The 288,358-nt window shown below is 43.1% G+C and overlaps 2 protein-coding genes across 2 annotated transcripts; both read left to right on the top strand.

Moving 5' to 3' along the window:
* Positions 1-81,547: 81,547 nt before the first annotated feature.
* LOC126278734 (uncharacterized) lies at positions 81,548-116,578 on the top strand (the record flags this gene model as incomplete). The annotated part of the gene is made up of 4 exons (XM_049979011.1): positions 81,548-81,640; positions 91,279-91,391; positions 91,527-91,752; positions 116,414-116,578. Coding segments are annotated over exons 1-4 (597 nt in total), but the record flags the coding sequence as incomplete, so codon positions are not given.
* A 22-nt stretch (positions 116,579-116,600) lies between these two features.
* Positions 116,601-238,311, top strand: LOC126278109 (forkhead box protein B2-like). Its single transcript, XM_049977985.1, has 3 exons — positions 116,601-116,638; positions 185,692-185,830; positions 237,966-238,311. The coding sequence occupies exons 2-3, from the start codon at positions 185,695-185,697 to the stop codon at positions 238,277-238,279; spliced, it is 450 nt and encodes a 149-aa protein (XP_049833942.1). The 5' UTR covers positions 116,601-116,638; positions 185,692-185,694; the 3' UTR covers positions 238,280-238,311.
* The last annotated feature ends 50,047 nt before the right edge of the window (positions 238,312-288,358 follow it).

Here is a 288,358-nt window from a genome sequence, read left to right as displayed (position 1 = left end):
GAGCTTTGACGCTGGCGCCAATAAGCTGTGACAGATTGCTGTCGACATACGACGCTTAAAATTCGCGTAGCGGACTCGTGAAAGGGCGCATTCAGCGTATTTCCGACCGAAGCGAGAGGCGCCCGCTATGGCGTGCCAGCTGGCAGAGACAGCCACCCAGACGGGTTGCCTAGGCAAAGGCTGCTTACTGCGGGATACATTTATTACTGGCGCACCGGTAACTGTGCCTGCATCGCTGTCGAGGCGCGACCCCACCCCGTGCACTCGTACAGTCAGAGTCTTTCATCCAGGATGCTGGAGAGGTTGCCAACAGCGACTGGCGAGGAAGTGACAGAGCCGCGCATCGTTGACTAGTCCCACACTGTGACCTATCCCCGATGTTATCCAATCTGATTATAGAACAAGCAGTACAGAAAACGAAGGAGAAATTAGGGAAGCGAATTAATGTTCAGGCGGATGAAAGGAAAGCTTTCGGGATTTGCCGCAACATTTTAGTTCCGTCCGAGATGCAAAGGGCTAGGAAGAGCAGTTGAATGGCATGAAAAGAAGTTATAAGGTGAAAGTCGAGAGACGCAAAACGAAGGTAATGAGATTTTGTTGAATTAAATCAGGTGATAGTAAGGCTATTCGTTTAGGAAATGAGACACTAAGAGCACAAGACTTGTTTGGTTATTTGGGCACCAAAATGGTTCAAATGGCTCTGAGCACTATGGGACTTAACTTCAGAGTTCATCAGTCTCCTACAACTTAGATCTACTTAAACCTAACTAACCTATGGACATCACACACATCCATGCACGAGGCAGGATTCGAACCCGCGACCGTATCGGTCGCGCGGATCCAGACTGTAGCGCCTAGAACCGCTATTTGGACACCAAATAACTGATAACTACTTAATCAGGAAAGTTATAAAACACAGACCGGCTGTAGCAAGAAAATAAATACTGAAATAGAGAAATTTGTTAATGTCGAATACGAAGTTAAATGTTAGGAAGTATTTTCTGAAAATATTTATGTGGTGTGTAGCCTTCTACTAAACTGAAAGGTGGATAATAATCAGTTTAAGACTTCTCAAATTTGGTGCCGCAGAAGAATGTTGAAGATTAGATGGTTAGATCGATCAGCTAATCAGAAGATAATGATTCGAATTGGGACGAAAAGGAAATTTATGGTACAGCTTGACTAAAAGAGTAGCTCGGTTGATGTAGCCTGAGGTTTGCAGAAATCGTAATTTTGGTGACGCAGGAAAGAGAGTGTGTGTGTGTGTGTGTGTGTGTGTGTGTGTGTGTGTGTGTGTGTGTGTGGAGTTGGATTAAAAATGTTAGTAGGACGGCAAAGTTAGAGTACAGTAAGCAAAATGTATTGTAGTTATCTTTACCTTTTTACGTTCAATCCTTTATTCGAAACGTATTGACTGTGCTGATATGTTTCCGTTTTATTAGTAAATAAATGATGACAGAATATAGCCTAAAAGTACGCATTTAATTTGCATAGATTGAGAGATACTGGGTCTTTACTACCCCGCGCGGAAGGCAGAGGCCCACAACGCGATGAATGTACAACGGAAGCTGAGGAACAAGTCTGGACCGCATCCACGAAAAGCCTACGCAGAATACTAGAAACATCGCCCACTAAATGTTCGAATATAGCCGCCCATACATTTGCGGAAAGGCAGCGCTGAAAATCGGTTGCAACTACTTCGCGCAGATTGTGTGCACACCACGTGTGCATGTTACGGAAATTATTTATCCCGTCGCTTCACCTGTCCGAGTATTTTGTTTACAAAATCATGCTCCGCACTTTGTAACAAAAACCACTCTGAGAATATTCGTCGCGGAGGGAAATCTTTCTCTTCTGGCTCTTGTTCACGCTGAATGCGGTAAGGCGGCAGACGTTCCTCTTTCAAAGTGCGGTGAACGACAGTGTGCAATAGAAAGATTCCAGGGACGCGGAATGACTGAAATCGTGCCTTATCAAGTAGAAATTACACTTTATGACTACGAATAGTGGTAATCTAGTCATAACGATGGCTACGGCAATTCGTTCTGGAGTACTTTAGGTTTGTAGGTAAGCAGCTGGCTCGAAGAAGGTTATTGCTCCTTCTCCTCTACCACTCTATCACGTACTTCAAGAAAAGCGGTCACGTAACTTTACACTAACCACTATGCCCTTATTCCAGCAATGTAGTATTTATGTAATACGAATATTAGAATACCATTTCTGAGTGTAAATATTTCATAAATTTTAGAGGAAGCGGCTAATGAGGTATTCGTTTGGTTTTGATTAATATTTGTCGATTTTCAGTTTTCTATCTGACGTCGACCGGCAACTTTTTACACTTTTTTCCCAAAAGAGTATGAAACTCCATTCTGAAACATAGAGAGGGATGCATTGTCGATAAGCAAATTATTTTACTTCAAGTATTGTGGTTGTGACAAGTGGAATTCATGGTAAATCGCTTGCACCGACGACGCCTCATCTGCTTGAGTACCTTCGGGGCCGCATGAAGCTCTGTAGTAAATACAGGCTATTCTCAGGGAGGTGAATCCTGAAGGTATGGCCGGGGAACAGTAGTGAATAGCCTATGGCGCCCCCTTGTGTAGACCCATCAGTGTCCCAACACTAAATTTTTTATGCTTATCTAAAATTTTAATAAAGAAAGATTGAAACTTAAAATGTGGGGTGCAGTCTTTCTTATAACTTAAAAACAATTCTAGGCCTATGTAGAATATTAAAACTAGCCACATCCATCTCTTAAACGCAGTTCCTCAAGCGAATCTTGTAGGGCTTCGTCTCTCGTTCCCGATTAAGAGGAAGCTTTTCACTTGGTGGCCTAGCAACGGAAAGGTGTGCAGGTTTGTACGGCGTGGATGAGATTTCAAGGCCTGTCGAACTTCGAGTCGTCGCCTCATGTGGAGCAAAAACGTTTGCTGTGGCGCTGGTTCCAGAAGCCTCGTCGGCCTGTCGTATTCCTTCGGGGTGGACCATGTTCAACATATTTAAATAAGAGTGTCGTATGGAGCCATACACCGTGTCTTCATTGTGAATGCAAAGCCAGATCAGACAAATTTAGTCTGTTCCCCATGAATAGTGGCTAAGAAATTTAAAGTATTCAGTGGTTTCACGGACCATCTTTTCAGGTTCCTAAAGTGTGACAACCATATAAGGTGGGAGTCAAATGGGAGGCGTAGAAACCTCACTGTGTTTTGAAAATTACGAACAGTGTCATCCATTCTCTAATTCTTGGCGGAGAATTTAAAATATCTCCTGTCCACCTAATCCTCCGACGGTCGAAAGGCGCTTGCAACTGACGAGTTGTTGTTACTCTACGAGGGACAAAAGACAGAAATGTCGTCAACGAACAACACTGGGCAGGAAGTTATCAAACGACTTTATACTACTAATAGGTGCGGCAAAGACAAGCATATCTTGAGGGACACCGTTCTCGAGCTCAAAACGAGCGAAGAAAATCACCGTCTTGACATCTAAACTGGCGTGGCGAGAAAGACCGTATAAAGATGGGAAGATGTTTGAAAAACCATTCATGAGGGTACCCGAGGATAGCATGATTCCAAGTAGTATCCTACGCCTTGTCAATGTCAAAATATTTACCCAGTAGGTAACACGGGCGCAGGAAAGCCTATTGTATAGCCGCTCTGACGAGAACCAGGTTTTCAAAGTTGCAGCAATAACTGCTGAACCCACACTGAAAGTGATTAACAAGCTGCCTGTGTTCTAAGATACAGACAAGGCGCACGTTGCCCATCCACTCTAAATCCTTCCCCACATATGTAGTGCGAACAACACTGCGGTAACTCCTCGGGCACGGGGGGTCCGTTCTGGGTTTTACAAAATGGAATTAAAAATGACAGTCGCCACAAGTTGTGAAAATGTCCTGAAGCCCAGCTAAGGTTAACAAGATCGAGGAGGATTTCTTTGCTCCGCTGCGTGAGATGCCATCTACAACTACGTCTACTCGTACTTGGCTACTTTGCAAATCACATTTAAGTTCCTGGAAGAAGGTTAATCAAAACACCACAAAAATTCTCAATTATTCCCAGGTGTACAGTCCCAGGTGTGGATGGTGTGAGCAGGGTTGCCTATTTTAAGATGCTTGAAATACTTTCCAGGCCAGTATTATTTTGCTCCTCCGTACTTATCGGTCTTTTATTTCACTGTATACACTGTAACAGCACTGCGGTGACACCAGATTTACAGCTATACGTTTAAAACTCGGAAATCCTATTTACAGGAGCTGCAATGCGGTAGTACTGTGTTTGTTATGTCCGATCAAGGGAAAACAGTTTCTTCGGATGCACATCACAGTTGCTCATGTTATTCGTAGTAAATTACACGTCTTATAGATAACAAGACGTTCTTAAAAGAGTTATAAGTTTTAATATTCAAGACCAATCTTATCGCACGTTACTTCTGTCTCATGCTGAGATTGCACTTAGATATAGTGCCTTCAGCCACGTACCTACTACGTTCGTTCTTGACTGGACTTCCTTCAGTACACGCACTTCCGCCATAAGTGTTGGAGTAATATACCAAAATTTAAAATAGATTTAAATTGCCCTGAAAATTACACAACTACCATATATGTTAATTCTCGAGTCAATATCAGTTTTGTCTAGTACATATAAATCGTACGGGGATTAATGAAGTATCGTTAAAAAGGTTGTTTAACGGGCCTCTGACATTACTTACCAATTTTGCGTTAAAACTTACTTTTTGTGAAAACTTAAACATAAAAGAGAATTTCAGCTCTTATAGGCAAAATTGGATGCCTATATTTTATGAAGCTAACTTATTGATCACCAATAATAGACTCCCTTTTTCACATTATCATATTTCAAATACCATTATTATTTTATTGCAAATACCATTTTATGTATTTTATTGTACTTATTAACTTGATAAATTGTATGTAGCATTGTTATAGATAATAACCGTGACCACTTCGGTAGTCCATTATCTCTGCCCGTCGTGCGAGTTGACTTTTGTAAACGAATGTACGTTCCGAAATGACAAACATTTTTGTGACTGTCGCCTTGAATTGTGATTTACCTATTGTATGAAATCCCGGTGTTCTACAGAATGCGTAGCTAACTTATACACTGCCTCATGGTTTAGGCAAACTATGAAACGTAAGAGTTATTGTGAAAATGCTACATACTTTTCCTAGCCATTTTAAGCAATACCTAAGCATTCTACAGAATGATCAGTACGATTTATGCAAGTTGTTAAAAGGACACGAGACGAAAAGGCGCTATTAATTAATAGCATTTGAAACTGATAGAACAAAACTACGAAATAAACCGCAGGGTATTCTTGTAGGCAAACAATGAAAGCATATCTGAGTTTGAAGTACTTGCTACAGTATGTACTCACTTTTCTTTTAAGCAGACACAACAAATATCAGAAAAAGAAGTATTTTCGATAACCACAGATATGGAGGGCTTCTCAATAACCATGGCTTCATCACTGTTTTTGTTTCCTGCATCATGGATTGCATTCCTGTCTGTGTCATTTCTTGCATTTATTCATGTCGTCTTTCTTTTGCTGTTGTTTGTACGTTCTCTCTTATTTTTCTAGCCCTTCCTCGGTCTCTAAGTCTTGGTAAAAGTCATCAGGCAGAGACTACGTTGAGAGACTAGCTTCGCAGCCGAACAGAGCTTCGAATGGTGACCTGTTAATCTCAGGATGAAAAGCTCTGGTTTTCATAAATTGGACGAACCGCAGTCCGTCACTCCAGCAGAAGATTTTTGTTTGACTGCACAGCAAGCCACATATGCATTGCTTCCTGCACCTCTTAATCGTAGCTGCATCGACGGCCTCTTCAACGATTTTTATGTGAACCAGACAGCTGACAATCCCACGGGGCGACACTGGGGCTGTATGCAGGATGCTCAAACGCCTCTAAACGTTGCGTCCGAAGAGATAGAGCGGTGTGGGTGCCAGTATGTGGGAGCGCATTGTCATGCGAGAAAAATGCCTTCTGACAATCGATCTCTACGTTTATTGCAAATTTTGGCTACGGTTTGTTTAACAGCGTATCACTGTGGATTTCATTGTTTACCGTTGATCAATTTCCAGCTAATATTCCAGGAATAGGAATATAGGACATCCGAAAAACTGTGTGCGTCACTTTTCCCGCAGAGGTTTCACTCTTGTATCTCTTTTTGACTGGTGCTTCCATTCCATATTTTGACGTTTGCTGTCTGGTTCGAAGTGACGAAGCCGTCTTTCATCTCCAGTGACAATTCGTTTCAGAGATGTTTCATCATCGTTAGAATGACGGCCAAGCAGGTTATAACACTCCTGTCTGTCTGATGCTGTACCATAAACTTAAAGCAGGTTCTGAAATAAAACAATCTTATTAAAGCAATTATGTTATAACGCAACAAAGCAGTGTTACCCGCTGAGAGGAATTTTGTTGTGTTGACCGTGTTGTACCTAATGGAGGTGGCTTATCGGAAGTGAAAGTCAGAATTACGGAAATAAATGAACAGTAACAAACAAAATTTTGCCTGTCTGCACTGTTTAACGGGTAAAGAAAACGGTCGCCAGCCTAACTAGGCAAGAAAATGATTAACATTCTCGTTCAAGAAAATAGTTATTAGTAACTTTAATGGATAAACACAACCTATACTTGGTCACACGTGAGTGCAGTGAACTCTTAACACATACGTATGTTTTAAGATTGAAGCTAACGACTGGAGCAGCACAAACGATTTGCAAAATTATAACAGATTCCGAAACACACTATTACTTTCAGCGCTTACACTAACTGGATGGTCTTTATAACGTTATTATTACTATTCACTGCAGAATCATTAATTGGATATAGGTTAAGTCTCTCTCAGTTAAATACTTTACTATTTAAAATGAAAGTTAATTGGAATCCACTAACAGGTTGCTTCTCACTATCATTTCAATAAAGAAATTATGGTTTTCATAATTAATGGTCCTTCCGTTACTTGTTACCGAGCATTAACACAATAGACAAACTGTGGATCCTGGTATACTATTCATATGCACTTCTAATACACAAGAGAGACAAATAGTTAGCAAACATGAGTATATAACGTTTCATACTGCAGTTTTCCACTCTTACTACACGGAGAGAAAAATATTAACATATATGTAAGATACTGACTCATCTTCGGTGATTTACAACAGGCAGTAATGAGATCATTTACGAAGCAAAACTTTATAAGCCTCCGTCTTAAGAACTTTTAATTTGAAGTTGGCAACAATACATTAATAAGCAGTTTTACTAGGAAAATTACACTCCTGGAAATGGAAAAAAGAACACATTGTCACCGGTGTGTCAGACCCACCATACTTGCTCCGGACACTGCGAGAGGGCTGTACAAGCAATGATCACATGCACAGCACAGCGGACACACCAGGAACCGCGGCGTTGGCCGTCGAATGGCGCTAGCTGCGCAGCATTTGTGCTCCGCCGCCGTCAGTGTCAGCCAGTTTGCGGTGGCATACGGAGCTCCATCGCAGTCTTTAACACTGGTAGCATGCCGCGACAGCGTGGACGTGAACCGTATGTGCAGTTGACGGACTTTGAGCGAGGGCGTATAGTGGGCATGCGGGAGGCCGGTTGGACATACCGCCGAATTGCTCAACACGTGGGGCGTGAGCCACAGTACATCGATGTTGTCGCCAGTGGTCGGCGGAAGGTGAACGTGCCCGTCGACCTGGGACCGGACCGCAGCGACGCACAGATGCACGCCAAGACCGTAGGATCCTACGCAGTACCGTAGGGGACCGCACCGCCACTTCCCAGCAAATTAGGGACACTGTTGCTCCTGGGGTATCGGCGAGGACCATTCGCAACCGTCTCCGTGAAGCTGGGCTACGGTCCCGCACACCGTTAGGCCGTCTTCCGCTCACGCCCCAACATCGTGCAGCCCGCCTCCAGTGGTGTCGCGACAGGCGTGAATGGAGGGACGAATGGAGACGTGCCGTCTTCAGCGATGAGAGTCGCTTCTGCCTTGGTGCCAATGACGGTCGTATGCGTGTTTGGCGCCGTGCAGGTGAGCGCCACAATCAGGACTGCATACGACCGAGGCACACAGGGCCAACACCCGGCATCATGGTGTGGGGAGCGATCTCCTACACTGGCCGTACACCTCTGGTGATCGTCGAGGGGACACTGAATAGTGCACGGTACATCCAAACCGTCATCGAACCCATCGTTCTACCATTCCTAGACCGGCAAGGGAACTTGCTGTTCCAACAGGACAATGCACGTCCGCATGTATCCCGTGCCACCCAACGTGCTCTAGAAGGTGTAAGTCAACTACTCTGGCCAGCAAGATCTCCGGATCCGTCCCCCATTGAGCATGTTTGGGATTGGATGAAGCGTCGTCTCACGCGGTCTGCACGTCCAGCACGAACGCTGGTCCAACTGAGGCGCCAGGTGGAAATGGCATGGCAAGCCGTTCCAGAGGGCTACATCCACCATCTCTTTAATCGTCTCCATGGGAGAATAGCAGCCTGCATTGCTGCGAAAGGTGGATATACATTGTACTAGTGCCGACATTGTGCATGCTCTGTTGCCTGTGTCTATGTGCCTGTGGTTCTGTCAGTGTGATCATGTGATGTATCTGACCCCAGGAGTGTGTCAATAAAGTTTCCCCTTCCTGGGACAATGAATTCACGGTGTTCTTATTTCAATTTCCAGGTGTGTATTTTCGGCAAGTATCATTAACTGTAACTCACTCTCTTGCCACATTAACTATGTTCAAGAGACATCAATTTGCAAAACACTGGGCTTTAATGTTCTTTCATTAAGGACACTCGGAAATCACTTTAGTTCAAACGGAGAGGAACCTGAGAGGTGTTATGATAAGGAGAAAAATCATGGTAGGTACATAAATTCAGTTATAAATTACCTTATATTAGAGCACACTAACACATCCATTTAGCTGATCCTTCACTGTACATTACTATAGTGCTCCATTACAGTGATTGCGCAATGTGGTGGCCATTGCATGTTGGTAGTCGAAATTGCAGGTAGAATTGCTCGACTCTATCATTTCTTGGTGGCGATGACACATACAAATTCCAGAATAGTTCCAGCTATTTATCCATCCATCCGAGGCATTGGAAAGTAGCAGAAAAAGCCTCTCTCGGGACCAGCACAATATGCACTGTTACATGGCAGTTCACAGTTTGGTAGCTCGTCCCCGACTCGTAACTCGTTCCCGACTGACTCTTGTTCCACCTTTTCTACATGGGCCAACCACAATTTGCGCGAGCTACACAGTTTCGTTCCCGAGGGGAACCACTACTTTTACATACAAACTAACGAAGAACCCTAAGTGAGGATCAGCAGTTTACATAACAGCAAACAAATACAATAAATAAAACAGAACATTTGTACATATTGAAATTTATACCAAAAATTATTCACACAAAATTACAATTATATAAAGTAAGTTTTGTTCCCTCCAAATGGGACAAACAATTTAAATGACAGACACACTACATTGCATAGAATTGTATCATGACATCGAAGATCTTACAATGAAAGGAGTATACAATTCTGTGTTATCTATGCAATCAAAAACATTTACAGAAGCTTAACGATGTAATATTAAATGAAACAAAAACCAAAATAAATCATTGGAGTATTAGAGCTATGGTGTTACAAGGTGCTGTCATATTTTCACATGGTTACGCTTGCACTGTTCATCGGGATGTTTTGGAACCCCCCTCGCACAAATTTATAAAACTTGGGGCTGCTACGCATGGTTTCATATGCACAATCAAGACTAAACTGCATACGGTTTGGCACTTGATCAACAGTCGCTCCTCTGTTATTCAGCGTTAAAAAACGGACTTGTTGAATATTGACATCAGTTGTCGTTCCTCTGTTTTTTCATCCTTTTCCTTGTTCGACAACAATTGGATTGTTCAATCCATTAGTAAACACTTCGCTGTGACATAACACTGTCACCCTATTTTGCAGTCTTCGACGAATTTCCGCTCCTGTTGCACATTCAGACTACAATGACACGATTACGGAACAGAGTTGTGTGGCCGTCTTTACGTCGCAGTTCTAGGAGCCTCAGTCTGGAACCGCGCGACCGCTACGGTCGCAGGGTCGAATCCTGCCTCGGGCATGGATGTGTGTGATTTCCTTAGGTTAGTTAGGCTTACGTAGTTCTAGGTTCTAAGGGATGAGGACCTCAGATGTTAAGTCCGTTAGTGCTCAGAGCCATTTGAAACTCTTTATTTATTTATTTATTTATTTTACGTCGCAACAGTACATCTACATCTACATGACTACTCTGCAATTCACATTTAAGTGCTTGGCAGAGGGTTCATCGAACCACAATCATACTATCTCTCTACTATTCCACTCCCGAACAGCGAGCGGGAAAAACGAACACCTAAACCTTTCTGTTCGAGCTCTGATTTCTCTTATTTTATTTTGATGATCATTCCTACCTATGTAGGTTGGGCTCAACAAAATATTTTCGCATTCGGAAGAGAAAGTTGGTGACTGAAATTTCGTAAAAAGGTCTCGCCGCGACGAAAAACGTCTATGCTGTAATGACTTCCATCCCAACTCGTGTATCATATCTGCCACACTCTCTCCCCTATAACGCGATAATACAAAACGAGCTGCCCTTTTTTGCACCCTTTCGATGTCCTCCGTCAATCCCACCTGGTAAGGATCCCACACCGCGCAGCAATATTCTAACAGAGGACGAACGAGTGTAGTGTAAGCTGTCTCTTTAGTGGACTTGTTGCATCTGCTAAGTGTCCTGCCAATGAAACGCAACCTTTGGCTCGCCTTCCCGACAATATTATCTATGTGGTCCTTCCAACTGAAGTTGTTCGTAATTTTAACACCCAGGTACTTAGTTGAATTGACAGCCTTGAGAATTGTACTATTTATCGAGTAATCGAATTCCAACGGATTTCTTTTGGAACTCATGTGGATCATCTCACACTTTTCGTTATTTAGCGTCAACTGCCACCTGACACACCATACAGCAATCTTTTCTAAATCGCTTTGCAGCTGATACTGGTCTTCGGATGACCTTACTAGACGGTAAATTACAGCATCATCTGCGAACAGTCTAAGAGAACTGCTCAGATTGTCACCCAGGTCATTTATATAGATTAGGAACAGTAGAGGTCCCAGGACGCTTCCCTGGGGAACACCTGATATCACTTCAGTTTTACTCGATGATTTGCCGTCTATTACTACGAGCTGCGACCTTCCTGACAGGAAATCACGAATCCAGTCGCACAACTGAGACGATACCCCATAGCTCCGCAGCTTGATTAGAAGTCGCTTGTGAGGAACGGTGTCAAAAGCTTTCCGGAAATCTAGAAATACGGAATCAACTTGAGATCCCCTGTCGATAACGGCCATTACTTCGTGCGAATAAAGAGCTAGCTGCGTTGCACAAGAGCGATGTTTTCTGAAGCCATGCTGATTACGTGTCAATAGATCGTTCCCTTCGAGGTGGTTCATAATGTTTGAATACAGTATATGCTCCAAAACCCTACTGCAAACCGACGTCAATGATATAGGTCTGTAGTTAAATGGATTACTCCTACTACCCTTCTTGAACACTGGTGCGACCTGCGCAATTTTCCAATCTGTAGGTACAGATCTATCGGTGAGCGAGCGGTTTTATATGAGTGCTAAGTAGAGAGCTATAGTATCAGCGTAATCTGAAAGGAACCCAATCGGTATACTATCTGGACCTGAAGACTTGCCCATATCAAGCGATTTGAGTTGCTTCGCAACCCCTAAGGTATCTCCTTCTAAGAAACTCATGCTAGCAGATGTTCGTGTTTCAAATTCTGGAATATTCCATTCGTCTTCCCTGGTGAAGGAATTTCGGAAAACTGCGTTCAATAACTCCGCTTTAGCGGCACAGTCGTCGATAATAGTACCATCGGCACTGCGCAGCGAAGGTATTGACTGCGTCTTGCCGCTTGTGTACTTTACATACGACCAGAATTTCTTCGGATTTTCTACCAAATTTCGAGACAATGTTTCGTTGTGGAACCTATTAAAGGCATCTCGCATCGAAGTACGTGCCAAATTTCGCGCGTCTGTAAATTTTAGCCCATCTTCGGGATTTCGCGTTCTTCTGAACTTCGCATGCTTTTTCCGTTGCCTCTGCAACAGCGTTCGGACCTTTTTTGTGTACCACGGGGGATCCGTTCCATCTCTTACCAATTTATGAGGTATGAATCTCTCAATTGCTGTTGTTACTATATCTTTGAATTTGAGCCACATCTCGTACAAAGCTGACTGAAGTGATAAAGCTGCGACCTACCACGCTCGAAGATAACCGTGACACGTAATGGCTGGTGACCACACAAAGCTGTAGTGGTTGCCTAAATATAGAACAGTAAGTTTTGTTCTCTCCAAATGGGACAAAGAATTTGAAAGACAGACACACTACATTGCATAGAATCGTATCACGACATCGAAGATCTTACAATGACTTTCGGCTGGTCCTGGCGGAGGTTCGAGTCCTCCCTCGGGCATAGGTGTGTCTGTTTGACCTTAGGATAATTTTGATGACCTTAGCAGTTAAGTCCCAGAAGATTTCACACACATTTGAACATTTTTGAACTTACTTACTTTCTCTCGCCGACATTAAGACACATACATTTTGCATCTGTGACTTAAATCTCTAATAGCAGGTGCAGCATCAGCGCATAGAACACCGGCTACACTAACCAGCCATGCCCTCTCGGTTAGCCACGCGACCTAATGCGCTGCTTCCCGAGCGGGAGGCGTGCCGGTCCCCGGCGGCGGTGGAGTGGGTGGACTGCTGTGGCCTGTTGTGAGTCACTGAGGGCTACAGCGGGACGAAGTCTCTGCGTCGTTTCTATGTCCCCGGTTCAAAACACAATTTACACACACTAACCAAGCAGAACATTATAACCACAGATGTACTAACCAATATAAACTCGTCCAGACGACAGCAGCGTCACCTGGCGAGGAATGACTGCTAGTCAGTCACACGCACGGTACATGTAATTACAGTGTGCATGATGTTCATATGTAGAATGGGAAAGGCGAGCGATCTATCTGAGATTGGCGGAGGGCAGATTGTGATGGCCTGGAGTGTTGGAACGAGCATTTCGGAAACGACACGATTTGCCCCGTGTTCAAAAATGGCTCTGAGCACTTTGGGACTCAACTTCTTAGGTCATAAGTCCCCTAGAACTTAGAACTACTTAAACCTAACTAACCTAAGGACATCACACACACCCATGCCCGAGGCAGGATTCGAACCTGCGACCGTAGCAGCCTCGCGGTTCCGGACTGCAGCGCCAGAACCGCACGGCCACCGCGGCCGGCAGTCCCGTGTTCGAAGAGAGCTGTGATGAGCGTCTTTAACAGGTGTCGAACCCAAGATGAAACCACGTCCAGACATTGTGGGGTTAGGCGGCCATTCCTCGTTACAGACGGCGGACGTCGTAGGCAGGGCAGACTGGTAAAGCAGGACAGGCGGGTAACTGTGGCTCAACTAACATTAGACCTTAATGGAGGGCAGAGTGCGAGTTTCTCTGAACTCAGGGTGTACCGAAGATTGTTATCGATGGGCCGCCGCAGCCGAATAGCCTTGCATGTGCCAATGTTAATGTCACGACATTGGAAACTATGACAGAAATGGACACTTGGCTATTAGAGCTGGACATTGACACAGTGGCGGAACGTTTCATGCTCTGATGAATCCCGATACCTTCCTCATCAGGCCGATGGGAGGGCAACCGCTCCATTGTGCTCTGAGCAAGTCCAAAGTGCAGTGAAACGTCCTAGCCTTTGCCACGTCTGCCGAGCTGGGAACAAACGTCAGAGCCTGACGTTGTCACGTGTGCCAGCAGGGAAGAACATCAGAGTCACAGCTGGGCACACGTGGAAAAGGCTATAACATTTTATTTCACTTTTGGCTTGAGCACAGCAGCTCTAAATTCTGACCATTGTCATTTAGCAATGTAATTTTTCGATTTATCATCATTTCCATGTGATGAATACATCCCTAGAAGATGTCCAAACCTAGGTCAGTGTACCTACCAGTTATGTGCAACCAGTTGGCTGTGTAATCCTATGTTGAAGGCTCTGATGACTTTCACGTGAGCATCCATGGGTAAAGTGGAGCTCGTGCAAGGCACAATGCCGGCAGAGGAGTACCGCACACTGGTCGCAAACCACGTACACCTCTTCATGACAACCATTTTTCCCAACGGCTGTGGACATTTTCAACAAGATAATGCGCCACGTCACGAGGCCAGCAGTGCGATGGAGTGGTTCGATGATCACAATGACGAGTTCCAGTCGATCTGCTGGCCACTTAGCTCGCCACATCTGGGTTGTGATTGAACGTGGCGTCAGAGCTGATCGCCCCCTTCTCCGGAATTTAGAGGAACTAGGTGACTTAGGTATGCGACCTACCATGTGCTTATCGCTCCCATACCACTACGAGCCGCTGTTATCTGTGCCAAAGGTCGACATACCGGCTGGTTAGGTAAATGGTCATAGTGTTCTCGCTGATTAGTGTTATCGAAAATACTAATTTATCTTGAGGGGACTGCTGCCGGGCCGAAATTGTTAATTGTATTACCATCGTAATAATTTTACATCTTGTGTCATCACAAGTTTAAACTAAATGAGCAGCATAATAGAACACAGAAACATTAGGTTAATTTTGACAGATTCAATGGTTCGGAAGGGAGTGAGACAGGGTTGTAGCCTGTCCCCGATGTTATTCAATCTGTGTATTGAGCAAGCAGTAAAGGAAACAAAAGAAAAATTCTGAGTAGGAATTAAAATCGATGGAGAAGAAATAAAAACTTTGAGGTTCGGCGATGACATTATAATTCTGTCAGAGACAGTAAAAGACCTGCAAGAGCAGCTGAACGGAATGGACAGTGTATTGAAAGGAGGATATAAGATGAACATCAAAAAAACCAAAACGAGGATGCTGTAATGTACTTGACTTAAATCGGGTGATGCTGAAGGAATTAGATTAGGTAATGAGACGCTTAAAGTAGTAAATCAGTTTTGCTATTTGGGGTGCAAAATAACTGATGATGGTCGAAGTAGAGAGGATATAAAATGTAGACTGGCAGTGGCAAAGAAAGCGCTTCTGAAGAAGAATAATTAGTTAACACCGAGTATAGATTTAAGTTTAGGTAGTCGTTTCTGAAAGTATTTGTATGAAGTGTAGCCATGTATGGACGTGAAACATGGACGATAGATAGTCTGGACAAGAAGAGAAGAGAAGCTTTCGAAATGTGGTGCTACAGAAGAATGCTGAAGATTAGATGGGTAGATCACATAACTAATGAGGAGGTATTGAATAGAATTGGGGATAAGAGGAATTTGTGTCACAGCTTGACTAGAAGAAGGGATCAGTTGGTAGAACGTGTTATGAGGCATCAAGGGATCATCAATTTAGTATTGGAGGGCAGCGTGGATGGTAAAAATCGTAGAGGGAGACCAAGAGACGAATACGCTAGATTCAGAAGGATGTAGGTTGAAGTAGGTACTGGGAGATGAAGCAGTTGCACAGGATAGCGTAGCGTGGAGAGCTGCATCAAACCAGCCTCAGGACTGAAGATCACAACAACAACAAGATATTTCAGGAGTCATGACACTTGCAAGTGAGAATGACCTCGAACATAAATATAAATTTAAAATCGTTAATATAGTGTTAGTTGACTATAGATATTACAACTATCATTCAGGAATGAGGGGGTAATGCTCGCCGCTTCCATGTAATTTTTAACAAAGCAACAGATGACCACCGGCTCTTCCTAAATTGCTAATCCCTCAGGGAGCTCGGGGTTCCGTTGCTAGGAACGGGCTGGACGATCGCGGCTTTCGCGAACTGGGGACCGACCAGCGTAGGCAGTCCTCTGGAACCGAAAGATGTGAATATGCTTCGTGTGGCACTGCGGTGGGACATTGTGTAGTGCGGGGAACGGGGATCTTGGTTCAGCCTCGAAGACGGTGCAAACCTCTACTAAAGTAGTGCTCGATCTTAAGGTGTACTTCACGCTAATCAGATACTTTGCTGTAGAGTCGGAACAGTAATTAGTGGGAGACCTCTGGGGAATTTGCAGAGCCTTACTTGTACAAGTCTTAACCTGGCAAGCGGGGCTTCGCTTAGGAGGACGCTTAGTTCTCTAACTGCTCGTGGTGTTTCCATTAAGTTTAAATGACTTTCTTCTACAGTCAGTGGTTCGGGTGATCCATTGGGTAGTATTAACACCCAAGGCCCAAACAGACCTCGTCTGGCTAGTCCACTTGACACGACTGTGAATGATGGTGCAAGCAGTAACAGTAACTGACTGTGTCCTGTGGCATATTATGTATTTGTCGAAGTTAAACGTCGGTAAGGTTCATTCGAAAAATTGTCGCCTACAGGGCAGGGAAGCTTAAATCTATCAAGACCCTGAACAGTGATGGACTGCTGATTGGGACACTGAACCCTACCCAAGTAGACAAGTTATTTGCGAAACTACTTGGCGAAAATGTTATCAACACAGAGCTGCACACTGGGTTAAATTGTTAAAAAGACTGACTCTCCTCATACTGAGAACTTAGAAAAAAAATGGTTCAAATCGCTCTGTTCACTATGGGACTCAACATCTGAGGGCATCAGTCCCCTAGAACCTAGAACTACTTAAACCTAACTAACCTAAGGACATCACACACACCCATGCCCGAAGCAGGATTCGAACCTGCGACGAGACTGAAGCACATAGAACCGCTCGGCCACACCGGCCGGCAGGAACTTAAAAGAAGCGATCTATGTTTTACTAGGGAAAAACAGTCAACAGGCAAGATCGCATGAATTAGTCTGTACTGTTGAGACCCGGTTTCGATAGTTGTAACTGTCATCTTCTAGTCTTCAAAGAAACTTTGTTATAAAATTTGTTCCATTGTATTTTAGTATTTTAACAAGATTGTGTGAGTGCCTACGTGCACAAGGTGCTGTGTAACTGTAAAAGATCGACAGACCTAGGACGGCCGCTGTGGCCGAGCGGTTCTAGGCGCTTCAGTCTGGAACCGCGCGACCGCTACGGATGCAGGTTAGAATCCTGCCTCGGGCATGGATGTGTGTGATGTCCTTAGGTTAGTTAGGCTTAAGTAGTTCTAAGTTCTAGGGGACTGATGGCCATAGACGTTAAGTCCCAAAGTGCTCAGAGCCATTTGAACTATTTTTGACAAACCTCTGTACAGTGCACTATATTTTATTGGCAATAATGGGAACATGGCATGAGGTACTAACTCACAATGGAACACGTTTTATGATAAAACAACTTTTATAGCCCAGAAGATAGCAGTTGGAACTAACGTAACCGATTGTCAACATAAAATCTAATTTATGCGGTCTTGGCTATTGGAAGGTTTATTCCCAGTTGTAAAGGAGCAGTAACGGGCCAGAACATAATGGATATACCAACGACCTCCAACACGAACAGGGAAGTAAATGTGTAACTGAGGTGTAGAACTTCATGAAAAGGTTTGATGGCGACTTCCGTAACTTTTTCCTGATATTAAGTTTTATCCTGACACTGAGTCTGCGGAGGCTGCCTCAATATAGTGCATCAGGGTCTTCCGGCTTAAAGTTAAGCCATATGCATCTAATAATATGATTAATATCAGGCAACGATACAAATGAGAAGTAGCAGAAACGACAACAGTGAGAAACTAAAAATCAGGATCGATGGGCACGAAGTAGATGAATTTAAGGAATTCTGCTACCTAGGCAGCGAAATAGTGACAGACGGAGCAAGGACATCAAAAGCAGACTAGTAACAGCAAAAAGGGCATTCCTGGCCAAGAGAAATCTACTAACATGAAATATCGGCCTTGATTTGAGGAATGAATTTCTGATAATGCACGTTTGGAGCACAACATTGTACGGTAGTGAAACATGGAATTTGGGAAACAGGAACAGAAGAGAATCGAAGCCTTTGAGACGTGGTGCTACAGAAGACTGTTGAAAATTATACGGACAGATCGGCTAAAAAATGAGATTCTGCGTAGAATAGGTGAGGAAAGGAAAACATGGAAAACAGTGGCAAGAAGAAGGGAGCGTATGACAGGACATCTGTTAAGACGTCAGGGAAAAACATGTACTAGATGGAGCTGTAGGGGTTAAGAACTGTAGAGGAAGACAGAGATTAGAATACGTCCAACAAATAATTGAGGACGTAGGTTGCAAGTGCTGCTCCGAAATGAGGAGATTGGCACAGGAGACTGATGACAAAAAATAAATAAAATTACAAAATAAAAAAATAAAAAAAGGAGAAAGAAATCGCCAGAATATTTTCGAAAGAGGAGACCTTCTTTCGTTCCTTACAAAAAAAAATGTAAAATTGAGCCCGTTAGTTAGTTACGTAACACCAACGTCAGTGTACTCGTTAATTATTTAATCACCTAAATGTAATTTCATCAGACTTCATGCTTCTTTGAGTATATATACAGAGTATAGATCCTCCCATGATATAAATTTTGATTTTGTGTGTGTGGTTTTCGACATCTCCTCCTAAATCACTGGACCAAACTTGGTACACATCTTCCTTATTGTCAGGTAACAGTCACTGTTGGGGTGAAAAACACATAAACTTTATAGTTTATGAGACGACGTCGGAAAGATGAGAGGTGTGAAAAACTGGCACATCATGCATGGCGTCTAAATTTATTACTTCTGTGCTACCACTCCTGTCGTTTCGCAGACGGCACATACATAAGCATCTAAATGAACAAACAAAATTAAATCACGGTACCCCTCATAGTTCAGGAGATATGATGTCATAAACAATTAGATCCGTGCAGAAATACTGCATCATCCATGAAGTTCTAGTACACTTATTTCTTACTACCACGGGACTCCTGTAATCGAGTCAACTTACGGAAATCTCTGACACTTGGCTGACCGTTTGATTGCTTTCAACTGCGAAGCGCAAGAAGTTGTAGTCGACAACCCATAGGCGTCTGTTGGGCTATGAAGGGACATAACCCCAAAAGAGGTTTACAAAAAAAAAAAGAGGTTGTAGACACACAAATTAGCTGCAACCAGCGTAAAGAAACTGTCTGGGATATAACACTGCAAACATATTAAAGTTTTTGTTTTTGTTTCAAATAGAAAATTGGAAATATACGAGTAAACAATCAGGTAATGCTGGGTTTGTCAGCTAGTAAATCGATCTAACTAAGGTGATGTTGTTGTTGTGGTCTTCAGTCCAGAGACTGGTTCGATGCAACTCTTGGTGCTGCTCTATCCTGTGCAAGCTTCTTCATCTCCCAGTACTTACTGCAACCTACATCATTCTGAATCTGCTTCGTGTATTCATCTCTTGGTCTCCCTCTACGATTTTTACCCACCACGCTGCCCTCCAATACTAAATCGGTGATCCTTTGGTGCCTCAGAATATGTCCTACCAACCGGTCCCTTCTTCTTGTCAAGTTGTGCCACAAATTTCTCTTCTACCCAATACTGTTCAATACCTCCTCATTAGTTACGTGATCTATCCATCTAATCTTCAGCATTCTTCTTTAGCACCACATTTCTAAAGCTAATATTCTGTTCTTGTCCAAACTATTTATCGTCCATGTTTCACCTCCACACATATCTGCACCCCAAGCTAATACTAACATAAAACTTTCCAGACACTGTCCATTACGTTCAACTGCTCTTCCAAGTCCTTTTGTGTCTCTGACAGAATTACAATGTCATCGGCGAACCTCAAAGTTTTTATTTCTTCTCCATGGATTTTAATACCTACTCCGAATTTTTCTTTTGTTTTCCTTATTGCTTGCTCAATATAAAGATTGAATAACATCGGGGATAAGCTACAACCCTGTTTAACTCCCTTCCCAACCACTGCTTCCCTTTCATGCCCCTCGACTCTTATAACTGCCATCTGGTTTCTGTACAAATTGTAAACAGCCGTTCGCTCCCTCTATTTTACCCCTGTCACCTTCAGAATTTGAGAGTATTCCAGTCAACGCAGTCATTTTTCTAAGTCTACAAATGCTAGAAAACTAGGTTTGCCCTTCCCTAATCTATTTCTTAAGGTAAGTCGTAGGGTCAGTATTGCCTCACGTGTACCAACATTTCCACGGAATACAAACTTATCTTCTCCGACGTCGGCGTCTACCAGTTATGCGAAGAGTTCTCCTGCCAAACTTAGGAAATACTTAACAGAAAGTCCATTGTTAGTAGTTACTATTGCATGCTTTAAGTTGCTGTAACTCTGCTTCATACATTTTATGTAGTAAAGTTACTTTCTTACTTTAAAAGCCACTAATATTGTTGAACTATCCGGCGGTTAGAAAACTTAACTGCTAACAGACATGTTAAAGTGGACGGTAGGTGTAGAGACGTAGACTGCCCGGGTCTAGTGGGCGGGAGTTGGTGTTCTGTTTGACAGTTCAGGCCGTTCACCTCTCTATAGTCTGCTAACCCGGAACCTCTGCCAGCGACGCTGCCTCGTTGACTGGACGCCACACGGCTGCCCAAGTTTAACGAGTTATCCCCCCCCCCCCCCCCCCCAACTGCAATGCCTCTCACCCGCTCATCGGCAGCTCTGTGTGTGTGTGTGTGTGTGTGTGTGTGTGTGTGGTACAAACAGACGGCTCTGAAACTCACACACGTAAAAGCTGCTACGGTTTCGTAACGGTGTTCCTATGGTGTCCTGTAATCCGTGCCCAAAAAGGTCGGCGAAAAGTCAACTAATCCCTTTGTCCGAATTCCACAACTTACCTGGCAGGTAGAAGAGCCGTTGATTCATGCTCCTGACACCATGTTTTACGATTCTTTGCAAAGATTGTCGTCACTAATGGTTTCGGTGGATCAGATCGTCCATCAACATTTGCTTTATGGAGCTCTTGACGGACAGTGCCGATAGATACTGGGTCTCGAAGGTGGATATTGAGCTCTGCAGTCACTTTACCGCAGTAATTTTGTGATGTTTTGACACATTTCGTGTTAGCGTATGACGAGCTCTGTCATTCAGTTTTGATTTGCACCCACTAATACGTTTACACGGAGATGTCTTTGTATGTTTTGTGTAGGTTGTCATGACTATTAAAGCAGTTGCTAATGAAATATTCAATAAGTTGGCTGTGTTTGTTTCTGATGCTCCAGCTAGTCGGGCCTCAACAAATTGGTTCAAATGGCTCTGAGCACTATGGGACTTAACTTCTGAGGTCATCAGTCCCCTAGAACTTAGAACTACGTAAACCTAACTAACCTAAGGACATCACACACATCCATCCCCGAGGCAGGATTCGAACCTGCGACCGTAGCGGTAGCGCGGTTCCACAGTGTAGCGCCCAGAACCGCTCGGCCACACCGGCAGGCTCGGCCCTCCACAATCTGCCACTTTGAAACTCTGTTAGGTCTTTCATTTCACGTAGACCTCGGCCTCTGAACGTAAATACGAAGTGTGCACTAGTCGTAAAAACCAGCACTGATGCCTAGTGCGTAATGAACACAAACAGTCCAGCGCGACACGTGCCTTAACTGCGTTTTTGACCGTCAAACAAAATCATCCCGTTACTACCACTGTTCACATTATTTTGCTATCCCATGTCGATGTTCAAACAAGAACCATAATGCAAAAATTTTCACGAAGGGAACTAAGTGCCCGAAACCGGTTGAGAAATTAAATTTGTTCTATACAACTTACCGTTTATTATTTCCTTATTTACGACTACGGTTGCTGAGGTAGGGTAAAATACTAAACAGTTGGAATAGATAATAATTTATTCTATTTTTTGTCTGAAGAAAAACAGTCGAAAAACTGAGAAAGTTTGGCGATATCCGGCGCTTGTGAATCTTTCTGGAGAAAACTATTTTCAGGCATCTTCGGGTCTCAGTACCGCCAGAGCAGTAACCCTGGGAATTTGCAACCTCGGTTCTTCAGTTTCTCCTCATTTGTGAGTAATTCCCAACTCTTGCACTTTCCTCCAGAGAGATTACTCCGTGTGGGAGTGGAACTGGAGCACGATTTTAACCATAGAAATTGCTGCTGATTCGATATTGAAGCTAATATTTGTAGGATTACGTTCTTATATGTTATCGATCACACAGCGGGAAAATTGATATATATCACTTTTCTTAGGTGTGGTAAAATTGTAAAGACCACTGGACAGGTGTTCGTCTCATCCTTTTAACTTACAAAGTTTCATGCCTAATATACGTTAGAGAAAATTTCTTGCTATGGTATTAAAAGATCCCATCTATAAAAAGTCCTATTTACTCTTTTAGAGCCCCCCCCCCCCCCATCCTACTTTTACCCTAATACAATATGAATCTATCTACAGAGTTGTCGCCACGTGAAAAAGTTTCTACCGCACTCGTAGTTAGTACTTCTACTTGAGGAGCAACTTCTTGTCGTGGTTCTGATTCTTTGTAATTTACGTGTGATTTGTCCAGGTGGTAATATAACATCCTTTTCGTTGCTTGCTGTTCTCTCATTTCAGCAACAAAATTGTACCATCGATTTTTAAAGTCACTTAAATCTTCAGAATACTTTTTTTTAATCTTCTTATCTCATGCTCTCTTCTTTACCTAACTCAGAGTATTCTATACTTCTAAACAAGCGTCATCTGGAGCTCGCCGTTGATGATTAAAAGAATGTTCAAATGTGTGTGAAATCTTATGAGACTTAACTGCTAAGGTCATCAGTCAATAAGCTTACACACTGCTTAACCTAAATTATCCTAAGGGCAAACACACACACACACGCCCATGCCCGAGGGAGGACTCGAACCTCCCCCGGAATCAGCCGCACAGGCCATGACAGCCGGCCGGAATGGCCGAGCGGTTCTGGGCGCTACAGTCTAGAACCGCGAGACCGCTACGATCGCAGGTTCGAACCCTGCCTCGGGCATGGATGTGTGTGATGTCCTTAGGTTAGTTAGGTTTAAGTAGTGCTAAGTTCTACGTGACTGATGACCTCAGAAGTTAAGTCCCATAGTGCTCAGAGCCATTTGAACCACGTCCATGGCTACAGCGCCCCAGACCGCTCGGCTAATACCGCGCGGCTCTTTGATGATCGTTGAAGTAAGCACATTCCAGTCTTTCGTCTTAAGCATTCCACTATCCTGAATAGCGGCAAGTCACAATCCTGTCTACTTTGGTTTTTTACAGTATTTCGTAGCAACTACATTTCTTATCTCGGATAGACACTGACATTTCCATGTGGAATTCATAATCACGCAAACAGACAAGGCACACGAATTGAACGCTATGGAAGTTAGAATCGTACCAAGGATGACGAGGGATGCACGAAGACTTTCTGTGTGCAGGCAGGCTGTGATTGGGTGGGTAGTTTCCAGGAATACTGTGCGCAAATTTCACTGCACTCAGTGTCATGTATCATTTGCTATGGACACTTAATCACGAAGAGTACGAAACATCGTAGTAGCGAACGAGGAAATTCTTTTTCCTTTTTCAATGATGTTTGCAATTTTCCCCCGAAACACGAGAGGCTGTTGCAGTGTAGATTTATGTATCGGAAACAACTAGTTTCAGTAAAAATGACCATGCTCAAAAAACCTACGTATTAACAGAAATGTATAAGAAATTGTACATGTCCAATAATTATGCTGAACTATTGTATGTAGAAGATATTCTGCGACAGTATTGCATCAGATTAAAGGAAGGTTCCTTCACACAATTCATTCTGAAACGTCCCCTTAGAAAAATTATACAAGACTGTGCTTAAACTGACACACAATATTTTTAGCGCAACGCAATCTGACTTCCAAAAATCCCTACGAAAGAATGGCCCTGACTAATATTAACCTATACGTTTCACAAATCACTTACCTCACAAAAATCTTCGTTACTCAAGCTACTGCAATACAGCGAGCGCCACTACTGCCAACTAAATAAAAGATTCAAACTACGGAAGTCACTAACTACTGAGGCACAGTTAGCAAATGAAAGGTTTTAATAGAGAACAAACAATGTATTTACCTTAATAGTCATAATATATATATCAGTTCATGACACCAATTCTTACAAATTTCAAAACTCCTCCATCTCTCTCCCCACGTCCACCACTGCTGGCGGCTCACCTCCAACTGCGCAACGCTACGCGCTGTTAGCATCCAGCTGCCGCTGCTCAACACTACAATGGCAGACAACAATGCAAACTAAACACAGACTGCGCACAGCACAGCCAGTGATTTTTCATACCGAGCGCTAAGCGGCCTTACCAATAAGAAAACCTAAACAGCCTACTTACAATTCGTACATTGTTGTTATCAGTTGCGACATCTAAATGAAATATGTAGAAGTACAATCTATGCAGAGACATCTGTGTTTATGCTGCTCAGCCAAAACGTTATGACCACCTATCTAATAGCCAGTATATCAACCTTTGAGCAGATAACAGTGGCTGTTACTCGAAGCACTCCATAACACTCCTGGGTTTGTGACATGGCGCGTTACCTTGTTGAAAAAATAGCACTGCGTTCGGGAAACTTGATCGACATGAAGGGGTGTAAGTGGTCTGCAACCATTGTACGATACTCCTTGGCCGCCATAGTGCCTTACTCGAGCTCCACTAGACCCGAGGTTGGCCGCGTGAATACTCCCCAGAGCATAATGGAGCGGCCGTCAGACTGTCTGCCACTAAGTACAGGTGTCAAAGAGCTGTTCCTCTGGAAGGCGACTGATTCGCACCCTCCCGTTGGCGTGATGAAGTAGGTATCGGGATTCATCAGACCGTGCAACACCCTGTTAGTGGCCGATGTAGTGAAGTTAACATTGTCACATGCGTGGGTGGCACATGCGTGGGTCGTCGGCTGTGGAGGCCCATCGTTGGGTGTGTCCAGTGCACTGTGTGTTCGGCGCACTTATACTCCGCCCAGAATTGAAGTCTGGTGTTAGTTCCGCCACAGATCACCGCCTGTCCAGCTTTACCAGTCCACGCAGCCAATGACATCCGGTATCTATAACGAGGGGTGGCAACCCACCCCACGACGTTGGACGTGATTTTACCTTTGTTTCGCCAAGTACTGTAGACACCCCCCTGAAGCGCTCCTTGAGCACCCAAAAAGTCATGTAGTTTTCGAAATGCTGGTGCTAAGCCTCAGAGCCATCACAATCTGCCCTCGGCCCATGCACCCTACGTCTGTCTGACTAGCAGTTATTCATCTCCAGATGATGCTGCTATGGCCTGAATGGGCTTATTCCGATAGTAGGTCGGTGATCATAATGTTCAGGCTGAGCAGTCTATATTAATAAAGTTTTAACTAAATCGTTTGCTCAGCTTACAAGGTAACTGTCCAGTCTGACATGTCGAAACCTGTCCAGCAATTTTTTATGCAGGATGAATATAGTAAGAGAAACACTATGTCAAAATTTTTGCTACTAAGACACTGTAAGTATCGTTTGAAAAATGTTGAAATTTGCCGAATTCATAGATCCCTAAGCGGCCGGAGAAATGTCTACCCCTACCGAACCTGTAGCAGACCGTGCATGTGAAACACAGCAGACACATATCCTCAGTTGACGGCAAATTGGTAGACAGATAAGATGGCACAGCACGATCGTAATTTTTAAACCGATTTTCAGTCTCCGTTCATAGTTTCTCTGACGCAGTTGTTGACAGTTGGTGTTCGCTCGAATTTGGAAGTCATTTAATGTCTACAATAATAAGCAGATGCATTTGCAGTATCACTACGTGTTAACAATGGAGATAAAACTGAAATAACTTTGTGATTTCTTCGTCTATGCTTGCTAATAACATCCGTATTTATGCAGATTCCAGAGTTTCACAGTAATGTGCGTCTAAATAGAGCTTTCCACCCTTCAGAGATGAGACATAAAGAACGTGGTATGAAATCGAAATCATCAGCCTCACATAAAGACATACATATGTGTTATTTATAGATAATTTCTTGGACATTCATTCGAATGACGTCGATATTGTTAGAAATTGTAGAAACAGTTGTAGCTCCAACGCCAAGTGTTGTGCTAATTTATGTATAGAACAGAAGCAAACTGCTTGTCAAGTTCAAAGAAGACATGTACCGAAATAGCCTTCAGTGAGAAAGAACAGGCTATAAATTTCTAATTAAATGTAGAAGGGTGAAAACGCTTATACACAAGCATTATGTAAAACCGATTTCGTTTCGTAAAATCTAAACATGAATTGTACAAATGGAAGATAGATATACACGAAGTACGAAATATACACCAGAATGAAACTCGCTAACGTGTGAAAGAAAAACTGTCCGAAAGATTTAGAAGTGTTCATGAGTCAGTGCACCGTTACTAAGGGAGATCTTGGTTGGTTGGTTTGTGTGATTGAAGAGACCAGACTACCAGGGTTATCGGTCCCTCTTTCCACGAACTTGAAACACCCACGAAGAATAAGAACAAACAACGGAGACGAGAAGAGACGACACAGGACAAGAAAGACACAGACAGAGACCAGAAAAAAGGAATTAAAATCACACCGAGTGTGACAGTGGTTGCCCGACCATAGAAACAAAAAAGAGAAGGCCAACCACCAAGAAACACATTAAAAACCCCAGTCTAAAATAGTAGGCCAAAGGGCTGACTCAACACTAAAAAAGAAGGACTAACACTTAGATGAAGCACTAAAAAAAAACCTGCACGAATAAAACTCAAAACTAAATCTGCCATCGCAACGTCATCTGATAAAAGTGTAGGAATCGTGTCAGGCAGAGCAAATGTCTGCCTGAGCGGAGTTAAAAGCGGGCAGTCCAACAAGGTATGGACCACAGTCAAAGCTGACCCGGAGCGACATGAAGGGGGTCCTCGCGGCGCAATAAATCCAGGTGTGGCCAATGCGCAGCCGGTAGAGGACAACAGAGCCCTTGCGAGAGGCCCACAAGGAGGAGCGCCACGCACCGGTAGCCTCCTTGATGGCCCGAAGTTTGTTGGCTGAAGGAAGGACGCGCCATTCTTCACCCCAGGTGCGAAGCACCTTCTGCCACAAAACTGAGCTGAGGTCACTCTCCGAAAGGCCAATCTCCAAGGCTGGTGCACTGACAGCCTGTTTGGCCAGCGTGTCAACACGTTCATTTCCCGGGATGCCGACATGACCCGGGGTCCACAGACTGAGATGCAATTGATAAGAACATTATTCATTTCTAGGCGTTTTCGACCTGGTGATAGAGATTCAGGAAATTATATAGACAATGAAGTTGCAAAATTAAGAAATTTGCCTCGTGTGAACTTGTAGAGATTTCATTAATCGGAAATAGTATAGACAAAACTTCTTGTTAACCCCTACAATACCGTGCGCAAGTTCGGTACAAGAACTGCGTGCTGACTGCATTTATCATTTGTAGTGAAAAGACAGTCGCTTTCTAGACGATGAAAGCTACGACACATTCCTATACAATGCCAGGTATAATATCAGTGGATTACTATTGCCGCAGCTTTTTATCTTGCTCCAGGAAACTCAATTCAAATTTTGGTTGCAAAAATCTTGTAATGGACGTAGCAATAGCTGGAAAAATGGGAGCGAATACGTTTCAATATTACAGCGAAACATCTTTTTACCAGTTGCTAAGAATAATTCGTCGCTTTTGTTGGTGTTTTAGCCTGGGCATAAAAGTACCTCCAACATTAGGGAGAGGACGTAAAGACTGTTAATATAATTTGAATTGCACCGAGAAGTAATGGTGTGACTCAGTTCTCCATAAAGAAATTGCTCTACTGTGTGAAGAATTTTTAAGAAAATTGTCGGAGAAAATATTTTCCGATAACTTTTTGTCATTTCAGATTTATTACTGGATCGGTATTCTCAAATTTCAGATGCCGAGATGTGTGAGGCTTTTTGGCACGGTTCGCTTGGCTTCTCCCGTCGGAGATTCGAGTCCTCCCTCGGTCATGGGTGTGTGTGTTGTCCTTAGTGTAAGTTAGTTTAATTTAGATTAACCAGTGTGTGCGCCTAGGGATCGATGACCCTAGCAGTTTGGTACCATAGGAACTTACCACCACCTCCATGGTGGTATATGGTAAAGATGAGATAAAACTAGCAATTACTGTAAAGTGCTTGACAGCATTAATTTTTCGTTACTCTGGTGTGCTTGCAGTAAGTGAGAAACACTTCGCATTTTTGTGACGGCTAAAGGTGTCAAACAAGGACCTGTTTCATTGATAGTAAGAGGGTCACTCCAAAAGAAATGTATACAATATTTTTTAAATCCATCTTTTATTGTAAATGTTTTACAGTGTGTAGATACATCCTTTGGGAACAATATTTCATTTTTCTACATAATTTCTATCCCTCTCAACTGCCTTACGCCATCTTGGAACCTGCGCCTGTATACCCGCACGGTAAAATTCTGGACCAATCCGTTGGAGCCACTGTTCGCCAGCGTGCACAAGGGAGTCATCCTCTTCAAACCTTGTTCCACGAAGAGAGTCTTTCAGTTTCCCAAAGAGATGATAGTCACATGGAGCCAGGTCACGACGGTAAGGCGGATGTTTCAGTGTTATCCATCCGAGTTTTGTGATCGCTTCCATGGTTTTCTGACTGACATGTGGCGGTGCATTGTCGTGCAACAGAAAAACATACTGTTTTTTGACGATGTGGTCGAAGACGACTCAGTCGAGCCTGACGTTTCTTCAGTGTCGTCACATACGCATCAGAATCTATGGTGGTGCCACTTGGCATGATGTCCAGAAGCAAGAGTCCTTCGGAATCGAAAAACACCGTAGCCATAACTTTTCCAGCAGAAGGTGTGGTTTTGAATTTTGTTTTCTTGGGTGAATTTGCATGAAGCCACTCCACTGATTGCCTCTTCGTCTCTGGTGAAAAAATGATGGAGCCACGTTTCATCACTTGTCTCAGTTCTTCCAAGAAATTCATCTCCACCATTCTCGTACTGTTCCAAAAGTTCGCTGCATACCGTTTTTCTTGTTTCTTTGTGAGCCACGGTCAACATCCTGGGAACCCACCTGGCACAAACCTTTTTTAACGCCAACTCTACCATTATCCTGCAAACACTTCCTTCCCCTATCCCAACGTAGTGTGACAATTCGTTCACTGTGACGCGTCTGTCAGCAGTCACCAATTGGTTAACTCTCTGCACATTGTCTGGAGTGTGTGCAGTACGAGGCCTGCCGCTGCGAGGAAATCCTCAATATTGCCGTGCCCGCTTTCATCACATAACCTGTTTGCCCACCGACGAACTGTACTGCGATCGACAGCATCTCCATACCCATTTTTAAACCTCTTGTGGATGTTTCCCGCTGTCTCGTTTTCACAGAACAGGGATCCTATGACAGCACATTGCTTCTGACGAACATCAAGTGTAGCAGCCACCTTGAAGACATGCTGTGACGGCGCCACTCACAGGAACAGGTTGAACTAAGTTTGAAAACAAGCGGGAAGGATGTATCTACACACTGTAAGACTTTCACGCATGCAGAATGAAAACTGTATTTTTACAAAAATACTGTGCATTTCTTTTGGAGTGACCCTCGTAAAATAAACATTATTTAAAATTAACTTAAGATCTGTGTTACTGGAATTGTTATAAAATATTTCATGTGTCCACATTAAAGCCCCAATCGATCAGTAATGTAACATCATACATTGCTTTGTTTTTCATTTCTCTACTAGTCGCTTGTGCAACAATTACATCTGCATTAGTTTAGCTGTCGATATGGACTACAAGCTATTCAAACAGTTAATGATTTGAGGAATTTTTGGTGTGGTTTAAGTGCTTAAAACCAGCGTGTGAGCACTTTGGACTTTGCGCTACACAGCGCTACTTTCTCTTGTCATTGTCGCACATGCTTATTCTCCGATTCGTGCGCTCGGCAGGCAGGGTTTCACTAACCTCTGTTCGAAGCGGCTCTTCAGGCGGCAGGTATGACTTACGCTATCGTATTTTTTAAATACTTCCAGTGCGCCTCAGCAGCAAAGGTTTTTACATTACTTTTCTTTCAGTGTATTCATCTAATTTTTAAAATTTCAGGATACGTTTCGACATGTCCGACTGGGCGATTCCCTTGTCAGTAGTGTGAATGTTTCATCATATTGATATAGCGCACCATAGCATCAATAAGTGGCGCTGTTTTTTTTGTTTTTTTTTATTCAGTGACAAGAATTTTCTGAAATTATGTCAGTGACAGAAGTAAGTGCCGCTGTCTTATCTCTATGAATACAAACATACAAACTGAGCCGGCCGCGGGGGTTTTGCGGTTCTAGGCTCGCAGTCCGGAACCGTGCGACTGCTACGGTCGCAGGTTCGAATCCTGCCTCGGGCATGGATGTGTGTGATGTCCTTAGGTTAGTTAGGTTTAAATAGTTCTAAGTTCTAGGGGACTAATGACCACAGCAGTTGAGACCCATAGTGCTCAGAGCCATTTGAACCATACAAACTGACATTGAGTTTTCTTGGCAAGGATATTCTTCACTGATTTCCCTTTTTGTAACAAAAACTTAACGACATTACTTTGCTTCTTTCGATAGTTTACATTTATATTTTGCTGGAGGAATGTATTTATTAAGTTCGTTTTATGATTTTGGTTCCAGCTCATTACATTTTGATCTCGGTTTGTTTGCAGATAAAAATACCTGAAAATGTCAGGTCTTTCTGAATACACTAGAATGTCTCAAAGATTGAGGAGTATGCAGGCTCAAGAATCCAATGAATATTGTGAGGAAAGACGTACTGTGGCTCGATAACATGAGGCTCTAACTCTTTCGAAAATCCTTCCAGATGTGAGCCACGACGTAGCTTATGGAGAACGTCATGCATTATGTCGCTCCTAATAATCTTCCACTAATAGGGGCTTAAGGTAACTTGTTTCCAACGTAACATCATAAAAGCGAAAATTTTTACAGGAAGTGGCGCAGATGGGCAAGTTTTTGTACCCTAAACTCCACTTATTCCTAACGATACCGCGTTTCGATGTGTAAAATTCCCGGTTAGCGTATGTTACGCCACGTCCACAAACAAAGCGCAAGGCGGGCGTGAAACTTTGTCACTTGCTGTTCGCGCAGCGAGCTCTACGTGCCTCTCACCCATGTTAGTGAAGCAAATGAGCGCTTTCCTCATTTTCCCAAACATACTGCTTGAGATGTTGGGTGTAAAGAAGCTTTATAAGTCAAAAATAAATTTTACGCGCCTGAAGTCTCAGGCACAGCTATAAATAAATACTTGAGCCGGCCCCTCCCGCCAGAGGTTCGAGTCCTCTCTCGGGCGTGGGTGTGAGTGTTGTCCTCAGCGTTCAGTTAGTTTAAGTAGTGTGTAAGTCTAGGAACCGATGACCTCAGCAGTTTGGTCCCTTAGGAATTCACACACATTTGAGCATTTGAATACTCGAGCAACTCTGTGTGTATCATCTAGTTAAGACATTATATAAACATCATAGCTACATACAAAACTAACATGAGTGCCTTTCATATTTGCAAATAACCAACTTATAGACTTTTACGACATGAAAACAACCTGTAGTTTGTTGTCTCATTATAAAAGCTGAACTTTTATTAGATTCTCAAATCCACAACTGCCGTGGATATGGAGAGGCTTCAAAATTTTTGCATCAAACGTCTATGCCCCTACAGGCACCAAACTAGCACGGTCTACTAACCAAATGTGATCCATCTAAATACTACCTACCCGAGAATATAGTGATTTTCACCAATAAAACCTTAACGGGGGTATGACGTCAAACGGGCCGACTTCGAGAAGGGGAGGCACCACAGGATATTTTAATTTGCACTGTCTATACTTTTACAAATAAATTCATAAAACTTTATCAGCATGTCCAGGAAGAGCTCAGGATTCACACCCAAAGCAGTGGAAGTTCAAAAACACGAAAAAATAATATTTTTAAAATGTGAAATTACATGATTTTTGTTTTTCACTTACTGTTGGCTGCATTTGTTGCTATAGGCAAACTTTTCGTCATAAGTAAGAGAGATTCTTCGATGAATTTTGCACAGCTTATGAATAAAAGTTTACCTACTGCAACAAATGCAGCTAATACCAAGTGAAAAAATGGTGAAACTTCACAAGTAAAAAAAATTATTTCGTTATGTTTTTGAACTTCCTCTGCTATGAGTGTGAATCCTGAATCCTTCCTGGTCATGCCACCAATGTTTTATGAATTTATTTGTAAAAGTATAGACAGTGTAAATTAAAATTTCCTGTGGTGCCTCTCCTGCTCCAAGACAGCCCGTTTCACGTCATACCCCCCTTAAGAATGCGTGTTTCTAAAGGAGAGAGGTACTTTAGAAGCGAATGAGAAACATTAACTTAACGAGGAGCATATGACTGAATGACAGTCAGTACACAATGCTTGTGCACGCTGCAGTGTGCTTACGCCCTGCCACAGGGCAAAACCAACATTACAAGACGCCTACTGTCGCTAGAAAGCGACAACGAACACTCTGTCTCGAACAAAAGTTATTCCTCACGACATAATCTGTCACCTGTAGACGTTTGAGGTAAGGCCTTGTAACACCCTGAGAACGTTTGAGTTGTTTTGAAATTTTTCATAGCCAAGTAAATACATTATGTAGCTTTATGATGTTTCAGTGCAAGTAAAAGACATATTTCTTCACTTCCACTTGAGATCCTCAGTGCTGCCACCATACTACTTAATGGTCACATCAGCCACGACACTCGCCTAGTAACTAGCCCAGCACATTGAACACCGCCCAGAACTGAAAATCGTGCCCACTTTAGCTGCGGCGGCTTCTTTAAGCCGTCGGCACACGGACCGTGCTGTCGAACGTCAACGTTGAGCGTGCCGAGTTTAACGTGCTGCTGAACGCTCAGAGACGACGCGACTTGTGCATACGGTACGTGGTCTCCAACGTGGTATATGCGATCGCGACCCACTCCAGCGGCAGTTGTGGGGTGTTTCTATTCGTAAATCACACTGTTTATTCAACTGGCGAGCGTAAAATTCCCACGTTAGCTCTATTAAAACGCACGTTTCCTCCATTGTCCATATCCTAGTCACGTTGTTCTATATGTAATATACACAAAAGCTTCACTATCGATGTACATGTTTTGAGACAAAAAGGAAAGTACCATGTCTAATCAATTAGGACAAAAGCGTGTAAAAGTTCCATTACAAACGGTGCGACACAAATTTACAATAGTTATCCACATAAAAAAGCACTACGTCTTCAGGCCACAAATGGCCTATCGGAACCATCCGACCGCCGTGTCATCCTCATGGAGGATGCGGATAGGAGGGGCGTGGGGTCAGCACCCCGCTCTCCCGGTCGTTATGATGATATTCTTGACCGAAGTCGCTACTATTCGGTAGAGTAGCTCCTCAAGTGGCATCAGGAGGCTGAGTGCACTCCGAAAAATGGCAACAGCGCATGGCGACCTGGATGGTCACCCTTCCAAGTGCCGACCACGCCCGACAGCGATTAACTTCGGTGATCTCACGGGAACCGGTGTATCCACTGCGAGAAGGCCGTTGCTCTCCACATAAGATAAACATTATTTTATCTTTCGCACAGTTTTGTAAAACCCTAAGGTCATTCTTACTTGATTACTGTTCCTGCCCAGTAGCAGAATTTTTAAAAGACCTGAATTACGAAACTCAAAAGAAAAAGGAACCAAACATCTTCATACAAGTAGCTCAATCTGTCCTGTAGATTAAGCCAATCGAACAAACTCACTCCTCAAAAAAAGGTGAACTTATATTTATTTAACATGAAATGTGTAGTATACACTTACATGAAACTAATAATTGAGCATCAGAACCTATTAAATACGCGAATTTTAGAAAAAATGTTAAACCTTGTGAGACACGAACCAGTGTTCTCTTTTCCACCTGGACGAGAACCAATGACGCTACTCACTACGCTGTTGTTTTTTTTTAATCTCATTTTTATCGTTTTCGTTCGTTGTATCTGCTCGGGGCGGACGTCGGAAGACATCCGTTTCAGGTCGCCGTTGATCCAGTTTTTTTTATTACAGATGGCAGCTAACCTCTTTTTTTATTTCTTATTTTTTTTAAATTGTTCTCATTTTGTTCGAGTTTGTTCGTTGCATTTGTTCGGTGCGGATGTCCCGGGATACCCGTTCAAGTTTCAGTGCTGAGGCGTTGACTCAGTTTTTTTTATTACTGAGGGCAGCTAGACCTCTGACCGAACACGTTGAGCAAACGTGCCGGCAATCTGGTTTTGTTCTATTGATCGTTGACTTTGTTCGTGACGGGCGTCCGATGACACTCGTTCAGCCTGTTCGTTCATAAGTTCACTCAGTTTTTATTACAGAGAGTAGCTAAACCCTCTGACCGAACACGGTGAGCTACCGTGCCGGCTGCCTCTGACCGAACACGCTGAGTTACCGTGCTGGCATGCTAAAGTGACTACAATTTATCATGATCAAAAAATCGTTCAAATGGCTCTGAGCACTGTGGGACTCAACTTCTAAGGTCAGCGGTCCCCTAGAACTTAGAACTACTTAAACCAAAGTAACCTAAGACATCCCTCACATCCATGGCCGAGGCAGGATTCTAACCTGCGGCCGTGGCGGTCGCGCTCATGATCCAACTGTTACATGTTGCCACGTGCTAAATGCTTTAATCGTAGCTATGTTGCTACCTGAAATTTAACTATAACAAATTGTACCAAGAACAATGGATTTTTGGTGGATCCTGAGTGTGTCACTACCTTCAAATGAGTTGACAGTCCGACCGTGTCTGCTGCCGCGTGGCTTCTCTCAACTTGCTCGGTCAGTGCCGCTCCCATCATTTAAAAAAAATAAAAGAAAAAGATTTTTAAATTTTAACTACGCTTTCACCAGATGACGGTATATTGGACGTGAATGGTGGGGAGTGGCTATGTTATAAATAGCGTATATTGCCTGAGGATGCACCGATAAGTGGTGCGAAACCGGTTGCAGACTTATTAAAAATCATTCATACATCCAGTGCAGAATTTTCTTTGAAAAAACACACGTTGAATGTTGTAATGAAACTCGCTGAAATCATGCAGAATTGTCACGTCCTTAACATAGTCTGCAATCTCCGGATTGTGGAACGTAAATTACTACTAAAGCATTTTTTTTCCATTTTGGTTCCTACTAACATAAGATACGCACCCTTTGTGTAAAACTGCTTTAACTATTAGATACGATAACAACAGCCTCACGGTACAGTTATCCCGCTGAAGTCCATCGCTGAGAAACAGTTCTGAAACTTGGGCGCACCGTGTTAGCACGTACGTCGCGAGTGTTAAAGCAACCGAAGGCAGCCCACTTGTGCAGCACCCGACACCCTTTTTGACAAGTGAGCGTCATATCTGTGCAAAATCTTATGCAGCGCGGAGTGGCCGCACGGCTTCAGGCACCGTGTCACGGATTGCGCGGCCCCTCCCGCCGTTTGTTCAAATCCTCCCTCGGTCATGGGTGTGTGTGTTGTTCTTAGCATAAGTTGGTTTAACTTAGTTTAAGTAGTGTGCAAGACTAGGAACCGATGGTATCAGCAGTTTGGTCCCTTAGGAATTCACACACATTTGAACAATTGAATCTCTTATTTGTATAGACGAGCCATCATTTGCGACACCTTTTATCTGCTTACGGAAATCAAACATTGAAATCGAAATAAACGGATATCGTAGAGTAACTCAGCAGCTGGTAAGAGCCGCGGAATGGAACATCACAATTCCCCAGGGCAGAGAGAGCGAACCAGCTTGACATCCCGTCTGAAGCATTGCGTTCGGCACGTCTTGAGCTGTAAATTGCATTTTGAGACACGCACTCAGAAAAGGGGGGGGGGGGGGAAGGGCTTTCCTGTAAATGGATTTAAACACCGTAGCCAACGCCATCCACAGCGTGAAACCGACGGTCGGCCAATGGGAGGCGGAGATCAGCTGTCCGTGAGGCACAAGAGGATTCCGCAGGACAACGGAGTGCGTGAGAATGAGGGACGTTGCAAAGCTTTCGTGTCCCGTCCACAATGTGCAAGGACAGACACATTCAGGTCTCTCAGTAAAAGCTTGACAGCAGGAGCAAAAGCGCAAGAGTGCAGGAGCGAAGCAGACAGTGTGTAACGGGGTCTGTAACTGGACGGAAAGATTACAAGGGAGTTTCCATGTAGTGAACTCAGCTAAAGAACTTCAGGAAGAACCTGGTACAGGGGAAATGAATTTTGAAAAGGTTGACACCCGTCTGGTATTTGCTGCCTGGGGGAAAGACTTGGGCAACAGAAAAAAAGATTGACGAAAGAAAGAAGTACACAGATGATCGGGAAAAGAGAAATATACAGCAGTATATGTCACTTTAGAATAATATGAGTAGAAAGTACAGGAAATGAAATAGCTGTAGGAAAAATATGAAGGAATCGAAAAAGAAATGTTTGTCAAAAGACTTGATTCACATACGACAAATTTAAAACAACCTTCCGTGATACTGAAAGGAATGGTATCAATGTTACGAGTGCAAGACAAATAGCACAGTCAAAACGCAGAGCGGAAAATTGGTAAAGACTACGTTGAGGATCTCTGAGAAGGGGAGGATCTGATCACGTGATAGAAAAAGAACTGACTGTCGACATAGTAAATATTGGAGATCAAGCATTAGAGTAAGAGATTAACATGATCGCAGAAGACCAGCGTGCAAATAAGGAGGAAGATATAGATAACGTTCTACATCTACATTATTACTCTGCTATTCACAATAAAGTGGCTAGCAGAGAGTTCAATGAACCACCTTCAAGCTGTCCGTTTACAGTTCCACTCTCAAACTGCGCGCGGGTAAAACGAGCACTTAATTTTTTCTGTGCGAGCCCTTACTTATCTTATTTTATCAAAAATGGTTCAAATGGCTGAGAGCACTATGGTACTTGACATCTGAGGTCATCAGTCCCCTAGACTTAGAACTACTTAAACCTAACCACCCTAAGGACATCACACACATCCATGCCCGAGGTAGGGTTCGAACGTACAACTGCAGCAGCTGCGCGGTTCCGGACTGAAGCGTCTATAACCGCTCGCCTACAAAGGCCGGCCATATTTTATCGTGATAGCTTTTTCTTCCTATGTAGGTGTGGGCAAACATAATGTTTTCGCAATCGGAGAAGAAAACTAGTGATTGAAATTTCATAAGAAGATCCTGTCTCAACGAAAAACGCCTTTGTTTTAATGATTGCCACACCAATTCACGTATCAGGCGTGTGGTACTATCTCCTCTATTTCGCGATAGTAAAAAACGAGGTACCCTTCTTTGAATTTTTTCGATATCATCCGTCAGTCCCACCTGATGCGGATCCCATACCGTACAGCAATACTCCAGAATTGGGCGAACAAGCCTGGTGTAAGCAGTCTCTTTAGTAAACCTGTTGCAACTTCTAAATGTTCTGCCTTCGGAATTCCTAAAATCACTGGCGAAGTGGCAAGCAAACTACTATTCAGATCAGAATGAAGAAACATACCATCAGACTTTCGGCAAACTATTTTCCCCACTATGCCGAAGACAGCAAGGGCCAACAAATATGATAAATATCGTGCAGTCTTCTTAATATCTTATGTATCCATGTTGCTATAAAGGATAATACATAGAAGAAGAGAAATTAAAATTGCTAATCTGTTAGTTGGCGATGAGTTTTCATTTAGGAGAGGTAAATATAGCAGAGAGACAATTATGACTTTGTGTTGATAACTGAATAAAGATTTAAGAAAAATCAAGAGACCATTACAGGATTTCTTGACGTATTAACAGTGTTCGATAATGTATTGTGCTGAAAGACCTTAGAAGTTTTCAGCAATACACATGTCAGCTATAGCGAAAGACAGGTAATGTACGTGATTCTTCAAAAATTAAATTCCATATTGCTGTGGCAACATTAGTAACTTGTACTGAATGCTGCAATACGAGTCAGAGTGACAAAGATGTACGAAATTATTATTTCAACATAGTCACCAAGTCTTTCTAAACAACGATCGAATGATGACCTCGCAGTTCTCAGTGAAAATTAGGATGAACTGCAGTCTACTAGTATCAATCCTAGGCCTTAAATTGGGAAGAAAGATGTTACGCCTGCCACAGACGGCCCCTGCCAGGCAGACTATACTCAAGACAACCCTGTCTGCCATATAACATACACAAGAACTTGCAGGCGCAACCAAGAGGAAAACAATTCTTCAAAATAAACAGTACTTGCTAGAGACTAATGCGAACCTTTTTCTGCATTGGTAGCCTCACAGATACGGGGAAAGTTGGAGTCCTCCGCCGACTTTATAAGGCCAGCGCAACAGCACTACAGCCAGTTCCTCGCCGAGCTAGGACCAGCTCCGACTGACCTCACCGACGCTCTTGATGAATGGTCGTCTACAAGTTATTTGTTTTTGTGTGTATAGTGATTGTTCGAGAAGTGTAGTTCAGTTTAAATAAACGACATTGTACTGAGTGTTCTACAATACTGAGTATTCTTCAACAGATGCATATCATTGTGCCAAAGTGAATCATGAACTCTCGTTCTACACATGAAGGCATGTAACCATCTCCAGGCATTCACTAAACCCAAACCGCATCATCGGATTGCCACAAGGTATATTATGCTCCATCACTCCAAATAGCTAGTTTTAAGGACCGACTGACAAGCGGTTCGGTCTTTACGGCACCTGAAATCTCGGTGAGCAATGACTACACAAATGTGCGACTTACTGGGTAATAATTATTGAACTATATGGGAAAAAAACGTAAGTTAGTTACAAACTACGGCGTGCACACACTGTGTTCAACATGCAAACGTCACTACAGATATTCGGATTTAGGTTATGGTATGCTTGATATGCCTGCCATCATTGTCTAAATTCTGCATGACCTGCTGAAGCGTCGCAATATAAAGCGTCGATGACCTCCTGAATGACTGTTTTCACCTCAACAGTGCCTTTGGGGCTGTTGCTATACACCTTGTCTTTCATTTATCAGCCGGCCGCGGTGGTCTAGCGGTTCGAGGCGCTCAGTCCGGAACCGCGCGACTGCTATGGTCGCAGGTTCGAATCCTGCCTCGGGCCTGGATCTGTGTGATGTCTTTAGGTTAGTTAGGTTTAAGCAGTTCTAAGTTCTAGGGGACTTATGACCTCAGATATTGAGTCTCACAGTGCTCAGAGCCATATGAACCATTTGAACCAAGAACATAAAATTTACCTGCTCATGATTTAGCTGTGGTTGGTATCCTGTGTTTCCAGTTCACAATCACATCACCAACAGGCGACTTGGAGGGTTGTAGAAGGTTTGTCCCTGATGGATTTGTTACTCAGGCGATATCCAGTGATTAGTTTACGTAGGAAGTCACTGAGATTTTCTGACCGACCCATACTGCGGTTACTGCCACCCTACGGACAATACAACACTGCCCGCCTCCTTTTATATTGGCAGGTCCGCCACTCGTGACATCTGGTGGTAAATTACGCATTACATACGGGTGTCCGGTTACTTTTGAGCAGACAGCGTATGCGTCCGTTGTCATTTCGTTTGGCGAGGTTCCATGTCGTGTCTGCACAACAGCTCGGCTCGCGCCCAGCACTGTGTACGTACTCTTCACTCGTCAGCTTAAAACTCTCCCACCGACTGCCGCTGCTCAGACATTGGCAGCTCGCTAACATGACGAAATCAAACGCTTAGCGTAACATGGTCCTGAAATGGGCTGTGGATTCATGAAGAAAGAAAAACAGTGCTAAGCTAGCTCAGTGTGAATGAGGTACAACAGTATTCGGTAGTTCTTTCTTTTTTTCCTCCTTTACTTACGGTCTCCCCTAAAACACAAATATTAACATCAGAGCTCACAACAGAGGAAATTCTTGAATTTTGTAATTTTTAATTGTTCCTCCTATCACAGTTGATTCAGGTCTAAGGCCTAATTTAATTGTTTGTTGATGGTTTCGAAACACATACTCTACAGAACAAACGACAAGTACTTTTGGTTACGAGAATTCTTCCAAAATTGTTCGTTTCTTTAATATGAGAGGGAAGTCTTTGATCTGTATTACGGTTCAAAACATAAAATCTTGGTTCCCTGTGAATATACGCGTGATAGCGATTATTTTTCACTCGCTTCTGTTGTTCATGTTTTCTGTGCTCAAAGTTGGATTTAAGTAAGTGTCCTGCCTGCTATGACACGGACACTTTTCCTTGTTTCTAGAATGAAATTTTCACTCTGCAGCGGAGTGTGACCAGGTATAAAACTTCCTAGCAGATTAAAACTCTATGCCGGACCGAGACTCGAACTCGGGACTGAACCGTGAATTTACTTTCATTTTTTTTTCTTAAAGAATTTACTTTCTTTACTAGCGATTCATCGAGAACATTAACACATTTAATCACAGGAAGTAACTGATTGAAAATTATTTTTAACAAATGTGAATTTTATTACTAAAGGCCTTTTCAAAAACAGATTTAAAATTATAAACAGGAAAGCACCCTCGAAATATCAAGTTACAATTTTACTTAGAGGCAAAGAACAATATTAACAGTAGGAGCCTTCGGGTTGAGAAGCTTGCCTGTTCCCTTTCAACACGGCTGTAGTCATGACCGCTCACAACAACCTCTGAAAGACTACACTGGTTCAAATCTGCAACACACCAGATCACTTTAAACTAAAATTTTAACAACTCACACAAACATATAAACTATGCATCCCGTAAGAGGGATGGAAATGGTACAAAACACTCACATTAAATTATTTGCCACTGAAAGTGGAACTCATTTTTAAAAAACTCTTACGGTGGAAAGGTAGCCACTTTATACACTAAAATAACTATTTAAATAAAACCCATGAAATGCAGATTTACAAAACATGTACAACATACTCTACGTTACACATATACCACCTCGCAAGATGATAAGCAAGACAGAAACATATTTAAAGAATTCCTCCTTTAAGCAATCAAGTCGTCAACTCTGAATCCGACAAACATGACAGAGGTAGCTATTAAAGTATTGCAGACCGACAGACAGACAGACAGACAAGCAAGTTGGGGACGAGAGACTGACCAAGAACACAAGTAGAATTTAACAAGTAACTGAAACCACATATCACTAATCACTTAACTTCTAATAACTGCGATTTCTGGTAAAGACCTGACGCAGCAACCCCGAACCGTCCGCTGCCAGCCATTTCAACGGATGCAGGAAGGCGCACCGATCTCCCGTCTCACGGCGTCGCAGCTCGTCCCGGCCAGACGGACTTCATAGGTTGACTCCTGTTGCTCTCGTGTTGGCCGCGAAGCCACTACGCTTCGCTATACGGCGCGCCCACTGGACTCATGTGGCGACCTCGTATGCGCCGACGCTCCAGGCGGACAAGTCATCTTGTGTCTCAGTGCGCGACCGACTAACCGATCGATCCAACCGCCAATGCCCATTGCCTGAGCAAACTCGAGCAGACTGGTGGCTTAACACATACTAGCACTCCGGACGACCGACAGACACTAACCGCCTCACCAGTGCGGACGAGAGAGACCCAGACTAACTTGGCTAACCAACTGAGCAGACTCGCCCAGACTGACCAAATGCATCCGACTGACTTCATCCGACTAACCCCCTGCCGAACTCAAAGCGCCCCTTAAATGCACGTGAACAGGCAACTTGTCACCTTTCACAGCAGAGAGAGACACCGAAGCTGCGATTGCCACAGCGGCGCCGCCACTAGCTTTACACTATGTGCTGCGGCGCGCTTTTCAAAAGTGCAATTTTTACTACGGCTCAGGGACCTTTGCAAAGGTCCGGCACACAGTTTTAATCTGCCAGGAAGTTTCATTTGCCTTGTTGTTCACTAGTCCTACGTGTCATATGTAGCTCATCCTATATACTGTTTTTTCACCTTTCACATACGGAGTCCATCCAATGCAAAACTTGCGCAGTGGATACGACATCCTGATGCAACTGAGTGAAAATTATGTATTGCTTTCTGATGCTAAATCTCTAGAGTAACGTACCATGTTAATTATGATATCACTTTGCGCATGTGGAGAATATTTGATGTTATCACACAGTGGATGTGACGATCTCTTGGTCTTGGCTGAGTTTACATTAACGTTTCATCAAGCTGTATAGTAGGCCAAGCGAACCAGGCAATGCTTCGTAATTGCTAAATATGTATGGGTGTACACACCCTGATGTCCTTCTGTTCCTTCTCTCTGAGCACCTTCTCCTGCCTCTCTCTTCATCTATCTCCTCCTCTTCCGCCTGTATTTGTTTATCTTCTCCCCCTCCCCCGTTTCAGTGTTTGTCTCCTTCTCCCCCTATATCTCTCCATCTCATTTCTCTGTCCATATCCTGCTTCCCCTCTGTCATCCGATTTATATCCCTTCCCTTCTCGATTCTTCTCCTCTTCCCCTCTCTCACTGACGTTGAGCTTTGTTAGTTGTTAATGCAAACGAATCCTCGATTGTGAAATGAAATCACTTAAAATGAATGGGTAAATCGTTTGTGATCACAATAAGAGGTACCCACATGCCTTGCTCATACTGTGGCACCAAGCAGTCAGGCCTGCAAGATGAGTGGTCTGCCAACCGAGTGGATTTACTTTTATATCTCGAGTAACATCAGTGACTAATTATGAGCTCTAGTACCAACAATTAAGCTACAAATTTTTCTCCTGTTTGAATATTACGCAAAGGAAACGAATAACGCTCATCTGACTATTAAGAATTTACACAACTCTGATTGTTCACTATGCTCTGGCAATACAACATTTTCTTTCTTACCCAACGGCTTCGATCGACATGTGGCCATCTCACTGAATATGAATGGCGCACACATGATCAATTCTGGATATCATGACTACACACTATTCGAAGAACAAGGAAACAAATCTTTTCCTTTTCACTATCTTTATTCCGATTAATTCTATTATGATTCACAGATAACCTAAACACAGCATTACATTTTATACAAGAATTACACATGAGAAAATCCGCCCAGTGGCTATGGCTTTACATTGGTGATTCTTTATCTTATGGTCTCTCAATTATCTAACGCTACAGTGCACTTTCTGGATTGGATGGTGCATCTTTTGCTATATCTCACACTTCGACTCTCACACCCATCATTACGAAAATTTACTCCAGACCGAGCGGTAGAAAAAGGAACATGCACAACCCACGGCCTCTGAACCTATCTTGCTACTCTCCCATGCAAACCACATATACTTCAATTACATGAAATACATCACACTGGCAACATAGAATACATCACAAAGAATAGTCACAACGTTAGAATCACTTCACTTTCGGCTTTCCCGCTTCAATTAGTATTCATCCCAGTTTCACACGACACTGTCCCACTTCGTAATTTTTTCTTTGCTACTACAAACTCTGGAGGATATATACACGTCTTCCTGTGCAATGCAAGCCGAGTGGCGTTGCTGAATAGGCGGCTGACTCACCTTGCTTCTCCCTCAGAGTGTTAGAGTTTGAATCTAGCGTCACACGGAAACATAACACGCAAAGTAATATTAAGATCATATTCATTACGCACGCGAGTCCTCAACTGATACCTTCGACGAGTACTTCTCTTTATCCTTTGCCTCATACACAGATTGAGACTCACGCAGTACTCACCACGTGGAAGTGCTCGTCCTTAATTTCAAGTCCTGCACATGCCATTTCTTAAATATTTCCAAGCCCGCTTCTCGTGGTCGTGCGGTAGCGTTCTCGCTTCTCACGACCGGGTTCACGGGTTCGATTCCCGGCGGGGTCAGGGATTTTCTCTGCCTCGTGATGGCTGGGTGTTGTGTGGTGTCCTTAGGTTATTTAGGTTTAAGTAGTTCTAAGTTATAGGGGACTGATGACTATACATGTTAAGTCCCATAGTGCTCGGAGGCATTTGAACCATATTTGAAATATTTCCAACTTATAGTACACGTGACAGTAATTCAGCTTAACTTTAGCACTCGGAAGTATTTCAACTTAGTACTAGCACTCGCAAGTATTTCAACTTAGTTCTAGCACTCGCAAGTAGTTCAACTTATTGCTACACGTGGTTTCATTGTTACCGTTGGTCGCTTCCGAAGATTACTACGATCCCCTTAATATTACCTGCCTGTCATTAATTCTCCCCCCTAAAGTTCCTGAAATAGGCAAATAATTATTCCAAACTACTCTTAAGTATTTCACATACATACCATTCTCTCCACTCTTTTGTCTTTACGGAACACACCTAAGACACGTCTTACCAACACAAGATCCAGCGCCAGAGTGCTGAAACATGGCCGTTCTTCAGGTCATCTCACACCTTCGCCAAGGTGGGGGAGCACCATGCTACCGTATTGGTCAGCCACATTTCAGGCGCTCAAAGCTCAGGTGACCAAAGGACCGTCTCAAAGATGATCATACATTGCACATTCACTATCTGCAGTTAGCAGATGACCATACATACATTTATTTCACAGATCTCAAAAAATGGATGTAGGGATTTATTTTGTGGGAGTGCACATGTGATCAATTAAATAAATAAATTGTCCTTCTTTCCTACACTGGTATCCAGCTTCGGTGTATTAAGTGAAATTGAGCTATTATTACAAAAAATATGTTGTTCTGACAAGAATAACGAAGAATGTTGTACCTATTTTCAATGTCGGATGGTACTGTACCATTTCAACAAATATGAGGGGTACGGGAGAGACCTCTCCAGCTGCTGCGTCTGTCAGAATAGTACTTTCAACGACAGAATTTCTCATAATTTTAATCTGTGAACAGCTATGGCTGTGAAATTTCGGATGATTCAGATCCAACAGTTGTTTCCTTGTCATAAGTCGACAAGCTATAAGTACAACACTCCTATTTCCTCTTAAAAACTAACTGCAACATAGAAAACAAAACAGCCCTCTGTTGTCTATACTACTTTTGTTTAAAATACTATATAACGAGAAAGAATATCGGCGGAAGATGCAATTTGTACAGTGTTTCACGTGTCCTAATATCTAAGTTAAATTTGAATGTGAGAAAAAAATCCGCAGCTTGTGGTTGTGCGGTAGCGTTCTCGCTTCCCAAGCCCAGGTTCCCGGGTTCGATTCCCGGCGGGGTCAGGGATTTTCTCTGCCTCGTGCTGACTGGGTATTGTCTGATGTCCTTAGGTTAGTTGGGTTTAAGTAGTTCTAAGTTCTAGGGGACTGATGACCTCAGCAGTTAAGTCCTATAGTGCTCAGAGCCATTTGAACCATTTTTTGAATTTGAGAAAGGAAAGGAAACAACGCATTTTCTTTCTCGCTGTCGGTTTTAATAGAAACTCTGTACATTATTGTTTAAGAAAGTATGTAGTCTAAATCCATCTGAATGTCGTGTAACAATTTGAATCAAATTGGTCAATTTTGCAAAGATTCCCCCTTAATCTGTTGCATGCATACTTTATGTATGGTACCAAACATATTTAAGAAATATCAAGGCTTATGTATAACTGAAGAATATTGTAGTAACGTGTACAAATTTGAACCAAATCGCTCCAGCTCCAGGACTTATACATTTATATATAAATAATGTGTTTGCGTGTGTGTGTATTTGTTAGCAAAAATCTCGGTAAGTTCTTGAGTGAGGATATATATATATTCACTCAAGAATATATATATATATATATATATATATATATATATATATATATATATATATATTATACTCAAGGACTTATATATATACAGGGTGAGTCACATAACGTTGACGCTGGATATATTTCGTAAACGACATCAAATACTGACGAATCGATTCCACAGACCGAACGTGAGGAGAGGGGCTAATGTAATTGGTTAATACAAACCATAAAAAAATGCATGGAAGTGTGTTTTTTAACACAAACCTACGTTTTTTTTAAATGGAACCCCGTTAGTTTTGTTAGCACATTTGAACATACAAACAAATACGTAATCAGTGCCGATTGTTGCATTGTAAAATGTTGATTACATCTGGAGATATTGTAACCTAAAGTTGATGCTTGAGTACCATTCCTCCGCTGTTCGATCGTGTGTATCAGAGAGCACCGAATCACGTAGGGATCCAAAGGGAACGGTGATGGACTTTAGGTACAGAAGAGACTGGAACAGCACGTTACGTCTACATGCTAACACCTTTTTATTGGTCTTTTTCACTGACGCACTTGTACATTACCATGAGGGATAAGGTACACGTACACACGTGGTTTCCGTTTACAATTACGGAGTGGAATAGTGTGTCCCGACATGTCAGGCCAATAGATGTTCAATGTGGTGGCCATCATTTACTGCGGAGGAATGGTACTCAAGCATCAACTTTAGGTTACAATATCTCCGGATGTAATCAACATTTTACAATGCAACAATCGGCACTGATTACGTATTTGTTTGTATGTTCAAATGTGCTAACAAAACTAACGGGGTTCCATTTTAAAAAAAACTTAGGTTTGTGTTAAAAAACATACTTACGTGCATTTTTTAATGGTTTGTATTAACCAATTACACTAGCCCCTCTCCTCACGTTCGGTCTGTGGAATCGATTCATCAGTATTTGATGTGGTTTACGAAATATATCCAGCGGTTACGTTAGGTGACTCACCCTGTATATATATATATATATATATATATATATATCACTGAAAAACATTTCGAGATTTTTGCTAACATAGTTCCGAATGTTATATTCAGATTTGTGCCTGTTACTACAATATACTTTCAGTTGCCCACAGGCTACATACTTCTTTAATATATATGGTACCGTATATAAAATGTGCATATAATACATTAAGGGGAAGCGTTGTCAGAAAATTATTTAGCCTATATCTGTTAGAGCATTTGTTAGAGTATTGAGTAACATTTTTGAAGTAAACAGACCAAAAAGTTTTCAAACTTTTTGGGACGTTTCCTCCTTAATAAATTATTTGAATTTATGTATTATATATATTAAAATATATATAGCCTATGTCCGTCTGAATTGTTATTACGGTACCGTGAAAAACTTTGAAGTATATCGATGAAGAACTATTCGACATTTTGTTTACAACTTCATTTTATGTAATAGTATAAAGTTACATACCCTATACGTAAAAATGTAGTCCATGTGTGTCGGAATTTTTATTAGGAAATCGTGTAAAAATCTGAAGAAAATCGATTAAGAACTTCTCGAACTTTAGCAATAACCTTAAACTACAAGTCGTCTTTATATCACGCGGCTTGCAAAAAACTTTTGATCGCGTAACCTGCTGGGTGGTGACTGTACACAGAAGAAAAACTCCTGCCCTGTAGATGGGTAACAACTTTAGTAAAAACTATTGGTCAGTAGTAATAGGAAACAGCCATCTCGGTATGTAAAGGATGTTTTCCGAATTCCATAAATGAATGTTTTGAGCCGTAAAGAAACGAGTGGGTGAAGAAACTCCACGTTGTGTGGTTTGCAGAAGGCAGGCGGGGCACGACCCTTCCAGAGGCACGGGCGCCTCCCTCCCCCTCTTCTCACTCCCTCACCTTTCCATCCAACAGCCAGGAGCCTTCGCCGCCACCGCGACTGTATTCAGGTTCTCATTTCCGGCGAACCTGTCGCGAAAGCCGCAGAGATTAGCGGGCTCGGATCTGACTCGCTGACTTGACTTATCAGGCCACCCTCCGCGGCCGCTTCAGCCCTTGGGAACGTTCGCCGCCCTCTACTTCAGCGATTCGGCGCGAAATGAAAAATAAACCCGAGCAGTGAGTCGCGAAATTAGATAGCCTGCCGTCCCCGAGTGTACGTAGAGTAATGTTAAGTTAACGTAGCGGTCGAGAAAGTCCTCTGGCGAAAGCAGCGGTCGAGCTCGCAGCCGATTGGCGGAGATTGCCGTCGCGGCAGAAGAGGATAATCTGGCACAGCCGTTGGAAAGCCGACAAAGCCACTCTCTACGCGGCGAAATCTGAAGCGCTCCTCTCTCCCGTTCTTCGGAGCTTCCGTTGGCTCGCGCAAAGTCGCGATGGCTGCTGCGGCATGAATCCAAACACCTTTTACAATAAAATAATAGCAATTCAAGAAATTAATACGAAAAGAGAATTTGTTATTCGTGATTAACAAATTAACTTCGTAAAATATAGATATGAAGCTGGGCATCAATTTCGCATAGGACACTTAATGTTAAAATTTTCCGCAAATAATAAGTTTTAGCGCAAAATAGGTATGTAATGTAAGAAGCCCGATATAACACCTTTCTAACGATACCTCGTCCATCCCTGTACGATTTGTACGTTGTTGGGGAAAGCGGAAGTTGGCTTGACAATTACTGTACATGGTAGTTGTGTAATTTTTAACTCGTTTAAATTTATTTTAATCATTGGTGCGTTGTTGCAACACTGATGCCGTAAGTGCGTGTACTGAAGGAAGTCCAACCAAGGACGAACGTAGTAGGTACGCTGCGGTAGGCACCATGTCTCAGTGCTGCCTCAGGAAGGGTCAGAAGTAACAAGCGATAGGAAAGATGTGAAACGGCCTGTGTGGGAACTAAATTAAAAATTAAAACTCTTCTAAGAATATCTCGTTATCGACAAGACGTGTAATTTACTACTAACACCATGAGCAACTTAGATGGACGTCCGATGAAGCTATAGTAGGTGTACCGGACATTAAAAATACAGTGCTACAGCTATAAAGTTACTGTATATGGTATTTGTGAGTTTAAACCATATGCCGGCCGGGGTCGCCGAGTGGTTCTAGGCGCTACAGTCTGGAACGGCACAACCGCTACGGTCGCAGGTTAGAATCCTGCCTGGGGCATGGATGTGTGTGATGCTCTTAGGTTAGTTAGGTTTAAGTAGTTCTAAGTTCTAGGGGACTGATGACCTCAGAAGATAAGTCCCATAGTGCTCAGAGCCATTTAAAACATATGGTTGTAAACCTGACGTCATCGCAGCACTGTTTAACTGTACAAAATGGAAATAAAAGACCGATAAGTGCAGAGGAGCAAAATAATTCTGGCCTGGAAAATCTTTCATGAACCTTAAGATAGGCAACCCTGCTTACATCATCCACATCTGCGGTTGCCTGTTCGAAGGTGCATCAAATATTTTCCTCTCACAATTTATTTTCCCGACGCTGAATTTAGTGACTATTGAGCAGCCTCATTCATCGTGCATAACATTTTGTAAGACGGAGCAGAAATTTGTGGAAAGCTTCTGTGGGACCAAACTACTGAGGTCATCGGTCCCTAGACTTACACACTACAAACACCCAAGCCAGAGGGAGGACTCAAACCTCCGACGGGAGGAGCCACGTGTGCCATTGTGGGCTCAGACATCGTATTCAAAGACGATAATGCTCGACCTCGTAGAGCTTGGGTGGTTGATGTTTTCCTGGAAACGGAAGATATTGCACGCCTGGCGTGGCCTGCTCGCTCTCTCGATTTCAATCCCATAGGTCATGTCTGGGATGCACTAGGGAGACGGTTTGAGTCACGTCAGCATCCACCTATCAATGACTTTCAGGGAGCTCTGCAACAAGACTGGGCCTTATTGCATCAACATGAGACTGATGACATCATTCACAGCATGCCCCGTCGTCTTAGGATCTGTATCGCTGCCAGAGGTGGCCATTGGCCAGTTGCTGGAATGTGTTCGCAAACCCGTTGAATTGGAAAAAAACGAAAAACATTTTTGTCTACCGTTATGCTTGTTGCAGTTGTTTACATTCTGTATTTTATACTTTGTTCCTACTTTTCTAATACTTGTTTATAGTGTTTTGTGGCAAAGTATATGCAAGCTTGCAAAATTTCCTTTTGTTGCTTTGGTTTTGGGCACCAGTGTAAAATGAAATCAGTGTACAATTCGTGTTTTGGCCTTATTTCAATTTTCTAGATCTATTTGAAACTGCTTACTGTATTCGTCTCCATTCACAGTTTTTACATTCGACTCTTCCCTCTATTACCAAACTGACTGTTCGTTGGTGCCCCAGGACGAGTCCTCTCAAACAACCACTCCTTTGAGTCAAGTGTTGCCATTAATTTCTGTTCTCCCCAGTTATTTTCAATGGCTTCTCATTAGTTATTCAATACACTCATCTAATCTTCAGCAGTCTTCTGTAGTACGATATTCCAAAAGAATCAGTCCTCTTTTTATCTGGGCTCCACTCCAAACAAATGATTTCAGGAAAGGTCTTCTGAAACTAAAATGTATTGTCGATTTCAAGAAAGTTCTTAAGGAACACTTTTCTTGCCATCAGTCTACATTTTACATCTTTCGTAAGTCGGCAATCGTCAGTAATTGTATTACCCAAACACCAAAACTCTTTTACTAGCTTTATTGTGTATTTCCCAGTCTTAATTCCCTCAGCATCGCCCAATTTCATTCGATTCCATTCAATTTACAAACAAACTATAACTTCTCAAGACACTACCCGTTCCTGCTACATTGAATTTGAATGAAATCGCAGATTTATTCACGACTGTTCCGCTGCATAAAGCAGCATCTTCAGATGTGCTACATAGCCCCACGTTCGTAGTCACAAAATGGAACACAATGAAGAGCGAAGTAGTCAACAAACAATAACCGGTAGAACATTGTGGCGCATAGTACTGGGGATGCATTACGCTGCTATGAATACTTCTCCCATACATGGGGTTTAATTCCTCGACTATGAACGTAGGGGGTGTCGCAGTGTGCTAATCGATATGAGACTACTGAAGTATTTTATATTTAGGTTTACAATTTTATTGACTGTCCTCAATTACTTTAACGTATAGATAACAAGGATGCTGCCCTTTCAATGTAGAACTATCTGAAGATGCCACTTTAAAGCAGCGAAATCGGTCGTCCGTAAATCAACGGTTATCAGCTGTTTGCGGTTTTTTTTCGAGCTAAATTTACCATGTATTTCAATGGTTCTGGCAGTCCATATTATGAAGCTGTGTATACTTTCCGTTCCGTTCATCTCCTCTTCCAAGTTATATACCGGCTCTGAGCGAATTTCAGTGTCATTGAGAAAAATCAAAGTTTTTATTTCTTCTCCAAATTTCGCCTTGATGTCCTTGACAGCTTGCTCATTATATAATACTGTATCATTACGATTAATTCCTTTAGTAAATGAATGATCCTTATTAGAGGTTGGGAAAACCAGCTGATTAGACCGATAAAGATATTTCAGTACTGAATAACTATTAATTTACATTTGTTTGTCCTCGGCTATAGCAGGTGTCTTTTTTAAAATTTTTATTAATAACCGAGTTAAAAAAACCAAATATCATTTATATACAGTAGCAGTGCTAAAATGTTTCATTTTTAACTGAACTTTTCAAAAAATGTGCACTGGTTTGAAATATTTTGGTATTATAGAAAATGAGAAAGGCGATAAGCGCTAAATTTAATAACAATGCAAACAGAAAGGAGCAACAAACACACGACACAAGAACTGAAACAGCATTGCTGGGACAGTTCGTTTAATGCCCCATTGCCGTGTGTCGTGGCTTACGGTACGTGTGCAGTGAGCAGGACTTGGCCCCACCTGATCTATACGGTGTTTCTCGCTGCCGTCGCCGGACATCCGTTGTTTGGTAGAATGGCAGCAACCGTAGTCTAGAAATAGTTTTACGAAGTGACGTAGCGATGAACTACAATGCTTCATTTGCCTTAAAAGATCAAAGATTTATTTTCCATTTCTATGAAATAATGAAATAGGCAGGGAATAATGATAATAGAAATAAATTAGAAATATAAGGGTGAACGAGAGAGTGACGGACGAAAATTTTGCTGAAATTCAGGATTTTTTCTTCGTACTCGAATTTAGTAGGCAATGGGGTTTGCTGTAATGAATAAAGCATATATTAAAGTTTTTATTCGTTTATTTTTATTGAAAAGTATTGATATCTTCAATGTTTCCCGAGGCATCCCTGAAAGGAGGTTGTAAGAAGGCTGTTTAGGTTTTTATAATGGTAACGCCATGTAGTGCTCTGTATGAAAATCACTGGCTGTGCCGTGTGCAGTCTGTGGCTGCTTAGCATTGTTGTAATATTGGCTGTTGTAGTGTTCGGCAGTTGGGTGTGAAAGCGCGTATCGTTGCGCAGTTGGAGATGAGCTGCCAGCAGTGGTGCATGTGGGGAGAGAGACGGCGGGGCGGAGTTTTGAGAGCAGATGATCTCAACGTGTGTCCATCACAGGCAGTAAATTTGTAGGACTGGATGTCATGAACTGATATACATATATAATGACTTTTGAACACTATTAAGGTAAATATATTGTTTTTTCTCCATCAAAATCTTTCATTTGCTAACTGTGCCTATCAGTAGTTAGTGCCTTCAGTAGTTCAAATCTTTTATTTAGCTGGCATCATGGGCGCTCGCTGTATTGCAGTAGTTCGAGTAACGAATATTTTTGTGTGCTAAGTGATTCATGAAGGGTATAGGTTATTATTAGTGAGGATCATCCTTTTGTAGAGATTATTGCAAGTCAAGATTGCGTTGTGCTACAACCATTGTGTGTCAGTTTATTGATGATCTGAATAAGTAAAGAGGGAAATGTCTGTGCACGTTCAGTTTTGCTCAGCTGTTTGAAAATCAAATAACGTAAGGGGTTTATCAGTACAATCATTCATAAATTTTTCTAAGGGGAGGTTTCAAGGTAGATCGACGATTGTCGTAACTCCTGTGTGGTTATCTGAAATATGAAATTAACGTATCGCCTTGATGCTTACAGATGTAACTTCAGTGCATCGTAGGGATTTGCAAAAATGGCGAAATAATAGATATCTGGAAAAAAATACTAAATATCAACATAAACAAAATCGGCTATGATGAACTGCGGAGAATTCAGTTATCTGGCAGATGAAAATTGTAGCGTGGACGACGACAACCATGCCGAAAAACATGGTTTTGAGAGAAATGCTTTTAAAGTATGACAGGTATCAATCATATAAAAAAGGCAGAAAGCTTGAAACCTACGAGATTAGATCAATGCCTCGTCCATAATAACTATCGCCTTGGCTAGTTGATGGTCGATCTCTGCTACTTTGAGCTGATAATTCCTCAAAGCCCTTTTCGTCGCTGAGGGCATCGCCGCTGGCGTCTCTTCTTCACAGAAACGGCGCATTTCGTCGTCGATTTTGATCTGAAGGGCATTTGCCACGCTCGTTAATGCGGTATGGCGTATACTGAATTGACATACGGCCAGATTTGAAGCAATGTTGACAATTTCGATTCCGCAGGATGTAATTTTTGGAGCGTATATCCAAATGAGGCTATTGCAACTTTCGTTCACATTGTAAATAAACCCGCTCAATTAATGTTCCGGCAAATCAGGTTTATTGAATTCTGTATAAATAGAGAGCGTGGAACCGGTCCGAAAGAACAGACACCATATCCATGTAAGTATATAGTTCTGGCAATACCGGCCATGACCTTCTTCTTCTGTGCGGGTGCACACATATTCCCCGAACTCTTACGGGACTTGGTAAGAATGTGTCCCACGAGTGATGAGTGTGGTGGGGTGGGACACTACGAATGTAGTGTGTGGACATACAAGGTGAGAATGTGGGTCTCGCGGGACGCGTGCGCGTTGTGGTCCTTGCAGTGGTAGTATCCTCTGTGCTGTCAGTGGCTCAGCTGGATAGAGCATCTGCCATGTCAGCAGGAGATCCCGGGTTCTAGTCCCGGTCGGGGTACACATTTTACCTGTCCCCCGTTGATATACAGGGTGTTACAAAAAGATACGGCCAAACTTTCAGGAAACGTTCCTCACACACAAATAAAGAAAAGGTGTTATGTGGAAATGTGTCCAGAAACGCTTACTTTCCATGTTTAAGCTCATTTTATTACTTCTTTTCAAATCACATTAATCATGGAATGGAAACACGCAGCAACAGAACGCACCAGCGTGACTTCAAACACTTTGTTACAGGAAATGTTGAAAATGTCCTCCGTTAGCGAAGATACATGCATCTACCCTCCATCGCATGGAATCCCTGATGTTTTGATGCAGCCCTGGAGAATGGCGTATTGTATCACAGCCGTCCACAATACGAGCACGAAGAGTCTCTACATTTGGTACCGAGGTTGCGTAGACAAGAGCTTACAAATGCCCCAAAAATGAAAGTCAAGAGGGTTGACGTCAGGAGAGCGTGGAGGCCATGGAATTGGTCCGCCTCTACCAATCCATCGGTCACCGAATCTGTTGTTAAGAAGCGTACGAACACTTCGACTGAAATGTGCAGGAGCTCCATCGTGCATGAACCACATGTTGTGTCGTACATGTAAAGGCACATGTTCTAGCAGCACAGGTAAAGTATCCCGTATGAAATCATGATAACGTGCTCCATTGAGCGTAGGTGGAAGAACATGGGGCCCAATCAAGACAACAATGCCTGCCCAACCGTTCACAGAAAATCAGTGTTGATGACGTGATTGCACAATTGCGTGCGGATTCTCGTCAGTCCACACATAGTGATTGTAAAAATTTACAATTTCATCACGTTGGAGTGGAGCCTCATCCGTAAAGAGAACTATTGCACTGAAATGCGGATTGACACATTACTGGATGAACCTTTCGCATAAGTTTACCCGTGGAGGCCAATCAGCGCTGATACTGCCTGCACACGCTGTACACGGTTCGGAAACAACTGGTTCTCCCGTAGCACTCTCCATTCAGTGACGTGATCAATGTTACCTTGTACAGCAGCAACTTCTCTGACGCTGAGATTAGGGTTATCGTCAACTGCACGAACAATGGCCTCGTCCATTTCAGGTGTCCTCGTCGTTCTAGGTCTTCCCCAGTCGCGAGTCATAGGCTGGAATGTTGCGTGCTCCCTAAGACGCCGATCAAGTGCTTCGAACGTCTTACTGTCGGGACATCTTCGTTCTGGAAATCTGTCTCGATACAAACGTACCGCGCCACGGCTATTTCCCCGTGCTAATCCATACATCAAATGGGCATCTGCCGACTCCGTTTTTGTAAACATTGCACTGACTACAAAGCCACGTTCGTGATGAACACTAACCTGTTGATGCTACGTACTGAAGTGCTTGATGCTAGTACTGTAGACCAATGAGTCGCATGTCAACACACGCACCGAAGTCAACATTACCTTCCTTCAATTGGGCAAACTGGCGGTGAATCGTGGAAGTACAGTACATACTGACGAAACTAAAATGAGCTCTAACATGGAAATTAAGCGTTTCCGGACCCATGTCCACATAACATCTTTTCTTTATTTGTGTGTGAGGAATGTTTCCTGAAAGTTTGGCCGTACCTTTTTGTAACACCCTTTACATCAATGAACGTCAGCAGGTGCAGGTATTAATGTAATTCTAATTTCACATACAGTCGTTCCCTCTTAACAGCAGTTTACTCCTAGCATAGAATGAAAACAGAAAGTAGCTCATCTGCTACATGTGTTTACATAATATTTCTTTATCTGCTGGTAGCCGTTAAAAACGGACAAGTTAACACGAAACAATGAACTTTCTTTCGAGAGGGTCCACGATCACATAGAATTTTTGGAAAGAAATTTCAGCCATTTTATTGTTAATTGCTCTTTCATTTTTCACACTCGTGATTTCGGCATTGCAGTCGTTCTGAAGTGCATGTTGAAGCGTTAAATTACGTATGTGAGTTGCGGACCGTGACTGCGTGCTGCGGGCAGCCGGTCGAAACGCAGAGGAATTCCGCACACGCCTTTCTTTGGCCGGCTGGAGCGCGGTTCCAGCAGAAAGCAATTACCGGCCGGACTCGCTGCAAAGCTCCAGTTTCACCTCCGGCCCTGGGTCTAGGGTGTGGGAGACATTCTCCAGCTAACAAGGGGCCGGCCACATTCATGGCACATACACAGGGCTGGCTCTCTCTCTCTCTCTCTCTCTCTCTCTCTCTCTCTCTCTCTCTCTCTCTCTTTCACACACGCACACTCACACACAAGTACACAGTGGTCACCCACCACTCCTCGCCCGTTATTACCTTATAATGAACACGGGCGCGAGCAGCCATCGGCTCAGGTATGGCGAACTAGCGCAGGCAGGCTGTGCTGGATCTGTTTTTAAATAAATACTCTGCAGCATACAGCATAGTGCGGTGGATCATACGTGGTGCCACTACAAGCGATTTTGTTCCCATTTATTTAGCATACTGAGCAAGGGAAATTGCCTCTGAACGCACCCTATCTTGTGCCTGTACTGTACATGAATCGAATTGCAATGTTGTAGAAAGTTCCTGTCCATTTAACTACTGTATGTCAGATCGTTTTCATGAATTTGCTACACTGGTACTGCTCAGTCCCATGGCGTTTTCGAGTAACGAATTTGATAAAATGAGCTTCAATTTCGTACGTTAACTGTCTGTGCAGCTTAAGTATTTCAGGTATTTTAACATACTGTTGGATGTCATGTTATTTATATACATTTTTATAGTGGTATTACTCCCCCTCCTGGCGTTTTGGTTGTTTTCTTTTTACTTTATTGCTGGCAGCAGTGTAATAGGCCGCTCTACAGCCTACAGAATTTAAACATACACAAAAACAGGTGATGAAATGGTGACATTTTAAAAAAACTGTCAAGTGGCAGGAGGTTGTGGAAGTTAAAATGTATAAACATAAGGTTGACGATGCGGATGAAGACACACAGTAAGTATACAGGCACAATTAAAAAGCACGGCGACAGTCTGGTATCTAATTTTTTTGTTATTAATATTCAGTCTTAATCACACCACATATATGACAAGAATATAGGTGACCGGTTTCGGTCATATCACAGGTCTGATGATGGTCATGTGATGTGACTGGAACTGGTCGCTTATGTTCTTGTAACATACGTGATGTGATTTTACAAAAATTAATCAGTGTTCCAAAAATGTTTATTAAAATTATTCAAAGTCTGGTTTCTGTTTGCACGAGATAAAAAAACACAACTAATGACAGTATGGTGTTTGTTCGCATCACTGACTTAAAACAGCACTGTACAGGTGACACAGTAGCAGATGGGGTGGGGGCGGGGGAGAGGACCCTGACCGATGAGGGGGAAAAGTGGGGGAACAGGGGAAAAGGAAAAAGGGGGGAGCCGATGGAGGGAGAGGGCCCAGAAACAGGGTTGGGGGCAGGGCAGACGCGAGAAGGAGCGGGGAAGGCAGTGGAGGGGAAAGCAAAAGGCCTCAGGGGAGAGAATGGAGTCAGAGAGATGGTAGGTGGGGAAAAACAGGATGGAAGTGGGGGAAGAAGCCACGAAAAAGGACAGAGGGAGGAAGGGTGAGGTGAGGATCAGAGTTGATAGGAGGGAGAGAGAGTATCATCAGGGATGGGAAGTTGATGGAAGCCACCTTGGGAGAGGAGATGAAGGATGTAGAGGTGGGGGGTAGGGGCGACACATCGGTGAAGGTGCGGCAGAGGGTGGGGGTTGGAGAGGAGAGGAGTAAGTAGGGGATGAGGGGGATCAAGTCGGCGGGAGTTGTGGAGGACTTTGACATGTTCAAGGAAAAGGAGCAGATGGGGAAAAGGGGCGTTGTCGTATAAAGAATTTTGATAAACGAGCTTTAATCTCCTACCGTTGGGTGCAGCTTAAACGTATGCAACAAGTTCCCTTCTGTTCCATTATATGCTCTTACTTTTGACATAGTACCTGATGGTTACTAATAGATTTTTGGTAACTGGTGTACTTGATTAATTATTTAATTTGTAATGGAATATGGTATAACTGCACATTTAGATTTATCATACTCTACTGCTACCTGGTCACTTTGACCTGATCATTTCTCATTTTCGTCCTCAAGGCCATTGTCACTGAGGATGACAATCCTACTAATCAGTGTAACAAGAGATGTTACGTTTGGATTACCACACTGGCCAACAATTACAGCAAAATTCGTCCCAGACATTCTAATAAAGAAGATACATGAACTTGGTAACCCATATGAGAAAAACATACTAACTACTCTAAACATATTTGTTAATGAAGTGCAAATGAACTAGTTTTCTATTAATAAAGAAAAAAATAAAAGTTCACAATTTACAAGTACAAATATATAGTTGCTCTTATAGTGAGCGCCGCCAGACGGTGCCTTGGGTCGTTCGTGCAGCTCTCGTGCCGCCGCTGCGCGAGCCATTGAGTAGTACGGCCACCTCCTCCTGCTTTCAAGGGATTATCTCCCCAGCTGCGGGGGTGGCGCGGCTCATGAATGGTCTAGTGACATGTGCGTGTTCCCCCGGGCTGATGACCTGGTGTAGCGAGCGCGTGGGGACTTCACAGACCATTAGTGGAGTGGGGTGACATGGCTGCTGGCTGCCTCTGCCTTGCCGACGTGACCTTGGCCTGCCATAGGCCGCTATTACACTATCATATTTCTTTGTCAAAGGTTTGGTCGAAGATGTGATCAAATATTCCATCAAATATATTTGACAAACATCAGTTCTAAAAGGGGTTTTACACTTTCAGCATATTTTCCATCAAAGATGGCTGACAACAACTTGTTATTAACTGCAGCAGTTGAATGTACCACAATTGCACTGTGTGCACATGTGGAAGAGAAATGGAAGAAAAAAAGGAAATATACCTAGGTGAAGCCGTGGGTTTTACAACGACACGAAAAAAGCATTCAACATAACGTGTTATGTGAGCTTATAGTGGAGGATGTAAAGTCGTACACCACTTACTTAAGAATGGATGAGCATACATTTCTGTATGCGCTCAGTGAAGTGTATCCTCATATCAAAAAGAACAATATTCACTTAAAAACTGCTACATCTGCAGAAGACAGGCTCACTGTAACACTCCGATTACTTGCTACAGGAGAGTTTTAGGTTAGGTGCCTCACACTGTAAAAAAAATGGTTCAAATGGCTCTGAGCACTATGGGACTCAACTGCTGTGGTCATCAGGCCTTAAGAATGGATGAGCATACATTTCTGTATGCGCTCAGTGAAGTGTATCCTCATATCACAAAGAACAATATTCACTTAAAAACTGCTACATCTGCAGACGACAGGCTCACTGTAACACTCCGATTACTTGCTACAGGAGAGGGTTAGGTTAGGTGCCTCACACTGTAAAAAAAATTGTTCAAATGGCTCTGAGCACTATGGGACTCAACTGCTGTGGTCATCAGACCCCTAGAACTTAGAACTACTTAAACCTAACTAACCTAAGGACATCACACACATCCATGCCCGAGGCAGGATTCGAACCGACGACCGTAGCAGTCGCACGATTCCGGACTGCACGCCTAGAACCGCGAGACCACCGCGGCTGGCCCTCACACTGTAAAGCGCCTCATCAGCTTCATACATCTCTATTAATTTGGTACTTGTCAGAACACACCAACTGTATTTACTGGCAATGTTTACAAAAACACTAAAGACGACAGAAAGCTGCAACGATGCTAGCGCTCAACGTGGTGACCAGTGACATTGCACTGAAGACAAGCGACTTCTTTGATCAAATCTACAGCGATGACCTAGATTTGATCAAATATTGGACGACATTTGACAAAGTTCCCTATTACACCATCAAATATCTTTGACAAAGATTTTTGACAAAGAAATTTGATAGTGTAAAACCAGCCATAGCTTCTGCGGTTACCGGGCTGCTCCAAGCGCATCCTTCAGCGCTGCCACACCCAACCAGTTCGACTCGTCGATGCATCTCGCAAAATTACAGACAAAAAACTCTTACAATATTTTAATACACATTACACAAACATTGATTACATGCAGAAACCAATGAATAATTACCTAACAAATTTTGCAAAACTGTATATCTCTTAAATGAAATGACACAACCTTTTAAACCAATTTTTCAGTACTTAAGAAAGAATCATACAACTTCCATCTCTTGTTTTACCTTAGCCCTTAATTATTGAAACACATAATTCTGTACATGTGCAATATGAAGGCACAATACTTCAGAGGACTACTTTCCTCTCTAATACTTCATAACAGAAATACTTTTACTCATTTACTATATAAAGTCCACTCTTTTGCTAATGACAGTACACGTCGTACCTTTTTATAAAACAAGAAAGCGTTCTATAAAAAAAAATTCTCTGTAACTCATATGCGCCTAACACATATTAATTAGTAAACTGTTAAAAAATCCTGTCACAATGAAACGAATGGTACTAAATCTATTATATACAGTGCACTTTTGTTCCTGTGACAGTTTGAAGTGGTACTTTTTTACATATTGTACATTTTACTCGAAAAAATACTTCTACAACACGTTTTTGCCGGACTCGTAACATCATGTTGTAATGTATTACTATCTTTACGACGTTTCTCATCGAGCCATATACGTTATCACGCATTTCTAGCTGCTTCTCTAACACAAATAAAGATAAAAATTCAGAAATTCAGTGTCACCACCAACCCAAGCCCTTCCTAACCATTTGTAAAAATCGGAGCTGGAAAATTATTAGTTTAATTACTTTAATAATTTAATTACAAGTATGCAAATTTCTTTAAGAAGCCAGATAAATAGCACTCCATGTCGTGCATGAAGCAACTTGATCAATTCAGGGTTGGAAATCGGAGTAAGTGGGCAAGATCAACACCACAGAATTTATCTTTCACGTAGATTGTTTATTGTATCTAAGTATTTGGTTGCACATCCTAGCTACACGTAACTGGTGCCTGACAAGAAATATTTATGTAAGAATTACGTGAGAATGTAACAGAGCACTATTTAACTACAGCAAGAAGAAACACAGAAAACGGGGTGGGAGACATTGATACTATAATCTCCCTTGCATTCATACCATAAAAATATCTCAGTGAGATTCGTATTACGAGGCTAGGCAAGCACTATTCTGGACAGGTTTATCCAATGCAAGAGGTTGTGCGATAATTATTCAAGATACTAACTGCGTCTGCTGCTTGCAAACAGCCGAACTAGAGCACGTGGTGCATTCCGAATCAAACTGTTGTGCTGCTTTGTAGAAAACGCACGAAAGAACAGATATTCTTGCAGAATATCTCATTAAACAAGCAAGCTGTTAAAATAAAGCCTTTTGCGGTGCCGTGGTGGACCAGAACGGTCATTGATTACCAAACACGTGGCACAAAATCGACACACAAAGACAAAAGCAACTTCCACAAAATATAAGATTAAAAATATTTAAAAATTATACTCTCTTCGACACAGTATTACACTCACGTGCCGCTGAAGTGATCCTAACCAGCTTTTCCTAATCAGATTTACCGTTTGAAATTCAACTTCATCGTTGTTCAAAATGAACAAAGTAACTTCCACAAACACCCAAAAATCGCCTATTTAAAGCAATATAATTATGGCACTTTCGGAGAAATAACTCGCTTCACACGCTTCAGTTAACCTGAAGTTCTTAAGCATTTCAACAGTTAGACATAACGAAGTCCTAACTCATCCTATCACCTGAAACTCCCCTTAAGAGCTACGATCCGCGCTCACCAAGCGTTCACCAAAGAGAGTCCCTTTCTCTTTAGTGATTACCTAGCTCCCCGTGCAGCGGAAGCTACCAGAGGATAGCCCTCCGTCACCAACCTCACACACAAAAACAGCCCTCGACTAAGATGTGTAAACCTCTCTGTTCAGGTATTCGAAACCTAAGTTGGTCACCCTGTGCTCTCCTTCGAACGAGAAGCAACATCGTCTTCTCCCAGCAGACGATGACCAACTCAGCGTTTCTCACAAAACAAAACCGAAACCCCACATTAAAACTCACATATAATATTCAATAGGCCTTATTTGAGTGCTCAGTGTTTTTGGAAGAGTCCACGAATTGAGCTAAAATCAGGTATTAAAGTGAATGAGTTGTACCGAATTCGACAAGCGTGTTATGAAACGACTTCACAGAGACGTTTCAATGTACTAAACGACCATCAATGGTTCATCTCAAAAACATTTCTAAAGCACAATTATGCTTCACAATGTGACAATAATCAAATTCTCTCTCAAAAAAAAAATAATAATAATGTCTGAAAAGTACGATTAATCAAATCCTTTCAAAAATAGAATCATGTTTCCAAAGCACAATTATGCCTAACATATACTAATATTCTACGGTAGATAGGTAGGATTTTCTTTATAGGAGTGCGTCTCTTGGAAGCGTTTGGTTCATAGATCACACTAGTCTATAGCACACATTCTGCTAACACCACATTGTCTTTCTCATTCAAGCCACTAGCACACCAACCGAATAGGTCTAGACGTATGCTAAACCCACAGTCACACTCACGTTACCAATCATACTCAACCTATTGAGTTGTCTTGCAGATACCATTTCGGTATCCAATGACGTCCTTCCACTCTGGTATGATTCTGAGTCGTCTTACATCTGCACCCACCTTACCAATTATTCATTCTGCTAAATAACATCTCAGATTTGCAACATTTTATCAAAGAACAAAAACACACCAATTATTCATCCTGCAATGTAATGGCACATGTTACTTACCTTTAATTTAAGAACAACAAAAAATATAGCATTTGTTCATTCAGCAAAGTAACTGCACACATTCTTTGTATTCTCTTGATAGTTCTACTGGTACAAGGCTTTAACATAAAAAATACTATTTTCCCTGATTGCAAACGTTATGGTAAAACTAGATTATCACTCATGTAGTAAGTAAGTTTCCTCTGTTGTCTCTATCTTACGTCAGTATTCCACAATATTCATGATTCAGGTCTTCTATTCCCTTTATATTCTTCACGTTGTGGAGCTATCCTCAACTCTTCATTCGTATCTCGGCCTTACGTCGATCCATCACTCCGTCATTTCTTGGTCCTTCTTCGCCATTCGCATCAATCTCAATTAGAGTATACACAGGCCTCTATGTAACATACAACTAAGACTTCTTTACATTACTCTCCTCCGTTCACCTTTATTCACCACTGTTTCATCACGTCGATTCTCTCTTTATTCACCATCCTTATCCACTACTATTTATCCCGTCGTCTCTGTCTTTATTCACCATCGTTAACCACTACATCTACATCTACATTTACACTCCACAAGCCCCCCCAACGGTGTGTGGCGGACAGCACTTTACGTGCCACTGTCATTACCTCCCTTTCCTGTTCCAGTCGCGTATGGTTCGTGGGAAGAACAACTGCCGGAAAGCCTCCGTGCGCGCTCGAATCTCTCTAATTTTACATTCGTGATCTCCTCGGGAGGTATAGGTAGAGGTAAGCATTATATTCGATACCTCATCCAGAAACGCACCCTCTCGCAACCTGGACAGCAAGCTACAACGCGATGCAAAGCGCCTCTCTTGCAGAGTCTGCCACTTGAGTTTGCTAAACATCTCCGTAACGCTATCACGCTTACCAAATAACCCTGTTACGAAACGCGCCGCTCTTCTTTGGATCTTCTCTATCTCCTCCGTCAACCCGACCTGGTACGGATCCCACACTGATGATCAATACTCAAGTATAGGTCGAACGAGTGTTTTGTAAGCCACCTCCTTTATTGATGGACTACATTTTCTAAGGACTCTCCCAATGAATCTCAACCTGGCACCCGCTTTACGAACAATTAATTTTATATGATCATTCCATTTCACATCGTTCCGTACGCATACTCCCAGATATTTTACAGAAGTAATTGCTACTAGTGTTTGTTCCGCTATCATATAATCATACAATAAAGGATCCTTATTTCTTGTAATCGCAATACACTACATAACGTCGTTTGTTCTTAATCATTATTTGTTGTTGTTGTTGTCTTCAGTACTGAGACTGGTTTGATGCAGCTCTCCGTGCTACTCTATCCTGTGCAATCTGCTTCATCTCCCAGTACCTACTGCAACCTACATCCTTCTGAATCTGCTTAGTGTATTCATCTATTGGTCTCCCTCTACGATTTTTACCCTCCACGCTGCCCTCCAATGCTAAATTTGTGATCCCTTGTTGCCTCAAAACATGTCCTACCAACCGATCCCTTCTTCTAGTCAAGTTGTGCCACAAACTTCTCTTCTCCCCAATCCTATTCAATACCTCCTCATTAGTTACGTGATCTACCCATCTAATCTTCAGCATTCTTCTGTAGCACCACATTTCGAAAGCTTCTATTCTCTTCTTGTCCAAACTAGTTATCGTCCATGTTTCACTTCCATACATGGCTACACTCCAAACAAATACTTTCAGAAACGACTTCATCTACATGACTACTCTGCAATTCACATTTAAGTGCTTGGCAGAGGGTTCATCGAACCACAATCATACTATCTCTCTACTATTCCACTCCCGAACAGCGAGCGGGAAAAACGAACACCTAAACCTTTCTGTTCGAGCTCTGATTTCTCTTATTTTATTTTGATGATCATTCCTACCTATGTAGGTTGGGCTCAACAAAATATTTTCGCATTCGGAAGAGAAAGTTGGTGACTGAAATTTCGTAAAAAGGTCTCGCCGCGACGAAAAACGTCTATGCTGTAATGACTTCCATCCCAACTCGTGTATCATATCTGCCACACTCTCTCCCCTATAACGCGATAATACAAAACGAGCTGCCCTTCTTTGCACCCTCTCGATGTCCTCCGTCAATCCCACCTGGTAAGGATCCCACACCGCGCAGCAATATTCTAACAGAGGACGAACGAGTGTAGTGTAAGCTGTCTCTTTAGTGGACTTGTTGCATCTTCTAAGTGTCCTGCCAATGAAACGCAACCTTTGGCTCGCCTTCCCGACAATATTATCTATGTGGTCCTTCCAACTGAAGTTGTTTGTAATTTTAACACCCAGGTACTTAGTTGAATTGACAGCCTTGAGAATTGTACTATTTATCGAGTAATCGAATTCCAACGGATTTCTTTTGGAACTCATGTGGATCATCTCACACTTTTCGTTATTTAGCGTCAACTGCCACCTGACACACCATACAGCAATCTTTTCTAAATCGCTTTGCAGCTGATACTGGTCTTCGGATGACCTTACTAGACGGTAAATTACAGCATCATCTGCGAACAACCTAAGAGAACTGCTCAGATTGTCACCCAGGTCATTTATATAGATCAGGAACAGTAGAGGTCCCAGGACGCTTCCCTGATACATAAATCTATATTCGATGTTAACAAATTTCTCTTCTTCAGAAACGCTTTCCTTGCCATTGCCAGTCTACATTTTATATCCTCTCTACTTCGATCATCATCAGTTATTTTACTTCCTAAATAGCAAAACTCCTTTACTACTTTAAGTGTCTCATTTCCTAATCTAATTCCCTCAGCATCACCCGATTTAATTTGACTACATTCCATTATCCTCGTTTTGCTTTTGTTGATGTTCATCTTATATCCTCCTTTCAAGACACTGTCCATTCCGTTCAACTGCTCTTCCAAGTCCTTTGCCGTCTCTGACAGAATTACAATGTCATCGGCGAACCTCAAAGTTTTTATTTCTTCTCCATGAATTTTAATACCTACTCCAAATTTTTCTTTTGTTTCCTTTACTGCTTGCTCAATATACAGATTGAATAACATCGGGGAGAGGCTACAACCCTGTCTCACTCCTTTCCCAACCACTGCTTCCCTTTCATGCCCCTCGACTCTTATGACTGCCATCTGGTTTCTGTACAAATTGTAAATAGCCTTTCGCTCCCTGTATTTTACCCCTGCCACCTTCAGAATTTGAAAGAATTCCAGGCAACATTGTCAAAAGCTTTATCTAAGTCTACAAATGCTAGAAACGTAGGTTTGCCTTTTCTTAATCTTTCTTCTAAGATAAGTCGTAAGGTCAGTATTGCCTCACGTGTTCCAACATTTCGACGGAATCCAAACTGATCCTCCCCGAGGTCCGCATCTACCAGTTTTTCCATTCGTCTGTAAAGAATTCGCGTTAGTATTTTGCAGCTGTGACTTATCAAACTGATAGTTCGGTAATTTTCACAGCTGTCAGCACCTGCTTTCTTTGGGATTGGAATTATTATATTCTTCTTGAAGTCTGAGGGTATTTGGCCTGTCTCATACATCTTGCTCACCAGCTGGTAGAGTTTTGTCATGATTGGCTCTCCCAAGGCCGTCAGTAGTTCTAATGGAATGTTGTCTACTCCGGGGGCCTTGTTTCGACTCAGGTCTTTCAGTGCTCTGTCAAACTCTTCACGTAGTATCTTACCTCAAATTTTGTCTTCATCTACATCCTCTTCCATTTCCATAATATTGTCCTCAAGTACATCGCCCTTGTATAAACCTTCTATATACTCCTTCCACCTTTCTGCCTTCCCTTCTTTGCTTAGAACTGGATTGCCATCTGAGCTCTTGATATTCATACACGTGGTTCTCTTCTCTCCAAAGGTCTCTTTAATTTTCCTGTAGGCAGTATCTATCTTACCCCTAGTGAGATAAGCTTCTACATCCTTACATTTGTCCTCTAGCCATCCCTGCTTAGCAATTTTGCACTTCCTGTCGATCTCATTTTTGAGATGTTTGTATTCCTTTTTGCCTGCTTCATTTACTGCATTTTTATATTTTCTCCTTTCATCAATTAAATTCAATATTTCTTCTGTTACCCAAGGATATCTAGCAACCCTCGTCTTTTTACCTACTTTATCCTCTGCTGCCTTCACTACTTCATCCCTCAGAGCTACCCATTCTTCTTCAACTGTGTTTCTTTCCCCCATTGCTGTCAATTGTTCCCTTATGCTCTCCTTGAAACTCTGTACAACCTCTGGTTCTTTCAGCTTATCCAGATCCCATGTCCTTAAATTCCCACCTTTTTGCAGTTTCTTCAGTTTTAACCTACAGGTCATAACCAATAGGTTGTGGTCAGAGTCCACATCTGCCCCTGGAAATGTCCTACAATTTAAAACCTGATTCCTAAATCTCTGTCTTACCATTACATAATCTATCTGATACCTTTTAGTATCTCCAGGATTCTTCCATGTATACAACCTTCTTTTATGATTCTTGAACCAAGTGTTAGCTATGATTAAGTTATGCTCTGTGCAAAATTCTACCAGACGGCTTCCTCTTTCATTTCTTAGCCCCAATCCATAATCACCTACTATGTTTCCTTCTCTCCCTTGTCCTACTGACGAATTCCAGTGACCCATGACTATTAAATTTTCGTCTCCCTTCACTACCTGAATAATTTCTTTTATCTCATCATACATTTCATCAATTTCTTCATCATCTGCAGAGCTAGTTGGCATATAAACTTGTACTACTGTCGTAGGCATGGGCTTTGTGTTTATCTTGGCCACAATAATGCGTTCACTATGCTGTTTGTAGTAGCTTACCCGCATTCCTATTTTCCTATTCATTATTAAACCTACTCCTGCATTACCCCTATTTGATTTTGTATTTATAACCCTGTATTCAGCTGACCAAAAGTCTTGTTCCTCCTGCCACCGAACTTCACTAATTCCCACTATATCTAACTTTAACCTATCCATTTCCCTTTTTAAATTTTCTATCCTACCTGCCCGATTAAGGGATCTGACATTCCACGCTCCGATCCGTAGAATGCCAGTTTTCTTTCTCCTGATAACGACGTCCTCCTGAGTAGTCCCCGCCCGGAGATCCGAATGGGGGACTATTTTACCTCCGGAATATTTTACCCAAGAGGACGTCATCATCATTTAATCATACAGTAAAGCTGAATGTCCTCGGGATAAATTACGGCTGTAGTTTCCCCTTGCTTTCAGCCGTTCGCAGTACCAGCACAGCTAGGCCGTTTTGGTTAATGTTGCAAGGCCAGATCAGTCAATCATCCAGACTGTTGCCCCTGCAACTACTGAAAAGTCTGCTGCCCCTCTTCAGGAACCACATGTTTGTCTGGCCTCTCAACAGATACCCCTCCGTTGTGGTTGCACCTACGGTACGGCCATCTGTATCGCTGACGCACGCAAGCCTCCCCACCAACGGCAAGGTCCATGGTTCATGGGGGGGAGGATTAATCATTATTTATATGACAAAAATTCGTATGTCCACCACTCTTTCTACTCCTGTTCCTGACTCATTTGACCAGTCTATTCCATCATACTTCCTGGCGTCCCGCCTGCAAATTCTTATGTTCGATCCGACGCTTCACAATGTTACGCACAACAGAAAGAAAATACACTGACTATCTACCATAACTTGCCTACTTTCCATTTATGCTTAATTTTTCCACAGTTTGATGTTGGAAACGTGATGAAGCCTACGCGAAAGTTATACTCTGATTGTTTCTGCCAGTACAGCATTTTCATGAAATTCCCGCCTTACTCTGAACGGTCCACTATATACCGTAAACAATTTGTTAGTTCGGAGCCTGTGCTTCTTTGGTAATCGACGACATTTCATTTCTGTCTTGTCTCCTACTGCCAATTTGATTCTACGAATCATCCCTTTCTGCTACTCCTGTCTGTTCTCAGACGTCTTTTTGATGTGCCCTATTGCAATCTCCAAAGTTTCGGTGTGCCTGTGTTTCCCTACTGGCGGGAAATCTACCAGCTCCCTGATTCGATCGCCGGCCACGTTGGTCTCGCGGTTCTAGGCGCGCAGTCCGGAACCGTGCGACTGATACGGTCGCAGGTTCGAATATTGCCTCGGGCATGGATGTGTGTGATGTCCTTAGGTTAGTTAGGTTTAAGTAGTTCTAAGTTCTAGTGGACTAATGACCACAGCAGTTGAGTCCCATAGTGCTCAGAGCCATTTGAACCATTTTGAACCTGATTCGATCTGGTGGTGCTTCGGTCTTTAACACTGTAATTGATGATAAACCGGTTGTTCCGCGTGGTAGCTCACGGAGGATGTACTGAAAATCCTTAAGAAAAACACACCAGCTCTGATGTTGCCTATAGCAATAGATGCTACACAACTTTCCTAGTTCCTTTACCACCCGTTCACTCGGGTTACTTGCGGCATGGTATCTGGATATGAATACTGATATTTATACTTCTTCTCCTCATTGTCATTGTGGTTAGCCATTCTCTGGATCTATATTGTGGACCATCGTCCGCCATGAACTTTTATACTATTCCTACTTCCCGTAAAATGGTGTTAACTGTTACTGCTGTTACTGTCCTTCTCGTTGTACGTTTCAATGGGAAAAAAAGTTACGTACTTTGAAACCAATTCCACTGCCGCCAAAATATACCTATATCCCTGTGCTGACATGGGAAGAACGCCAAACAAATCGGTTGCTCCAAATTCCCTCAATCTACCTGGCACTATTGGATAAAAAGGTGCTTTGCAGGAGATAGTTAACGATTTTGCTTTCTGACACAATTTGCAACTGCTGAGCACGTTCTTTATCCTCCTTTCAATACTAATTAAGTAAACGGAATCTCTTAACTTCCTACAGAATTTCCTTACCCCATAATGACCAAAACTTAAATGTGTATATCAGCTTATTGACAATTTCATTTGGCATACATCGCACCCAGCCCTGTGGATTCCTTCTGTAGAAAATGATCCCGTTCTGGATTGCATAGAAACGTGCTATAGTGGTATCTAACTTTGCTCGAACTTTGTCCTTCACCATTCTCCATGTCGCGTCTTTATCTTTTTCTTTCGCCATATTCGTGAGTGCCGATCTTACGTATTTCTCGAACGGCTCGCCCTGCCTATGCAGTATGCTATACCTGTTCTCATTTAGCTCCTCGTCAAAGCATTGACCATGGCCTACCGGGTTTCTTGGCAATGCATGTACCACAATGTTCTGCGGTCCTGGAATATACAAACTGTGAACTGAAACTCCTGTAAATAGAGTGCCTAACTGGTGAGTCTTCTATGGTTGAGTCTGGCCGACATTAGAAACTGTACTGACTTGTGGTCAGTATAGATTTTGGTATGCCTCCCACACAAATAGAAGCGAATCTTACTAAAACCCCACACTATTGCCAAAGCTTCAGGCCTAGTTACCGTGTAGTTTCTCTCAGCCTTGCTAAGCACTTGGCTCGCAAAAGCAATTGGTTGTTGTATTCCTCTCCTCGTTGCTCTTGTTCTTGGAACAATGTCACACCAAGTCCACTATGGGAACTGTCCGTGGCCATACAAAACTCTTTTCTAGGTCTGGATGCCCGAGAAGAGGTGCCGATAACAGTGCCCTCTTTAATGGCTCATACTCTTCCCGCGCTATAGGATCCCAATTCCATACAGTTTTCTTCCCAGTTCGTTGACATAACCTGGGTGTCGCTGCACCCTCAATCTTAATGAACCATCTGTAAAAATTGATTAACCCTAAATAACCACGTAACTGACGCTTTGTTCTCGGTACAGAAAAACCTCTGATTGCTACGAATTTGTCTGGGTTTGGCCTTATTCCATCTGGCGTCACAATGTGACCTAGAAATTCGATTTCTTACCGTCCAAATTCGGACTTCCCTAAATTCTCGGTTACTCCATGTCTCTGAAATGCATCGAGCATTATACTTAATGTTCTGTTGTGATCTTGCCATCCCTTCTCTGCTTTAAGGACATCATCTACATTCAGCGTCACTTTATCTCTTATTTCATTAGGTATGACCGTGTTTATTGCTCTAATAAATGCTGCGGATGACACATTTAATCCAAATGGTAGTTTCAGAAACTGATATGATTTCCCGTAACACAGGAACGCCGTGTATTTCCTACACCCCCTATCTAATTCCACCTGCCAAAACTCATCCTCAAATCTACTGCGCTAAGAACTCTTATCCCATGGAAACTTGTAATAGTTCGTCAAGCGTCAGTGGCCGATCTCTCTCTGTCTCTATTATGTTATTGATTTTCCTTGCGTCCAAAACTAGTCTGATAGAACTACCCTTTTTTTTCAACACAGACTGAGGTGCTGTTGTACAGACTGGATGCTGGTTCTATAATGCCTTGTTGTAGCACACTTTCGATTTCAGCATCTACTCTTTGTATACGACAGGTAACGGGTATAGTTGGGCTCTAGACTGTTTATGAGGCTTGCCCTTAAATCTACTTACAAAATTCCTTATCGTACCTGCAGCCTGTTTAAACACACTCTTGTTCATGTACAAAATCTTTCGTAAATCATTGTAGACCGTGGTCCCTCGTATGTGCCACATTTTCTCTCTAATCTCTTCATCCAAACATTTCTGAATTTAATTCTTCCCTTGACTCAACCCCCTAACCTGTTAGTGTCTATCGGACTTCACCGCGAGGTGATGCCAAGTATGGATCCTCATGAGCATACAAACAATCGTCGAATTTCAGTATAACTTCTTCCGAACCTCGACGTAACGCCATTGAGCCGCTGCTTTATATTGATTCATAAATTTACTCCCAATATTCCTTCAAGAGTTTATGGTGACACAATCATAAACACAGTGCTAAACCTCTTTGATTGGCATAAAAAGTCTACGTGCGCTTGCGACTTCACTTCTATTCCCTTTCCTGAAACTGGCCCTCTCACTGTAGTCTTCTGTAACGGCAACGTTGGCCATGGCTATGTTACAGTGCAGCAGTTAAATACATCTTCAAATGGTTCAAATAGCTCTCAGCACTATGGAACTTAACATCTATGGTCATCAGTCCCCTAGAACTTAGAACTACTTAAACCTAACTAAGGACATCACACAACATCCATTCATCACGAGGCAGAGAAAATCCCTAACCCCGCCGGGAATCGAACCCAGGAACCAGGGAGTGGGAAGCGAGAACGCTACCGCAGGACCACTAGCTGCGGACAATACATCTTCCCTCAACACACTCGTTACACTGCCTGTGTCGATGACACATGGTACAATTACATTGTTGATTTCTACACTAATTCCACTAACTAACTTTTCCTTAGCTTACCATAATCTATATACATAATACACTCCTGGAAATGGAAAAAAGAACACATTGACACCGGTGTGTCAGACCCACCATACTTGCTCCGGACACTTCGAGAGGGCTGTACAAGCAATGATCACACGCACGGAACAGCGGACACACCAGGAACCGCGGTGTTGGCCGTCGAATGGCGCTAGCTGCGCAGCATTTGTGCACCGCCGCCCTCAGTGTCAGCCAGTTTGCCGTGGCATACGGAGCTCCATCGCAGTCTTTAACACTGGTAGCATGCCGCGATAGCGTGGACGTGAACCGTATATGCAGTTGACGGACTTTGCGCGAGGGCGTATAGTGGGCATGCGGGAGGCCGGGTGGACGTACCGCCGAATTGCTCAACACGTGGGGCGTGAGGTCTCCACAGTACATCGATGTTGTCGCCAGTGGTCGGCGGAAGGTGCACGTGCCCGTCGACCTGGGACCGGACCGCAGCGACGCACGGATGCACGCCAAGACCGTAGGATCCTACGCAGTGCCGTAGGGGACCGCACCGCCACTTTCCAGCAAATTAGGGACACTGTTGCTCCTGGGGTATCGGCGAGGACCATTCGCAACCGTATCCATGAAGCTGGGCTACGGTCCCGCACACCGTTAGGGCGTCTTCCGCTCAAGCCCCAACATTGTGCAGCCCGCCTCCAGTGGTGTCGCGACAGGCGTGAATGGAGGGACGAATGGAGACGTGTCGTCTTCAGCGATGAGAGTCGCTTCTGCCTTGGTGCCAATGATGGTCGTATGCGTGTTTGGCGCCGTGCAGGTGAGCGCCACAATCAGGACTGCGTAAGACCGAGGCACACAGGGCCAACACCCGGCATCATGGTGTGGTGAGCGATCTCCTACACTGGCCGTACACCTCTGGTGATCGTCGAGGGGACACTGAATAGTGCACGGTACATCCAAACCGTCATCGAACCCATCGTTCTACCATTCCTAGACCGGCAAGGGAACTTGCTGTTCCAACAGGACAATGCACGTCCGCATGTATCACCGTGCCACCCAACGTGCTCTAGAAGGTGTAAGTCAACTACCCTGGCCAGCAAGATCTCCGGATCTGTCCCCCATTGAGCATGTTTGGGACTGGATGAAGCGTCGTCTCACGCGGTCTGCACGTCCAGCACGAACGCTGGTCCAACTGAGGCGCCAGTTGGAAATGGCATGGCAAGCCGTTCCACAGGACTTCATCCAGCATCTCTACGATCGTCTCCATGGGAGAATAGCAGCCTGCATTGCTGCGAAAGGTGGATATACACTGTACTAGTGCCGACATTGTGCATCCTCTGTTGCCTGTGTCTATGTGCCTGTGGTTCTGTCAGTGTGATCATGTGATGTATCTGACCCCAGGAATGTGTCAATAAAGTTTCCCCTTCCTGGGACAATGAATTCACGGTGTTCTTATTTCAAATTCCAGGAGTGTATTTACATCACTAATAGCCATGGTACCGTCCCCTTTATTTGTTAGTCATCGGCTCGTTACTCCGTCATTACGATGCTGATTGTCCTACCGTGAGTCCAATGACTGCCTCTCTTTTCTGCAGTATATCCATCCCCCCTTCTTTCTCCATGTCTGTCCCATCTCCTGCTTCCTCGGCTACACGATCGATATCCCCAAGACTCCTGCCCTCTATTTCCTCGCCATCTTCCATTGCCGTCATTGCGCAGATTCTGACCTCTCCAGGCATTATGGTAGTTTCTGCCGTTCCTATTCTCAACTCCGTCTTGCCTATTAACTGTATCTAGATTAGCGATGCTACTCTCATTGCCGAGTTCGTGTAATAAGTGCTGAAATGATGCAGATTCATCCAAACCTCTGCCTGCTATTACTATGTCTCAACGTAATTTCACTGGTAATTTCGTAGTTCATTTCTAATGAGCTCCCCTGGTTCGTATAGTGTATTAACATACCTGTTTCGTCTCAGCATTTCCTGATAGTACTCTACTGGATCTTTTATTGCACCTTCATTACAATTTAGGCTCATCAGTATACTTTGTTTAACTTCCTCCTGTTTACTTTTCGACCAGAACTGATCCAAAAACTTCTCACAAAATTTCTTATAGCTATGACTGTCTTTAATAGTTTCTTGCATTTTTGCTCTTGCCTCGTCCCTCAAATGCTTACACACAAACTTTATTTTTACGAGCGGTCCCCACGATGAAGGTAAGGAATTTTGGAATTGGGACTGCCATAGACATGGATGCTGGTAGTTATTGGGAAGAGGACAGCAAGTGTACGTCTTTATCGATACAAAGTGCCTCGTATATTCCTCTTCTGCATCTATTTCTTCCGAGTTTGGGCTATACCCAGTTGGGTTTGGCATCCGTTTTATCTGACACAGCCGTTCTTTTAACAGTCTAAGTTCGTCTTTCTATTCCTTCCTATTTCTCTCTATTAAAGTTACTTCTCTCTCCCTCTGTAATCTACCTGTTAGTGTGTTTTCTTCGCTACTGCATATTAGTTACAACTGTCTTAGGTCTTCTTTGTGCCTCCCATTTATATCTAATTGCACCTCTTTAAACCGTAATAATGATTGTACTTCTTCCTGGTCTGCATCAACCTCTCTGCATACTGTCAGACCTCGTTTAACATCTTACACTGATCCTTTCTAATGTTGTACTAATATTAGTCATTTTGGCCACTACCCCACAACTTCATTTTTTTGTTCAATTAGCGCCACTTCTTGGCGAGTGACTTGCGCCACCACGCTGTCTAAAACCCTTTGCTTATCTGCAAATAAGTCCTCTACTACCTCTTCAATTCGCTCATCCGACAACGCGAACTGGGCGGTTTTTTAGGTTAGAAGGCCTCGGAAAAGTACGGGATGGGCTGCAATCTCAAAGGGTGCATGGAAAATACAGGACGTGCATCGATCAAGGAACTGTAGGAATTGTAAATTGTTGTAGTTGTGCTGGGAAAGTCCCTGAGCTTCAAGTGCTAATAGAAAGCACAGAAGCTGAAATCGTTATAGGTACAGAAAGCTGGCTAAAGCCTGAAATAAGTTCTGCAGAAATTTTTACGACATCTCAGACGGTGTTCAGGAAAGATAGATTAGGCAGAAGGTGGTGGAGTGTTTGTGTCTGTCAGTAGTGGTTTATCTTATAATGAAGTCGAAGTAGATACTCCGCGCGAATTGGTATGGGTGGAGGTTATACTTAACAGCCGAACTAAGTAAATAATTGGCTCCTTCTACCGGCCCCCAGACTCCGATGATATTTTTGCTGAACAGTTCAGAGAAAATTTGAGTCTCGTAACAAATAAATACCCCACTCATACGGTTATAGTTGGTGGGGACTTCAACCTTCCCTCGATATGTTGGAAAAAATACTTGTTCAAAACCGGTGGTAGGCAGAAAATATCTTCCGAGATTGTCCTAAATGCTTTATCCGAAAATTATTTCGAGCAGTTAGTCCACGAACCCACGCGAATTGTAAATGGTTGCGAAAACACACTTGACCTCGTAGCCACAATCAATCCAGAGCTAATAGAGAGCATCATGACTGATACAGGGATTAGTGATCACAAAGTCGTTGTAGCTAGGCTCAATACCGTTTCTTCCAAATCCACCAGTAACAAACGCAAAATAATTTTATTGAAAAAAAGCGGATAAAGCGTCACTAGAAGCCTTCGTAAGAGACAATCTGCATTCCTTCCGAACTGACTATTTAAATGTAGACGAAATGTGGCTCAAATTCAAAGATATAGTAGCAACAGCAATTGAGAGATTCATACCTCATAAATTGGTAAGAGATGGAACTGATCGCCCATGGTACACAAAACAGGTCCGAACGCTGTTGCAGAGGCAACGGAAAAAGCAAGCGAAGTTCAGAAGAACGCGTAATCCCGAAGATTGGCTAAAATTTACAGACGCGCGAGATCTGGCACGGACTTCAATGACAGCTGTCTTTAATAGGTTCCACAAAGAAACATTGTCTCCAAATTTGGTAGAAAATCTGAAGAAATTCTGGTCGTATGTAAAGTACACAAGCGGCAAGACGCAGTGAATACCTTCGCTGGGCAGTGCTGATGGTACTGTTACCGACGACTGTGCCACTGAAGTGGAGTTATTGAATGCAGTATTCCGAAATTCCTTCACCAGAGAAGACGAATGGTGTATTCCAAAGTTTGAAACACGAACAGCTGCTAGCATGAGTTTCTTAGAAGAAGATACCTTAGGGGTTGCGAAGCAACTCTAATCGCTTGACACGGGCAAGTCTTCAGGTCCAGATTGTATACCGATTAGGTTTCTTTCAGATTACGCTGACACAATAGCTCCCCACTTAGTAATCATATACAACCGCTCGCTCACCGATGGATCTGTTCCTTCAGATTGGAAAATTGTGTAAGTCGCACCAGTGTTTAAGAAGGGTAGTGGGAGTAATCCATCGAACAACAGACCTACATCATTGACGTAGGTTTGCAATAGGCTTTTGGAGCATATACTGTATTCAAACACTATGAATCACCTCGAAGGGAACGATCTATTGATACGTAATCAGCATGGTTTCAGAAAACATCGTTCTTGTGCAACACAGCTAGCTCTTTATTCGCACGAAGTAATGGCCGCTATCGACAGGGGATCTCAAGTTGATTCCGTATTTCTGGATTTCCGGAAAGCTTTTGACACTGTTCCTCAGAAGCGACTTCTAATCAAGCTGCGGACCTATGGGGTATCGTCTCAGTTGTGGGACTGGATTCGTGATTTCCTGTCAGGAAGGCCGTAGTTCGTAGTAATAGACGTCAAATCATCGAGTAAAACTGAAGTGATATCAGGTGTTCCCCAGGGAAGCGTCCTTGGACCTCTGCTGTTCCTAATCTATGTAAATGACCTGTGTGACAATCTGAGCAGTTCTCTTAGGTTGTTAGCAGATGATGCGGTGATTTACCGTCTAGTAAGATCGTCCGAAAACCAGTATGTTACAAAGCGATTTAGAGAAGATTGCCGTATGGTGTGGCAGGTGGCAGTTGACGCTAAATAACGTAAAGTGTGAGGTGATCCACATGAGTTCCAAAAGAAATCCGTTGGAATTCGATTACTCGCTAAATAGTATAATACTCAACGCTGTCAATTCAACTAAGTACCTGGATGTTAAAATTACGGACAACTTCAGTTGGAAAGACCACATAGGTAACATTGTGGGGAAGGCGAGCCAAAGGTTGCGTTTCATTGGCAGGACACTTAGAAGACGCAACAAGTCCACTAGACAGCTTACACTACACTCGTTCGTCCTCTGTTAGAATATTGCAGCGCGGTGTGGGATCCTTACCAGGTGGGATTGACGGAGGACATCGAAAGGGTGCAAAAAAGGGCAGCTCGTTTTGTATTATCACGTAATAGGGGAGAGAGTGTGGCAGATATGATACGCGAGTTGGGATCTAAGTCATTAAAGCAAAGACGTTTTTCGTCGCGGCGAGATCTAATTACGAAATTTCAGTCACCAACTTTCTCTTCCGAATGCGAAAATATTTTGTTGAGCCCAACCTACATAGGTAGGAATGATCATGAAAATAAAATAAGAGAAATCAGAGCTGGAACAGAAAGGTTTAAGTGATCTTTTTTCCCGCGCGCTGTTCGGGAGTGGAATGGTAGAGAGATCGTATGATTGTGGTTTGATGAACACTCTGCCAAGCACTTAAATGTGAATTGCAGAGTAAACATGTAGATGTAGATGTACACAACCCTATGTTCGGCAAAATCACTCTCTACCGCAACCATACGTACTTCCACGTTACTAGCTTTTTCGTTGGCGGCGTCACATACCTGTTTCAACACACTCACTTACCTATCTCGCTCATATAACTGATTATCCATCGTCAAAAAATTCTCATCGAGAATGGAATATAGCTTCCCCATTCCCTCTTTATAACCCTTGTCCATCGCTTCTAACCTCTCCCTATTATCTCTATCCCTCTCATTAACTCTATCCATCGCTTCTCATCTCCCCTTATTGCCTCTATCCATTCTTTGTAAAAACTGTAGTAGCGCGTTATCATTTGTTGTAGTCGGTACGCTCACTTCAGGTGCCTGAGAACCCGCAGCTTCGCTTGGGGGTGCCACGCTTTCAAAGCACGTTGCCTAGTAACGGAACTTCTTGCCGCTGTCCCGGTCGGCCTCTAGGGAATGCACACTACCTTCCGCTCCGCTGGCTACATCAAGGTCGCCTCCTGCTTCCGGCTGCACTATGTTTTCCGCTACGTTCGCTTCTGAATCACTTCTCTCCATTGTGACTAAAGTTTTGAAGTGTGGCCTGGTTACCATGAACATAACGCGAAAATTATTCTACTACTTACTCAGCCCAGAACAACCAAATATTCAAATACACGAATAAAAAAAGTATATCGTAACCAAATCAACAAGAAAAATTCAGAGAAAATTACGCATTTGCAACATTAGCTATTCCAAAAAAGACTGTTGATCATTGGTACACAAAATTTCTTCCCACTATCGTCTTAAATGACGCAAAAAATAAATAAATAAATGCTGTCTCTTAATCGTAAATGTGATTTAGGTTAATTCTCACAATTCGATATCACAATAATATTGGCAGGGTCGAAAAATGGGAGGTTACCCTCATCTGTGGCGTCTAGTAGTCAGGTCTACTAGATGAGTGGCCTCCGAAGAGAGTGCTTTTATTATTCGTACAACAGAAATATTTTCATGATTTATCATACCCACTGCAACTATGTTTGAAATTAGAGCCCTAGTACCTAACAGTTAAGCTATAATTTATTCTCGTCTCTACTTCTTAACGCAACGGAATGGATAACACATCTGACTAAAAGCTTGTGCACATTTCTGATGGACTCACTCCACCCTGGAAAGACCACATGTCCTTTCTGTGGCGTATATTTAAATCAAAGCTTGAGTATGGTATCATGCCTCAACAAAATGGCTTCCACAACTCAATAATCAAGACCACAATTTGTTTCGTGTGTCTACCCTTTTATTATAATAAATTCTTTCACACTAATGTTGCATAATTTCTTGCATTACACTTAAACACAATAGTTAAAAAAGGGAGTCTCCACCCAGTGTGCATGACATTACATAAGCATTTTACTGTGCTATGGTCTCGTAATGTTTCTGTTTATTGCTACTGTGCACTTTCTGGATTGGTAAGGAACCTTTCGCTACCTCATCCTTTACCATACTCTCATAAGTTCATTCATTAGCAACATAACGAATTTACTAACTATCGGGCTGTACTAAGGAAAACAATGCTTGACCCACTGTATTTGAAATTAATTCGCTATTGTCTCATGAAAATGGTTCAGATGGCTCTGAGCACTTAACTTCTGAAGTCATCAGTCCCCTAGAACTTAGAACTACTTAAACCTAACTAACCTAAGGACATCACACACATCCATGCCCGAGGCAGGATTCGAACCTGCGACCGTAGCGGTCGCGCGGTTCCAGACTGTAGCGCCTAGAACCGCACGGCCACCCCGGCCGGCTGCCTCATGAGAATCTTAAAGATTAAATATACAAAATAAATCACATTGGTAGTGTAAAATGTTGTGGATGGCAGGAGAGCCAACACCGTGGTACTAGAGGAGGCCGAAATGCACGCGTTTTAGCACACGCAGGCTGGCGTGAGGTCTGGAACAGGACAAGGAAATTAGAATTTAGAAAAACGGACGTATCTGGTGGAATACTTAACTTTAATCCATTAATTATGAACGTCGGTCTTCACGGTACATGATTCACAATATCAATAGTAACTGATAATGCCTCCTTGCTAGGTCGTAGCAAATGACGTAGCTGAAGGCTATGCTAAACTATGTCTCAGCAAATGAGAGCGCATTTTGTCAGTGAAACATCGCTAGCAAAGTCGGTTGTACAACTGGGGCGAGTGCTAGGAAGTCTCCCTAGACCTGCCGTGTGGCGGCGATCAGTCTGCAATCAGTGATAGTGGCGACATGAGGGTCAGACGTATACTAACGGACCGCGGCCGATTTAAAGGCTACCACCTAGCAAGTGTGGTGTCTGGCGGTGACACCACATAAAACACATATCAAAAACAAAATGTTTGGTTATCTACTTGTTCTGCTTTCCCACATCAATCAATAGTCATCCCAGATTCACACGTCACTGACAGACGTAATAAATCTCCGTACCACAAATTCTGGAGGCTTTGTACACATCTCCCTGTGCAGTGTACCCCACATGGTGTTGCTAAATAGATGACCGACCCACCTGAATTCTCTCTCAGAGTATCAGAATATCAAGCTAGCGTCACAGGAATGTATCTCATAATGGATATTTTTTGTGTATTAATTATCTCACACACGGATCCGCAACTGAAAGCTTGCACTTCTATTTTTTCATTGTCTTATAGTCAGGTTGAGACTCACATTGTACTTACCATGTGGATGTGCTTGTCTCTAACTGAAGTTCTGCACACGCAGTTCTTAAATATTTTCAACTTAGATTTACACACACAAGTATTTCATCTTAATATTACCACACGCAAGTATTTCATCTTAATATTACCACAGGCAAGTATTTCATCTTATAATTACACCATTTAGTCTCATTGTGACCGTTGGTCTCTTCCGAAGAATCCTAAGTTCCACATGAATTTTTCCTGCTTCTCTTTTTCCGAACAATTCACATGAGCCTCGCACCAAAAGTTTCTGAAAATAAAAATCATAATTTTTATCTACTCTAAAATATTCCACATGCATACTATTTTCATTTAAATTTGTTTCTCTGGAGCACACATAAAACACGTCTTCACACCTCAGCAACCAGCGACAGAGTACCGAAACATGGCCGTCATCTGGTCATCACGTGCTTCCGCAGAAGTGGGGGAGGACCTTGCCACCGTACTGATCAGCCACATTCCAGGCCGTCTTGTGCTGTAGTATACTTCCTCTCTTTGGTTCGCCAAAGGTGACCAGAGGACTGTCTCATAGATGATTACAGAATCTACCTTCACTATCTGTGATCAGCAGACGACCAGCCATTCATCGAATTCACAAACATCACCAAACTGGATATGGAGATCTATTTTCGGGAAGTGCATACCTGAATAATTAAATATATAAATTGTCCTTCCTTCCTACATTGGTACCCGGGTTCGGTGTTTTAAGTAAAATGCTTTTATTATACAAAAATGCTGTTCTGACATGAACAACGAAGTAAGTTGTTGTACATATTTTCTATGCCGGACAGTACTGTAGTCTTTAAATGTTCAAAAGTGTGTGAAATCTTACGGGACTAAACTGCTAAGGTCATCAGTCCCTAAGCTTACACACTACATAACCTTAAGTATCCTAAGGACAAACACACACACCCATGCCCGAGGGAGGACTCGAACCTCCGCCGGGAGCAGCCGTACAGTGCATGGCTGCAGCGCCTGAGACCGCTCGGCTAATCCCGCGCGGCACTGTACCCTTTCACCGGGACCAAAACCTGGCAGTTCTCACTATAGCCGCGACTATCGTCCTCTTATACTTCTGAACGTGGATTATGAACTTCAAAATGGTTCAAATGGCTCTGAGCACTATGGGACTTAACATCTATGGTCATCAGTCCCCTAGAACCTGGTACTACTTAAACCTAACTAACCGAAGGACATCACACAACACCCAGTCATCACGAGGCAGAGAAAATCCCTGACCCCGCCGGGAATCGAGATTATTAACTGCTGGCCGTAGTGGCTGATCGGTTATAGTCGCTACAGTCTGGAACCGCGAGGCCGCTACGGACGCAGGTTCCAATCCTGCCTCGGGCATGGATGTGTGTGATGTCCTTACGTTAGTTAGGTTTAAATAGTTCTAAGTTCTAGGGGACTGATGACCTCAACAGTTAAGTCCCATGGTACTCAGAGCCATTTGAACCATTTTTTGATTATTAACTTTTCGCCCATATTACTCGTCCACGTCTGCAGGCCACAATTGAACATTTGATCCATCCTGGCCAGACATGTTTGGGCGGCGACAATACATCCACAGTGCACTTGGTGCCTACCACGACGTCACGGGGCTGACAGTGGCCTACCGCCTCCGAGGCGCCCTGGTAGCTGTCGAGTTTGATCACGCCTTTGATCGTATCGACCATGGTTTCCTTCACAACATGCTCGAGGCATGGGCCTCTCTCAGGCGTCAGCAAGGGTGATCTTACCCATAATCCACGGGGATCGCTCCCGAATTATAGTCAGCAGTCACCATATTGAACACATCCCTCTTGGACGGTCGTCGCGACAGGGATGTCCTTTATCAGGTGTCTTATTCATGGCCCTCGAACATGCGCTGCACAGCCGTCGTTAACGACTGGAAGGCATCTGCGTCCGAGACGTGTCTTTCCGATGTGGAGCCTTCGCAGACGACGTGCTGCTCTTGGTGCTCTCGGGTGACGAAATCTAAGCGACGCGTCAATGGTGGTGTCGCTACGATACAGTATCAGGCAGCGTCCTCAACATGCGTAACACGACTTTGTGGATGTCAGGAGAGGCCTTCCACACCCGACAGCCATCCCCTTCCAAAAGCTTCCCTTACTGACCTCTTTGGGGGTGCATTCTCCAGTACAGTTCGACCAACTGCGACAGTCACACATCGCCGATTACTACAAAAGACACGTGCGCTGCTCCATTGTAGCAGATTTTGTAACATGGATATGACTGTCCGAATGCGTTATGTCAACACTTACCTTAACTCCAAACTTTATTTTTCACACATTCTTCCCCCGACGGTCACCATGGCCCACAGATTCCAGTTTGCGTACGGAAGATTTGTGAGTGCAGGTCACGTATTCGACAGGACGTTTCGTATTGGCGCACACTCCCCTGCAGAACGAAAATTTCGTTCTGTAAACATCTCCCAGGTTATGGATAAGCCATGTCTCCGCATTATCCTTTCTCCCAGGAGTGCTAGTTCCGGAAGATTCGCAGGAGAACTTCTGTGAAGTTCGGAAGGTAGGAGACGCCGTAGTGGCAGAACTGGAGCTCTGAGGACGCGTCGTGAGTCGTTCTTGGGCAGGTCAGTCGGTAGACCACTTACCCATTAAGGGAAATGGTGCCGACCTCGATCTGGGTCCGGCACACAGTCAAATAATTTATTACTTCTTTACGTTTGTACTCAAACATGTGATTACTTACTTAACAAAACTGATATTAATGCATAGGTTAAAGATTCTACTTCAATTGTAATACAACATTTTTGGTCGGATAAGATGTAGTGACCTGTATTTCGTTGCAAACATTTACATATCTGAAGATGGTTATTGAAGTGGTTGGAACTGGATGCAACAAAACATGCGATCTAGGCAAAAAGTGTTCTAAAAGCATGCTAGACTTTCAAATTTAGAAGAGCGCCTCCTACTTCCTCTGACGGTGTCAGATAATCATTCGTCTTCGACGTACATCATCTTTACGCCAGTGACTGTTATAAGTTTTTATTACACGCTATTGCAATTTTGGCCTTTGGCAATTATCAAGTGCTGAAATTACAGCTTTAAGCCCTGTCAACGTAATGTAAGCTGACACATTTGTATGTCGTTGTCAATCCTGTTAAATACATTCGTGTCGTTGAATACGTTGCCCGCACGGTGTAACAACGACACGAATGTATTTAACAGGATTGACAACGACATACAAATGTTTCTGTCAGCTTAAATTTCGTTGACATGGCTTAAAGACGTAATATCAGCATTTGATAATGGCCTAAGGCCGAAATTGTAATAGTGTGTAATAAAAACTTATAACAGTCATTGGCGTAAAGATGATGTCCTTCAAAAATTTTTTATGTCAGTGAATCCAGCTACAACAAGTATATTTATAGACAATCATTCTCTTATTGTGACTCTCCAAGCTTTCCCCGCGGATCTGTTGTAAATATTCTTCAGGGGTTTGCCACCGGAATTTGCACAACGTGATCCAGTGCCAAACGCGTAAAGATTATTTACTACATTCTCTTATTGTCTTTACATAATCGCTAATGATACGAGAGATATACAGTGACCGCCACAGCACAGCATTCTTCGAATACCACGTTTCTATTTATTATGTTTTATTTATTTATTTATTCATTTTTGTCAGTCTTGTTACTGGCTCAGTGCGAGCCGCCACGAATTCTTCTGTCGTGCCAACCTCAACCTCTGACTTGTCATCAGTTATTTGCCGGCTGTATTGCAATCTCTATCTTCCCACACAGCTCCTCTGGTACAGGGTCGGCCACGGCGTGCCAAACTGCGCGTGAGCACTACGTACATGCCACGTGTGGGCCGAGAGTCAGCCTCTCTCGGCTTTGCTAGGTACTTCTGGGCAGCGCTCCGTACAGCGAAACTTTTCATTTGACATTGCGGTAAGGCATTCTTCGGTAGACGGGACTTTCTTCGTATGACATTCCAGTACCTGTGTTATTCCGAATACGATAAAAGTTCCTTTGAACATGCACGCGAGTTCAAAGGAACTTTGCATGGTAATTCAGAGTAACACAGGCGCTGCAATATCATGTTCAAGTAAAATGTCTCGCCTGTACAGGAATATACGTAATGGATGCGCGCGTACAGGTTGTCGACACATGGTTGATGACACACAGAAGTTTTGGTCTGGCCGTGAGGAGGGCACGGATAGCCAAATTATAAGGTGACAGCTCGCAATAAGTGGGAAATTCGGGTTAGAGACTCGGTCCGACACGTATTTTCAGTGTCTTCATTCCATTCTACAGCTCATGATTGCCCATATTCGCAACAGCGAATTCATTTCATAGACTTTCATCAGTTCAGCTGAATCGTAGCGTCGATATTGTCTACTCTTCGCTGTTTGTTTGTGAGAGAAGTTGACATGTCCAGTGGCTGTTTGGACAAAAAGAGGGAATCTAGAAATCTGTCGTCTGAAGCCTTTAAAAATGAATAGAGATGACGAAAGAACAAGATAAGAATTCTCAATATCTACGGTATAGCATACTGTTGCGTAGTCGACGGAAGCGCAAATTTGCTATTGAATGACAGAAAGAATTTAAAGGTTTAGTTAACGAAGAAAGGGCAAAAAACATGCTCAAAACACACGTTTCGATTATATTGATAAACACAGAAGTAAAATACTAACCACGGGAAGCAGAAAAGGTAAATAGTCCCTGCCAGTTATCGGTTGAGATCGAAAGCGAAGGTCTCGATAACTTTAACCGTAAGGAAGCTGAAAAATTGCATTAAAATGTGAGCAACAGCCGGGATATGAACATCGGGCACTTTGCTTACGAGACAAGAGCGCCAACCCTTACACCACAACAGCACGATGGCTACCGTTGCTGGATGGACTACTCGAGTCCAGCGGCCTCCCCCAGTTCAAATCTAAGCTGATTTACTCCATCTTAGATCGTCACTATTGCCGAGGCTCTTGCAATGGAACAGCACCCTAGCGTTGGATATAATGGTGAATGCTGTACCTCATGTGTAGGTGATCAGTAGACCTTATAATTAAATTTTTTGCCGACATTTGAGTTTTGCCGCTTGGGTACTCCATGCAGCAATGCAAGCTGTTGTGCTGTTTCACCAACTGCTGCGTAGCACGGAATATGAACAGAGAGCCAATACTGTTAAATGTTTTTAATTCCAGTCTTTGGTCACAATATCAATTCCTTTAACGATGACCGATTCAGAATGGTTCAAATGGCTCTGAGCACTATGGGACTTAAGTTCTGAGGTCATCAGTACCCTAGAACGTAGAACTACATAAACCTAACCAACCTAAGGACATCACACACATCCATCCCCGAAGCAGGATTCGAACCTGCGACCGTAGCAGTGTCGCGGTTCCGGGCTGAAGCGCCTAGAACCGCATGGCTACCGCGGCCGGCTTCAGTCAGTAATGACCATCTTCAGATCTGTTCTACACCATGTCCCAATGTGGTAAGGCCGTAAAGGCATCATCAAAGATATAAACATACACAGCACCGCATCGTGACAACTTATTTTAGATCCATGTGACGATGCCATTATGGGCTTATCACATTAAGACATGGTGTAGAACAGATCTGAAGATGGTCATTACTGACTGAAACTGGTCATCGTGAAAGGAATTGATATTGTGATAAAAGACTAGAACCGCTCTGCCGCAACGGCCGGCTGAGGTTAATCGGTTATGTCCTTTGCTTTGACGTAGATTTTCCAAAATCAACCACTTTTCATGGCCAATTAATTTGTTATCGACTTACATATACAATGTGGCCCCGGTAAATAACTAAATCGGCTAAGAGAACACGAGAGTCATGACGTAATTCTGCAGCAAATAAAAAACCTGTAAAAGGACGCGATATGATGGAGAGACTCTCAGTTCCTACTGTGTTTGTTCCAGCAAATGTTTCCTACTCACCTTGTTTCCTTTCATTCCTGGGAATCTTATTTTGCAGATAATGTTTGTGTAACGCTTTCCCCGCGGCGGCGCCTAGAAGAAACCTTTGTCGAGGAAGCCATTAGGGGTGGGTAATTGTTGCGGGAAGGCGTCCCGCGGAGCAGCAAAAAATGTCCTCCGCGCGCCTGCGAAGAAAGAAGCGATGCGGCTGCAGAGGCGCTCAGACCGCGCGCTAATGGAGATGGAGTAGCTACGGCTAGCGCCGGCGCGAGCAATTCCCACGACAGCAGCGGCCGGGTGCGGTGTGCGGTGTGCGGTGATTGATAAGCGGGGTCTGCGACGCGCACGGCTGGGGCCGCGCTGCCTGCCGGTGATTATCCGCGGGCCACGGCGGCTTTTTCCGGCAGCGCGGCAAACAACCGGCAGCGCTTTGTGCAGGTCTGTGGATAACAGCGGGGTCGCGCCCGGCTCGCCACACCACTCCGGTCCGCGCCGCACCACAGAACAGCCAGCGCCTCGGCTCTTAGCGGAGTAATTGCGGCCTCTGCGAGGGAGGGCGCGGTCGTTTTCGAGCTGGAGCAATTAAAAATTAAATTAAGTACTCCGCCTGCGCTGCGACACTCTTCTTAACCACCCACATTGCAACCCTGTAGTCTTCCCCGCTACACAGCGCGCAGTGGGCAGTCCTGTCTCTCTGTAGACTGTTCCTTTCGTTCGGCTCATCCTTTTTTTTATCTCTCTCTCTCTCTCTCTCTCTGTCTCTCACACTCTAGCTCACCTACCACTCACACTGTGTCTATTATCCCAACTGGAAAGCTGAAAGAAAATCTGGAAATGTTTTTGATATTTTTGAGTGGTTTGATACAGTGTCAAGTTATTATCTCGACAGGTGACAAAGGCTGCATCCATGTAGCTCCTAAATTCGTTACTTTCATGTCGGTGCACCCACGCTCTAGGAGTACCGTCTTTGACTACTCATCAAAACCTTCTGTACACTGGTCTCGAATGCAGTTACTGCTTCAAATTTGAACAACAATTGTAGCGCCACCACAGTTTTGCCACCCATAATGCCAATTCCCACACCTTCTACCCCTCTGCAGGTGTACCCCAGGGCTCTGTCGTCTCACCTCTCTACCTCCTGTACACGGCAGATATGCCCCCCAACCCCTCCAGTACACCTCTTGCAATATGCCGATGACACCGCATTCCTTTCCCTCGCTCCTATCCTGCTACGGTCCCAACGCCTTCTCCAGAATCACCTTGACCTTTTTGCTGCATGCTGTAACCACTGGTTCCTGAAAATAAATCCTTCCAGGCAATCATCATAGGTTGTACCACTCGCTCCTCCTGGCTCCTGGATTTCTCCCTTACTGTCTGCACCCGTCCTGCCCACCTCACCCCCACCCTCACCTACCTTGGCCTCACCATTGACCGTCACCTCACCTGAATCCCTCATCTCCGCTCCATCCAATCCAAACCCCACAACCGCCTCCAACTCCTCAAACTACTCTCAGGCCGGATGTGGTAGTTGCACCCCTCTACCATCCTCCACACCTACAAATCCCTAATCCGTCCCATCCTCTGTTATGCCAGTCCCGCCTGGATATCTGCCCCCCCCCCCCCCCCCAAATTCTATAAGTCTCTCCAGATCCTTGAGCGTCATGCACTCCGCCTCACCTTCCGTACACACCTCCCGTTCCCTACAAGGATCCTCTATGGCCTCATTCCTTTCCCCCATCTGCCCCTATTCCTCAAACATATCCGCATACTCTACACCTCCCGCCACTTTGATCCCCCTCACCTCCTGGTTCTCTCCTCTCCCATCCCAGCCACCTGCCACGTCTTCACTGTTGTGTCCCCCTACCCTCCATCTCTATACTCTTCATATCCTGTCCCAAGGTGGCTTCCTTCAACTCCCCCCCCCCCCCAGATGATGATCTCTCTCCCTCCATTTATCCCTCCTATCATCTCTGATCCTCACCTCCCCTCTTTTCCTCCGTCCTTTTCTTGGGCTCCCTCTCCCCCCTTCCATCCTCTTATTTCCTCACCTCCCCTCTATCTGCCCCTCTTCTCTCCCCCAAGTCCTTTTGCATTTCCCTTCTCTGCCTTTCCCCATTCCCTCTCGCATCTGGCCTGCCCCTGCCCCCCCCCCCCCTTATGAGTCCTCACCCTTTGGTTCCCCCCTTTTCATTTTTCCTCTCCTCCCTCCTTGTTGTCCCCCTCATCTGCCCAGCCCCCGACCCCCCCCCCCCCATCTGCCCTTGGCTATGCTGCATCGTCTTTGTGCCGACATTTTAGTGTAGTGTTTACAGTGAGTGTTCAGTGTTGTGTGTCTTTTCCGAAGTGTTGCGAACGGACATCATACTGTCGCTGGGTGTGATTTTTATATCTCTTTCGAACAGAAACCAGACTGTCGCCATGTTTTTGAATTGTTTGTCTCCTATCTTACCTCTTTGCTTCCTGTGTATTTTATTAGTATTGCCAACCCGTTTAAGTTTCCACAATTTCCCGCCGTTTTACAATTTAAGTCACCGTTTTATCGCCTCGTTTTATTGTTTCTTATCTTCTTCATACGTCTGTAGGCTGCAGAGCAGCATACTAAGCTGCTGCCAGCTCCCCTCTTCGTGCGTAGTTTAATTTTGGCCTCATACATCAGCAATGAAATCTCGTTGAACAATAAATACCATCAGCACTGTTCTTAGAAAATGCAGTCTGATTCGTTTAATTTTTTTCTTTTATAAATAGAGTTCAGTACCACCGGTGCACATTTATTTCTTACACATCGCAATATTGTTAGCAGTTTCAAGTAATTTAAATTTGCCACTGATAAAAGTTAAGATGGCGGCCAACAAAAGATAGAAGGTTTCTTCTTTAATTAAGATTTTCCTTTGCTCAATAAATAATTAATCATTGAAGTTGATGTCACCAACAAAAAAATTATTAAATTTGTTTTGCAAATTAGTTTAACACAAACCCATAGTATTTTCAACTATTAGTACAGACGAAGTTGCTATATAATCGCAACTAACAATGGCTGTGCCTCTTGCAGCTACGGTAAAACAATTAATACAAAGTTATAATTAAAGGAGGAAGTGATTTTTCAATAAATAATCATAAATAGTTTTAGCGCATTTGAATCTATTTTTTTTACCAGCAAATGGACATAAAAGGACAATAATTTTACATTAAATGTTTTTCATTCAACAGACCTCAAATCGATTCGCGTCTTGCGTCGGCGACGTACATCATGGATGTTATACTTTGTCAGTGTTTTCCACATGTTGCCTTCCTCACCGACTCTGAGCAGAGCCTCCTCATTCCGTACTTTATCAGTCCACCCGATTTCCAACATTCGTCGGTAGCACGACACCTCAAATGTTTCGATTCTCTTCTGTTGCGGTTATCCCACAGTCCACGTGTCACTACCATAAAATGCTCTGCTTCAAATATACATTCTCAGCAATTTCTTCGTGAAATATGGCGTACGTGTGATATTAGTAGACTTGTCTTGGCCAGGAATACCCTTTTCGCTAGTGCTAGTCTTTATATTTTCCTTGCTCCGTCCATCATGACTTATTTTGCTGCCTATGTAGTACGAGAGCTACCCAGAATTGTGTGAATGACGTCATCAGTCTCATGTTGAGGCAGTAACGGCCATTCTTCCTGCAAATCTGTTCGCAAGCCTGGGAGAGTTGTTGGTGTATGCTGACGCGATGCAACCTGTCTCCCTAGAGCATCCCAGACACACTCTAGTGCATTTAAATCGGAAGAGCGATCATGCTAGGTCATGAATGCAGTGTCTTCCGTCTCCAAAAAAACATTACCAGCTCCTGTTCTGAGGTAGAGCCTTATCGTCCTTCAGTGCGAAGTCTAGGCCCACAGCACCTCGTAACAACTGCACATGAGATCCCAAGATCTCCTCAGGGTACCTGACGACAGTTGAATCTTGCTGTTTCACCCATACATGAAGAGGTGTTCGAGTGATCAATATAATTCCTGCTCACAGCCTTTGGGATCTTTCTCGATAATGGCCGGCCGGAGTGGCCGAGCGGTTCTAGGCGCTTCAGCCTGGAACCGCGCGACCGCTACGGTCGCAGGTCGAAACCTGCCTCGGGCATGAATGTGTGTGATGTCGTTAGGCTAGTTAGTCTTAAGTAGTTCTAAGTTATAGGGGACTGATGACCTCAGATGTTAAGTCCGATAGTGCTCAGAGCCATTTGAGCCTCGTCGATAATGGTCTCTTTCCTCAATGTGTGGGTCCCGAAATTGTGTTCCACGTACCCTCCAGATGCGAATTCGTCGAGAATCACTCTCCAGACCAAATCGGGACACATCTGTGAAAAGAACATTGGCCCACCATCCAACCGTCCAGGTGGCATATTGATGACTCCACTCTAAACGTTCCCTTCTTTTAGTTTAGTTTTAGTTATGTTATGTTCCGTAGATCATTTTCCCGATTATTTTATCGGTATGATGTGAAACAAGTCAGATTACAAGATATATACGCACACATGAATAGTGCTAATATTAATATTACTGAGATTTTTAGTTCTATACGTGCAACAATACTCAGAGGTAGGGTTTTTTTTTTTTTTTTTTTTACCATTTCTGAAACAGAAACTCGTCCGTGGTGTAGAAGACTTGCCCAAAATAAATGATTTTAAGCTAGATTTAAAACCCGATCTGCTACCTGCCAGATACTTTATGTTGTTGGGCAAATGATCAAAGATTTTTGTTTCTGAATAATGTACTCCATTTTGAGCAACTGACAGCTTCAATAACGGTTAGGAAGACACGCACAGGTAAACAGAGAGTAGGTCTCCAACAATAAAGGCCACTCTGTCGAAGGCCTCTGTACACCGTTTGCCTCAATACAACACGTCGAGTGGTTGCTAGGAGGTCAGACGCCAGATGGAGTGGAGTGCTAAGGCGGTAGAGTCGTGCCCTTACAGTCAAATAACAGTCCACTCTTTCTGATGTAACCCCTGTCTGGGTGTCTGGGATACAGATTCACTTTAAACCATCGGTCCACATCACTTTGCGACTGGCTGCTTCCATTCTTCCTATGACTTCCACCGCATAGAGTCTGTAGACGTCTGCTCTGTGCCATACTGCACCTTGTGTGACTGCATACACAGCGACTCTGAATGGCGACTATCCTGCAAACACTATCTTGCTTCATAGGTGCCGTGACTTCATTACTGGGGTGGTTGTCAGTTGGTTGGTATGCCGTCTTCCGGGCGGAACACAATCGTAACGATATCTGTTGACTGTGTGTATGATTATATCGTGAAAGAGAGACAGGGCGGGGAAATGGCGGTTTGTCGCTTTAATTCTGGGCACCAGTGCATTTGTCGCTCGCCTGCAGTGCGTGACGTCACGGCTCTGCTCTGGCCTGCAGGAGCACGTGCGCGCGTCACGGGAGGCACGCCTCGACGCGGCTGGCAAGTCGACGCCCGGCGGCTCGGTGGCGGCGCTGCGGTCCATGGGAGCTGGCAGCCGGCGCGCCAGCGGCAGCGGCGCCGGGGGCGGCGGGGGCGGCGTCGCTGTCCCCGACGGCGGGGGCGGCGTGTCGGCGGCCGCTGCTGCTGCTGCGGCGGCGGCGGCGGTGGGCAGCAAGTCGCCGCGCGCGCGCTCCGCCCCCGACGACTGCTACGTGCCGGCGGCGGGCGGGCTGCTGCCCATGCTGCTGCGCGACACGCCCCCGGACACGCAGCTGCCGCCCCCGCCGCCCCTCAACGGCGACGCCGTCTTCTTGCGCGACGGCCGCCACCGCGACGGCTCCAGCTCCTCGCCCCGCCTCTTCGACGACGACGACGATGAAGAAGACGACGACGGAATGGTAAGTTAGCGGCACGCCTTCGTTTCTTTTTTTAACCATGCTTCCAGTCACAATTACGTATCCAGACAGACGCTATCACCTGTCTCATAAGGCCATCCTGAGGTACCTGAGCTACACAGGTGGACAGTTTGTTCACCCTGTTGTCGTCGTGTGCAACACGTGAATGTGAAGCTGGCCGATTCTGACGCTCGAACCACTTTATTAATAAACAAAATTGCGAATCTGACTGGGAACAAAATCATTTCAACAATTACAGCAATCACTCGTCTCCATACGACAAAAACGTCGTTCATTATAAAAAGCAGACCGACTTGTTCTCCGCTTTCTTTTTCGCTATGTTGTTTCCCCTCCTATTCCAGTGCCAAGTTCACAGTCTGATATGGCGAGTTTTAACCAATACTAATTCTGGAAGAAAAGGTGAAAATTCAGTGAAGATATCCGTCTCGCTTTAATAAAGCGAGGCTGATAGAAAATTAAGTTGGAACGTGGGGGATCCAGGGGTGGAACTGGATATTAACGCTTAACATTTTTTGTAAAATAAGGGAGCAAAATTAAACCCTCCTTAAAGGCATATCCCAGTCTGATATGGCGAGTTTTAACCAATACTAATTCTAGAAAAGAGGTGAAAATTCAGTGCAGATATCCATCTCGCATTAATAAATTTTGAAATGCTGTTCCATAAGGCTGACAGAGAAATGAGATCCAGGGGCGTAACAGGATATTAACGCTTAACAATTTTTGCAAAACAAGGCAGCAAAATAAAACCGTCCTTAAAGGCATAAAAACCACTTTGTAGTATCACCTAACATACCTGACCTGAAAAATCACTTAAAACTACATATTACAAATTTTTGGCGTACGTTTTAAAGAAATTCTTACCAATTTCGTGTTCTGCATTAACGTTGAAATTGCCAGAAATATTATCTTAAAATAAGACATTCTCGAGTGAACAGTATACACTAAGAAATATGGACTCTTCAAAACATCGCGAAGGGTAACAAAATATGGTTCAAATGGTTCTGAGCACTATGGGACTTAACATCTGTGGTCATCAGTCCCCTAGAACTTAGAACTACTTAAACCTAACTGACCTAAGGACATCACACACATCCACGCCCGAGGCAGGATTCGAACCTGCGACCGTAGCAGTCCCGCGGTTCCGGACTGAGCGCCTTAACTGCGAGACCACCGCGGCCGGCGGTAACAAAATAGCGGTATGTTAATGTCTTTTTGAAAACTACTGTTTCTTTACTGAAGCCCACTGCTCGCACGCCTGGTATATTTTCTGTCTTACGAATAGACAGGATAAAATGCCTAGTAATTAAGCATTCGTACCCAGCTATACAAGTTTTTTTGTCAGATTCTTGATTTGGGTATAGTACTGAAATGCCTTATGTCGTAAAATTGATGCATTTAGTTGTTCTGAAAGCGGTGCTGATATTAAACATAATGAAAGCCGGTTAAAAGCTGTGAGCTTGCATCACTGAGCAATTGTTTCACCAGGTATCCAGTCTAGTTTATCAAATTGCCAACCAGGGTAACATTAATTATATTTTTTAATAGCCATCTTACAACAGCCACTGATATATATGAAGAGTATTTAAATAAAAAGAATTAAGTCTGTTTATATTTGGACATTTATTTTAACATTGATCATTGTTCTGTTAAAATTCCAGCATATTAAACTTGATTCATAACTAAACTGGTGCCTTATTTAGGATTGTTAAAATGTGAGTTTTTAGTATTACGGAACACATCAAATATGGAGCCAAGATTGGGGTACCACATACAACACTGCATTCATAAAATAACACGCGGAGAACGTTGAAACATACGCAAGAGGAAATTAACCACAACCAACCGATTCAATTTTCACCCAAAGAAGTTATGGTCATAGCGCAATCCTGTTCGTCATGAAATTACCACACACTGGTATGCTAAATTCATACTAATTGTCTGTGAAATCTTCTCGGAAAGAATAGCTGAGGGCTACTTTGATGATTACACCACATGCTTCACGTGGTCAACTTGGTTTACACATCGAGAGTAACTCCACAATAATTTTGATAATTAAAGTAAATTACATCAAAACGCAATTTACAAAAGAAAAACCTCAAACTGGTTACTATCATCATACTATTAACCTGAAGCGTCAAGCAATTGTATAAGCACGTGGTACTGGTCTCACAAAGTACACCCCACGTTGGTTGAACATAAAGACAAGTTGCTATATTAAAAAATATTGTCAAGACGAGACGTTATAATCTCACGCACATTCACATTTAAGATTGATGATCTTAGAGTTATGGATCATCAACACATGTTCCACTTTGCTCACAAAACAGTGACAAAGAAGCTACGGGAAGATATTCTGAACTTCACACTCGAATTACACTGTGTTCCAATTTAAGATAACATAACATATTTTAGATCTAAACCTGAAACAAAGGTGATTAAATTTTCAGTTAGGCTGAACGTAAGAAATCCGTTGTACTACGGACTTAGCAGAGACACGCTTAGCCGGAGATCTTACCACTTCAGACGCTCGCCGCGGACAGACTGGCGTGGGCCCCTACTGAGGGTGCCTCACAGATACAAACGGAAGTGACCAGAGAGGCAGCTTCCTATACCAACATGACAAGGGACGGACAGGACCATACTAAGAATAGAAACCTCTATGCTTTTAGAAAGCGTAGCTACCTGTTCCGTCGTTGGTCCTACTGTTCTCTAGCGGACAGGCTTGTCTGCTACGATCAAGCATACATTTGCTCACTCATCCTTTCACACAGAAGGGAAGGGGGATGACAGTATCTTATCATATACACATAAAAGAAAGCGGATGTAGGTTCCATATGAGACTGTGTGACATGAATTACATGTAAACTGTGTTTTAAAGTGTAGTAGTGTGACAGATCGTTCTTGTCTATGTGCAAAAGTAACACATTCCACTGCTCAGTCGCCTCCCAGATAGTCAGAAACACCACAGTAAATTTAGAGGTGGAATGTATGCCACAAATGACAACAGATTTAAGAAACTAACATGAAAGGAATCCAACAGAAACCTTTTACTGTGATTTTACAACTTCCATGTCACAGGATAAACTACAGCCGTATTTTTTCCCGAGGGCGCCGAGCTAGATGGCGCAATCGCGAGTACGACGGTTCAAACCCGCGTCCGACTATACCGCTTTAGGTTTCCCGAGGTTTCCCTAAATCACCCCAGGCCAACGCCGGGATTGTTCTTTTGAAAGGGCGCCACCAATTTCCTTCCCAATCCTTGACACAGTCCGAGCCTGTGCTCCGTCCCAAATGACATTGGTGTCGACGGGACGCTAAACCCAATCTTCCATCCTTCTCCCGCGGGCATAATAGCTCTGCTGTGTGGTTGTGGAGAGCTGCATCAACCAGTCATCGGACTGAAGACCACAACACAGCAACAACAGCAAAAACGGCTGAAACTGCCATTTGCAATCATTTCATAGCCAACTGCTGTCTATCAGTATTTCTAATATAAGTGCACACCGTCTAGCAATGCAAGAAAAATTTTATATGGTTTGCAATCTGCTTGCACCAAACTCTGGCGAGACACTAATCCATTTTGCCTCACCCCTTTCCGTCCGAACAGCACATTTCAGGTTAACAACTTTTATTGAGCGTCATAATTGACGGATTTAAACCTATCATGTAATTAGCGCGTAGCGAATAATATGAATTTTGAGGTAACACGTCATTTAAGTGTGTGGAATTAAAAATTAACGACTTATCTTACGTTTAAAGTCACTAAAAGTTATAACAGGAAACGTGAAGGACAAATGTTGATTTAAAAGTCGCACTCCGCGCCAAGTCAAAATGACTGTCGCTTCTTCCCTTCCATTCAAGTCGTCCTCGCGAATTCGCCATCTAGCTCTGCGCCCTCGGGAAAAAATACGGCTGTAGTTTATCCTGTGACATGGAAGTTGTAAAATCACGTCACTACAATAGGTTGCAGCATTTTTCCAGTCCAGAAAGCAGCACAGTTACTTTGCGCCATGCTTTTCCGTTCTCTCCCGAGATCCCCTAATGCTTGAGCGCCGTTAACCATCTGATCTCATAAATAAAGAGTCCACACGAGCACCCAAATTGTTACAGATGTGCAATCACAATAACAAAGCCAGTGAATACAAAGGAGGAAGACAAAAATTGACTACTTCCCCGATACTGCACGCATAGATAAGTGTAGTGATAAATAAATGGAAAACACTGAATAAAAAAGCAGTTTTCTTTGATCGTGTCAGTAAACTAAATGATGTTCTTTAACCAGATGTCCTAACACTAATTGCAGAGAATGAATATGACTTCCAAATGGGAATCTATAAGTTAATGCAGATAGCCTCAGAATACAACAACAAAAACTGTCTGTAGATAAAACACAAGTGATGGATTTTCAGGGAATACAACCAGTAAGATTAAAAGTAGTCTTGATCAACAAAATCTCGGAGAAAATTAAGCGAGTTAAATTTCTAAGATTCTACATCACATATGTAAAAACCGTGACGTCGGCCAAAAACTAAATACATTCACATCCATATTAGGACCGATTGTAAAACTTTTAGAACAAAGTCAAGAAAGAAACCCAACCAATTTTTTTATAAAACTGTAGCAATACCAAACCTCACCTAAGGAAGAGAAGACTTTAGTACACAGACAGAGGAAGTGAAGTTTTAAGAAGAGTGGAACGACATACGAGAGACTATCTTAAAAGAAATCGGAACGTAAGGAAAGATCAGGCATATAGGGTGATTATAATTAAAGTTTCACTATTTAAGTGGGCCCACATGAAAAGCGGCTAATCATAGGACAGTAAAACTTGTGAAAATATTTGTAAGAACATGCGAAAGGGAAATAACGAATAACCCATTTAAAGAAACACATTTTAGTGTCGACATGAGAGGATAAAATTTGTTACAGTTGCTTACCATGGCCGGTTGGAGTGGCCGAGCGGTTCTAGGCGCTACAGTCTGGAACCGCGCGGCCGCTACGGTCGCACGTTCGAATCCTGCCTCGGGCATGGATGTGTGTGATGTCCTTAAGTTAGGTGGGTTTAAGTAGTTCTAAGTTCTAGGGGACTGATGACCTCACAAGTTAAGTCCCATAGTGCTCAGAGCCATTTGAACCATTTTTTTACGTACGATGATTACGTTCCAGTTTTCAACCGTTGCTCAGTATGAGAGCATTTGCATTCACAAGAGCCTGGAACCGAGCTAGAGATTCCATTTCACAACTGTTCGCAGCACTTTTCCAACGGTGGACCAAGGAATGTTCAGCTGTCGTGCACTGCTGGAATATCGCACATTGTGCCCAGCGTTCTCAGCCATGGAAAGAGTAACTGCAGTTTGTGGCGCAATTAGTCGTTGATCTCTCCCAGTAGCAATTCCCAGACTGTCAGTCAGTTCGAATGTCCGTTCCACCTCGGTGCGGAAAGAGGACACCTCCGTATGTCTCTAGTGTTTCGATAATCCAACACCGACTCAAAGGAAGGCCTCGGCGCTTGTTGGTGACGTCACGTCAGCTAGGCACAGCGAACGACAGGTCAGTTGCAGGCATACTCATAATGGTGGTGTCTCCCTCTCTGACACAGGAAAATGTGAAACTATTGGCAGTAGTTGACCAACACACATTGTTCTGAGAGATTTCTGCAATCAACTAAATGCGCAATTCATTACGCTTCTTAACAAATAGTGTACTCCTGAACTTAAGTTTCCACCTGTTTTAAGGGTTGACATACAAAAACAACTTCATGGTCCAGCAGCAACAGAATTCGTGCTTCTTTACCATATTTGTAAATCTGAGGAAGATATGTTTGTACTGGGTTGCTTTTACAAGAAACTGTGAACATATTGGTTCTCTTCTTTAGGTAACTTGGTTGAGTATGGGGTGAGGAGGACTGAATGTTAATGAAATGTCTTGTGATTGTACACGTTGGGGGAGGGGGTGGGGGAATGAATAAGAGGCAAAAGAGAGATACTTGTTTTACCAAATAATTTTTTTTATCTTATAAAGTTTCTGCTTTCAGTTGCAAGAGGGGAATATTTATCTTTTCTAATGTGCATGTTTAAAACAGTTTAAGCTCAGCAGTATTTTCGATGCATGAAGCTATTTTGTTTCGTGTTTTCAACGACTGTAATCTAATGACTGGCAACAGTCGGACATTTACGCATGTAACTTACTTCACATTTCCAGTGGCGATGTCAAACGAAAATAAATAAAAGAAACGAGTTAATTGTAAGTGGGTTGGGGTAAGTTTCGATAACAAAATGGATGAAGTTACTTGAATATGAATATGATCTCATATTGATCTACGTTTGTTTCGACAGGATTTAGTAATACAGACGATCTTCACTTGTAGCTTCACGACAGTAAGAAAATCTTTCATCTAAATAAAACTGCAGAATCCGAAACAGTACCAAACATTTTTCCAAAAATAAGAGATTTATAGTGATAAGCACGCCCAGGCGTTTCTGCCTGCAACAGACCTGGCGTTCACCGTGCCTAGCTGACGTGACGTCACCAACAAGCGCCAAGGCCTTCCTTTGAGTCGGTGCTGGATAAACACGAAGAGCAGCAGCATTATTGCTATTGTGTTGACAGAACAGGCTTACGAGTAAAGCGCTGCTCACCTTGTCCTGGCCCATGTTAACTGCCTGCAGCTGTAGTGCACACATATGCTTGTATTCCATCCTTACGTTGCCGTACCAGTAACGCTGCCCAACCGCAAGTCACGACACTAACAACGCGAAACTTGCAGAGCACAAGATGAGCATCATTCCTATGAATTTGGGTAACCATACGGCAAATAGTTTCCCCTTCTACAGTTGCTCAAGTAGCGTAAGTTTAATTATAACCACCCTGCATATAAACTAAATGAAAAAAGGAAACCAGAAAGAAAATAGCAGTAACTGAAAAGAAATCTTTGGCCTTACACATAGTGAATGGCTCCCGGAGAGACTCCCAGTTATAAATGACCACGAAGAAGGAATATAGGAGGGCCATACAAGACATCGAGTACCATAACAGACGGTGTGAACAAGGTTAATTCTACGCAGGAACATTTGCCTCAAAATCTAGAAAGACCCAAATTACAAAAAGAGTCTGCACAAAATATGTTTTATCTGCGTGACAATTGTGCTGCTGAAACTGTAATGGTGATAAATTTTAGCAGTGCGTTGCGTAAAAACAGGCACCAGCGAAGAATACTTTCTGTGATGTGGACAGCCTGAGGTAGGTGTAACGAAAAAATCGCTCACAAAATGGCGTAGTTGTGTGGAAAAAAGTTTCCCCATGGTTGCGGGAACTGTCCTTGTTTAACTGGAGGGGGGGGGGGGAGACGGGAGGAAATGGATTACAGAGTACAACATAGAAATTTCTTTGACACACAGTGTTTTAAAACTTAACTAGACTGAGACAAAGAACTTCTCTAAAAAAATTTAAAAGAATTTGGATCGCATACATCAAATTTATCCATCTTCAGGCAACTGTACAACAAATAGGACTATTAATGTTGCAGAGAGAAGACGACGATTGAAAATATTGACACCATGACAGTTGATCAACGTGCAAGCTGCACATTCTTTGAATACCAAGAAGACTGTGGATGTGATTCCGGCGATCCATCTGGCCGCCATCTTCAGGTTCCATCGCTGAGTACACAATCATGCCGGAACTGAATGAACATCAGAAACGGCGGCTCCTTTTGTGATTCATCACTTTCGCCAGTTTCTACCGCCGGCGGCGCTGCAATTCTTCGCTTCGCAAGGGGCAGCTCTTCCGCTTCTATCGTACACGCAACGGCCTGGACCCTGGGTATAAAGCGGCCGCCGTTTCTGATGCTCATTCAGCTCCGGTGTGACTGTGTACTCAGTGACCGCGGCTAAGGATGGATCATCGAAATATCGTGTAGCGAAGACGATTATGTCCGATACCCGTAAAGAGCATAAACAAGACTGCGGATGCTCTTTAGTCAGGTCCCTCCGTTAGTAGTGGCCAGCAGCAGTGCTGTTCAGGACTTCTTACCTGAAGACAATGGGAAAAGAGTAATTATTTGCAACAGCAGATGATGAATATTTTCATAACTGATTTTGAAATCATGCGGCTTGAGTCCAACATTATGCGTAAATGAATGCTCAAAATTCACGCTGTTTGGCTAAGAAAAAATCCAAATCAGCCTCTTCACACACAGAAAGTGGAAGATTGCTGTACACCTTCATGTCGGTGAAACTTCAACATATTGTTTCGTGGAACAGCGAATAGTCAGCGCTATATACAGATGACCCATAAAATACAAGTAATATACCTGATGGCCAACTTCAGTACCCTTGGTTTCTGCAGGAAAATGTGGCGGCTCATACCGTTGTAGCACCCCATCCATCACTTATCTGGTTTTGGCGTGTGTTCACCCCAGCTAATTGACTAACAGATCAACAGAGTGTGCAAAACTGCCGCAATATCGGATAACGCAAAGAAAGTAATAAGGACCTGTGACTCCTGATTGAACTGAGGTGGCAGTGTTAACTGATTCAGATTTGATCCCTTCTAATCAAAAAGGGGTGACCATTGATGCTACATTCAGCTATTGAGCACCAGATGCAAATGTTGAACATAAAATTAATTAGGAAAGTGACTTGGGATTTCAACTACTTGACTGAAAACAGATGCAGTCGATTAGTACAAATTTATCTTAACTCGCGACCTTCAATCATCACATTACATGACTCCCCTAACAGGCAGAGGGAATAAATTGCGTTTACATGGAGTAAAGCGCGATAAATCAAAACCAATTCCTATCGACTGACCCAGGCGTAATGCGAAGTGCGAGAAGAATTCTACAATACACAGCCCATGAAACCCTCGTGGAATCTTTGGCGACGTGATCCAACAAATTAATCAGTGGCCGGGGCGGGAGCAATATCACCGAATACAGCGTGGCGGAGCGGCGTCGTTGTGTGGACGTCGGCCGACCTCGTGGTGTTGCAAGGCTGCGCTCGTCTATTCACTACTAGCTATCTTGCTCAGTACATAGCTGAACGAAAACTATCTTCAAGCTCAATCGTTCTGAAGTCCTAAACTGCAGAGATGCTCACTCTATCTCAGGCAACCTGAGTAAAGAGCGCCACGTCCGCACTCTAGGAAAGCTGGGAACCGAAAAACCTCTACGGAGTCTTCTGCCAGTCCGCTCTTCGCCTCGGTTCCCCTCCATCAAAATCACTTACGCCAATTGCAGCGCAAGTCGCGTTAATTTTGTGTCGCTTCCCAGCGCCGACCAATACCTGCTCTAGGAAGTGAACAGATTCCCACAGAATTTCCCTTCCTCTCCACTTCTGCTATTTAGCTCCTCCCAGGGCATCCATCAAGGTTAGCATCTGCATAAAACACCAATTTTTCCGAAATTCTAACTCCCAGGAGAGTACTTCAAAAAAATGGTGCAAATAGCTCTGAGCACTGTGGGACTTATCTTGTAAGATCATCAGTCCCCTAGAACTTAGAACTACTTAAACCTAACTAACCTAAGAACATGAGACACATCCATGCTCGAGGCAGGATTCGAACCCGGTAGCGTTGCGATTGTGCGGTTCCAGACTGTAGCGTGTAGAACCGATCGGCCACCCTGGCTGGCAAGAGTACTTCAAATTCCTTGGTCCTACATTCCCATCGGAGGTCGGCGTATTTCATTACGTCGCTCTTCACCGGATTTAATTCAGACTCTGCGGAACGTGAATTCAGCGTGAAGTTGCAGTAGTCATGTCAACTGCTACACCGTACCTTTGCGTGGCTTTCTCACATGTTTCACTGAAAATGGGACGACGGACATTTATCAACAGGCGTACAAGTTCTCCTTCTGCTTCCCGGTACACCAACATGGGGTCAACCACCCCCTCACTGTCACTCATCTTAAGGCAGCTGGAGGCCACGCTCCGTTACCGCTCTCTCAGAGTTGAGCCGCCCTAAGCTGCCTATTGTCGCTTCCCTTAGCCGCTCCCCCGGCGGGCACGGTCAATTCTGAGTAATTCCCTGGGGTAAACTAGCCTCCAGTAAATCGACGCGTTTCCACAAAGTTTTCATGTCGTGTGAATTAATTTAAAACCATCACCCGACATTAATTATTCCAATATTTCCATACTATACCCTCTACAAGATGTATTGTGCCTTGTCAGTCATTTTTGTTCAGCCATACTGTTCGCTCAACGTGAGTTCAGTGATTTTTAATGACTTCATGTAAGGGGCATAGTTCTTGCCATCTTACACCATGAACAACACCGTGAATCTCCTGGGTCATCGCTTTCACTCACAAGTGTTTTCTAAGCGGTAATGGTCCCGTAGGTCTCGCAGTTTATCGGCACCTTAAATTTTCTTGAGGGGATATAAATGCTCCTTAAAATTCACTTTCATGCTGCTCCTGAATTTTGGAGAGGAACTGAGAGATCGGTTCTGTAGTAGTTCGATGAACATTACAAAATGGCATCAAGTACGTGCAATGCTTAGACTAATAGCACTGTGTGAATCGCATAATGGAAGCCACTTTATCATAATTTCCAATAAGGCAGCAACAAATTTTAAACAGCTTAAGAGGCACTGTATGACGTGAAATCATGTCTGGGAAAGAGTTCAGAGGTAGAGAAAAAGTGTAGCAATGTAGAGATGAGAGTGCTACAGTGGGAAAGGATCTTCCCTTTATTTACTTGTTTTATTCAGTTACTTGATATATTTTAGTAATTAAATAAGTTATTTATTTGAGTCATCAGTCTTCTGATTAGCTTGATGCTACCCGCCACGAAATTCCCTCCTGGGCCGATATTATCGTCTCAGAATAGCATTTGCAACCTACGTCCTCAATTATATGATAAATGTAATCCAGTCTCCATCTTTCTCCTCGTTTTCTGCTCTCCTCAGCACCCTCAAGGATTTAGAAACAATTCCTTCATGTCTTAGCAGATGTCCTATCTTTCTGCATCTCCTACTTGTCACTGTTTTTCATATATTCCTTTCCTAGCCGATTCGTCAGAGAACGTACTTACCTTATAACTACACCTAATTTCCAACATTCTTTTGCAGCACCTCATCTCAAATGTTCCATTCTTTTCCAGTTTTCCCACAGGCTGAGTTTCACTACCATACGATGCTGTTCCACTAATGTACATTCTCAGAAATTGCTTCCTCAAATTGGTACTAGTATACGTCTGTTGGCGAGGAATTCCCTGTTTGCAAGCACGAGTTTGCTTCTGATGTCCTTTTTGCTATATCCGTCATGGGTTATTTTGTTGCCTTTGGGGTATAATTCCATAATTTCATTTAGTTCGTGGTCACTAATCATGACGTTAAGTTTCTCGCTGTTCTTGTTTCTGCTACTACTCATTACTTTCGTCTTCATTCGATTTACTCTCAATCCATATTAAGTACTCATCAGACTGTTCGTTGCACTCAACAGATTCTGTAATTCCTCTTCAGTTTCACTGAACATAGCAAAGAGATCAGCGAATCGTATAATTGATACCTTCTCCTTGAATTTTAATACCACTCTTGAAAATTTCTTTGAGTTCTGTCATTGCTTCTGTGATGTGCAGATTGAACAGCAGGTGGAAAGACCACGACCTTGTTATACACCATTTCTAATCCGAGCACTTCGTTCTTTGTCTTCCAGACCTATTGTTCCGTCTTCGTTCTTGTACGTATGGTATATCACGCGTCTTTCTCTACACCTTGTCTCTAATTTTCTCAGAACTTCGAAAATCTTATACCATTTTATATTGTCGAAGGCATTTTCCGGGTCGAAAAATCCTGTGAATGTGTCTTAAGTTTTTTCAGTCTTTCTTCCAATATCAACCGCTATGTCAGCATTGCTTCTCTGGTGCATAAATGAGCCGTGAAGCTGACTGCGAGATAATTCTCGGTTGTGTCAGCTGTTCCTACCTTCGGGATGATGTGCATGAAGTTTCTTATTCCGTCATGACATCAGACAAATCCTCCCCCTCATAGAGTGGTACACCCACTGCACCCTCAATGCTACCACTCTTGCTTTCAATTTCACCAAAGACTGATGTGACCTCTCTGTACGCTGAGTCAGTCCTTCCAATAATCACATTTTTCGATTTCTTTACATTTTTCATGTAGCCAATTCGCCCTAGTTTCGCTTCACTTCCAATTTATTTCATTCGTAAGTGTCTTCTATTTCAAAATTCCTAAATTTCGCTGAAGATTTTTATACTTCCTTCATCCGTTTATCAACTGAAGTAATTCTTCTTGCCCTTTTTAGAGATGTCCATTGCCCTTCAACTGTACTGCCTGCTGAGCTATTCCTTCTTGCTGTGTCTATAGCGTTAGAGAACTTCAAGTGTATATCGTCATCCCTTAGTACTTCCGCATCCCACTTCTTTGCATATTGATTCTTCCTGACTAATCTCTTGAACTTGAGCCTACTCTTCATCACTAACACATTGTGAATTGATTCTACATCCGCTTCTGGGCACGCCTTACAAACCAGTATCTGGTTTTGTCATCTCTGTCTGACCATGATGTAATCTAACTGAAATTTCCCTTATCACCCGGTTTTCTCAAGTATAGTTCCTCCTCTTGTGATTCTTGTACAGAGTTTTTGCTATTACTAGCTGAAATTTATTACTGTAATAACTCTATTAGTCTTTCTCCCTCTCATTCCTTGTCCCAAGACCATATTCACCTGTAACCTTTTCCTATACTCCTTCCCATACAATTGCATTCCAGTCCCCCATGAATACTAGATTTCCATCTCCCTTTGTACACTGTATTACCCTCTCAATATCCTCATATACACTCCTGGAAATTGAAATAAGAACACCGTGAATTCATTGTCCCAGGAAGAGGAAACTTCATTGACACATTCCTGGGGTCAGATACATCACATGATCACACTGACAGAACCACAGGCACATAGACACAGGCAACAGAGCATGCACAATGTCGGCACTAGTACAGTGTATACCCACCTTTCGCAGCAATGCAGGCTGCTATTCTCCCATGGAGACGATCGTAGAGACGCTGGATGTAGTCCTGTGCAATGGCTTGCCATGCCATTTCCACCTGGCGCCTCAGTTGGACCAGCGTTCGTGCTGGACGTGCAGACCGCGTGAGACGACGCTTCATCCAGTCCCAAACATGCTCAATGGGGGACAGATCCGGAGATCTTGCTGGCCAGGGTAGTTGACTTACACCCTCTAGAGCACGTTGGGTGGCACGGGATACATGCGGACGTGCATTGTCCTGTTGGTACAGCAAGTTCCCTTGCCGGTCTAGGAATGGTAGAACGATGGGTTCGGTGAGGGTTTGGATGGACCGTGCACTATTCAGTGTCCCCTCGACGATCACCAGAGGTGTACGGCCAGTGTAGGAGATCGCTCCCCACACCATGATGCCGGGTGTTGGCCCTGTGTGCCTCGGTCGTATACAGTCCTGATTGTGGCGCTCACCTGCATGGCGCCAAACACGCATACGACCATCATTGGCACCAAGGCAGAAGCGACTCTCATCGCTGAAGACGACACGTCTCCATTCGTCCCTCCATTCACGCCTGTCGCGACACCACTGGAGGCGGGCTGCACGATGTTGGAGCGTGAGCGGAAGACGGCCTAACGGTGTGCGGAACCGTAGCCCAGCTTCATGGAGACGGTTGCGAATGGTCCTCGCCGATACCCCTGGAGCAACAGTGTCGCTAATTTGCTGGGAAGTGGCGGTGCGGTCCACTACGGCACTGCGTAGGATCCTACGGTCTCCCGCATGCCCACTATACGCCCTCGCTCAAAATCCGTCAACTGCACATACGGTTCACGTCCACGCTGTCGCGGCATGCTACTAGTGTTAAAGACTGCGATGGAGCTCCGTATGCCACGACAAACTGGCTGACACTGACGTCGGCGGTGCACAAATGCTGCGCAGCTAACGCCATTCGACGGCCAACACCGCGGTTCCTGGTGTGTCCGCTGTGCCGTGCGTGTGATCATTGCTTGTACAGCCCTCTCGCAGTGTCCGGAGAAAGTATGGTGGGTCTGACACACCGGTGTCAATGTGTTCTTTTTTCCATTACCAGGAGTGTATTCTCTCTACCTCTTCATCTTCAGCTTGCAACGTCGACGTGTATCTAACTATCGTTGTCGGTGTTGATCTGCTGTCGCTTCTGATAAGAACAACCTTATCACCGAACTGTTCACTGCAACACACAGTTGTCCATTCCTTTCTATTCATAACGAATCCTACTTCCGCTACCCCATTTTCTGCTGCTGTTGATATTACCCTATCCTTGTCTTCCTTCCATTTCACTTCACTGGCCCCTACTATAGCTAGGCTGAGCCTTTGCATTTCCGTTTTCAGTTTTTCTATCTTATTCCACTCAGATCCTGTTTCGTGTATCCCACAATGTGTCATAGAGGCAACTGGCTGACATGGTCTGGTGTAGGTGTTTGTTACTGTTGCAAGCAGCAACTGGCGGTGTCCGCATTGCGACGTTGTGTACACTGTTAACACACAGGCAGTTGATACTTGCCATCAGTAACAAAAACCTGTCGGTACCGAGCTCTGGCCTCCAGGAAAACTGTGGGATACAAAGAACACAATCTTGCCGCTGATCTGAGAGATATACATTGTACTTGTTGGTGTTTTACTGTCGTCACAGGAGCCTTGTTACATACTAAGTTATTTTCAGATTGTGAAGAGTTTCATAAACCCAAAGCTCTACTGCCCTGTCGAAAAAATGAATCAGCGAAGTTTGAGGTCAGCAGCAGAGCCTTTCAACAGACACATCTACAACTATAACTATATGACTACTCTGTAATTCGCAGTGAAGTGTTTGGTAGAGGATTCTTAGAATCACTTTTCTATATTTTCTCAACATTTTCACTCTCGAATAGCACAAGCAACAATGAACACTTAAATTTTTAGCGTCAGTTTGGATTTCCCTTACTTTATTACAATAGTCATTCTTCGTAGGTAGGTGTGAATCAACTACATATGTGGCATTCAGAGGAGAAAGTCGTTACTGAAATCTCGCCGCAACGGAAATCGCCGTCGTTTTAATGATTGTCATACCATCTCTCATATCATGTTCGTGACACTGTGTCTCCTATTTGGTGATTACAAAGGGAGCTCCCATTACTTGAACGTTTCGGAGGTCCACCGTAAATCACATGTCTTAAGTATCCCTTGTGACACAACAATATTCCAGAAGAGGACGGATATGCGTAGCGTAGGAGGCATCTTTAGTCAATATGCTGCCTCTTCCAGATGTGGCAATAAAAAGTGATTTTTTTGTTCACTTTCCCCATAGCATTTTCTAAAAATTTCCAATTTAAATTTTTCGTATTTGTAACCTGTAAGTTTTTAGTTTTTGTTTGAATCGACAACCTTTAAATGTGTGTGTCGTGTGTGTGTGTGTGTGCGTGTGTGTGTGTGTGTGTGTGTGTGTGTAGTGTTTTTGTCTTTTTTTATCTAAACCCTGCCGCTGTTTACTAATGACGCTATGATGTACGGGAAGGTATCAGCGTTCAGTGACTTTATAAGGCTGCAAAATTACACAAAATTTATGAATGGCAGCTTTCTCTGTATGTCTGGATGTAGAAAAATGTAACATAACGCAGATGGTAAGAAAGACAATCCGTAGTGTTCGAATACAGTATTAATAGTGTGCTGCTCCACTCATATCGACTGTGTATCAGGGCGTAACGTTGCAAAGTGATATAACATGGAACGAGTACGTAATGTCGGTAGTACGGGAGGCGAACAGTCGACTTCATTTTGTTGGGAGAACTTTAGGAAAGTGTAGCCCGTTTGTAAAGGAAACCGCGTGTAGAACATTAATGCGACTGATTCTTCAGTACTGCTCGCGTATTTGGGATCACCACTAGGTCGGATTACAGGAAGACACCCAAGCAACTCAAAGGCAGATTGCTATATTTGTTACCAGCAGGTTCGAACAACACGCAGGTGTTACGGAGACACTACCTTGCAGGTAAAAACCACGTTCTTTTCGCGAAACACTATTGACAAAATTTAGGGAATGGCCATTTGAGGCTGACGGCAGAAACGATTCTACTGCCGGCAACGTACATTTTGCGCGCTGCTCTCCGTTGGATCTTCTCTATCTCTTCTATCAACCCTATCTGGTGCGGATCCCACACTGCTGAGCAGTATTCAAGCAGTGGGCGAACAAGCGTAAGTTAACCTACTTCCTTTGTTTTCGAATTGCATTTCCTTAGGATTCTTCCAATGAATCTCAGTCTGGCATCTGCTTTACCGACTATCAACTTTATATGATCATTCCATTTTAAATCACTCCTAATGCGTGCTCCCAGATAATTTATGGAATTAACTGCTTCCAGTTGCTGACCGAAGATAAGATAAGAGAGACTAGGGTTAATACGGAGGCATACAAACAGTCGTTTTCCCCTTGCCCTGTCTGAGAGTGGAACGGGAAAGGAAATGAGCAGTAATGGTATAAGTAAGGTACCCTCCGATACCACCTTATTACGACTTTCGGAAAATGTTTGTACATGTAAACATAGCGCAATGTATTTTGTGCCATTGTTTAAGGCTATTGTTTAAGGCTATTGCCAATTTATGCACCCTTCAGACATGTTCTTGATGTGATTTTGCTAGCGGTTTTCATCTTCTGACGGCTTTTCTAGAGGCATCATTTGAGAACAATCTAAGAGATTTTTCTCAATTTGTCTCCTAAATTGATTATATGCAGGGAAAGCAAAATAAAACTAGCCTAGTACATATTTCATGGAACTCAAAATGGTGACCCAATTTGACGTATTCGGTCCTGGGAGCGACTGAGGTAACGTAAATGTAATACGTTCTGGGCCAGTTATTTCTCCTGATGACTGAGGACAGTGTACTGAAGAGCACTGCATCTGCATTGTTTCTACATCTACATCCATACTCCGCAAGCCACCTGACGGTGTGAGGCGGAGGGTACCCTGAGTATCTCTATCAGTTCTCCCTTCTATTCCAGTCTCATATTGTTCGTGGAAAGAAGGATGGTCGGTATGCTTCTGTGTGGGTTCTAATCTCTCTCATTTTATCCTCATGGTCTCTTCACGAGATATACGTAGGAGGGAGCAACATACTGCTTGACTCTTCGGTGAAGGTATGTTCTCGAAACTTTAGCGAAAGCCCGTACCGAGCTACTGAGCGTCTCTCCTGCAGAGTCTTCCACTGGAGTTTATCTATCATCTCCGCAACGCTTTCGCGATTACTAAATGATCCAGTAACGAAGCGCGCTGCTATCCGTTGGACCTTCTCTATCACTTCTATCAACCCTATCTAGTGCGGATCCCACACTGAGCAGTATTCAAGCAGTGGGCGAACAAGCGTACTGTAACCTACTTCCTTTGTTTTCGGATTGCATTTCCTTAGGATTCTTCCAATGAATCTCAGTCTGGTATCTGCTTTACCGACTATCAACTTTATATGATCATTTCATTTTAAATCACTCCTAATGCGTACTCCGAGATAATTTATGGAATTAACTGCTTCCAGTTGCTGACCTGCTATTTTGTAGCTAAATGATAAGGGATCTATCTCTCTATGTATTCGCAGCACATTACACTTGTCTACATTGAGATTCAATTGCCATTCCCTGCACAGTGCGTCAATTCGCTGCAGATCCTCCTGCATTTCAGTACAATTTTCCATTGTTGCAACCTCTCGATACACCACAGCATCATCTGCAAAAAGCCTCAGTGAACTTCCGATGTCATCCACCAGGTCATTTATGTATATTGCGAATAGAAACGGTCCTATGACACCCCTGCGGCACACCTGAAATCACTCTTACTTCGGAAGACTTCTCTCCATTGAGAATGACATGCTGCGTTCTGTTATCTAGGAACTCCTCAATCCAATCACACAATTGGTCTGACAGTCCGTATGCTCTTACTTTGTTCATTAAACGACTGTGGGGAACTGTGTCAAACGCCTTGCGGAAGTCAAGAAACACGGCATGTACCTGTGAACCCGTGTCTGTGGCCCTCTGAGTCTCGTGGACGGATAGCTTGAGCTGGGTTTCACACGACCGTCTTTTTCAAAACTCATGCTGATTCCTACAGAGTAGATTTCTAGTCTCCAGAAAAGACATTACACTCGAACATAATACGTGTTCCAAAATTGTACATCTGATCGACGTTAGAGATATAGGTTTATAGTTCTGTACATGTGTGCGACGTCCCCTCTTGAAAACGTGGATGACCTGTGCCCTTTTCCAATCCTTTGGAACGCTTCGGTTTTCTAGAGACCTACGGTAAACCGCTGCAAGAAGGGGTGCAAGTTCCTTCGCTTACTCTGTGAAAAATCGAACTGGTATCCCATCAGGTCCATCGGCCTTTCCTCTTTTGAGCGATTTTAATTGTTTCTCTATCCCTCTGTCGTCTACCATTTTGTCAACTGTGTGACAATCTAGAGAAGGAACTACAGTGCAGTCTTCCTCTGTGAAACAGCTCTGGAAAAAGACATTTAGTATTTCGGCCTTTAGTCTGTCATCCTCTGTTTCAGTACCATTTTGGTCACAGAGACTCTGGACATTTTGTTTTGACCCACCTACCGCTTTGACATAGGACCAAAATTTGTTAGGATTTTCTGCCAAGTCAGTAGATAGAACTTTACTTTCGAATTCATTGAACGCCTCTCACATAGCCCTCCTCACACTACATTTCGCTTCGCGTAATTTTTGTTTGTCCGCAAGGCTTTGGCTATGTTTATGTTTGCTCAGAAGTTCCCTTTGCTTCCGCAGCAGTTTTCTAACTCGGTTGTTGTACCACGGTGGCTCTTTTCCATCTCTTACGACCTTGCGTGGCACATACTCATCTAACGCATATTGTACGATGGTTTTGAACTTTGTCCACTGATCCTCAACACTATCTGTACTTGAGACAAAACTTTTATGTTGAGCCATCAGGTACTTTGCAATCTGTTTTTTGTCACTTTTGCTAAACGGAAAAATCTTCCTACCTTTTTTAATATTTCTATTTACGGCTGAAATAATCGATGCAGTAACCGCTTTATGGTCGCTGATTCCCTGTTCTGCGTTAACAGTTTCAAATAGTTCGGGTCTCTTTGACACCAGAAGGTCTAATATGCTATCGCCACGAGTCGGTTCTCTGTTTAACTGCTCAAGGTAGTTTTCAGATAAAGCACTTAAAAAAATTTCACTGGATTCTTTGTCCCTGCCACTCGTTACGAACGTTTGAGTCTCCCAGTCTATATCCGGCAAATTCAAATCTCCACCCAGAACTATAACATGGTGGGGAAATCTACTCGAAATATTTTCCAAATTATTCTTCAGGTGCTCAGCCACAACAGCTGCTGAGCCCGGGGGCCTGTAGAGACATCCAATTACCATGTCTGAGCCTGCTTTAACCGTGACCTTCACCCAAATAATTTCACAATTCGGATCTCCGTCAATTTCCTTCGATACTATTGCACTTCTTATCGCTATAAACACGCCTCCCCTTTCACTGTCCAGCCTGTCTCTGCGGTATACATTCGAATCTGAGTTTAGGATTTCATTACTGTTTACGTCTGGTTTCAGCCAACTTTCTGTCCCTATTACTATATGGGCGTTGTGACCGTTTATTAATGAGAGCAGTTCTGGTACCTTTCTATAGACGCTCCTACAGTTTACTATTAGCACGTTAATATTCCCTGTTGCATTTTGCCTACTCCTACCTTGCCGCGTCTCAGGAGGCGTCTTGTCGGGCCTAGGGAGGTAATTCTCTAACCCATAAAACCCCCATGTGCACTCCATACGTACTCCTCTACCCTTGTAGCCGCTTCCGGCGTATAGTGCACGCCTGACCTTTTCAGGGGGACCCTACTTTTCTCCACCCGATAGCGGAGGTCGAGAAATTTGCATCTGCAGACAAATAAATACTTACGAGATATATGTTTTTACAGTGGATACTACCTCCAAGTGCGCATGGCACAAGCAAGCCATTAATGTTCATTTTCCCCTGGACAGCAGATCAGGTATTGACGTCTGGATGCGTGGGAGCAGAACTGATAGTCTATACTGAAAGGCGTAGTTCACTTCACGATACATTTATGACTGTGGAGGAAACATCAGGCAGAAAATTATATGATGTGTTTTCAGGAAGACAGACGCAGAAAAAAAACTGACACAGTGAAGTGCGTGTGTATTAAAGTAGAGGAAGTGGTACAAATATGGAACACCATTCTGTTTTTCGTTCATAAATTTCTCAGTTTATCACATTAAGTGAACAAAATATCTGTAGAACATACTCTGGGAACTATTGTAATGTTTCTTATATTTTCGAATACATAAGGCATAACACAAAGATTGGAATGTTTGGCACTTCAGGTTATAGAGTACAAATATTGAATACGTAACTCATTTCAAGTTTCTTAAAATGAAAGCAAATAAATGAAAATTTAATAATTCATTATAAAAACACTAGAAATCATAATAGAACAGAAAAATACACAAAATATACCCTTTTGAGTTATCAAATTCCTTACTCTATGTAATTTCACTTGCACAAGTCACATACTTATCGTCCCTTACCGTAACGTGCACATTCAGTGAGCACCAAGATTTGGCACACCAGACACATTATCCATTCTTCCCTTGCCTCGTTCTGTGAAAATTTACCTGAGCAAAAGGGAATTTGTCATCTTATTTAGCGGGTACACTGTTGTCCAGAAGGCAACTAAGGTTGAACTAACTTTCTCTCACACTAAAAACATTCTCAGAATCAGATGATCCATGGTTCCTTGGCCTTAGTGCCCTCTGCTTCTTTGCTTCCAGTTTATTTGTAGCTGTATTCGATACTTCAACAGATGCCTTGTATGGAGACAAGGACCTGCTTTTCTTCCCATCATTCCTGGTCTCTTCCTTATTTGTGCAATGGGTGAGACGTGGAAGGAGATGTTCCTCCCTCTACTTCAACCTTAGCCACAGCTCCGGCAGGCGTTTCACTGACTGGATCATTATGCAAATCCTTAATTATTCCTTCATTGCTGGAAATGAAATCTGCATCCGCCAAAAAAAAACATGGGGGTTTAACGGGTATTTCCTGTCACCCTTAACACTTTGACTGCCATCTCCCCTGTCTAGCAGTTGAAGTAAACCTTTGCATTCAGGTCGGCGATGTCCATGTTCGTTACTGAACTTCCATTTTCCCTCATCCATATGCGTACCAGGTCAGACTAATAGGCTTTCTAAGGACTCATGAAAGCTCTGTCCAGGTGTTCGATGTTGCTGGTGGTATGAGGAGGCACACTCAAGGCTTTGACATAGTTTCAAGTGCGAGATTTGTAACATCCAGGTTTCTCGAGTGGCCCATTTTCTTGTCTGTAACATTTGTAATTGCTATTTACACAGCAACTATTTGCATAGGAAGACACGTTCATAGGGTATGTGGACAAGGAAAAGGCGTTCGACAATGTAAAATGGTGCAGGATGCTCGATCCTGAGAAAAATATGGGTAATTATAACATATGTACAAGCGCCGAGAGTGGACGAGCAAGTACAAAGTGCTCGGATTAAAAAGGGTGTAAGATAGGAATGTAGTCATTCGCCCCCACTGTTCAGTCTGTACATCGAAGAAACAATGACGGATATAAAAGAAAGGTTCACGAGTGAAATTAAAATTCAGGGTGAACGGATATCAATGAGATGATTCGCTGAGGACATTTCTACCATGAGTGAAAGTGAAGAAGAATTACATGATCTCGTGAATTGGAGGATACAGAGTACGTACCGAGAGTAAATCAAAGAAAGACGAAAATAATGAGAAGTAGCAGAAATGAGAACAGCGAGAAACTTAGGATGATCACCAAATAGATAAAGTTAAGAAATGCTGCTACCTAGACAGGAAAATAACCAAGGAAGGACGCAGAAACGAGGACATCAGAAGCAGACTAGCACTGGAAAAAAGGACATTCCTGGCCAAAAGAATCTACTGGTATCAAACATAGGGCTTAACCCGAGGAGAGTGTGCGTTTGGAACACAGCATTGTATGGTAGTGAAACATGAAATGTGCAAAAACCGTACCGGAAGAGAATCAAAGTGTTTGAGATGTGGCGCTAAAGACGAATGTTGAAAATTAAGTGGACTGATAACGTGAGGAGTGAGAAGATTTTGTGGAGAATCAGAGAGAAAAGGAATATGTGGAAAACACTGACAAGGAGAAGGGGCGGAATGTTAGGACATCTGTTAAGGTATCAGCGAATGACTTCCATGATGCTCGAGGGGGCTGTAGGGGGCCAAACCTGTAGAAGAAGACAGAGATTGGAATACATCCAGTAAATAATTGAGGACGTAAGTTGCAAGTGCTACTCTGAATTAAGATGTTGGCACAGGAGAGATATTCTGGAGAGTCTCCTCAAATCAGTCAGAAGACTGATGACTCAAAAAATGAAAATTGCGCAGCAGACTCATCCCGTTTCTTTAGAGCTCTGAAATCATTTCTGAAGCAATTTCGGTAAGCAAAACAGATTGTGAAAAGTATGGTACAAATATGGAATATTGGGGTACAAGTATGGAATAGCAGTATTCCGTATTAGTAACACAGCCATATTGAAATTCAGAAATGCTAGTAAAATCGACAGTTAAGTTTAAATAGTCAACAAAAACGCTATTTCACAGCTTAATGTGTTAGCTAAAAGTCTGTTTACAAAATGTAGTAATCATTTATGTCAGTTTGGAGCTGCGCGACCGCTACGGTCGCAGGTTCGAATCCTGCCTCGGGCATGGATATGTGTGATGTTCTTAGGTTAGTTAGGTTTAAGTAGTTCTAGGTTCTAGGGGATTGATGACCTCAGATGTTAAGTCCCATAGCGCTCAGAGCAATTTGAACCATTTTGAATAATTTATGTGTTATGACAACAATGAAACAAAAAGCCAGCAACCTGCAACAAACATGCCTCCTAGTCAATTCCACTCAGCCCAAACGGCTACCAAATGTGATAGGATTACTTCCCAAAGCAGCCTACAGTTGCTGAACGTAGTTTTCAAGCAGCACCTTTTACAAGACGAAAAATCGCAGTATTCCATATTACTACGCATATTTGATATTTGTACCTCTTCCTCTCTCACTTAGCAAAATACAATCAAGGAAATTGAAATAAGAACACCGTGAATTCATTGTCCCAGGAAGGGGAAACTTTATTGACACATTCCTGGGGTCAGATACATCACATGATCACACTGACAGAACCACAGGCACATACACACAGTCAACAGAGCATGCACAATGTCGGCACTAGTACAGTGTATATCCACCTTTCGCAGCAATGCAGGCTGCTATTCTCCCATGGAGACGATCGTAGAGATGCTGGATGTAGTCCTGTGGAACGGCTTGCCATGCCATTTCCACCTGGCGCCTCAGTTGGACCAGCGTTCGTGCTGGACGTGCAGACCGCGTGAGGACGCTTCATCCAGTCCGAAACATGCTCAATGGGGGACAGATCCGGAGATCTTGCTGGCCAGGGTAGTTGACTTACACCTTCTAGAGCACGTTGGGTGGCACGGGATACATGCGGACGTGCATTGTCCTGTTGGAACAGCAAGTTCCCTTGCCGGTCTAGGAATGGTAGAACGATGGGTTCGATGACGGTTTGGATGTACCGTGCACTATTCAGTGTCCCCTCGACGATCACCAGAGGTGTACGGCCAGTGTAGGAGATCGCTCCCCACACCACGATGCCGGGTGTTGGCCCAGTATGCCTCGGTCGTATGCAGTCCTGATTGTGGCGCTCACCTGCACGGCGCGAAACACGCATACGACCATCATTGGCACCAAGGCAGAAACGACTATCTTCGCTGAAGACGACACGTCTCCATTCGTCCCTCCATTCACGCCTGTCGCGACACCACTGGAGGCGGGCTGCACAATGTTGGGGCGTGAGCGGAAGACGGCCTAACGGTGTGCGGGACCGTAGCCCAGCTTCATGGAGACTGTTGCGAATGGTCCTCGCCGATACCCCAGGAGCAACAGTGTCCCTAATTTGCTGGGAAGTGGCGGTGCGGTCCACTACGGCACTGCGTAGGATCCTACGGTCTTGGCGTGCATCCGTGCGTCGCTGCGGTCCGGTCCCAGGTCGACGGGCACGTGCACCTTCCGCCGACCACTGGCGACAACATCGATGTACTGTGGAGACCTCACGCCCCACGTGTTGAGCAATTCGGCGGTACGTGCACCCGGCCTCCCGCATGCCCACTATACGCCCTCGCTCAAAGTCCGTCAACTGCACATACGGTTCACGTCCACGCTGTCGCGGCATGCTACCAGTGTTAGAGACTGCGATGGAGCTTCGTATGCCACGGCAAACTGGCTGACACTGAGGGCGGCGGTACACAAATGCTGCGCAGCTAGCGCCATTCGACGGCCAAAACCGCGGTTCCTGGTGTGTCCGCTGTGCCGTGCGTGTGATCATTGCTTGTACAGCCCTCTCGCAGTGTCCGGAGCAAGTATGGTGGGTGTGACACACCGGTGTCAATGTGTTCTTTTTTCTATTTCCAGGAGTGTATCCGTACATATACCACTAACAGCCTGTACTTTGCCCACGCCGTAGATGAAGAACAGCAGGCAGTTTGAGAAGGGCGGTATGGATCGACTCCACAGAGTGTCTGCGTGTGCGCAGGAGCAGGACGAGGTGGACCTGTGCGACTTCCTGGCGCCGCAGCCCGAGACCCGCGACAACGAGTGCCAGACGCGTGAGAGCCTCTTCCTCACGGCGAGCGTGACCACGGCCACCAGCACCACCTCGCCCAGCTCCGACCAGACGTCGACGCCGCCCCCGCCGCCCCCGCCGCCGCCGTCCGCCGCGCTGCTCGCCTCCCGCGCCGCCGCTGCCGCCGCACCACCCGTGAGTACCGCCGCCATCATTGTACTCGACGAAGCGGAACGTAGCTGTGTACAAACGCGCTGCTGCGCATGCGCTTTAACTTACTGCCGGAAATACCTTCGCAAGCATCCGCGATCGCCTGATGTTAGCTCCGTTAAGGGGGAACGACAGGGTGACGGTCGAAAAAGACTCGAATTTATTTAATTACGGAATTCGAATGTATACAGGGTGAAAAGTCTGTGAAGTTGTCTTCTTCTTTCTTGGCTCTACAGCTCATGATGAACCTTGGCATTTTCTACAATTTCCTTCCATCTCTCTCGGTCCTTTGCCAATACTCTCCAGTTTCTATAGCCCCTCTTCCTAAGATCGATTACTCCATCTTCCCATCTGGGTTTTGGTCGACAACTCCTATCTGCCCTCCGCTTTCCTCGTCATATTCTTTTTGGTACTTCTGTAACATTCATGCGAGCCACATGTCCCGCCCACATCAGTCTGGATGTTTTCACTATCCATCTGATGGGTTGGTCTTCGTAAATTTATACAACTCATGGTTGTATCTCCTCCTTCATCTTCCTCTTTCACAGATTGGGCCGATAATTCGTCTAAGTACCTTTCAAATGCATCGAGTGTTTCAATATCTTTAGTGGTTAATGTCCAGTGTTCACAGGCATATGTAAGCACTGGTCGTATGATTTATGCATAGTTACTTTTGTGGTACGAATCAGGAGCCTTGACGATAGAAGTCTTGTTAGGGCAAAGTAGGCTCTATTGGCCACTATTAATCTTTGCTTAATTTCAAAGGAGGTATCATTTAGATGTGTAACTGTCGAGCCCAGATACTTGAAATGTTCAACTCTCTCAAATGTGTAATTGCCCATTGTTATTGCATTTGGCATATTTTCTCAATATGGTTTTCCAGCTGCCATATATTTTGTCTTTTGTTCATTAATAATTAACCCCATGTTCCTACTGGCCTGTTCAAGAGCTGTAAATGTCTCTTCCATTGCTTTTTGGGTTCTTGCTTCTTATATCTATGTGATCTGCGTAGGCCAGTATCTGCACCGGTTTATAGAAGATCGTTCATCTGTTCAGAAGGTTTGCGTTTCTCATCATCTTCTCCAGGGCGGCATTAAAGAGAAGGTATGATAGTGCATCCCCTTGTCGCACTCCATTTTCAGTACTCAATGTGTTGGACATCATTCCCCCTATTCTTACACTACCTTGTGTTCCGCTCATTGCCATTCTCACCAGCCTTACCAACTTTCTAGAGATTCCCAGTTCATCTAGTGCTTGATATAACTGCCCTCTATTTATGCTATCATAAGCTGCTTTGAAATCTATAAATAGGTGATGAGTGCCAACTACAAATTCGTTTGTTTTTCCAGGATTTGTGTTAATGTGAATATTTGATCTATGGTTGACTTCCCAGGAATGAATTCTCATTGGTACGGCCCTGTCTCCCTCTGTACGGTTGGGAGTATTCTGTCGAATAGTATATAGAGAGAATTTTATATCCCAAATTAAGTAGTGTGATCTCTCTCTAATTGCCACACTCCATCTTATCTCCTTTCTTATATATGGGACATATGATACCCTCTTTGCATTGTTGGGGCATTTTTTCCTCTTGTTATATTCAAGTGACCATTTTCAGAAGGCTTCGTTCCAGCTCTCTGCCTCCTTGCTTAAACAGTTCTACTGGAATACCATATGACCCTGCCGCCTTGTTGTTTTTCAATTTCTTCATGGCAGTTTTCACTTCTTCTATATTTGGTGGGGTAGTGTTGTTGTCTGGGTCCTCTTCCCCATTGGTGTCTGTTGGGTTCTCTGTTATAGTTATTCTAGGGTTAAGGAGACTATCAAAATACCCGCGCCATCTTTCGCATATTCCCTTCCCTTCACTTATTATATTCCCTGTCCCATCTTTTATTAAGTTTGTTTTGCTACCAAAAGGATTCCGTGCCGCATTCACCCCTCTGTAGAATTTTCTTATTTGATTTTTGCTTCTCATGAGCTCCATTTCTTTGACACTTGCTTTCATCCATTCTCTCTTTTTTTTCCTTTGGTGAGTCCTCTTCTCAGTCCTCCGTTTTTCTTTGTATTCTTCTACTATCCTCCTCGTACAGTTAGATCGCAGCGTCCTTCTATATGCTTTGTTCTTTTCTTCAGTTACTATTTCGCATTCAGTATCAAACCATGATGGTCTTACTTGCCTTGTCCCAATTCCAAGTATCTCACTTGCCGATGTCTCCACCGTCGTTTTCATCGCTTCCCACTGATCTTCAATATTGTTACATTTTCCAGCTTTTTCCAGAATCCGAGTTATCTTCTCCTGATACTGTTCTCTTACTTACACTGATTCTAAAGTTGTTATATTATATTTCTGTGCCCTGGGTCGGTCTCTTTCGCTGCGTTAGATATCCTTGCCCTCACCCGTGCCCGTACCAGAAAATGATCTGTATCTATGTTTGGGCCTCCTCACGTCCATTAGGTCCGATTCGTGTCTCAGATCTGTCAACACATGGTCGATCTGGTTTACCGTGTTTCCATCCGGCGAGTTCAATGTTCCCTTATGAATTTCTTTATGTGGGAACAGTGTCCATCCTATTACCATATTTCTAAATGCTGCAAACAGTAAAAGCCTTGTTCCGTTATCATTACTTGTTGCGTGTTTGCTGTGGGGGCCAATTATTGATCATTAATCTGTTCTTTCCCCTATTATTTAATATCATGCCCTGGGCACTCATCATATACTCTTTCAGAGATTCATAGAATACTTCTTTCTCTTCTTCTTCGGATTCCTCGGTTGGTGCATGGGCATTAATTATGGAGTGGGTAAAGAATTTCCCCTTTATCCTGAGTGTTGATAATCTTGGACTAATGGGTGTAAACCCTATTACCAAATGCTTTAATTGATGATGTACAACAAATCCTGTCCCCAGCAGATGATTTCTTTCACTGCAGTTATAGAATATATTCGCCTCTTTCTTTTCTAAAAGTCCACTCCCTGTCCATCTAATTTCTTGTAGTGCTATTATACTTTGCTGTGAGGTTGTAGGGGATATCAAAACCAATATTTTTTCCTAATGTCATTTTTTCCTATGAAGAGTATTCAAACCGGTGGAGGCCGTATTACGATCTTCAGTTGGTAGAGGGTGTATTACGCTCTTCAGTTGTTGGCAACTGCAGTCCACCAGTGTAGCAGTGCATCGTCTCTGTTTACTAATGGAGCGATACACCTAGAGTGAGTACGCTGATATGGTTGGTGCGTACTACGTAGCGCAACACAAAGGACAAGCTGCATAGCGGGTATATGAACAACAATATGCCAATCGCTCTATCGCGCATCATACGACCTCTGCTGCTGTGTACCAACGTCTGCGTGAGACCGGTGGTGGTGGTGGTGGTTAGTGTTTAACGTCCCGTCGACAACGAGGTCATTAGAGACGGAGATCAAGCTCGGGTTAGGGAAGGATTGGGAAGGAAATCGGCCGTGCCCTTTCAAGGGAACCATCCCGGCATTTGCCTGAAACGATTTAGGGAAATCACGGAAAACCTAAATCAGGATGGCCGGAGACAGGATTGAACCGTCGTCCTCCCGAATGCGACTCCAGTGTGCTAACCACTGCGCCACCTCGCTCGGTCGTGAGACCGGGTCACTTAGCAGATTACCTGGAAAGGGACGCCACCACACGGTAAGACCGCTGCAATTTGAGGAAACTGTCTTGCAGCATGTGGAGCGGGATCCTTCAATCAGCACTCATGGAATTGCACATAACATGGGGACGAATCAGACGAATGTAGGAACAGTCCTTCGAGAGCAATTGTTACGTCCATTGCACTTACAGCGTATCCATGACGTGGAACCAGTTGATTATCCACCCAGAGCACAGTTTACGCAGTGGTACCTCAAACTTAGTGAAATGCATCCTACATTACCATGCTCTGTGTTGTTTACCGATGAAGCAACGTTCGGGCGTGATGGAGTCTTCAACATGCACAATTCGCCGGTTTGGGGTGAGGATAACCCACATGCGACAGTTACTAGCGCTCATCAAGTGCGGTTCTTGGTTAATGTGTGGATCGATGTTGTTGGGGACTGTTTAATTGGGCCGTATCTGCTACCTAGACCATTAAATGGCAGGCATTATTACAATTTTCTCGCCAGAGCATTGCCAGAATTGCTGGAAGACGTTCCGCTCCCTACAGGACAACGCAAGTTGTTCCAACATGACGGGGCGCCGGCACATTTCAGTCGTTGTGTGCGTCGATCCCTGGACCGACGGTTCCCAGAAACGTGTATTGGCAGAGGTGGTCCTGTACCATGGCCTGCCCGATCCCCAGATATGTCCCCTCTGGACTTTTTTGTGTGGGGAGAGATGCACAACTTTGTTTATGCAACTCCTGTTGCATCAGAAGAGGATCTGGTTGCCCGGATAGTAGTAACAGCAGGAACAATTCAGGATACTCCTGGGGTTTTTGCCCGTGTCGGACAGAACATGATCCGACGGTGTAACCTTTGTTTACGTGTCAATGGAGGCATTTTTGAAAATCTACTGTAATTGGAATTGGGTTGTGTTAATGTGTTGTCTCTTGGTCATAAATAAACGGAAAAGTGTTTGTTGGTTTAATTAATTTGCAGCCAGAGAAATCTTCCTCTACCGGTTTAAATACTCCTCATAGGAAAAATGACATTAGGGAAAAATATTGATTTTGACGTCCCCTACAACCTCCCAGAGTTTGTCGGTTTAAATACTTTTCACTCTGTATACAATGAAGAATTGTACCCCAAAATATTATGCGCGAGCTCAAAAAAGGAACGACTCTGTGAGCGTTTAAAGCCGAGTGTGCACGGCACGCCTCGGCATTAGAGAACCGATTCCGCTGTCACGCTCCCTATTTATGCCGATTGAGTAAATCTGATCTGCTGGAGCGTTGTTACGGTTTTACACGAAATGTGAACGAAAGTTTCATTACTCTCATTTAGAGATACGTTGCAAAAATAACATCCAGTCGAAGCGATATTTTCAACACTGCTTCAAATTTAGCCCTATGTCTATTCAGCGTAGGCCATACTGCATTAATTCTGCATAATGCATACTACATTTACGCACTTCAAATCAAAATCGTCGGTGAAATGTACCGATTCTGTGAAGGCAGAGACGCTAGAGGTGAAGCGCTCAGCGACGAAAAGCGCTTTGAGGACGAAAAGGAGGGCTAATCATGTCAAAGTAGAAGAAAGCGGCCATCCACTATCCGTGTCGATAGTTATTACGGACCAGGCACCAATGATATCCAGTAAGTTTCAAACTTTGTGCCTTAGTTTATATATGATAATTTCTTCCCAACTTTGAACACGTTTTTTTCCAAAACCACCTTTTTCGGCATGGTTGTCGTCACCCACGCTACAACTTTCATCCGATTTTAATGATTTTGCTCTCCCTTGAAGCAAACTGAATTGTCTTTAGTTCATCGTAGAAGTCAGAAGCCGACCTCGGGGAGGATCAGTCTGGAGTCCGTAGAAATGTTGGAACACGTCAGGCAATACTGACTCTACGACTTATCCTAGAAGATAGATTAAGGTAAGGCAAACCTACTTTTCTATCATTTGTAGACTTACAGAAAGCTTTTGAGAATGTTGACTGGATTACTGTCTTCCAAATTCTGAAGGTGGCAGGGGTCAAGTACACGGAACGAACGGCTATTTACAATTTGTAGAGAAACCAGGTGGCGGTTATAAGAGTCGAGGGGCATGAAAGGGAGGCAGTGCTTGGGAAGGGAGTGAGGTTGGGTTGTAGCCTCTCCCCGATGTTATTCAATCTATATATTGAGCAAGGAGTAAAGGAAACAAAAGAAAAATTCGGAGCAGGAATTAGAATCCATGGAGAAGGAATAAAAACTTTGTGGTTCGCCGATGACACTGCAATTCTGTCAGACACAGTGAAGGACTTGGAACAGTGTATTCAAAGAGGGATATAAGATGAACATAAAAAAAGCAAAACGAGAGTAATGAAATGTAGTCGAATTAAATCGGGTGATGCTGAGGGAATTAGATTAGGAAATGAGACACTTAAAGTAGTAAAGGAGTTTTGCTAATTGGGGAGAAAAATAACTGATTATGGTCGAAGTAGAGAGGATATAAAATGTAGACTGGCAATGGCAAGGAAAGCGTTTCTGAAGAAGAGAAATTTGTTAACATCGAGTATAGAGTTAAATGTCAGGAAGTCGTTTCTGAAAGTATTTGTATGGAGTGTAGCCATGTATGGAAGTGAAAGATGGACGATAAATAGTTTAGACGAGAATAGTTGTCGAAATGTGGTGCTACAGAAGAATTCTGAAGATTAGATGGGTAGACCACATAACTAATTAGGAGGTATTGAATAGAATTGGGGAGAAGAGAAATTTGTCGCACAATTTGACTAGAAGAAGGGATCGGTTGGCAGGACATGTTCTAAGACATCAAGGGTTCACCAATTTAGTATTTGAGGGCAGTGTGGAAGGTAAAAATCGTAGAGGGAGACCAAGAGATGAATACACTTAGCAGATTCAGAAGGATGTAGGTTGCACTAGGTGCTGGGAGATGAAGAAGCTGCACAGGACAGAGTAGCATGGAGAGCTGCATCAAACTAGTCTCTGCACTGAAGACCACAACAACAACAACAACAACAACAACATATAGTATTTTTTCGGGAAAGAAAGAGAGATTCAGAAATAGTCATTTTTACAAATATCTATAATTTCGCTGAAAAAAATCTTTTTTGCATATCCCTACGATGAATTAAAACGACATCTGTAAAAATGAAGGCTATATGTGAAATTCATGTTGTAGATAACCACAACCGAAGTTACAACCTTGGAAAAGTCCGAATTACACAATGAAGATATTGATATTTTTCAATAAAAATAACAATGAAGACTTCAATCTATGCTTTATTCATTGCAGCAAACCCCATTCGTCTACTACATTCCAGTAAGAAGAAAAAATCCTGAATTTGAGCAACATTTTCGTCCGTCACCCTGTCGTTCCCCCTTAAGGGGATGTGAAACTGAAATGATGGCATTTTCACCATTTGCTTTAGAATTCATGGGGCTTGGCCTAAACGCCTAGGGCATTGCGGTTTTACAGAGATTGGACAGAAATATAGCAATACTGCGAAAAACGCATGCTTTCACGTAAATACAGATACTAGAAAAGCGTGTAAGTTGCGGTGTTGTGTATTGTCCCCAATACGATGGAAGTGATCCTCGTGGTCAGAAAATCGCTCTGTGTAGTTGTGAGAACATTATGCAGGAGCCGAGGGAATCGGAACCTTGGCAAATTGTTGGTACTCGTATGCTGGGATCTGCCGTAACGAAGGTACAAGAACTGTTCGGAGTTTCCAGAGGCCCTGCACCATGCCGCGTACAGGAAACTCGGAAAAATACACTCTGCTAGAACGTAAAATAAATTCGTAGTCGCCAATACGAAAAACCATCAGCTATACAATCGAATGACGACAATGAAAATTTGTGCCCGACCGAGCGTTGAACACGAACTTCCCGGGTTACACGAACGGTCGCCTTAATGACTCTTTTTCTGCAGGTGTGATTTTGTTCGTTATTGTTCGTTGCATTTTTTTCGGGGCGGACGTCCCATGACACCTCTTCAGATTCATCGTTGATTCATTTACTCAGTTTCTTTACTACAGAGGGCAGTATACGCTCTGAGCGGACACGCTGAGCTACTGTGCCGGCTAAATTTGGCTATCCGTGCACGACCAACAGCCACATGTAAACTTCCATATGAAGGGCTTATCTCAATAGTGGCACAAGTCCACCTTTGTTCATTGTGAGATACACAGTCCTAAAGTTAAATGAGCGCTGAAAAATCTGCAGTTGATATACCAGAAATATTCAAGCATATGGCTTCTTGCTAGAGTTGAAACTTTCTTTATGTTTGTTTGGATCATTAATTTCAGAACCATTAGTGGCGGTAATGGAGTTGTACCACTGATGAAATAAGCCCTTCGTATGTTGTCGTTCCTGCGTCGCTGCTGTGCCCGTGCACACATTACGTTAAGGCCTGTATACTGGACAACATTTTAATTAACAGTCGCTGCCAGGTATCGGCGGTTAAACGCGGTGTTGCAGTATCTGTGTCGTTAAGAAGAACGTTACGTGTATGCATGTCCGAAGGAACATTGCATCGTTATTCTTAAAAATGTGGGCCCTTCGGTATCGTGTAATCTACTAAGTCACAACGCAGACGAAGTTATGTTTGAACGATCGTGAATGACGGTAATTGAAGAACATTGAGACAAAAAATGAGAGAGTGACGGCTGGAAAAGTCGCTGCAGAACAGAGCGTCGCATTCGCGAGCGCTGTCAGCATCAAATAACGCAAAAGGAGCTTCGTAAGCAGAGAATTGCGAGATGAGCTGGAATTCAAAAACTAGTCATCAATGATGCAAATGCTCGTAGCCCGGATAGGTCGTGCCGAAGCCGTAAAATCTACACTGTGGAGCATTCGATGAATGTCGTTTGATCGGATGAGTCTTGTTGCAAACTGAAACTTCCTGGCAGATGAAAACTGTGTGCCGGACCCAGATTCGAACCCGAGACCTTTGCCTTTCGCGGGCAAGTGCTCAACCAGCTGAGCAACCCAAGCACGACTCACGCCCCGTCCTCACAGCTTTACTTCTGCCAATACCTCGTCTCCTACCTTCCAAACTTTACACAAGGTCTCCAGCGAAACTTAGAGAACTAGCACTCCTGACAAAGGATATTGCGGAGACGTGGTTTAGCCTCAGCCTGGGGGATGTTTCCAAAACGAGATTTTCACTCTGCAGCGGAGTGTGCACTTGCCCGCGAAAGGCGAAGGTCCCGAGTACGAGTCTCGGACCGGCACACAGTTTTAATCTGTCAGGAAGTTTCATAACAGTGCACACTCCGCTGCAGAGTGAAAATCTCATTCTTGTTGCACACTTTTTCCAAATTGTGGCCGAGTTTACTTTCCAAGAGTGACACATGTCGGGGGTTCAGTAGTGCTTTTGGAACCATGGAATTCCACTCCACGGTTCCCTGTGGCCTCAATACAAGGACGCATTACTACGAAGGATTATGTGAGCAGTCTGCCTGATCGTGTCCATCGCGAGTTACAATGTTTGTTCCCCGATTTTGATCCTGTGTTTAAAGACGAAATGGTGCCTGTTCTAACAGATTTTGTGGGTATGAGGATAAATTGTCGCATCTTCACAGTCACCAGGTCTCACTATTATTGATCCTCTGTGGTGTACTTCGGACAAATAAGTGCGTGATAGCTATCCATCGCCATCACCGTTCCCTGAACTCTTCGGTATTTTGGAGAAATAATTGTATAAGATACCCTCGAGAGCAAAAGACGGCCTGTATTTACCCATTTCGGGACGACCGGAAACTGTTTTCGAATCACAATGAGTGTGTTACACCGTATTAGGCATAGTGATGTATTGTCTTTTCATGTTTGCAAAATTTTGTCCACCCCCTACAGGTCAACATTGCTAAAAGTAAGTTCAGTATCGCTAGAAATTTATTTATGTTAATTTTTTACTGACATCACGATAATTCCTTCTTGAGATAAATTTTGAATGCACTTCTTGATTTCGGTACAGTTATCTGAAACATCAAGCGTGTAATATCACAGAAACTCTTACAGGTGTCTTTAAACACCCATATAAATACAGTATCACATCGAAAGTATCTGGAAATTCCTATGTAATGCGGAACTTACCGCTACATGCCACGACAGGCAAACCCACCCGTATTAAAGGAGGTGGGGGGAATACTGTGTTGTCAGTAGGCAAGCAATAAAAGCAGAACGGGTCGGTCAAGGGACCTCAGTGATTTCGTACGTGGACTGGACATTGGATGTCATCTGAGTAACAGGTCCAACAGGGGCATTTAAATCCCCCTAAAGCTGTACATATCGATGGTTGATGGTGTCATTGTGACGTGATACAGCGAAGGAACCATCATGGCTAAACCATGACCTACCAGATATCGTGTACTGACTGACTTTAAATGTCTTCTGAGTAATAGATCCAACAGGGGCATTTAAATCCCTCTAAAGCTGTACATATCGACTGTTGATGGTGTCATTGTGAAGTGGTGTAGTGTAGGAACCACCACAGCTAAACCATGACCTAGCAGAAATCGTGTACTGACTGGTTTTGGATGTCATCTGAGTAACAGGTCCAACAGGGGCATTTAAATCCCCCTAAAGCTGTACATATCGATGGTTGATGGTGTCATTGTGACGTGATACAGCGAAGGAACCATCATAGCTAAACCATGACCTACCAGACATCGTGTACTGATTGACTTTAAATGTCTTCTGAGTAACAGATCCAACAGGGGCATTTAAATCCCTCTAAAGCTGTACATATCGACTGTTGATGGTGTCATTGTGAAGTGGTGTAGTGTAGGAACCACCACAGCTAAACCATGACCTAGCAGAAATCGTGTACTGACTGATTTTGGATGTCATCTGAGTAACAGATCCAACAGCGACATTTAAATCCCTCTAAAGCTGTACATATCGATGGTTGATGGTGTCACTGTGACGTGACACAGCGAAGGAACCATCATAGCTAAACCATGACCTAGCAGACATCGTGTACTGACTGACTTTAAATGTCTTCTGAGTAACAGATCCAACAGGGGCATTTAAATCCCTCTAAAGCTGTACATATCGACTGTTAATGGTGTCATTGTGACGTGTTACAGCGAAGGAACCATCACAGCTAAACCATGACCTACCAGACATTGTGTACCGACAGACTTCGGATGTCATCTGAGTAACAAATCCAACACGGCCATTTAAATCCCTCTAATGCTGTACATATCGACTGTTGATGGTGTCATTGTGACGTGGAATAGCGGAGGAACCTTCACAGCTAAACCATGACCTTGCACTGTACTGACTGATGGGCAGCGACCGTCGAGCACTGCAGAGAGTGGTTGTGAAAATCGCTTGAAACCAGCGAAAGGAATCTCTCGTAAGTTTCAAAGTGCTGCCACCACGCTTGAAATTGTGTAGGCACTACAGAATTGTTGCCGACTGCCAAAGACTGATTTGGAGTGATGAATTCAATGGAAAGATTCTGGTTTGTCTAACGCCTGGAGAACATTATCGGCTATCGTATGTAGTGCCAACATTGAAGTACAGAGATGGTGGTGTTACCGTATGGCGGGCGTTTTCCGTGATTGGAGTGCAGTCTGCTATTTGTGCTCAAGGAAACGCTAAATGCGGAGGGATAAGAGCACATTCTACACCATTACGTACTGCGTGCAGTAGAAGAGCAGTTTCTAGACAATGCACGCTGTGATAATGCAGTATCAGTGAAGCGATGGGTTGTGGACAGTAAAATCCTTGAAGTGGGCGGGTCCACCCAGACTCTTAACCTGAACCCAGTGAACCCAGTGGAACCTCTTTGCGATTGCTTAGAACGCCAACTTCGTTCCAGGCCCAAGCGCCCAATGTTACTACATTCCCGTTTCCCACCTCTAAAGCAAGAATGAGCCGCCATTCGTCCACAGACACCTCACTGAAAGTTTCCCCAACACAGTTCAAGCGTTTATACATACTTTGATCAGACTATTATTGATATGGTTCACATCTTGTAGTTTGGAATTTAACTGAGTAAACAACGAGGAAACTGCATTTTAGTTCACATAAATTAAATTAGGTAAATCAATTGTTATTATTTCTTCATTTATGCTCCAAACTTCAAGATAGGACGGACAACATATATCTATGGATTTTGACAGTTTAAGTGCTAATAAAATGAAGGATGCTCCAGGTAAAAGTACCGAGGACTAAACGATCATTCAGAATTGTCTTAGACAAATTTTTGAGGAACTAAATGGTCATAGATACAGAAACATAAATTTTAATATTGTTTTACCTGGTGTTATACTGATGCTGACATACAACCACAAGCGTCTACCTGTTGTAGATCGCGAGTAATACGTTCATAAAGAATGGGGTGAAAATGGTTTCTCTTAACGTCCCCTTCACTTATATTTATTGGTGATGAGAAGCTTAGTGACAATGCCAGCAAGGTGTTAACGTTGATTAAGTCGGTGGCGTGTAAATTACCACGTAAAGGACACGACATTATGCGGAGTGGGTTTCAAACGTCTAACCGAAAAGAGGTTAGTCGAAATCCACATAGTAAACTTCCCGTTGACGATGAGCATAAACGTGTTACTAGACAATGATTTCTGTTGTATGGTGAATAATTGAAAGAAATACTAACTTCGGGTAAACTACGTAAAATAGTTTGCGGCAATACCATTACTGCTGTGCGAAAGTGAAATTTCTGTAAATAAAGATGAGAACAAAATGGGGGCAGCTGAAATGCAGTTCTTGGAAAGAGAGATGGAGTGCATATCCTTGAATGGTACTGAAGATATGGGTGAATTCAGAAACAGCAACTATATGTAATTAGTAAGACTTCCCAAGAGAATCTTGGGCTGAAATCCTCAAGCAAGGACCGAAAGGAAGCTGTAATTGGTTTCCAACCAATTGTCTCCTTTCTTACTGAAATGGACACTTGCCTTACTGTTTTCTGTTTTGACTGTCATCCAGGCATTACGCTCCTATCATTCTTGTATGTGTAAATAGCTTGGGTTGTCGTATAAACACAGCGATTATGCTCAAGCTACCTCTCATATGATTATAATCAAGCAACTGCTAAACTGTGGTACTGCACACGGAGAAAAAAAAGTCACGGTACTAATAGAAACTGAGTACAGCTGCATAGATTACAGAGCTATATGAATAAGAGTCGTACACAGATTCAAATAACAAATGTATTGAATAAAGCCTTTAATTACAGGTACAACCGGATCATGTACTCTGTTAACGTGATATCAGTGATACGAGACAACTGTTCAATTTTACACGTTAATTATTTGACCGAAAGTTAGTGCTCGAATACACAGGAGAAAATTGCACGTAATAACAACGAAGATACACGAGACATCGAGGAAATGTGAGAGACAGATATACAGGGTGTCCACAACTAACGTTCCAGTTTCAAACTGTCGTAGAAAGAGAATCACTGCTTAGAATTACGTCAAACGTAGACAGCACGTTATTGGCACAGGAGGAATATGATGGAACAAAAAATTAACCAAAATTTTACCAATAGATGACACTCAGAGCGTCCGACGTGTATTGGATCGGCTGCAAAAGGCAGATGAGTCGCGATACGACGGCTGTGTTTTGAGTTGCACAGTGCACTATCCGTACCTATTGAATGTGCATGACAACACAAGTTTGGCAGTCAACTGCTGTGGTACTGTTGCTAGTCAGGTACGCCTATACAACCACGGCAAGGTCGTACAATATCGGAAAACTGTTTTTAATTACTCTGAGGCCAAAAACCACATACAAAGGAAAATGACATTGGTTTTTATTTGTCCTTAGGCCAAAAACTACTTAAAAAACAAAATGACAACAGTTTTTAACTGTCGTGAGACTGGTGCAAGACAGTTTCAATATGTTGTCCACCGTTTTCTGCCGCAATTTGAAATCACGAAGCAAAATGTTACATAACAGACAAGAGTGTCTCGGGAATCACGTTCAGAATGCGTTGCGCAATACGTGCTTTCAGTTCGGCTATTATTCATAACTGGAGCACTGAAAACAACGTCTCCCTGATAACCCCACAGCCAGAAGTCACACGGATTAAGGTCAGGTAATATGAATGGCCAGGCTGCAGGGAAATGACGGCTGATAACCCTAGCATTTCCGAAAAGCCTCCAGAGCAGCTGCTTCACTGGCTGTGCAATGTGCAGAGGATCGCCATCTTGCTATACATACACATGCACGCTGTTGAAGAGTTGGAATAACGTTGGTCTGCAAAAGATTCTCACAGCGTTTACCAGGTAACAGAATCCGCAGGACGCAACTCCTACGATAAACGCAGCCGTCAACCAGAACCACACATTTACCTTTGAAAAATGAAATTGTACCGGTTGATGTGCACGCCGATTTTCCATTACCCATGTTCTGCGGTTCTGCATATTGACATATTCTTGGAGATGGAAATGGGCTTCATCTGCCCACAAAAGGTTCATGGCCGTTCATTGTCCACTTCGGCACAAGCAGAAAATTCCGGAGAGATCGTTTGTTTTGCTGACAGGTAAGCAGGAAGCAACAGTTGAAGATGGGTGATCTTGTAAGGACAGCAATGCAGGATGTTTCGTAGGATTTTATGCACTGTGCTCGCATGTGTGTCCAACGTTGGGGCCATTCCCTGTGCACTGCATGTTTACACACCACCGCGCGGTCCAGCAATACTGTGGCTTCATCTTGACAGACATCGGATCAACTCCCTCTGCCACAATGCAGTTGACAAGAAACTGTATTTTCGAATTTCGTAATCATTTCCTCCACACTCTTAGCAGACATCAGACCTTTTGCGTTTTTTCACATTCCTGAGTGTCCGGAACATCTGCAGGGCTAATGATGCGTAGCCATCGTTCTTGCAAAAGAGCGCGCACCGGCCGCGGTGGCCGAGCGGTTCTAGGCCCTTCAGTCCGGAACCGCGCCGCTGCTACGGTCGCAGGTTCGAATCCTGCTTCGGGCATGGATGTGTGTGATCTTTTTAGGTTAGTTAGGTTTAAGTAGTTCTAAGTTCTAGGGGACTGATGACCTGATAAATCCCATAGTGCTCCGAGCGCGCGATTGTTTACGGAAACATACTCAAGACAGCCGTATGCTGCACGCCTGTTTGTGTGCATAATTTGATCTTACATCGCCATGTAATGGTGGAAGTTTGGTTTTTTTCATGATGTTTAACCCTGCGTCAAAAATATGCTTTTCAAATCCGACATCATTGTGAGCACCGATTCCCCTTGTGCAGCATTATGAAACTGGAATTATGGACACCCTGTATATTCTGTCAAATGATATTTCGACAGCAGCGCAACATTTAGAGTAACGTCACATGTGTAGCAGTATGGACACAGGCGTACTTTCTAGCTACATTTATTAACAGAGTTGTTGTTAGAACTAAGCGACAGAATTTTCACACGCTTTGTTCGTCTAAAGCTTCAAAGGCTTCTAGCACCCATGTAAAGTGCTAAAACATGGCGTCTGCAGTCTTGGTCCATGTGGCCCACATGCTGACTGTACCTACATGGCATCTGCAGTCTTGGTCCATGTGGCCCACATGCTGACTGTACCTATCGCAGGAGTGCGTGTTGACAATTGTCCAAAAAGTGAGGATCAGTGACCGCTCGAAGTGCTATTTATAAACCTCCACTCCCAAAGAAAGCAGTCAACAGACCAAAGTTACACTCATTTTTATACTCACCCTGTGTCCCTAGTTCTAGAAGAAACCCTCTGGCCCGTTATATTGCCAAGTACGGACAAGTACACCTTGCAAGTCTGTCTGCGCGTTTAGCAACATTTCAAGTTCATACGATCGATGGAACGTTATTGGCTTAGTGTCATCGATTTTCTTCAGATTTGTAAGAGACGGTCAGGGGTCAGTGCGTCGACGTCAATTTCCAAACGTAGAACTTCTCAGTTGCCAAGAAAAACCGTTCAAAAATTTTCAAATGTGTGTGAAATCTTATGGGACTTAACTGCAAAGGTCATCAGTCCCTAAGCTTACACGCTACTTAACCTAAATTATCCGAAGGACAGACACACACACACTCACCCATGCCCAAGGGAGGACTCGAACCTCCGCCGGGACCAGCCGCACAGTCCATGACTGCAGCGCCTGAGACCGAGGAAAACCGTGAACTCACCTTTGAAAACGATATTTCTGAGCACTGTCAAGAATAAAACACTCGTGCCTTCTTAACGTTTTTGCCGGTAAGTGAAAGTTTAGCGTAACAGGTTCGTAATCGTAGAAACAGTAGTTTGCAAACTCGTCTAGTAGGACATTTAATTTACTTTTTTAACAAAAAGAAAGTAAATTAAATATGCTACTAGCGAGATTCGAACTACTGACTTTACATCCTTTCATTTTTAACTACTGTTTGCATGAAAATGCGATTATACATAGTATTTTAAAAATTCATACCAAAATAGGAAACATTAAATAAAAAATAAAATATGAAAACTGGACATTCGTGTCAAATGAAGTCATCCGCGATCGTCTTTTATACAAAATTAGTGAATACCGGACTCTTTAAAGTTTCAATTTACCATGTACAAAACAGTTTCAAGTGTTATTATTTTACAAATGAGTTACTCTGTTAAATATTTAACATTAAGCATGTAAGCGGAAAAAGTTTGTAAGAGGTTTGAAATTTTGCTTCAAGTTTATCGCGAGTCCCAAGTGTTGTCGTAACGAAACACTGGATGAACATAGCCTGGGTAATTTATGTTCCATTTTAAGCAAAAGCTATTTTTTTTTCAAGAATCTCAGTGTCTATGACATATCTCCTGAGTTAAGAGTCGTTCAATGATATAATTTTACAGGTAAATTCAGACATATACGTGGATACCGTCTGCAAACAGTTTTACAGATAGCGTGAGCGGTAAAGAAGTAATAAATTAAAGCATTGTCTTCCTTTTATTTATGTTAATTATTACTTTTCCGATTGAATTTGATTATGATTATTCTCTCATGTTTATTTTTAGTGTCTTCTGTCTATGAGGCATGTCTGATGCTGAAGTTTTACTGCATGAACAACGAAAATGAAGTACACGATACAAGTCTTTTTTCCTGTCATCATTTCGTGGAAGGTGTCAGCGAGAAAAAGGTTCCTAAACGTTTCATGTTATGTTTAACGTTTGTTGGAACCTGAAATTTTAGAAACTATTCTTGAGTGGAGCAATGTTAATAATGAATAAAAGCAGTCTCGACGGCGTTTTCAGATTTTTTATTTGTTGGCTGCCAGTTTCGGCACTTTCCACAGATCATCTTCAAGCTTACTCCGCAAATGCTGGTGGTGGCAGACGGAGCGAGATCCGTAAAGTACGGTTGTCACTAATTGTTTTCATTCTTAAATACTGGATGAATAAGTTCCGGCTATTTCCTCGCTATGAGTTACTCTATACCAAGAAAGACAGTTTCCAACTGGAGAACTTCTGCTATTGTGTTAAACTATTAACATAAGAAGATACATCTTAATGAGTATTGTATTGTATTGAACTGGGACCTAGAAACGACGGAGAGGATTCGTCCCCGCCGTAGCTGTCAGTGGTTCACAACCCCACAACAGCCTACAGCAGTCCACTCACCCCACCACCGCCCACACCGACCCCAGGGTTATTGTGCGATTCGGCCCCAGTGGACACCCTTCCTCCCCACCTCCCCGGAACGTCTCACACCAGACGAGTGTAACCCCAAATGTTTGCGTAGTAGAGTAATTAAGGTGTACGCGCACGTGAAGACAGCGTTTGCGCAGCAATCACCGACATAGTGTAACTGATGCGGAATAAGAGAAACCAGCCCGAATTCACCGAGACAGATGGTTAACCATTTTAAAAACCACCCACAGACTGGCCGGCACACCGGACCTCGACACTAATCCGCCGGGTGCATTCGTGCCAGGGACCGGCACGCCTTCTCGCCCGGAAAGCAGTGCGTTAGATCCCTCTTAATGAATAGCTTATGAAAGAATTTAAAATTTTAAAATTCGGTCAACAATTAGGTGAATTACTGAAAATGAAATTTTAGTTTCCCCCCTCTAATTGTTGGATAGTCGACATGTTATTGATAACTGGTTCCGGGAGAATCGTTTAGTCACATAGATACGCGTATCTTCTGTTTGTCGATCGCTCTTTTTATTTCTAAATGACGGGTTTCAGCCGATGTTTCCCATCTTAAGCTCTGTTAAACAATAAAATAAATTACTCTTGTCTTTACAGTATTACAAAGCTAAAAATTTTCTATCTAATTACAACACAATCGTTGTATAAGTTACAATATCTCGTAGTCACAGAGTAACTAGTTAGGGTTAGGGTTGATTTGGTGAAAGAGACCAAACAGCAAGGTCATCGGTCTCATCGGATTAAGGAAGGAAGTCGGCCGTGGCCTGTCAAAGGAACCATCCCGGCATTTGCCTGAAGCGAATTAGGGAAATCACGGAAAACCTAAACCAGGATGGTCGGACGCGGGATTGAACTGTCGTCCTCACGAACGCGAGTCCAGTGTGCTAACCACTGCGCCAACTCGCTCGGTTAGAGTAACAAGTGTTAACGAAATTATCTGTTTCACTGTCATATAATAAAGCCATAATTTCATGCTGAGGTTCAGATTAATGCTTTAAAAAATCAACAGACAGAAAATAAACATATTTCTGAAAACTAAATACTTTTCCATTTCTGGAAAGTGAACGTCGTTATTGATTTATGTACTGTATCTTTTCTCATTTAAGAAATAGGCGTTTCACATGCCTGCATCAAATTTTAATTTACCTTTGATTTACGACTAGTAATTAACAAACAAAAATGTCTGCATCTACATGGATTCTCCGTAATTCACCTTACGGTGCATGGCGAAGGGTACCACGTAAAACTACTTGTCACTTCCTCTCCTGTTCCACCCACAAACAGAACGAGGGAAAAACGACTGTCTGTATGCCTCCGTATGAGCCACAATTTCTCAAATGTTACCTTCGCGATCTTTATGTGCAATGTATGTTGGAGGCAACAATACGTTCTGCGGTCAGCTTCTACTGCCGGCTCTCCAAATTTTCTCAATAATTTTTCTACCGGCAACAGATCTACCAGTGCGCCTCTGAATTTCCTCGACATCTTTCCTTAATCCGGCCTGGTACAGTTCCCAAACACCCGAACAGTACTCAAGAATACTTCGCAGTAGCGCCCTATACGAAGTCTCTTTTACATGTGAACCACTCTTTCCTAGAATTCTCCCACCAGACCGAAGTCGACCATCTGTCTTCCCAACAACAATCCTCACATGCCCATTCCATCTGATAACGCTTTGCAACGTTACTTCAAAAATGGTTCAAATGGCTCTGAGCACTATGGGACTCAACTGCTGTTGTCATTAGTCCACTAGAACTTAGAACTACTTAAACCTAACTAACCTAAGGACATCACACACATCCATGCCCGAGGCAGGATTCGAACCTGCGACCGTAGCAGTCGCACGGTTCCGGACTGAGCTCCTAGAACCGCGAGACCACCGCGGCCGGCTGCAACGTTACGACGTGACTTGTCAAGCAGGACACTAATAATGCTGTATCCGAATATTACGGGTTTGCTTTCCCTACTCATACGCATTAACTTACATTTTCCTACCTTTATAGGTACCGCCCATTCATCACATCAACTACAAATTTTGCCTAATTCATGGTGTGTCCTCCTGCAGTCACTCATATGCGACACCTTACAGTACACATCACCAGCAAACAATAGCAGGTTGTTGCCCACTCTGTCCACCAAATCATTTGTGTATATAAAGAACAACAGCGGTCCTATTACACATCTCTGGGGCACACCCGACGATACCCTTGTCCTCGCCTCCGAGGACAAGGTACGCGTTCTGTAAGTTAACAATCCTTCGAGCCACTCACATATCTTGAACCTATTCCATAAGTTCGTACCTTCTTTAACAGGCTGCAATAGCGCTCCGTGTAAAAATTTGTTATTAAGAAGTGGTAGTCAATATTTCTTGCTTAAAATACACGGTTGGAAGCAGATGTGGAATTTAGATAAAAGTAATAAAAAATTATTACAAGTTAGATTGGAACGAGCAACTTCACGATTACAAAACCGATATGCTACGAACTGAGATATCGATGAATACTTAACTTCACTCAGAAATCTTATAATCTTCATTTGCGAATATTATTACGTTTTTTTTTTTCAAAACTGTGGCGTACGCATTTAGAGAAATTATGTGCAGGCACTGACATTCAGATGCTGTAAGCTCCCTTGTAAGATTTGGTTTGCACGTAAATCGCCCAGTAGGGGATAATACGTCTAATTCAACATCATTTTTTACACGGGTCCACAACACTTCTGTTGCATTCCTGACAGCAGTTGTACTTACCTAATTTAAGGATGCTGATTTCAGATATGAAGCCGGTTTTTTCACTAAAAGCTCCAGTTTTTTTGCAGTCGCGAAATGTCAATATATTATCTTTTTATTATTAAATCGAAATGTAGGTGAATAACTATTTGATTTAAAGCTCTTGAACTTAGCTGACTTAGCTATTAATACAAATTAAATTGGATATAAATTAAATAGAAACGCAATCTAAATCTACTCTGTGGTACGAACTGAAATGCACACTTTCCAGTAGAAGATTACTGTTTGATAAAAGTGACTTACAACTAACTACTGCTTTCCGTTTAGTCAGAAATTATCGTTTCTAGCTCTTCCGTTTGTGGACTGCTTCAGGGAGATCTCGTTTACTATCCCAGAAATGGTCTGCTTTCATATGTTTTGCCTAACTCCTTTGATAGCTCTCTTCTATGGTCTTGAGGGCCTGATGGAACCGTTAGCTCTGCTGGTTACTAACATCTAAGCTACCAGGGAAGTTATCAAGATGACTGTATGGGAAATAGCGTTTTGCACTGATATTATACATCAGTACATGAAACGCTGATAAAATATCAGCTATGCGACTTTCAGAATTAGCAGCTTTTTTATTGCTGAGGAAGTTTTCCATTACCGCCACGAAAAACGCCCATGCAGCGCTTTCCTTGATTTTCACCTTAAACCTAAATTGGGGATATTAGGACATGATGTTTTTTTGTTTCTCGTACGAATTCCTTTCGTATTAAAGACACAAAAATCGCTGTCACTTGTGTTGTGTACTGGCTCTCGCTAGGACGTGGGGACACCGAAAAATAAATCCTTACGCCTGCTTTTCATTCAGTCACGTAGCATTTCCTCACAGTTGTGATAAACCGTGTGTGGTGTCTATTGTTTGTCTTCGTTCCCAACGATGTTATATTGGGTCTTCGACGAATAGTGCCCACACATATAACAGAAACCGTCTGGATGATTGACTTCTCTTCGTAGCCATGTTGAAGTGACATCAGATTTGAAAGAACAGAGATGCAATATCATAAGCTACAGATAACATTATAACGTAAATAATCAATCTAATTGCAAGCGGCAGGAAAAATTTTGAGATTTGTGGGAAGTTCCTATGGGACCAAACTGCTGAGGTTTTGGTATTCCACCTGGATAGCGGCGCGTGGGTCTGCTCCCGTAAACTGCACGGTAGGCCAAATGCAGGAAGTGAGTAGGAGCAGGAAAAGGTGAAAATCTCTCGGTACTGCTCATAGAAATGGTTTTACTGTAACATCAGATTAACTGAATACATAATAACGTGAATACATAAATTTAAACTGAGGAGCATGTAGGTGCGAAGCCGGAAGTATCAAGTTACACAGTTACAAGTAATGGTTCGCCCACTATGAAACAGAAACAATGTTGCTAGGTCTTCTCCTCGGCATCACATGGGCTGAAATTGAAGCGGAGCTCGTATATCTGGACAGCGCCTGCTAGAGGACGGTATCGTAGTGCCAACCTATGAACTTGCACCTACGCCGTGGCATCTTAGCTATCGGTACGACAGACGTCATAGGTCCCTAGGCTTACTGTTGTGAACATAGTTCCGCGTAGTCAGCGCGTACATAAATTTCCAAATAGAGCGCACCCTGCTAAGCACAACAGCACAGGTGCAGCGCTCGTCCGTCTCCGCACTACGAGATGGCGCTGCCTTAGAGACGGACCAAATTCTGCTTCCGCCGATCCGCATATTAATATTTAACGCAGCCAATGAGACTGTTGCTAACGTAGAACCTTTTCTTCTCGCGGATCACACTCGTGCAGTGATACATGAACGCACGAGGTATTGTAACGAATGTACAGATCTCCTATTAGTCAGTCTGCATTAGTCTGTACCAGTCTATCGTCAAGTTTAAGTCTGCGCCTAATAAGATTATCATATTCCTGTACATAGCCATGAAGATAAATGTATAGTTTAAGTATCAGAGATATGATAGAGTAAGATTAACATACCAAGACCAAAGGAACGTCAGATTCTCAATTGTAAACAGCATCCAGAATCAAGTTACGTATATCTATGCTTTTTATTATTTTAATAAAGGTGTGAAAATTAATCAAGTTCTGTTTAAAGTTGGTCACCGTCAATCTGCTACTCTAAGCGTGCAAGTGGCATTTCTATCGTCTGACCTAACGGCAGAAGATGAACACGCCACGATAAGACCACGAGACATATTGCTGACGCTCGCCTACTTCGCTAGAGCGACAAGTCAAATAATCTGATGGTGGGTGTACCGAAGGTCTTACAGTACGCACACCACACTTACACACTACTTAATGTAACTTAAACTAGCTTACGCTAAGGACAATACACACATCCATGCCCGAGGCAAGACTAGAACCTCCGACGGGGCAGGAGCCGCGCGAACTGTGGCAAGGCACCTGAGACCGCGTGGCTATCATGCGCAGCGCAATCGGCAGGAAGGGAAAAGATGTAATTGCTTTAAAACCAGAGCGTGGACAGCGAAACTGACTTCAGGTTTTAAATCAGCATGAAACCGATAATAGTGGCTAACAGGCAAAAATTCTAACGATCAAGGAAGTAAGGAGCCACTAGGATCGGGTGAGGAAGCCGGGCCAAGTGCTGGTAGAAGTAACACAACACCTTACTTTTAATGCATTTATTAAAACTAGCTAAAATACAATACACAATCTGCCAAGGTAATGAATGTAGGGAGAATCAAACCTTAAGAAACTAGTTCATCAACAATTTAACATTATACCACTCCACATAGTACTGCGTGTGCCTTAAGGACTGCAATCGAAAAGAAAACCTGAAGGGCAAAATTAACAAGATAAGAAAATCTTAAAAATATCAACTGGAAAATAACAAGTGCTTATTAACAACTCGACCTTAAGGACCAGGTAATAAATGAAATCAGTCAGATTCTGAAATAAGTACGTAATGGCCAGGAATTTATCAGTGAGCCGGCCTTAAGGGCCCCAGTACACTAACAAGGGTGGTTAAGTAAAAAAAACTGGATTTCAAAGCCTTAAGGGCTGTAGAGCTTCCAAAAGGGGGGGGGGGCTGAAGGTCCAATTCATCAAGGTTCTTAATAAACAGCTCAGCCTAAAGGGCTGGCCGATGGTTATGGTTTGGCAAGTTCTCAAAAAATAGGAGGCCAATCAACAAATTTATCGGTAATCGAACCTTAAGGGGCCACAGTACATTTAGAATCCACATTAAGCATTAAGAACTATCATACATCGAAGCAATTCCCTAAAATTTAGCAACCTTAAATAAATCAATTGATTAAAACCTAGGGACAACAATACATGCATATACTTCCAAAAGTTTAACTTGCATAAAATCTAAATTTGAAATGCAAACAATCGCACACCAACATGACCAGCAAATTTACAAAAGTTTAACCACAGTTGCTCAGTATGAAATCTAAGCTACCAATCACTCATCGTGCCCCAAAATCATGATTTACATTCTTCAGGTAGTACGAAACAGGAAAAATACAAGGCGAGCCCCAAAGTGGAATTAAATGATGCCCTTCAATTACAAATCATTAAACCGCAGCGTAAAGCTGCCACATTTCACAAACTGGCGTATACGCTCAATCGACACTGTTAATATAGGCAAACATACAAATAAAATTCCCTAACCCTATAAAATTTTCAGTCTAAAAGGGGGCTGATAATAACATACGGTATTAAAACAATATTTATGATAAACACATGCACCAACAACTTTTAAGGTGTGCACAGCCACATACTTCACAAATTTCTTTTCTTTCTCTCACATACGTAGAACACGTAGGCTTGGAACTGACTACCAAATTGGTCACGAGAATCAATAGGTAGCCACCAATACATCGGTACCTAATTAGACAGTCTCCTAGTGTGACATGACAGAGCAACAGTTCACATTCACAGCCCTTGATTCAACATGTTCTACTATCCTCGTTCTACAGAATCGACCATGCCCGGAGTGCCTACTGCAAATTTTAACCGAGCAATTCACGCTCACGTCGACGCCTAACCGAGGAACCAGCCCAGCAGTACAAGAACAAACTAGACACTCGAATTCCGCAAACGCAGTGCAGAGCTAACATTCAACCTTTTCCTTCATAGGTTCAGAACCGGCGAGCTAAACCGGTGGACGGCAAACACACAATGTCGGTGGGAGAAACATAAAGGAAGTCGAAGTCGCAAACACCACCCTAATACAAGGCAATAGCAAGTCAAAAGCACAACGGCAATAGCGAAATATAGTCAACTTCAGTCCCGGAGGAAAACCTGCCGCCCTCAGTGCTCAAACATTCCCGGAACAACCGTCCTCGGCGACTCTCGCTATTCTCCGGAACAGCAACATCACAGCTCCTTATTTCAATTCTCTTCCGACAAGAACCAGCATAATCGGAGCTAACGGCTGCTGCAAGTCAGGCACGCTATGCCGTAGAATCTCACCGTGGAATATGGCGGCCGACACCACACAAACCACCGCAAGTAAGACAAACAAGCACTTCCGGAGTCGATGGCCTACCGCCCCGCTTCACGACTCAGTCACTCTACTCCACCGACCTAGGGGGCGGGGCATGAGACGAGGAGAACAGACGGCGCCGCCACGCGGAAACGCGCCGGCGGGAAGCCAAGGCGTTACTAGGGCGCGTGTTTAAACGAGACGGACAGAAGCACGTCTCACAGCAGCTCAGAAACATTAAGAATCAGTATAGAAAAAAAGGGATTATCCAGCTGACAGTTCAAAAAATTTGTTGGCTAGTGCTGTCATCTCCCAGCCGTCCTCAGATCGATGGAAAACAAAATTCAAAATTTCCGGTACCGAAGATTCTGAACTGATTATCAGCCTCAAGAGACTCATTTTCTGTAATCGAATTAATTATAAAATTTCGATGTCAACCCTTTGTGATGAGGCACCGCTAAACGGTAGACTCAAACTCTGTGAAGCCTAGGCAGGCACGTGCTTCATACCTGCACGTAAGACGCGCTGACGGCGGATCCTGGCTGAGACTTTCGGAGCAGCCATACCGTGCGAGATTATAGGAAATTCAGTTGAGAAAGACGGTCGCAGCTTTGTGCGGCCCACGCACGAGCGGCTGAACGCTCCGGCCGCTGGAATGCGCCGGAGTGAGACGGCGCGCGTCTTTGTAGCTGAGGGCTGAGGGCACCATCTAGCCCAGCAGCCAATAACGTGCCCTGCGAAACAACCGGTATGCGACGCGCTGGTCGCGTTCCCTTGTGCACCGCCTGCCGACCGCCACGCCTCGCGGCGCCAGCAACAACGGCGGCCGCTGCTGTTCTACATCTGCATCTACATGACCACTCTGCAATTCACATTTAAGTGCTTGGCAGAGAGTTCATCGAACCACAATCATACTATCTCTCTACCATTCCACTCCCGTACAGCGCGCGGGAAAAGCGAACACCTAAACCTTTCTGTTCGAGCTCTGATTTCTCTTATTTTATTTTGATGATCAATTCTATCTATGTAAGTTGGGCTCAACAAAATATTTACGCATTCGGAAGAGAAAGTTTGTGCCTGAAATTTCGTAAATAGATCTCGTCGCGACGAAAAACGTGTTTGCTTTAATGACTTAGATCCCAACTAGCGTATCTTATCTGCCACACTCTCTCCCCTATTACGTGATAATACAAAACGAGCTGCCCTTTTTTTGCACCCTTTCGATGTCCTCCGTCAATCCCACCTGGTAAAGATCCCACACCGCGCAGCAATATTCTAACAGAGGACGAACGAGTGTAGTGTAAGCTGTCTCTTTAGTGGACTTGTTGCATCTTCTAAGTGTCCTGCCAATGAAACGCAACCTTTGGCTCGCCTTCCCCACAATATTATCTATGTGGTCTTTCCAACTGAAGTAGTTCGTGATTTTAACACGCAGGTACTTAGTTGAATTGACAGCCTTGATAAATGTACTATTTATCGAGTAATAGAATTCCAACGGATTTCTTTTTGAACTCATATGGATCACCTGTCACTTTTCGTTATTTAGCGTCAACTGCAACCTTAAACATCATACAGCAATCTTTTCTAAATCGCTTTGCATCTGATACTGACCTTCGGATGACCTTACTAGACGGTAAATTACAGCATCATCTGCGAACAACCTAAGAGAACTGCTCAGATTGTCACACAGGTCATTTATATAGATCAGGAATAGCACAGGTCCCACGAGGCTTCCCTTGGGAACACCTGATATCACTTCAGTTTTACTGGATGATTTGCCGTCTATTACAACGAACTGCGACCTTCCTGACAGGAAATCACGAATCCAGTCGCACAACTGAGACTATACCCCATAGGTCCGCAGCTTAATCAGAAGTCGCTTGTGAGGAAGGGTATCAAAAGCTTTCCGGAAATCCAGAAATACGGAATTATCTTGAAATCCCCTGTCGATAGCGGCCATTACTTCGTGCGAATAAAGAGCTAGCTGCGTTGCACAAGAACGATGTTTTCTGAAACCATGCTGATTACGTATCAATAGATCGTTCCCTTCGAGGTGATTCATAATGTTTGAATACAGTATATGCTCCAAAACCCTACTGCAAACCGACGTCAATAATATAGGTCTGTAGCTCAATGGATTACTCCTACTACCCTTCTTAAACACTGGTGCGACCTGCGCAATTTTCCTATCTTTAGGTACAGATCTATCGGTGAGCGAGCGGTTGTATATGATTGTTAAGTAGGGAGCTATTGTATCAGCATAATATGAAAGGAACCTAATCGGTATACAATCTGGACCTGAAGACTTGCCCGTGTGAAGCGATTTGAGTTGCTTCGCAACCCCTAAGGTATCTACTTCTAAGAAACTCATGCTAGCAGCTGTTCGTGTTTCAAATTCGGGAATATTCCATTCGTCTTCTCTGGTGAAGGAATTTCGGAATACTGCATTCAATAACTCCACTTCAATGGCACAGTCGTCGGTAACAGTACCATTGGCACTGCGCACCGAAGGTATTGACTGCGTCTTTCCACTTGTGCACTTTACATACGACCAGAATTTATTCTGATTTTCTACCAAATTTCGAGACAATGTTTCGTTGTGGAACCTATTAAAGGCATCTCGCATTGAAGTCCGTGCCTAATTTCGCGCGTCTGTAAATTTTAGCCAATCTTCGGGATTAGGCGTTCTTCTTGTTGTGGTTGGCAGGAGAGCCAACCGTGTTACCAAAGGAGACCGAAATGCACGCTGGCTGACGTGAGGTCTGGAACATGACAAGGGAATTAGAATTGAGAAAAACGGACGTAGCTGGTGGAATACTAAACTTTAATCCATTAATGGAGAACGTCGCTCTTTATGGTACATGATTCACAATATCAATAGTACGGATACTGACGTCTTGCTAGGTCGTAGCAAACAACGTAGCTGAAGGCTATGCTAACTATCGTCTCGGAAAATGAGAGCGTACAAGTCAGTGAACCATCGCTAGCAAAGTTGGCTGTACAACTGGGGCGAGTGCTAGGAAGTCTCTCTAGACCTGCCGTGTGGCGGCGCTCTGTCTGCAAACATTGATAGTGGCTACACGCGGGTCCGACGTATACTACCGGACCGAGGCTGATTTAAAGGCTACCACCTAGCAAGTGTGGTGTCTGGCGGTGACACCACACTTCTGAACTTCGCATGCTTTTTCCGTTGCCTCTGCAACAGCATTCGAACCTGTTTTGTGTACCATGGGCGATCAGTTCCATCTCTTACCAATTTATGAGGTATGAATCCCTCAATTGGTGTTGCTACTATATCTTGGAATTTGAGCCACATCTCGTCTACATTTGCATAGTTAGGTCGGAAGGAATGGAGATTGTCTCTTAGGAAGGCTTCTAGTGACACTTTATCCGCTTTTTTTCTGTATGCGGACATTTGCCACCGCGGACATTTGCCACGATTTTACCTGCTCCGAAGGGTTGGGTCATCCTCCTCCTCATCGTTTACTGAGCCCTTCCACTGGTTTACTTAACATAGGACCAGAATCTCTATGGATTTTCCGCCACATTTCTAGAGTTGGAAACTATTAGATGCATCTCGCATTGAAATCCGCACCAAATTTCGAGCCTCAGTAAAACTTCGCCAATCTTGGAGACTTTGCGCTCATCTAAATCATACGTGCCTTTTTCGGTGCTCCTGCAGCAGCTTTCTGTCGTGTTTTGTGTACCGTGGGTATCAGTTCCGTCTCTTATGAATTTATTTGGTATGAATATCTCGAGTGCTGTTGATACTATTTCTTTGAACTTAAGCCACATATGGTCGTCACTTACGTAATTTGGAAGGATTGGAGGTTGTCTCTTAGAACGACGTCAATCGAATTTTTAGTTGCTTTCATAAATAGATATATTTCGCGTTTAGTTTTGGTGAATTTCTTTGTTACGGACTTGAGCCTCCCTACGACTGTGTGTTCACTGATCCCTGTATCCGTCGTGATGCTCAGGATTATTTGTGGCTAAGAGGTCAAGTGTGTTTTCGTAACAATTTACAATTTGAATGGCCTTGTGAACTAATTGTTCAAAATAATTTTAAAAAAAGCATTTAGAACAATTACGGAATTTGTTTTGTATCTACAATAGGGTCTGAAAATTGCAAGGGGGCTTAATTAATAAGAAAAGACTAATACTAATGAATAAATGCAATAATCTTACTAGCTGTGTGACCGGTTACGAAGTCTCTGGCTGCATAAAATAAAAGTAAAGAATGACAAGGAATTTCCATTGACACAATTGATTAATTAAGTCCCCTGCAACTATAAAAGCTACGAAACAACAAAGCACAAGTGTAACTGTCTGTATGTGGTAGTGTGACTCAAAGTACATGTATCTGGCTTGGCTCTTTCTCAATACGACAAAGTATTTTAAACACCATTTACAATGAACTAATTGAAAAACCAGAAATACTATAATTGCACATAGAAACCAGAATTACAAGTGTAATAAATGAACACGAGTCAGATGCTTTGTTGATTGTACCTGTGAGAAAGAGGGATTGTTATCAAAGAAAACTGTAATACCTCTTTTCCTCGTTATATATTGACAAAAACATTCCATTACACCAGCATCATAAATCAAAATCCCATCTCCTTTCTCAAATATACTCTGACAATTGCATCTTCTTCCATCTATACATTACACCAACTGAACAGTACAACATTTCAGTCAACACTCAGATCGTCTACTCCGTCGCCCAACAGAACAACGGCTGCTCTCGACATCCTGTGGACTTATACTGCTCCCAGTGGAGGCGGTAGAATAATAATCTTTGGCGCAATCTCTGGCTCTGTGATTCAGTTAGCCACCTTTCAAAATGTATTTTTGTCAACATACTGAAGGTAGATTGAAGTCACTGCCAACTATAATTGTATGAGCAGGGTACCTATTTGCGACGAGACTCGAGTTTTCTTTGAAATGTTCAGCAACTGTTACATCTGAGACCGGAGGTCGGTAAAAGGAGCCAGTTATTAATTTATACCGGTTTTCGAATACAGCCCCTGCTATACTAAGTCACAGGAACTATCTGCTTCACTGTCGCTTGTGAGTTGGAACACACATTACATTATTTTTGTTTGAGTTGTGCTTCTTGTCTCTGAAATGAGCTTCGAATCCTCTCAGGCAGTCCTGGGGAATTCTGTAAGTGTTGGAAGGTTGCTTCAATCCCCAAGCGTAATTCCTAAAGATAGTTGACCTTGTTAGCGTAGACCAGGCTCTTGATATGACCCCACACAAAGAAATCCGTGGGATTTAAATCCGGAGAACATGGAGGTCGTATCAGAGGCCCTCCTCTACCTATCCAATGTTCACCGTACGTCCGAGATAGAAGCCAGAGTAAATGAAAATGTGGTGGAGAGCCATCTACATCTACATCCGTACTCCGCAAGCCACCTGACAGTGAGTGGCGGGGGGTACTTTGGGTACCTCTATCGGTTCTCCCTTCTATTCCAGTCTCGTATTGTTCGTGTAAAGAAAGTTTGTCGGTATGCCTCTGTTTCGGCTCTGATCTCTCTGATTGCATGCTCATGGCCTTTTCGCGAGATATACGTAGGAGGGAGCAATATTCTGCTTGACTCCTCGATCAAGGTATGTTCTCGAAACTTCAACGAAAGCCCGTATGGCGCTACTGAGCGTCTCTCCTGCAGAGTCATCCACTGGAGTTCATCTATCATCTCTGTAACGCTTTCGCGATTACTGAATGATCCTGTAACGGAGCGCGCTGCTCTCCGTTGGATCTTCTCAATCCATTCTATCAACCCTATCTGGTATGGATTCCCCACCAGTGAGCAGTATTCAAGCAGTGGACGAACAAGTGTACTGTAACCTACTTCCTTTGTTTTCAGATTGCATTCCCTTAGGATTCTTCCAATGAATCTCAGTCTGGCATATGCTTTACCGACGATCAACTTTATATGATCATTCCGTTTTAAATCACTCCTAATATAAACTCCCAGATAATTTATGGAATTAACTGCTTACAGTTTTTGACCTGCTATATTGTAGATAAATGATAAAGGGTCTTTCTTTCTATGTATTTGCAGCACATTACACTTGTCTGCATTGAGATTCAGTTGCCATTCCCTGCACCATGCGTCAATTCGTTGCAGCTCCTCCTGCATTTCAGTACAATTTTCCATTGTTACAACCTCTTGATATTCTACACCATCATCCGCAAAAAGCCTCAATGAACTTCCGATGTTATCCACAATGTCATTTACGTTTAGTGTGAATAGCAACGGTCCTACGACACTCCCCTGCGGCAGACCTGAAATCACTATTACTTCAGAAGACTTCTTTCCATTGACAACAACATGCTGCGTTCTCTTATCTAGGAACTCTTCAATCCAATCACACAATTGGTCTGATAGTCCGTATGCTCTTAGTTTGTTCATTAAACGACTGTAGGGAACTGTATCGAACGCCTTGCGGAAGTCAAGAAACACGGCATGTAGTGGGAACCCGTGTCTATGGCCTTCTGAGTCTCGTTGACGAATAGCGCGAGCTGGGTATCACACGATCGTCTTATTCAAACCCATCCTGTTCCTACAGTGTAGATTTCTAGTCTCCATCATGCATGAACCACACGTTCCGGCGTTGGTTCAGTGGGAAATCATCATGTACATCTGGAAGGGCAGTCCGCAGAAACCGCGAGTACTGCTGTACGGCCAGTCTTTGTGGTAGGAAGTGTGGTCTATTTATGCGGTCTCAGAACAGTCCTGCCCACACGTTCGACGAATAACGCTGCTGAAGTTGTGATGCGTGTGTTCCACTAGGATTGAAATCGGCCCAAATGTCATAGTTACGGTTGTTAAAAATATCGTCATGCCTAAAACCAGGCTCATCGGTGAACAGAATACTGCTTACAAGCTTACAAATAGCGGAACTCCAATGGGCACCTCTGTTGGGAAGGCGACATTCTTTCCGACAAACATTATCGGGAAAGTGTAGAGAAACAGCGTTTGGAACTGACTGCAGAACGATTCTGTTGACTCCAACATACACGAAGATAGGATACGATAAATTAGGCCTCGTACGGAGATGTACACAGTCTATTACATATGTAGGTACGACACCTTATTCATAGAAGCGCAATTTAACATGCTTGGCAACCAATATAAAATGTAGACATCGCGTACTGCACATCATAACTGTGAGGAAATGCTGCGGGACTGCACAAAAAGAAAGCATACGGAGTTATTTTTTGGAATCCCCAAGTCCTGCCTAGAGAAAGTATACGACACGAGTGACTGGTTGCACCCATTAGCAGGGAATTCTCTTTACGAGGGAACTCTGCATTGATGGCTTACATTCGCTGGAGATGATATAGGTAGAGTACTTGCCGACGTAAAATCCGCAACACACTGCTATGACTCAGGACGCGCTCTTGGATAACAATTTTCCTTGTTGAAGTATTCGGACATTCGCGTACAGTCGGTAACGCCCTTTCCTACACATCAGGTGTTATAGATCTGGGCCGACCTTCTCGCTCATGGTGTGCGACACTCCCGGTTTCTCTAAGGCTAAATGTACGCCTGCCGGGCTGCCTGCGGAGAGGAAAATTTTCTTCATACAATCGTGCAGCCTCGAGAACACTGCTGTTCGCTTTGCCATACAAGAAGTGCATGCCAGCGTACTCCTCATTGGTGTAACCTCTGTCCATGGCGCCTTCACTTCCGTAATTGATTGTGAGGCCGGTGCGGCACCGTGCACGGAGGGGGAAAGGGAAGTAGTGGCGCATGCGTAAACAGACAGATAGTTGATCCCAAAATTTCAGATACCAACGTAAATACGGCAGGGGCGTTTACAAAAAAATGCTTCAAATGGCTCTGAGCAATATGGGACTTAATTTCTGAGGTCATCAGTCCCCTAGAAATTAGAACTACTTCAAACTTACTAACCTAAGGACATCACACACATCCATGCCCGAGGCAGGATTCGAACCTGTGACCGTAGCGGTCGCGTAGTTCCAGACTGCACCGCCTAGAACCGCTCGGCCACTCCGGCCGGCGAGCGTTTACAGTTGGTTCCGAGTGCGAATTAATGCAATATCTGGGCGACGGTTGATTTGCGCACTTATGTTTATGGGATTTTTTTAGCTACGTTTGGTGTGTACTTTCCGTGTGTGAATTATTCACCATCACTTCTAAAACACGCTATAGAACTTATGTAGGGTACTCTAAAATTCCCCTTACGAACTTCTAGGACACGTAGAGCGGACCAAGTAGAAAATATTTCGAAATTGAACCCTTGTCCGGAAACGCACCATTTCCGTGTTACAACCATTTGCAAACATGTTGGTAACGCGAACCACTTTTATAAGTAATTTATTAGGCGTGCTCCAGTACATCACCTGTTTTCAGTTCCACTCATTAATAACGAAGGAATCAAAAAAGAAATTTAATCAGTTTTCATAATCACTGGTGTTTACAGTTAAACCTTTTCTGTCCTTTTTTGAAGGAGCGTTATCCTTCTGATCCACTACAAGTAGGGTCCGATGTAGCGACCACCAAGTTCGGTGCACACATTGTACCTACAAATGATCGCGATTAAGGTCACGAGCAGCTCTTCCATTAATGTGATGTTCGCCATGCCGAAGGATCGTATCGGTGTACTGTGCAAACGTGTTCCCAACCATGTTGCTGTAACACGCATAGACGCGCGAATGAGGCTCGAACCAGGTCAGACAGGTTGAACAGACGTCCAATGACATCATCCGATACGACATACGCAACACGCACCATTACTACCCTTTGCATACCCACTTATGAAACAAGTCTTCAAATGGTCGTAACACGGAAACAGTATGTTTGCGGGCATGGATTCCTACCCAGAATATTACGTACTCAGTCCCATCTACAAGTCCTAGAAGTCTGTGAGGTTTTTTTTTTAGAGCATTGTGTATATGGAATGTAAAAAAGGAACCAGGTATACGAAATTGTAATGTGTTGAGGGAGATCATAATTATGAACATAAAAATAAATTTTTAATATAACACGATTGTGAATCTGGTCTAAAAGGTATAAAATATTTTCTCCTGGCCCCACACAAATTGCTGGCTTTATACAGATAGCTCTGAAAATTGGTAATTGCGTGTTTTTAGTAGCTTGTCAAAGTCTTGCTATATTTATAACGAAAAGCATGGGGCGCATGAATGTGTAATTGATAGATGTATAATTCATTGCCTGACTGGCGTGATTTTTCAATCACGATATTTCAGAACTATATTCATTCTGTTATGAATCTCTTTGGGGCTAGCAGAAATTATTTTATACTCTTTGGTCCCATTTACAAACGTGGTCCATAAAAATAATTTTTATTTAAACAATTATATTCTGCATTTGGGTGAAATTTCTCAAACAGGTTTTAAACAAATTTGATATGATTACAAGACTAACATGTGTTAACTTACAGATTTATTTCAGTGTCTTTTCACCCCATTATATTTTAAATAGTGTTATACATCAAATGGTTCAAATATCTCTGAGCACTATGGGACTTAACATCTATGGTCATCAGTCCCCTAGAACTTAGAACTACCTAAACCTAACTAACCTAAGGACAGCACACAACACCCAGTCATCACGAGGCAGAGAAATCCCTGACCCCACCGGGAATCGAACCCGGGAACCCGGGCGTGGGAAGCGAGAACGCTACAGCACGACCACGAGCTGCGGACTGTTATTCATCCCTAATAGTAACACGTCAACGTGTTATTTTTCTAAAAAAAAAAAAAAAAAAACAAAAAAAGAACCAAGCAAAATCAATTTTGTGTGATTTTTATAAGATTTCTATTGCCATGTAAAATGCTTATTATTATTTAATTGTCGCAAACTATTGTGACTGGAATTCGACAAGGATCAAATGTTTCAAATGGCTCAGAGCACTATGGGACTTAACACCTGAGATCATCAATCCCCTAGAACATAGAACATAGAACCTAACTAACCTAAGGACATCACACGCATCCGTGCCCGAGGCAGGATTCGAACCTGCGACGGTAGCGGTCGCGCGGTTCCAGACTGAAGCGCCTAGAACCGCTCGGCCACATGGCCATGGATGTGTGATGTCGTTAGGTTAGTTAGGTTTAAGTAGTTCTATGTCTAGGGGACTGATGACCTCAGCTGTTAAGTCCCATAGTGCTCAGAGCCATTTGAACCATTTCGAAACTTCAAGCACGAAGTGATTGAGGTGGTCCGCAATAATGTTCACGTAGTTAACTACTGCCGTGATGCCTTCGATTAGCACATCATATCTCATGGAAGCTGAAACTCAGTGTACCCCATAGCATAATTCTGCCCTCATTGGCCTGCATCTGTGGAGCGGCGCATATTCCGTGCTGCCATTCGCCTGAATGGCGGGTTGTAAGGACTCATCCATCGACCTGGTGTAACAAGAAACGGTATTCATTCGACACGCGACACGATTCTATTGATCCACGGTAAAAATTCATGCCCATTGGAATCAAAGCTGACGATGTCGTTGGGTCACCACAGGAACAAATAGGGGTCGTGCGATGTGGAACCCCATGTTCAACAGTGGTCTTTAAACGATGTGCTCAGAAACACTTGTGCCTGCACCAGCATTGCACACTATTGTCAGATCTGTCACAGATCGCTGTCTATCCTGGATTACAAAGTGGAGGATCCTCCGACCTCTACATTTTGTGATGAGACGTGGTCGTCCAATACCACACGGCCTACTCGTTATTTCACCACCCTTCAGCCACTTTCCACAGGTGCTCACGGCAGTGGTACGCCAAATGGCGACCAGCTTCGCCGTTTCAGAGGTTCTCGTTGCCAGCCGCAGCGCCACAACAATGTACACTTGGTCAAAACCGCTTGTATCAGTGACTTGCGGCATTTGTGGCCCATATTTTCGCTGTAATGACTGCTCATTCGGCTCTCTTCAGTATACGTTCGATCTTTACTGCGTCATGTTCCCACAGCACCGCCAGGAAGCATTCCACCTCGCTTTGGGTAGTGGACATAATGTTTGGCTCATCAGTGTAAGGACCGCACAAAAGTACTGAGGCACTCTTACACCTCTTAGAACCAATCATCCACACCACCTAATCACCCACGTTACCACAAGCTAATCTGGCTTCTTACTGGTCTATCATAAAAGTATCTTGAATTGTTAAAAGTGTCGTAGCGGCTGTTGACCGCCCAGAATCTATCAACTACATGAAGGAAAGTACAGGCAGGTCTGCCGTCTTCCAGAACACATGTAAAAGCATCCAGAATCGCTCCCTCGAGAGCATCCCTCAAAAATTGTCTGTCTCCACTAGACTGCATAATTGTTGAGCCATACTGTAACTCTCACTGATGAATACCACCCCCACCAAAAACACAACATTCTTAAGTTGTACAACACGATTTTCACACAACTTGACCACATTCTGCACTACACTAATATGTTATAGCATTATTTAAATAAATAAATGCTACAAACATTGATACGTTCAGATCGTTTACAATAAATAAGCCAACATTCTTGCACAAATGTGTTCATAATAACTGATGTCGGCTTGATAGAAGCCTCTTTCGGCACTCTTCTCAATAGTGGTGTCATAACGGATACGACTGATCAACTCTCAAATTACCATGGTTCTATAATACCGAATTTTAAAAATGTATAAATGAAGTAATTGACGAAAGTAGTAGCATATTTCGTAAATAAGAACAAAAGTACGAGAAGATATGTGATATTCATGCTGCATTACTTCACGAAAGAAGGTGAAGTAAATATCCCGGAATCTTAAACCAGAACAGTAGTTAGCATGAGTGACATAAAAGTAGATATCTTAGGTGTTGCGACACAACTCAAATCACTTAAGAAAGACAAGTCTTCCGGTCCAGATGGTATACCAATCAGGTTCCTTTCAGAGCATGCAGACACAATGGCGCCTTTCTCAGCAATCGTATACAACCGCTCACATGACGAAAGGTCTGTTCCTAAAGACTGGAAAGTAGCACAGGTCACACCAGTATTCAAGAAAGGAAATCGGAGTAACCCGTTGAATTACAGACCCATATCACTGACCTGAGTTTGCAGTAGGATTTTGGAGCATATACTGTACTCGAACATTATGAATCACCTTGAAGAAAATGACTTATTGAAACATAACCAACATGGATTCAGAAAATATCGTTCTTGTGCACACCTAGAAACTACTCTTTATTCCCATGAAGTAATGAGTGCTGCTGACAAGGGATCTCAGATCGATTCCATATTCCTAGATTTCCAGAAAGCTTTTGATACTGTTCCTCACAAGCGAATATTAATCAAATCGCCTGCATCGTCTCAGTTGTGTGACTGGATTCGTGGTGTCTTCTCAGAGAGGTCACAGTTCGTAGTGACAGACGGTAAATCATCGAGTAGAACAGATGTGATATCCGGCGTTCCCCAATGTAGTGTCATAGGCCCTCTGCTGTTCCTGATTTACATAAATGATCTAGGTGATAGTCTGAGCAGTCCCCTTAAACTGTTTGCAGATGACGCTGTAATTTACCGTCTAGTAAAATCAGCAGACGATCAATTCCAATTACGAATTACTAAATGATCTAGAGAGAATTTCTGTATGGTGCGAAAAGTGGCAATTGGCACTAAACAAATAAAAGTGCGAGGTCATCCACATGGGTACTAAAAGAAATCCGATAAATTTTGGGTACACGATAAATCGCACAAATCTGAGGGCTGCCAGTTCGACTAAATACCTAGGAACTACTTAAATTGCAAATAACACATAGATAACATTGTGGGGAAGGCGAAACAAAGACAGCGCTTTGTTGGCAGAACACTTAGAAGATGCGACAAACCCACTAAAGAGACAGCCTGCGTTACACTTGTCCGTCCTCTGCTGGAATATTGCTGCGCGGTGTGGCATCGGTACCAGGTAGGATTGACGGAGGACATGGAAAAAGTGCGAAGAAGGGCAGCTCGTTTCGTGTTATCATGCACTAGGGGTGAGAGTGTCACTGATATGATACGCGAGTTGGGGTGGCAGTCACTGAAACAAAGGCGGTCTTCTTTGCGGCGAGATCTATTTACGAAATTTCAATTACCAATTTTCTCTCCCGAATACGAAAATATTGTGTTGACACCCACCTACGAAGAGGGAAATGATCATCATAATAAAATAAGAGATATCAGAGCTCGAACGGAAAGATTTAGGTGTTCCTTTTTCCCACGCACCATTTGAGAGTGGAATGGTAGAGAAGTAGTATGAAAATGGTTCGATGAACCCTCTGCCATGCACTTAAATGTGAATTGCAGAGTAACCATGTAGATTAGATGTAGACACACAGCTGGCGTGTTAAAGTGGAGGATACGATGTTTTCATAAACATTTTCATAATGAAAACGATGTAAAAAAGTAATAAATCGACAAATTTAAGAGATACGAAGCTATAATGGAACGGTATCAACAATTGTAATTTACACAGAGGTGACAAAGTTCGTGGGATATCTCCTAATATCGTGTCAGACCTCCTTCTCCGCGGCGTAGTGCAGCAAAACGAAGTGCCATGAAGTCAACAAGTCGTTGGAAATGCCCGACGGAAGTATTGACCCATACAGCCTCTATAGCTGTCCATAACAGCGAAGTTCAGGATTTTGTGCACGAACTGATCTCTCGATTAGGTCCCATAAAAATTAAATGGGATTTACCTGACGTGATCTAGGTGACCAGATCATTCGCTCGAATTTTCCACAATGCTGTTCAAACCAATCGCGTACACTTGTGACCCGGTGACATCCATAAAAATTCCGTGTTGTTTGGGAAAATTAAGTGCATAAATGTCTGCAAATGGTCTCCAAGTAGCCGAACATAATCTGAACCCAAATAATGGTCGGTTCAGTTTGGTCAAAGGAGCCAGTCCATTCCATGTAAACACAACCCACGCCATTCTGGAGCAACAACTTGCACAGTTCCTTGTTGACAACTTGGGTGCACTGCTTCGCGGAGTCTACGCTACATTCGAACACAACTATCACCTCCTACCAACTGAAATCGGGACTCACCTGAGCAGGGCACCATTTTCCAGATGTCTAAGTTCCAACAAATACGGTCGCGAGCCCGGGAGAGGCGCTGCAAGCGATGTAGTGCTGTTAGCAAAGGCACTCGCGGCGGCGATCGTCTGCCACCACAGGCCATTAACGCCAAGATTCGCCACACTGTCCTAACGCATATGAGGTATTCATGCTGCATTCAGTTGTCCTGTTACAGTCAAGGATACGGTAAAGTCATCTGTATATGTGCATATCCCTATGCCGTCAGTTTAGTCTCGTCAGTGCAGAGTAGTATACGAATTGTCAAATCCATCCCCAGTTATAGTCGGTACGATATTGCATTTCACGTTTCTCCCTACATGGACGTACGTACTGCGCACGGACTGGAAGAAAACGTGTTGAACACCTCAGGCTGGATGCAGGGAGATAAACAACTAATAAAATAAATCTCTAGAGTTATTACAGAAGATGAAAAAGCAAACACTTTTTATATGTGTGCGTTTGTTGTCACAGGTGCACCATTTACCCCCCTAGGGGTCATTAAGGGATCTGACGATGGACTTCCCTTAGACCGACGTTCACAGTTACATTGACAGCATTTTATGCAACACCTCGATAATGGAATCTGATTTGCAACACACTTACATCTTACTGCTAGGAATGGTTAATCGTCACAACTCCTAGCAGTGTCCCCATCCCTGCATAAACAATTAAGTAATTTTGTTTATGTTATGCAGTGCTTAAATGAAAGTTTCTGCTGAAGTGAACAGCTTCTTGATTTCGTTTCACTAATTTATTTATTTATTTCATTAACAGTACAGACTAACCCACCGCCATGAAATGTAAGGTGGGTCGGATGCTTCTGAATCTAATAGCAAAGACTTCTCATTGTAACACTCTTATTGGCATACAGCTGTTAATGCTTTTTTTAAAAAATAATATAAAGAACGTAATATATATAGATTTCTCTGAGGTTAAAGCGAATTGAATGCTTAACAATTGTTAAAATGTTTCCATATAATTTATTAATACCTAGATGATGAGAATATAATTTATACAATGCAAATGTCAAAGAAAAAGAAAAAAAGGAAAATGTAACACAATGAGCGTGGTTAAGAATAATTTTTAATATATAGATGGAAGTGATATGCTATATTTGGATGATTAATACAGTGTAAGTAGCATGTTGGTTAGTAATGGCCTATTTCTATCTATTTCAGATGAGAAGGTCTCGGTACAACCTCGATCTATTCTCATCTGAAATGGTTTGCGCTAATGTATGTTTACACAGATTATACAGACTAAATACTGATTGAGCACTTCATACACAGAATACATGAATTTTAGCTTCACAGGAGAAATGCACTTATGTTTGTAACTTGTTAGTCGAAATAAAATATAGTACATTGCTACTTGAATGCATTATTCCTTAAATAACTTAATATATTTCTGATACATGAAATTAATTGATTATAGCTTTGAATAGGGAAGAGAATATACTTCGGTCTGCACACAGTAAGACGAGCAAATACATTACTGCTTGTGTTCAGCATTCTTCAAACACTATGCAGGATACCATTGGGGAGGAGAAGCCTCGGAATAAAAGTCCTTCGAGCTTTCTCCTCCCAAGCTTCTTGATTGCTGATAACACTATTTCTCAGTCAGCCGACATGCGTCTTATTTATCGGGAGTGTAACGTTACACATATGCAGGTGCTTTATTTGGCCGCTTAGACTTGGTAGTAGGTGAATCTGTTTGTGGGTCTGAGTACTAGCCAGTGAGACCAGGGTCTACGGCGCACTGCAGCCACGTCTGCTGTTCTGGCCAGGTACAAATGCTGCTTGTGTAGCCAGTGTTTGTAAACGCTAGAGCATGGCCTCTTCATCTCGCAGTAGCACTTACAACCAACGTCCTCAATTATTTACTACATGTATTCCAGTTTCTGTCTACCTCTACAGTTATCACCCTAATTTTCCCTCTAATCGCAAGGAAATTATTCTGCGATGTCTTAACAGATGTTCTGCCATCCTGTCCCTTCTCCTTGCCAGTGTTCCCCATATATTCCTTCCCTCGACGACTCTGCGGAGAACGGTCTCATTTCTTACCTTATCAGTCCAAGTAATCTTCAACACTCGTCTATAGACTTGATTCTCTACTATTCCGATTTTCCCACAGTCCCTGTTTCATTACCATATAATGCTGTACTCAAAATTACATTCAAACAAAGGTCTATGCTTCATAGTAGTAGACTTTTTTTGGCAAGGGACGCCCTTTTTGCAGTGCTACTCTGCTCTTTATGTGCTCTATGCTCCGTTATTCATGTGTTATTTTGCTGCCTAGGTAGCAGAATTACTTAATTTCATCTACTGCCTGATCGACAATTCTCATCTTAAGTTTCTTGATATTCTCATTTCTGATGCTTTTCATTTCTTTCATCTTTCTTCGATTTTCTCACAATCCATATTTTGTGCTCATTAGACTGTTCATTCATTCAGGGGATCCTGTAAATTTTTCCTCACTTTCACTGAGGACATCAATGTCATCAGCGAATCTTATCATTGATATTCTTTCACCTTGAATTTTAATTTCACTCCTGAACCTTTCTTTTATTTCCATCATTGCTTCTTCGATGTATAGATTTTCAGTAGCGGCGAAAGACAACATCCCTGTCTTACACCGTTTTTAATCTGAGTACTTCGTACTTGGTCTTCCACGCCTTATTGTTACCAGAAGCAAATCAAATTTTTACTATTAACAAATTACTACCAGCGGTGAAGAAAGCGGAAAGTAATAAAAAAAAAGTAGGAAACCATAGAGGACTGATCGCGAGATCTTAGTATAGATAGTCAGCCACTGAAAAATTTAGCTATTAATGAACATTATATTACATTGATCAGACGAACTGTTTTAAGCACTAAATGAAAAATTTTCATGATGTTGTTCGGCTGACTACTAAAATCACAATTGGTAGTTAGTGAAAATGTGTTTTTTCTATTAGTTCTAGTGGTAGCAACGTGTACACTGCAACAGTGAACAGTCTTTTAACAATAGCAGATAAAATAAAAGTTAATTGTTTAGACATTACTAATGACATACCACACCACTAAATGCATCCTGCAGACATTTCAGTACCTTGTTCCCTTAGTGCATAACGCTCAAACGGCTTTGAAGACTGCGAGGGTCGGCCGATATCTGCAAATTATCCCGACCTAAAACGTGACGGTCTACACGTCTTCCGTGTTGTTTTTAACTACCTACTATTTGCGTCTTCTTCCACTTATCCGAAATACTGGCATCATGAACCCAGTTTCACTACAGTTTTTCCATTCAATAGAGAAACAACTTGGAAATACCCAAAATAACGCAAGACATATTAGTTACATTCATAAAATCCACCACCATTCAAAAATTTAGTATACATAAACTGATGCGAAACTCTACTGCGAAGCCATCGCTACGGATTCCTTCTACAAAATGATTCTCTTTACAGACTTTAAATTGCATAAAATGAACCGAAAAAGGACGCGCTAATATGCAGCAAGCTCTGCTGTATATCCACTTGCAAGTAATGACGTCATGGTATTTGTACTGGAAGCGTTAAAATCGATCTAAAACTGCATAAAGTGCACTACTGCAGTCACCGTAAACGCAAGACAGTTAGGAACATGGCGTCCTGCTGTTTCAGCTAATTAGCGTCGATATTACAGCTCGCCGCACTCTCAATCTCTGTGCAGGCTCTCTGCTGTACCTCTGCAGCCAACGTCTGAAGAAACTCCTACGCGAGGAGGTTGACATTGTAATGCTGTTCCGATGCCTAGATGGCCTCAACACGAAAATTCGAAAGCATTTGGCGCGACACTGCACTCCTTTCTTCTTATTTTTCAGCTTGATAGATTGTGTCCACTGTTACGACTTGTATTCAGACACTGCCGTGAATACTACGCGACACCTCTTTATATCGTCAATTAGTTTTCGCTAAACAGTATCCACAGGAGAGCGGTAAATGTTTTAATCACAAAAGATTAATATTGTAAACTGTTGTATCAACATAGATATTCAGATTTGCTGAAACTGAGAAGGAAGATGATGGTGGAACAACTGTCAAATTGGGCCCCAAGGCATGACTGCGGCCTAATAGCAGACATTGGTTTCAGGGAAAGCAGGCGGCATCTCTAAGTTATACTTAATCTACGTATACTCCGTCTCGACTTTTCCTGTGATCACACGTTTCTTATTATCTTTGCGTGTTAGCCTCATCCATTCCGATTGAATGGGCTTGCAGGTCCTGCTAATCTCATTACTTAGCAAACTAAATGCTTCGTTGCTACCTCATGTTTAACACTGTTGTTCTTACTCATTCCATCCCCAAAGCCAAATCTTTCCAAAATCTTTCAGGCCTCTACATTCTCTGTACATACAGCGTCCCGTCCAGCGTTAATTATTTCCTGTTTTATTATACTGCACTCCTTTTCTTTTGAACTGCCCTCTTAAGCTCAACTAACTACTCATAGCTGCTTTGATATGGTCAGAGTCTATGTCCGTACCGGCGTATGTTTTCAAGTCAAGACTTGCTTCCTGTTGCTAAAAAGGGCCGGCCGCGGTGGTCTCGCGGTTCTAGGCGCGCAGTCGGGAACCGTGAGACTGCTACGGTCGCAGGTTCGAATCCTGCCTCGGGCATGGATGTGTGTGATGTCCTTAGGTTAGTTAGGTTTAATTAGTTCTAAGTTCTAGGGGACTGATGACCACAGCAGTTGAGTCCCATAGTGCTCAGAGCCATTTGAACCATTTGCTAAAAAGGCGGGGCAACGGGTGAATTCAGCATGGAATCTGATCAGATACACTGGTGTCCAAAATTAAAGCAACAAACGGAAGTTCTGCAAGGCCGCGTTTATTCTCCCACGAAACAGTACTAAAGTAGAAACAATGTAAAGAATACAGAAACGTAAGCAACTGCAACACGCATGTTCTTAGCGTTTTCTAACTTAACGGATTTGCGCGCACATTCTGATGACTGGTTATTGTTCTCAGTATGGAGTGTGACCACCTCTGGCAGCAATACAGGCATGACAACGACGGGGCATGCTGTGAATTATGTCATTAGTCTCACGTTGACGCAATAACGCCCGTTCTTCCTGCGGATCTGCTCGCAAGTCTTGGAGAGTGATTGGTCGAAGCCGACATGATGCCAGCCATCTTCCTGTGGATTCCAGACATGTTTTATGAGATTCAAATCGGGAGAGCGAGCAGCCACACCATGGGTGCAATGTTTTCCGTTTCCAAGAAACTATAAGCCACCCGTTCTCCACGAGGTCCACCGTCATCGGCCATCAATACGAAGTCTGGGTCCACACCATACGCAACAGCCGCTCATGAGGTCCCAAATCTTGTCGCGATACCTGACAGCAGTTAAACACTGCCGATCCACATGTACAATTTCGTGAAGAGGGGTTCGTTTTTTTTTTTTTTTTTGTTTTTTTTCCGGTTATCAGTCTACTGACTGGTTTGATGCGGCCCGCCAGGAATTCCTTTCCAGTGCTAACCTCTTCATCTCAGAGTAGCACTTGCAACCTACGTCCTCAGTTATTTGCTTGACGTATTCCAATCTCTGTCTTCCTCTACAGTTTTTGCCCTCTACAGCTCCCTCTAGTACCATGTAAGTCATTCCCTCATGTCTTAGCAAATGTCCTATCATCCTGTTCCTTCTCCTTATCAGTGTTTTCCACATACTCCTTTCCTCTCCGATTCTGCGTAGAACCTCCTCATTCCTTACCTTACCAGTCCACCTAATTTTCAACATTCGTCTATAGCACCACATCTCAAATGCTTCGATTCTCTTCTGTTCCGGTATTCCCACAGCCCATGTTTCACTACCATACAATGCTGTACTCCAGACGTACATCCTCAGAAATTTCTTCCTCAAATTAAGGCCGGTATTTGATATTAGTAGACTTCTCTTGTGCCAGAAATGCCTTTTTTGCCATAGCGAGTCTGCTTTTGATGTCCTCCTTGCTCCGTCCGTCATTGGTTATTTTACTGCCTAGGTAGCACAATTCCTTAACTTCATTGACTTCCTGACCATCAATCCTGATGTTAAGTTTCTCGCTGTTCTCATTTCTACTACTTCTCATTACCTTCGTCTTTCTCCGATTTACTCTCAAACCATACTGTGCACTCATTAGACTGTTCATTCCGTTCAGCAGATCATTTAATTCTTCTTCACTTATACTCAGGATAGGAATGTTATCAGCGAATCGTATCATTGATATCGTTTCACCTTGTATTTTAAATCCACTCCTGAACCTTTCTTTTATTTCCAATCATTGCTTCCTCGATGTACAGATTGAAGAGCAGGGGCGAAAGGCTACAGCCTTGTCTTACTCCCTTCTTAATACGAGCACTTCGTTCTTGATCGTCCACACTTATTATTCCCTCTTGGTTGTTGTACATATCGTATATGACCCGTCTCTCCCTATATCTTACCCCTACTTTTTTCAGAATCTTGAACAGTTTGCACCATTTTATATGGTCGAACGCTTTTTCCAGGTCGACAAATCTTATGAACATGTCCTGATTTTACTTTAGCCTTGCTTCCATTATTAGCCGTAACGCTGAATTGCCTCTCTAGTGCCTTTACTTTTCCTAAAGCCAAACTGATCGTCACCTAGCGCATTCTCAATTTTCTTTTCCATTCTTCTGTATATTATTCTTGTAAGCAGCTTCGATGCATGAGCTGTTAAGCTGATTGCGCAATAATTCTCGCACTTGTCAGCTCTTGCCGTCTTCGGAATTGTGTGGATGATGCTTTTCCGAAAGTCAGATGGTATGTCGCCAGACTCATATATTCTACACACCAACGTGAATAGTCGTTTTGTTGCCACTTCCCCTAATTACTTTAGAAATTCTGATGGAATATTATCTATCCCTTCTGCCTTATTTGACCGTAAGTCCTCCAAAGTTCTTTTAAATTCCGATTCTAATACTGGATCCCCTATCTCTACTAAATCGACTCCTGTTTCTTCTTCTATCACATCAGACAAAGCTTCACCCACATAGAGGCTTTCAATGTATTTTTTCCACCTACCTGCTCTCTCCTCTGCATTTAACAGTGGAATTCCCGTTGCACTCTTCATGTTACCACCGTTGCTTTTAATGTCACCAAAGGTTGTTTTGACTTTCCTGTATGCTGAGTCTGTCCTTCCGACAATCATATCTTTTTCGATGTCTTCACATTTTTCCTGCAGCCATTTCGTCTTAGCTTCCCTGCACTTCCTATTTATTTCATTCATCAGCGATTTGTATTTCTGTATTCTCGATTTTCCCGGAACATGTTTGTACTTCCTCCTTTCATCAATCAACTGAATTATTTCTTCTGTTACCCATGGTTTCTTCGCAACTACCTTCTTTGTACCTATGTTTTCCTTCCCAACTTCTGTGATGGCCCTTTTTAGAGACGTCCATTCCTCTTCAACTGTGTTGCCTACTGCGCTATTCCTTATTGCTGTATCTATAGAGTTAGAGAACTCCAAACGTATCTTGTCATTCCTTAGAACTTCCGTATCCCACTTCTTTGCGTATTGATTCTTCCTGACTAATGTCTTGAACTTCAGCCTACTCTTCATCACTGATCTGAGTCTATATCTGCTCCTGGGTACGCCTTATAGTCCAGTATCTGATTTCGGAATCTCAGTCTGACCATGATGTAATCTAATTGAAATCTTCCCGTATCTCCAGGCCTTTTCCAAGTATACCTCCTCCTCTTGTGATTCTTGAACAGGGTATTCGCTATTACTAGCTGAAACTTGTTACAGAACTCAATTAGTCTTTCTCTTCTTTCATTTCTTGTCCCAAGCCCATATTCTCCTGTAACGTTTTCTTCTACTCCTTCCCCTACAACTGCATTCCAGTCGCCCATGACTATTAGATTTTCGTCCCCCTTTACATACTGCATTACCCTTTCAATATCCTCATACACTTTCTCTATCTGTTCATCTTCAGATTGCGACGTCGGCATGTATACCTAAACTATCGTTGGTGTTGGTGTGCTGTCGATTCTGATTAGAACAACCCGGTACTGAACTGTTCACACTAACAGACCCTCTGCCCTACCTTCCTATTCATAACGAATCCTGCACCTGTTATACCATTTTCTGCTGCCGTTGATATTACCCGACACTCATCTGACCAGAAATCCTTGTCTTCCTTCCACTTCACTTCACTGACCCCTACTATATCTAGATTGAGCCTTTGCATTTCCCTTTTCAGATTTTCTAGTTTCCCTACCACGTTCAAGCTTCTGACATTCCACGCTCCGACTCGTAGAACATTATCCTTTCGTTGATTATTCAATCTTGTTCTCATGGTAACCTCCCCCTTGACAGTCCCCTCCCAGAGATCCGAAAGGGGGACTAATCCGGAATCTTTTGCCAATGGAGATTGCTTTAAATTTAGACACCAGTGCAAGTTTTTACACCACTTGCATACTTGCGAAAGCATGTGTACAAAGGTTCAAATAAAGCAAGGAATGGACGAAAAAGTCTTACGAACAAAATAAATAACAGTCTTATGAAATGAAGAAAACAAACAAAATAAAGGTAGGCATTTCGATGGAGCACACCTCTGCACAATAAGACGAAGACGAAGTATTGACTAAAATACTGACTGATGGTGTGGACTATTTATTGTAGTACTTTGTTCCGGTACTGCACAGCCGTCAGATGGCTCTTGATACAGACAGGCGTCCAACATCCGTAAATTATCCTGCCCCAAAACATGACTGACTCCTTTGTTGATCTTCTGGAAATTCATGTCTGAAATGTGCAATGGCAGCTGGTTGCCTCAAAACACTTCTCTGACGATCATCACTTGTCAAATCAATGCTCTAATCTTGGGTGAAGTGACCTGATGCTAATGATATAGGCTCCATTTCACGTGATCCATTGTGATCTTCCTTGGCTGTTTATAATGTTGTTCATAATGGTCGCCTAGAGGTCGAACTGATCGTATGGGAATGACTATGGGAATGACTGCGTCCCATCTATGTCGACATATACCCTCCCAGATGGAAGACCCATGGTTTCCAGAATTCGGACATGAGATGTTGTTGATGATCTCAGGCAACCACTAAGTGGCAACTCTTCATTGTTTGGTGTCTACCAATAGCTGCTGACTGTTCGAATGACGTAGCTTTTGCAGGCAACTTCGCCTGTAACAATCGTTTTTGTCACATTCTGTAGGAGTGGCAAAGTTATCTCGCCTCGACATAATTAGGTGGATTAGATATTATTAGACCTTTGAGAATAGAGTGGTATATCTAGATGAAAAAAATAATAAATTCTAATTTGACTCATGGGTTTATGTGTGTTGCGGGGGAGGACGAAAGGCACCATGTAGATAGCAACCAGTAACTTCCCAATACCCGACTTTTTAAAGAACTGAACTCATTTGTAACACATCTCTAAGGTCTAATTACTCTTCAGATGAGTTCATGTGTTAAATATTTGACGTTAAGTATGTAAAAACTTCGTGTAAGATGACACTAAGTATTAATTACGTTAGTTTTGTTAGTTTTAAATTATTCACTGGTAAACTACCGATGAATTTGCGAATAGATGGGAAATTAAGAAAATGGGACATAGATAGGCAGAAAGAATCAGAAGTTGTTGAAAATTTCTAACGGAGCGTTAGGCAACGATACTCAAAAACAGCGGAAGTGAATACAGTACAGCGGAAGTGAATACAGTAGAAGACGAATGACTAGCTCTGAAAGATGAAATAATAAATAGAGCACAGGAGAGGCAGGAGAAAAGACAAAGACTAGTAGGAAACATTGGCTATGACAGGATGTATTGATTTTGACGAAAGGAAAAAATATAAAAACTCAGTAGATAAGTCAGGTGAATGCGAATAAAAACTGCTGAAACATGAGTTTGACAGGATGGCCAAAATGGTTAAGCAAGAATGGGTACAGAACAAATGAAAGGATTCAGATTCTACTATAAGATAGATGCCGCCTACAGGAAAATTAAAGAGATCCACGGGAGAAAGAGACGCAGCTGTACGAATATCAAGAGCTCAGAAGGAAAACCAGCATTAAGCAACCAAGGGCAAGCTGAAAGGCGGAAGGAGTATGTAGAGGGACATGAACTTGAAAGCAATACTATAGAAAGGGAAGAGGAAACAGATGAAGATGAGACAGGAAATCTGATACAGCGACAAGAATTTGGAGCAAGAAACAAGGCTGCTGGAGTGGACAACCTTCCGTCAGAACTATTGATATCTTTGGGAGAGCGAGCCTTGACGTAACTGTTCCATGTGGTGCGCAAGATACACGAGCCGAGACAGGGGAAATTCACTCGGACTTCAAGAAGACTGTCATAATTCCAGTTCCAAAGAAACCAGGCGCGAACAGATGTGAACATAGCCAAAGTGTCACTTTAACATGTCATGGTTCAAAAACTCAGACACGAATTATTTACAGAACAATGAAAAACCTGGAGGAAGAAGATCAGTCAGCGTTCCGGAGAAATATTGGAACACGCCAATACACCCAGACCCTAAGCCTAATCTTAGACGAAAGGTTAAGGAAAGGCAAACCTACGTTTTAACGTTTTTATGTCTGGAGGGAGCTACATGTCTTTTTTGTCCGGAGTCGCAGTTACATAGGTTAACGCTGTCTATATGTATATATGCACACACACACACACACACACACACACACACACACGCACGCACAGCAGTAACGGATGCCCCACGATCACTGAAATAAAACAAGAGACGTACGCATCCCGCAGTATCAAAACAAACTACACGAAATGGCGAGACGGTAATAGCGGTCCATAGACCTACACACTCCTTAATCTAACTTAAACTAACTTACGCTAAGGACGTCACACACACATCCTTGCTCGAGGGAGGACTCGAACCTCCGACGGGAGGAGCCGTGCGATCCTTGACAAGACGACTTAGAACGAACGACTGCTCGGCGCGGCCACGCCACAAAAAGATGAGTGCATATGGTGATAGTGAAAGTGGTCAGTGCTAAAACCTACCATAAATGTGTAGGCGAACATGAAGATCGGCATCGGAAACAATAAAAAAACCTTGAATAACGACAATAATTTAATACTGTTTATGGTACAGTAAGTAAAACCATAAGAAATATTATTATCCTAACAAACGAAGTTGTAGTAAAAGTCATATTGTTACGGGGACTAGAGGAGATGCTTTAAAATAAATCGGAAAGCGTTTGGTCTTAATAAGACTTTTATTACAGTCTCAAAAGATGATATTAACCTAGAAACTTTGGAGAAGGGTTTTGACAATGTTGACTGGAATACACTTCTTTGATTTCTGGATGTAGCAGAGGTAAAACAGAAAGAGGGGAAGATTATTTAGAACTTATACAGAAATCAGACGGAAGTTTTAAGAGCAGAAGGACATGAAAGAAAAACAGTGGTTGAGAAGGGAATGAGAGAGGGTTGTACACTACCCCCGATGTTATTCAGTCAGAGCAAGAGGAATTTGGAGAAGGAATTATAGTTCAGAAGGAAGTAATAAAAACTTCGCGTTTCGCAGATGACTTCTGATTCTAACAAAGACAGCAAAGGACTTGGAACAGCAGTCGAGTGGAAATGACAGTTAACGAAGAACTTTATTAAGTCCACATGACCGGACTCGGCCTTTATGTTATGCATAACTTTTAGAGACCCTTGATAATGGCTTATTATGAAGGCCGAAACGTCGAGTGGACTTAATAAAGCTCCAATTGAGCAACAGGAGCAACTTAAGATTAGTTGGGGAATATCGGCGGAATGGGCGTCATACAAATATGGACAAAGTAATAAAGAAATTACAGTGTATTGAATGAAGGATACAAGATAAACATTAACAAAAGCAAAACAAAGGTAATGGAATTTAATCTACATAAATCAGGCGATGCTGAAGAATCAGATTAGGAAACGAGACACTAAAAGTATCAAATGACTGTTGTTATTTGGGCAGTAAACAACTTATAACTGGCCAAGTAGAGGGGATGTAAAATGTAGACTAGCAAGAACAGAAATTTGTAACATCGAATACAAATTTAATTATGATGTATCATCGTGACCTTCACTTGAAGATTGCTATAGTGTAGCTAAAATCGGTCTGCAATAAACAATTAAACTTTTACTACCGATACTGCCCTTCCTCTTACCTTGGATAAATTTAAATCTTTCGAAGTCTTCCTGATGCCATTGTCTGGAGGTAATCTTGTATGGAAGTGAAAGTGGAAGATAAGCAGTTCAGATAAGAGAAGAGTGGAAGCTTTTGAAATAATGTTCTATAGAAGAATGTTGAACATTAGACGGGTAGATAGCGTAACTAAAGAGGAGGTACTGAACAGAACCTGGGGGAAAACATATCTGCGGCGCAACTTGATGAAATGACGGTAAGATTGGTAGGCGACAGTGTAAGGCCTCAAGGAATCGTCAGGTTAGTACCGGATGGAATTGTGGGGATAAAAACTGCAGAGGGGGAGCAAGACATGAATACAATACGTGGATTCAGAAGGATGTAGATTACAGTAGCCATTTGGAGATGAAGAGGCTTGAACAGCATAGAGTAGTATGGAGCCCTCGGGCTGAAGACCACAACAGGACAACACATCGAGTAACAAAAAGACAAACCCAAAACTGGTAAACCAAGAAGGTGTTAGCCCTGTTATATCTTCAGATAGGATCTTTTGTAAAATAGTGAGTATGTGAAACTGTTTAGTTTAGGCATGAACACAGCATCATTATAGAAGGGGAGTTCAAATGGTTCAAATGGCTCTGAGCACTATGGGACGTATCTTCTGAGGTCATCAGTCCCCTAGAACTTTTTTTTTTTTTTTTTTTGGTCGTCAGTCTACTGACTGGTTTGATGCGGCCCGCCACGAATACCTTTCCTGTGCTAACCTCTTCATCTCAGAGTAGCACTTGCAACCTACGTCCTCAATTATTTGCTTGACGTATTCCAATCTCTGTCTTCCTCTACAGTTTTTGCCCTCTACAGCTCCCTCTAGTACCATGGAAGTCATTCCCTCATGTCTTAGCAGATGTCCTATCATCCTGTCCCTTCTCCTTATCAGTGTTTTCCACACATTCCTTTCCTCTCCAATTCTGCGTAGAACCTCCTCAGCCCTTACCTTACCAGTCCACCTAATTTTCAACATTCGTCTATAGCACCATATCTCAAATGCTTCGATTCTCTTCTGTTCCGTTATTCCCACAGCCCATGTTTCACTACCATACAATGCTGTACTCCAGACGTACATCGTCAAAAATTTCTTCCTCAAATTAAGGCCGGTATTTGATATTAGTAGACGTCTCTTGGCCAGAAATGCCTTTTTTGCCACAGCAAGTCTGCTTTTGATGTCCTCCTTGCTCCATCCGACATTGGTTATTTTACTGCCTAGGTAGCACAATTCCTTAACTTCACTGACTTCGTGACCATCAACCCTGATGTTCAGTTTCTCGCTGATCTCATTTCTACTACTTCTCATTACCTTCGTCGTTCTCCGATTTACTCTCAAACCATACTGTGTACTCATTAGACTGTTCATTCCGTTCAGCACATCATTTAATTCTTCTTCACTTTCACTCAGGATAGGAATGTCATCAGCGAATCGTATCATTGATATCCTTTCACCTTGTATTTTAATTCCACTCCTGAACCTTTCTTTTATTTCCATCATTGCTTCCTCGATGTACAGATTGAAGAGTAGGGGCGAAAGGCTACAGCCTTGTCTTACTCCCTTCTTAATACGAGCACTTCGTTCTTGATGGTCCACTCTTATTATTCCCTCTTGGTTGTTGTACATATTGTATATGACCCGTCTCTGCCGGCCGCGGTGGTCTCGCGGTTCTAGGCGCGCAGTCCGGAACCGTGCGACTGCTACGGTCGCAGGTTCGAATCCTGCCTCGGGCATGGATGTGTGCGATGTCCTTAGGTTAGTTAGGTTTAAGTAGTTCTAAGTTCTAGGGGACTGATGACCACAGCAGTTGAGTCCCATAGTGCTCAGAGCCATTTGAACCATTCTTTGACCCGTCTCTCCCTATACCTTACCCCTTTTTTTCAGTATCTCGAACAGCTTGCACCATTTTATATTGTCGAACGCTTTTTCCAGGTCGACAAATCCTGTGAATGTGTCTTGATTTTTCTTTAGCCTCGCTTCCATTATTAGCCGTAAGGTCAGAATTGACTCTCTCGTGCCTTTACTTTTCCTAAAGCCAAACTGATCGTCACCTAGCGCATTCTCAATTTTCTTTTCCATTCTTCTGTGTATTATTCTTGTAAGTAGCTTCCATGCATGATCTGTTAAGCTGATTGTGCGATAATTCTCGCACTTGTCAGCTCTTCCCGTCTTCGGAATTGTGTGGATGATGCTTTTCCGAAAGTCAGATGGTATGTCGCCAGACTCATATATTCTACACACCAACGTGAATAGTCGTTTTGTTGCCACTTCCCCTAATGATTTTAGAAATTATGATGGAATGTTATCTATCCCTTCTGCCTTATTTGACCGTAAGTCCTCCAAAGCTCTTTTAAATTCCGATTCCAATACTGGATCCCCTATCTCTTCTAAATCGACTCCTGTTTATTCTTCTATCACATCAGACAAATCTTAACCCTCATAGAGGCTTTCAATGTATTCTTTCCACTTATCTGCTCTGTCGTCTGCATTTAACAGTGGAATTCCCGTTGCACTCTTAACGTCACGACCGTTGCTTTTAATGTCACCAAAGGTTGTTTTGACTTTCCTGTATGCTGAGTCTGCCCTTCCGACAATCATATCTTTTTCGATGTCTTCACATTTTTCCTGCACTTCCTATTTATTTCATTCCTCAGCGACTTGTATTTCTGTATTCTTGATTTTCCCGGAACATGTGTGTACTTCCTCCTTTCACCAATCAACTGAAGTATTTCTTCTGTTACCCATGGTTTCTTCGCAGCTACCTTCTTTGTACCTATGTTTTCCTTCCCAACTTCTGTGATGGCCCTTTTTAGAGACGTCCCTAGAACTTAGAACTACTTAAACCTAACTAACCTAAGGACATCACACACATCCATGCCCGAGGCAGGATTCGAACCAGCGACCGTAGCGGTCACGCGGTTCCAGACTGAAGCGCCTAGAACCTCTCGCCCCCTCTCTCCCCCCCCCCCCCCCCCCCCCCACCACCGGCTGGCATAGAAAGGAAGTCATTACATTGCAATTTAATAATCGAATTTCGCGCAAATATTACGATTGAACCTTCTGGAGCTGTAAGCGGGAAATAGTTTACAAACTTTTTGACATGATGTGTAAGGATTGTTAGGGATCGCTTACTGCTCTCCTTCCCAAATACCGGTTGAATGCAGTGTGGATAATATGCGCACTGTCACCCTTTCTAACTTTATGCTTTACTTATTACGGTGTACATGTAAAATAACGTTACATTTCTTAATGAGGGGATTATGCCAGTGTTTTAAATTTTCATTTCGGTCAATATTTATGTGAAAACTGAAAATGAAAGTTTCATTTCGAAGGATAGACCGACGACAGCCGCAATCGGACCTCAAAATAATTCGGCTTTGAAAGCTAAATATTTTTGCCAGACCGGGACTCGATCCCGGAACACTCTTAACACAAGCGGTTGCCTTAAACGATTTTTTTTTCTATTCTCTTCGTTATTTTTCTCGTTGTTGAATGTAACGTATAAGGTGCTGTCCATCGTTATCCTCAGAAAATTGCAGCCGTTCATAGAGAACAACATACAGGAGTACCAAGCTGGCTTTAGACCAAACCTATCGTCAATGGATCACATTTTCACACTAAGACAATTGTTTGAAAAACATTTGGAATATGATAAAGATATCTACAGCCTGTTCGTCGATTTGTAACGTGCATATGACAGCATTCACAAGAATAGCTTATACAATGCTATGCGTGATTTCAGAATCCCTGAGAAGTTAGTGAGAATGGTGCAAACTTGTATGGAAGGGACAAAGGCAGCAGTACGTTTCCGGAGCCACATCAGAATCATTCGAGATTGAGACAGGCCTCAGACAGGGGGATGCTCTCTCATGTGTTCTGCTCAGTGTCATCTTAGAGAAAGTAATGAAAGAGTGTAGGCGACAGGAGTGGGCTGCAGTAGAGATGGACGGCAACTTCAATTCTCTCGCATATGCAGATGACGTAGTACTATTAAGTGAATCAAAGCACGAGTTGAAAGACATGTAGCAGAAAATGGACAGTTATGCACAGAAGGTAGAGCTCAAAGTGAATCGAGACAAAACAGAGTTAATGCAGTTAGGAAGAAGACAAGAGCAGGTAGAATTTCTTGAGATAGATGGCAAGAGGTTCAAGAGAGTAGACCAGTTCAAACACTTGGGATCTTGGTTTATCACGGACATAAACATAAAAATGTACATCAAGGAAAGAATAGCATTGGGAACGAAATGGATGCATTCCCTCAGAGAGACACTTAGCTCTAAATCGATCTCAGTGAACACTAAGATGAAAATCTACAGCACAGTGATATGCCCAGTAGTATTGTACACTTCAGAAACATGGAGCATGACTAAGCGAGACAGGGAAAAACTATTAATATTTGAAACAAGAGTAATGAGGAAGATATGGGGACTAGTTTAGACTAAGCGAGACAGGGAAAAACTATTAATATTTGAAACAAGAGTAATGAGGAAGATATGGGGACTAGTTTTAGATAACGGAGGATGGAGGAGGAGGAAAAACGAGGAAATCTACTCTCTGATGCGACAACCAACTAACCTACAGAAGATAAAGAGCAAAAGAATACAATGGATGGGCAATGTAGGCAGAATGCCAGACGGAAGGCAGGCGAAGATGGCACTAGCGGGGAAACCAAACACCAAACGCCCCACTGGACGACCAAGGCACCGCTGGATGGACGACCTGGCGAAGGACCTAGTAGCCCTGAGAATGGAAGACACCTGGAGGAACCGAGCACAAAACAAGAAGGAATGGAGGAAGTTTGTGGAAGCAGCGCGTGGTCTGCAGGACCTGTGATCGCTGAATATCTATCTATATATCTATAGTTCTCGTCAATTTAGTCTGGGCAGACGTCACATGACACCCCTTCAAGTTCATCGTTCAATACTACACTCAGTTTTTTTTATTACAGAGGGGAACCGCATCGGTCATCCGGACACGCTTCCTGTCCGACTAAAATTCTCAACTTGTCACAGTCTATCAAGTATTGTATTCCATCAATTGGCTCGGACCAACAAACAACTGTCGGATTCCTGAATGGAAATGGAGGAAAATATCCTTTGAACATGTGTCCAGAAATGGCGCTGACGAATGAGAGACCCTCTGACCACGTGCCGTGTGTTCCTTGTGAGTTGCAGGCTGTATGATGCACGCAGTGTACTGTAAGCAGCAGAATGGTCTGGTATTCATGTCGGAAATAAGCCGAGATGGTGTTTGCGTACAGCTGAGCAGATGGAACGGTCGAGAGACAGCATGGTTACACCAAAAACAGTATGCTCACAGACACCAACGACGTCACACAACATTTCAAGCTCTTTTTGGGGGCTTGTGTGATCATGTGTCCTTTCAGACAGACGAACATGCTGGGAAATGGCGGACTGTCAATACGCCAGATCTGGAGGTCCTGTTTCTACAGGATATTGAGATGAATCATTGTACAAGCTCAAGGCGAGTGACCCGCCAACAAGGTATAAGCCGAGATACGATTACGTGTATCCCGCATGACAACTGCTGCTATTCCCAGTACCGGCAATCCCATGCAGGCAACTCTGATAGAGAAAATATATGTTACGTAGGAAGCCGCCACGTAGACAACGGAGAACAGGGATCAGATGACTGTTTTACGGTTTATTAATATAGATTATGTCCCAGTACAGAGGTACCCAAGATAATTTTGGCTGGTTGTATTTCCACTTAATTCCGAAGTTATTAATTTACATCCATGATGCTTGTATTTCCACTTAAATCCGAAGTTATTAATTTACGTCCAAGCTGCTTGTATTTTCACTTAATTCGGAAGTTATTAATTTACGTCCAGTATGGCGTTCTCCACTGTGAAACAGCCCACTTCGCTTAGGGGTCCCTTGTACATGAATGCAGCGGAGAGGATTCGGAGAAGCACTTCTGTTCTTTGGAAGAAGTCAGCGTCTGGTTACTTAATGTAACAGGGGAGCCCTTCTGGGCGGTCGGCCGTTTTCTTAGAAACTTGACATTTCAAAAAGCCGTCACGGCGATGGCACTGCCTCACTGGGACCCGAGTGCTTCCATCGTCAGTACGCTCTTTCTATGATGGCACAGTCAGTCTGTACATGACGTGACCCTACCACTTTGGCGCCATATTGAGACAGTTTGATTGAATGCTGTAAGCTCCAGAACGACGATAAAAGATATCGTTTAGTCGGAGAAACAGTTAATGATCTTTTTTGAATGAAATAATTCTGGGTGTTAGGTGGCATCACTGTAATATACTAAAACATTTAAATTTGCGATGTTTCGACCGACTTTGCAGCGGTTCTCCCCCAGGTGGTTAACTGGTCAATGCTAGCGAATCTAGAGTTGAAACTTCCTGCCAAATTAAAACTGTGTGCCGGACCTAGACTCTCACTCGAACTCCGTAGAGCACTTGCCTGCCAAAGGCAAAGGTCCCGAGTTCGAGTCTCGGTCCGGCACACAGTTTTAATCTGCCAGGAAGTTTCATATCAGCGCACACTCCGCCGTAGAGTGAAAATTTCATTCTAGAAACAACCCCAAGGCTGTGGCTAAGACATGTCTCCGCAATATCCTTTCTTTCAGGAGTGCTATTCTGCGTGGTTCGCAGGAGGGCTTCTGTAAAGTTTGGAAGGTACTAGGCGAAGTACTGGCGGAATTAAGCCTGTGCGGACGGGGCTTGACTCGTGCTTGGGTAGCTCAGTCGGTAGAGCACTTACCAGCGAAAGGCAAAGGTCCTGTGTTCGCGTTTCTGTCCGGCACACAGCTTTAATCTGCCAGGAAGTTTCATATCAGCGTACACTCCGCTGTAGAGTGAAAACTTCATTCTAAAATCTAGAGTTGTCTGGAGCTCGTTGAGTTCAAGTTGTTTGTGTTGAACGTCACTAATCCGCTGAACTCAGGCTATCAGTGTACATAGAGCAGCTTTCTTTTGTGCTGGATGGTGCCGCAAATCCGCATGCACGAACCGGCTGGTGTGTCTCCGTTTCCCGTAGGCGTTGTGACCTAGATTGCCGCTAAATGTTCTCTACATTTCCTCATTCTGACACTGTACACACAAGCGGCTAGTTGTGAAATTGCGTGCTTATGGAATATCGTCTCAGCTATGTGACTGGATTTGTGATTTCCCGTCAGAGAGGTCACAGTTCGTAGTAGTTGGTGGAAAGTCATCGAGTATAACGGAAGTGCTTTCTGGCGTTCCCCAAGGTAGTTTTATAGGCCCTTTGCTGTTCCTTATCTATGTAAACGATCTGGGAGACAATCTAAGCAGCAGTGCTCGGTTGTTTGCAGATGGCACTGCCGTTTATCGACTAATAAAGTCATTGGAAGGTCAAAACAAACTGCAAAACGAATTAGAAGAAATATAGGAATGGTGCGGAAAGAGGCAGTTGACCCTAAATAACGAAAAGTGTTAGATCATCCACATGAGTACTAAAAGGAACTCGTTAAACTTCGGATACACGATAAATCAGTCTAATCTAAAAGCCATAAATTCAACTAAATACCTAGCTATTACAATTACGAGCAACTTAAATTGGAAGTAGCACATAGAAAATATTGTAGGGAAGGCTAACCAAAGACTGCGTTTTACTGGCACGACACTTAGAAAATGTAACAGACCTATTAAGGAGACTGCCTACACTACGCTTGTCCGTCCTCTTTTAGAATACTGCTGCGCGGTATGGGATCCTTACCAGATAGGACTGACGGAGTACATCGAAAAAGTTCAGAGAAAGGCAGCACGTTTCGTATTGTCGCGAAGTATGGGATAGAGTGTCACAGAAATGATACAGGATTGGGGCTGGAAATCGTTAAAAGAAAGGCGTTTTTCGTTGCGACGGAATCTTCTCACGAAATTCCAATCACCAACTTTCTCCTCAGAAATCAAAAATATTTTGTTGACACCGATCTACATAGGGAGGAACGATCACCACGATAAAATAAAGGAAATCAGAGCTCCTACGGAAAGATATAGGTGTTCATTCTTCCCGCGCGCTATACAAGATTAGAATGGAGAATTGTGAAGGTGGTTCGATGAACCCTCTGCCAGGCATTTAAACGCGATTTACAGAGTATCCATGTAGATGTTGATGGAGATGCAGATGTGGATGTAGATGTAGTTATCCAGGTGGCCCGGTTACTTCGATGACGGATGACACGTTCGTCGTATGACCGCATGGGGAAGCAGAACTACGCAGATTCCATCAGACCTGAACAGCTCACCTCACAACATACAGTTAAGGCTTGAAATAGAAAATAACGGAGCGATTTGAAGTGTACAGAACATCTAGTGGCTAACTAGGACATAAAGTCGACTGGAAACCGATTCGCACCACCACCCGCCTACGTACACTCATATCACGAGTTAACTGGATTTGCGATGCTAACCCCTCATTGTAAACTGAGCGGGCTCAAGACAACATACCATGTTGCCCTTCTACCTCCTGCGAGGGGCGTCAGCGACCGTGTAGACAAAGTTGTGCGTGGCGGAGGAATTTAACCCGTATTCCAGAGTGACCTCGAGATCCGAGATCTGTCGAGTCCCAGTAAGGATCCCGTGGATGCTCTCGACACTTCAAGTATCTACGAACAACGGTATGGATTCGGCGAAATCTGTGTTAGTGAAACCGGGAGACCCTTTAGCGCTCGCCTGTTGGAGCATGAACGTAGCGTGCGACTGGGACAGATAAACAAGTCAGCTGTGGAGAATACCACAAAGAATGCGGCCTTTCTACCAATTTTTAAGAACATCGCTTGCTCGGCAAACGTGGATGCAACAGCGGAAAATAAGAGAGGCTGTCGAAATAATTAAACACTCGTACAACATGAACAGGGAGGTTGGCTACAAGTTACTTAGGGCCTGGCAGCCAGACCAGTGGATCGCCTTTGTTCGCCAACGAGAAGCACAACTTCACCCAAGTTTAACTGCATAAACAGCGGCCACGAGGGAATTGCCGTGCAGCAATTTTCTGTAGTAAAACGCTCCTCCGCAGTACAAGCTGCTGACGCACTATTACCTACCAAACACCTGTGAAACTTCCCTGCCAATAAGTTACTACCGCAGGCGTTAATCTGCCGATTCGCTACTGCTTACCAACAGGCTACCATAGCAGTAGCGGTATTAGCCTACCTTACAGCCATCCCCTCCCACAGCATAATCAAAAATGGCTCTGAGCACTATGTGACTTAACTGATGTCGCCAGCAGTCCCCTACAACTTAGAACCACTTAACCCTAACTAACCTAAGGACATCACACACATCCATGCCCGAGGCAGGATTCGAACCTGCGACCGTAGTGGTCGCGCGGTTCCAGACTGTAGCGCCTAGAACCGCTCGGTCAACTAGGCAGCATCATCTCTTGGAATTGTACAAGATTCCAGATATATGACGTCGGTGTCTCCGCATAACCGAAATAGACAGCGTATAAGGAGCGACATTAACCAGTGCACCAGCAGTTAACTGATCTGAACAGGACCGCTGCAAAGTTCCTCGAAATATTGGAAATGTAACTGTTTTAGTCTTTTATAATATATACCCAAAACTACTTTATTCATAATAGCGCTGGCCATGAAAACTTAAAAAACTTCCATTAGTTAATGATCCTGTTGCTCGTTAGTTGTGGCAATCCGATCATTCGGAATTATGGTGGCAAAGTGTAATTTGAAACATTTTGAGGACCGTAGGGGGCGATACGGGAGACCCGCACCGCCGACCAGGCAAGGTCCTAGCGGAGGTGGTATGCCGTTGCCTTCCTCCGACCGTAATGGGGATGAATGATGATAATGAAGAAGACACAACAACACGCAGTCGTCTCGAGGCAGGGAAAATGCCTGACCCAGCCGGGAATCGTACACGGGACGCCGTGCGTGGGAAGCGAGAACGCTACTGCAAGACCACGAGTTGCGAACCTCTACTAATATACTCTGCCACACTACACTACTACGTGCCATGCATAGACAATATTTCTCTCGCTCATCCTCCATAAAGTGTTTGGTAAAAGTGTCCTCTAATTGCCGGCCGAAGTGGCCGTGCGGTTCTAGGCGCTGCAGTCAGGAACCGCGAGACCGCTATGGTCGCAGGTTCGAATCCTGCCTCAGGCATGAATGTGTGTGATGTCCTTAGGTTGGTTAGGTCTAACTAGTTCTAAGTTCTAGGGGACTAATGACCTCAGAAGTTGAGTCTCATAGTGCTCAGAGCCATTTTTCTGTCCTCTGATCATATTCACAGGGAGAACATTAATAAAATCGATAATGCGCAGGGACGCATTCCTGATTGGAAATGGAGGAAAAAAGGTCCTATCAACAAGCTGTCCGGAAATGCATCGTTGCGAAGGTAGATGGCGCTGACGAATGGCAGTTTCTTGACCACGTGCTGTGTGTTCCTTGTGTACTGCGGGCTCTGTGATTCACACAGCGTACTGTAAGCAGCAGAATGGTCCGGTATTCATGTTGGGAACAGGCCGACATGGTATTGGTGTACTGCTAAACAGATGAAAACGGCCGAAAGGCAGCACAGCTACATCGAAACACGTACCCTCACAGACACCAACCACATCACACAACATTTCAAGCACTTTTTGGGCATTTGCCTGATCGTGGGTCCTTTCAGACAGAGGAACGTGCAGGGAGATGGCGAACTGTGCGTACACCAGAAATGGAGTACCGGATTGTACAGGATATTGGAAAGAGCCCTACTACAAGATCCAACCAGGTGGACCACCAACAAGCCGAAGTACGATTACGTGGATCCTGCATGACAACTGCTGCTATCCCAAGCGCCTCCAATCTCAAGGAAGCCACCCAGAATATATGTTGTGATGCGTATGCGATGCAGCTCTGTGCTGTGTCCGGAAACCATTTTACGTCGTCGTACGTACACCGTCCATTTCCGGATGCATGTTCATAGAATCATTTTTCCTCCATTTCCAGTTACGAATCCGTCCCTGCAGTTTGTTGGTTTTATTAATTTTCACCTTGTACAAATAACGCTGTCGCCCAGTCGAGTAGTAACTACACTCATGCTCATAAATTAAGGATAATTGCAGAAGGTGGTGTCACAAAACATGGCTCTACACAAAACTGGCACTAAAAGCATAGGCACACAGACAACACACACGGCACAGATCTGTAAGTCCGCAGTATCTGTGATAAGTTGAGAAAACCGTCCCGAAACACATGTGCTACAAAACGCCACTGTTTCCTGCGCACGTACCCCGACATCAATATGGGATATGATCACCATGCAAACGTACTCAGGCCGCACAAGCGTTTAGCATACTCTGTATCAGGTGGTCGAGCAGCTGCTGGGGTATAGACTCCCATTCTTGCACCAGTGCCTGTCGAAGCTCATGAAGTGTCCTAGGACTTTGAAGACGTGCAGCGATACGTCGACCGACAACATCCCAGATGTGGTCGATGTGGTTTAGGTTTGGAGAACAGGCAGGCCACTAGAATCGCGTGATATATTCTGTTTCAAGGTACTCCTCCATGATGGCAGCTCGGTGTTGCTGTGCGTTATCATCCATCAGGAGGACGGTAAGGCCTACTGAATCCCTGAAAAGGCGGATATACTGATGCAAAATGACGTCCCGATACACCTCACCTGTTACAGTTCCTCTGTAACAGGTGTACGTACACCAATCGCAATCCCACCCCACACCATCAAACCACGACCTCCATACAGGTCCCTTTCAAGGACATTAAGGGGTTGGTAGCTGGTTCCTGGTTCACGCCAGATGAAAACTCGGCGAATATCACTGTTCAGACTATACCTGGACTCGTCCGAGAACATAACCTGGGACCACTGTTCCACTGATCATGTACTGTGTTCTTGACACCAGGCTTTACGAGCTCTCCTTTGACCAGGGGTCAATGGAATGCACCTTGCAGGTATCCGAGCGAATAAACCATGACTGTTTAGTCGTCTGTAGACTGTGTCTGGAGACAACTGTTCCAGTGGCTGCAGTAAGGTCCCGAACAAGGTTACCTTCAGTAATCCATGGCCGCCTGGGGGAACTGTTGGTGCGATATACGTCTTCTTGTGGTATTGTACACTGTGGACGTCCCGTACTGTAGAGCCTGGACACGTTTACTATCTGATGGAATCGTCGCCATAATCTTGAGATCACACTTCGTGCCACACGGAGGGCCCGTGCTACGACCTGCTATGTTTGACCAGCCTCCAGTCGTCCAAGCATTCTACCCCTCACAACGTCATCAGTATGTGTTATTTGAGCCATTTTTAACACACAGTCACCATTAGCACGTCTGAAAACGTCTGCACACTTACTCGCTGCACCGTACTCTGACATCCACCAACGCACCTCTGCGTGTGTGGACTGCTACCAGCGCCACCGTGCGACGACCGCATGTCATATGCACCGCATGGTCATACCCCGAGGTGACTTAAACCCGCAAACCGCCTACCAGAGCGTTGTTTCACCATGTATCAGCATTATCCTTAATTTATGAGCACGAGTGTATTTTTTCTGCCAATTTCAGTGCCTTCCATCTTTTTTAATCATTTAAGCTTCATTACCTAATGTATTTGTGGGTATTTTTTTTGCTACCCGACCTCAATTTATCGACACACCTCAACTAGCTCACTGCGACTGTGAAGATCAGTTGTAATAACGCCACCAGTAGGAGACGAATTGGGTGCTTAACAGAGAGCAGGGTGGTGTGTGCTCGGTTCCAAGCCACACAATTGGGAATGCGGTTTCATCATCTCACATCTTATTGGCATGAAGTGATACGGCGCAGCCAGCCTGCCTAACAAGGGGACCGCGCCTAGTCGTCATCATCACCGATTTCGTCCAAGTTTATGGTAGGCGCTGTGAGTGATCAGAATGGAAGTGACAGAAGTGGTAGCTCCAGATGGCCAAGACTTAATAAAAGATACAGCGGTTTGGTGCGGGTCTGACGAGGCCCGAACCACCTGTGGTAGCATAGCGTCATGTAGCCGATGGCTAAGCGAAAGGAGTACAGAACGATAATCCTAGAGTCGTTGGATCCAATCCCTAGGTGCAGAAGTTTCATTTATTTTCTGTCTTTACGTTATTTGCACAACAAATAAACCGAAATAATGCTCATTATCTTGTATTTATTAATATTTTGATAAAGGGGTGGAAAGGAAATGCAAAGGAAAATTTAAGATTGCAAATAAATTACCAAGAAAGGATTATACCCACAGAGTTGACGACGGCTCTTGAAATCACTTTCTAGGAAGGAATTGTAATTAAAGTTCGTGTTCCGTTAGTTTCATTTTGTCCTTCCAGCGATCCTCGGCAGCTAATGCAACACTGGAATGTCTGTTTTATTGCCAGGGAATGAATTTGACCTTATGGAGACAGGAGAAGAAGTAACACACCAAGAAGAATGCATCAAAATACATTACACTGTATATCACCAACTATCCTCGCAAATATACGGCGAAAAGATGCGTTACGCGTAATTTACTGTGTAAGTGTGAAAAGAACGTAAACTACGTTTCTTTTTTTTTTTTTACAAAAGCTTTAAAACAACCATGTAATTGTAAAAACCCAGATTTTTTTTAACGATTGAAAGACATCTACAAACTTACTGCTTCAGTTGTTTTTAGAATAAATATCACCCCTGGACGTGTAAACCATGAACTGTAAAATCATAAACGTATATAAATTCGCATATAAAGTTCTCATGTACGCCTTAGAATCCCTTCCTACAATTTATTTGCAATTCCAAATTTTCATTTCCTATTTCTTTTCGGGCCTTTTTTTAATATAATAATACAGACAATGCAATGAGTATTACTTTGGTTTATTTCCAATGTAAGTAACGTATAAATTGAAAATAAAGGGTGATTTTTTCCACCGTGTACAAACTCTTGGGATTGATCGATGATAGGATACGGAACAAAAAGGTCTAATAAACTTATGTACCTAATTGCGTGGTTTCTATGCTAAATATTCAATCATACTTCGTTACAGAGACTACGGTCTAATACGCGCTGTACCGTGCAGACAAAGTTACAGTATACATTATTTCCTCCTATAGGGTGGTGCTGTTCCTCATACACTATGTGATCAAAAGTATCCTGACTCCCCTCAAAACATATGTTTTTCATATTATGTGCAGCGTGCTACCACCTACTATTATATACTTCATATCAGCGACCTCAGTAGTCATTAGACATCCGTATGTCCGCTTCCGATATGATAGTGAAAAGGAAACGTGAAGGGACACGTACAGCACAAAAGCCTGCAGGCCACCCTCGTCTGTTGACTGACAGAGACAACCGACAGTTGAAAGGGGTCGTAATGTGTAATAGGCAGACATCTATCTAGACCGTCACAAAGAAATTGCAAACTGCATCAGGATCCACTGCAACTACAATGACAATTAGACGCGAGGTTTTCATGGTCGAGCGGCTGCTCATAAGCCACACATCATGCTGGTAAATGCCAAACGACGCCTCGCTTGGTTTAAGGAATGTAAACATTGGACGATTGAACAGTGGAAAAACGTTGTGTGCAGTGACAAATCACGGTACTCAATGTAGCGATCCGATGGCAGGGTGTGGGTATGGCGAATGCCCGGTGAACGTCATCTGCCAGCGTGTGTAGTGCCAACATCAAAATTCGGAGCTGTGGTGTTGTGGTGCCGTGTTTTTGTTGGAGGGGGCTTGCACCCCTTGTTGGTTTTCGTGGCACCATCACAGCACAGGTATATATTGATGTTTTAAGTACCTTCTTGCTCCCCACTGTTGAAGAGCAACTCGGGGCTGGCGATTGCATCTTTCGACACGATCGAGCACCTGTTCATAATGCACGGCCTGTGGCGGAGTGGTTACACGACAATAACATCCCTGTAATGGACTGGCCTGCACAAATTTCTCATCTTAATCCTACAGAACACCTTTGGGATGTTTTGGAACGCCGACTTGGTGCCAGGCCTCACCGACCGACATCGAGACCTCTCCTCAGTGCAGCACTCCGTGAAGAATTGGCTGCCATTCTCCAAGAAACCTTCCAGGACCTGACTGAACGTATGCCTGCGAGAGTGGAAGCTGTAATCAAGGCTAAGGGTGGGCCAACACCATAATGAATTCCAGCATTACCGATGGAGAGCGCCACGAACTTGTAAGCCATTTTCAGCCAGATGTCCTAATACTTTGAATCACATAATGTCCTAGTGCCCTCTCGTGCGATACCAATTGGCGTCATATCCGATTCTTTTCTCTTGCTGACTATCCTTGTAGTGGACATCATATAGCGTTGTACACAATGGTTCCATATTGGAATAGAGAGCTTGCCGACATGGTGATCACTTACGGCAAGGCAAGTGGCAACGGGCGGCAGGCAGCTAGGTTGTATCACGAGACTTACCCACCGCCGACAATACCCTTAGCATTGAATGTCTGCAACAGTGTTTCGCTGTTTGTGTGAGACAGGGTCGTTTTAGGAAGCATGAAATCATGAAGGACATACCCGAAATGTTCGGATAGCTTAATTGGAGAAAATTGTGATAAACACTGTTGACGACGACCGCCATGTGTGTACTAGGCCGTTGGCCTGCCAGTACAGGGTGAGGCATACGAACAAGTGTTACTACTCTCATCACATACTGTATGTGTAGGGCTTACTAGCGACAGACTTCCCACATCGGGAGCACTTTCCACTGGTTTCTTCACCAGGCAGTCACCATTCCGGGATTTGTGTCATCTGTTCTATTCACAGATGGGGCCACTTTCACGCGGAGTGCTACCTTCGACTTTCATGACAGTCATCTGTGGGATAGTATGCAGGAACCCCATGGTATGGTGACAGGGAATCATCAGGATCGGTGGAGCCGGAATGTGTGGGCCGGGATAACGGGCGACCGTATTTTGGGACAAGTCTTCCTTCCACGTCACCTAACAGGCCGGAACTATCGACGTTTCTTGTGATAGACTCTGCTCCCCTGCTGGAATAAATGCCACTGATGATTCGAAGGCTTATGTGACTGCTACAAAATGGTGCTACAGCCCACTTCGCCGTTACGTCTGGACGCATCTCAGTCGTGTCTTCCCTGATCGATGGATTGGACGAGGGTGTTCAGCTGGATAGTTTGCTCGTTCACCGGAACTCAACCCGTGCGATTTCTGGTTATGGGGCCATCTCAAAAGTATAGTGTATGCAGAGCCCATTCCAGATGTGGAGATACCGGAGCAGCTTGTTCGGATGAAGCTTGGCCTATGTGAATGTGTGAGACAGAACATGCTGAGGCGCGTACTCGCACATGGAAACCATTTTCAACTCGTATTGTAACGGTGGCTCCATGGTACAGGGCCTATTACACTGTTGACTCTGTGCAAATGTGTAACTGAATAAATCGCCTCCATCATGGAAACCATGCATTTCCGAACGTAAGTTCATTACACCGTCTTTTGTTACGTATCCTGTCATCACTTAGTTCCTAGAGTTTGTACAGGATTGAAAAAAATCGCCCTCTATAAATAAAGTTTCCGCATAGGACCTTGACCCCTCGACCCTCAGATTTCCCTTCTCTACTCTTTGCCCTACGCCATTCGCTGCCTGGAATCTGCGCTATCATACCCTCAGCCTACCCGCTACCTACTATTTTTCTAAACGGGTGACCAACTGCAACTGCCAGGTCTGTCATTTTCATTTCCGACCAAACCACACATGTACCACAAACTTGGACGAAGTCGTTGATGAAAAGTAGGCACTGTTGCCTTCTTACACTACTGGCCATTAAAACTGCTACACCACGATGATGACGTGCTAAAGATGCGAAATTTAAGTGACAGGAATAAGATGCTGTGATATGCAAATGATTAGCTTCTCAGAGCATTCACACAAGGTTGGCGCTTGTGTCGACACCTACAACGTGCTGACATGAGGAAAGTTTCCAACCGATTTCTCATACACAAACAGCAATTGGACGGCGTTGCCTGGTGAAACGTTGTTGTGATGCCTGGTGTAAGGAGGAGAAATGCGTACCATCACGTTTCCGACTTTGATAAAGGTCGGATTATAGCCTATCGCGATTGCGATTTGTCGTATCGCGACATTGCTGCTCGCGTTGGTCGACATCCAATGACTGTTAGCAGAATGTGGAATCGGTGGATTCAGGAGGGTAATACGGAACGACGTGCTGGATCCCAACGGCCTCGTATCATTAGCAGTCGAGAAGACAGGCATCTTATCCTCATGGCTGCAACGGATCGTGCAGCCACGTCTCGATCTCAGAGTCAGCAGATGGGGACGTTTGCAAGACAACAGCACGAACAGTGCAGCAGCATGGACTATTAGCTCGGAGAGCATGGCTGCGGTTACCCTTGACGCTGCATCACAAACAGGAGCGCTTGCGATTCTGTACTCAGCGACGAACCTGGGTGCACGAATGACTCCAGGTTCTGTTTACAGCCTCATGATGATCGCATCCGTGATGGCGACATCGCGGTGAACGCACATTGGAAGCGCGTATTCGTCATCGCCATACTGGCGATTATGGTATGGGGTGCCAATGGTAAGACGTCTCGGTCACCTCTTGTTCGCATTGACGGCACTTGGACAGTGGACGTTACGTTTCAGATGTGACTCTACCCTTCATTCGATCCCTGCGAAGCCCTACATTTCAGCAGGATATTGCACGACCGCATGTTGCAGGTCCGGTTTGGGCCTTTCTGGGTATATAAAATGCTCGACTGCTGCCCTGGCCAGTACGTTCTCCAGATCTCTCACCAATTGAAAACGTCTGGTCAATGGGGCCGAGCAACTGGCTCGTCACAATACGCCAGTCACTACTCTTGATGAACTGTGGTGTCGCGTTGAAGCTGCATGGGCAGTTGTATCAGTACACGCCGTCCAAGCTTTGTTTGACTCAATGCCCAGGCGCATCAAGGCTGTTATTACGGCCAGAGGTGGTTGTTCGCGGTACTGATTTCTCAGGATCTATGCACCCAAATTGCGTGAATATGTACCCACATGTCAGTTCTAGTATAATATGTTTGTCCAATGAATACCCGTTTATCATCTGCACTTATTCTTTGTGTAGGAATTTTAAGGGCCAGTAGTGTAGTTTGAAATGGACCCTCTGTGGGTGCTGACTGAAGAATGTACTCAAGCAGCGTTGTCCCGCTACGAGCGTAGACACAGCGTCTGCTGCGCTCACAATGCTTGTTTACACAGGTAGTTTTCTTATGTAGCTGTTTCCTTTGGTCAGAGGAGTGATGATAAAAAAAAATTAATAGGTACTGTGGTAGTTGTGAAAGCAATGTATGCCTCTTTGAGCACTTGATGCTGTGCCGTGACGCAGTGTGTGTTGTGTTGTGTTGAGCAGGGCATGCACCCGCACAGCCAGAGCGGCAGCAGCAGCAACGACGCGGGCCGCGCTCCGCCCCCGCTGCCCCCGGGACACTCCCCCGCCGCCTCCACCTTCTCCACGTTCGGACACCACCCACACCGACACAGGCACCAAGGTAAGGGCAGACAACCATCTCAAGCAGCAAGCTCTCTCACCTCTGTCAGCTTACATCGGTTTTGCTTTCATGTTTATTTTAAATCATCTTTACTTTCTCTATAACGTCCCGCATTGTATGTCATGAGTTTTAAACTTTTGATTCGTATAACGTTTACTAAAGAATCTGTGAGCTGTAGCAATACATATGTGTGGCGACTAGTTTCGAACCAACAGGTTCATTTTGAAGTCTGGCCTGGTACTACGGCTGCACGGAAAGTGCCTGATCTTACTAATAAACATCTAAATGGCCGTACATGCTTTGTAAAATGTTCACCGAATGATTGTCAGAGTCCACATGTGACTCTTAGTTAGTGTATGTAACAGTCATTCCGCGAACATTGTATTGCTATTTTGATATTTATTATTAAGATCGGGCACTTTCAGTACAGCTTCACGGTCAGGCTTGCAAATGAACCAGCTGATTCGAATCTAACCGCCATACATATCTACCGCAAGTGTTGATAGATTCTTTAGTCAACGTTTCATGAAATTTTGAAAAAGTTGCTGGCTCCCTGTCAACAAAATGTTGCCTGAAAAATAAAGAAGTAAACTTGTGTGGCAGATGCACGAACTACCTTCTATGTAAGGCCTTTCTCAATCACCTGTATGGGCACAGCCTTTAAGCCCGTTTTAAATTGTTTTCATGCTTCTGTCATGCATTATACAGGGTGTCCCTCAATATTTAAGGATATGACAGGAATGGTTATTCGAAGCAAAAATTCTTTAGAAATCATGGGCTCTAAGATGCACATGCTAAGAGCCATGAACACTTGTTCATTGGAAGAGATGTGTTTCACAGCAGCGAAGATACGAAAATGTTCATAGCTCTTAAGATATGCCATTCAGAGAACAGTTTTACCGGATCATCTTGTTACGTCCGTGCTTGCTACGAAAATATGACGAGGAATTCCGCCTTGTGCAAGACACCTTTTTACTGTTTTGTTTCGCACAAACATGTTTCAGCCCTTTTTGTGCTATCTTCAATGGGCTAATTTTTAATTTTCTAACTGTAAAATAGTTGTTAAATATTACAATTAAGCGAAACTTTTGGTAGATAATATTAAAAATTGTGAATGAATATTGGTTGTAAAATATTATACATCATATGTTCATAGTTTACATTTGAGATATGTATTAACGACCTGTTTCACTGTATGTTGTTCGCAACATTATGTCAAAGTTCTATTTATTTATTTATTTATTTATTTATTTATTTATTTAACCTGGCAAGATTAGGGCCATCAGGCCCTCTCTTACATCTAACCAGGCATTCTACTTATTTTACAGTCATATGTTTCAGTAGGCATGTTAAACTACATCTAATACAAAAAGTGAGATAAACAATTAGAAAGGTACACCTCGAAAAATACATTATTGAAGAGAAAGATTTAAGATAGGAGTGCTGGCAGCAGGGAGTATGAGGGAGACTCATGGTGAAGCGAGGAGAAGAATAGAGAGACATGATGAAACATAATTAAGGAAAATATAAAGGAAAAGGAGACTGCGTGTCTAATAGAGATAGATGAAGAGGAAGGCATCTCAGGAGCAAGATAGGAGACACTAGCTTTGCTATTTGACAGATGAGAGGATTTGCCTTGCACATTAATTTTGTGGAGAATTTTATGCGGATGATAGTAGGAAATGCTTCAACTTCTTCTTAAAAGCAACAGGAGATTGAATTTTCCTCAAGGTAAGGGGCAGTTTGTTCCAGAGGCGGACAGCGGCAACTGAGAAGGAGTTTGCAAAAGTTTTTGTTTTGTGAGTGGGCACAGTTAGGATACCAGATAAGAGTGACCTCGTGTTTCGATTATGATGGTATGACAGGATTTTAATCTCTGAAGCTAGGTACTGGGGTGCTTGCGCGATGAGGAGTCGGTGAAGTAGACATAGAGTGTGGTAGTCACGCAGTTTGTCCGGCCGCAGCCACCCTAGCTCGGAGTATGAAGCACTAACATGATCATATCGGCGAATGTTGCAGGTGTAACGCACACAGGCATTCATGGTTAGCTCTAGCCGTCTTTTGTTTTCACTACTCATGCCTTGTTGAATCACATCACAATAGTGGAGGTTCGGTAGAACGAGTGCTTGCACGAGCTGGCGTTTCAAGTCCTGTGGGAATATGTTCCGAAACTTTTTGAGAGCATAGAGACAAGCAGACGTTTTTCGGCACACTGCGACTGTATTCTCCGCCCAGTTGAGATGCTCGTCCAAAGTTACACCCAAGTTCTTCACTGTTTTCTGATATGGTATTGGAGTACCTTCGAGCAGAATAGGAGGTAGCCGTTCGCGGAAATCTGAACTTATTAATTTCTGATGGGCTATTAAGATTACTTGCGTCTTTTTTGCATTTAATTTAAGCCCCAGGTTTTTCGCCCATGTCACTACTGAAGACAGATCATCATTCATCAGAGCGATTGCAGTGTTTACGTCTTCAGGTCTGACGCTGAGATAGAGCTGGAGGTCGTCGGCATAGAAATGATGTTTACAGGAGGACAAAACCGACGAAATATCGTTGACATATAAAGAAAACAAAAGTGGTCCTAAGACTGATCCTTGTGGCACTCCCGAAGAAACATGTTTCCAGGAAGATTTTTCATTTGCGCAGACAACACATTGCTGTCTGTCTTTTAAGTAGCTTTCAAACCATCTCATTGCACTATCAGAGAAATTAAGCTGTTGCATTTTTCTGAGTAATATGTCAAAGTTAACAGTGTCAAAAGCTTTGCTGAAGTCCAGTAGCGTCAATATTGTTGCCTTTCGATTGTCGATGGCATATTTCAGGTCATCAGTTACTTTAATTAGAGCAGTGTTTGTGCTGTGATGTTTACGGAAACCGGATTGAAATTTGTCATATAGACTGAATTCATGCAAGTGTTCAGTGATTTGGTCATGAACAATATATTCCAGTGCTTTGGAAACAGCAGGCAGTATGCTAATTGGTCGGTAATCACTAGGCAGTTGCGGGTTTTCGACCTTAGGGATGGGTCGAATTATGCTTCTTTTCCATGCAGTGGGGTATATTCCGTTCACGAGGGAAAAATTAAATATGTCAGTTAAGACAGGTACTAAGATATCGGCAACATTCTTAATCATGGTTATACCGATACTGTCGTTGCCTATTGCATCAGAAGAGATTCTCATTATTGCTTTTCTTGCCGTATTTGTTGTTACATGTTTTAGATGAAAGGTATCGTTGTTAGTTATCCTGTTTGGGGATTCTTGTGGACGGAAATCATCAGCCGTGCTGGTATTCAGAGGTGCAGAGAAGAATTCATTTAATTCGTTAGCTGACACATGAAAAGTAGTTTCCGATTTTGCCTTTCCGACCCCCAAGCTACGGAGATTCTTCCATAGAGTCGTGGGTGTCAGATCGCTGCATACGAGGGAGCGAGCGTGCCTGATTTTGGCATTGCGAATGCATTGTTTCACTCTGTTCCGTAGCTTTCTATATTCTTCAAAACGTTCGGGTTTCGGATCTGCCTTGAAACGCCTGTGGGCAGCATCCCTATTAGTCATCATTTGACGTAATTCAGCTGTCAGCCATGGAGCAGGAGATTTTCTTACACGGACTGTGCGCACAGGTGCATGTTTGTCATAGAGGGCAGTGAGTTTATCACCAAGTTCATTAATTTTGCCGTCGATTGTAGGTTCTCTGATTATTTGATGCCATGAGATTTCTAAGCAATCGGCTGTTAGAGCGTCAAGGGCAATACGTTTCATGTTCCTACAAGTTATGTAACGCGATTTGATCCTTGGGGGCTGTACAGAGTAGGCCAGGAATATTACATCATGTGCTGAGAGGCCAGGGGCCGATGATTGACCAACATCTCTTACTTTGTCAGTCTGTTTCGTTGCGATCACGTCTATAAGAGTATGACTGTGCGCCGTATGGTGTGTAGGTTGTAATGGAAGAATGTTCATGCTATTGCAACTAAACAATCTTCTTAGGTTTATTGCGGAGGGAGTGTCTCTTAGCAGGTCTATGTTCAAGTCACCCATTACGATGACATGTTCGTATTGACACTGAAGTGAATGTAATTCCGACTGGAAGGAACTCATTGAGCTTATTTTTGGCGGCTTGTACACGACGCCAGTCAAGAATTTCCGACTTTGTATATTTATTTCAATGAACATGAATTCAGCCTCTTTTTCTTCAGCAGGATTTGACGTACATAAGACTTTCGCTTTGAGATCTGTTCGTATATATGCGCCGACCCCGCCACCTCGCTTTTTTGATCTGTCTGCCCTAAGAAATGTGTACCCTGGGAGATGAATAGATGCAGAGGATATGTGTGGTTTCAACCACGTTTCGGATAAGAGGATTACGTGGTAGTTTAGTTGGTGGAAGAGGAGGCTAAGTTCTTCGTAATGCGCAGGTAAAGACTGAATGTTGCAGTGAGCTGCTAAAAGCTCGGACGCGTTCCGCTGAGCAGCCTGGAGTAGGGTGGCAGACTGGTTTGTCCCTTTGTTAGGCACTACCTGCCGCGAGGGGCACTGACCGGTGTTTCCGCCAAGTGACATATTCCAGGGGTGTCCGAGATTTTGCGCGCCCTGTTTGTGACTTCGCGAGAGCCGAAAGAAAAGCGACTGCAAGAGATTTCCTGAGGTTGCGGGAGTATAGAAAATGGATTAGTGGTATTCGGTGCAGGGAGAATATGACCAAAATGGTGACAGCTGTGTGTCACTGAGTATCCTATGTCGTAAGAGGAAAAGTGTAATTAGAGTATTTGAAACAGCTTAGGGTGGAAATAAGGGAAAGAGGAGTGATTTAAGAGGCCGATGCTGCCAGCAGAGAGAAGAAAGCTTAATATTTAATAGAGTATCGTAGGAAGCTAGAATTAAATTGAAATTTGCTAAAGTGATACTGATAGTAATTTTTGTTATGCACAATTTAAACCGAAGAGATGGTTGACTAATGAACTAAAGGAGAGACAAATAATTGCAATAGAACTATTACAGAATGGAAGAGAATAAACTGAGAAAATGAAAAAAGTATTAGCAGTAACTAAAACTAAGCAATGGCTACAGCTAAAGACACAAAAATAGTAAAAAGTTAATACAGTTACAAAAACAATTAGTTGAAGGTACAAATAATTGAAAAGTTAATAAGTTACAAAAACAATTAGTTGAAGGTACAAATAATTAAAAAGTTAATACAATTACAAGACTATATCTGAGTATAGGACTGTTAAAATTTGAAAATGGTGTTAAGTTTGACTTTTGGCTCGAGTAGGTTCACTTAATACTATTTAGTTCTGTCATATTTGTGACTGTCTTCTTTCCAGCTGCAGTCTTAATGATTACTCTGCCATCCTGAGTCCACACATTCTGAAGACCGAAATGGGATATGGCACTGTTTAAAATCTTTAGCCGCTCGTGTGTCAGATCTTCCCTTATTGTAATCCCTGTCCTTGCTAACTTCTTCTTCTGGGTAAAGATCTCAGCCCTTTTTCGGTACGACACAAATTTAATAATTACTGGACGAGGTTTGGTAGCACCTGGTAGTTTTCGTCCCACCCGGTGGCTCCTGTCAATGTCTGCCTTGGTCACTTCGACGCCTAATTTTTCACGCGCAACCTGTATAAGCAGGTTGTCCGTGTCTTCTTCTTTATTTTCTGCTACTCCAAACAGTCGTAGACTATTTCGCCTTTGGTACTGTTCTAGCTCGTCTGTGGCGGCAGATAGTTTCACTTCCAACTCTCGTGCCTTTTTCTCGTATTCAGACACAGACTTTTTTAGTGCTGTAATTTCGGCAGTATTGGCCTCAACAGTTTCACGCATTTTGGCCAATACTGCTGCCGTTACAGTATCTGATATGGTGCCTGCTATCAGATCGAGATTGTTTTTATCGCGAAGCGCAGCGTTTACCTCAGAGCGAACCAACTCCGCTATACCGGGAGCCGCGGCCGCACCTTCCGCCAGGAGCAGGCCCGCCGCACCTGCTGCTTCCCCGCTGCTGGACGCGCTGCTGTTGATTCTTCTGTTTACCATTTTCTCGCAGATATTGGCGGAGCACAGAAAAAAATAGCACTACTGCACAGAACACTGTTGTTTACACGATTTCCACTTGTACTAGACAACACCACCTGCGAGAACACCTTCGAATTCGACTAAATTTCGCGAGCCGAACTTAACACGTGTTACACTGCAGCCGCCATGAGCAACATATTGCTTAATTGCCAAAAACAGTGGATGTAGGCCTTAGTTTACGTACCTTACATGATGCTATTGGACATTTATTTTGGTAGCTATTCCGCTACACAATCTAAAACTTCTCACCAGCAAACAGCAAAACGTAATTTTTATTTTTCTGTGTATTATGAATTTACAAACGAAGATGACTATATATGATGTTTTTTGTGTGTAACTGACGGTTTTGATATTGTGGTGCTTTCTCATATGTTGTCTGGGAAGTGAATAGGCTGATTTCGTGATCTGTGGTAGCTTGACACTGCACTTTCACAGATTTTTTAAAAGATGGTCGGAGTATTCGCCACCATTACGTGTCATTGTGGCTGTATAGTATTCATTGTTTCCTAGCGTGTTTGGCTTGGTGAGGCGCGCGGGTTTGAAGTGTATTTGGCGTCTTTGGTGGCAATCATTGTACGCTTTTATTATATCTACAAATATGCACTCCCTCTTCGTTTTCTTCTGCGTGTTTTAGGTAATTTTCTTTAGTGGCAGAAGAAGTTAATTTTTTAAATTTACTGACATTTGTCAGTCTGTTTTCTCATTCTTATATCTGATAATGACTGCACCTGATAAAGGTTGTTGGTTTTAGTAAGTGGGGTGTGACCGAAACAGTGATTCATATAACATAAACTGATACAGTCACAAGTCTCCTCCTCAGGTCCAAACAGACTCATTTCGCAAAAAAAAGCTTTAACTTTTGTGTGAATTGGAAGGAGAGTGGACATTTACTAGTGCAAATATATATACCGTATATAGGGTGCCCGGAAATTCCCGGTACAAAAATCTAGGACTTGTACAGAGGAGCGAATACATAATCTTTTGAATAGGAACCCACGTCAAGAAACGTACCGTTTCCGTACTACAATCGTTCGAAAACACGTTTGCTAGATATGTATGTATGTATTAAACCGGGGACCTAGAAGCGACGGAGAGGCTTTGTCCCGCCATAGCCTCAGTGGTTCACAACGCCACAACAGGGCACAGCATGCCATCCATCCCACCGCCGCCCCACACCGAACCCAGAGTTATTGTGCGGTTCGGCCCCAGTGGACCCCCTCAGGAGCGTCTCATACCAGACGAGCTGGGTTCGGTTGTTTGGCGGAAGAGACCAAACAGCGAGGTCATCGGTCTCATCGGATTAGGGATGGACTTGGAAGGAAGTCGGCCGTGCCCTTTCAAAGGAACCATACTGTCATTTGCCTGGAGCGATTCAGGGAAATCACGGAAAACCTAAATGAGGTTGGCTGGGCATGCGAGTGGAACCCCAAATGTGTTCATTGTAGAATAATGATGATGTACACGTAGGAGGAAACGGTGTTTGCGCAGCAATCGCTGACACAGTGTAACTGAGGCAGAAATTGGGGAACCAGCGCGCATTCGACGAGGTAGATGGAGAACCGCCTTAGAAACCATCCACATGCTGGCCAGCACACCGGACGTCGACACGAATCCGCCGGGCGGATTCGTGCCTGGGACCGGCACGCCTTCCCGCTCGGGAAGCAGCGTGTTAGACCGCGCGGCTAGCCGGGCGGGCTTTGGTAGGTCGGTAAGCAGCAGCTTAGTCATGGTGGGAGTTCTTTGCGTGAATCTACTGACGATATTTGACGTATATCCTACCTCTCTGAACCCGTTAGAGCCTCATTCACGTGTGTCTCTTACAGCAACATGGTTGAGTAGACATTTGCAGAATACATCGATATGGACCTTCCGAATGAAGACGCTCACGGTAATGGACGAGCTGCTCGTCGCCATTACCAGAATCGCCAGATAGATCCTTCATATCCTTTTCGCCACAGTTACGCAACCGCTTCGCAAGGAGACGCCGCACACCTGAATTGGATGAACAGGTCTGCATCATGCTGAGGAGAACCCGTCAACGAGTACACGAGGAGTTTCTGTGGCTGGTAATGAGTGGAACTGTAAAGTAATTGATGGACTGCATCACGCATAATCAGTTACTTGTAAAAGTGGTCGCGTTACCAACAACATTTCAAATGGTTGTTGCGTGGAAAAGGTACCCTTCCGGACATGGTAAATCAAGTTTTACATTTTCCATGTCCGGAAACGTCAACCAACGACCCTACAGAGTGGCAAAGTTACAGACACTAGTGCCCGTCAATGTATGTATATAAAGGGTGATTCCGTAATGATGTTACAAACTTTTTAGGACGAGGAACAGAGATAAATGTATCGATTTGAGGAGAGTTCCTGTACCGAATACGAACTAATCGAAAGTTATAAGTGAAAACCATTCTCATACCTGTGACAGTGGAACACCTGTTGTGGTAGTGTTGTTGCTAAGATCATAGGGTAGGCAACATTTATAGGTTGTAGTGTGGACCAAAACAAGAAGAAATGTCTAGTAAACAGAACCTGTACATATATTCCACTGTCAGAAGTACCAGAACGGTTTTCATTTATAAATTTCGTGTCGTTCGTTTATTCTTGTCCATCGTCATGAAATCACCCTGTATATTCATACATTTACAGGTACTGGCTCGTATAACGCCACGCTCTCTTGCGTCATTTGGGTGAAATTTGTAGACATGGTCTACTTTTCAACTAGATCCCGTCTATATCAGCCTCTGGTAATGTGTACTATAAATTCTGAAACACACTATATATATAGTGTGCGATTTGTGCTTTTACCATTGGGGGGGGGGGGGGGGGGGGATGTCTTACATATTTAGTATAACTAAATATGTTATTAACTTCGACCGTGGCGTTACCCATGGTTAAACAGTTATTTATAAATAGATGTTAAAGCCGAAACTCACTATTCACGCGTATGCACTATCAGAAAAGCCATCCCTGGTTATATCTTTAAAAGAACATTATAGGTAAAGCTTATTTGCAAAATCATCTACATTCTGTTATACGATGGGAATTCAAAAAGTAAATGCACATTTGTGGAAAGCTGTACTTATTCTAATGATAGAAAACTGATACATGCGTTATTTTTCTACGTAATCTCCCTGGACTTCAATGCAGTTTTCCCGAAATTTTACGAGTTTGTTTATTTCATCAGAAAATACGTTTATCGGTTGCATCTGTAACCAATTTTGCACCGCAGCAATGACGTCTTCATCACTTTCAAATCTTCTTCCCTGTAGTGATTCCGTTAAGGGTCCAAACATGTGAAAATCGCTTGGAGCCAGGTCTGGACTGTATGGTGGGTGTTCCAGCACATCGAATCTCAACTCCTTTATTGCGTCGGCTGTCCGTTTGGCAGAATGTGGGCGAGCGTTACCTTGCTGCAGGATGACACCTCTTCACAGTTTTCCACGACGTTTTGATCTGATAGCAGGTTTTAATTTCGTACGCAACACATCACATCCACCATACAATACAAACCTGGCTCCAAAGCCTGGTTTACGCTGGGGCGACGTCTTGCAACATTGTGGCATGCTACGGAAATGTGGCGTGCCTCGTCTTGTCATTTAGTTCTAAATGTTTTGAAATGCTTACCTACTATATAACATTTTTTCAAAATTAATAAGCAAACATATTAATAGTAAGACTGTATTAAAAACTTTCTGTGTTGTGCTCCACAAATTTAAATTATGTGGAAAGTTTTACTCCAGTGCATGGGAAATAAACATCCCAGGTTGGGATGCATAAACTAAAACCAGAGGAGGGGATGGTCTGATGCAGAGAGGGGGGGGGGAGGGGGAATCCCCCCCATCCCACCCTGAAATCGCACTATATATATATATATATATATATATATATATATATATATATATATATATATATATATTAATAGGCTGAGCCATGTAAGACGTAACACCCTTTTGTTTCACCAACGATTACGCATATCGAAACGTGATTTTAACCGAATGTTAGAGCGTCGAGGGGCACGTATCTTTTTGTTAGGTTAATATTTTTAGCGCTGTCATCAACGGAGATATTGAAGCAAGTACCTTTTTTTAATGGAACCGTATACTTGCTATAGCTGCATTCTATAGCTCTTGAGAAGAAAGTTACAGTAATGCAGCGATCGTTTACGTTGAAACCTGTCGTAAAAACATTCTAGAGATGCGCTTCAAAAATAAAACTTTATTTCCCTTTTAACCAATTTAGCCGGCCGCGGTGGCCGAGCGGTTCTAGGCGCTTCAGTCCCGAACCGCGCGACTTCTACGGTCGCAGGTCCTGCCTCGGGCATGGATGTGTCTGATGTCCTTAGGTTAGTTAGGTTTAAGTAGTTCTAAGTTCTAGGGCACTGATAACCTCAGATGTTAAGTCCCTTAGTGCTCAGAGCCATTTGAACCATTTGAACGAACTTACAATCTACATGCAGGTCCGCTTGCAAATGTTATATATGGGAATACGACGTAGGCTAAAATCTAGCGTATCACAAGGCGCTTAGGAAATCCTCCCAGGTTTACGTAACCTCAGACAGAGGAATCAGCTGTTGTTTGTTCACAAATAAGAATGCCTGAATTACGCTGCAAAAAGTAATTAGTGTATTAAATGTCTCAATGCTAGAAGGAAGAGTTGACCTGTATTTTCCTATACGCTTCTTAGCTGTCGGACAGCTGCCTCTACCTACACTACTCTTTATTATACCACAATGGATACATTTCGCTGTACTAAGCATTTCATTAAAAATACTTTGGTGAGCAGTGTACACCGCAAAATAAATATTCCTCTTAAGTAAAAATCGTTCCACGTTGAACGTAAGCGCGTAATGACAGTATTGCCGGCTACGTGCAATACACGCTGTCGACTTACTTGACATTGCAATGCAATTTTGTACACACGTAAATGGAATAACCAAAATTTACTAATTTGGATACCACCCAAATCACATAATGTAAATTTCAATGGGGACAGGTGAAAATGTGTGCCTCGACCGGGACTCGAACCCGGGATCTCCTGCTTACATGGCAGACTCTCTGTCCATCTTTTTTTCTTTCAATCACATTTCGTTCTCTATTTTTTGTTGAATTTGTTCGTGGCTGACGTCCAATGACACCCTTTAAAGTTCTTTGTTGATCCATTCACTCAGTTTTTTTGTTACAGAGAGTAGATACCTCTCTGAACGAATGCGCTGAGCTACCGTATGGATATGGTTCTGTTCTTTCGGACAACCATGTAGGTATAATGTAAATTTTGTTTTCCAAGAAAATAAGTTTGTCCTTTGTTTACGGATGTGTTGAAACACTTGAACATGGACTGAAAGGGACATTCGCAATCGCATTTCGAGAGAACGATGAACAGATGTAATTACAGTGGATGATATGGTAGAGAATGCAGTGGCGATTCGACACCACATATCGTCTGGCGTTGTTGGGGCATCATTACAGACTCAGGCTCAAGATGAGTCAAATCGGGAGGCTTCACAGGCCATTTGACAACAGAATTTCGACCTATGTAACATGCTGGAAAGTACTTGCCTTGCAACATGGGGTGAGTGAGCTGGACAACTATCATGTTGCAGCCAAAAACGAGTACGCTATCGAATATCCTGTGGTACCAGTTTTAGAGGAACCGGCGTATTGTTCGTCAGAAAGTGTGCGTACGAATGTACGTCTAGAACGGCTGAGATGAAGTAAGGTCCTACAATGTAATTTCCTATGATGCCGCACCATACGTTTGCGCTTCACGGACATTGATGTTGCACCTGACAAAACCAGAGCGACGGAAATTCTGTCGATGCAGGAGGCGAATGACACTCGTCTGGCTGATTCCAGCACTACGTCTCCTGCCACTGTGCGGATTCATCAGCGTCGTAGCCAGGACAACTTCTTCGCGTTCTCTGTCACTTGCAATCTTCTTTCTTTTCCTCTTTTTTGACGTTCAGGCAGCCTGTCTGCACTAGTATCTTAATAATTCGTGAAATTGCCTGGCGCGTCGGAGACTGGCGATCCGGATAGATAGTCCTGCACCGCTACATTATTTTTACGACATTTCTTTTACATTCACCACATAAAAGTAGTATCTCTAACTTCTCCTCATTGGTGTACATGTCTGCACGCAACGATTGCTGAAGCAGAAATTAGTAGCCTGGGATGCAGACAAGTAAACAGGCAAATGTGTTGATTTAGTGACACGAGAGCTCTACTTGGCGGTGTTTGCACAACTAATGCTGATTCTGGTCACCATGTTATCAAATTCTAGGACCTTCCTCCAATTATTTGATGACATGTTTCAATGTCAACATTAAGAAACGCTGAATCATGATAACTGTCTTCTCAAGAGCAATCGAATGCAGTTATAAAAAGTATTCGATTCCATTAAAAAACGTACTTTCTTCAATATCTACGTTGATTCCAATGCTAAAAGCATTAACCAAACAAAAAAATACTTTCCTCTCGCCCATTCATTGGCAGAGAAACCTCTTGTCGCGTCAGTTAGTACACTGTTGAGTTGTTTCGAAGCGTTTCGGTTTTTTTTCTTCTTAACTTACTCATCAGCATTTTGACTGGTTTGGTACCGCCCTTCATTAATTCTTCTTCTGTGCCAACTTGTACCTCTCGGAGTAGCCCTTACACTCAACATACTCAATTATTTACTGGATATATTCCAGTTCTGTCTTTCTCTAGATTTTACAGCTCCCTTGGTTTAAATGGCTCTGAGCACTATGGGACTTAACATCAATGGTCATCAGTCCCCTAGAACTTAGAACTACTTAAACCTAACTAACCTAAGGACATCACACAACACCCAGCCATCTCGAGGCAGAGAAAATCCATGGCCCCGCCGGGAATCGAACCCGGGAACCCGGGCGTGGGAAGCCAGAACGCTACCGCACGACCACGAGATGCGGGCTCTACAGCTCTCTCTAGTACCATGGAAACTATTCTCTGATGTCCTTTGTCCCATCATCCTGACCCTCCTTTTTGTCACTGTTTCCCGTACATTTGTTTCCTCGGCACTTCTGTGGAGAAGCTCGTCATTACTTACCTTATCCGTCCACCTAATTTTCAGCGCTCTTTTGTACCACCACATATCAACCTCTTCTACTCTCTTCTGTTCCAGTTTTCCCACTGTCCGTGATTCATTGCAATACAATGCTATATTTCAGGCCACATTCCCAGAAATTGCTTCCTCAAATTAAGGCCTATATTTGATTCTAATACACTCCTTTTGGCCAGGAACGCCCCCTTTGCCTGTGCTAGGCTATTTATTATGTTCTTCTTGCTTCATCCATCTAGTGCTATTTTGCTTCTGAGGTAGCTGAATTCCTTAACTTTGTCATGATCACCGATTCTGATGTTAAACTTCTCGCTACTCTCACTTCTGCTACTTCTCAGTACAATCGTGTTCTTTGTTTTACTCTCAATCCATATTTCGTCCTCATTAGAATGTTCATTTCATTCAACTGGTCCTGTAATTCTTCTTCACTTTCACTGAATATAGCAATGTCATCAACGAAATCTTGTAATTGATATCCTTCCACTCGGAATTTCAAACCCACTTTCGATCCTTTATTTATTTCAGTCTTTACTTCGTCGATTGATATCCTTTGACTCTGAATTTCCATCCCACTCTTCAACCTTTATTTATTTCCATCTTTGCTTCTTTGATACGTAATTGAATGTTACATGCGAAAGACTACATCTCTGCCGTACAGCCTTTTTAATATGTGCCCCTTGTTCCTGGTTTTCCAATGTACTCGTACATTACATGTCTTTCTTTATAGCCGACTGCTATTTTTCTCAGAAGGGTGAAAATTTACTTGTTTCATGCCCCTACTTTATCTCATTGAGTTTTTAAGGCACAATTACCAAAGTTCGGATGAAGGCACAATTCCCAAATTTCGGATCTCACAGCATTCGACTGGTTGTTGAGTATTGTTCATAATGGTGTGAGCTTTACCAATCAGGATTAGTGGATGGTTTACCAAAGATTGAACGAAGAGCGCCACGTCACGTCACGGAATCGCTGAAACGGAGCGAGAGTGTTAGCGAGATGCTGAACAAACCCCAGTGGCAGTTGCTGCAAGGGATGCGTGGTGTTTCAAAGGGAGGGTTTACGTTGAAATTCTGGGAACGTACATTCGTAGTACAGTCGGGTGACATTTTACTTTCTCGCATATACATTTTGCGGAAAACGCCGACCAGAATATCGGAGATATTATAGTTCATACGGAAGTGTACAGAAATTCGTCCTTGCCACGCACCAATCGCGAATGGAACAGAGAAGCTGGGAAAAGATATCCGCAATCACACGCCGTAAGATTCCTTGCGGAGTACAAATGTACGAGGGTCCTCCGAAAGCAGTGCCTGCTATTTTTTATTCATGGAAAGTACAGGAGATACATAAATCACAACAGCACAGCTAAATACAGCAGTATTTCAGCTACAGACTGTCATTTTTACACATACCACCATTCGTTACGCAGTTTTGCCAACGATGAACCAAAGCTGTATGCCGCGCTGGTAAAAATCTGAACCAACTGAGGCTATCCACTTCTTACAGGTTTGACAACATCATTGATAATATTCGCCACTTCAGAGGCCCCAAGAGTTGGAAATCTGAAGGCTCTAAATCGGGACTGTAGGGTGGATGTGGTAAGGCAGTCCAGCTGAATTTTGCGATGAGCTGCGTGGTCGTAAAACTGGAGTGGAGCATGGCGATATTGTGTTGCAGGTGAAAGTTGGTCTTCTTCTCTGGCCTTACCCTGGAAGTTCAGACTTCAGTGTCGTCTTGTAGCGTGCTGAACTGACAATTTCCCCAGGCTCCAGGACATTCAAAAGAACCACACCCTAGCTATCCAAGAAGACCGTGAACGTCACTTTGCCTGCAGGCGGCTGCGTCTTGAATATCATTTTCGATGGAGGATTCGCATGTCGCCATTCCGTGGACTTCCTTTTGGATTCCAGCTCGTAGTGGTTGAGACGTGCGTGACTCGTGTTCCCGGTATCAAGTACCTTGTTTTTAACGTACTTCCACCTCATTACGTTAAATGTTGAAATTAATTATACTGGTAATTACGATTCAAGTGTACCAATGGAATTTTGTGCCTTGTGGCAGTTATTGTACTGGTTACCTGCCCTGGCCACTATAATAATTTCATGCAGCGTCCTTCCCTCACCTGTTGACGCTGTCCAACACGGTGTGTAGTTTTGACAGCGTAATACATATACACATTTGATTGTGGGTCATCACACCCATAACATTTTGTGTTTGAATTTTGATGTACTGATTGATGGAAAGCAAGACGTTTGTCGGTCGGTCCGTGGCTGTCCTTTGGTTGGATTCCGACGGATCAAGTACAGTTGTTCTCACCACCTGTCTCACCTAAGTGAACGAGGGCAGACCGACTCCCTGGTGGCTTCTGAGTGCTGTTGTCTTCACTGCCTTTCTCACCGGTGTTTAATTGCCCGTTTATAATCTATCGTAGCCGATGATAAAAGAAAAATTCTTAGCTTTACTGTGTTTTATAAAAGCAAGTTTTAATTCCGGCAAGTGGATATTTGATGAAAGGTTATTGCCATTGTATTGTCTTTTCTTTTAGTCCGGTTTTGGCTGCTTAAAACGTAAGGCTTGTGGTTATATATATTTTTAAATTTTGGATAATTAATTGTGGGCCGTCAGCCTTGGAACCTTATTCTTAAAATTACCTTTCAAGCTAAAACACTTTGGCCTGAAACATTATTCTTAAAATTACCTTTTAGGCTTAAACATTGCAGTCTTCTGCCTTTGACAGGGGTATGGTAATTTATTTTAAAATCTTGAAAACTTTATTGTGGGCCTTCAGCCGTTTGTGTTGCATCTTGTTTATGTTTATCTATCCACTTTTGCCCTGAGGCTTTCAGCCTAGCTGTCATATCTATATATTTTGATTATTTTATTTGCAATTGTAACTGCCTGTTTTCAGTCACTTAAAATTTACCTTGTTGATTTTTTCGATTTCTTGTTTGTATGTCTTCAGCAGTGAAAGATTTGAGTTTCAAACTCGTAAAAGTTCGCCTATGAGCCTCTTTGGTTGTAACTGCGTTATTAAATTACATTAAACTACAATTTTAAGGTGAAACTGACTTCAACCTTATTTCGCCCTTTCCACAATCCTAATCACCTGTTCTGCACAGCGAGATTAACTGGCGGAGCAGTGGTGACACCATGTCTCATCTCCGGTGACGATGCTATTCAGAATACTGTCACCTTCAGTTTCATATTGGTCCAGCAGGTCCGGATACATTTCCATTGTATGAGTTATTTGTTCTTCTGTAAGCATCCGTGGGACCCATTTCGCACAGACTTTGCCATAACCAAGATGTTCCAAAATTTTTTCCAAGGCATCACACCTTCAGTTTCATATTGGTCTAGCAGGTCCGGATACATTTCCATTCTCTGAGTTATTTGTTCTTTTGTAAGCATCCGTGGGACCCAGAAAAATGGTTCAAATGGCTCTGAGCACTATGGGACTTAACTGCTGAGGTCATCGGTTCCCTAGAACTTTGAACTACTTAAACCTAACTAACCTAAGGACATCACACCCATCCATGCCCGAGGCAGGATTCGACCGTAGCGGTCGCGCGGCTCCAGACTGTAGCGCCTAGAACCGCTCAGCCACTCCGGCCGGCGGTGGGACCCATTTCGCACAGACTTTACCATAACAAAGATGTTCCAACATTTTTTCCGACCTTCAGCTTTTGATACAGTTTTCTGTTCGTTATCCGCCGATCAGCACGATGGATTGATCAAGACACTGTTCATTGCGAGGGATGACGGCTGTGCACGATCGACAGAGCCGTGGCTTGTCGTGCAGTCCCTTTTCACCATCTTGAAAATGCGGTACCCATCGTCTCACATAGCGCATGTCTGTTGTATCGTCTCCATAGATATTTGACAAGCGTCGATGGATTTCAATTGGCGCAATTTCTTCAGCAGTGAGGAATTCAGTCACACTTCTTTGTTTTGTACGCTCGTTCATATCAGACTCCATTTTGGAATACTCATCTGCTGGCGCTAACTACCGCGGAACAACGGAACCACCTGACAGAGGAAGGAGGAAGGGTTGAGCTTTAGCACTACAGCAACGACTTCTGGCACGGACATCCACTACAAAAAATGAGAGACATTAATTGCGGAACGGCCCTCCTACATACAGCGGAAGTGAATCAGAAACGACCCCCGACGCTCCACAGACAGCGCATACGCAGATGCTGGATTAATCGGCAGCAAGCAACGACTGCCGCCCCTCTCCCTGGATGCACACTCCATGTCCGTTAAGCGCTTGTTTACACGTTCTTGTTAGCGTTCTACAGGAGTCCGTGGAATTGTGCCATCTGGCGAAACCCGCCACCCTCCTACTAAGTGCTGCGCAGATCCGAAGGCAGGTGTAAATCGGTGCGTGGAAGGGAGTACTATGTTGCAAAGAATGCTGCCGGTAGAAGCTAAAACGACAACTCGCACGTGTGCTGTCAAGGGGTGAGCACAGTAACAAAATGTTCTGCGAACTGACGGCCCCTGCAAATGATCAAATTTGTTTGACAAATTAGATGTTTTCTTTCCAATGGTTTGTCAAACTGGCGCGCTGACGAACCACCCAAGTTTGTTAAAGAAAACCTCACTCTGGAAATAGCTGGTCTGAAGAGCGAGGTTCAGTGTTAAGGTTGGTACCCCACGATGGAACCACAAGCTGAAGACAGTCGCTGCCAGACGCAGCCACAGATGAGAGGCGTCGGCGAAGGCTCCACAAGCCGTCGCTGGTGGAAGTCTACATACGTCAGAGCGCAGCACCACTCGTCCCACTCTTTGATAGCCGACTATGATAGCAGCATCATCGTATTTTAGATCCAGGCTGCGAGATAGTATTATTAGTCAGACTTTTGTGCCAAAGATTATAGTTGATTTATTAATTTAATCGTATGGCTCGGGCCCCCCGTCGGGCAGAGCGTTCGCCGGGTGCCGGTCTTCCAATTTCACGCCACTGCGGCGACCTGCAGTCGATGAGGATGAGAGGATGATGATGATGACAGCACAACACCCCGTCCCTGGGCGGAGAAAATTCCCCGACCCAGCCAGGAATCGAACCCTAGCCCAGAGGATTGACAATACGTCACGCTGACCATTCAACTACCGGGGGCGGACAAGCTTATAGTTAAAGAGATAGTTATAGAGATAGTTATAGAGATAGTTGATTGTCATTCAGTACCGTCATTCACGTGAAGATGGCCTGCATCCAAGTTAAGTATTTTATATTGAAGATTTTCAATAAAGTGAACTAATATTCTTCGTGCATGTTGTAGCTCCCTCCCGACCATCTCCAGAAGGAAAACTACTGATACATGTGGTGTCTGTTTTTTAAGAAACGTCCGAAAGAACAGACATAATTTTGATCCTGCAACCACTATGAATAGAGACACAGAGGAATTAAAGAGATTAGGTGCCAGTGGCCACTGATTTATGTCAATGGTGCAAGATGAAAATTTGTGCCAGACTGGGATTCGAACCCAGGCCTCCTGCTTTCTAGGCAGATGTGCTCACCACTATGGCATGCAGACGCAGTGGTCACGATAAACGCACCAACTACAATAGTACGCCACCTGTCTCAACTTAAAGCACACACTACTGATGCAGTGCCACCGCTCATTAGCCTCGTTACTCGCGGCATCTCAACGATTCCCACAAGCGTTCGAGCTTGGTGTGCATTTGCTCTGAACCCACTGGCAGCTAATGTCTTTAATTCCTTTTTGTCTTAAAACTGTTTAACTTTCATCCAGGCTTGCTGCGACACACAAAATTGTGTGTACTATTCGCAAAAGTCCGCCCCGATAGCTGAGTGGTCAGCGCGGCGGTCTGTCACGCCAAGGGGCCCGGGTTCGATTCCCGGCTGGGTCGTAGATTTTCTCCAGACAGGGACTCGGTGTTGTGTTGTCCTCATTATCATTTCCTCATCATCAGTGGAAGGCAACGGGAAACCACCATTGGAACAACGTCCCTAGACGCTCATGCGGTGGACCTCTCTGATGGGCTTCCGCCATGACTAGACCTGCCGTCAGGCAGAACACAACAGTTTATTCGCAAAATATTTCAACACTGTTGGGAATGGTTACCAATGCAGAAAAATTGGAAATTCTTTGCCTTCAGTAATTCTCTATAACATTTCTAGTGGAGAACTGCGATCTGGCAAAAAGTACTTTAAAATCGACACGAACAGTCTCGCCTGCAAAAACATTTATTTTGATGGTAAGCGGTTTCAGTTAGTTTTTGACCATCCTCAGGCCCTCATATCGGGGGCTGGTAGGCGGTGAAGGTAAATGGAGCAGATGTAGTAACTTCACTTTGAGTGAACTGGAAACATCTAAAACGGCATTCCCATTCTTTTTTTAGCAGTGAATACCCAACGATTACTAGGTTAGATTTATCAGGAAAACAGAGCTACAGTGCAAGTCCTTCTGTTGACCCCACTTCGGTGACTTGTGCGCCGATGAAGGTAAGTGGAGTTGATTAGCAGGGTGTAAACACCCAGCGCCGAACGAAGGAAGTCTCCTTTCGGACCGGGACTCGGACCCAGGGCCCTTCAAACTAGATGCAGCGACGCTTAGCACTAGACTCGAAACGACGTTGTGGTGAGTAACTTGTCGTAAACTCGTAAAGCGCGCACTGTTCCACCAAAGGCTGTTGTACATTCTGTTACGATACTTCTAAAGACAGACGCAAACGCCGATGCTCTAGACGACGCAAAGACGCGCCCAGTTGGGTGATTATTTTATATCACACAAAACAAAACAAAATAAATCAAAAGGGAATGTTAAAGACGTAGCTGAATGATACGTGGGATGCGTTTCGGAGAAGATAAACGACATAGGTCTACTCGAAATGAGCAGGCATATATTTCATAATGGAAGCATAATTAAAGGTATACATCAGTGAAAAGCGAAATAACAAGCGGAAACGAGCAGACTGACATTTGTTAATGGAAGCTTAATTAAAGGTGTACATCATCAAAATGCGGGATGACAAACTATGAGTTCCATGTCCCCGAAAATCAACTTCACTCTTGAATGAGACGATGTTAACTATATTAACTAGTTTGACCTAATTCTAACCAGAAAATTAAACATATATGTTTTCGGAATTTACAGAAAATAAATATGCCTCTCAGTAACTGTCAGAGCAATAAATGAGGTTCTTCCAACTCCATTTTTATACCGCCTAGCAAGCTTTCCATTACCATGAAGTCATTTAAATAATGAAACTGAAACACTAAATGAAATCGCCGCAGTGAACGACTACAAAACTCCGATGTCGCTAACAAACAAAGAAAAATAAAAAGAGAAAAATTCAGAACGAAAAACACGGAGGTAAATTATTCAAGAATGCTCATCGAATTACATAAACTAAGTACGTTGCTATTGCCATGACAAATAATGAGTACTGGCGTTAGAACATCAAGCGTTAGAACATATTGTAAAGCAAACAATATCTTGAGGAAACCTCTTAGTCACAAAACTGAACCTTAAAGTGGAAATTTCTTGAAGTCAGGTGTATATAAAATTAATTGTGGTGACTGTGATCAGTATTACTCAGCCGACACAGATTTAAAATAGGCAGAAATAGCACACATATTCCCAAAATAAAACTGCCTTCGGTACTAACATTACTGAGAACAGAAACTGTCATATACAGATTCTGGAAGTGTTAATACTGCAGCCAAGCGGCGGTTACTCGATATACTGGAGGAAGATTATCAAAGAATCGAACTCCCACGAAAAAAATAAAAACAGCTTTAAAATACGTTTAAAGGTTGTTGAAAGTCGCTAACTGGTCTCATCATCCAACACTGACTGCACAAAGTCTGAGTTTTTCGCACATATCAAAGTTTACAACGTCGTATCTCTTGATATTTGTCACGTACAACGATGTATTTTGCAGATACATTCAGTGGTATATGTCGAAATCATCTGCAGAATATGTTGCGAATGAAATTAGCAGTAATTAACTAATAAATTAAAACGCCATGTGTTGACGTAAAATTGTACTTATTAATGAGCAGATTACGAAAGCAAACAAAATTTTTAAATTCTGAAAAACCGAAAATCAAATTATCATTGCACATGGAAGCTATTTAATAGGCAGTTCGCAAGTGTGTTTGGGTGATCGAGTGACCGTTTCTGAGATTTTAATACTTATGACGTGATTCTTTAATTATTTAATATTTATACGTCATGAGTTGAAACACAGTGCACTAGAACGTAGACACAAGAGCTATTGGGACGCCTACTGCCATCTACATCATGTGATCCAAATTATCCGGACACCTGGCTGAAAATAGAAGTTAGTGGCGCCCTCCATCGGTAGTCCTGGAATTCAGTATAGTGTTGGCTCACCATTAGCCTTGATGACAGCTTGCTCTCTCGCAGGCATACGTTCAATCAGGTGCTGGAAGATTTCTTGGGGATGGCAGCCCATTCTACACAGAGTGTTGCTCTGAGGAGAGGTATCGATGTCGGTCGGTGAGACTTGGCACGAAGTTGGCGTTCCAAAACATCCCAAAAGTGTTCTATAGGATTCAGGTCAACATTTTCTGGAGCCCAGTCGATTACAGGGATGTTATTGTTGTGTAGCCACTCCGCCACAGGCTGTGCATTAGGAACAGGTGTTCGATCGTGTTGAAAGATGCACAAGGGGTGCAAGCAGCCTCCATGAAAAACACGACACTGTAACACCACCGCCTCCGAAGTTGACTGTTGGCACTACACAGGCTGGAAGACGACGTTCACCAGGCACTCGCCATACCTACAGCCAGCCATTGGATCGCCACGTTGTGCACCGTGATTCGTCATCCCACACAACGTTTTTCCACTGTTCAATCGTCCAATGTTTACGCTCCTTACACTAATCGAGGCGTCGTTTGGCATTTACCAGCGTGATGTGTGGCTTATGAGCAGAAGCAAGACCATGAAGTCCAAGTTTTCTCACCTCCCGTCTAACTGTCATAGTACCTGCAGTGAATCGTGATGGAGTTTGGAATTCCTGTGTGATGGTCTCGATAGATGTCTGCCTATCACACATTACGACCCTCTTCAACTGTCGGCGGTCTCTGTCAATCAACAGACGAGGTCGGCCTGTACGCTTTTGTGCTGTACGTGTCCCTTCACGTTTCCACTTCACTATCTCATCTGAAACACTGGACCCACGGGTGTTTAGGAGCGTAGAAGTCACGCGTACAGACGTATGACACAAGTGACACCCCATCACCTGACCACGTTCGAAGTCCATGAGTTCCGCGGAGCGCCCCATTCTGCTCTCCCGCGATGTCTAATGACTACTGAGGTCGCTGATATGGAGTACCTGGCAGTAGGTGGCAGCACAATGAACCTAACATGAAAAACGTATGTTTGTGAGGTGTCCGGAAACTTTTGACCACATAGTGTATGAAATCGTACAGACTCGACACCCCTCCCCCACTTCACGACACGTCAGCGGCTAAGAAAGGCGACGGAGGGTAGGAGGGCGCAGGAAGAAGGAAGCAACCCCTGCTACAAAGTTTCCATTCTGTCCCTTGTATGGTTCTGTACGTCACGTGTCAGTCGGTAAAAACAAAACCCGAGAACTTTGTTGTCCGTTCGTCTGACTGTCTCTCCATCCGACTGCGATGACACCTTTTCCTCACGGACTGTAAGAGTACCAAGTTGAAATTTATGTCGGATACTGACGTCTACGGTCCTTTGGCGATGTAAGAAATTTTAGCTTCGAAGTCATTGCAATTAAAAGACACGGTCATCTACGTGACATTAATACTTGAAAACTCATTCATCAAAACATGCAGGTACTTCACGTTGATATACAGTTACGGAATATGGCGAGAACATAGGTTCGACAGCACAAGTAAAGGAAAAAATCCGGAAGATGTTAATTTGCAATTATATTATACAACAAATACGCTTTTTGCCATTGGTAGTCTGTCTTTATATTAGTTCATCCGTTAAACTCCATTTTGTCAGGAATGGATAAGGGAATTAAATTGAAATTTTTGTTCAAATACTATGACTTATCATCGCTTGGTAGCGTAAAAAAATTTAAGCTTCTAAGTCAAGTCAGTCAACAGATACGGCCATTCATGTCACACCCTTTGGTATTCGCAAATTATCTCATCAAGAAGTGTAGATGAACTACCTACATACATAACTACGTTTGTACAGAACCCTCAGTGCGTGAGTCCCCTACGCACTTTTCGGCTTTTTTCCATATATATATATATATATATATATATATATATATATATATATATATATACTAGCTGACAAACCTGTCATTGCCCAGATATTCATTTTGCCAATTTATTTTTAGAAGCGTAAACAAAAAATGAAATTGTGTTTGTAGTGTAATATCGAAGAAAATCCGTTTACATGTATTCGTAAAAATACATTTGAAATTATGAAACAGTCGTACAAATAAATATGCATAATGTACAAATGTATACGTACACCTGCTTCACGTGTCTGCAACGCTGCTTTGTAAACATCTCTGTGGCAACGCTTCTTCATAGCTCCACAGACGGCTCGTATTCTCGTCCACAGCCGTTTGGGCTCTGCAGTTGACAGCTAACAGGTCTCAGGAATTTCATTCAGTCTGCAGGAGGTCGTATGAGTAAAGTTGTTGTTGTGGTCTTCACTCCTGAGACTGGTTTGATGCAGCTCTCCATGCTATTCTACCCTGTGCAAGCTTCTTCATCTCCCAGTACCTACTGCAACCTACATCCTTCTGAATCTGCTTCGTGTATTCATCTCTTGGTCCCCTCTACGATTTTTACCCTCCACGCTGCCCTACAATACTAAATTGATGATCCCTTGATGCCTCAGAATATGCCCTACCAACCGATCCCTTCTTCTAGTCAAGATGCGCCACAATTTCTCTTCTCTCCAGTTCTATTCAATACCACCTCATTAGTTATGTGATCTACCCATCTATTCTGCAGCATTCTTCTGTAGCACCACATTTCGAAAGCTTCTATTCTCTTCTTGTCTAAACTACTTATAATCCACGTTTCACTTCCATACGTGGCTACACTCCATACAAATACTTTCAGAAACGACTTCCTGACACTAAAATCTATACTCGGTGTTAACAAATTTCTCTTCTTCAGAAACGCTTTCCTTGCCGTTGCCAGTCGACATTTTATATCCTCTGTACTTCGACCATTATCAGTTATTTTGCCCCCCAAATAGCAAAACTCCTTTACTACTTTAAGTGTCTTATTTCCTAATCTAATTCCCTCAGCATCACCCGACTTAATTCGACGACATTCCATGATCCTCGTTTTGCTTTTGTTGATGTTCATCTTATATCCTCCTTTCAAGACACTGTCCATTACGTTCAACTGCTCTTCCAAGTCCTTTTCTGTCTCTGACAGAATTACAATGTCATCGGCGAACCTCAAAGTTTTTATTTCTTCTCCATGAATTTTAATACCTACTCCGAATTTTTCTTTCGTTCCCTGTACTGCTTGCTCAATATATACAGATTGAATAACATCGAGGAGAGGCTACAAACCTGTCTCACTCCCATCCCAACCACTGCTTCCCTTTCATGTCCCTCGACTCTTATAACTGTCATCTGTTTTCTGTACACACGCAGCATTGTCCTCTGTAAGACGAAAGATTTGCTTCGGCAGTTTATGTGTGCAATTTCTGAACATCCGCCGTATTGTCCTGACGTAGCCTCGAATAATACTCTTTTTCTCCGAGTTGACGGATATTTTGGCCCGACAGATCTATGGAAATGACAAGGAACTGGAAGAGGACTTTTTATTGATTCAACAACTTGGTTTCAACTGAGTAAGCCGAAGGTATAGAAACTCTTGTGGAACGCTGCGGCAGCTGTTTTAATTTTAAACGGTGACTACAGAGGAAAATACACTGGCGGGAAGAGAATCGCAACAGCAAAAAATAATTAATGCAGAGTAAAGAAACTTCGGGAACGCATTTGTCTAAGTAACATATTTAAGTGGTTAACATAGCAAGATCGCAGGTTACGTAAGCGCGAGATAAGCTGTTGTCGATGTGAAATGCTGGAACATTAATAACCGATGTAACTGCCAGAACGTTCAGTGCAAGCATGCAGACGAGCATGTATTGTGTTGTACAGGTGCCGGATGTCAGTTTGTGGACTGGAGATCCATGCCTATTGTCGCGGCAATGTGTCGATAATCTGTAGATCATATTGGGTTACAATAGCAATATGTGGGAAAGTGTTATCCTGTTGGACCACAACCCCTGGAATGCTGTTCATAAATGGCTGCACAACGGAACGAATCACCGGACTGACATAATGATTTGCAGTCAGGGACAACCACAAGAGTGCTGCTGCTGCCAAACGAGGTCGCACCCAATACCATAACTCCAGGTGTAGTTCCAACGTGTCTAGACGTCGTCAGGTTGGATGTAGGACCTTAGCTCGCCTCCTTGTTATCAACAAACGGCCGTCACTGGCACCACAGTAGAAGTAACCAATTTTTAACAGTTCGTTGTGTCACTGCGGTGTGAACGGCTGAAAAAATTGATGCTACAGACGCAGAACGATGCGTCAGAGCCATAAAGCCAAACACGATGGTCTTCCATCTTGGACCGTGCCACGTAGCCGCCCGGAGAGCGGTCTTCTTGCAACCATACATTCTCCACTGCTTCCAGCAATCATGTTCACTAGCTACATTCCTGCCAAGTCTTTCTGCAATATCACAGAAGGAATATCTAGCTTATCGTTCCTCCTTTACACAACCTCGTTCAAACTCAGTGTGGTGCTGACAATGGCCTCAAATGCTTCCTTGGCTAACGTCAACATATCACGTGATATTTCAAAAGTAACTAACTCTCACGACCGTTACAGCGTATATTTAAAGCTAACCTGCTTTGCATCATCGTAGTGGCACTACTATTGCCACTTTTACGGGACTGCCGCGAAATTCGAATAGATATCATCTTTCAGATCTACCACCTTTCGTTTATGTCGCACAACTCCTTCTTGGTGATGCGATTTTTTTTTTTCGTCAGTGTCGCTAAGATGTCAGAATATAGTGCAAAACAAGTTTTCTTCAATTACCTTGAACAGAATGTCTGCAGAAAAAAAAACTTTCTTTTCTTGGAGTGTGGCCCGTGTAGTATAATGGTCAATTTTTATGTCTGGCAGATAAAGCATGTAGCTAGAATAACCTACGAACGATGTGTTTTCCTCGGTATTTCTAATCTGAAGCGATCACCTGAACAGTCCAAACCACTCATCCACGTTCAAATTTCTCATCAAGACAAACAAAATATTATACGAAAATTAAAAGCGCATAGTCCGTAAAATTGGCCAGGTCATGTCTTTTAAAAGTCACAGTTAAAGTCACTGCCCCCAAATAATCTTTCTTGTGCAGAAAGGAGAGCAGCAATAGTGTCAAAGCATGCACCTCATAGATATGGCTATCAAGTCAATCAACAGTTTTCATCCCTGCACTTAAATAATTTACGGTAGAAATCTACTCACATAGCACTGTTCACAACAACTGTTTATTTCTTTAAACAGTTTTGTTAATCTGTTTAAGTTACAGTTGAAGCCCGATATATCGCTTCCGTTAAGTCTGACAGAATATTCAAGGTATAGTACAATAGGTTAGGTTAGTGTTGCTTAACGTCCCGTCGACAACGAGGTCATTAGAGTCGGAGCACAAGCTCGGGTTAGGGAAGGATGGGGAAGGAAATCGTCAGTGCCCTTTCAAAGGAACCATCCCGGCGTTTGCCTGAAACGATTTAGGGAAATCACGGAAAACCTAAATCAGGATGGCTGGAGACGGGATTGAACCGTCGTCCTCCCGAATGCGAGTCCAGTGTGCTAACCACTGCGCCACCTCGCTCGGTATATAGTACAATACATGTGTTTCATTGTAAATGGTGCTTTACTGGAAGAGTGCGTCAAAAATTGTGGAGCCTGTTGGGAGACAATAAAACTCGCATGGCATTAGACTCAATACATGTATTTTTTTTTTTTTTGAAGTGCTCAGCTGATGACTTGTATTAGAATGTCAGTCTACCAACCTTCAAATAGTTTTCAGAAGCTGACCGGATGATCTCCTTGTTATTCGAGAGTTACATTATATCTGATCCTCCTCTCCTGACTTTGTCTTTTCAGGACAGCCTCCAAAGAATCTTGACGGAGTTCTGTAACATTGCACAGGATCGAATGTAGCAAATTAGGAAGCTAATGAAAGTTAATGTCAGAGGCCTCCTGTGATGAAAAGTGTGATGACACGAAAAATGGGAATAATCATTGGAAATTGCTAGAAAACTGAACACTGTTAAGATAATTACGAACCACTGTTCACGAGGAAGGCATTGCCAAATAACATGCTCATACTTTTCGCAGTAGCTTGGGCATACGTAAGACACCGTTGTTGCCCACACCACTGTATGCAATGATTTCAGTGTTTGAAAAACTTTCGCTGAATCTACCCCATAAGTGCGTATTATGACGAAAGAGAATATCTACGTAATAGCAGTTGGTAACATTAGGAAGATGACCACTCCCAAAGCCGAGCTGGCTGCTGGCAGCACCGTTGCCAACTTCCGGCTGCGAAGTGCAGATAACCGCAGGCGTGACGTATACAAAACCGCGTTGTTTGATATGGGCGCGAGGGTCCGCAGCATCCGGCCCGCTGGATCTGGAAGGAGCTTATGGTGCCGCCTCGACCATAGGCAACGGAAAAAAGTAGTTCCGGTACAGTAGTAGAAACGACATAGAAGCGTATGGAGACCAGTCTGAAGAGACTCTACATAAGAAAAAGGTTGTGTGTGTGCTTATAGCCGCCGACCTTACCTCAGGGATGACACCAGTCCTCTCAGATAATCAAAGTTAACGACTGTTACGTACGTTTGGCTACTACTTGGCTGGGTGACTGTCAGGGTCTTCATTAGCAAGCGGGGTACACTCGGAGGCCTTATGAAGCCAATTGAGGAGCTACTTGTTTGAGAAGTAGCGACTCTGGTCATTAAAGCTGACAACGGCCAGTAGAGCCGTGTTCTGACCACATGACCCTCCATACCCGCATTCAATTACGCCACTCGGTATCGGTTGATGATGACACGGTGGTCGATCGATATCATGGGGCCTCTCGATTCCTGGTCGGAACTATTCAGATTTGGTCTACATGATTAGGAGAAAATATGGGACAGTAAATTATCCTATATTTCGTCGATACTAAATAAAAATGTATAAAATCACGACTATCATAATACGCAAGATAAATGAATCCATCCGGCCGACAGACTTAACTATATTGTAGAAGGAGAAACACAAGATGTTTTTATTTCTATATATTGAAAATATTGATATTATGTCTGCTACCTAAATAATAAATAACGTCTATCCATTATTTTGTCACGGAATCAAAGACAACAACCTCCTTGTATTTAGAAACAGCTGAGTCATTTTTCTCTTTGGTATGGTAGGATAAAAAATGCATTGAAGTAGCAGGTATTATGTTGACCACATTATCGCTTCAGTGGCTCGAGCCAGATTGGTCGCACTTGACCAGCCGTGAACCACATCTGCACTTTAACAAAATTTTAATCGAGTGCTTTTAGGACCACAGTCTACGTGTTTATTAGGCGAAGCTCATCTGTAGCGTAGTTCCCACAAATATTTTCATTTTCAGGTCATTATTACTGTGCAAAGCTAGTTTGGCAATATCTCGTACATAAAATATTATACACTACTGGCCATTAAAATTGCTACACCACGAAGATGACGTGCTACAGACGAAAATTTTAACCGACAGGAGGAAAATACTGTGATATGCAAATGATTAGCTTTTCAGAGCATTCACACAAGGGAGGCGCCGGTGGCGACACCTACAAATTGCTAACATGAGGAAAGTTTCCAACCAATTTCTCGTACACAAACAGGAGTTGACCAGCGTTGCCTGGTGAAACGTTTTTGTGATGCCTCGTGTAAAGAGGACAAATGCGTACCATGACGTTTCCGCCTTTGATAAAAGTCAGATTGTAGCCTATCGCGATTGCGGTTTATCATATCGCGACATTGGTGCTCACGTTGGTCGAGGTCCAATGACTGTTAGCAGAACAGGGAATCGGTGGGTTCAGGAGGGTAATACGGAACGCCGTGCTGGATCCCAAGCAGTCGAGATGACAGGCATCTTTTCCGCATGATAGTAACGGATCGTGCAGCCACGTCTCGATCTCGGAGTCGACAGATGGGAACGATTGCAAGACAACAACCGTCTGCAACAACAGTTCGACGACGTTTGCAGCAGCATGGACTGTCAACTCGGAGACCATGGATGCGGTTACCCTTGACGGTGCATCACGGACAGGAGCGCCTGCGATGGTGTACTCAACGACGAACCTGGGTGAAAGAATCGGATGAATCCAGGTTCTGTTTACAGCGTCATGATGGTCGCAACCGTGTTTGGCGACATCGCGGTGAAGGCACATTGTAAGCGTGTATTCGTCACCGCCATGCTAGCGTATCACCCGGCGTGATGGTATGGGGTGCCATTGGTTAATCGTCTCGGTCACCTCTTTTTCGCATTGTCGGCACTTTGAACAGTGGACGTTACACTTCAGATGTGTTACGACCCGTGGCTCTACCCTTCATTCGATCTCAGCGAAACCCTACATTTCAGCAGGATAATGCACGACCGCATGTTGCAGGTCCTGTACGGGCTTTCTGGATACAGAAAATGTTCGACGGCTGCCATGGCCAGAACATTCTCCAGATCTCTCACGAATTGAAAACATCTGGTCAGTGGTGGCCGAGCAACAGGCTCGTCACAATACACCAGTCACTACTCTTGATGAAGTGTGGTATCGTGTTGAAGCTGCATGGGCAGCTGTACCTGTATACGCCATCCAAGCTCTGTTTGACTCAATGCCAAGGCGTATCAAGACCGTTATTACGGCCAGAGGTGGTTGTTCTCGGTACTAATTTCTCAGGATCTATGCACCCAAATTGTGTGAAGATGTAATCACATACCAGTTCTAGTATAATATATTTGTCCTATGAATACCCGTTTATCAAATGCATCTCTTCTTGGTGTAGCAATTTTAATGGCCAGTAGTGCATGTCGCCTATAGGCAACGGAAGAAATAAGTTCCTGTACAGTAGTAGAAACGACATAGAAGCGTATTCAGACCAGTCTGAAGAGACTCTCCATAAGAAAAAGGTTGTGTGTCTGCTTGTAGTCACCGACCTTACCTCAGGGATGACACCAGTCCTCTCAGATAACCAAAGTTAACGACTGTTACGTACGTTTGGCTACCACTTGGATGGGTGATTGTCAGGGTCTGCCGAGTACTATTAGCAAGCGGGGTACACTCAGAGACTCAGTAAAGTACCATAAGATTTCACATACATTTGAACATTTTCTTACAAACACAAGACGTTTTATTTCTAATATATTTCTATATATTGAAGATATTGATATTATGTCTGCCACCTAAATAATGAGTAAATGTCTATGCACTGTTTTATTTGGCACGTAACTAAAGACAACAACTTGCTTTTCTTCAAAAACAGCTGACTTATTTTTCTCTTTGGCATGTTAGGACAAAAAATTCATTGAAGTAGGAGGTATTGTGTTGATCTCATGATCGCTTCAATGGTTCGAGCCAGATTGGTCACACTTGACCACCTGTGAACCATATCTGCAGCTTCGCAAAAGTATGAATCGAGTGCTTTTAGAACCACAGCCTACGTGTTTATTAGGCGAAGCTGATCTGTAGCGTAGCTCCCACAAACCTTTTCAGGTCATTATTAATGTGCAAAGCTAGTCTGGCAACATCTCGTGAATATAATATTGTGAATATGTCTCGATGTACATCATAACAAATCTAATTTTCGTAGACTCTGGTTCAACTGCAGTGTACTCAAATAGTCCAAAACGTAGTACTACTGTTGCCTTTTTTCGAGTAATTATTTTACCTTTGAGAATTCCATAAAGTTCTAAGCTCGAGTTCACTTAATTCACCGCACAGAAATAACAAAAAATCCTAAGTTTATTGCATTTTACTCAGCAATTTATCATCACACTTGCAATAAAGCTTCATCATTGAATGTTTACCCCTGAAAATTGTTACTCACAATCCAAAACATCGACGAGGATGGTCAGGTATTATGAGCCACGTGTGAGTGAAAGTCGGGATTAGACTAGAAGCACACACATCATCAATAACTTCAAAGCAGCGAAAGATTTTTGAAAAGCCCCTGATCTTGTGTGGTGGAGAGTACTTCTGGTACCACTTTCGACCCCTCCCCCCCCCCCTCCCACACACGCACACACACACACACACATTTATTCTTGTTACACGCGGCTGGTGCGTGCGAAGAATTATTGTCGATAAGCTTCCGGATTTTCTCTTTGTGGTTATTTGTGGGAAGAAGCATTACGCTGTCTGACTCTTCCTGGGACGTATTCTTTTTGAATTTCAACTGTAAATCCTCCGTGTAGCGCTCCAACAGCAGCTTATTGCTAATCCGTAACGCTCTCTCGCAGACTAAACGATCCCGTGACGAAACGCCCGTTCGACGTTCTCTTTCTCTTGTAATAAAACAACCGTGTTAAACGGCCATAGGGTGATGAAGAATATTCAAGAATTCGTTGAACAAGCCCCTTCTTTTATCGACGAATTACAGTGTGTGGAGATTAATCGTATGAATCTCAGCCTGGCATCTACGTTTCTAACGGTTTGCTTCATGTGGTCATTATAGTCGCCCTGCATGACCACTCATAGCTATTTTGCGGTAGTCGGTGTACCTATTGATCCATCACCGATGGTGTAAATGTGCAGTAGTGGTTTTGTTCGCCTGTTTATGCATGAAGCATTTCGTTTATTTATGTCCAGAGTCAGCTGTCGGTCCCTGAAACAGTCACGGATCCCCCCAGGTTTTCCTATATCCTTTTGGCGTTGCTATCTTCTCACAGACAACACCAGCATACCCGAGCTCTCACATGGCGCTTCTGACGTTATCCACTAGCTCATTTACGTATTACAATCTTGAACCTCACCGACGTTCAGCAGCCATATTTAACTTTAATACATGGTAAAACCAGCCAATTGGTTGCATAGATTTTATGGTGGTGATCTGATTTTAATGTCACCTAAGGATACCTTCATCAGAACAAGTGACTATAAATTTTTTGATCAAAATCGCAGAATAACAATCGTATCAAAAATGATAAGTAGAGTCCGCGCAGAAACCCGTGGTCCGTAGATGCACAATCGGCAGGGCACGCGGGGGGAGAGCGACAATGGTGGGGTTTACTGACAGGCGCTATAGGGGAAGTGCCATTCCAAACTGAAGCATAGACTCACATTATTTTTGTAAATGTTGTGTGGGGCCTCTTCATGCCCACATTTGCATGCTGTCCATTCAAAAGGTCTGTCACTTCTGCTTTAGTTAGTACCTAAATTTGAATTCTACCGAAAATGCCCTCCCCCCATTAACCAGGGACCTTGCCGATGGTGGGGAGGCTTGCGTGCCTCAGCGAGACAGATGGCCGTACCGTAGGTGCAACCACAACGGAGGGGTATCTGTTGAGAGGCCAGACAAACGAGTGGTTCCTGAAGAGGGGCAGCAGCCTTTTCAGTAGTTGCAGGGGCAACAGTCTGGATGATTGATCTGGCCTTGTAACACAAACCAAAACGGCCTTACTGTCCTGGTACTGTGAACGGCTGAAAGCAAGGGGAAACTACAGCCGTAATTTTTCCCGAGGGCATGCAGCTTTACTGTATGGTTAAATTATGATGGCGTCCTCTTGGGTAAAATATTCCGGAGGTAAAATAGTTCCCCATTCGGATCTCCGGGTGTGAACTACTCAAGACGACGTGTCGTTATCAGGCAGAAAGAAAACTGGCGTTCTACGAGTCGGAGCGTGGAATGCCACATCCCTTAATTGGGCACATAGGTTAGAAAATTTAAAAAGGGAAATGGATAGGTTAAAGCTAGATATAGTGGGAATTAGTGAAGTTCGGTAGCAGGAGGAACAAGACTTTTGGTCAGGTGAATACAGGGTTATACATACAAAATCAAATACCGTTAATACAGGAGTAGGTTTAATAATGAATAAAAAAACAGGGGTGCGGGTAAGCTACTACAAACAGCATAGAATATCCTGTTTCACCATCTGTTGATGGCCCTTAAAAATTACATTCTTTTATAGAAAAAGTCTGTAGTTTTGAAGTGATACGGTAGATAATGAAGTTCTACTTAGTAACGATATGGAAAAATACTCTCCTCTTTGTGCGCTATCATTTGCGAGAATCTCATTTTGATATCTAAAACTGTTCGCGAAATACGAATGATTTTAACATTTCACACTGGATTTATCGCTGGTGCAGTGCGATCGCAGATGAGTGTGTTACTTCAGACAAGTTTTCTCGAGATCGGTGACAAATAGAGACCTCCACCCAAGTCTAAAGAAAGAATCAATATATCAGCTAAATTTTATACGCAGTAACAGACGCTGGTGTCCAAAATTACAGCAACAAACGGAAATTTTGCAATGTTTCGTTTATTTTGCCACAAAACAGTGTAAACAGGTGGTAATAAAGTAGAAACAATGTAATGAACACAGAACGTAGATAACTGCTAAGAACATTTTTGTCAACCATCTATCGGGCGCGGCGTTTTTGGCGACGAGATCAGGCAAGGTGTATCAAATTAATCATATCGCTTATTCACCAATATTTATTAAATTTCATTAACAAAACACTCAATAAATTAAAAATATCTTTAAAGAAAGGCAAAGAAGACATAAGAGCACAACGGCTACAAAAGTATTACTGATTCAGATTTCTTTTCGTCAGTGGTGGATTGTGGTAACAAGCGATAACATCACCCTTTTCTTCACTTGATTCTTTTTTACATTTCTCTAATTAAACTCTTTGTAAATGAGAAATATCTTAACAGAAATGGAAAGTCAATATTATAGCACAATACCAATGGTAACATTATTAATTCAGTTGTATCATTGTCACTTTCGGACTGCCGTAACATTTGAGTAATTTTACCACAGTTAGAACAAAAAGGCTCAATGTGCACCAAACAGATCGGCTTTTGCAACAATATTTTGTCAGTCTTTTCTTTACTGTGCAGGTATTACAGCTTTTCCTCTTGCTTGCAGTTGTTTTTTCTCCTTTTCTGCTTTCGGTTTCTGCTTCTTCTTCACTCGTAGGCCAATACTGTTGTAGCCTCAGTTGAAGACCACTGTGAACTCCTGTGGTAGCCCAATTTCTTCGAACCAAGTGAGTTAGAACTAATACATGAGATAGTTGTTTCAGGAACTGCTGAGGAATTTCACCCTTGTTTTTCTTCATAGTTCCAACAAAAGAAATATTTTTCCTTCGTAACTCTTCTATCAAGCCAATACTAGTAAACCAGTTGTCTGCGGTCACATTTCGACGTGACTGACAAATAGGTTCTCATAATCGCGTAACAACGTCGGACGTTTACTACTTACATGATATTGTTATTCTGGTTGCAACCCAACGTATATTTCCAAATTATACAGGTAAATTACTTGGGAACCTACAACAGCATATATCTTAATCCCATATTTGTTTGGTTTACTAGCTATAGGTTGGTTAAAACTGCACCTTCCTCGGAATCCTTCCAGTTTGTCATCTACTGTAACATTTGTTCCGAGGGTATGGGATTTCTGGGTGTTCTGTATAAGTACAGAAAATATTTCCCCAATCGCTGTTATCTTGTCTAATCGTCTCCTTTGGTCGCGAGTTGCACGACTGTCAGTTCTAAGAGACTGTATAATGAATTTGAAACGTTTTATGTTCAATACGGGGCGAAGTTTCTCATTGCCGTCCCCATCAGTTCCCCACAGATGCTCTAAGCTTTGTATGTTACTTTTGTTTACTCAGCTAAAAATAAGAGACCGATGAAGGCTTTCAATTCGACAATGTCTGTTTGTTTTACGTCTCTCTCGTGCTGGAATGAAGCTTTGACGCTCTCAATGTACTGCTTTGTACACAAAACTATAATAGACAAAATTTCGTCATCTATGAGTCAATTCCAGCATTCCAAAGGCGTTCTCGCTGCTTTTGCCACACCTATATTCCAGCTAACTTCCGAATAATATTGAGAGCCCTGAATCGTACTCTCTGCGATGGTGGAACTTTATTCGTTTTGTCTCTTTGTCTCTTCCAATGTAGTCAGTTACGTTTTCCCCAAATACTTCCTCGTCATCTTCACTATTGGCTTCCTCTGCCTGTCTTTAAATTCAAATGGTTCAAATGTCACTTGTGGGACTTAACATCTGAGGTCATCAGTCCCCTAGTCTTAGAAGTACTTAAACCTAACTAACCAAAAGACAACACACACAGCCATGCCCGAGGCAGGATTGTAATCTGCAACTGTACCAGCAGCACGGTTCCGGACTGAAGCGCCTAGAACCGCTCTGTCACAGCGGCCGGCTTCTGAATCTTCCGGCCGGACTTCAACTACGTCATCACTATCTAAGTCCACTTCGTCTTCAAAATCCTCTTGAAATTCATTATTATCCTCGTCGAATAGCATCTTTTGGATTTCTGCAACATGATTTTGGTCCAGGAGGTTATATGTCTTACTGTAGCCTGTCATCATGAAGTACATCTCACCTAAAATCATAAAATTCCTATAAAAAACGCAGTCCGACGCGGTGTATCAATTTGGTACTTTCTATTCAGACAAGTGTAAAAAACGACTAAACGCTATATAAAGAATATAAGTGCATTTTTACAATCAAAATTATCTTTCTACTACTTACTGAGTTATGGTGATAATCAAAGAAATTACCTGTTGAAATGTAAGAGGAACGGACGCGGTGTATCAGACTGAGCAATCACCAAATATATCGACAACAGAGCAGTGGAGTTGATACTGAAGATCACAACAATGGAAAGCGTTCGGGGAAGGGAGACTAGCGAGAAGTCGCCAGTGCTGCCAATTGCTAACAAATAATTGACACCAAATATCGACGTGTACCAATTTGAACAGCCGCGCCCTACGGAAGGTTAACCTTGTACACACATTCAGGCAACAGGTTAATGTGCTCAACATGGATTGTGACCACCTCCAGCAGCGATACAGGCATTACAACGACAGGGCATGGTGTGAGTGGTGTCATCAGCCTCATGTTGAGGCAATAGCGACCATTCTTCCTGTAGAGCTACTCGCAAGTCTTGGAGAGTGGTTGGTGGATGCTGACGTGATCCAAACTGCTTCCTAGAGCATCTCAGACATGCTCTATGCAATTCAAGCGGAGAGAGCGAGCAGGCGACACCATGTATGCAGTTCCTTCAAAGAAAACATCATCCACCTGTGTTCAATGAGGTCGAGTATTATAGTTGGTCAGTACGAATTCTGGGCCCACACCACCTCGCAAAAACCGCACGTAAGATCCCAAGATCTAGTTACGATAGTTGACCAACGAAACCATGCCGATTCACCGCACATTTTCATGAAGACGTGTTCGAGTGGTCAACACGATCCCTGCCAACACAATTAAGGAGGCTCCTCTGTTTGGTTCCCCAAATCGTGTTCCCCGTTCCCTCCAGATGCGAATGCGCCGAGAATCACTCTCCAGACTAATTCGGGACTCATCTGCGAGAAGAACATTGGCCCACTGTTCGACTGTCCAGGTGGAACGTTGATGACTCCACTCTAGACGTTCCCTTCTGTGAAGACGCAAAGAGGTACACATATAGGTCCCCGACAATAAAGGATACTCTGCCGAAGCCTTCCGCACAATGTCTGTCTCGATACAGCATGTCCGTGGATGCTGCAAAGTGAGATACCAGTTGCCGTTCAGTAGTAGGGCGATACTGTGCTGCTCTTACGGCAAAATAATGGTCCTCTCTATTTGATGTAACACGTGATCAGTCACGCTCTGGGCTTGTTGTTTCCGAGAAACAACAGAATGATTCACTTTAAGCCTTCGGGCCACATGAGTTTGCGTTTGTCCTGCTTCCATTACGGCCCTGCACCATAGAGACTACGGTATGCATCTACTTTGCGCCATACTGCACCGTCTGTGACTGTACACAGAGCGTCTGTGGATGTGGGACAACCCGGCACACGATACCCCGTTTGATAGGTGCTCTGAAGTCATTGCTGACGTGGTTTTCCGTTAGCCGGAGTGCCATCTTCCGTGCAGAACACTATTGTACGGACATCTATTAACATTTTGAATCATTATACCGTGAATTAGACACAGGACAGGGAAATTGCTCTTTGTTGCTTTAATTTTGGACCCCAGTGTATTATGTAATATGCACCAAACGCAAAATCACAGATTCCACTATTTTCATTGCAAACTTTTCGCCCCAGTGTCTTACTTCCACGTAAATATCAAAATAATTGTGACAATTAACGAAATGTTGGGTACATCGTCGTGAATGTTACATATAACGCTACACATAAAGTAAAAATTTCTTTACCGAATGGTTTCTATATAATCGTTTGAGAAACACCACAAGGCGTGCGCCACGATTCTTCATCGCCGAAAGTTGGTAGACAGTGTTGGTCTCCCACTCCGAACAAGAGAATGAGATTGACCAGCCCTTTGGACGAAGATTGGTCACTGCACATCGACCACCGTATCCTGCGAAGACTCGAACAACAGATCTATTAGAAACAGAAAAAGTATTGCTTACATAGATTCACAGTGCGTATAGAGATTATTAAAACAAATGGGCTAAAGTGCTTAAGTGAAATTAGTAAAGTCTAGTCAAGCCAGCATTAAAACCACGATTTTTTAAAAAAAAATTTTATCATCAGTCTACTGATTGGTTTGATGCGGCCCGCCACGAATTCCTTTCCCGTGCTAACCTCTTCATCTCAGAGTAGCACTTGCAACCTACGTCCTCAATTATTTGCTTGACGTATTCCAATCTCTGTCTTCCTCTACAGTTTTTGCCCTCTACAGCTCCCTCTAGTACCATGGAAGTCATTCCCTCATGTCTTAGCAGATGTCGTATCATCCTGTCCCTTCTCCTTATCAGTGTTTTCCACATATTCCTTTCCTCTCCGATTCTGCGTAGAACCTCCACATTCCTTACCTTATCAGTCCACCTAATTTTCAACAGTCGTCTATAGCACCACATCTCAAATGCTTCGATTCTCTTCTGTTCCGGTTTTTCCACAGTCCATGTTTCACTACCATACAATGATGTACTCCAGACGTACATCCTCAGAAATTTCTTCCTCAAATTAAGGCCGGTATTTGATATTAGTAGACTTCTCTTGGCCAGATATGCCTTTATTGCCATAGCGAGTCTGCTTTTGATGTCTTCCATGCTCCGTCCGTCATTGGTTAGTTTACTGCCTAGGTAGCAGAATTCCTTAACTTCATTGACGTCGTGACCATCAATCCTGATGTTAAATTTCTCGCTGTTCTCATTTCTACTACTTCTCATTACCTTCGTCTTTCTCCGATTTACTCTCAAACCATACTCACCACTCATTAGACTGTTCATTCCGTTCAGCAGATCATTTAATTCTTCTTCACTTTCACTCAGGATAGCAATGTCATCAGCGAATCGTATCACTGATATCCTTTCACCTTGTATTTTAATTCCACTCCTGAACCTTTCTTTTATTTCCATCATTGCTTCCTCGATGTACAGATTGAAGAGTAGGGGCGAAAGGCTACAGCCTTGTCTTACTCCCTTCTTAATACGAGCACTTCGTTCTTGATGGTCCACTCTTATTATTCCCTCTTGGTTGTTGTACATACTGTATATGACCCGTCTCTCCCTATAGCTTACCCCTACTTTTTTCAGTATCTCGAACAGCTTGCACCATTTTATATTGTCGAACGCTTTTTCCAGGTCGACAAATCCTATGAACGTGTCTTGATTTTTCTTTAGCCTTGTTTCCATTATTAGCCGTAAGGTCAGAATTTCCTCTCTCGTGCCTTTACTTTTCGTAAAGCCAAACTGATCGTCACCTAGCGCATTCTCAATTTTCTTTTTCATTCTTCTGTGTATTATTCTCGTAAGCAGCTTCGATGCATGAGCTGTTAAGCTGATTGTGCGATAATTCTCGCACTTGTCAGTTCTTGCTGTCTTCGGAATTGTGCAGATGATGCTTTTCCGAAAGTCAGATAGTATGTCGCCAGACTCATATATTCTACACACCAACGTGAATAGTCGTTTTGTTGCCACTTCCCCTAATGATTTTAGAAATTCTGATGGAATGTTATCTATTCCTTCTGCCTTATTTGACCGTAAGTCCTCCAAAGCTCTTTTAAATTCCCATTCTAATACTGGATCCCCTATCTCTTCTAAATCGACTCCTGTTTCTTCTTCTATCACATCAGACAAATCTTCACTCTCATAGAGGCTTTCGATGTATTCTTTCCACCTATCTGCTCTCTCCTCTGCATTTAACAGTGAAATTCCCTTTGCACTCTTAAAGTTACCACCGTTGCTTTCAATGTCACCAAAGGTTGTTTTGACTTTCCTGTATGCTGAGTCTGTCCTTCCGACAATCATATCTTTTTCGATGTCTTCACATTTTTCCTGCAGCCATTTCGTCTTAGCTTCCCTGCACTTCCTATCTATTTCATTCCTCAGCGACTTGTATTTCTGTATTCCTGATTTTCCCGGAACATGTTTGTACTTCCTCCTTTCATCAATCTACTGAAGTATTTCTTCTGTTATCCATGGTTTCTTCGCAGCTACCTTCTTTGTACCTATGTTTTCCTTCCCAACTTCTGTGATGGCCCTTTTTAGAGATGTCCATTCCTCCTCAACTGTACTGCCTATTGCGCTATTCCTTATTGCTGTATCTATAGAGTTAGAGAACTTCAAACGTATCTCGTCATTCCTTAAAACTTCCATATCCCATTTCTTTGCGTATTGATTCTTCCTGACTAATGTCTTGAACTTCAGCCTACTCTTCATCACTACTATATTGTGATCTGAGTCTATATCTGCTCCTGGGTACGCCTTACAATCCAGTATCTGATTTCGGAATCTCTGTCTGACCATGATGTAATCTAATTGAAATCTCCCTGTATCTCCCGGCCTTTTCCAAGTATACCTCCGCCTCTTGTGATTCTTCAACGGGGTATTCGCTATTACGAGCTGAAACTTGTTACAGGGCTCAATTAGTCTTTCTCCTCTTTCATACCTTGTCCCAAGCCCATATTCTCCTGTAACGTTTTCTTCTACTCCTTCCCCTACAACTGCATTCCAGTCGCCCATGACTATTAGATTTTCGCCCCCCTTTACATACTGCATTACGCTTTCAATATCCTCATACACTTTCTCTATCTGTTCATCTTCAGCTTGCGATGTCGGCATGTATACCTGAACTATCGTTGTCGATGTTAGTCTGCTGTCGATTCTGATTAGAATAACCCGGTCACTGAACTGTTCACAGTAACACACCCTCTGCCCTACCTTCCTATTCATAAGGAACCCTAACCTGTTATACCATTTTCTGCTGCTGTTGATATTACCCGATACTCATCTGACCAGAAATCCTTGTCTTCCTTCCACTTCATTTCACTGACCCCTACTATATCTAGATTGAACCTTTGCATTTCCCTTTTCAGATTATCTAGTTTCCCTACCACGTTCAAGCTTCTGACATTCCACGCCCCGACTCGTAGAACGTTATCCTTTCGTTGATTATTCAATCTTGTTCTCATGGTAACCTCCCCATTGGCAGTCCCCTCCCGGAGATCCGAATTGGGGACTATTCCGGAATCTTTTGCCAATGGAGAGATCATCATGACACTTCTTCAAATACAGGCCACATGTCCTGTGGATACACGTTACGTGTCTTTAATGCAGTGGTTTCCTTTGCCTTTTGCATCCTCATGTCGTTGATCATTGCTGATTCTTCCGCCTTTAGGGGCAATTTCCCACCCCTGGGACAAGAGAGTGCCCTGAACCTCTATCCGCTCCTCCGCCCTCTTTGACAAGGCCGTTGGCAGAATGAGGCTGACTTCTTATGCCGGAAGTCTTCGGTCGCCAATGCTGATTATATATCAAAATTTAGGCAGTGGCGGAGATCGAACCCAGGACCAAAGACGTTTTGATTATGAATCAAAGACGCTACCCCTTTTTTTTGGTAATAATTTGTATTGAAGAAACTAAAAGTACATATATATTCACTATGCAAGAGTTCTTCAAGGTACCATTCCATTTAAACATATACAAATGACTGTTAGTTAAACAAAAAAAAATACATTAAAAGAAAAACATTAAATACAACAAAATATAACATATTCTGTCTTCATGTTTTGAAATTTTTTTTTTTTTTTTTGGTCGATGAATGGGAACGTGTATAAGGGTGTTGCATCATGTGACAGGTATGCATGGTACACCCCAGCTTTGAGGGGGGTCAAGGAAGACGCTGCGGAGATAACCGGCAAAAGTTTGTCGGTAAGATGGTTTTCGGGTGAGGGGGCTATGCGAGGTCTCAACTTTGTACCAGAAGTCAAGGACTGTATGCGGACCATTTTGAAAGAGGTATTCTAAAGCCAGTCCTCGAAACCAGATGAGGGTATGGTGCTTAGCAAGAGGGTAGTGAAATGTCTGGGACAACAACAGGAAATCCGGGGTTACCATCGTTGGCGGGGCACGGAGGTAAAAGCCCACGATTCGTTGGATGAGGAGCCATACGTTTTGTTTCAGGGGGCACGTAAGACGGTGCTCGTCGATGTCTTCGAGCTGACAGTCAGGGCAGAGTGGGGAGGTGGCCAGTCCTATACGATAAAGTCGACTGTTAGTCGGGAATTTTCTATAAACTAAAACATACCAGAGTGCAGACACAGACAACGGTAAAAAGGGTGCATGCACACACCCCCAAACCGTGCGCCAGTTAATGTCAGGATGCCGTAGCACCGTGGGGTCGCAAGTGTTGGACAGCATAAACAAACGATAATAAACGATAATAAACTTTTGTACGGGGAGGACGGGTGACTGGAAGATCGGCCCGAACGTAGCTGAGTTCTATGAAACAATTGGAGACGTGGTACAATAATGGAGAAATAGGTGCCACATTGATCGGTGGATCGAGAGAAGCTGGTCGGAGGATATCTAAGAGACTACGTGTTAAGGACGGAACCGTCCCCTGCCAGTGCCGCAACAGAGTGTGGACAAAGAGTGCAAAGATCGTGCCCGCACGTTGACGAGTCCGAGGCCACCTTTTGCAGGAGGCAATGTTAGAGTGTTGTAGCGGACTTTGAAGAGTGCCCCTGATGACACGAAATATCCAAAGGCTGATTGGATGCGGCGGCCAAGGAGTAACGGCATTGGGAGGATCTGGGCGACGTGTACCAGTTTAGGGTCTACATACATTTTGACATAGGACACACGTTGGAGTTGGTTTAAGTTACGGTGCACGTGACCGCGGACATGGTGCCGAATCGACTGCAAAAGCTTCCTCTTTTAATTGTTTTATTTTATTCCTTAACAGTTAATCCCAGTACATTAATTCTGTTCATTTTAAGCACTGTAATGCTATCTGCATTAGACAGACGACGCGTACAGATTCTGTTTCATTTGACAGCACTTCCTGTACATTTCATTTCTTATCTATCATTCTACTTGTCCTTTTAAGCTTGGTCTCCCACAATAACTATTTTTATTTACAATATCACTGTTTTCTTAATTTGTGCCACTCTACGCTATTCGCGCCCCATAGGTGGTATGCGCTGCGCTGCGCTGAAAACAGACCAGTCCTATCACATTTACATAGGTTACTTCTGAAATTCTTCTTACAACTATCGATTTTCTTCCTTTAACAGCACATGTTTGTTGCTGTCGGCAAGGCAGTTGTGAATTCAGCTACAAAACTGGTTCGAGACTCGGGAAGTGCCTGTTTTATCGCACGAGGGGACGACAGTGTCTCTCCGTACGAGCCTCATAACGAAACTTTCTCCGTAGCGGCATTTTATATTTCGGCTGGCAATGGGCCATAAAACTCGTCCCCGTACAAGAATCGTTCGGTCACAAGTCGCGACATAGGTGCTATCACCGATTGTGCCATTTCGCACAGTAGCGCGCCAGTTCCCGCCTTTAAAGAGACTCCGCGCCGTCTTACGTCGGCTTTAATTGCGCACCTCGGAAGCATAAAGTCAGACATCTGTCTGCGCCCCCCTCCAGGGGCGGTGCTTGGCAGCTCGCAGCAAGTATTTAATCCGCCACAAAGTTAGCCGCCTCCGCCCGCGGGCAACTTTCCAACAATCCCCCTCATAAGCCGGAGAGCTTTTCTCTCATTCCTGGACGCCTTATTTGCGCTCCGATTCTCCAAGATCATCACAAGCGCCGCCTGGCGCACAGAGGGGTGTTTCCCTATCCTCCTCTTGCCTCGCACCGTTAGCTGCTCCGCCGAAAGGAAAAGTTCTGGCTCTTTGAGAGAGAAGAGATATTATTTTGTGTCTGTTGTAGATATAAACGTTCGTCTCTTCATACTCGTCTTACTCACACATTCTGCAAGAAGTGTTGTTTTCCGTTGACGTTCTCCTGCACAAACGTCTGCGTATGTAACTTGGACGTCATTTCAGTCATCCTGTCGCTTTTATTCATCTACGTTTTTTTCTTTAGTTGGCAGTTTGTCGTATTAGTTTTTAAAGATCAATCTTTATATATAAAAATTCAGTATGCGGGTAAATACGTAATGTATGAAAAGGATGCGTTCTTACCAAAAATTTCAGTTTTTGACCGCTTTACTTCAGATTTCTACACATTACACTAATGAACATTCCTATACACATAGGTTACTTATTTTATGTATATGTAATGTATAAATGCACTTGTGATATATAAAGGGTAAATATTGTTACCAAAAAACTCTCAAAACGTTCTTGATATGTTTATTTAAAATTTTACACAATACGTCGATGAACATTCAGACTGACAATAGGCTATGTATTTTAATATACAAAAGTACATGTACTAAATAAAGGGGAAACATTGGCACCAAAGTCAGAAAAAATTACTTGACCGATTTACTTCAAATTTTTACGCGTTACGTTAGTGAAAGTGTGGACCAGTATTGGCTATATACTTAAATATACAGGGTAGTTGCCACTCACCATATAGCCGACACGCTGAGTCACGATAGGCCCAATAAAATGATTCACACAGTCATAGCTTTCGGTCATTAAGGCCTTTGTCAGCAGTAGATACACATACACACACGCACACACAAACTCACGCAAGCGCAACTTCCACACACGTCTGCAGTCCCGTAGTTTCAGCTCTCTGAGTCTACTGCTGACGAAGGCCTTAATGGCCGAAAGCTATGATTGTGTGAATGTTTTTATTGTTCCTGTCGCGACTCAGCATCTCCGCTATATGGTGATTAGCAACTTTCCTTCTCTCATATTGTTACATTCCATCCTGTATTTTCCATTGTTTAATATACAGGGTGAATCGCAAATGTAATGGAAATGGAAAGTGTCATTGAGATGTGCTTTTCAGAGAATGGATGGTATTCAGGGGCTCGTGTTGTTAACTAATAACCGAATTGTAATAAAACATAGAAGGTTCATTTTTCTGCAAACACGCACTTTTTAAACAGAACGATGCCTATTAACATTAATTGACTACTATTAGGGTGGGTTGTTTGGGTTAATAGACCAAACTGCGAGGTCATCGGTCTCATCGGATTAGGGAAGGACGGGGAAGGGAGTCGGCCGTGCCCTTTCAAGGGAACCATCCCGGCATTTGCCTGGAGCGATTTAGAGAAATCAAGGAAAACCTAAATCAGGATGGCCTGACTCGGTATTGAACCCTGGTCCTCCCGAATGCGGATCCAGAGTGCTAACCACTGCGAAACCTCGCTCGGTGACTAAAATTAGGATAAATTAAAATGTCAGTGGTGTTTGTTGCGGAATTCTAGTGCGAGTCGTTTACGAGGTATCGTATTGCTCAAAGTTTGTAAGTAGGCTGTTTAGGTTTTTTATATTGGTAACGCGACGTAGCGCTCTGTATGAAAATCACTGGCTGTGCTGTGTGCAGTCTGTGGCTGGTTGGCATTATTGTAATACTCGCCATTGTAGTGTTGGGCAGCTGGATGTTAACAGCGCGTAGCGTTGGGCAGTTGGAGGTGAGCCGCCAGCAGTGGTGGATGTGGGGAGAGAGATGGCGGAGTTTTGAAATTTGTAAGAATGGATGTCATGAACTGCTATATATATTATGACTATTAAGGTAAATACATTGCTTGTTCTCTATTAAAATCTTTCATTCGCTAATTATGCCTATCAGTAGTTAGTGCCTTCCATAGTTTGAATCTATTATTTAACTGGCAGTAGTGGCGCTCGCTGTATTGCAGTAGTTCGAGTAACGAAGATTTTTGGTGAGGTAAGTGATTTGTGAAACGTATAGGTTAATGTTAGTCAGGGCCATTCTTTCGTAGGGATTTTTGAAAGTCAGATTGCGTTGCGCTAAAAATAATATGTGTCAGTTTAAGCACAGTCTTGTACCATTTTTCTAAGGGGACGTTTCAAGTTTCCACGCCGACACTTGTTTGTGCTATTCTTCCTGCGTAGTTGCTAGGTACTATATTCGCACGTTTGTTTGCAGTGTGCTTGTGTATTTCTTGGGAGTATTGAGACTTACTAGTCAGTTAGCGTGTGATAGTCCAAGCAGTAGGTCGTGAAAGGACGATGGGATTTACGACTGCAGAAAACACAGGCAAGGTCATGATGTATGTAGGAAGAATTCTATTCGTTCTTGTGTATGCGACAAGATATCCCAATACATGTCCACCTTCTCGGCAATTATTCGCCAACCTCTTCAACCATTTACGTGAAAGTGGTAGTGTAGCACCTTGACAACGTAACAGAAGGAAACGCGTGACGACAGAGGAGGGGGGAATTAATGCTCTTGCTGCTGTTGCACTTAATCCGCACGTTAACTCCCTCGCAATCGCACGAGAAAGTGGCATGAGTTACTCAAGTGTCGCATGCATCCTTCATCGACATGGGTTCCATCGCTATCACGTCTCTCTCCATCAGCAGCAGCATGGAAACGATTATGAGAATCGTGTTAACTGCTGTACATAAGCATTAGGACAGGATAGCTCAGTGACACTGTGGTGATGAAACACATTTACCAGGCATGGCCAGGTGAACGGCCGGAAAATACACTGTAGGTCTGCTTACAATTTCCGTGGGCTTTGTCAGGTGCAGCTTCAGCGTCTATGGAATGTAGACGTATTGCTTAGGATGGTGAACTATCAGCTCATAGGTCAGTTTTTCATAGACGGAACACTGAACACGAACAAGTGTCGCAGCCTCCTAAAAGACCATCTTCAACGGATGATAGAAAACATTCATCTTCAGACTGTGAGTAACTTTTGATACCAACATGATGGCTCCCCCAGCCCATATTGCATGAAGTACAATAGCATGTCGTCACGAATTGTTTCCAAATCATTGATTTGACGCAGAGGACCTGCCACCATCGTTCGCAGACGATGGGTGGGCATAAGGAATGCTGAAGAAGACACAGAAGGTTTTTAATCCATGGCTTTTCGGCCATACTTTGGAAGACTACCGACAAAAATATGGCGGATCCTTAGTAAACACAAAGTGAATGTGGTTTTTCGCCCTCCACCAAAGACAGCAGCACTCCTGGTTTGCGTTAAAGAAGATTCGGTGCTTCGGAAGACTAGGGTTCACAAGATACCCTCAGGGTGTGGCCGTTCATACACCGTATAGACGACACTCACAGTCCATTAGAGATGCACAAAGCAACGCAGGTGCACCTAGCGCTTAGAACCTGCCGGCCGCTGCAACCGAGCGGTTCTAGGCTCTTCAGTCCCATAGTGCTCAGAGCCATTTGAACCGGAACCGCGCTGCTGCTTTAGTCGCAGGTTCGAATCCTGCCTCAGGCATGGATGTGTGTGATGACCTTAGGTTAGTTAGCTTTAAGTATTTCTAAGTCTAGGGGACTGATGACTTCAGATGTTAAGTCCCACAATGCTAAGAGCCAGTCCCATAGTGCTTATAGTGCTTAGAGCCATTCATTTCTTAGAACCTAATAAATCGGCGGTGGCAGAACAGTGGCACTGAGCTCTCTATGCTCGAAATTTTAGCCTCGGTTTGTTCTTTCTGGGACTCAGAGTGAAAGAACCATTTGAAATTCGCTTGGCGACGCATTTAATTAATAGAGATAGCGGCTTCAGCTGGGACAAATCATGGAAGCCCGCACTTTTTGTGATAAACCCACAAAGATGTCGCGACCGTGCAGCTCGCAGTGATACATCGATTATCACTGTGTGGATCGACCGTGCAGCCATAGGTCTAATGTCATGCATGTGTTATCTCTGCCGCCGATCAACATCTCTGGCGGCCGCATGCCCAGTAAGCGGTCCGCGGGTTTGAAATAGCCCTGAGCACTATGCGACTTAACTTCTGAGGTCATCAGTCGCCTAGAACGTAGAACTACTTAAACCTAACTAACCTAAGGACATCACACACATCCATGCCCGAGGCAGGATTCGAACCTGCGACCGTAGCAGTCGCACGGTTCCGGACTGCGCGCCTAGAACCGCGAGACCACCGCGGCCGGCGCGGGTTTGAAAGGACGGAGCAAGTGCTGGAGCGCTAGTCACTCCGGCTCACTCTGAAGATGGTTGGCCGATACACAGCCGAAATATTAGAAGAAGGAGTGAAATTTATGAGGCGGCACGCCCGAAATTTTACGGACCAGTCACTGCGTCGCGGAAATATGAAGATGCACACAGCTACTGCTATTTCCTCATTGCTATCGACACATTTAAACACAGTTCCCTTGGCGATTACCCAGCAATTTAAATATTTACATTTTTTATCACAATGCGTTATATATGTTCACATATTAATTCACTATTACATCCGTTTCATATTAAACATAGTTTCTGTGACAAACATAACACATTCAGAATTAGCAGTATATTACAAGAACTGGTATTAACTGGCAAAAAATTTTGTACTGGGCAGAAAGTATTTTACTGCATTTTTGGTGTTCCATGTGCCCCACATTCCATTAGATTTTTCGTGAAGAGTATCAGATACAGGAAATATCCAAAGAAATACAAACGGAAATGCAGATGCATAAAGGCATTCAGTTCTGGCTACATAAATTTTGTTGCTCGCTTGTTAAACTTCTTCTTAATTGTCATAATTAAGTGTGGGCATGTAATTAGCATGACAACGCTGTGTCGTTGTAACTTAAACCATCATAGTGTACCATAATATACTTCAACAACATTACATCAAAAAAAGAAGAAAGAAAAAGATTACCTTTGAAATTGCCCGTGTGTTACGAGCTACGAGCAAGCATCTAGATAAAACTTAAATGTTAAATCAAATCCTTAGACTGGTTGTCTAAGGCCACGCTTACTAACAAAGGATGCCGCAGCGTTGTAAGAGCCTCCGGCGGCTCAGTTCTGCGGCACGCGTGACCTCTATCTGTTTATGCAGTGGCACTCCAGAGCGTTCACTTGCCTCGTGTTCTTTAAAAACTCGCTCCCGAATAAAAGTCCTTATATTTCTGTGACAGTGGATAACTCAACACTGTCCATATTCACACGTACGTATATACGGACCTGAAACTTAAACACTGAGTCCCTCGGTATACACTTACATAATATAGGACATAAAAGAATTTTTACAGCATATTATTTTCAAAATTACAAATGATACATTTACCAAATTGACGTTAATGCACATTGGCCATGGCTTGGGTTGTTCTTTTCTTTCTCTTTTTTTTTCAGGACATTTACTCAGCTACATTATACTGGTCCAAGAAATAAATTTGGAATAAATTTTGAAAATTTCAGTAATAATTAAGTTTTTTCTGTAAATCCTATCTCATATTAATCAGTTCTCGACTGGTAAAATTTCAAGTCAACAATGTTACATACACCCAACAGCTTGTCAGAAAAGGAAGCGTTAGTGTGACAATCTTAAATTGTCCATTATAAATGAATTTAAATTTTGAAATCTTATTATCAATGTCGCTCGATTTGTCGTTCGCTTTAACGAGAAAGTGGTCACCAACTGCAAATTTAGCAAGCTGTCCTTTCGCGTCATGCGGCCGTATTCGCGCCTCGCTTTTCTTTCTTCACAGCAATGTAAACATTAACTGGCGGAGGGAAATCAAGTATCTCTTCTACCAAACTCTTAGACTTATGGTCTATCACAATTTCCTCTAGAGTGAATCCTGTAGATGTCTGCGTCAAAGCATTGATAATCTCTTCAAAATCGCTTATATATTTGCCTCACGCCCTGTGACTGTGGTGATAATACGTTCAACAACTCACATTCATATGGATTTCTCGTCAGGCAGCAGGCCGAGATTTGCATCACTTCAGCCCCATTACTGTCCATACTTTCATTCCAAAATCTGGAAGTAAACTGTGCCCCTTTTTCCCTTAGTTTGCCGATATGCACAAAGTAATCTTTTGCAAGTCTGTTATAAACCGCTTTAGCTGTTACCTTTCGTGTTGGATATAACTTAATCAACTTCGAAAAGGCTTCCGTCACTACTAATATGTAGGCGAAATCACCTCAGGTCTTTGGCACGGGGCCGTAAGAGGCCTGTGCACACTAACTCTAGTACATCGTCAGGTATTATGCTCCACATAGGACACGAATTGCACAGCTGGTCACTTTCACCCTCTGACTCTTACCACAAGTCTGTATCCTGCCTCTATTATCTTTAACACATTCTTAAAATTAACAACTTCAGCCATTTTCACTGTACATTTCGTTGGTCCGCAGTGACCATACGCTATGTGATAATAGTCTACTATTCTGGTGATGTATTTAATGAGCCAACACACCCGCCAACTGGCGCTGTACTCACCTTTGCGTATGTTCAGGCTACTGTTGTTCAGCCTGTAATACTTTCTCAACTTTTCTCCGTCTTTATGCTTTGCATGATACTTGGTCTTCAATATTTTTTAAAAATTCGTCCACGCTTGGATGAACAAGCACATTTTTACAGATACTCTCTATCTTCTTTCGTCCTTCCAATTCTTGAAAGTAGTACAATTTCAGCAAATATTCGGATTCGTTTTCCCGTAACAAGTCCTCATCCACGTCAAGGTCATCCCCAAAAATTCTTCTGTGTCTGATTGCGATAGTGGTTTAAGTGGTGGTTTTTTAATTTTCTGTTCCTGGGCATACTTAATTACTACTTGAAACTCCTGGTTAATTTCTATCTGCCTGTCGTACTGTTGTTGAAGCCGTTTTGACCCCAACACAATTTATCAGTTTCTTCGATCAGTGAACCTTGTTTTACCATCAATTCACTGTCTGTCAATTCAGGTAGATTTTCTTCGGAAAGATGGCTATCATGTTCCAGACTGCCTGGAGAAATGTGTTCTGTTTCTTCTTTCTCCAGGGCTCATGCAGCCCACGTGACTCTCGTGTGACTGTATGGCATCAGCCTTAACGTCGTAGATGTTGTAATCTATGTGTCTTTCAGTTAGTCGTATCTGGTCATCGTCGGCATATTTGTCTTGCCCCTCTTCAGAAATTTCGCCTCGATTATCTTTAGGACCAGCATCAATGGGATTGGCTACTTCAGTTACTACAACATTTGAACAAGCCTGCCTCCTCAGTAGAGATTTTTTTGTTTCTTCATAAACGCTAATTTCACGCGGGTTGAGAAATGTCAAATATTGTCCGCTTTCCTCTTTAGCACACCTTCCATACAATCCTCTACAGTCGTTCGTGGTCCATCTGACCGAACTGACCTAGGCGCCCACACCTCCACGCGTTCCGCGTTACCCTGTGCGATACTGGAAATTTTATCCGATTTCGGCTTCTTTAATACCGTCAGCGAATCACACAGTACTGGAGCCTGCGGTACCGTTGTTACTTTAACAACGGCCGCCTCTTCCTTATGGACCGGTACTCTGTTTTCACCGTTATGACGGACAATGATTGCTTTGTCGACTGCCTTTATACATCGATTATTGTTACCGCGGGTGTGTTACTTGCCCTGTCTCCATGCACATTGTCCCATCGCCAATTTATCCATTCGGATCGGTCATAGCGACATTGCCTAGCCTTTCCTCTGGGACGCCCGGCGCGGCTAATGGTTTCCATGATTAAGTACGACAGGTCCGTTTCCATCCAGTTATCGCAACTGCTGATTTTGCCTCTGCCTAGTGTCATTCAGGTGAGAACCACATACTATACTCTCTTCATACTAGCCTCTTGTCATTTCTACTGTTATTGTTCCCAGTGTGACTGTTATTGTTGTAGTGCTCTGAGTTATTATTACCATGGTGGTGATTCCCATTGCTACCAAGGTAATTGTCATTATCGTTGTTTACATTGTTATAACTGTTCGCTGTTACCTCATCTATTAAAATTTTCGCCGTTATTCCGCCAGTCATCGACCTATTCTAAGAATGCAATAAGTGCCTATGTACCTCTTGGAATCATCTGGAAGCTTCTTCCACAACTCTCAGACAATGTCCGATACAGTCCATCGATGACGCAAATATTCTGATTTTCAGATCCAATTTTCGCAAAATTCTTTCACTGAGACGCGCGAGTTTGCGTCGTAGGATTCTGACTCTGCAAAATAGCGACATACACTCTCCTGCTTCTGCTCTGACAAATATTCTTTCGAGAACGCATTCTTAAATTCATGGAAGCTCAAGTTCACAACATGTAGGTTTAAGCCCCGTGCAGTCCCTTTTGCGGAGCTCGAAAAGCTACTCCTTCTCTAAGGTGTAGTTACACCCTGTGCGGTGTCCACGATGCAATCACCCGTAACACTTGCCACAATCCAGAAGCTCCCTGAGTTCTTCGTGTTCTCGACTATAATGGCATCAGCAACCAGTGTAGTCATCGTGCGTCTTTTTTTCCAGTTAGTACAGCAGGGTACAGTCCGTGGAGCCGTAAGGTACTGGGCACCACGGTGCCAGCCCCGCCTAGTGCGACACGCTGATCGCCTGAAGCTTGCGCCTCGCGGTGCCCGCAGGTTCGACAGCGTCGCCGGGGCACCCGCCACCGCCGGACTTCGCGACGCTGCCGCTGCACCACCAGCACCCGGCGCACCAGCACGACCACCAGCGCCACCACCGCCACCACCACCCGCAGGCACCGCCGCCGCCCGCCGTGCCGCCCGCCCCCACGGCCGAGCAGAGGTTCCGCGCGGAGGCCGTCATCGAGGTGGAGAACGGCCGCGGCCGGGCCGCGGCGCCGCCCCCGCCGCCTCCCCCGGGCTGGGACGTGTCGCGCCCCTACAGCGTGCAGTCCACCAAGTCCGCCCCCGACGTCATCGTCACCCACTGACAGCGGTGACACGCCGGGGGCTGGGAGCCGTACCGCAGGTACCCTTGAGATCTGCCGCGTGTGTCGTTGTTTACTTTAGCATAGCGGAAATCCCATCAGCAGATTCTCAAATCCACTAGACGTACTCTTATGCGAGTCTGCAGACTTCCATGGCCGTTGGAACTGAAAGTAAAATCTTATGGTTCATTAGGCCACCTCATATCTACACTAATAGCAAATCTGTAAAACCGTAGTGTCTGTCTGTCTATGAACACGTTAACCTCTACTACTAAATGAATTTTGACGGTGTTTTTGCAGCAAAGTTGTAGATTGGAAATAAGTAACGGGCTAAGTGCCAATTTTTTTTTTAAATTAGACCTGAAAAACCAAGCCAAGTGCTATTGTCAACAACCTGAAAAGCGAGCAATGCGCAGCGATCATTTCCAGTACATCTACATCTACATACGGACTCCGCAATCCACCATACGGTGCATGGCGGAGGGTACGTCGTACCACAACTAGCATCTTCTCTCCCTATTCCACTCCCAAACAGAACGAGGGAAAACTGACTGCCTATATGCCTCTGTACGAGCTCTGATCTCTCTTACCTTATCTTTGTAGTCTTTCCGCGAAGTATAAGTTGGCGGCATTAAAACTGTACTGCAGTCAGCCTCAAATGCTGGTTCTCAGTAGCGATTCACGAAAAGAACGCCTCCTTTCCTCCAGAGACTCCCACCCGAGTTCCTGAAGCATTTCCGTAACACTCGCGTCATGATCAAACCTACCAGTAACAAATCTAGCAGCCCGCCTCTGAATTGCTTTTATGTTCTCGTTCAATCCGACCTGATAGGGATCCCAGACGCTCAAGCAGTACTCAAGAATAGGTCGTATTAGTGTTTTATAAGCGGTCTCCTTTACAGATGAACCACATCTTCCCAAAATTCTACCAATGAACCGAAAACGACTATCCGCCTTCCCCACAACTGCCATTACATTCTTGTCCCACTTCATATCGCTCTGCAATATTACGACCAAATATTTATTCGACATGACTGCGTCAAGCGCTATATTACTAATGGAGTATTCAAACATTGCGGGATTCTTTTTCCTATTCATCTGCATTAATTTACATTTATCTATATTTAGAGTTAGCTGCCATTCTTAACACCAATCGCAAATCCTGTCCAACTCATCTTGTACCCTCCTACAGTCACTCAACGATTACACCTTCCCGTACATCACAGAACCATCACCAAACAGCCGCACCTTGCTATCCACCCTATCCGAAAGACCATTTATGTAGATAGAAAACAACAGCGGACCTAACACACTTCCCTGAGGCACTCCAGACGATATCCTCAACTCCGATGAACACTCACCATCGATGACAACGTACTGCAGTACTTCTTAAAGAAGTACTGCATACGAGGCTCTAAAGATGGCATGAGCTGTATGTGGCGGTCCGCTCGTGAAGCTAAACTGCTACAGAGTTCTGTAATTCTTTGCAGTTTGCGATAGAGATTTTGCCCAGATGGATAAACGAAGAGGCAGGTAGAATGTCAGTGTCTCATATACCCGCCGGCCGCTGTGGTCTAGCGGTTCTAGGCGCTCAGTCTGGAACCGCGCGACTGCTACGGTCGCAGGTTCTAATCCTGCCTCGGGCATGGATGTGTGTGATGTCCTTAGGTTAGCTAGGTTTAACTAGTTCTAAGTTCTAGGGGACTGATGACCACAGCTGTTGAGTCCCATAGTGCTCAGAGCTTTTTGAACCATTTCTTTTCTCAGATACCTAAGGACCTTGTAAAACTTCTGGAGCATGCACCACCTAAGAATCCATTTGTGGTTACTTATGCTTCAGCCTGAGGACTGTTTTGTTTTGTAAAAAAAAAACAGCCGATACACGAGATGCGGCAATAAAGTAATGAGACTTATTTTCTTTGCAAGATGTGGCAACACTGCAGGCTTGCGTAGGCACAATATCTTTTACCTTGGTCTATAAGCTGTTTCTAGTCCAACTGGCACATCGATGCAACTGCTCAGTCGCGAGTTGTGCTGTAAATAAGTTAACACGTGTTTGCGTCTCTCGTCATGGAAATGGAACCACTTAATATTGCGCAACGGTATGCCATTTCTTTTTGCGTTAAACTGGGTGGAAACGCGACGACAACTTACAGTAAGCTTCAGAAGGCCTTTGGAGAGGCGGTTATGTCAAGAGCTCAACTGTTTCATTGGCATAAAATGTTTAGTGAAGGCAGAACGAATGTTGAAAAGATGAAGACCGCAGTGGACGACCATCAACCTCACGGACGGATGTCTACTTGGCCAGGGCGCGTGAACTCGTACGACCTGATCGAAGATTATCCGTGAAAATGACTGAAGAAGAGCTGAACATCAATCGAGAAACAGTTCGTCTAATAATAACTGATCGTGGTATGAGAAAGATTTGTGCAAAAATGGCCCCCAAAAATCTCACACTACAACAGCGACAAACACGGAAAAACGTGGCAGCCTATCTATTAGAGCAAACGGAAATTAATCCAGAATTGTTGAGCCATGTTATCACTGGTGATGAAAATTCTTGTTTTTTTTTCAGTACGATCCAGTAACAAAACGCCAAAGTTCGCAATGATGCTCAAAGGGATCACACAGACCAAAAAATCTCGCAAGTCAAAAGTGAAGTGCATGCTTGTGTGCTTCTTTGATTCCAAGGAAATTTTTCATAAAGAGTGGGTGCCTCCTGGACAAACACTTAACCAATAACACCACAAAGAAATTTTAGAAAGAATTCGTAAAAGAGTTCTTCGTGTCCGTCCCAACATTGCTGATAACTGGATTCTGCATCACGATAATGTGCCATCCCATACTGCTCTGTCAGTACAGCAATTTTCAACCTCTAAACAAATTTTGGTACTACCACAGCCATCTTATTCACCAGGTATCTCTCCGTGCGACTTTTTTCTATTTCCAAGAATCCGAACGGCGGTCAAGGTACACCATTTTCAATGTCCCAAAAACTGTGTCAAGAGTCTTGGAGGCTATTACAGAAGATGAGTTCCAGAAATGTTACCATCAATGGCAGAAGCACTGGAAAAAGTGTACAATCAGAGGGGAACTACTTTGAAGGAGACAACATTTAACATGACTAACACGGTAAGCAATATTTTTTCTTTTTTTTACATCAGTCTCATTATTGTCGCACCTCGTATGAACACAGGGACAATAAATATTTCCGAATGTAGTTGGATTAAAGTGAAAAAATTTACGCCCTCTGTCGTCAAGACTAGATCAGTGTTTAACAAACCTACAAGGTTTTCATGAAAAGGATTACCGTCATAATAAAGAACTTTGTTTTACAGTGGTAACAATGTAAAAACAATTTGTCAGCTGAAAAGGAAAAGGGTCTGCAACAGATGCTGTATCTGAAAGTAGCTAATAGAACATTTTTCAAACAGTTATCAACTAAAATTGCTTTGTGCGCTGTAAAATTAAAAGGAGGATTAAAAATAATTTGATCAAAGTAAAATGTTTCTTTTAAATGTTTATCATTATAAAACAATAAATATTTACCTCGTTTTTCCGATACCTGTAGAGCATTTATTTTCATTGACAAAAGGAAGGAAAATTTTACAATAGTTGTATGACTCTTACTGTAGGCAATAAATAAAGAATATTGTTGGGGTTTTCCCATCAAAATATTTTTGTCGAAATAAAATCAGCTGAGTAACTCAGAATCAGTTTATTGACACTTCGCCCGTTGCTGATTTCCACTATACAGTTTGGCCATCAAAACCGGATGGTGGAAAAAAAACCTCATCACGGAAACTTGTAGTAAAACTTCTTTGTCTATCTGTCCGTCTGCTTGTCTGAAAACGCTTATCTGCAAAACTACTAGACAGATTGTTATGGGGTTTCCACTGATAACTTCAGCATAACTAGAATCACTGTACAGGCTATATTTCATGAAAATGGAATGACGTAAAAATAGATATACGGAGGTGTTATAAAAATGTATGTATGAAGTTCCACATCGCTTATCGCTTACTAGATTTTCGCTGTTTGCTTTCGCGTGAAACATAACGGTTTAATCTGTTACTTGTTTACAACTAACTGTGTTCGCGACGCATATTGCAAACAGTGTTCACACGTATCACTAAATGGACCTGCAAGGTTTTATCTACGTACAGCACACAGTTCAGTATATATGACGTCATAAACACTGAGATGAGTGAAAAGCTGCCGCTTCATGCATGACGTTTTGATTACTGCTAACCTGCTGAACCGATTTCGACGAAATTTGGTAACAAAATACCTTTAATCTTGACGAAGAGTACAGAATATTTTATAAAGCGTGTAATATAGGATAATTCTTGATCTGCAGAGGACTGAGAGAATTAGGGAAAAATATTTTCTCTTTGAAAAAGATACTTACCCTTTGACTTTTGAGCTTTATCGTACTTGTAAAAATGTCATTTTGGCGTCGGTCGCAAAATCGACAACCGCACTTTGTGACAACGGAAGATATGAATGTTATTTCTCCCCGATTCACTCGCAGCAGTTTAAGGTATCGTCTTAGGTTCCCGCCTAACCACATGCTCTAGAGGCGACACATATACGTAAATTAAAGGGCCAAATATTTGTGTAAAGGCAGAATATGAATTTTATTGCAGCTCGTTTTTGTCGCAGCATTTACAGCTGTACTCTTAGGTCCCAATCTAACCACATACTCGAAATCACCACATATTCGTAAATAAGAAGCGAAATATTTGTGACGAGAAAGGATATGAATATTATTGCTGCTCCTTTGACTTGAGGTAATTTACGCTGTCCTCTTAGGTTCTCGCCTAAACACACACTCAGAAAATACCACACATCCGCAAACATACAACGAAATATTTGTGTCAAGGAAGAATACGAATGTTACTGTTGCTTGTTCCAGAAGCAGCAGTGTAAACTGTCCTCTTAGGTTCCTGCCTAACCACACACTCGAAAATCGCTAAACATTTATTTTATCCTTCGTTCTCAAATCAGACGGGACGTAAATAACATTGCATATTGCAGAACATACTTGTGGCCGGCCTGTGTGGCCGAGCGATTCTAGGCGCTTCAGTCTGGAATCACGTGACGGCTACGGTGGCAGGTTCAATCCTGCTTCGGGCATGGATGTGTGTGATGTCCTTAGGTTAGTTAGGTTTAAGTAGTTCTAGGGGACGGATGACCTCAGCTGTTGAGTCCCATAGTGCTCTGAGCCATTTGAACCATTTTTGAACATACTTGTGTTGCATTCATAAGAAAGTCCCATAGTGTGTTAACAGCGCTAACATGAAAGAAAATATTTGCATATGGTGGAATGCGAACCTACGCTAGCATTTAACCATGTGATGAGTGTCTCCTGTCTTGGTTATAACATTCTCTCTTGAAGGCTTATATCGTTGATACGCTGTTAAGAGACATTTAATGATAATGATAACGTGTCTGTGATAAATTCTCGATGCTCCGTTACGTTCAAACGCGCCGTACTGCAAATTATAAGACAAGTGTGTTTCATGCTCATTTTGTAATTTAATGACGATAACAATTCATTCTTATGTGAAGGCATTAACCGTCAATAAATCATATTGTGACATTTTGTTGTAACAATAATTATAATAAATCATTCCAAGAAAGACGGGTTTTTTGTAAATATCCGGTACACGCGAATCAAATCTTGTGAGAGGCTTGTATCGAACGCTAACGAAAGTCGATAGCTGATCATGCCATTGTCGATATAGCATGTGTTGTCAAAATGACGTCACCTTTGCAGGAACTGTTGTGAAACGACCATTACCCATATGTGCTTATGCATTATTCAGTAAGTTTAATTCTTACTTCCACGTAATTTGTTGGGTAATACAGTCTATAGCTACTATGCTTGCAATCCAGTATTTGAGAACGAGAGCATTAGTGACATGCAGAAAACTTTTACGACTCTCTGAAAACCCCCAAAAACATTGAAAGGAAACAAAAGTTTATCGCTTACTACATTTTCCCTGTTCATGCAGTAATACTATCGCGTCAGATATGGCGTATACATTTATTGATTCTTTGCCACTGACTCTATATAGCAGGCAGTATCCACATATAATGCTGAACGTACCTTCAAAATTATATCATTGTACGGCACATTGTTCGAGGGATATGAGAGGATGAGAGGATGTACTGACAGAAGGGGAGGGACAGAGAAATGGGAAGAGCAGGAGACGGACAGAGAGAAGGAGGAAAAGGAGATGAATGTAAAAAGTAAAGTGGAGGAGCTGGACGGAGAGAGGGGAAGAAGAGATGGGCAGAGAGCAGAACGAGAGGGAAGGTAGCAGATGGACAGAGAGAGAGAGAGAGAGAGAGAGAGAGAGAGAGAGAAAGGAAGTGCTGAAGTGGGGAGGGGGGACTGAGAGTAGGCGGGGGGAGAAGGACATAAACAGAGAAGGGGGCAGAGGAGATAGAGGGGCAGATAGGAAATGACCTTATAGAATTGAAATATATTCCATGGCAACGCTGGGTATTCAGCTAGTTACTTCTCTGTGATCGGCGTTTCGAATCCCCAGCTGGTTTTTTTTTTTTCAAGGTCTTGTTGTGTCCACGGTTGACTGAACGCTGTCAAGGAACAGTATCATTTACTGGGCGAATTTTCACACGATTGCACTGGAGAAGTGGGATTTTTGAGTAAAATTCCTGTGGTTAATATCCGTGGGCGAACTTCAGGTATGTGGTAAAGTTTCGAGCGCTAACGCTGAAGAAGTGGGGTTATTGGCTGAACTTCTAGCGGCTACCGTTGGCAGGCGATTGTCGTTGCATAGCAACTTTGTCGCACATATACTGGAGAAGAACTACTGGTTAAAATTCTTCCTTCTGCTGTTCGTAGGCGACTGGTTTTGTATAGAAGTGGAATGGGCAGCACCAGAGAAGGGGAATATTTATCAAAAGTATTGTTCCCAGTGAGGTGACTTCCTGGACGTTGTCTGTATAGATCATGCTAAGCTGCCACGTATTCATATCCTTGATGGCGGAAGCCACGAAGCTGAAAGACTATAGCCGTCCTTCATTTATTCTTAGAAATTTCATTCTCTTCTCGAAGTTTTCTTCCATAAATGTCAGTTCGCTTAGCTAGCGCATACGCGTTACTAAGATCAGTGTTAAAGTCATAGTTATCGTGATGTTCCGCTACCTCAGATTTCACACTTTGCCACAATCAGGACTGCATACGACCGATGCACACAGGGCCAACACCCGGCATCATGGTGTGGGGAGCGATCTCCTACACTGGCCGTACACCTCTGGTGATCGTCGAGGGGACACTGAATAGTGCACGGTACATCCAAACCGTCATCGAACCCATCGTTCTACCATTCCTAGACCGGCAATGGAACTTGCTGTTCCAACAGGACAATGCACGTCCGCATGTATCCCGTGCCACCCAACGTGCTCTAGAAGGTGTAAATCAACTACCCTGGCCAGCAAGATCTCCGGATCTGTCCCCCATTGAGCATGTTTGGGACTGGATGAAGCGTCGTCCCACGCGGTCTGCACGTCCAGCACGAACGCTGGTCCAACTGAGGCGCCAGGTGGAAATGGCATGGCAAGCCGTTCCACAGGACTACATCCAGCATCTCTACGATCGTCTCCATGGGAGAATAGCAGCCTGCATTGCTGCGAAAGATAGTGCCGAAATTGTGCATGCTCTGTTGCCTGTGTCTATGTGCCTGTGGTTCTGTCAGTGTGATCATGTGATGTATCTGACCCCAGGAATGTGTCAAAGTTTCCCCTTGCTGGCACAATGAATTCACGGTGTTCTTATTTCAATTTCCAGGAGTGTATTAGCATAATTATTATTTCTTACAAATGTTTTGTTTATGGACAAACCATCATAGCCGTTGGCCTTCACTGACTTCTTTAGAAATTTATCTCAGATTGAAAGCTGAAAACGAGGCCCAATGAAATGTATATTCATTTCGGCTCATTTAAGGCCACAAACAGATTGATTATATATGTCCTTTTTTCTCTTCTCGGCGTATTCGCGGATATTTATTTATTTATTTCGATATGGACGCTTTTCTCTACCGCTCCACTTGCCTTCAACTACGCTCATGCTCATAAATTAAGGATAATGCTGATACATGGTGAAACAACACTGTGGTGGGCGGTTTGCGGGTTTAAATCACCTCGGGGTATGACCATGTGGTCCATTTGACCTGCGGTCGTCGCACTGTAGCGCTGGCAGCAGTCCACATATGCAGAGGTGTGTTGGTTCATGTCAGAGCACGGTGCAGCGAGTAAGTGTGGAGACGTTTTCAGACGTGCTAATGGTGACTGTGTGCCGAAAATGGCTCAAAGAACACATATTGATGACGTTCTGAGGGGTAGAATACTAGAGCGACTGGAGGCTGGTCAAACTAGCAGATTGTAGCATGGGCCTACCACGTGCCAGAAAAAGTGAGCTCAAGATTATGGCAACGATTCCAGCAAACAGGAAAGTTCCAGGCGCTACAGTACGGGACGTCCACAGTGCACAGCATCACAAAAAATGGTTCAAATGGCTCTGAGCACTATGGGACTTAACATCTGAGGTCATTAGTCCCCTAGAACTTAGAACTACTTAAACCTAACTAACCTAAAAACATCACACACATCCATGCCCGAGGCAGGATTTTAACCTGCGACTGTAGCGGTCTCGCAGTTCTAGACTGTAGCGCCTAGAACCGCTCGGCCACTCTGGCCGGCCTAGCACCACAAGGAGACCGATATCTCACCATCAGTGCCCACAGACGGCCACAGAGTACTTCAGGTACCTTGCTCGGGACCTTACCGCAGCCACTGGAACAGTTGTCTCCAGACACACAGTCTACAGACGACTGAAAAGACATGGTTAATTCGCCTGGAGACATGGAAGGTCCATTCCACTGACCCCTGGTCACAGGAGAGGCCGTAAAGCCTGGGGTCGAGAACACAGTATTTGGTCATTGGAACAATGGTCTTAGGTTATGTTAACGGACGAGTCCAGATATAGTCTGTACAGTGATTCTCCCCATTCATATGGCGTAAACTAGGAACCAGATACCAACCCTTAATGTCCTTGAAAGGGACCTGTATGGAGGTCGTGGTTTGATGGCTGGGGTGGAATTATGATTGGTGCACGTACACCCCTGCATGTCTGACAGAGGAACTCAAAAATGGTTCAAATGGCTCTGAACACTATGGGACCTAACATCTGAGGTCATCAGTCCCCTAGAACTTAGAACTACTTAAACCTAACCAACCAAAGGACATCACACTCATCCATGCACGAGGCGGGATTCGAACCTGCGACCGTAGCGGTCGCGCGGTTCCAGATTGAAGCGCCTAGAACCGCTTGGCCACAGCGGCCGGCGACAGAGGAACTGTAACAGGTCAGGTGTATCGGGACGTCGTTTTGCATCAGTATGTCCGCCTTTTCAGGTGTGCAGTGGGTCCCACCTCCCTCCTGATGGATGATAACGCAAGTCCCCACCAAGGTGCCATCGTGGAGCAGTACATTGAAACAGAAGATATCAGGCGAATGGAATGGCCTGCCCGTTCTCCAGACCTAAACCCCACAGAGCACGTCTGGGATACTCTCGGTCGACGTATCATTGCACGTCTTCAAACCCCTACAACACTTCATGAACTCCGACAGGCATTGGCGCAAGAATGGGAGGATAGACCCCAGCAGCTGCTTGACCACCTGCTCCAGAGTTTGCCAACCCGTTGTGAGCCCTGTGTAGGTGTACATGGTGAACATATCCCATATTGATGTCGGGGTACATGAGCACATGTGTTTCGGGGCGGTTTTCTCAACCTGTCACCAATCCCGTGGACTTACAGTTCTGTGTCGTGTGTGTGCCCTATGTGCCTATGCTATCAGCGCTAGTTCATATTCTGCATTTATCCCTATGAGCATGAGTGTAGCACTGGCTACTCTCAGTTCGAGCCATCACCAGGTCACGTCTGATACATGTTTTCTGCCGTAATGAGAACCATCTCTGAAAGTCCAGAGACCCTGAAGATGTCTATTATACTGCAACGCCAACTAAAGTAAGGTTTTGGAAGTCTAGTTCCTTTAATCATAATGTGTTCCACCCAAAGATGACCCCAGTTGCATGAATGCCAGATTTTTTTCCAGGATGTGTATTCTGGATTCGTTGAATTAATTCTACGTAGGCAAAATATTTCATTCTAAATCCTCCAAATGCCGTTTAGCAAACATGAAGTTCATTTCTCATATCATTTTAATTTAAATAGTACATGTCTGAAAGAAGAACCATTCCTTCCATACTAAAATTTCTTCGCACGACGTTGCATGTCACCAGAATACTGTTTTTAATACCCAGTGATCCGTAATTCTCTCCTATTTCGCACAATGATAGTCCTAAATTTAGAAATTCTGTATACTGCTAAATGGCCTCATGGGCCTAGCACACATTTCCACACTGCTGTCTGCCACGAGTTTTTCTCCTGTTACAAAATATTTATAGGGTGAGGGAACACCTGGTCAAATGTACAGACATGATGTAAAATACTCTAGTTTTCCGAAGGAGGTTTTTTTAAATAATGTGCGTTGCGGGCCACCTACCGATTTATTTGAAGCTGTGTCATAAGAAGGCGATAACTTTTCAACGGCTGCATTTGGGCTCTCTTTCGTGCGAAGTATATATTCGCCGACTCTTAATTTCTCTTCAGTTCCTTTAATTTTTGTTTCTTTATTTTGCTGCAACAATCGTTATAAACCTGAGCTGTCCCGTAGCTACATGCGCAAACATATTACCAGCTGGTCACAATGGATTGATAGCGCTACCTGTTGTCACGTGTATCAGGTTGCACGGGTCCCATGAGGCTTGCCGGGCGTGCAGAAACCCGAGTGGGCCTGCCTTAACCACTGTGCTTCAAGTACACGAGTACTCTTGCGTCTCCGTTGCGAGAGGCTGAGATGCTTTAAATGGTTGCGGCACAGATAGGAGCAGGCAGGCTGGAAGGCGAATTTTTACATGCCTACTGCTTGCTTCAGTGCTGAGTGCTGGTGCGATGTGGTATGTAAATGCCTATGTGTGTCCGTAGGCTTCTTATACACACTGTGTCCTAGTGTCAAATCTACAGGGTGACAGTAATTAAACTATATGAAGTAAAATCGTCATAGCTTCTGAACGGTCTGCGTTAGGACGTTCAAGCTGCATAGTTGGCCGCACGGCATGATGGGAATCAGTATGCCCATGCATTGTTTGGTTTAGCGACGGAGCTGACTTTCATTTGGATGGGTTCGTCAATAAGCAAAATTGGAACATCTGATGGACTGAGAATCCGCATTTCGCAACCGAGAAGCCTCACCATCCCAATTGGTGACTGTGTGGTGTGTAATGTTCAGTTACGGAATAGTCAGTGGGATATTCCTTGATGGCACGGTGACTACCGAACGGTAAGTGACGGTTTCGGAAGATGATTTCATCCCCATTATTCAACGTGACCTTGATTTCGACAAGACATGGTTCATGCAAGACGGAGCTCGACTCCATCGAAGCAGGAGAATGTCTGATGTCCTGGAAGAGCACTTCGGGGACTGCATTCTGGCTCTACGGTACCCAGAAGCCATTGGCATTGGCCTCGATTGGCCACCATATCATCCGGATATGAACATATGCAACTCCTTCTTGTGGACAAGGTGTACAGAAATAACTCCAAAACCATAGCTGAGCTGAAAAAAAGCTATTCAGGGGGTCACCGACAGCATCGATATTCCGACACCACAACAGCGGGTCATGCAGAATTTTTCTATTATTTCTCCGTCACGTCATCGCCAATGATGGCAGGCATATCGAATGTGTCATAACATAATATGAATATCTGTCGCCTATTCACGTGTTGAATAAGGTGTGCGCACGCCGTAGTTTGTAACTAATTTACATTTTTGTCATGTAGTTCAATAATTGTCACCCTGTATATTCCAGCGTATCCAGGAACGGGAAATCTACCTCACTGTCACCTGGCAACGTAAAGCTGGTTTTTGGGTAAATCTCATTCAGGAAGTTGTGGAACCCGTGAAGCTCCTCTTTGGTGTCTGGCCCTTTAAAAACGTGCCTCCCACATAATGGAGACTACCCAAGTGTTTGTAGGAGCAGTACGTAGCGCCTATTGCTAAAACTATTCTATAAAGTGTCAGCTCCTACTGGCGACAATGACAAGCTCATAGGAACATCATCAGACGGATCATAAGATGCCCCTCTGTATTTAAAATAGCTCTATCGAAGGCATAATTCTACCAGGTCACAAACATCTGTAGCGACTTTCTGTCTTGTGTTATCCATTGTATTTGATACTGGGATGTTCTAAAATAAAAATTTCATATCGAAGCTTACAAGAATGTTACTTGCGGATATCTCTACCATGTGTATAATGTCTAAAAATAATTTCGAATCTTTCCCAAAAGTATTTGTTTTTCCAATTATCTTTCAATTGTTACAAGCCAATGGACCCACTTTTGACTGATGTGATCTTGACTCTAAAAACTTTCATCTGGTTTAGTCAGTCTTGCCAACTTACTGTTTAATAAAATTGAAAAATCAGGCTCACTGGCCTAACAAAAGACTCCGAGAGCTGCCCACACACAGCTGAATCTCCTTTTAATCTGGTACTGAGCCAGATGGCGCAGCGTTTAGCACAAAGGACTCGCTTTTTGGAGGACGACGATTCAAACCTGAGTCCGGCTATCCAGATGCAGGTTTTCTGTGATTTACCTAAGCAAATCCCAGCGTGGTTCCTTTGAAAGGGAATGGCCAGTTTCCTTCCCCATCCTTGACAACATCCTAGCTTATGCTCCATCTCTAATGACCTCGATTTCTTCCTTCTTTATTAAAAAAAAAAATCTGGACGCTCTTTACATCAGTCCCATGGTGGCAGACAAGCCTTACCACAGAGTTACCAGGTGTCCTATGAACCAAATTACTTTAAAAATAAATAAGTTTTACTGATGGCCAATTATGCGGATAATTCAGTGCATCTGAATAAAACTCTGGGTCCCTCACAAATTGTCGATTCTCTTTGCTTCCAAATTTAGTTTACTGTACACTGACTGGACCGAGTTGCAAGGGGCGGTGGAATAGCTAGAAACATGCAAAATCTAAAATCCCTAAAAATGTAAAACAGATTATTATTGTGATGTATATCAAACGATTCTGTTTGTTGACAGGATTATAAAACTGAAATTTCATTTTGTATAGGCAAAATATTATGAGATTTATCAGCGCATCATTATCGACATTTTAATGAATAATAATGAAAACATCGTCTTTTAAGTAAAACTAGTTCTGAGGATCGAGGTATGTTGACCTCTTCCTTCGACTAAAATATATCAAAATGCTTTTCTAAAGGACTATCAAAACTGAGATGAGACGTACAGGTTTCTCGGGGTTACTCATAGATGCTCTCCCCCACATGTAAGGGGTGATTCTGATTTCTAATACATATTACTGAAGTTAGGGATAACTACCAAAAGAGACGCCAGACATGAAACTTTAACCATACAAAGTAAGCTGGTAAAGTAATGGCGAGTAAACAGATTAACATAGAAAGGGGCAGATAACTTCAGGTAATTTATTACAGTGGATGGAACGGTCTATTATGTTACAGTAGACCCAACTTTTCTGACATATAATTTTATGTTATAGTTTACAAAGGAGTTTCCATCTGACACAGACTATTTGTAATATAGTTGTAGCAGTGAAAAGAGGGACGAATTCAGCAGAACTGCGACACAACCTCTCCCTGTCAAGCTTCAACTTCTCATCCCCCCCTCCCCCCTCGCCCCAGTCCCTGACACACGTTTCACTCTGAGCAGTTTCGTTACTCAGTAGTACACATTTCAGAGTTCTGATCGGTGTGGATTAATTTTTCCATCTCTACAGATGGTACTGCAAAGCATCTCAACACATTTATTTATTTATTTACTGAGAAAGTATAAAAATGTCAGGAGCCACAATGTGTGGCCAGTCTTGCCACCACCTGTTAGATAAGTATCTAATTATATACTATGGAAAGGTCAGTACCAGTGTATAACTATCCAAACATGGTACACATAATACTTATTGTACAGAAAGAGTAACTGTGGAGGTAACAAAACAAACACAGAGAGGAAAAGGAGATGGACATACAGAGAGATGCAAGTACTAAATGGGGAGAGACGGAGAGAGAGTTGGAGGTGATAGAGAAAGAGGGCTTGAAGGAGGATATGGTCAGAGAAAATCGGAAAGAGGAAATGAATGGAGACAGAGGAAGGATGAGATAGATGTGGAAACAGGAGATTGACAGAGGAGGAGATGATGGTAGTCAGAGAGGGGAGGAGTAGAGGGACAGAGAGAGAGAGAGGGAGGAGGAGATGGGCAGAGAAATGGTGGAGGCAGAGATGGATGGAGAAAGTGGGGAGGAAGGAATAGATAGAGTGATGGGCAGAGTTGGAGATAGACAAAGGGACAGGAGAGGAGAAGGTGGATAGAGGAAAGGGGGAGAGGAACAGTGTGAGGGAGCATAGGCAAGTAAAGAGAGGAGGGGTGAGTAGATGAATATAAATATATGGTGGAGGAAACGGTTAGGGGAGTGATAGGTGGAAGTTGGTGTAGAGAGGCATGAGGAGGAGATAGTCATACAGAAGGGAAGAAGGAGGGCAGAAAGAGAGGGGGAGAGGAGATGGAGAAATAGAGAGGAGTAGGAAATGGACATACAGACAGGAGGAGATGGACAGAGAAATTGGGAACAAGGAGATGGCCAGAAAGAAAGAGAGGAGGAGGTAGCCAGAGGGGTGGAAGGAGACGTGTGCAATATTAGCGACATACGACTATGTGGCCGAGGCTGTGGCTAAAAAGTCAGTATTCTTAATAAATGTGAATGTTCCTAATGCAGAAGGTAAGGGTGTAGCCTTCATTTGCTGTATGCAATATGTACTCAAATGAATTTTTGGAGAGAGGACATAGATAATTAGAGGTGACAGATTAGACCAGCACACACTTCCCCATGACCAAATATTCGCAAGACATAAAATTACCTTCAGTTTGCTATGTATCTCCAAGACGAAATATGTAAGACCCGTAATTTAAGGATTTCAGTAGAAGAAACTGAAAGTAGCAAAAATATCCTTCAGTGAAATTAATAAAATTACAAAAGACTGCGATATCAGAGGCTCTTATGGCAGACAGAGTCGGTCTCTATATGTGAATTGGAAGTGATGTGACACACAGAATGCATTATTTGCACAAGGAATTTTCCAGAAGGATTAAAATGTGCCATTCTGAAAGTACTTCATATGGAAGATTACAAGACAGACTTAAATAATTATCGTCCAATTTCCTTACAAACGTCCCATTCCAAAATATTCGAAGAAAGTAATGTGCTCAGGATTAGTCTCACATTCAAGTCGGAACAATATAGCACATAACAGTTTGGATCACTCGCCAAATATTACAATTTCTCCAGTTGATATTTTTTTTTGCTCATTCCAAGGCGTTTGATTGTGTAGATCATTTCACATTCTTAGATAAACTTAAGTCACATGGAAATGATGGCTTGACTATGAATCATACTACCAAACAGAATGCAAATAAATGGTGCTAAGTAATTCAAAAGATTTCTGAATGGGAAGAACTTTTGTGACTAGGTGGTGCTAAGTAGTTCAAAAGATTTTTGAACGAGAAGAATTTTTATGACTAGGTGGAAATCAAAAAGGGAGTTCCACAGGGTTCCTGCTCATTATATGTGATAATTACCCACCACTTAACATTCATCAAGACGAATTAGTACTTTATGCGGCGGTTACTAGTTTTATAACAAATCGCATTAGAGAGTATTCACGGAAGGAAGTTTTAATAACATTTTCCAAAGAATTTTTATGTGGTTCTCTGAAAGTAACCGCTACATAAATTTGGAGAGAACACACCATATTCAGTTCAGTACAACAAGTAGTCATACCGACAGTTACTTCAGTACATGAATGTTTGTGAATAAACAGGGTAGAATGCTGGAAGATTTTGGCTGTGCATATTAATGAGAACTTGAACCTGAAGAGGTGTAATTGTGGATGAGGATCAGTCCACAGTTTCGATTTGCTTGTATTAGTCGCATCTCCCTTTAAGTTGTGCTGCTTGGAGCTAAATTTAAAATCTATGGACCTATCAGCTGAATCATTGATACCGGCCGTACCTTAGCAAATTTCGCAATAATTAAGAACGCCCACATATTACTTTAGAGCAGTTTTTCAGTTAAAAGTCTACAACACAGCAATTAACGTTTATTATTTAACTGTGAAAATTTTTGTTACACAACTTGATTTAATGAATACCTTGTGAACATGTAGGGCACTTGATGTGACTTTTTTACGTAGTTTCGGCTGCTGTCGTCATCAGACCAAAACGAAGAACTTGTGAAACAAGGTTCAGTGTCAGGATCAGTGTAATAATTGGGGTGTGAAATGATGTAACAAATAAAGACATATATCAAGCGATCTAGACGGCTTTATTCGCCAAAAATTCAAGATGACTTATACAAGAAATTTATTTCCTTTGTTAATTAATTGATGGGACTAAAAAGATGACAAAAATTATCGTCAGCACTGCAATTAAACTGCTTGGACTTTTTATGACGGTGAATTTGTGTGTTATGACGCTCCATAACAAGTTATAAGAAGAAATATAAAAAAAAAATTACCAGTGATTAGGTTCCTTTGTTTTACATTGTTGTTATTCGCCTAAGATGGCGTGTACAGCCAGAACAGCAGTTCTATGTATTGAACCAAAACATCGTGTACAGCCCTCAAATTAATGTAATGGGGCTGTTTGCAATCGGTTGCAGTGTCATTATCACAACAAAGTATATTTACATTTCTAAACGTCAGGGGCAAAACATCTTTCCCACAGTTGTAATTGAGGAATTTTTAAAGATCTTCTTTCCTCGTCATTTTCTGCCATTTGTCTCTAATACATTGTTAATGCTATAAACACATACGAGCTAACTATATAAGTATAGTAAAACCTGTTTTTAGATTCACAAATGTTTCGTTTTCCCGCCATTTAGGTTATTTGTGGTTAGTCCCGTTTAAGCCCTATCCTTCATTTTGTGCATGTTGTGTTTGAAGTCCACTTATGGCACAAAAATTAATTCTTCTAATGTTGACAAGAATGATCAAGACGCGCGCCTCTAGAGAAAAGAAAACCACACAGTTGTTCAAGAATGAATGCGCACATGTCGAAAATAAATGTTGTGAATTTGTACAAGGAATAGGTACTGAAACAAAAATATTGATAATTCGTATGGATATGCTACGAATTGTAAAGTCTACTTGTGAAATACCGATTTTGCTGTATATATTATGAGACACTGTACTGTACTTTATATTAATGACACCATGAACATGATCGTTTAATTATGAACAGCTCTGCAAGTATGTGTGTGTGTGTGTGTGTGTGTGTGTGTGTGTGTGTGTGTGAGCGCGTACATGCGTATTAAACAAAAACTCTTAGCTTCAAATGCACGTAGAGCCATAGGGACTTCTTCAATATTGACCATAAAAGCGGCTTACGGTAATTGGTTCACAGAACGGCGGGGATCACCACGTTAATTAAAGTTTTTTCACTGCTATCAGCTTCATAACTGCTATGAAAATGTTAATTAGCTGGACACACACAGCTGCGACTGCATTAATACGGTGTGGACAAATCAGCTGACGCGAGGTGCTGTTACACAAGATCAGCGCCATAATTGCACACGTTAGCTTCTCCCCTGTCAGGACTACGGCGATGCGACAGATCAGCATTGTTTGCACGGCTCCGGTGTGTGTGGCCTTCCTGACTGAATCTTTTTTTCTGTACTGAAGGTAAACCTCCCCAAGATCCGCCTAACAGTCGCCTACATGGCACAAGCAGAGTCCAAATTGGGAAACATCGATGATGTTATAGTATTCCTCTCATTTGTTTCGTTTATCGCACGTCTAATATTCAACGATAACCTTGCAACCATTCTGACAATGTTCTCGTTTGTTGTTTCTTCCTTTGAACAAGGTGTTTTCTTCAGTTTGCTGTGTCTGGCAGAGCAGTAATCAGACCATTTGACATCAGTTCTGCCTTTCTTAATCCTGGAATGACCCAAACATATGGATAACGCTTCTATGAATTTCTTACAGTACACTGTTGTATGTACAAGGTCCAGTGGCATTATAGTGACCAGAGCCTATCTTCGATATCAGTGCGCAACAACCACTCACCTCATAGACGGCAGATGGCAGCATTAGCAGTGGATAGTATGTAAAGCGTATAAAACTTCTAAATAAAAGTTTTACTTAAATTGAAATAACTGAGAAGTTGAAACTTCGTTATAAAAATATTTGCTTAAACTGCTGAGTGACATTAACATACTGTCTCTTTACTATTCTTTAGCATTTCAACACTGACCTACTGAGTTTGCCCTGACTAACAGAACTCAAATTTTTCCTATACATTAATTACCCACAATATTCAACGGTAACGCGATCTGACTGCTTTAAAATTAACTCAAAAGAATGGACCTGAATACATAGAAATCCTAACAATAACGCATACATTTCATAAGTCACTTGCCTCACAAAAATCTTCATTATCCGAACTACAGCAATGCCGCAGGCACCAATACTGCCAGCTAAATAAAAGATTCTAATTACTAAAGGCTCTGATTACTGATTGGCATATAGTTAGCAAAGGAAAGATTTTGTTGCAAGGCAAACAATGTATTTCTACCTTAATAATGTGACATCCACTACAGAAATATATATATATATATATATATATATATATATATATATATATATATACATATACATATACACACACACACACACACACACACACACACACACACACATATATATATATATATATATATATATATATATATATAATCGTCCGTGACATCTAGTTCCAAAAATTATATAATCATGAATAATATTCAGTTTCGAAGCCGGACACGTCCAGATCGTCCGTTCGCGCTAATTCTGCAAACTTCCAACATTGCTAATTATTAATGTCAAACCTCCACCACTCCCAGCTTCCATCACTGCTGGCTGTTCATCTCCAACTTCCATCACTGCAATTCCTGTTAATAGTCCCTTCTCCTTTTTATGCTTCTTTCCTTTCCTAGTGCTCCTCTTTTAAGAATGTAGATCATAAAATTATTATTTAATGGATCTGCCGACAGAAGGTATTTACATTAGCATATGTATTAATTTTTTTTATTTTATAAAACCAATGCTGCAGCGCATCAAGAAACTACATATCAAATAAAATAAACAAATATGTACAAAGCAAAGCAAGCTTCAAAGTTGCTGATGTGGCATGAGGAAAGTTTAAAGTCCACACAGCAATAGGTGTATTTCAAAGCAGCTAGCGCGCATCTCAGCGCAGCATCACTTCAAGGTCACATGTACTCTTTACCTAAATATTCACCACAGCAGTTAGAGCTACAAGAACAGTTTCATACGAATAAAAAAAATTCACAGGTCGAAAAATTACAGTTGAAGTTTGCAGAAACGAAATCTCATGAATAACAGTCTCCAAAAATTTCCGTCGGCATTGTGGTACTAACATACACATGTATACTCACCTTTCATAATTCCCAAAGCACAATTATTGGTTTCCAACATTCTTCACAAACAAGAGCCCCTAACAACTACTCATTATTCATATACACATACGTCAATACTGCTTTAATACTGCATCATAATAAGCATGTAGCATAATCATATTCCTCATATAGCAATATCTTAGTGATCACAAACATATCTCAAGAACATAATACACATCATCATCGTAAAGATATCATAAAACAGTAATCAAAACTCAGAATAATATTTTGAGGAATCAGCCTGAGTTGCACAAAATTTTCTGCTCTTTACCACATCTCGGCTAAATTAATCTACCCTTCAGAAGCATAAAATTACTATAACTTGCCAGAGTAAGGCACAGTCAACATTAAAATTAAGACCTATAGTACAGTGGTACCATGTCGAATAAAACAACTTAGCTGAAGTCCAGCTCCGGCATCTCTTCGCCACGCAGTCGGTTGGCAGCGCGTTCGGAGAGCACTAGGATAATTTTGCTGCACTCAGCTGGCCAACAAACTCCCCGTGTTTAAACCCAATCTAGAATCAGTGGGACCACCTCAATTGGGCTTTTAGCGCCCTGAATCCTCAATCGAAAATCATAGCGAGCTAGCAGTGGCACTGTGAGTCGCCATGGCTCCATATCTCTATGAGTACCACCCAGAACCTCACTGACTCTACCTGCGCTTCTCGCAGCAGTACGTGCTGCAAAAGGTGGATATTCACGCTTTTGAATAGTGGTCACGTTAAGGGGAGTTAGAACGGAAAATATTTTTTTTCACATTTTCGGACTTTTATCACATTATAAAATGCAATTTCTAACATTCTGCGTGGTGTCTGTTTGTTCTATATCGTGTTTCCCTACCACTTTCGCGCAACGACGCTCTGAGCGTGTTTTTGAGGGAATTGACTAGTTTGAACCTGGGACCTGTTGCTGGTAAGGAGACGTCAGACCACACATGACATGTGGAGTTCAGAAGAGTTCAGTGAGACTAAAGATGATATAACCAAATACTTAATTATTTCAGCGTCAGCTCCACTGCACTCCCTGTAAAAGAATCTTAATACTAACTAAATTTAGTGGATGGGGTTCAAGGCTCTCCTATTTTTAGTTATCTGGTAAAATTTATTCTACTCACAAAACATTGTCTATAAATTGCACTATTGATAAAAGGAAATGTTTTAATACAGGATGGTAAAAACCAACTGCGTTCAACAAAAATGTGAACGAATATTCCCTGAATGGGTTTCAAAGTTCTACAATGGATCGAAGGATGACCTATACCATATCACATCTATAATCTAGGTTTAAATTAAGTTTCACAGAAGAGAAAACTATCAAAATGGTCTACAGTGACCCTCAATTATCTTTAATTACTTATCTAACTTGTCGTAAATCACAGCGGCTGATGTGCCTTCTCAATAACTGTATAACACAAAAATCATCGCGTTTCAGATTTTTACTTCAAGTGGCAAATGTGAACACCATGAGCTTTAATTGACGGTCGACACTGGTATTACGCAAAAAAGGGGTGTAACAGATGAGACTTCTGCAGTCCTGAGTGAAGCTTTATGCGCTGTTATGTGGCATCGCATGCGTTCATTACCTTGTCGGTGTTCCTCAGGGGGTGGCGGGCAGCACAGAGAGAGAGAGGAAGGATGAGTACACAAAATTTTAACCATGTAATTAAGAAATTGTATTTCGAGAATCGGATGCTGAAATGCAATTATTGTAGTTCAGTAGACTAAGAACATACAGTTTAATGTCCTGTAAATGTCTCATGTCAATGGCTACAGTGGTTCCTGAAGTACAGTGAAGCCAAGTCACTAAATTTAACATTGTCGGGATTGGGCGTTCTAACCCCCCTTAATGTAACTGGACAGTACAGTTTCGTGGCTAAGTTACTGAAGTGGCAGTTTGTCTCTCTCAAGTCATTCAGCTCTCGTATCATTGTTGTGGACTTTGTTCCAAAACTGCTTCGATGCAGTTCTCGTGTGCCAGTTTCTTTGTCTCTGACTAACTCCTGCAACCATTTGAACCAGAATACTGTGACAAAGCTCTTTACGATACCTGTACAGATTTCCTTCCTCTAAAATTTTCACTCACCCTCCCCAAACGGACGATTCCTTGATGCTTAAGTATGCGTCCTATCAATCGATTCCTTATTTCAAGGAATCTATCCAATGGTTTTTGGTTCCGAGTTCGATACGGCATCTACACGTTAAATACTCGATCTACCCATCTAATCGCTAACATTCAGTACTTCAGGTAAGATTTTCTGACACTTAAACTTAAGTTAAATTTTAACAAATTCATCTTTCTCAAAACTGCTTTACGTGCTGTAAGAAGTCTGCATTTTATATTTACTTCGGCGTTCATCTCTACTTCGGCATTCATATCTTCTTCGGTCTTCATCAGCCCAAATAGCAAAACACATAGAGAACTTTTACTGATTGATTTCTTAATTTAAAACCGTCAGCATTAGCTAGTTTAACTCGGCTACATTCCCGTGTCCTTGTTTCACTTTTGTTACAGTTCTTGTTGCAACCTTCTTCAACTGAACTGGTAAACCAAGTCCTTTGCCGTTTCTGATAGAATTACAGTATCATCGGTAAACGTCAACGTTTTTCTCTCCCCTCCAAGAGTTTCATTCCCTCTCCAAATATCTCCTTGCTTTCATTTAGTGCTTACTCATTGTATAGATCATTTCATATCTGTCACCGTAAAACATAATTCTGGGTTTACACATTTTTCCCGGAATTTCGTCTACTTTAAAAGGTACTTCGTGTTTCGATTTGTAGGTACAACTCGTTTCTACAAATTGCACTGAGCATATTTCGCCTGATCTTCCTCCCTTTTCTCAGGAATAGCAAAACACGGTGACATCACTCTTAATATATCAGATGGTATTATTATTATTACTGTCTATATTCTGGTTTTCTATGGGACAGGTTAATAAATATTTATTATTCCTTCTTCGATATTTGAAATAATTTTCATTTCATCAATGCTATCTCCTAATTTGCTCAGAGGCTTGGAGGTCAACAGTATCTAGCTCACAGCCCTTAATACCCAATTTTGAAACTCAGTTTAGTACTTTCCTTCGCTTGGAGTTCACTGAAGGCCTATTCTTCGTCACTGTCTACTGCTTCCCACTAATCCACTTTTCGTTAGGTATATTATTGTGATTGTCAACACATTTTAAGATATTTTATATGAATATTTCTTCTCGCCAGGAAAGTAATACTTTTTCGTACATATTTACTCTTTAGGTTTTCAACCACGTTGCAGCATCGCTGTCAACGATAACTTTTACTCTCTTTCTCGATTTCTACGCTCCTCGTGTAATATGTTTTTCGACGTTGATGATCAGTATTCCGCACACTTCGACGACGTAGGTGTGCTGTTGCCTGACGATGAGCTTCTATGGTGAAACCGGTCTCCTTGTTAGCACTGAACGTACACAGATCGTTTTCCTCTATGACACATATAAAGTTGTTCTACCAAGTAGCGACGGAAGAGCCCTTTAACACGAAACCAACAAGTGTTGTATTTAGTCTGAAAAGTCTTCCTCACCTGAAGAGAGCGGGTAGAGTGCTTAGAGCAGCTGTATGTTCTGTCATTTCTAGTCATGTTTGGTGGATGCGGAAAGAAATTATGTGACACATTGAGTCCTCATCAAAGATCTGAAATCCATAACAATAGAATAACAAAAGGTCACATTAGAATGAAAGTTTTCGAGATTCTCTGAGGTTCTACTTAAAGAACGTCGGAAGGGGAGAATCTCACTAAGTGGTATCCGGTTTCGACAAATCAGTCATATGGAAAACGGTGGAAGACTTCTGTATCAGTCAGTGAATAGTGTCAACATTACATAAGTCACAAATTTTGTAAAGAGAAGATTCATGTACTGTAGCAGTGAGTTGTTTCACACAAGGCTGCTTTAATGGGGGCTTCACTGGGAGAGATGTGGTTGTTTGTTCAGTATAGGTTCTGGTGTTATTAACAGACATTGAAAATGCAACAGATTCGCGTCTGGCCTCATTCACCCTTGATGGGGCGCTTGGACTGCTGCTTTCAACACATTTTTCGAATACCTTTGCTTTGTAAACGTAAATTCAATAAATGTGTATGACGCTTCATTTTGAATGAGGGAACTCCGTATATCAAAACTTAAAAATTTTATTACGAAATATTAAAATTTACACATATGGCTTGTTTTTTGTGTCGTGCTTATATTCCAAACAAAAACTTGTGCACTACTCATAATGCGCCTGAATTTCGTGTGTTTTGAAACATCCAGTGAAGAGCTACATAACAACTTGGACACCATCGCCCCCTCATGCCATATGGCCGGGGAGTGGAGTGCGGTTGCCAGTGGTACAATAAACTATTCTACAGCCTAGAGCTTTCAAAAAATGTGAATGGAGACATCAAGAAAGACATTTATGCATGCAAAATTTTAAAAAAGGAAAAGGTTTTCAAAATAAAGTAAAGACCTGATCGTAAATATATAGTGCTGTTTTGTCTGTTTAAACTTTAAAAGAGGAGATAAAAAGTATTACAGTAAAAATAAAAAGGCAAAGTAGACATCTAATACATAAGGAGGACGATGCCGTCAAAATAAGCATTGCACATTCACTAAAAGTCTGTAGGAGCTGCACTAGTTGTGGGGCGATTGAACCTTGGGTGTTCTATAGGGGGATGGCTGTCGGTGTAAGTTTATAATGCGTCAGGTGGTATCTGTGGAAGGGGGGTAGGTAGTAGGGTGGATATGGTGAGGAAAGAAAAGAAGGATGTGTGTGATCGGTGGGCAGTACCATGGAATCATGAGAAGAAGGGATGCGGTGAAATGTTGAGGAAGGAGGGAGGAGGGAGCCCTGTTGTGGAGCGGAAGTAGCTGGTAGGATACATAAACATCGGCGCGGATTTCATTTTGTAGGAAAGATAGTCGGTTGAATTTGCGTTGGGATGTGTGTAGGTGTGGGGACTTTGGGATGTGTTTTTAAAGGTGCGGCAGCATACCACGGTTGGTGGTCACAGAAGGAACAATGAGAATGTTGGAATCTTGTTTGCTGATAGTGTAGGAAGTGCGGAGGATTCGACACGTTTTCCCTTCTGGCCTTTATTGACATAGAAACACGATTTGCAGATTCGTATTGGGTGCGTTTTATGATATTTTTTACTGCCATAGCTGTTTCTCCCGTGTTCACTTAGGCGACACAATATCAGTACACTGTTTTCTTTTGCGTATTTACAGTTCTATTGGACATTCAGCCACACAGAAACCTGGATAAATATCAGAATTATCGGCTTACCCTTCTGAACTGTGATCGTTGATTACGACTTCCATAGCTTTGAAAACATCGATGTCATTGAAACTGACAATTCGAAACGTATAAAGTGAGCGAGTATGGGACAACAAAGGTGAAGGGAGTAGACAAAAGCAATAGGTGACTCAACACAGAGTAGAAAGATACAAAATATATTTGTAGAGTACACATGGTGTAGAAATAGCAAAATACAAGTACAGAGACCTTTCTCTGTGCAGTCTACATGACTGCCAACAAAGGACAGGAGGCGCAATGTTAGCTACGCGCCGTCCGCCTGACTAACTGCCGTTGCTCGGGTCCTATTCGGGCTCCGTCCGCAATGTGTTAGTATAAGCGAGAAAATTTCATATTGCCGGGAGGTTCGATGGTCAACTAATAGCGGCTAAAAATGGTCAACAGGGCACTTCTCAGCCGCTAACTATTTATCAAATTTCATGAAATATTACTTTAAATCCTCACTCTACAACTCTGGAAACCCCACTGCAATTTGTATTCTCTGATTGTAAGTGAAATAAGAATTGTGAAATTTGTTGCTTTTCAGTGAAGTATGTGAAGGAAAAAATCCCTGTATGCTGGTGCGCACTCTCTTTTCACTTCATTTTGTTCTATATTGTTCGTTGACTGTTTGTGGCGGACGTCCGATGACACTCGTTCAGGTTGTTCGTTGATCCGTTCACTCAATTAATTTTTTAATTACAGAGGGTAACTAAACCCTCTGACCGAACACGCTGAGCTGTCGTGCCGGCTAACTTAAACTTTCTCCCTTACGCTGTTAGATAGAGGCTTAATATATTTACACGCTCGAGTATGTTTAGTTAAGCCCTGTGGAAATCTCTTCACTCGTTTAAAATGGAACTGAGCACATACGTCCATTTTGACGAACAAGCATTGAATGCTACTTATATTCCTAAATATTGGTTTACAATTCGTCAGTCCCTCCACCCCCCCCCCCCCCCCTCCCAAAACAAACTTGGAAAATCTCTGTGAAGATTAGATTTCCAAGTGTTTCAAGTATAAAATATTTCCATCTACGTAACACAACCGCCAGTAGGTGTCTGTGCAGCGCTGTGGTCAGGTTCGAATCTCACCAGACTTTAAGTTGCTTATGCTTTTATTAAAATTCGATATTTATTATAACATGGAAATGTTCAGCATCAAATACTGAGACACAGTTGCTAATGAAAATATCATGTTTTTTTCAATAGCTTAATGCATGAAAATAAATTTAAATTTGTTACCATGGCGTAGTCGACAGTTTCTGATGGTTTTGTGGTCGTAAATACTCCACAAGCTTTAAATATATTTTTGTAAGATATACTTAATCACTCAGTGCACATGAAGTCGATACGAAACAAGTAAGGTAGCCAGCACTCAAAGCACAAGTACGCAGTAACAATACAGTAAAATTCTCTGCCTCTCGGAATGGCTTTAACTTAATAAAAAGGAGGATGGCACGAAGCGATACACAAAGGTATCACAAATAAGTAGGAAAGCTGGGAAGAAATGACAAAATGGAAATAAAGTAACTAAATACTATCTCAGGACACAGTGTCCAAAAATAGATCTCAGCAGGAGCCGAGTCACATAGTCCTCAACTGATACTAGTGCAATCAATTAACAAGACAAACGGTACGTAGATATTAAAAACATATTGATTAAGGCTAACCACTGGTGACCTCAAGCCCAAAATAAACGAGGCCAGCAACTCCAACAACGCCAGCAGGAAGAGACAGACAGAAAATATGGCGACCTCGCCGTTACGTCCGTATAACTACTCACATAATCTGAACAGAACCCAGTCGGACACGAGGTCTGCACAACCGATGGTTTGCACTGAACAGAACTCGTACATCTGACTTCAGACAAACCATACTGTTGGAGAGCACAACACGGCCATTATCCAGTTGTATCTTATCAAGTCAACATTCGTGGACCCAAGGCGCCAAGCACCTTCCATTCGCTCAGAAGGGAAACCTCTGTCCAGAGTGATAGGAAGCTATCTCAGTACCAGACATCCGCCGCTGTTCCGTCAGATGGATAACATTATCGTTTGTGGATGAGCAAAGGTCTTTGTGTGGGGAGTTGTTGCTTTGTTTCGGCTCCGCCATTCCTTTCTTTTCCTTCTGTATGCAAAAAGAAGCCATTTTTTGGAACCAGTAGCGATACAAGATAGGATGTCGATGTTGTTCCCGGGTCAATTCATGACGAGCAAGGAGAGACGTGCACATGGCCATCCCCTGATAATTGTGATTTTGGGTTAGAGCATGCAGTACCCACGCACCAGGTTATATTGAACCTTCTCAGCTAAATGTTAATGTCGCACGATGGTGGTATGATAATGTTTTACCACATTTGTCAGTTCTCGAGTACAAATACGTGGATAATTGTGGATTATCGCATGTAAACAATCTTCATCAAATGTCGAATGTATCCTGAACGTGGAGAGTCACTAACGTCAAAACGATCCTCTTAAAACGAGGAAACCATTTTCTTGCCGTGCTCTGTGCAACGGCGTTATTCCCATACAGTCCGCCTCCGTAGCGTAGCGGTAGCGTTACCGTCCATCACGCAAGGGGCCGGGTTCGATTTCCGGCAGGGGACTGGGTGTTGTGTGTCCCTCATCCTCATTTTCACCATCATTGACTCGCAAGTCGCCGAAGTGGCGTCAACTATAAGCGACCCCGAATGGGGTCTCCCGGACAACAGTGCCATACGATCATTTTCATTTCCATTCCCATACAGGGTGCAATGTTTTCGGGCTGCCTCCGCTTCTGTTACCCCCCTATTCAACTGAAGCAGAAGAATCTGTCGGAAATGTTTCTATTTCTGCACTTGCTACTCCAATTTCTAGCGCACACACCTCCACTCATTACCTCCAAATGAGAAAATGACATTATGTAAATTCAAATAGCAACAGTGAACTACAAAAAAAAATGCAATCGATAAATAAACCCATATCAACCCGAATGCCAACATGCACCACAAAACCTCTACTAAATTATGCACCAAACAAATATTCATTGGTAACGTACACAAATGAGTATGTCATGAATGTTGTGGGATCCATACCAAATAGAATTAACGGAGTGCATAGAGAAAGTTCAAAGAAGTGCAGCACGTTTTGTATTATCTCGAAATAAGGACGAGAGTGTCACTGACCGGATACAGTGTTTGGGGTGCACATCATTAAAAGGAAGGCGTTTTTGGTTGCGGCGGAATCTTCTCACGGAATTTAAATCACCAGCTTTCCCCTCCGAAGGCGAAAATATCTTGTTGACGCCGACGTACATAGGGAGAAACAATCATCATAATAAAAAAATAGCTATGAGCACTATGGGACTTAAAATCCATGGACAAGTAATAAAAATTTAGAGGTTCGCCGATGACATTGTAATTCTATCAGAGACAGCACAGGACTTGGAAGAGCAGTTGAACGGAATGGACAGTCTCTTGAAAGGAGGATATAAGATGAACATCAACAAAAACAAAACAAGGATAAAGGAATGTAGTGGAATTAAGTCGGGTGATGCTGTGGGAATTAGATTAGGAAATGAGACACTTAAAGTAGTAAAGGAGTTTTGCTATTTAGGGAGCAAAATAACTGATGATGGTCCAAGTAGAGAGGATATAAAATGTAGACTGGCAATGGCAAGGAAAGCGTTTCTGAAGAAGAGAAATTTGTTAACATTGGTTATTGATTTAAGTGTCAGGAAGTCGTTTCTGAAAGTTTTTTATGGAGTGTAGCCTTGTATCTTTCAAAAATGTTTGAAATGGCTCTGAGCACTATGGGACTTAACAGCTATGGTCATCAGTCCCCTAGAACTTAGAAATACTTAAACCTAACTAACATAAGGACAGCACACAACACCCAGTTATCACGAGGCAGAGAAAATCCCTGACCTCGCCGGGAATCGAACCCGGGCGTGGGAAGCGAGAACGCTACCGCACGACCACGAGCTGCGGACGCCATGTATCGAACAGAAACGTAGACGATAAATAGTTAAGACAAGAAGAGAATAGAAGCTTTCGAAATGTGGTGATACAGAAGAATGCTGAAGATTCGATGGGTAGGTCGCATAACAAATGTGGAGGTATTGGACAAAATTGGGAAGAAGAGAACTTTGTGGCACAACTTGACAAGAAGAAGGGATCGCTGGGTAGGACATATTCTGATGCATCAAGGGATCACCAATTTGTTATTGGAGGGCAGCGTGGGGGGTAAAAATCGTACAGGGAGAGCAAGAGATGAATGCACTAAACAGATTCAAGAGGACGTAGGTTGCAGTAGGTACTGGGAGATGAAGAAGCTTGCACAGGATAGGGTAGCATGTAGCATGGAGAGCTGCATCAAACCAGTCTCTGGACTGAAGACCACAACAACAACACCAGCGAAAAGAAGCTGGGATGTTAACCGACGTCTCTATATTCGATTATTATTTGCTAGATGCATTTCATTATAAAACACGGCTGAGAATCTCGTGCCACACCATTTCTTTGATGGTCGATGCTGTAGTGCCTTATCGCTGGCCGTGTCTGCATGCAGCCACAGCCCCTCTCAGGATCCTCTCTGCCCACACGTGGCTTGGCTGGCGTTCGGCCGCTACGCTCCACAGAACCTCAGAGGGAACCACTAACAATATGGCTGCTCGCTGGATGCGCCCTCTAGCGGCCGGGAAACCCAATGTGCCGTAATTCACGCCACGTTACGGACATGCATTACTGTTAAACGTGAAAACACATACATAAATAATACTGTTCACACTGAATACATCAAAAAGTTGGTCAGGTGTACGCTCTGATGGTTCCGCAGAAATTAAATTCCTTTACTTCACGTCCATGGTCACAAATTTTTTTTCATCAGACTACCGGTTTCGGTCTACAATGACCATGTCGCAGCTTGGAAAGTTCTGTAGAAACTTAGTAATCCCCTAACTATAACTTTCAGCCCGAAATCTCGCGCAACCTTACCTCAAACTATATAAAAATGTACGTATTACCAAAACTATGTACCCACAAATTGTTATCCAGCATAGAAAAGAATGCTGACGCTTGACTAAACAAAACCTAATTTGAACTGAACTGTAACAGACGTGATTTTTATATTAAATGCTGAAGTGAAATAAAACAGGTATCTGACCCTAATCAAAATTTCCATTTACCTCGCGTTTTGACAACATTCTTGCCAATTTCTCGAAAGCACAACGCAAACATTAAGCGTGCAGCGTCTACGGTAGATTTCTATTTCCATATAAAATTTCCAGCTGTTGCACACCACATGTGGTAAGTCGTAATGATAAGCAGCAGGATGGGGACAGTACCTGTTCCTACGAAATGTTATTCCAGGCCAACGATTTTAGAATGCAGCATGTATTAAAAACAGACAAAAGTAAAATCTTCGCGTGAACTTCACACATAACATTGTTCTGAACAATATTATGCTTAACAAACTGAACAATTATTTAAAAAACTTACAGTGTTAACAGAGAGTTTCTATAAAACCAAACTGCTTAATCCGTTAATACGTTAATCCACGGCTCAGGGAAGAGGCGTGGTCTTTCTCTCAGCTCTGAGCAAGTGAAAGAAGTTAGCTAGCAGCCAGTAATCGTGTATACAAATTTGGTGCGCAGTGCTGCAGTCTCACCTCAAGCTTCTTCTCGTCAAAGGAAAATAACATTATTCGAAATTTATATTCCTTTCGCTTTCCAATATGTATTTCGTGTTCATCCCTGCTGTCCTTCACAATAAATTTTTCTTCATCCAACAGACACAATCACAAGTCAACGAAGCACTACAGAATACTTCCAATACCTACCAGCCTTTTATTGATATTGATATCGGCAATAAACATGCCCGGCAATCCGAAGACACCGGCCGCGGTGGCTGAGCGGTTCTATGCGCTTCAGTGTGGTCCCAGGTTCGAATCCTGCCTCTGGCATGGATGTGTGAGATGTCCTTAGGTTAGTTAGGTTTAAGTAGTTCTAAGTTCTAGGGGACTGATGACCTCATAAGTCCCAAAGTTCTCAGAGCCATTTGAATCATTTTTGTATTCGAAGACTTTCGAGATGTTTTAAGTTTGAAATCGGATAACAAATGCCAAAATAAATATTTTCTGTGTGACATAATAACAAAATAAAAAATTGAAGTCTCTTTTTCTTTACTTATACTATCAAATATTGCTTCCTGGCAAAATTTATAATTCTAAGCCAACGGGAATACCCTTCTGTTTATAAGGAGTGAGCCTGCGAGTGCCGGTAAAACAAATGGTCAGATGTATTGACTGTATTGGCTTAGAAACTTACCTTTTTTACACCACCAACGGTCCGTAGATGTTATTACATGACATAAATTTCAGTTTGGATTGTAGACCCGTTCCTGAGAAAAAGGCGTCTGATCAGGTGGACGACTGGAGCGACCGTCTGACAACAAACGACAAAAGAAATATTTTTTTTACAATTCTTGAGGGCACTTTCGTACTGTCCATGCAACTGCAAAAAATGCGGTCTCTTTTTTTTTGATAAGACGCGTTTGCTTTTTTGGGGTATAGCATCATCGCTGGTCTGTAATTAAGTTATTTACATTTTGATTTGCTTCAAAATGGTTCAAATGGCTCTGAGCACTATGCGACTTAACTTCTGAGGTCATCAATCGCCTAGAATTTAGAACTAATTAAACCTAACTAACCTAAGGACATCACACACATCCAAGCCCGAGGCAGGATTCGAACCTGAGACGGTAGCGGTAGCTCGGCTCCAGACTGTAGCGCCTAGAACCGCAAGGCCACTCCGGCCTGCTCATTTCCTTCAAGGTCGAAAAACAAAAGCAGAGCAACTAAAAAGTAGATTACAAGTATCAGTGCCTAAAGACGAAATACATCAACAATGTGCTAGCAGACGGCATTTTCTGATGCAGGCGAGAAATTAAGCGGAAATCAGCGTAACTAAAAATCAATATATGGTTAACGAACTGTATTTCGATCTTAAGGCATACCAAGAGTGTAAATAACTTAATTACAGGCCGCTGACGATGCTTTACCTCAACAGAGCAAAACGCGTCTGGTGAAATAAACACGCATATTCTTATAGTTGCAACGATAGAACGAAAATACTCCCAAGAATTGTAAACAGCTACGGAAAATGTGGTCACACAAATGGAGGATATCGTTACAAATTAGCGCATTCCGCATTTTATGTACTTGTGCTGTTAGACCTTACTTCTTGCCAAATTTCATGATTGTAAGTCAAGGGGAAACACCCTATAGGTTTTTTTATGAGTGAGTTTTCGAGTATGAAACTATGGGACATAAATTGCCGTATTTTTTCACTGCATTGACTTAGAAGCTTACATTTTCACATCGCCAAGGGGCATTTGGCCTTAGTATGTGACATAAATTTCAACACAACACATTTACCCGTTCCTGCGAAAAATGGATGTTAACAGTGGATGTAAATACAGTAGGATAAGAAATGACGTAAAATTATAATGCCGTGAGATATAATTTCCAATTAACAATGTCCGGATTTTTTCCTTAAATTGTACTGGGGAACGTTGCTTCTTGCAAAATTTCATAATTGTAGGACAACCCGATGTACTCTTTATGTTTGAGTGAATAAGTTTCCAACTATGAAAGTATGCAGCATAAGTGGTCTTACCTTTTCACTGTATTGACTTAGAAACTAACATTTTTACACCGCCATTCGACCATAGACCTTATTATGTGGCATAAATATCAACTTCATATGTTTTATGTTGTCTCATTGTCTCTGTAGAGCTGTGCCATGCGAACCGAGGAGAGGATGTTGTTTGGTGGCCAGCATCATCTTTCTATAACACAAACTGCACGCATATACACTCCTGGAAATTGAAATAAGAACACCGTGAATTCATTGTCCCAGGAAGGGGAAACTTTATTGACACATTCCTGGGGTCAGATACATCACATGATCACACTGACAGAACCACAGGCACATAGACACAGGCAACATAGCATGCACAAGGTCGGCACTAGTACAGTGTATATCCACCTTTCGAAGCAGTGCAGGCTGCTATTCTCCCATGGAAACGATCGTAGAGATGCTGGATGTAGTCCTGTGGAAAGACTTGCCATGCCATTTCCACCTGGCGCCTCAGTTGGACCAGCGTTCGTGCTGGACGTGCAGACCGCGTGAGACGACGCTTCATCCAGTCCCAAACATGCTCAATGGGGGACAGATCCGGAGATCTTGCTGGCCAGGGTAGTTGACTTACACCTTCTAGAGCACGTTGGGTGGCACGGGATACATGCGGACGTGGATTGTCCTGTTGGAACAGTAAGTTCCCTTGCTGGTCTAGGAATGGTAGAACGATGGATTCGATGACGGTTTGGATGTACCGTGAACAATTCAGTGTCCCCTCGACGATCACCAGAGGTGTACGGCCAGTGTAGGAGATCGCTGCCCACACCATGATGCCGGGTGTTGGCCCTGTGTGCATCGGTCGTATGCAGCCCTGATTGTGGCGCTCACCTGCACGGCGCCAAACACGCATACGACCATCATTGGCACCAAGGCAGAAGCGACTCTCATCGCTGAAGACGACACGTCTCCATTCGTCCCTCCATTCACGCCTGTCGCGACACTACTGGAGGCGGGCTGCACGATGTTGGGGCATGAGCGGAAGACGGCCTAACGGTGTGCGGGACCGTAGCCCAGCTTCCTGGAGACGGTTGCGAATGGTCCTCGCCGATACCCCAGGAGCAACAGTGTCCCTAATTTGCTAGGAAGTGGCGGTGCGGTCCCCTACGGCACTGCGTAGGATCCTACGGTCTTGGCGTGCATATGTGCGTCGCTGCGGTCCGGTCCCAGGTCGACGGGCACGTGCACCTTCCGCCGACCACTGGCGACAACATCGATGTACTGTGGAGACCTCACGCCCCACGTGTTGAGCAAATCGGCGGTACGTCCACCCGGCCTCCCGCATGCCCACTATACGCCCTCGCTCAAAGTCCGTCAACTGCACATACGGTTCACGTCCACGCTGTCGCGGCATGCTACCAGTGTTAAAGACTGCGATGGAGCTCCGTATGCCACGGCAAACTGGCTGACACTGACGGCGGCGGTGCACAAATGCTGCGCAGCTAGCGCCATTCGACGGCCAACACCGCGGTTCCTGGTGTGTCCGCTGTGCCGTGCGTGTGATCATTGCTTGTACAGCCCTCTCGCAGAGTCCGGAGCAAGTATGGTGGGTCTGACACACCGGTGTCAATGTGTTCTTTTTTCAATTTCCAGGAGTATATTAACTGGGTTGTTTATTCATAACAATAGAGAATGTACTTATCTATATATATTCGTTGTGCTACAAGCTCTTCTGTATAGTCCACATTACCCTCACTGTTGGTGAAGTACAAAGTCCGCTACGTTCACAGTTATGGTTGCTATGTGCTGCCTGTTGCTGAGTTAGCGGCGGAGATACCTGCTACTGCGATTCCCACAGTCCCGCGACTCATGACAATGTGACTTATTCGGTGCGACAGACTGCGACAGAGTCGAACTAACTGGCCCTCCGGTCTGCTGAGGCGATCTAAACACTGCCGGCTGAGATGGCGCTGGCGGCACGTTTCCTACATGTCTGTTTTGGCCTCTGTCGATCGTCTCGCAACCTCTATGCCGCATCATGTGCTGACGCCAGCTTACGTCAGTACAATATGTCTGCCTGTTTCTGAGAAGAACAGGGTTTCCAACCATAGGACACAGGGACAGACAGACAGTCAGACAGATAGATAGACAACAGAGCGATCATAGAAGGTTTCCGTTTTTCCTAATTGAGTACGGAATCCAAAAAAGTATTTCATTTTCTATTTGCTGTATCGTATTTTTCTGCCAAAAATGCATTAAATATGAGTACTGTCTTTTTCATGTTGTTGGTAGGGGAGAGTCTTGTACCATGGGGATAATGTACCAATGGCTGGTCGGAGTGACCGAGCAGTTCTAGGCACTTCAGTCAGTAACCGCACGACCGCTACGGTCGCAGGTTCGAATCCTGCCTCGGGCATGGATGTTAGTGATGTCCTTAGGTTAGTTAGGTTTAAGTAGTTCTAGGGGACTGATGACCTCAGCTTTTAAGTCCCATAGTGCTCAGAGCTATTTGAACCATTTGAATGTACCTACGAACACAAAATGTTTCCTAGTCGGTGTTTCAATTTAGTGCCGATTTTAGAAACACATGAATGCCATGTACTAGAGACCACCAAAAGAAGTATCCAAATTTTTTAATGTTTTTGTTGTTTTGAGACATGAGATTATGTTTTTTGCAGCACACCTAAATATTAAAAGTTCTATATATTTATGTGCTGTATAATATATTAAAGCTGTTTTGAGGATATTGTTACTTCGTCAGTTGCAGAGTTTTATGCTTAATAAAATTCTATTTCTTTCTAAAACAAGTTACATAAGTTGCATTGCAGTTAAGTCATACTTCACCAGACGGGCGCCAGCATATGCCTTAAAACCAAACATCTTGTTATCATAGAGCATATGACATTTGTGAATGAACGGACTTGCTTTCAAGTTTCAACAATTTTCCCTATCTCTAAAATGGAAATTTGTGCTAGCTTCCAAAAGCTCCTATTTCAGAACAATTTTAAGTTGTAATTAGCTTTTGATAATGCTTCTTCTTAATTTGATTTTGCTTACTGCCAGTCGGTATATAGTAAAGGAACAGGCTAACAAATTGGTTATTCAAGACAGAATTAAAAAGATTTTATCAACTGCAACGCTTTTAAATTGATAGAATATTTGTTTCTAGGTACATGACCATATTGTGCCTTGAAATAGTTTCTCGTATATGGAAAAACGCAACTTCTGTGATTTTTGTAATTTCAGAAAACAGTTGCAGGAGACGTAAAGTGAATAATATCATTTCAAAATGGACTCCGAAGAGGTAAAAATCTGAAACTATATGATACATTCTTCCCTACTAAAGAATAAAAAAATATGTAACTTTTGTCAAGGATGGATGTTCATGAAAACCACACACAGTCTAAAAGATACACTGCATTCATTGTTTTGAAGATACTACAGTTAAATTTTGTACCATGCTTAACATGATATTGAGTTTCTTGGATTATATACAATCGCCGGCCGCGGTGGTCTCGCTGTTCTAGGCCCGCAGTCCGGAACCATGCGACCACTACGGTCGCAGGTTCGAATCCTGCCTCGGGCATGGATGTGTGTGATGTCCTTAGGTTAGTTAGGTTTAAGTAGTTCAAAGTTCTAGGGTACTAATGACCACAGCAGTTTAGTCCCATAGTGCTCAGAGCCATTTGAACCATTTTTATATACAATCCACTTTTTTATCTAATAAAAGTTTTATTTTCAAAAAACAGTATGTGTACCTTTTTCTCAGAAACTATTCATGACACTTCTACAAAATTCTGTGTTTAATGTCTTTGCATACAGGATGTTTGTCTCATGAGGTTCCTCAAATGTAACGAATAGGAGAACTTCAACTTTTTTAAAATCATAATCTTGATGGTATACTATAAAATTCAATCAAAATTCCAAGCACTTTTTGTCAATCTCATCTTACGTTCAGAATTTCAAAAATTACTTTTGGAACATCATTTTCTGGCTTTACAGAAAGAAATGTACAAAAATTCGTAATTATAGCCATCACAGATTCTGAGAAAAAGCTATATAAACTTCAAAAACCATGATTTTCTGTTCAGCCTAACGTTTTCTCTCCTGCCACCCCTTCAGAAAGTCCAAAATTTGTACTCACGGTCCCCATTCCCTTCAGGGCTTCTTGTTTTCTGCCTTATTTCCTTTACCAAGCTTACAACTGGCATTTTCTCCTCAGAGAGGCGCTGTTTACCTCTTTGTCTCAAGAAGTCATAAGTGAGTTTTCCTGTCTTAAAGTTTATTCTCTCTAATACTTTCCCTCTCTTTTTACCTACAAGTACTGCATCATAAATTGCAAGTTTGACAACTGCAGCAGATGAAAATATGGTTTTAGGGCATAGGTGAGTGAATTAGAATCGAAGCATTTTAGATGTGGTGCTGCAGACGAATGTTGAAAATTAGGTGGACTGATAAGGTAAGGAACGTGCAGAATTAGAGAGTAAAGGAATATGTGGAAAACACTGATAAGGAGAAGCGACAGAATGGTAGGAAGTCAGTTAAGGCATCAGGAAATAACTTCTGTGGTACTAAAGGGAGCTACAGAGGATAAAAACTGTAGAAGAAGACAGAATTGCAACACACCAACAAACAACTGCTACTCTGAGATGAAAAGTTTGGCATAGGAAAATAATTTGCGGCAGGCGCATCAAACGACCATGAAAATACTTAATTTGGAGACTCAATTAGATTTTGGATTTTGTTTATAAGGTACGAAACTGAGTCACATATGATTTATAAAACCAAACGGTATACACCCCATGCAAGTTTGCTTGAAAGTAATCTGCAGAATCCCTGTTCACCAAGCTAATATTGAAATATTCCTTCAAAAAGTGGCCGGGACTAGAAGGTCGCCTCACACATTTAAATATTTTTCTGGCACTTCTGACGCGATTTCATCATTTTATTTTGGGAACTTATTGTCCATGACTTCTGCCAATAAAAAATAAATTGAAAACTGGCATTTTCGGTCCATTTCATGAACTTCCACCTTTAAAAATGTATCATTCAGTACATGTTATTTCCATTTAGTGTATGTTATTTCCATTTACATAAATAAACAAATATGGAATTTAAGCAAAAGAAAATATTAATGCTCCTAATGATATATTAACCATTGGTAATACAGTCACTTATCTTTCACGGTATACACACAGCTACTATTAATCGTTGTAAATGGTCAGAAAGATTTTGTTATTAACAGCTGAGTTTCAGCTGCTGTTAGTGTGGAGGAAAGATTCCCTTGTTAGCGTAACTCTTTCTGTAATGACGTGCATTGAAACAAGGAATTAATATACTCTCTTTTGTATTCATTTTACGCATTTATTGTGAAATAAATAAATCACAGATGCCTATCTGTCCGTCTCCAGTGATTTAACACGATGACAAGTGGGAAAAGTGGCAGGGGACCATGGGCAGGGCGGGGGGGGGGGGGGGGGAGGGGGAGTGAAGTGGAGATCAGGGGTAATTGCTGACGCTTACAAGGAGTGACACTTGTACGGAGAGGGATGTGATGACATATGACATTCGCATAGAGCCCAGGGCGCTGTGGGTGGTATACTCGGTGTTCCAGAAGTAGGACACACCAGCATGTACGCCGCTATCTGCGACGTATTCAGGGCAAGACCGAAGTCCATTTCTTGTACAAAGTTCCCTGTATCTGCACCAGTTCGTAGTGTACGTGGCTTTCTCCCAGAGTTCAGTACTGCAGTGGACGTCTGACTGGTAAGTAGTGTTCCGTGGTTTAGTGCTGAGGTAATGGAGTTCACCGAGACCACCAAACGGAAGCCTTTTCTGATTCCCAACGAGCACCTGTATATAGTGGACTATGCAAACAAAAAAGAAGTGACTTAGTGGTGCTGTGTAAACTTTAAAAATAATTAATTGAAAGAAGGCTACCCACAAGAAATAACCCAGTTTTCGGGCAAGTCACCCATTTTTGTATTCCGGTGGAGCAGCAAATGAAGTGTGGTAAACGTTTTGTCAGCGCAAAGAAGCGGGAAAACAAACAGACGCTACAGTACCGTCAGTTTGCGTTGAAGAAGTAGGGCAGCCCTTCAATCGAGGCTACGACTTAAAACATCATTACCACCACACAGAAATGAGAAACAATCTTTACATGGCACTGAGCAAAAAATGTGGGAACGACAGAAGATCCTACCTGCTCTGTAGAAAATTTTTCCAAGAAAATAATTTACTGATGAATAATGGTAGCAATTTTTTACCAGTGAATGCTGACAGGGGACCGAATGGCGTTGTTTATACTCCACGCCGACCTTAGTAGTTCTTGGAAGGAAACAAACACCATTGAAGCTGTTTACGTAATATGCCGCCAAATAAAAAACGAGAAATATATGAACTTTTTTTAAAGGTGTTAAAACTAAAGTACCTGCATGGGACCCTGAACCTCTGATAATGGACTTCAAAACTGCCATCGTCGAAGCAGCTAAATGTTTATTTCCTGGAACAAAGATTATTGGTTGCAATTCGCATTTAAATCAATGCCGGTGAGGACAAGTTGAGTGTTGCGGCCTCTTTACTTCGTATAAGGCAAACGAGGAAATACGTTGTCACATAAGAATGCATTCTATGTAAGACCTTCTCTGTTTTACTGCCACAACAATTCGGGATAAAATGTCTAGGTTTCGACTATAACCTCCATGGTAATCGTCAGGAGCAACTGTCTTCACCGCTCCTGTGGTGGCCTTACATAACCCGTGGACGGCTTGTGATTGGTCGGCGATTACGTACTGCTGCCGCAGACGGTGTCTATGTCTGTGCTAGTGGCGTCACCGCTTCCGTGGTGACATAAACTCTACAACTAATGCCTCTGCTGCTTCTCTGTAGAGAGCGCTCGTTTCCATGCTCTGCTCAGATAATATCCGCTATCTCGGCTGAAGTTCTTCTCGTTCATTCTTATTTCAACTGCCTTCTTAATAACAGAAATCAGCATGTGGAGAAATGGGGCAAAATGTTTGTTACATCAAGCAATATTGTTTGTTTCACACGACATATTTCAACAGCTCTGTGCATTCATTTTATTAGATACATTGTCTGCCCCCGGTAGCTGGATGGTCAGCGTAACAGAATGTCAATCCTAAGGGCCCAGTTTCACTTCCCGGCTGAGTCGGAGATTCTATCCATTCAGGGACAGGGTGTTCTGTTGTCCAAATCATCTTCGTTTCATCCCCATCAATGCACAAGTCGCCGAAGTGGCGTCAAATCGAAAGACTTGCACCCGGCAAACGGCCTACCCGACGGGAGGCCCTAATCACACGTCATTTACATGAGGAATGTTAATAATTTGTTTTCTGTGTTTATTTCAACTTTAAGCCTTAAATTTTCTTCTTCAATTATTGGCACACACTTTTTCGATAACATTAATGCGTAGAAGTATGCAAACACCTCAAGACCACTTGTTGAAAATACTTTATTCATTCTTGTTAATATTTATGATAAGAAAGATGGCACTGAGCTTCCAACTACGGCAAATTGGATTTCAACATTATATCAAAAAATGAATGTTAGTACAAGAAACATAACCATTAAAATTCACCATCACCATAACGTTTTCTCTTCCTGCTTATATGAGGCTTGTTCTTTTAATTTCAAGATCAGGATTGCATTTTCCTTGAATTTTCGGAGTAAAAATCTACTCACAGTCTTCTTGAGGAGGTGCAGTGGGATGGATATCTGATTGTAAGCCAATTTTCGGAGTAAAAATCTACTCACAGTCTTCTTGAGGAGTAGCATTGGGAGGGATATCAGATTTTTATTTACAGTCAAAGGTAAAGTAATAGACTGCGAACGACTGGCTGCCACTTGCTTTGCTTCAGTTTCCTGGAAATCTTGCAACTTGTTTTTGCCAGTTTGAGTTTATGCCAAATTTGGAGTAAATGTGGTTCTGTTTGGCGGTGATAGAAAACATAAATTATCTTTGTCATCTTTCGGTGTGCCACAGATCCTTACACAGTCTGTGTTTCAAACATTTCTAAGATGTACTTGTAATTCGAATACTTCTAAATCACTCCAAAGATGTGAAATAGCCATTATTTTTTAAACTAAATTTTTTAGGAGCAGTATTCACTTAAAATGGAGGGTAGCTGTTTTTAAAGAGATGAAAAGTAACATGATGCTCTGCTTAGGAACTCCAAAGCAGTCAGACACATCAACATCGACGTATCAGTGCAGAATGCCTAGTGTATAGGCTTTCTGTATGCAATGGTGCCTTTATAGACTTACTGTTGTGTCAATGTGCTTTAAAACTTTGAACAAAACGAGAAAAATCAGTATACAGCGACATTACAATAGATTCCATGCAATATATTATGGACACTCGGAAGGCGAGCAGCGTGAAGCCGATGTGGGAAAAAAACAGCTTTTAAGCGATATAACTGAAGTAAGTATTCATCGTCTTGGAACAATAAACATGTTAATAATTTTCGCTATGGAAATATATTTTTGTTTTCAGGTGGAAAGCTTAACGAATGAATCTCCAATTAGATTAAATTACCGTATCGCTTTTCAGCTTGCAAAGTGTTCCGCTGTTTCGCTGATTTTAGAGTTATGTTGATTGCGAGGAAACTCGGCTACAGCTAGACATTCTAAGCATACAGTAAGACGTTTGGTTGATTAGTTTCAGAATAAAATTAGTCTCATAGACGTATGTTTCTTCAATGTAAATTATCAGACGTTGCAAGTCTGCAACTACAAATATGTCGATGTGTATACTTATATGTACGTGCTACTAATTTCCGCAATAAACATAACGTAATCCACCCACAGAAGCTAACTGGCAGTCTTCAACTTAAGAGGTTGTCTTCGCATTAGCATTACTCGAAAAGTGGTACCAGACATTGTTTCTTTAGTGAAAAGCAAAATAAGTAATGCAATATTAAGCTCGTCCGGCTAACCACGCGGTCTAGCGCGCTGCTTCCTGAGCGGGAAAGAGTGCCGGTCCGTGGCAATAATCCGTCCGGTGGATTAATTTCGAGGTCCGGTGAGCCAGCCAGACTGTGAATGGTTTTTAAGGAGGTTTTCCATCGACCTCGGAAAATGCGAGCTGTTTCCCCTCGTTCCGCGATTGCTGCACCAACGCTGTCTCCACATATGCATACACCATAAATAGTCTTGCATGGAAACATTTGGGGTGACACTTGTCTGGTGTGAGACGGAGACGTTCCCGGGGGAGGGAGGGGGGGGAGGTGGGTGGTGCACTGTGCGCTGGTGCCAAACCGCACAGTAACGCTGGGTTAAGTGCAGGGCGGCGGTGGGGTGGGTGGACTGCTGTGGGTGTCACATAGCGCTCAGAGCCATTTGAAACATGCTCATTTGGCTCTGAGCACTATGGGACTTAACTTCTGAGGTCATCAGTCCCCTAGAACTTAGAACTACTTAAACCTAACTAACCTAAGGACATCACACACATCCGCGCCCGAGACAGGATTCGAACCTGCGACCGTAGCGGTCTCGCGGTTCCAGACTGCAGCGCCTACAACCGCACGGCCACTTCGGCCGGCTCCATGCTCATTTGTTTTTTCAAATTATCACGTAATAGAAATTCTCGTGGTACTCTTATGATGGATTACACACTTCTCATTGTTCACGGTCGATTGCAACTTTCTCTCTCGTGTATTCTGTTAAAGTCCTTTTCTAATTCGTTAGAAATTAAATGACGGCGTTATCTGCAACCAGTCTAAGAAGGCAACTTGGGCTGTCTCCTGAATCATTTATGGATTACTACGTACTTGTAAAATAGCAGATAGGTTGTCACACTTCGATGGTGAACGCTAGATTTCACTTCAGTCCTTTTTTTTTTTTTTTTTTTTTTTTTGCGTAAATGAGTCTCTGTCGGTTACCTGTTACTGTAGTGTTCTTGATAGGCAACTATGCATTCAGTCACATATCTGATACGTTATTGGGTATATACGCAATTTGACCAGACGCCCGTTTGTCAGAAACGTCGTTAAAAGCCTACTGGATCAAACTGCCGAAGTTATTCCTCGACCTTAAAATGTCTGCTTCTCGTTCCGCGCGGAATGGCGGAATGGGAGCACAATAGCGCTCTGAGGCCTGTCGTACTACCGGATGTGCTTGTTTTGACTGCACACAAGTTCCAACTTGAAAAAAGTATATATTTGCCTGCCTCGTGTTTCTGTTTGCGTTTTGTTACATATTTAAAATATTTTTCCTGTTCGCCCTGCGTGTATGTTGAGACGTACAGCGCACTTTTCAAACAGGAAGAATGGCTCAACAAACAAGGAGGAAAATTAAAAATGAAATTTTAAAATCAGCTTAATCTGGATGCTACTACACAATATTTGCATGGCAGATTAACCGTTGACAATTAGGGTCGTCGTATTATGGAACTAGACAATGGAATTAATATAACAAACTTTCTCGTATTATTTTGGTACGCAGCGTAAACATTAAATGCTTATGTAAGAATTACTGCGAACAGTAGAGACTAAACTATCTGACTTCTTCTAACGGTGGGCCCCAGGCCCCATAAGTTCTTGAAATGATGTCAAGTTCTGCTTTTGACTTTAATTGGTATTACTGAGATATTGCATAACATTCGAGGCCATATTACGGTAGATAGGGGGGGGGATTCAAAAAGGCTAATAAACTTTTATTGAGTGCTGTATTACAAGATAAAGTGACAAAGATGCATCACACCAGTTTCCAATATACATTACTGGCTATTAAAATTTCGACCCCAAGAAGAAGTGCAGAAGATAACCAGGTATTCATTGGACAAATATATTATACTAAACTGACATGTGATTACATTTACACGTAGTTTGAGTGCATAGATCCTGAAGAATCAGTACCCAGACCAAACACCTCTGGCCGTAATAAAGGCCTTGATACGCCTGGACATTGAATCAAACACAGCTTCGGTGGAGTGTATAGGTACAGCTGCCCATGCAGCTTCAACAAGATACCACAGTTCGTCAAGAGTAGTGATTGGTGTATTGTGACGAGCCAGTTGCTCGGCCACCATTGACCAGACGTTTGCAATTGGTGAGATATCTGGAGAATGTGCTGGCCACGGAAGCAGTCGAACATTTTCTGTATCCACAAAGGCCCGAACAGGACCTGAAACATGTGGTTGTGCATTATCCTGCTGAAATGTACGGTTTCGCAGGGATCGAATGAAGGGTAGAGCTACAGGTCGTAAAACATCTGAAATGTAACGTCCACTGTTCAAAATGCCATCAATGCGAACAAGAGGTGACCGAGACGTGTAACCAATTGCATCCCATACCATCACGCCGGGTGATACGCCAATATGGTGATGACGAATACACGCTTCCAATGTGCGTTCACCGCGATGTCGCCAAACACGGATGCGACCATCATGACGCTGTAAACAGAACCTGGATTCATCCGAAACAATGACGTTTTGCCATTCGTGCACCCAGGTTCGTCGTTGAGTACACCATTACAGGTGCTCCTGTCTGTGATGCAGCGTCAAGTGTAACCGCAGCCGTGGTCTCCGAGCTGATAGTCCATGATGCTGCAAAGGTCGTCGAACTGTTCGTGCAGATGGTTGTTGTCTTGCAAACGTCCCCATCTGTTGACTCAGGGCTCGAGACGTGGCTGCGCGATCCGTTACAGCCATGCGGATAAGAAGCCTGTCATCTGGACTGCTAGTCATACGAGGCCGTTGGGTTCCAGCACGGCGTTCCGTATTACTCTCCTGAACCCACCCATTCCATATTCTGCTAACAGTCATTGCATCTCGACGAACGCGAGCAGCAATGTCACTAAACGATAAACCGCAATCGCGATAGGCCACAATTCGATCTTTATCGAAGTCGGAAACGTGATATTACGAATTCCCCCTCCTTACACGAGGCATCACAACAATGGTTCACCAGGCAACGCCAGTCAACTGCTGTTTGTGTATGAGAAATCTGTTGGAAACTTTCCTCATGTCGGCACGTTGTAGGTATCGCCACCGGCGCCAACCTTGTGTGAATGCTCTGAAAAGCTAATCATTTGCATATCACAGCATCTTTTTCCTGTCGGTTAAATTTCGCGTCTGTAGCATGTCATCTTCGTGGTGTAGCAATTTTAATGGCCAGTAGCGTACTCACGAAGTCTCTGTAAACAGGGGTCAAATCGTTGTGGCAAGTCGTCCAATTCATCGACGATGGAAATTCGCTCCTCGGTCACGGAGCTGTTCGAGAACGAATGTTCTCGTCATTGGAAAATCTCTTTCCACCCAGATGCCCTTCCAGCTTCCCAGAAAGATGTAAATCACTTGGTGCAAGATCTGAACTCAGCGACGCCTGTGCGGTCTTGGTGAAATTTCTGCCACCATTTCGCTGCGTCTGGATGGGGTATTGCATGTGGTCCATATATTGGTAGAATTTCAGTGATCTGTATGCCATTTACACGTTTCGTCCACAAGAATCGTACTGTCCAGCGTGATTCAGTTGAAGGTTGCCGTTTGCCGCGCCATTTCACTTGCACATTGTACAATAGGAGTGTCAAAATTTTTAAAAACTTCGGGAATCTGATATATCGATCTTTAAGAATATATCGCTATCTGGCCTCAATACACCTGGAAACGTTACCCTTACGACGAAATATCGACGAAAACAAAAATATCGATGTGTCGGCCAAAAGAATATCGACTGAACATTGCCAGCTTTAGAGCTGTATATTTAGATATTGATTTATTGTTAGATATTCTATACATCAAGAAGGTAGCAGCCTGCTCGTACCCCACAGAACAAGAATTAAAAGGAAATCGATGCACGTTCACGTTTGGTGATACCCACTTTGCTAACAATGCTAACTGCAGGTTAGTGGCACAACAATAGGTGTCCATTAGTTCCATAGTTCGGTTTCGTCATGTATCGGATTTGTACTTCATTTCCTCATCCCTGCTTTTCCATTTGTGGGAACGCCAGCCACCTAGAAGTTGTAGTGTCAAAATTGCGTGGTGAAGTTAAACGTTGTGCAGTTCCCGTTGATAGCTCAGAGCGTCGATTATGTCGGCGTTCCCCTCAAACGCCTCCGCCCACTAGTTGCGTTAAAAATTACTTTTTAACGCAACTGTTGTGCTGTTTCTTCACATCGTATACTTTGTAATTCCATTCACACCGCCATCGCCCTGAGCAGTCGGACTTCTTCTTTATGGCACCTATATTTCCTTCACACATTCAAAGAATAAGACTGGACGTGACGAAAGCTCAAAAAGTAGAAAGATTCCTTCACCCAGTGAATGTAAAATTATATTCTACTACACTCCTGGAAATGGAAAAAAGAACACATTGACACCGGTGTGTCAGACCCACCATACTTGCTCCGGACACTGCGAGAGGGCTGTACAAGCAATGATCACACGCACGGCACAGCGGACACACCAGGAACCGCGGTGTTAGCCGTCGAATGGCGCTAGCTGCGCAGCATTTGTGCACCGCCGCCGTCAGTGTCAGCCAGTTTGCCGTGGCATACGGAGCTCCATCGCAGTCTTTAACACTGGTAGCATGCCGCGACAGCGTGGACGTGAACCGTATGTGCAGTTGACGGACTTTGAGCGAGGGCGTATAGTGGGCATGCGGGAGGCCGGGTGGACGTACCGCCGAATTGCTCAACACGTGGGGCTTGAGGTCTCCACAGTACATCGATGTTGTCGCCAGTGGTCGGCGGAAGGTGCACGTGCCCGTCGACCTGGGACCGGACCGCAGCGACGCATGGATGCACGCCAAGACAGTAGGATCCTACGCAGTGCCGTAGGGGACCCCACCGCCACTTCCCAGCAAATTAGGGACACTGTTGCTCCTGGGGTATCGGCGAGGACCATTCGCAACCGTCTCCTTGAAGCTGGGCTACGGTCCCGCACACCGTTAGGCCGTCTTCCACTCACGCCCCAACATCGTGCAGCCCACCTCCAGTGGTGTCGCGACAGGCGTGAATGGAGGGACGAATGGAGACGTGTCGTCTTCAGCGATGAGAGTCGCTTCTGCCTTGATGCCAATGATGGTCGTATGCGTGTTTGGCGCCGTGCAGGTGAGCGCCACAATCAGGACTGCATACGACCGAGGCACACAGGGCCAACACCCGGCATCATGGTGTGGGCAGAGATCTCCTACACTGGCCGTACACCTCTGGTGATCGTCGAGGGGACACTGAATAGTGCACGGTACATCCAAACCGTCATCGAACCCATCGTTCTTCCATTCCTAGACCGGCAAGGGAACTTGCTGTTCCATCAGGACGATGCACGTCAGCATGTATCCCGTGCCACCCAACGTGCTCTATAAGGTGTAAGTCAACTACCCTGGCCAGCAAGATCTCCGGATCTGTCCCCCATTGAGCATGTTTGGGACTGGATGAAGCGTCGTCTCACGCGGTCTGCACGTCCAGCACGAACGCTGGTCCAACTAAGGCGCCAGTTGGAAATGGCATGGCAAGCCGTTCCACAGGACTACATCCTGCATCTCTACGATCGTCTCCATAGGAGAATAGCAGCCTGCATTGCTGCGAAAGGTGGATATTCACTGTACTAGTGCCGACATTGTGCATGCTCTGTTGCCTGTGTCTATGTGGCTGTGGTTCTGTCTGTGTGATCATGTGATGTATCTGACCCCAGGAATGTGTCAATAAAGTTTCCCCTTCCTGGGACAATGAATTCACGGTGTTCTTATTTCAATTTCCAGGAGTGTATAATTTCTAAAGAACAGCATCAAATATTTTTAAAAATTTCGAAAAAAAATATAATAGAAAATAAAAATATTGGCATCGACATTTCTATTTCGATATTGATAACTCATATATCGGTGATGTATGTATCGCCCACGAATATCGATATCTTTTGGAAAAATATCGATGATTCGACATATCTATAATTTATTAACAGCCCTATTGTAAAGCACCAGAAATGCGTGTCCAGGAAACCCGGAACACTAACTGCCCTCCAACAATATGCCACTCTTGTTGCGCACTCGTCTTAACTAAAAAATATTTTCTTTGGAGGGCTGTGCCTTTTTCGATGGTAATAAAACCAGCTAGTGTTATCAGTGACACAAGTGACGTTATAACTTCAACCTGACACAGATCTACACATCAAGCTTCAGTGATTAACAGTCGCTGACTCTTTTTACATCAATGGTGACACTCGCCTACAAGTACGCTGTAATTTTAACTTGTTTCTGTTCCGTAGTAGGACAAAAAAACTGTTTCTTCACAATGACAAATTAGACCAAATTGCAATTGCTCAATAGCAAAAGTTTCAAAAGAAGCGGGAAAAAAACGTCATTCAAAATATTTGAATATACTTATCCATATAAAAACTTAGTTTCTGACTACAATTCAGTGGATTTCGTGCACTTGTAAAGTATTAGAAGTACATTAATAACGGTCTGACATCTTTTTAATTTATAAACGAAACGAATAACTACTGGAGGGAGGGAGGGGGTAAAACAAAATGTTCAAATAGTTCAGCGCTGCCTTCCAACCAGGTGCGAGAACTCTTCGTACGATGAGTGACTTTTTTAATATAACCTTGTTTCTCTTGTGAAAGAAATTTTTTAGAAGTGACACCATCAGCTGGCGTGAAAAACGATTAAGTTGCTAATAGTTATGGTCATATACATGGACCAAGTTGTAGCGCTGGTCCGAAAGTTTACTTTCTGACCAAATTGTTGCCTCAATATGAAGTTAAGCAAGCTTCACCGTCGTTATTAAATGTAAATGAAGCGTGACTAGGGCCTCCCGTCTGCTAGACCGCTCGCCTGGTGCAAGTCTTTCTATTTCACGCCACTTCGGCGACTTGCGCGTCGATGGGGATGACATGATGATGATTAGGACAACACAACACCCAGTCCCTGAGCGGGGAAAATCTCCGAGACAGCAAGGAATCGAACCCGGGCCTTTAGGACTGACATTCTGTCGCTCTGACCATTCCGCTACCGGGGGCGGACACCGTTGTTATTTAATGTAAATAATGTACATGAGAGTAATGCATGTGTAACAATAACACTGCTGGTTGCGTATCTGATTTAATATTAAAGGAGGAATTTGTAATGTGTCCGGAAGACAATAGCTACGACGCGTTTTTAGTCAGTGCCACAAGATTGTCTGTGTATATAACCAAAACTAGTAGCAAACTAATGAATTTCCTGACAGCGGTTGATCCTGTAAGTATACAGATATATCTTTCCTAAAACATATGCAAGCTGAGAAGCCCAAACGTGCTAAAATATCACTACTTTTACTCTATGCAACAATTTTTAAGGGTGTGGCTCAATTGTAAGTAAAAGAGGTGACAGACTCCGAGTGAATAGCTGGATGCAGTTTGTCTGCTAAGAGACTGCTTAAAAAAGCACATGTGAGTCCCATCCTAGAACACTGTGCGGGACCCGTAGAAATTATGACCTCCAGGGTATACGAAAAGGCTGTGGAATGCTCGCTGATTTGTTTGACCCACGAGAGTGCCACGGAAATACTGAGATACTTAAACTGACTTCCGCTTGAGAGATTGCCGTTAGGTGTCCCGCGGATCCTCAAATGGCTCTGAACAACATGGGACTTAACATCTGCGGTCATCAGTCTCCTAGAACTTAGAAGTACTTAAACCTAACTAACCTAAGGTCAACACACACATCCATGCCTGAGGCAGGATTCGAACCTGCGACCGAATTGGTCGCGCCGTTCCAGATTGAAGCACCTAGAACCGCTCGGTCACAACGGCCTTCTCCGGCGGAAACCTATTTATAATTTGTTGTATATATTTCAGGCCCACTTCACGCAAATGGTAACGGTACCGGTTTCTATTTATGACCGAGTCACTGTCAGATGATGTTCTTAAAGGTAAAGAAAAAGAGTTATAGTAGAATACATGCAAACCCAATTATAAGTCACACAAAATTAATTTCCAATGAGACAGTCGACGAATTCATCTCTTCGAAGGAAGAAAGGAAGACTGACCGCTTAAATTACTGTCGACAACGACGTCACTAGAGACGGAGAAGAAGCTAGGACTAAAGGGGAATGGGGAAGGAAATCTGCCTCGCTCTTACAGAGGAATTATCCCAGCATTTGCGTCAAGCGTTTTGGGAAAATCACGCAAAAACCTGAATCCGGTTGGCTGGAGGGGATTTGAACCGCATTCTCCCAGAATGACAGTCCAGTGTCCCAACAGTGTTCCACGGTGCTCGGTAATTCATCTCTGGATTTTAAACTTACGCTATAAAGTATATTTGAAAAGAGTGACTGTGCTCACTTCAGCTAGAATTAGACAAAACTGTAAAACATCCGGGTAAGCCCAAGTGGGTGTCGCGCACCGAGGGTTCCATGCAAATTTATTTAAGTATATAGATACCTCGTCCATTCCGGGAATCGAGAATTTCGACAATTTTTGCCTGTTAATGATATCAATATAGGCACATCAAGATATTTGACGTAAATGGCTACATCTTTTAAATTCATTAGCGTAGATTGTAGACTTTA

This window comes from Schistocerca gregaria, chromosome 6 (assembly GCF_023897955.1).
Source record: "Schistocerca gregaria isolate iqSchGreg1 chromosome 6, iqSchGreg1.2, whole genome shotgun sequence".
NCBI lineage: Eukaryota > Metazoa > Arthropoda > Insecta > Orthoptera > Acrididae > Schistocerca > Schistocerca gregaria.
The sequence above is the reverse complement of the archived record's forward strand: the minus strand, read 5'-3'. Positions and strand labels throughout refer to the sequence as shown.

Excerpts from the sequence above, each read along its gene's own strand:
- LOC126278109 (XM_049977985.1), top strand. The coding sequence starts at position 185,695 with ATGCACCCGCACAGCCAGAGCGGCAGCAGCAGCAACGACGCGGGCCGC. Across the intron at positions 185,831-237,965 it reads ACACCGACACAGGCACCAAG|GTTCGACAGCGTCGCCGGGG; the intron begins GTAAGGGCAGAC and ends CGGTGCCCGCAG.